Source organism: Cervus canadensis, chromosome 10, assembly GCF_019320065.1.
Source record: "Cervus canadensis isolate Bull #8, Minnesota chromosome 10, ASM1932006v1, whole genome shotgun sequence".
NCBI lineage: Eukaryota > Metazoa > Chordata > Mammalia > Artiodactyla > Cervidae > Cervus > Cervus canadensis.
Genome location: NC_057395.1, coordinates 21,043,906 through 21,251,967, shown reverse-complemented (window position 1 = coordinate 21,251,967; position 208,062 = coordinate 21,043,906). Strand labels below are relative to the sequence as shown.

Here is a 208,062-nt window from a genome sequence, read left to right as displayed (position 1 = left end):
ATTTTTTTGGGCTCCAAAATCACTGTGGATTGTGACTGCAGCCATGAAATTAAAAGACGCTTGCTCCTTGGAAGGAAAGTTATGACCAAACTAGATAGCATATTAAAAAGCAGAGACATTACTTTGCCAGCAAAGGTCCATCTGGTCAAGGCTATGGTTTTTCCAGTGGTCATGTATGGATGTGAGAGTTGGACTGTGAAGAAAGCTGAGCACCGAAAAATTGATGCTTTTGAATGTGGTGTTGGAGAAGACTCTTGAGGGTCCCTTGGACTTCAAGGAGATCCAACCAGTCCATCCTGAAGGAGATAAGTCCTGGGTGTTCATTGGAAGGACTGATGCTGAAGCTGAAACTCCAATACTTTGGCCACCTCATGAGAAGAGTTGACTCATTGGAAAAGACCCTGATGCTGGGAGGGATTGGGGGCAGGAGGAGAAGGGGATGAGATGGCTGGATGGCATCACCAACTTGATGGGCATGGGTTTGAGTAAACTCCGGGAGTTTGCAATGGACAGGGAGGCCTGGCGTGCTACGATTCATGGGGTCGCAAAGAGTTGGACATGACTGAGCGACTGAACTGAACTGAACTGAACTGAACCCTTTTAACATCCAAACTGGACCTGCCTTGCTTGCAGTTTCAATGTCTACATGCAAGCAGTATTTTATGGTACTTTTATGTTCTCATAAGCTAGTTTCTCTTATATTATACACTTCTTCAAGGGAAGACCTTGCCAACTAATTGCCAAAATTTCATCTGAATGATTGACTGCTTTGTCTATAGCCATTGCCTTCTTTCTTGGTTGATTTAGCTGAGTTCTTAGTGTTAATACAGTATTGTGGGTGACTTTAGCTTAGTTTTTTTTTTTTTTTTTTTTTTTCATTTTTTGCTCCCTGAGCTTATAGCAACTTCCTTTATCCCAAACTTTTAAACTGTCTTTATCTCTTCCATCTGTTCTTGGCCCATGTAAACACAACTTGACAAGATTACTTAGAATGAAGTTTCTCAAACTTTAGGGCACCTGGAATCACCTAGAGGGCTTGTTAAATACAGCTTTCCGAGTTCTAATCCCAGAGTTTCAGACACAACAGATTTGGGGTGAGGTGGAGAATTTATATCTCGAACTGGTTCCCAGGGGCTTAAGGATGCAGCTTGTCTTTGTATCACACTTTGAGAACAACTAACCTGGACTTTAGGAACTCTTCTGCCTTCCTACCTGAACTCCATGGTTGGTCATTTTGTCATGGACCCTGAAATGTCCTTTACAAAATTCATGCATATAAATCAGTTGGGATATCGTTCAAATGAAGAGTTGGAATCTGAGTCTGAGTGGAGCCTGGGAATCTGCATTTTTAAACAAGCTCTCAGGTGATATGCAAGCTGCTGGTCCACCCTCTAATACCCCCTTTGTCTTCTTCACCTTGATTTTACCCCCTGTTCACTTCTAACTCTGTGTCATTCTGAGAAACAGAATCTGCCAAAAAACTAGACTCTTCACACTCATGTTTGTCTTCCTGCTCACCAGCACTGGAGCTGCCACTCCTCAACCCTTTGTTCAAAGCAGACATCACTGATTCATCATAGCAATTCTGAAGGCTGAGTCTGCATGTGGCCTCAAAACCTTTCTCAAAAAAAAAAAAAACCTTTCTCAACACAGTGTGTGCCAGGCAACTACTAACAAATCCCAGTAGAGAGGAAACTGATTGTCATTCCTGGTTCAAGTAAATCTCTCAAAATGATTGTACTAAATTTCACCAGGGATTAAGTTTTTCCCATATTTTAATGTCTATAGATAATCATGCTTTCTATATTCCTGAGAAAATTTCATTCATATAGCTATTTCAATTCCTTCTTCCAAATAACCTTGTTAATTAGGATATACCCATTTCTTCCTGTAGTTTTCAACCATCATCTTTAATTGTCTTCTTTCTTGGTAGAAGTTATATTGTACCTCAGTGTTAGTTTCTTTACCTTCTAAGATGATACTCATTTAAAGTCTTCAATATTTTCTTCTATTTAATGTATTTCTCCCTTATCTAAAAATAAGTTCATGTCACATCTCAAAAACAGGTACACTTGATGCTTCCATTACATCAAAATGGTTGTCATTTCTCTCTTGGACTTTCACTCAAAAGTGGAGTTTATATTTATTCCATCACCAAAGAAGCCACTCGTTCCTTAACCTCCAGAAACTGATTCCTTCACCCACCATTCCAGCAATGATGTACCGGAGGTATTTTCTCAGGAAATTCAATGAACTTCTCAGCCCTCAATGTAGTAATTTCTATTGATTAGATGCTCTGAAGCAAAACCTTTCATTTTCCCCTGACTCCTGGCCCACCCTTTTATTTCCCTGACTTCATTTCTTTTTCTGCCAATAAACATCTAAAAACCAAATAGGAGTCCTGTGTCTAGCATGCTATACCTTTCTCTCTGTAGTCCTCCTCAGAAACCTTGTCTAGTTTCAAAACTTCAGCAAACATCTTTCCTGTGGGTAAAGACACCCATATTTATTTTTGTTTTAAGTTTCAGTCTGCTTTGCCGAAAGCCTACTGGAAATCTCCACATGGATTTTCTCAACATGTCTAAAACTGATCTCCTATTTTCCTCACCTAAGTCAGTTTCCTCTTTGGGTTTAAAAAAAAAAAATTCCTTCAAATTACCTGGGCTCAAAGTCCTAGAATCGGCCTGGACCTGCCCACCTGTCACTCTCTACACCCAGTAAGTTCTCAAGTCCTATGAATACTTTCTTCAAAATGTTCCTCTAAACATTCCATTCCTTTTTATCATTGCCAATTCCAACTCATTGTAGGTCTCTTGTTACTTAATCTTCTAAGCATATTTTGCATTTTTCGATACTTTCCATGTCAATTAATCCAGGAGACTGCCATAATGGAAAGTCCCAAAACTCTTCCTTCTTAAGTCACTGTCATGTTCCCAAAGCCCTCATCATATCATCATTTCCTACAACAGAAACAATCTGTAATCCCATTGAGGAGACCCTAATCAGAACCATTCACTCTATACAAACATGCATCCTTCTACCTACCTCCAAGAATGCTTTACTTCAGCCATATTGGTCCACATTTTCTCAAAACATGTCATCATTAGATGTACAGAGCATCTCACCCCATCTCCATGTGCTGTAAGTTTCCTATGCCTTAAACTCCTCTCTTACGCATCCCAAACTCCAGCTTCTGGGTAGACCACTTTTGCCTCAGAATGCTTCGTATACCTAAAGACTTGTTTGAACAATGTAGGTAGTGCTCCGGTTTTCTTTTCTTATATTACTTTACCTTTTCCTATGAATCCTGCACTCCCACAGATTCAAAACTCACTGAATGAGAACCTCTATCTTATATCTGTTATGCCTAGAATGTAACCAAGAAGAAATCAGCAAGTCACCAGATGACTGAGTTTAAAAGTAATGATTATATTCTAATTTTGTCCCTTTTATGGGCTGATGTTAGAATTTCTATGTAGTTTGAACTTAGTGTTGATTGCCCTCAGGGTGATAATTTCATGTAGTACCCTGCAAAAGATACACACACCAGAGCAGGTAGCATCTCCTCTAATAAAGAGACCTCCACACAGTCAAAGGTTGTAACAGAACTAAATGTCGTTTCATATTCTAACTAATAAATGCTTCTAAATATCTTCAAGCTTCCTCACCGTCACTAAGGCTTAGAGAGGCTATTTGTCATACTTACAAAGGCTTCAAATGAGGCATGATTTCCAGAAGAAAGCAGCTGTGTAAAATTGGCCTGCAAACAGAAAGACAGCATAGCTGCAGGACACCTAGTCTGCTGTCAACAACCCAAACCTTTGCTGGCATTGGTAAATGTTTTATTGGTTTAATATTAATTTAACTGCCCCTGCATACGGAGTGCATTATGTTTAATGGCAGTCTGGTATTTGGAACTGCAGTTTGCTCTTATGCACCTGTAAAATTAGTATTTCATAACATTCCACTGAATTTGTAAAGCTTCATTTGTTTTATATGCAATTTTCAAAAGCTTGACATAGGCAGAGGAACTTGAACTTAGAGAAGATCTGATGTGCAAACTCTTAATCACCAGCAAAGAGGGGCTTTCTTTTTCTGTCTACAATACACACTATGTGAAAGAAAGATTATAAGGTTTTTTGTTTATCTTGAGTCATCAGTGAGCGATTAATGCACTTTGGTTGCCCTTCGCTTTGCCCAGGGAAAGTCTAGCTAGGAAGATGAGTAATTGCAGGTTTACTAAGATCAAACCCCAGGACCAATTCTTCAGGCTGCTCCTGTTTAAATACTTTAAGTGTTACTAAACCTTGGGTAGGGAGTCATTTTTGGTTTTGCCCAGACATTTTAAGCCTACAATCAGAGAGGATTATTTACAAATAGTATTCATTTAGGGGCAAAATTTCCCCAATTATAAAACAGTTTAAAAGAAAAACCTGAAAACAATGAAGTTTAGATTCTGTGCTTCTCTTCTTAAAAGTGATGATACGGCTAACCCAGAACTCACCTTTCACATTCATTCAGCTAATTTACAGAAACTATTGTCATCCTCTGATTCTGTTTTTAGCAACTGGAAGCAGTGTGAGCTAAGGTCCTCAATAAAAATCTGGCTTAATAAGTTCAACTGGAATTGTGGCCACTCAGCCTTTATAGAACTCACTTTTTAAGGTGAATTATCTAGAGGCTTCAAAAGTGTCCATTCAAAACAGGATCTTCATTCATATACAAGAATGTATTTGAGTATCTGTTTTTAGTTTTTCTGGATGCATCATCTAGATAAATCATAGAGATAGAAGACAGATTAGGGATTGCCAGGGGCTGGAGAGAAGGAAAAATGAGAATGACTGCTTCATGGATTTCTTTTTGTGATAGAAATGTTTTAGAGCTAGACTCAACACTGTGAGGCTACTAAATGAATGTTACTGAAATTTACTTTTAAAAATAATTAATTTTGTGTATGTGAATTACACTTGAATTAAAAAGAGAAAAACCTGGGTCTTGGTCATGAGCTTGCTAGTTATCCATATGGCTTTCAAGTCCCATTCAGGTCAAGGTACCATTGAGCTGCATTAAAAAATGATCTCTAGAACTTATTTTCTGAATGAAACAGAGGACTTCCAACAATTTCTTACACGTTCTTATGTAATCAAATTTGCCTACTTCTCTTTTGACCTCTCGCTTCTGTCTCAATAAAGACTCAGTGACCATCCCTCCCCCTTCTTAAAGATCTTTCCGCCAGCCTCTGATTGTTTCCCCACATGATGCTGCTTTTCTTCACTTCCTTTCACTGTCTGAGTACACCTGAAGAGCTGGCAACCCTGGAACTCTGCAGGAGCCCTCTTCCCTTTCTTTCCCTACAGAATTGCCAGGCACTGCTCTGCCCCCAGACTGGCTGCTAAAGTCTCCCAAATTTGGACCTGCAGTCCTGTCATCTTTCTTGGTTCCTGATCTCTGTGGCACTAGCCACCTGTATGTCCAGAAATCTATCATTTCCCAAATTAAGTCTATTATAAAATAGCTTACCTTCATCTGGTTTTCAAAACAAAAGAAGAACCTTTAGACAATGTCCTCACAGACTTTATGTCTTTAAATCTTCTGAGTAATTGTGAGATAAATAATATTGCTTCCTTCCCATTCCCATTTTTCATCTAAGGAGGCTGAAAGTCATAAAGAGAAGTATTTGAGGTCTGTGAGTTAATAAGTCGTAAAAATGCCCACTGTTCAGCTTCCCAATTCCTTATCCATCCCCCTGAATGATAGGGGTGATTTTAGGTCTCATCAAGAATGATTTCTTCTCCTACACTTGCAAACAGTCTTTACAATGTCACTGTCTCTCCACCCAGGCTCCAAATTAATCTTGTAAATTATTCTTGATTGTATTCTCCCTTAACCAAGTTTCACCCTACATTTTTTTCTATACCCATGACCATTTTCATCCTCTTTTTTCACCAGATTACTTCCAACTTCTCTTAACTGGCTTCCTAGTCCCCAGTTCTGTCCCTAATGGGCCCCATGTGACTACACCTCATCATCCATCCCTAGCCTGAAAACCTTGGTTAACCGACATTGCCTATCAGATCACCTTAAGGGTTTTATCATGGCATTCATGGCATTTACATCTCACTTGCCAGACCCATCCACCAGGATTCCTTTCAATGTCTCCATCCCATGAACACTGAATTTCTATCTATTCCCTCAAAACCACTGCATTTCACTCTTCTATGCCTTTATGTGTGCTACTGCTTCTTCTTAAATGCCCCTCTTATTTAATTTTTGAACTCATAAAATCCTTCAAAATTGAACTTTTTGAAATATTTCCTGAGTTTTCACTGCTGGCCCAGAGAGAATCAGTCAATCCTTAATCAGTATTCAATAGAAAGTATTATGCATATCATGTATATCAGTTTCCTACAGCTGCCATAATGAATGACCACAATCTTTATTGCTTACAACAGCAGAAATTTATACTTTCATAGTTCTTGTAGCCAGAAATACAAAATCAAGATGCTCATAAGGCCATACTGCTCCTGAAGATTGTAGCAGGGAATCTGTTCTTCGCCTATACCAGCTTCTGGCAGCTACCAGCATTCTCTAGCTGTGGCTGCATCTCTTTTTGCTTTGTCGTCACATTGTATGTCTAAAATTGACTTTATTCTGTACGGACAATTGAATGATACATTTGCTGGGTATAGAAGTATGGTTTGAAAATAGTTTTGCTCACAGTTTTAAAGGGCTTTTCCATTGCATTCTAGGTTCCATTAAAATTTCATGTTTAAAATTTCAGTAACCCTGTTTATAATTTCCATAAGAACTTATTCTTTGTTCCATTTTAAACAACATTTTAAGATGCAGTGGTTACAATATCTCCCATATGTCTTTTTGAGATGATTACTATTTTCTCTAATGTTTTTGATTGTCATCTGTATTCCTTCTTCTTCCTCTGATTTCTTTTTTCCTGTTTATTTTAGATTTTATATTTTCTGTGATAGGATTTCCTGAAATGGCTTGTTATCAATTTACATTTTATAGCAAACACAAAGCAGTTAAGTAGAATCGTTTTTATGGGGGCAGGGGGTTGTATACTGGTATGGTTAATTGGTTCAGTGGAAAAGAATCTGCTTACCAATGCTGGGGATATGGGTTTGATTCCTGGTTCAGGAAGATACCACAGAGAAGGAAATGACAACCCACTCTTCTATTCTTGCCTGGGAAATCCCATGGACAGAGGTTCCTGGTGGGTTATAGTCCATGGGGTTGCAAAAGAGTTGTATACAACTTAGTGACTAAGCAAAAACAACAAAGGTTGACTCTAAGGTGATCAGATAAAAAGATGACTAGATCTGGCAGGCCAAATATATATATATATATATATATATATATATCTGCTGTTTTTCTTTCTGGGGATTGTTTTGCTCTCTGAAAAAGAATCTCCAATATTATCTCTGGGAAGGGCTATATCTCACCTTTTGCTTTGCAGACTTCTACTTGCCTGTTATGATCAATAGAACACCCCCAAACTCATCCTCCTCTGGGCCCCATATTCCTAATCTCTGAGATTTTTCTGGTTCAGTTTCTCTAAAGAACAAACTTTCAGGCCATTGCAAGCATGAGGAGTGGGGGAATTTTCTCTTTTTGTTGCAAATGGTGGAGGTGAGGACTAAGAAATTGTCTACTTCTTTAACTGATTTTCAAGCAAATCTTACTCTTTCCAGCTCCCCAATTCATGCTTCCTTCTTCCCCCTACCAATTCCTTTAGCTATTTTCTGACTTGCAAACCAGCTGGACTGTGTGGCATCAGCTTTCATACAACCATCTTCCAGCCCTGGCCCCAAAGTCACGTTGGTTTAATTTTCCTCTTTACTAAGTCATTTCCACCTGCTTCCTATATTTGCTATCTGCTATATATAAACATTTGCCATTTTCTCAACGGTGAAGAAAGCTGAGCATGGAAGAATTGATGCTTTTGAACTGTGATGTTGGAGAAGACTCTTGAGAGTCCCTTGGACTGCAAGAAGATCCAACCAGTCCATCCTAAACGAGATCAGTCCTGGGTGTTCAGTGGAAGGACTGATGTTGAAGCTGAAGCTCCAATACTCTGGCCACCTCATGCGAAAAGTTGACTCATTGGAAACGACCCTAATGCTGGGAAGGATTGGGGACAGGAGGAGAAGGGGATGACAAAGGATAAGATGGTTGGATAGCATCACCGACTCAATGGACATGGGTTTGGGTAGACTCCGGGAGTTGGTGATGGACAGGGAGGCCTCGCGTGCTGCCATTCATGGGGTTGCAAAGAGTCGCTCATGACTGAGTGACTGAACTGAACTGCCTATTACATATTTAGATTTCCAGAAGTCTCCCAGTGCATTCAAAAATTAAGTTTCTCACTCTCTACTTTTTTTTTCCCTTCATGAGAACCTCTAGAGAAGATGGTAGAAAATGTTTTATTTATTTAATCTTTAGAAATAAAAGCTCTCATCTACTCAGTCATATACCCTTTCTCACTGATCTTTCAAGATCATCCTTTCATACTTTTCACTTTTCTTTTTTTCCAATAAGATAGCCTTGTTCATCACCATCCACACTTTTATAGATCCAGATTTTTTCTCTAAATTCTGTCTTTGAATTGTAATTCTAGGATTGACTCATCATTTGTTTCCTTATTCCTTCAAGTAAGATTAAGTTGAATTTTTTCATTTGCTACAAATTGCCTCCAACTTTTTTGAAATTACATCCATACCTTTATCTTGATGATAAATAATATCAATATAGAATTCAAAATAGGAAGATGAACAAAACACTGCTGACAACAAATTATTTAAAGGAGGGCAGGGGAAAAGGAAATTACTGGGTATGCAAGTCAACCAGTCACTTATTAAACACTAAACTAATTCTTGCATATTTTCCCCTGTTATTTTAAGCTTCCAGAATGCAGAGTGGAGCACCTCAGTATGGATGCTCAGTGAACTCTAAGTTTGCTCTGAGTACAAATCTCTCGGATAAATTTAACGATAAAAAATAGACTGCATCTCCATCTAGCACAATTATGCATTTTATCCATTGCTTTGAAAAGCATACAAGGCAAATTATAATCCCATAGGGTCATTAATAAAACAAAATCTATCAAAGTATAGTATGTTATTAAATCAATCTTATATTACTCTTTATATTTATAATTAATCTTCAGAATACCATTGTGGAGTCATTTTATTTTTTTGATTGGACAAATTGAGGTATGAGATAATAAAGTATGTTCTTTTAAATCATTGTTGAAAGAACTAGGAGACTTAAGAGGCTAATCTGAACTTGGTTTAACCTCTTGTTTATCAGCCATTGGATTTTCCATATAAAATATTCTTCATGGAATAGTTGAACTTACAAGTCCAAGATTCTTTTCACATTAGACAAGATACCTAAATGTAAAAATAGTTTATTTTCTGATATCTATAAGTCCCACTCCATAACATTAAATATATTTTAATTAAAGCAAATTTAATTGTAAAAATGCCTGATAGCTTACATTTTATATTTTACACTCTCTGAAATTGCTGCACTAAAAGTAATTAAATTTGGTTACACATTTAAACAGAGACTTGGTCACACATTTTAATTTAAATGTGTACTTATTTAAAGGAACACTTATAATCATAATGATTCAAATCTAAACAATAATTTGTTGAATGTAAGACTATACCATGAACTTCATAGTTGGATAAAAATCACTGGATCTAAAATCATTCAGTTGCCTGCATGAGCCAGAATTTGGATCAGATATTTGGAAAATGTGGTCTACTGTTAAAGTTCCGAATTGATAGTAAGGAAAATACAGAGAAACTAAAAATTTAATGTGAAGAGGAGAGGAAGGATAATATTTTATCCTTATATTATTATAAAACTTAAAATTTTATGTCCTTATAAACTTTTTATCCTTTTATATATATAAAACTTTTTCTCCTTATTATATCCTTAAAATTGCATTTTAAAATTATAAGGGAATTGTGTTACAATGATAGTGTTTACTCCTTAAGTATGGATGTTTCTTGATTACACCATAAACCATTTCTCTCCACATCTTATAGCCACTCAGCAACGCTTATCTCAACAGGCTGCCAGAAGCACAGGACAATCCTACTACCTCAGGAAGCCTCTCAGAAAGTGGTGAAGACTGGCCATGTTGCTCTCATGCCCTCCTGTCCCAGCCTGAGAAATGAAAACTGCAATCCTCTTTACTCAGTCCTTCTCTGGTCTCAAATCAAGAAGACACCATGATCTTCATGGCAAACCAAGAGTGCCCTCTCAGTCATGGGCACGACCTGGTTTCCTCTCTAAAACTTAATGATTACCCTATTTTGCTCCTTTCAGCTCCATTTCTTTGGAGGTGGAAACCTGCTCCATGCACTAGCTCAGGTCTTCTTTCAGAGTCTCCATTCTTGATAGATTTCTTAGTCAGCAGAGGTCCTCACTCAGCCAGATTGGATTCCTTTGGACCACACCTCCATCAGAGCACCATCACCTGTTACCAGATTTATCAGGAAAGTTTGTATACGGCTCTTGCCTCAGCACTCGGGTCCCTAGGCCATTCCCTACAGCATGGTCAGAATGGTCTCAGCCACTTGTCTACCCAAAACTCCTAAAAGGGTTCCGTTTCCTCTCCAGATGAATAACAATACCTTAACCCCTTCAATTTCACTTCCTGTTATTCTCCAACGCAATCTCCATGCTCAACTACTGTTGAGCTATTTTCAGACCCCAGAGCACAGATCCCTCCTGCTCCCTAGCCTGCGGAATTGCCAAAGTTGTAGACACCTTAGTCCATGATGCCCTTCATCTTGGCTCTAGGCTACTATTTCTAAAAACCACTTTCCCTAATACCAGTTCATCTATAACTTAACACCTTTTAGACATTTTCATTTTGAAACACATTCTATGATTTTTAACCTATATTTTTGATGTTGCTGTTATTCAGTTGCTAAGTCATGTCCAACTTGTTGGGACCCCATGGATTGCAGCATGCCACACTCCTCTGTCCTCTACAATCTCCTGAAGTTTGCTCAAATTCATTTCCGTTGAGTTACTAATGCTGTCTAATCATCTCATTCTCTGTTGACCCCTTCTCCTTTTGCCTTCAATCTTTGCCAGCATCAAGGTCTCTTCCAATGAGTTGACTCTTTAAATCACGTAGCCAAAGTATTGGAGCTTCAATTTCAGCAACATTCCTTCTAAAGAATATTCAGAATTGATTTCCTTTTGAATTGACTGGTTTGATCTCCTTGATGTCCAAGAGACACTCAAGAGTCTTCTCCAGCATAACAGTTTGAAAGCATCAATTCTTTGGCACTCAGCTTCTTTATGTTCCTACTCTCCCATCTGTTCATGACTACTAGAAAAACCATAGCTTTGACTATATGGACCTTTGTTGGCAAAGTGATGTCTTTGCTTTTCAATACACCATCCAGATTTGTCATATCTTTCCTTCCAAGGAGCAAGCATCTTTTAATTTTATGGCTGTAGTCAGCATCTGCAATGATTTTGGAGTCCAAGAAAAGAAAATCTGTCAGTGCTTTCCTCCTTTCCCTTTCTATTTTTCATGAAGTGATGGGTCTGTATGCCGTGATCTTAGCTTTTTGAATATTGAGTTTCAAGTCAGCTTTTTCACTCTGCTTTTTCACTGTCATCAGAAGGTTCTTCAGTTCCTCCTCACTTTCTGCCATTACAGAGGTATCTTCTGTATATCTGAGGTTGTTGCTATTTCTCCTGGCAATCTTGATTCCAGCTTATAATTCATCCAGTCTGGCATTTCACTGAATGTACTCTGCATATACATTAAATAAACAAGAGGACAATATACAGCCTTACTGTACTCCTTTCTGAATTTTGAACCAGTCCGTTGTTCTGTGTCTGGTTTTAACTATTGCTTCTTGACTTACACACGAGTTTCTCAGGGACAGGTAAGGTGGCCTACTAACTCCTACCTCTTTAATAATTTTCCAGTTTTTTTTGTGATTGACAGTCAAAGGCTTTATCATAGTCAACGAAGCAGAAGTAAATGCTTTTTCTGAAATTCCCTTGCTTTCTCCATGATCAAATGCATGTTGGCAGTTTGATCTCTGGTTCCTCTGCCTTTTCTAAACCCAGTTTGTACATCTGGAAGGTCTTCATTCATGTACTGCTGAAGCCAGACTGGAAGGATATTGAGTATAACCTTGCTAGAATGTGGAATGAGTGCAATTATATGGTAATTTGCACATTCTTTGGCATTGCCATTCTTTGGGATAAGAATTTTTATGTAGGAAATTAGGCATGAGCAATGAGGAATGGCCTAGCTGAAAAAGATTCAAGTTGACCTCTAAACCCCACCCCAAACATGACCCAATATGGCCCAAGCAAGCTCACAGATATGCTGCAAAGAATATAATCAGATTTTGGTACTGACCATCTGATGATGTCCATGTGTATAGTCATCTCTTGTGTTGTTCACAAGAGATGTGTTGAAAACAACAGTGTGCTCTCCTGCCAAAACTCTGTTAGCCTTTGTCCTGCTTCATTTTGTACTCCAAAGCCAAACTTGCCTGTTACTCCAGGTATCTCTTGACTTCCTACTTTTGCATTCCAATCCCCTATGATGAAATGACATCTTTTTTTTTTTTTTTTTGGTTTTAGTTCCAGGTCTTGTAGATTTTCATATAACTGATAGGCCTCTTCAGCATTAGTGATTAGGGCATACACTTGGATTACTGCGATGTTGGTTTTCCATGGAAATGAACCACAATCATTCTGTCATATTTGAGATTGCACCCAAGTACTGCATTTTGGACTTTCATTGACTATGAAGGATACTCCATTTATTCTAAGAGATTCTTGCCCACAGTACTAGATATAATTGTTATCTGAATTAAATTCACCCATTGCCATCCATTTTAGTCTGCTGATTCCTAAGATGTCAGTGTTCAATCTTGCCATCTCCTGCTTGAACACATCCAGTTTTATTTGATTCATGGACCTAACAGTCTTCCCCAGCGGTTTAGCTAGTAAAGAATCTGCCTGGCAATGCAAGAGACACAGGTTCAATCCCTGGGCTGGAAAAGTCCCCTGAAGAAGGAAATGACAACCCACTAAAGTATTCTTGCCTGGAAAACTGCATGGACAGAGGAGTCTGGTGGGTTACAGTCCATGGGGTCACAAAGAGTCAGACATGACTGAGCACACATGCACGCATAAATGGGCATAACATTCTAGGTTCCTAAGCAATACTGTTCTTTACAGCATCAGATTTTACTTTCACCACCAGACACATCCACAACTGAGCATTGTTTTCTGGAGCTATTAGTAATTGCCTTCTACTCTTCCTCAGTAGTATTTTGGACACCATCCAACCTGTGTCGGGGAGGGGCTCACCTTTCGGTGTCATATCTTTTTGCTTTTTCATACTGTTCATGGGGTTTCTGCGGCAAGATATTGAAGTAGGTTGCCATTTCCTCCTCCCGTGGACCACGTTTTGTCAGAACTCTTCACTGTGACCCATCTGTCTTGGGTGGTCCTGCATGGCATGGCTCATAGCATCATTGAGTCACACAAGCCCCTCTGCCAGACAAGACTGTGATCCATTTGAAAGAGATATTTTTGATACTTCAAGGTTTTTCTCCCTCAACTTGTCTTAGGACTCAAGTGGATTAGGTTTGCATTTCTGTTTTTGTTTTTTGTTTTTTTTAAACAGTAAAATTTTATGAAAAATGCCTTTTATTGGCAGATGTCTCTTATTTTTGTGGTTGAAATTTAGTTTTATACTAAACTAAACTGAACATCTTAAACACTCTGAACATCTTAAAAACATTCAACACTTTAAAAATTTTCAAATGTGCAAAACTGATACTCTCAATTGTGTGCAAGAATTGATTATCTTTTTATATTATTTAGGCTCTGTCACTAAAGTCAGATCACCAATGTTTGACCAATATTTTGGTTAATTAATATTCTGGGATGAAGCAAAGAAAATGCATTTAGATATAAGAGAGTCATGGGAATAACCTTAAAAAAAATGAAAGAGTGAGTAAGAAATGATTTCACCTATTATGCAGATGTGTAAATGCATTAAGTATGTGTTACTAAATACCAAATTTCAGGGAAAGCTTGAAATATGAAATGACTTATATTCAAGGATACTTTTCTGTGTGTAATACACTTTGATTTCACTATAGCACTCTGAGGCAGGACTCTTGTTATCTTTGCCTTAAGAAGAGTAAACTAAAATTCACACACATTAAGTGAAATGTGCATCACATAGCTACCAAGAATGGAGGCGGGATTTGAACCAATATCTTTCAAGAAGCTCACTGCTCTTTCTTCCATGCAGTCTTGGATGTCTTGACATCCAAATGATGTCATAGGTTCATGAGCCCAGGTGACAGAAGAGAAATGTCACTGCAATGTCTTCTTCACTTTTCCATAATTGGATAATTTGGAAGGAAAAAAGATTTGAGAGATATTTATAGCCAAAGAGAGCATTGTGTCAGGAAAACTACAACAATACTGTGTAACAAATCACCCCAAAGCTAAGTAGCTTAAAGCAACTGTAACTGATCAGGGCTCACACAGGACTGCAGATCAGCGGGAATTTGCTACTCTAGGCTGGACTTGGTTGAGGCAGACATGTTTTTAGTCTGTGGTATCTAGGGGGTTTCTGCTTCAGAGGCAGATCAGTTGAGGTCAGCATTGCCAGGCAGGTCAGGCAGTTCAGCTACAGGATAAGAGGCCAGCTTACTCAGATCTGTTCCCCATCTCTTATTCTGTAGCTCAGACTACAAGGGCAGCTGTGATGTGGAAGATGTGCTTCTCGTGACAACATAAAGAAACAGAGGAAGGCAAGTGTCATGAGCCTGAAGGCTGAAACTAGAGATGGCATCGTCACTTTCACCTGTAGGACATTGGACAAAGTCAAGGCTGAGCCCCAAAGTGAAGGGAGGAAAAATGGACTATATCTTCAATGAGATGACCTCAAGGTGAAAGAAAGGTAAATAGAGCCATTCACTCTGCTAAGAGGTTGCTTTCAAAGTAACCTCTGATTTGAAAGTCTGAGATGAGGTACATGGTTTGACAGTGAAAACAAATTCACCTTTCATCTTTCCTCCATCCTTCCATTCATCCATCCTTCTGACAAACAGCAGCCTACTGGGCCAAACAGTGCTGTAGGTGCTAAAATGAAAAATGAATTGTAAAAAGTTATCTGCCTTTCAGATAAGACAGAAACATAAATACCTTCATAGCATGTGGGAACTTTCATGCATTAACGGCAGAGTAAATTGGAACACCTTTTCTGGATGTTAGTTTGGAATATAAATGGGAAGCTTTAAAAAAGTCATGTGATTTGACAAAGCCACTTTTCTTCTCAACATTTTGCTTAAGAAAACAACAGAATATACCCAGGTGTACATACTAGGATATCTACCAAATATTATTTAATAGAGAAAATATAGGAAAATAGCTTAAATGCATTAGTATCTGATGGATTTCCAGAAGGAAATACACCAAGTATCATAAATAACTATCTCAGGTTGACAGGATTACAGGTTTTCTTCTTGTTTCTCTTCTTGTTTCTGCTGTTTTTCACTGTGCCTATAGTGACTAGAGGCTACTTACATAAAAATTATATTAAAAATATGACATACAATAAAACTTGATATCATAGTTTAATCACTAAAACAGAAAAATCCGGATTGCCAACAGACATATTAACAAACAATTAAAACATAAAGCATAATTTGGATCATGACAGCTTGCTGTTACCAAGTACAAAGAACCTAAATAAGTCGTGCAGCGAGTCCTAAGGAACTTGACAGAGGAGATCCTATAGGACCTAAATCTGGAAGGTCCTGTGGAAGCTTGCCAGGAGGAGAGAGGGCAGAGAGGATGTGTTCTTGGTGGAAGGGAATCATTTATAGATATCGTGAACAGTTGAGGATGTAGAAAGGAGGACAACTCACCATTTCCATCATTATTCAAAATCCTTTAGTAAGATTGAGGAACTGAGGAAGACTTGAATACATTTATGAATTTTTATTGGACTGTACTTAAGTCATGACATCAGTACATTTTTGTCATTCAAGAGGCACCACTAAAGAAAAGAGAGTGTGTTTTATTCAGTGGAAGTGAAGGATCTTAGATTATGCTATTGAGGAAATAGTTGCAAATCATGTTCACTTTCTCACAGTCTTTAATTAAATGTTTGACTCAGCTAAAAAGCTCAGGTAGCCGCTGAAAGACAGTCAATATGAATAATGTTTTAGATTGGAAAATGACAGATTTCTCATAAGCAAGACATTTTTTTTCTTGGGAAAGGCAGGATAGAGTTTTTCTAAACCATCGGAAGGATGTGGTCCATTGACTGATTTTCCATTTCTGGACTTGATTTATGACCACATGATTTCATCAGATTTGGGCTTGCTATGAGAATTTCTGCCAGGCAGGTATTTTAGACAGGACCAGATTGACATACATCATCAAATTTCAGGATTGTTACATTTTCCAGCAACTATCCTATTCAGCCATTCTTTACATGTGCCCTCTGTTTCTTTTTCCCTTTTCCTACAGCTTTTATATGGTGATTATTTTCTTTTGTTGATATAGAAACTTGAACTTTCTAAACTTCCAAGTTTTCACAGAGCCAAATGTATTTTGCTTCCTTTCTCAACCAATAATACTAACAGAAAGAATATGAACTTGAAAGCAAATTTAAGATTGTGCTATGGATTTTGTTATAAGTTCATTTCTATTTTAGAGGATCTGTATTTGATTTCTGCGTAATTATTTCATGTATATATCTACTCTTTGCAAAAGTTTAATCATTTCCTTCAGTGTAGAACTGGAGCACCTATTTGTTTTATATTTTTGTCCCATTCCCCATCCCCACTTACAGACACATATAGCACTAAACTATGTAAGTAGCAAAGTTGGTGGATTTGGAGAAACTCATATACATTCCAATCTTCTTCCTCTTCTAAAATGTTTATATCCACATATCTTGCATTTTTCACCTTCTTTGTAAAGTTTCAACTTAAATTTCTACAGGAAAAATAATTTGCCAGGTACATTTACACCTAAATCTTATACTATTTCTTAACAGAAAGGTGACTTTGCAGGGAAGGACGTAGAGAGAGGCAAAAATAAAATTTAAAATTACATACAGAGCGTACATGCAATGAAAATACATTAAAGCTCTTTGTGTAAATGGTCTTTCAACTACATCTACATTTCAGTTGTTTCTGGTTCTCTTTGGACCAATAGTTTCTAATCTTTTCTGGACATTACAATCATCTAAGAAAAATGCCAAAAATTCAAGTCTTACCCCAAAGCAATTAAAATCTAAAACTATGGGGCCCAGCATGAATATTTCACACATATCCTCAGGTAATTGTCCAGTCAAAGTTGTACTTACTGAATCAGACTTCTCCAAAACTAGTGAAAGTTTTGATTCATTCAAAGAAATCTAATCGATAGTCAAATTAACTTAAGGTTAATTTTATTCAATAAATATGATAAGAGCTGCCATTTAGGCACAAGCTACTGAGTGAGACAACAGGAATTTTAAGATCCAAGAATCAAAAATGATTACTCCAAAGAGTTTATAACTTCAGCCATATCAGTCCACTGTTCTTTCAACTTCAGGCCATAAAATCAAGACTTATTCAGCTACCCATGTATTTTCTAACTTCTTTATAGCAGAACAAAAATTACTAAATTCACCAGATATTCTGTTCTCAAATTAACTGAGTGATTTGGTATTAGGCTCACCCTCCATTTCAAGATGGATCCTGGGGGCCCATCACCACAACCCAGAGTCCTTTTGCAAAAGGTAACCTCACAGTAGGCCTGAAAGGGGTCTGCTAACTCCACCGACACAGAAATAAACCCAAGAAGGAAACTGGATTTCAAATGTGAGATTTTCACCTCTGTGCCATTGTGTTTAGTATGAACATTTTCCTGTGTTTTTCTTCCTAGAATGCTCCTTCTTCTGAGATGACATGCCCCCTTGATCCAGAGTTCAAAAAACTTTTTATTGATCCACTGTTTTCCATAGCAGTTTTATCTATTTCTTTGAAATATTTTAAATGCTAAGTAGTAATTATGTTTACATCATCTCTGAGAATGGCACGTATTTCAGGTAAGAACTGCCAAAGCAGTTTAATACTTTTGGCTTATTGTTTGACTATCTGAGAGCACTGCAGCTGGAAAGAATTCCATTAGTTTGTGGCTAGCATCAATACATCAGCCTCAAGAGCTTCCAAATAAACAGAGAGAAATTGGCATGGCTATCTTGTGGCAAGCAGCAAAGAACAGAGTGGTAGAGAGTTCTCCAAGAAGGGAACATTAACCCAGATGTGAACAAGACAATGAATGAATTGTTCATCAGAACTTTTCAACCTTTCAGCTGTGAGCGGCAATTATAATCACCAATGCATCCAAACACTCTAAGGAGACTTAAACCTGAAAATTACCCATCGTGGCCCAGGCACAATTATGTCTCATTGGTCCATGAAGAACAGGCGTCCCAATTTAGCTCAGGCACTTAACTAAATTAAACTTTTCTTTAGGAGAAACCCAGAAGATCATATGGTCCTTTAACACACATACACACCCTGCACTAAAAAAAAAAAAAAAAAACACAACTGGCATTTATCTTGAGTCAACTCTTCATCCTTATTGCATAACACTCCCTTCACTTCTAATCAGAAAGGCAATCTTTCTTCTAATATAGTAAATATAACTTATTCCCAAATCAACTAGAAAGGATTGCAGCTGATTGTTTTAGGCCTGTAACTTCACAAAATTTTGTGGTACTCTAACTTTTTTTTGCCTTGCCAAAGGACAGAAGTGTTTGTATGCTCTTTGCCTAGATGCTAAAGTTCCAATGAATATTTTTTTTTTAACTGAAGTATCATTGATTTACAATATTGTGTTATTTTCAGGTGTATAGCAAAGTGATTCAATTTTACATACATATACATTCAGACTCTTTTTCTCTTATAGGTTATTACAAAATATTGAGTACTGTTCTCTGCACTATACAGTAGGTCCTTTGCTACCTATTATATATATGTATGTATATGTTAATCCCAAACTCCTAATTTATCCTTCTCCCATTTTCCCCTTTTGTAACTATGTTGTTTTCTGTCTGTGGTTCTATTTCAGTTTCATATATAAGTTCATTTTTATAATTTTTTTAAATTCCATATATAAGCAATATTATATGATATTTATCTTTCTCTATCTGGTTTGCTTCACTTAGTATAATCACCTCTAGTTCCATCTAAAAAAGCTACTGTAAGTAGCTTAAATCATTGCACACAATGACCAGATAATCAGACAGTGCCCTCTGTTTTAGGTGTACAATTACACTTTGATTCTCTTGAAATTTCTCTATTATATAAACCCCAAATCAGATGGTTTTAATGCTTATCTTCTTAACTGGTTGTGTTTTTGCATCAACCATAGTTCAATCAAAGTGTCCCCTCCCAAGAGGCATAGGGAAAGTTTCTTCTCTTAGCATTTAGTTTAACCAATCAATGATTGAAGCTGTTTTAATACCACTGTATGCACAATCCATAGAAATATCCCTGATATCACCTTGATACAAATAATTTTTTAAAAATTTTGACTATATTGTCTATCTGACCTTTGGAAAATGTTCTAAAGCTACTAATTGTTAAAAAATTAAATCTATAAAACATCTCTACTGATTTTGACCAATTGAAAATATGAATTATTTCAGGAATGATATTAAATATGTATAAGGACATGTGTAAAATGCATTCATGTATATTAATATCAAATGTTCACCAAAACAAAACCAATGAGAATTTTTAGAGAAGGAAAGAAAATTACTACTGCAGATATTGTAGCTTAGGGATCATTCAATGAATCTTAATTCATGTAAGTCAAAGCATAATGATCAATTCTGATAATACCTAATACATTATTAATTTATTTTGAAAACAACTTTTCATGCACAGCTCCTAGTTATAAACATAATATCATATGGGCTATTGGCCCATAAATACTTCTGTAAAATTGCTTTTCTTGAGTGAACAGAATGAAAATCTGAATGAATTGCATATTTTAGGACATTTTGATATAAGAATTCAAAGTCTTAAGTTATTCTACTTTATTTTTATGAGGAAGAACCTCAGTATGGTAAAAGGGAATTTTCTGTGCTGTTCTCTAAAAATTTTGGTTTGGAAAAAACAAAAACAGTTTTTGCTTTTAAATGTGGCAAGCCCATATGAATCTGATGGTAAGTCAAATGTTTCCAGTCCTTCTACACTCAATTAATAAGATGTTAATCTGTAGAAGAGATTTCATTTCCAAAAGGTTTTATGGGAGAAGTCTCAAATCTGAGTTTCCTCTTAAAATTGTACATTACACTTTTGTCAAAAGAATGTCCAAATAATGGGTAGCTAATTGAGACTCAGGAAGCACCAACACTTCCAAAATTTTGTTTCATATTTGAAGTCTCATATATCTAAAAACTAAACTAGGGTACCATATGCTAATGGTGGATTTCCTTTTATGATCCTTGTATAAATTGTGAATATTGGTTTTTGTCTAGAAATCACAGCACATAATATTATGAATTTTCATTTCAAATTTTAATGTAAAATATAACCTAGGACTATGAGAAATTAAGACACTTTTCCTCTTGACATTTCACAGGAAGCGAACTTCCTTTGTGTGTCTTTCCATGAGAGTGTATGTTTAAAGCTAAATGATTTTTAAACTTTTGACTGGTAGCCAATGCAAAATAAAAAGGCCTCCTGAATTTTACTTTTACACTTGGTACACACATATATGTGTATGTATATTTGAAACACAAGTTTAACAAAACAAAACTTCTATTTATTAAAAGTATTATATTTTATATTCTACTCCATGTATTTCTGTTATTGTTCTACCTTTGCATGTTGACTATGACCCATATAGTGACCCCATATAGTGGGTCATAACCATTCACTAATTTTATGAACTATTCGTGGTTCCCCATCCAGACTTTGGGAAAGACTTCTCTATGCTGGAGTTAGAAAGTCTTTCTTTACACACTCATGTCTTCATCAGGCTCCCCATTATGATTAGGATCCCAAAAGTATAAGTACAATCCCGGCCCTTGACAGAAAATGCAGGTGGAAAATCATTGTTGTATAATATATAAAACCTTGCCTGTGAGACACTGTCTTTGTGGCAACTGTCTGAAGGACTGGCATAGCATTCACAGAAATGGTTCACCTTTGACATCAACTTCTGGAGGGAGGCACACTAATAAAATTCATGAAGTGGTTTTCATCAAATTTCCATCAGTATATCCTTCCAAAACTTCTGAGAGAATCAAGCCTCAGGAAGAAGTGTGTCTAATCTAGGGATACTTTGGTCCTGGGCATCTCACACTTTAATGTGATGTGCACAAATCCCCAGGGGGTCGTGTTTCAGTTCAGTTCAGTTCAGTTCTGATTCTGGTTCAGGAGGGCTGGAGGGAAGCCTGAGATCCTAATTTCTAACAGACTTTTAACGTTAGATCAGTGCTATTGGTACAAGAAACACGCTTTGGACCACAAGGGTCTATATGAAATTATATTGTTCCTGAAATTGGGCATTTCAACCTTTTTGAAGGCTTCTGAGATTATTTGTTCTGGATATGTATCAAGAACTGTTATTTTCTTGATTTGCATTTTGGGGAAAAGCTGTTAGTTTATTAAATTAGAGTCACTGTAGAGTGGTATATACTTTCCATTGATTTTCCACTAATTTCTTTCTTTTCTTGCTTTCTCAGTTATTACTAATTTACATTCTGATTCTGCCTCTCACTTATATATATATATTTTAAAGAAATGTTTCATATATTTGAAAAATAAAATATATATGAGAAACCGTTATTCAAAACTCCAGGATCAACGGAAGAGGCAAGACTCCTCAGACCCACAGTCTGTGCTGCAGTGGATTTCTGAATGGTGCCTCTCACCAGCACCTAGTCTTACTGAACTTTTCATGGATGCCAAGCGAGAATTGCTCTTTGACAGAGGCCAGCATGCCACCTGGCCTATATCCTAATGTAAGAGACTTGAGCTTTTAGAATGAGAGAGGGAATATGGAAGGAAAAGCTTCACTTTGCCTTTATTTGAGGATACTGAGCACTCAATGTAACTAGCCTGAGATCCCTACTTCCCAACCATCATCATGGGAAAACACCTGTTTTTCTATGAGGTTTTTAAATGGGAGCATTATTGCATGCTTGCTAAGTTGTTCAGTTGTGTCTGACTCTTTGTGACCTCATGTAATGTACTCTACCAGGCTCCTCTGTCCATGGGATTTCCCAGGCAAGAATACTGGGGTGGGTTGCCATGCTCTTCTCCAGAAGATCTTCCCAACCCAGGGATCGAGCCTGCATCTCTTATTTCTCCTACATTGCAGGCAGGTTCTATACCACTAGCTCCACTTGGGAAGCATGATTACAGTGAGGCATAAATTAGGCACGCCTTTGGCCCAGGATGTGAAAAAAAGAATACATTTATTTATTAATGAGGCAGTGGCTTTGTTTATATTCTTCTGCTGCAGTTATAATATCTGTACAAAGAAAAATTTAAGATGACTTTTAAATTAGATTTTTAAATGAGTCTGAATTAATGGTAAGCATCTAAAGCTCATAAATTTTAATTTGAATATTAAATAAGATGCATAGTGGTAAACAGAGAAAAAATTATTTGCAGACACAAATCTCAATGATGTTTTAAATTCACGAACCTATCTTTTGGTTACAAACTAAACAGTATTTCTATTAGTGAAATATATGTCAGCCGTGTTTCTTCACTTTAAAAAGAAATATCATATTCAGTTCAGCCACTCAGTCATGTCCTACTCTTTGTGACCCCATGAACTGCAGCACACCAGGCCTCCCTGTCCATAACCAACTCTCGGAGTTCACCCAAACCCATGTCCATTGAGTCGGTGATGCCATCCAACCATCTTATCCTCTGCCGTCCCCTTCTCCTCCTGCCCTCAATCTTTCCCAGCATCAGAGTCTTCTCAATGAGTCAGCTCTTCACATCAGGTGGCCAAAGTATCGGAGTTTCAGCTTCAGCATCAGTCCCTCCAATGAACACCCAGGACTGAACTCCTTTAGGATGGACTGGTTGGCTCTCCTTGCAGTCCAAGGGACTCTCAAGAGCCTTCTGCAACACCACAGTTCAAAAGCATCAGTTCTTCAGTACTCAGCTTTCATTATAGTCCAACTCTCACATCCATACGTGACCACTGGAAAAACCATAGCCTTGACCAGATGGACCTTTGTTGGCAAAGTAATGTCTCTGCTTTTCAATATGCTGTCTAGGTTGGTCATAACTTTCCTTCCAAGGAGTAAGCATCTTTTAATTTCAAGGCTGCAATCACCATCTGCAGTGATTTTGGAGCCCAGAAAAATAAAGTCAGCCACTGTTTCCAGTCTTTCCCCATCTACTTCCCATGAAGTGATGGGACCAGACGCCATGATCTTAGTTTTCTGAATATTGAGCTTTAAGCCAACTTTTTCACTCCCCTCCTTTACCTCCATCAAGAGGCTGTTTAGTTCTTCACTTTCTGCCATAAGGGTGATGTCATCTGCATATCTGAGGTTATTGATATTTCTCCCAGCAATCTTGATTCCAGCCTGTACTTTCTCCAGCCCAGCATTTCTCATGATGTACTCTACATACAAGTTAAATAAGCAGGGTGACAATATACAGCCTTGATGTACTCCTTTTCATATTTGGAACCAGTCTGTTGTTCCATGTCTAGTTCTAACTTGCTTCCTGACCTGCATACAGGTTTCTCAAGAGGCAGGTCAGGTGGTCTGGTATTCCTATCTCTCTCAGAATTAGAATATGCAAATGAGAACCTTTGAGTTTACTTAATGTAGGTCAGATTCCTATCTAATTCTTGCTGATCCCCACACAGAAAAATAGAGAGATGCTACCAGGGATGTGACTCTAAAGAAAAATAAAATATCATGGCCTGCTTGTCCTTTTTAACCTGGAAAAGGGAATATTTAAAGGGAAATGAAAAGCTTTTGTGACATGAAGCACTTCCCCATAGTGTTCAGCAAGCCGCTGATCCCATTCTCCATAGAAGAGGAAACCAAACATAGGATTAGAAACAAAAAATAAACTACCGCAGTAGAAACAGATAGTATCTGGAGCCACTGGACCCTGGTATCTTCTGTGAATGGGCAACCTAGAGGCTGGGCTTTCCCTCTCAGCAGCATGATGAGGCTACAGTGCTAGCAGCTGGATGCACTTGGGAATAACTCTCATTTTCATTTTTGCCAAAGAAGGAAGTTGGACTCAATGTTTAAGACTTGGCATTTCAAGATAAAAATACTACCTGATATTCAGTAAAATCCAGGATAGGCTGGATCAGCAACTCTCAGAGGACCAGGGTTCTGTTTTAATCTAGCAGCATCTCATACTTCGTGCCACTCATTCACATGCACATGTATGCAGTGTGCATGTACACTGACACAGCCAAAATAAAACAATAACACTTTTCATGTGAACTTAAGAAAACTTTATAAATGCTCTCCATCTATTTCCTCCTCTATAAAATGAGACTGTTAGATCAGATTAGATCATCTTTACAATCTCTTCCAGCTCTAATGATATATCAACTCAGTGATGTCAGAAGAGGAAGCAAGCATGTGGGGGAAAATGAATGTGGTTCTTAAAAACAGGATGCCACGAGCCCCAAAGAAATGTCATCATGGCCCTATTTTGATGTCTCTTAAGTTTCTTTCTGGCCCATAAGCCCAGTGAATACTGCACTGTAATCCTCCCTTTGGTGAAAGTGCACAAGGTCTTTGAAGCCTGAGCTAAGAGTTAGCACACCTTCACTTCTACTTTATTCTTTCTACCAAAACAAGTCACAAAGTCAATTCGTACTCACGGGGTGGGAAAATAGATTTCTCTCTTAATCGGAAGAGCTAAAAATATAAGTCACAAAAGGTTTGGATATGAGGAAGGGTGGAGAATCAGGGGTATGTTTGCAATCACTCTAACCCATTCATCATATACCCATTACCAAAAAATCTGCATGTTGCCAATAAATGTCTTCATCCTCATTAACAGGATTTCCAGCACCATTTTTTAAGTTCTTGAGGACTCACATATCATTCCAAATACTGAGGCATTACATAATGAGGTATGTAAATTATGCCCAGAGTCAAACTTACGGACTCACTCATTTTTAGTGTTCAATCTTTGTAAACCAACATAATGTTCTCCACCCCTGAGTGCTCTTGACTGTTGGAAATGATGGAGTAAAAGTCATCAAATCTTACTGTCCAATATATTTCTTTGCCATCTAGGTGAAGAGATCTATATTTTGACCATTTCAAGATCTCATTCTTCTGTAAAATTAATGGTGAGCCAAGGGGTGTGGGAAGGGCAAGTAAGGGAATTGTTCTAAGCTTAACTTTGATTTCTGTAAGGAGTCATGCTTTCCTTAACCTCACACATTCATTGGCATTTGTATGGCAAATCTTCCGTTTTTCTTTTGAATTAAAAATTAAAGTTCCTAAGGGAAATTATGCAATGGGAAATTGACACTTCAATAAACTTGGCTCACACATTTTACTGATTATGGTAAATCTAATTATTGCAATAAAACCTGGGAAAACCAAAAAAAAAAATCATCCTTTCATGCTCCAGTGGTACATATTTCTTTCTATTAGGGAAATATCTCTCTGATTAGAGTCTACTTCCTCAAAAGTAATAAATAAATCAAGAAGTCATTCCAAACTGAGTTTGCTTAAAATGTCTTGCAAAAATCTTGATGACTTCTTAGCTATTTTTATGGACTGATGGACCCTTACTCTGCAAACAAACTTAAAATATAATGCATGAAAACATTAAACTGAAGAAAAAAATTAAATTATACTCTTGATGCTACTTAGAACTCTGGATTATGGCCTCTTTTGTCTCCTACTTTTTTTTTTTTTTTAATTAAAAATACTTACACCATGCCTAAGATGCAAATTTTATTTTCCTTGTGGCAACTGCCCTGGGCTCAGTGACCTGGAAGGAAAAGCAGACTTTTGGATTTAGAAGGCTTCATTTCACTTCACGTCCCAGGACTGACTGGTGTGTGCCTTCTCTGCCCTCTGGCCTATCTGTCCCCCACCACCCCTCATCTTTAGCAGGTCACATTGAGGGGCCATGCCTTGAGGTTGGAAAAGAAGGTTGACAAACAAGATCCACCAGAAGTGAGGAGATCTCTTCACCAGTGCTGGAGGTTTAATCTGCTCTAAGATCCAAATGCTTATTTGTCTTTGAAACATAAATCATTCCATTTCATTTTTTGTTCCTCTACTCTTTCTTTTTCTGGAATAAAAGAGAAAAATATAATGAAATACAATTTCATTGACTTTTTGATAAATAAAAAAAGAAACCCTCCCAACTATTCCAGTTGCCTTGATATGAACGATCAAAAATAAGTTTTTAAATTCTAAAATCTCTTCCAAGGAAAATATGTATATAGTACAGGTCATTGATTTAAGATTCAGTTAATGTAACTTTAACATGACTTCTTCAGCCACTCAAACTTTCTACCCACAGCAATGTTGTTTTACCTGTTTCTCAAAGAGGCATTTTTAAATAAAGTAAATAATTAAAAAAAAAAAAAAAGTGAGATCAAGTAGATGTAGAAATATGTTGCAAGACATTTTTTGTATTATATGCATGCAAAGAGGTGTAGTAGGAAATCCAAACCATTAAATGCACTCCATTCCTTGATATACCAGAAAATGGCAACCCACCCCAATATTCTTGCCTGGAAAATCCCAGGGACAGAGGAGCCTGGTGGGCTGCTGTCTATGGGGTTGCACAGAGTCGGACACGGCTGAAGCGACTCAGCAGCAGCAGCCTTGGTATACCACTTGTTAACTCTGAATCTGTAAAGAAGTTATTTAACTTTTTTGACCCTCATATTGTTGTAGCCATGTGTTCTGGGAAACAAACTCACTCAGAAGGACAGTGCAGGTAGTGGAGAGCAGTTTATTACACCCAGCAGGCCCAAGCAGAGTCTCCTCTTAGCCAAGGACCCCGACCAGTTTTTGTGAAAATCTTATATACCCTAAGTGTACGTGGCCAAACCCACTTCCCCAAATTCCCTGAAACTAGTCTGAACAAAAGAAAAGAAAGATACAATCGAAGTTAACCTGTGATTCATTTGCCTTAAGCCTAGGTAGTTAACAGTGGGCAATTATCAATAGGCCTGTGGTCATACTCCAATAAGCATAACAGAATTTATGATTCTATTGGGTTACACAGATAATTAGGGTATTCTTTTAGGTGAAGGACAGTCTAGGTCCAAGCCCTGGGGCTCTTCCATCCAGGGGGTCTGGTTTCCCAGTTGGTATGTCTCCATAGATACTGAGCATATAGCTCAAAGTCCACAGTCCGGCCCAACATGGAGTCCTGCATTCAAGATGGAACCTGTTCTGTCTGTTTCCTCCTTCAATATATTCTTCCATAAGAAGGAGACAATACCAAACACGAGTATAAAATAATATGATGACAAAAGCATTTTACATGGAGCGGCTGCTGCGCGGGAACAAGAGGACCAAGAGGAGCTACTACACGATCAAGGTCAGGAGGGGCGGCTGAGAGAAGATAACCCTCGTTCAAGGTAACGAGCAGTGGCTGCACTTCGCTGGAGCGCCCGTGAAGAGATACCCCACGTCCAAGGTAAGAGAAACCTAAGTAAGACGGTAGGTGTTCTGAGAGGGCATCAGAGGGCAGACACACTAAAACCATAATCACAGAAAACTAGCCAACTTGATCACAGGACCACAGTCTTGTCTAACTCAATGAAACTAAGCCATGCCGTGTGGGGCCACCCAAGACGGTCGGGTCATGGTGGAGAGGTCTGACAGAATGTGGTCCACTGGAGAAGGGAATGGCAAACCACTTCAGTATTCTTGCCTTGAGAACCCCATGAACAGTATGAGAAGGCAAAATGATAGGATACTGAAAGAGAAACTCCCCAGGTTGGTAGGTGCCCAATATGCTACTGGAGATCTGCGGAGATATAACTCCAGAAAGAATGAAAGGATGGAGCCAAAGCAAAAACAATGCCCAGTTGTGGATGGGACTGGTGATAGAAGCAAGGTCCGATGCTGTAAAGAGCAATATTGCATAGGAACCTGGAATGTTAGGTCCATGAATCAAGGCAAATTGGAAGTGGTCAAACAGGAGATGGCAAGAGTGAATGTCGACATTCTAGGAATCAGCAAACTAAAATGGACTGGAATGGGTGAATTTAACTCAGATGACCATTATGTCTACTACTGTGGGCAGGAATCCCTTAGAAGAAATGGAGTAGCCATCATAATCAACAAAAGAGTCTGAAATGCAGTACTTGGATGCAATCTCAACAACGACAGAATGATCTCTGTTTGTTTCCAAGGCAAACCATTCAATATCACAGTAATCCAAGCCTATGCCCCAACCAGTATCACTGAAGAAGCCAAAGTTGAATGGTTCTATGAAGACCTACAGGACCTTTTAGAACTAACACCCCAAAAAGATGTCCTTTTCATTATAGGGGACTGGAGTGCAAAAGTAGGAAGTCAAGAAACACCTCGAGAAACAGGCAAATTTGGCCTTGGAGTACAGAATGAAGCAGGGCAAAGGCTAATAGAGTTTTGCCAAGAGAATGCACTGGTCATAGCAAACACTCTATTCCAACAACATAAGAGAAGACTCTACACATGGACATCACCAGATTGTCAACACTAAAATCAGATTGATCATATTCTTTGCAGCCAAAGATGGAGAAGCTCTATGCAGTCAGCAAAAACAAGACCGGGAGCTGACTATGGCTCAGATCATGAACTCCTTATTGCCAAATTCAGATTTAACTGAAGAAGGTAGGGATAACCACTAGACCATTCAGGTATGACCTAAGTCAAATCCCTTATGACTATACAGTGGAAGTGAGAAATAGATTTAAGGGACTAGATCTGATTGACAGACAGCCTGATGAACTATGGACAGAGGTTCATGACATTGTACAAGAGACAGGGATCAAGACCATCCCCATGGAAAAGAAATGCAAAAAGGGAAAATGGTTGTCTGAGGAGGCCTTACAAATCGCTGTGAAATGGAAAGAAGCTAAAAGCAAAGGAGAAAAGGAAAGATATTCCCATTTGAAAGCAGAGTTCCAAAGAATAGCCAGGAGAGATAAGAAAGCCTTCCTCAGTGATCAATGCAAAGAAATAGAGGAAAACAACAGAATGGGACAGACTAAAGATCTATTCAAGAAAATTAGAGATACCAAGGGATCGTTTCATGCAAAGATGGGCACAATAAAGGACAGAAATGGAAGGGACCTAACAGAAGCAGGAGATATTAAGAAGAGGTGGCAAGAATGCACAGAAGAACTGTACAAAAATGATCTTCATGACCCAAATAATCACAATGGTGTGATCATTCACCTAGAGGCAGACATCCTGGAATGTGAAGTCAAGTGGGCCTTAGAAAGCATCACTACAAACAAAGCTAGTGGATGTGATGGAATTCCAGTTGAGCTATTTCAAATCCTGAAAGATGATGCTGTGAAAGTGCTGCACTCAATATGCCAACAAATTTGGAAAACTCAGCAGTGGCCACAGAACTGGAAAAGGTCCGTTTTCATTCCAATCCCTAAGAAAGGCAATGCCAAAGAATGCTCAAATTACTGTACAATTGCACTCATCTCACACGCTAGTAAAGTAATGCTCAAAATTCTCCAAGCTAGGCTTCAGCAATACATGAACCGAGAACTTCCAGATGTTCAAGCTGGTTTTAGAAAAGGCAGAGGAACCAGAGATCGAATTGCCAATATCTGCTGGATCATGAAAAAAGCAAGAGAGTTCCAGAAAAACATCTATTTCTGCTTTATTGACTACGCCAGAGCCTTCAACTATGTGGATCACAATAAACTGTGGAAAATTCTGAAAGAGATGGGAATACCAGGCCACCTGACCTGCCTCTTGAGAAAACTGTATGCAGGTCAGGAAGCGACAGTTAGAACTGGACAGGGAACAACAGACTGGTTCCAAATATGAAAAGGAGTACATCAAGGCTGTATATTGTCACCCTGCTTATTTAACTTATATGCAGAGTACATCATGAGAAACGCTGGGCTGGAAGAAGCACAAGCTGGGATCAAGATTGCTGGGAGAAATATGAATAACCTCAGATATGCAGATGACACCACCCTTATGGCGGAAATTGAAGAAGAACTAAAGGGCCTCTTGATGAAAGTGAAAGAGGAGAGTGAAAAAGTTGGCTTAAAGCTCAACATTCAGAAAACTAAGATCATGGAATCTGGGCCCATCACCTCATGGCAAATAGATGAGGAGACAGTGGAAACAGTGTCAGACTTTATTGTTTGGGCTCCAAAATCACTGCGGATGGTGATTGCAGCCATGAAATGAAAGACTCCTTGGAAGTCTTGGAAGAAAAGTTATGACCAACCTAGATAGCATATTAAAAAGCAGAGATATTACTTTGCTAACAAAGGTCCATCTGGTCAAGGCTATGGTTTTTCCAGTGGTCATGTATGGATGTGAGAGTTGGACTGTGAAGAAAGCTGATCGCCGAAAAATTGATGCTTTTGAACTGCGGTGTTGGAGAAGACTCTTGAGAGTCCCTTGGACTTCAGGGAGATCTAACCAGTCCATCCTAAAGGAGATCAGTCCTGAGTGTTCATTGGAAGGACTGATGCTGAAGCTGAAACTCCAGTACTTTGGAAAACTCAGCAGTTTAACCGACTCGATGGGCATGAGTTTGAGTAAACTCTGGGAGTGTGTGATGGACAGGGAGGCCTGGCGTGCTGCAGTTCATGGGGTCGCAAGAGTGGGACATGACTGAGCGACTGAACTGAACTGAAGTGAAAGCATTGTAAGAATTTTATTTGCTGAAATTGGAAAAGTATTGTGAGCACAACAAGGCCCTGACAATGGAGGATAATTTTAAATCGACCAACAACAACTCACCCCAAGACACATTTCACTCTGCAAATCAAGACAAAACAGATTCTTCTTGTTTCTATCATGATACTGGATTCTTCAAGTACATTATAGAAGTCACCCAATACTCATATATATAAAGAAGTAGATCTTAATCTATATCATTCTAGCTAAGGGGAAAATAAATAAATAATCATATTTCTTTCTGTACTGGCAACATAATCTGCAGTTATCAAATGTTGCTTTTTGATTGTTTTAATTGGCATCTATCATCTGATATGTAAAAAGATTCATAATAAAAAATTTTACAAATTAATATCCAATCTTAACTATTCTGTTTTTTAACAGTACTTTCTATTAATTGGAGTCATCTTTTCTCTCTCTCTTTTACACTTTCTGTCTTGATATTCCTAAGGCAGGGCCGTATTTGAGACTGTCAGAATTCCTACATTTTCAAAGTTTTGTCACATTCATTTCTTTTAAGGGCACTGCAAGTATAATAGAAATATTATAGAAAAGTGTTGTCTTCATAACTCAAAATTTACATTGCTGGATATGGAGCCCTCCTAGTGAAAAATGCTGCAGTTGTCAGAACTAGATGTTGGCTATAAAGAGAAAATTAAATATCCCTCTGAAGTTTAAGGAAAGAAAGTGAAAGTGAAAGTCACTCAGTCATGTCCCACTCTTTGAACTGTATAGTTCTGTATAGTTCTCCAGGCCAGAATACTGGAGTGGGTAGCTTTTCCCTTCTCCAGGGGATCTTCCCAACCCAGGGATTGAACTCAGGTCTCCTGCATTGCAGGCAGATTCTTTACCAGCTGAGCCACAGGGGAAGCCCTCAGCCATTTTGTGACAGGAGAGGGGAAGGTGACAGTTAAAAGTCAATGTCAAATGTGTTGTTTTTAATTCCTTACATGCCAATGTAAATGGAAAAGAGAAGTTCCATTAAATTGCTTTGAGATTCAAATGGAAAATGAAACAAATTTGAGATGACATTGAAAATTAGGAAGAGCCTGCTTGATTCTTTGCTGGGAAGAAACTATTTTCTAGACTGTGTTTGTTAATCTACATATCAGTGAATCTTTCCCCTCTGTTGTCTTGCTAACTACAGATACTGATAATGCTATTTGAATTTTATTTCTCTTCTCTACAACCTTGTTAGTCCTACTACCTGGATAATAACTGATCACTGCAAAAGTCTTATTGCTCCTTCTTGCTTGTCAACAGAAGAAAAGAAACTAATTAAAATTCCCTGCTCCCTCTCAACCAACCAATAGCTGATCCTATTACTGTGACCTGGAGTGCCAGGATGCACATCTAAGTCTGGGGAACCAAAAGTGACTCAATAAAACCTTCATGGCAGAAACAGACAAAATCATAGCCAGAACAATTCAACTAAATTGCCCTAACTGAGAGAAACCTGTTAGTCTTCACATCCAATTTATCTGTTCAGAGCCACTTGCTCCTCTTTATGTGGAGTTCTTTCTGAAGTTCTTGGGAAGTCTGAGACCAGAGGAAACCAGCAGGACACAGAGGATAGGGTAATCACTCTTTAAATAAGCAATTACATCTCTGGCATTATTGAAATAAATTCTATCCTGGCAAAGACTTAAACCTTGTGTCAAGTAATGATGCTAATTAGAAGTTTCTATCCCGTGAAACTATGCAAAAGGACATGTGTAGTGAGCAGGCTCTTGACCGTGGTGCTCAGCTTCAATGCCATCTAAGGTGACTAGACTTCTGTTTCAGTTCTGTCGTTTTGACCATAACTACTTTGGCCATAGGGCATTTAAGAACAAAACCCTCAAACTCCATGTCATGGCATCTCTGTGTGTGTGGAGTTCACTGCCTCCAGTTGGTACTTTAACTTGGCCTTAGGCCACTTGGTGCTTCTGCCAGGCATGAAAATTGTGATTTTTTTTTTCTTTTTCTTTTTCCTCAGAATTTGTTTTGGATGAAGAAAGAGTCTGTGACCTCCTCATTAATTCATTCTAAGACATTGAGGAGATTACTTAACTTCTAAGGGTCTTACATTCTAACTTTGGAACACAAAATTGAACACATTTCCTTCAGCTCATGTGGTGGACTGTTCCGAAGTTTGATTGAGTTATGCAAAGTGTTTTGCTTTTTTTTGCAAAGTGTTTTAAAAATCATAAACATTTATGGAAAGGGAAGAAATGAAGATATCACCTGATCACAAATTCACTTTCTGTTAATGTTATATTAATTTAGTTTTCTTTCAAGGGGTCAGTCATATTCTATGTGACATTAAAATCCTATCAGAATTCACTATCTGAAAGAAGCAAGCCATTTTTTGAAAGATAAAATTTCAACAAATTTTAAATAGTTTTAACTCACTCTTAAATCAGTCTCTACAACACACTTAAACATATTTATAAACTAAGTATGTCAACCCTCTTTTGCCTTTATTTTCTGTTCAATGTCCTGAAACTAATATATCTATTTGTCCTTAGACTAATGGCTCTTAAGCCGTTCAGTTTCCTGGTATTAGAACACCTTTCAACTGCTCATTCACATTCTGATGAAAATTCAGTAGTTGATGTTTCTGTATTACATTTCTCTTTATCTCTCCCTGATTTTATTTCCTAATTATCACTCATAACCTCATATACCTGCAAGATGAATACAAAATTTTCTCACTCACATCTGGGAGTTCATTTTCTCATAAGAGGATCAGGGTCTCAGGGTCTCAGGTCTCATTTCAGAGTCTATACTCAAGCCCCAAGCCCTTAACAACTCCTTTCAGAAGCGCAATTAATCCTTGCAGTCACATATAACACAAACTATTCACTACTTCACAAGGAAAGTGTTCTGTCCCATATTCAACATTGGGGAAACTCATTTGAGCCATTCAGTTCAGTTCACTTGCTCAGTTGTGTCTGACTCTTTGTGACCCCATGGACCACAGCATGCCAGGCCTTCCTGTCCATCACCAATTCACAGAGTTTACCCAAACTCGTGTCCATTGAGTCAGTGATGTCATCCAACCATCTCATCCTCTGTCATCCCCTTCTCCTCCTGCCCTCTATCTTTCCCACCATCACGGGGAGTTTAAACTCACTTTTCAAATGAGTCAGCTCTTCACATCAGGTGGCCAAAGTATTGGAGTTTCAGCTTCAACATCAGTCCTGCCAATCAACACCCAGGACTGATCTCCTTTAGGATGGACTGGTTGGATCTCCTTGAGGTCCAAGGGACTCTCAAGAGTCTTCTCCAACACCACAGTTTAAAAGCATCAATTCTTTGGCACTCAGCTTTCATTATAATCCAACTCTCACATTCATACATGACCACTGGAAAAACCATAGCCTTGATTAGACGGACAAAGCCTTTGTTGACAAAGTAATGTCTGCTTTTTATATGCTGTCTAGGTTGGTCATCACTTTCTTTCCAAGGAGTAAGTGTCTTTTAATTTCATGGCTGCAATCACCATCTGCAGTGATTTTGGAGCCCCCAAAAATAAAGCCAGCCACTGTTTCCACCGTTTCCCCATCTATCTGCCATGAAGTGATGGGGCCAGATGCCATGATCTTAGTTTTCTGAATATTGAGCTTTAAGCCAACTTTTTCACTCTCCTCTTTCACTTTCATCAAGAGGCCCTTTAGTTCTTCTTCACTTTCTGCCATAAGGGTGGTGTCATCTGCATATCTGAGGTTATTCATATTTCTCTGGTCAATCTTGATTCCAGCTTGCACTTCTTCCAGCCCAGCGTTTCTCATGATGTACTCTGCATATAAGTTAAATAAGCAGGGTGACAACATACAGCCTTGACGTACTCCTTTTCTTATTTGGAACCAGTCTGTTGTTCCATGTCCAGTTCTAACTGTTGCTTCCTGACCTGCATACAGGTTTCTCAAGAGGCAGGTCAGGTGCTCTGGTATTCCCATCTCTTTCAGAATTTTCCACAGTTTATTGTGATCCACATAGTCGAAGGCTTTGGCATAGTCAATAAAGCAGAAATATATGTTTTTCTGGAACTCTCTTGCTTTTTCAATGATCCAGTGGATGCTGGTAATTTGATCTCTGGTTCCTCGGCCTTTTCTAAAACCAGCTTGAACCTTGAACATCTGGAAGTTGACAGTTCACGTATTGCTGAAGTCTGGCTTGGAGAACTTAAACATTACTTTGCTAGCGTGTGAGATGAGTGCAATTGTGCAGTAGTTTGAGCATTCTTTGGCATTGCCTTTCTTTGGGATTGGAAGGAAAACTGACATTTCCAGTCCTGTGGCCACTGCTGAGTTTTCCATATTTGCTGGCGTATTGAGTGCAGCACTTTCACAGCATCATCTTTTAGGATTTGAAATAGCTCAACTGGAATTCCATAACCTTCACTAGCTTTGTTTGTAGTGATGCTTCCTAAGGCCCACTTGACTCCACATTCCATGATATCTGGCTCTATGTGAGTGATCACACCATCATGGTTATCTGGGTCGTGAAGATCTTTTTTGTACAGTTCTTCTGTGTATTCTTGCCACCTCTTCTTAATATCTCCTGCTTCTGTTAGGTCCCTTGCATTTCTATCCTTTATTGAGCCCATCTTTGCATGAAATGTTCCCTTGGTATCTCTAATTTTCTTGAAGAGATCTCTAGTCTTTCTCATTCTATTGTTTCCTCTATTTCTTTGCATTGATCACTGAGGAAGGCTTTCTTATCTCTCCTTGCTATTCTTTGGAACTCTGGATTCAAATGGGTATATCTTTCCTTTTCTCCTTTGTTTTTCACTTTTCGTCTTTCACAGCTATTTGTAAGGCTTCCTCAGAGAGCCGTTTTGCTTTTTTACATTTCTTTTTCTTGGGGATGGTCTTGATCCCTGTCTCCTGTATGATGTCACAAACCTCCATCCATAGTTCATCAGGCACTCTGTCCATCAGAATTAGCCCCTTAAATCTATTTCCCACTTCCACTGTATAATCGTAAGAGTCATATTCCTCATTAATTATTGAAATAAGAGGAAGGATGTACATGTGTGCTAAGTCATGTCCAACTCTGTGCAACCCTATGGACTGCAGGCTGCCAGGCACCGTTGTCCTTGAAGTTCTCCATACAAGAATACTGGACTAGGTTTCAGGTCCCTTCTTCCAGGGGATCTTCCAACCCAGGGATCCAAACCTGTGTCTTTTAGGTCTACCTGCATTTGCAGGTGGGTTCTTTACCACTAGTTCCGCTTGAGAAGCCCAAGAGGAAGGATACATTTCAGATAATTAAATGATTGAAGTAGAGGATCAGGTCTTAATGTTTCCCTGGATGTGCAGCACAGGTGTGCATACTTCTCCATTCACTACAACAAAGGATGTATATATTATTAAAATGCTTATTTCAGGTATAAATATGCCTCTCGGATTCTCCAGTCCATAAGAATATTTGACATATATGCTTTATGTTACCCCAGTCACTACCGATTAAAGGCAATTTGTGCAGTGCACTAACTCAACACCCAGGATCTTTTATGAACCTTGAAGAGGAAACAGAGTATTGAGTCATCCAGGCTGCTTGATTTATCAGTTTAGAGGCATCAGGTACTAAACTGCTGTGATATCAAGCACATGCATGGGGAGAACATATTGTCGAGTATTTTTATAAGGAATTAGTCAATGTAATTGTGGACTATAAAGAGATTGTTATACAACTTCATTAAAGGTTGTAAAGACTTCACCACATTACATCTCTCCATGTCATAAATACATCATCAGAGACCATTATGGTCTCTAATGATGACTTCTCACATTTATTCATCAAAAATGAGTAAATGCCTAAGGAGAGCAGTCTATGCAGTTTTTAATAGTTGTGATAACTCCATCTGTGGAATTTCTTATGATGTTGTCATGTATTTACATAAGCTGCTACACAGTATGAAGATAAGTGTATTTGCTTTTTGCTCTATATTCTTATAACCACACTTAGATAAAGAAAATAAAATCTGACCTGACATCAATAGCTTATAAAATGATATTTTTTAAAAAAGGGAGAAAAAAAGAAGAAAGAAAAAGAGGAGAGGAATAAGAAGAAGAGAAGCAAATAGAAAAGAACAATTTAAAATTATTTAAAGTAATTGTACACTACAGAAGTATTTGTGTTGGTGAGTATATGTGTAAATTGTATCAGACATGTTTGACCTTTAGAGGTAATTTACGTAAAGCAATAAAACTGATCACTCTCTGTACTTCGTATTTTAATTTCAGTTCACTTCAGTTGCTCAGGTGTGTCCAACTCTTTCCGGCCAAATGGAATGGCAGCACGCCAAGTTTCCTGTCCATCATCAACTCCCAGAGCTTGCTCAAACTCATGTCTATCAAGTCAGTGATGCCATCCAACCAACTCATGCTCTATCATCCCCTTCTCCTCCTGCCTTCAATATTTCTCACCATCAGAGTCTTTTCCAGTGATTCAGTTCTTCTTACCAGGTGGCCAAAGTATTGGAGTTTAAGCTTCAGCATCAGTCCTTCCAATGAACATCCAGGACTGATCTGCTTTAGGATGGACTGATTGGATCTCCTTTCAGTACAAGGGAATCTCAAGAGTCTCCTCCAACACCACAGTTCAAAAGCTTCAATTCTTCAGTGCTCAACTTTATAGTACAACTCACATCCATATATGACTACTGAAAAAACCATAGCTTTGACAAGATGGACCTTTGTTGGCAAAGTAATGTCTCTGCTTTTCAATATGCTGTCTAGGTTGGTCATAACTGTTCTTCCAAGACTTCCAAGGAGTCTTTCGATTTCATGGCTGCTGTCACCATCTCCAGTGATTTTGGAGCACAGAAAGATAAAGTCAACGACTGTTTCCATTGTTTCCCCACCTATCTATTTGCCATGAAGCGATGGGACCAGATGCCATGATATTAGTTTTCTGAATGTTGAATTTGAAGCCAACTTTTTCACTCTCCTCTTTCACTTTCATCGAGAGGCCCTTTGGTCCTTCTTCAATTTCTGCCATAAGAGTGGTATCATCTGCATATCTGAGATTATTGATATTTCTCCCAGCAATCTTAATAACAGCTTGCGCTTCATCAAGCCCAGCATTTTTCATGATATACTCTGCATAAAAGTTTAATAAACAGGGTGACAATATACAGCCTTGAAATACACCTTTCCTGATTTGGAAACCAGTCTGTTACTCCATGTCCAGTTCTAACTGTTGCTTCTATGTACATACATATGTTGCTTCTACATACATATGTTGATCTACATACAGGTTTCTCAGCAGGCAGGTCAGGTGGTCTGATAGTCCCATCTCTTTCAGAATTTTCCACAGTTTGCTGTGATCCACACAGTCAAAACCTTTGGCATAGTCAATAAAGCAGAAGTAGATATTTTTCTGGAACTCTCTTGCTTTTTTGATGATCCAACCGATGTTGGCAATTTGATCTCTGTTTCCTCTGCCTTTTCTATATCTGCATGAACATCTGGAAGTTCACGGTTCACATACTGTTGAAGCCTGACTTGGAGAATTTTGAGCATTACTTTACTAGCGTGTGAGATGAATGCAATTGTACAGTAGTTTGAGCATTCTTTGGCATTGCCTTTCTGAGGGATTGGAATGAAAACTGACCTATTCCAGTCCCATGGCCACTGCTGAGTTTTCCAAATTGGCTGGCATATTGAGTGCAGCACTTTCACAGCATTATCTTTCAGGATTTGAAATAGCTCAACTGGAATTCCATCACATCCACTAGCTTTGTTTGTAGTGATGCTTTCTAAGGCCCACTTGACTTCACATCCCAGAATGTCTGCCTCTAGGTGACTGATCACACCATCATCATTATCTGGGTCGTGAAGATATTTTTTGTACACTTCTGTGTATTCTTGCCACCTCTTCCTAATATCTTCTGCTTCTGTTAGGTCCCTACCATTTCTGTCCTTTATTGAGCCCATCTTTGCATGAAGTGCTCCCTTGGTATCTCTAACTTTCTTGAAGAGATCTCTAGTCTTTCCCATTCTATTGTTTTCCTCTATTTCTTTGTATTGATCACTGAGGAAGGCTTTCTTATCTCTCCTTGCTATTCTTTGGAATTCTGCATTCAAATGGGAATATCTTTCCTTTTCTCCTTTGCCTTTAGCTTCTCTTCTCTTATCAGCTATTTTGCCTTTTTGTATTTCTTTTTCCTGGTTATGGTCTTGATCCCTGTCTCCTGTACAATGTCAGGAACTCCTGTCCATGGTTCTTCAGGCACTCTGTCTGTCAGATCTTATCCCTTGAATTCTATTTGTCATTTCCACTGTATAATTGTAACAGATTTGATTTAGGTCATACCTGAATGGTCTATTTCCCTACTTTCTCCAATATAAGTCTGAATTTGGCAATATGGAGTTCATGATCTGAGACACAGTCAGTGTATGGTCTTGTTTTTGTTGACTGTACATAGCTTCTCCACCCCTGGCTGTAAAGAATATAATCATTTTGATTTCTTTCTTTTTTTTTTTTTTTTATTAGTTGGAGGCTAATTACTTCACAACATTTCAGTGGGTTTTGTCATACACTGATATGAATCAGCCATAGATTTACACATATTCCCCATCCCGGTCCCCCCCTCCCACCTCCCTCTCCACCTGATTCCTCTGGGTCTTCCCAGTGCACCAGGCCAGAGCACTTGTCTCATGCATCCCACCTGGGCTGGTGATCTGTTTCACCATAGATAGTATACATGCTGTTCTTTTGAAACATCCCACCCTCACCTTCTCCCACAGAGTTCAAAAGTCTGTTCTGTATTTCTGTGTCTCTTTTTCTGTTTTGCATATAAGGTTATCGTTACCATCTTTCTAAATTCCATATATATGTGTTAGTATGCTGTAATGTTCTTTATCTTTCTGGCTTACTTAACTCTGTATAATGGGCTCCAGTTTCATCCATCTCATTAGAACTGATTCAAATGAACTCTTTTTAATGGCTGAGTAATATTCCATGGTGTATATGTACCACAGCTTCCTTATCCATTCATCTGCTGATGGGCACCTAGGTTGCTTCCATGTCCTGGCTATTATAAACAGTGCTGTGATGAACATTGGGGTGCACGTGTCTCTTTCAGATCTGGTTTCCTCAGTGTGTATGCCCAGAAGTGGGATTGCTGGGTCATATGGCAGTTCTATTTCCAGTTTTTTAAGAAATCTCCACACTGTTCTCCATAGCGGCTGTACTAGTTTGCATTCCCACCAACAGTGTAAGAGGGTTTCCCTTTTCTCCACACCCCTCTTCCAGCATTTATTGCTTGTAGACTTTTGGATAGCAGCCATCCCTGACTGGCGTGTATGGTAACCTCATTGTGGTTTTGATTTGCATTTCTCTAATAATGAGTGATGTTGAGCATCTTTTCATGTGTTTGTTAGCCATCTGTATGTCTTCTTTGGAGAAATGTCTGTTTAGTTCTTTGGCCCATTTTTTGATTGGTCATTTATTTTTCTGGAATTGAGCTGCAGGAGTTGCTTGTATATTTTTGAGATTAATCTTTTGTCTGTTGCTTCATTTGCTATTATTTTCTCCCAATCTGAGGGCTGTCTTTTCACCTTGCTTATAGTTTCCTTTGTTGTGCAAAAGCTTTTAAGTTTCATTAGGTCCCATTTGTTTATTTTTGCTTTTATTTCCAATATTCTGGGAGGTGGGTCATAGAGGATCCTGCTGTGATATATGTCAGAGAGTGTTTTGCCTATGTTCTCCTCTAGGAGTTTTATAGTTTCTGGTCTTACATTTAGATCTTTAATCCATTTTGAGTTTATTTTTGTGTGCTGGGAAAACTGGTCAACCACTTGTAAAAGAATGAAACTAGAACACTTTCATTTTGATTTCTTTATTGACCATCTACTGATGTCCATGTGTAGTCTTCTCTTGCATTGTTGGAAGAGGGTGTTTACTATGACCAGTGTGTTCTCTTGGCAAAACTCTGTTAGCCTTTGCCCTGCTTCATTTTGTACTCCAAGGCCAAATTTCCTGTTACTCCAGGTATCTCTTGACTTCCTACTTTTGCATTCCCATCCCCTATAATGAAAAGGACATCTTTCGGGGGTGTTAGTTCTAGAAGGTCTTGTAGGTCTTCTTAGAACCATTCAACTCAGCTTCTTCAGCATTACTGGTTGGGGTATAGACTTGGATTACTGTGATATTCAATGGTTTGCCTTGGAATGGAAGAGCTATCATTCTGTTGTTTCAGAGATTGCACCCACGTACTGCATTTCTTACTCTTTTGTCAACTATGGTGGCTACTCCACTTCTTCTAAGGGATTCTTGCCCATGCTGCTTAGTCACTTCAGTCATGTCCGACCTTGTGCTACCCCACAGACATCAGCCCACCAGGCTCCCCTGTCCCTAGGATTCTCCAGGCAAGAACAATGGAGTGGGTTGCCATTCCCTTCTCCAATGAAAGAAAGTGAAAAGTGAAAGTGAAGTCAATCAGTCGTGTCCGACTCTTAGCGACCCCATGGACCACAGCATTCCAGGCTTCTCTGTCCATGGGATTTTCCAGGCAAGAGTACTGGAGTGGGGTGCCATTGCCTTCTCTGGATTCTTGCCCATAGTAGTAGATATAATGGTCATCTGAGTTAAATTCAGGAAATCCAACCAGTCCATCCTAAAGGAGATCAGTCCTAAATGTTCACTGGAAGGACTGATGCATAAGCTGAAACTCCAATACTTTGGCCACCTCATACGAAGAGTTGACTCACTGGAAAAGACCCTTATGCTGGGAGGGATTGGGGGCAGGAAGAGAAGGGGATGACAGAAGATGAGATGGCTGGAGGGCATCACCGTATCAACGGACATGAGTTTGAGTAAATTCTGGGAGTTGGTGATGGACAGGGAGGCCTGGCGTGCTGCAATTCATGGGGTCGCAAAGAGTCAGACACGACCGAGGGACTGAACTGAACTGAACTGAGTTAAATTCACCCATTCCAGTCCATTTTAGTTCGCAGATTCCTAAAATGTCAATGTTCACTCTTGGCCTCCCCTGTTTGACCACTTCCAATTGATCTTGATTCCTGGACCTAATATTCCAGGTTCCTATGCAATATTGTTCTTTACAACATCAGACTTAATTCCATCACCGGTCACATCCACAACTGGGCTTTGTTTTCACCCTGGCTCTGTCTATTCATTCTTTCTGTTGTTATTTTTCCACTCTTCTCCAGTAGCATGTTCGGCACCTACCGACCTGGGGAGTTTATCTTTCAGTGTCATATCTTTTTGTCAAATCAAAATGGCAGACTGGAAGGATGTGCCCTCATCTTCTCCTGCAAGAACTCCAAAATTACAACTTGCTGCTGAACAACCAGGAGAAGGCAATGGCACCCCACTCCAGTACTCTTGCCTGGAAAATCCCATGGATGGAGGAGCCTGGTAGGCTGCGGTCCATGGGGTCGCTAAAAGTCGGACACGACTGATTGACTTCACTTTCACTTTTCACTTTCCTGCATTGGAGAAAGAAATGGCAACCCACTCCAGTGTTCTTGCCTGGAGAATCCCAGGGATGGAGGAGCCTTGTGGGCTTCTGTCTACGGGGTCGCACAGAGTCGGACATGACTGAAGTGACTTAGCAGCAGCAGCTGAACAACCATTGACAGGAGAATGTTGGATCCCACCAAAAAAGATACCCCACCCTGAAGGGCAAAGGAGAAGCCCCAGCAACATGGTAGGAAGGTCAAAATTATGTTAAGAATCAAACCCCATACCCACCGGAGATGCTTGGAGGGCCCAAACAAAAGCTTTTGCACAACAAGAGACCCCACAGAGACTGAGCCAGACCTGCGTTTGAGTGTTTAATTGTCTCCTGCAGAGGTACAGGTCAGCAGTGGCTTGCCACAGGGGCAGGGGCTCTGGATGCAGCAGTCTTTGGTGTGGCATTAAGCCCTCTTGGAGGAGGTCGCCATTAACCCCACCATCGAGCCACTGAGCAGATGACCCACAAACTGCAGAACAGTTATACCAATGAAATTCTCACACTGTTAAGAAAGTTCTAGGACTCAAAACAAATTTTCCAAACTGGGCATCTGGCAAAAGGACTGAGAACCCCCAGGGAATTTGACTTCGGAGGCTAGTGGGATTTGATTACGGAACTTACACAGGACTGGGGAAACAGACTCTTGGAGGGCACAAACAAAACCTTGTGCTCACCAGGACCCAGGAGAAAGGAGCAGTGACCCCACAAGAGATTGACCCAGACTTGCCTGTGAATGTCCAGGAGTCTCTGGTGGAGGCATGGGTTGGCAGTGGCCTGCTACAGCGTTGGGGGCACTGAGTATGGCAGTACGTGCACAGGACCTTTTGAAGGAGCTGCCATTACCTTCAGTACTTCCACCATAGTTTGGTCTCCCAGGCCAAACAACACAGCCCCGCCTATCAACAGAAAATTGGATTAAAGCTTTACCGAGCATGGTCCCGCCCATCAGAACAAGACCCAGTTTCCCCCCAGTCAGTCTCTCCCATCAGGAAGCTTCCATAAGCCTCTTATCCTTATCCCTCAGAGGGCAGATAGAATGAAAACCATAATCACAGAAAACTAACCAAACTGATCACATGGACCACAGCCTTGTCTAACTCAATGAAACTATGAGCCATGCAGTGTAGGACCATCCAAGACGGACGGGTCATGGTGGAGCATTCTGACAAAACGTGGTCCACCGGAGAAGGAAATGGCAAACCACTTCAGTATTCTTGCCTTGAGAACCCCATGAACAGTATGAAAACTGTTACAATTTAATTTCAATATATCCTTTAGGCCCACACATTGTATATTGTCATAAATTCACAGTTTCTTCTATTCTGCCTCCTTCTTCTCAGTATCCATTTCTTACTGCCTGAGATGGAAGAGGATGTCTATAAAATAAGATCAGACTAAAGCAATGGTTTCCAAACTTGTTCAATGAAGTCATGTATTATTCTTGGGTTTTCAAAGCCTTCTAGAGAGAGGCCAGTGGGCATGGCAGTCTCAACAACACCATCCTACCCCAACCATAGAAGCTCCACTTTCATCCGTTTTCCAATTTGGGTATTAAAGTGTGGAATCCACTGGGCTTTAAACTCTCAGGATCTTTTATTTTTGTATGATTATCAGGGATCATCATGGGATGGTGGTAACAAGGAAGAGGAGCTTTAAGGGAGCACCCTTGTCCTTTGCCTCCCTGTCAGTGATTTTAGACTTTTGAAGTTATCATCAAGTGAAGTCATATATAATAAGCATTGTGTTCATATGTGCCTATGTTTATGTGTGTAAAGTGTTAATTTGTTAAACACAAATATTTAAACATCCCATTATATCTGTGAACCTGAATTGGCAATGCCTTGTTTTCAAATGAGAGGTCTTAAACCACTGAAATTGCTTACCAATTTCTTGACTTCTATAGGGTTCTGATGATCAATTAGCAACACGCCAGTAAAATCCAAGCTATCCCTTCCATCTACAAGTCTAGGAAATTATTTCTGGGGGTTGTGAACCCCTTTACCAATCAAAGCACTCACTCTCTGACACCACTGGGTTCTTCTTAAGGACTAGGAACTATAGAGATCACTTCACTAGGTTTATTCATTTGGTCCCAACAACAACCTATTATTATCGCAAATTTAGATGAGGAAGGTGAGCTTTAGAGAGGTTAAGCAAACCAAAATCACACACAGTAAGTGGCAGGTTCATTCCAATACAAGCAGGCTGCTTCCAGTGACCAAGGGACTAACTATTGAGTTCCATTTCAGTCAGTTCAGTTCAGTCGCTCAGTCATGTCCAACTCTTTGCAACCCCATGAACCGCAGCATGCCAGGACTCCCTGTCCATCACCAACTCCCAGAGTCCACCCAAACCCATGTCCATTGAGTTCCATTTACTTTAAAGTTAATACAAATTATTGTACCTTTCACTTTGGAACATATTGGAAATGACCAAGAGTTAACTCAAGAAAGGAGCAGTTAGCTTCATGTTTTTTATGTATTTTTGCTTTAGGCAATCTAATTGAGGATGGTAAAATGAAACAAAAATTTAAAATTAATTTCTGAAATTCTCATGAAGTATAAACAAAATTTAAATAATTAAATGTCCAAATGATTTTATTGGTTAAGTTTGAAATTATCTAAGGTTAAAACTCACTAAATCTTTTTTTTTAACTCACTAAATCTTTTGAATTTATATATATATCAGTTTATTTTATGTGTAAGTACATATATATGTATATATACACAAAATTTGCCTACAAATATACATATATAAAATAATCTAATGACATAGTAAGATAATTCCTTTAAAAAATGCATTGAGATTGGCATGAAAACTTATGACTATGAAGAATCAATAGTCAGAATATATAAAGAACTACAACTCAAAAAATAAGGAAACAACCCAATCCAAAAATGATCTAAACAGACATTTTTCTAGAGATGATATACAAATAGCCAATAAGCACATGAAAAGATGCTCACCATCTCTAGTGATCAGAGAAGTCAAAATCAAAACCATGGTGAGACACCATTTCATACCCATTAGGATAGTTACCAGAAAAACAAAAACAGAAAGTAATAAGTTTGGCAAAGATGAACACTTGTGCACTGCTAGTAGGAATGCAAAATGGTACAGATTGTGTAAAACAGTTTGATGTTTTCTCAAAACAAAGAATAAACAGAAATATCATAAGGAACAATTCCCCTTTGGGGTATACTGTATGACCAAAAAAATTGAAAGTAGAGACTCAAGTACTTGTATGTGAATATTTTTATCAGTATTATTTACAGTAACCAAAAGGTAAAACAACCCAGATAGCCATCAACAAATTAATGGATTAAAAATGTATATGACTCTCAGGAAACCACAACTGAAAAAGACACCTGTTCCCCAGTATTCATTGCAGCACTATTTAGAATAGCTAGGATGTGGAAGCAACCTAGATGTTCATTGACAGATGAATGCATAAAGAAGATTTAATACATATACACAATGGGATATTACTCATCCATAAAAAAGAACACATTTGAGTCAGTTCTAATGAGATGGATGAACCTAGAGCCTATCGTACAGAGTGAAGTAAGTTATTAAGAGAAAGACAAATATCATGTGTTAATACACATATATATGGAATCTAGGAAGATGGTACTTAAGATCCTATTTGCAGAGCAGCTTCCCTGGTGGCTCAGAGGGCAAAGCGTCTGCCTGCAATGCAGGAAACCCAGGTTCGATTCCTGGGTTGGGAAGATCCCCTGGAGAAAGAAATAGCAACCCACTCTAGTACCCTTGCCTGGAAAATCCCACGGACGGAGAAGCCTGGTAGGCTACAGTCCATGGAATCGCAAAGAGTCGGACACAACTGAGCGACTTCACTTCACTAAAGGAGATGCAGACGTACAGAACAGACTTTTGGTCACAGTGGGGAAGGGAGAGGGTGAAATGACTTAAGAGAGTGGTATTGAAACATACACATTACCAAATGTAAAATAGATAACCAGTGGGAATTTGCTGTATGATGCAGGGAACCTAAAGCCAATGCTCTGTGACAACCTAGAGGGGTGGGATGAGGAGGGAGGTTTAAGAGGGAGGGGACATGTGTATGCCTATGGCTGATTCATGTTGATGTATGGCAGAAACCTTCACTATATGTAAAGTTATTATTCTCCAGTTAATTTTTTTAAATGTAGTATATGCACACAATGGAATTTGTTTAGCTATAAAAAGAAATGAAGTTCTGATACATGATACAACATGGATGAACTGTGAAAATATTATGATACCTGAATTAAGTCAGATACAAAGGAACAAACAGTGTAAATTACACTTACATGAGGTGACTGAATGGGAAAATTCAGAGGGAAAAGTAGAAGGATGGTTGCCAGGAACGGAGGGGATAGGAATATAAGGTATTATCATTTACTGAGTATAAGTACTGAGTACAAAGTTTCTTTTTATAAGTGATGAAAAAGTTTTGAAAATGTGAAAGTATTTTACTTTCACTGTGAAAAATACTGTGAAAGTGTTTTAATAATAATGCTAATTGTACACTAGAAAATGTTTAAAATGGTAATTTTTATGTTACCAATTTTATACTTTGTCACAATAAAAATAATTAATGGTGAACATTTACTCAAAGATTTCTTTTAAATAATCAAAATTATATCCTCTAATTCATAAATTTATTATTTTTTAAATTCTGACCATATAAATGGCCACCATATTTCCAGGTGAGAAGTTCAGTCCTTTCCTGAATAAAGAAGTCTTGATCTACCTCATACAGTCTCCTTGTTTGTTCTCTGTATGTTTAGATTATAATGTTACCATGAAGAGGAAAAATTATATCCTAAAAATAGATGCCTTCAGTATGCACTGTGTATAACACATTTATAACTTTGTTCTTCCTTCACAGCACATTGGAGAGACAGAAGAGAGAAACTAAGAAAAACTTAGAAACAAGTCACATTGAAAGTAAATAGCCTTACTTTTCATGCATCCTTAAATCTGGAGAGCTAAACCCAAAGGACTGTATGGTGACAGGCAGAAATAAAGTTTGACTCAACTGAACAAGAAAAGCCCAACTCATTCAACTCAAAGCCCTGATGCTTATAGAAAGTATTTGGAGACAAATCCTTACTATGGTGATCCCTAGAAGAGAAGAATAGATGGGGAATGATCCCACCATGTAATGAAAGGAAAAGAGGAGTGAATCCATCACTATGCTGATGTTTGGCGGAGCTGAAAATACGCAGTGATACTTAAGAAATATTCTAAAATAACTTACAACCGGTATTACAGGACCCAAAGGTAATTCCATCCATATTAAGGTTTTTAGCTTGTTTTGTCTAAATAACACTGTCCAGGCTCCCTAAATAATTGTATGTCTCTTGATGGAATGTGGCTATACAATGTAAGTAATGAGGGGAGAAAATAATGTATTAAAACTGATCTATGTACTGTTTCATCTCCTAGCATATTTTTGTGTCCACAATGAGAAAAGTAAATATCCTTCTCTGAGGCTTCTCTCACAAAATGGGAAAGGAAAAGAAGGAAGTGGTTTGAAAACTTTGCTCCCTGTGTATGTGATTTAAAGGGATTTGCTTCAGAGGAGACTTCGATGCCTTAACTCTGGCAAATGAACAGAGGCAGTCAACCAGCACAAGGCAGTGTTCAAAACTTCCACTCACACATGTGTCCACATGCTCAATTTCCCCATTTCTGCTGCTGCGCAGCCTTTCTGTACTAATCCATTGATTGCCTGATTTAGTGTGCAAGGAAGATATACCCTCTCACAAAAACAGCTCATCCTTTCCTATAAAGAATCTTCATGAAAGCATGAGGAATGCTCACCAAAGTATTCAGAGGCATATAAAGACAACAGCAAACACAGAAACTCCAATGAGATGGAAGCAACTCTTAGCTTTAGTTTCAGGTAAAAGAGGAGAGGTTTACAGGGCCCCAGGCTAGCTTTGCATTCTCTGCTTTCCTTTCCACCTACACCCCCAAACTAGAAGATAGCTAGAGGAGCTTCCCTTACTGGGTTGAGGGAATGGTTTTGCTGTGAGCATTGCAGGAATGTTTCCGGGGGAAGGGGCTGGAGACAGGAGGGCAAAGGAATTCTGGGGGAAGGCAGGGGGTGGTGGGAGGGACTGTGATTGTTTAATAAATTCAAACCTCTTCCACAAATTAAGTGAAATATTTTAAAAGGAAACAATATTACTTACATTTTATTTGTTTCAGCTACTTGGTTACAACTCCACTCGGGCACAATTAATGGAGGAAACAGAGTATTTTATAAGCCCAGGACTCTCCTTCAATCTATGACCAAAAAAATTCTTTGCCTTAATCACTATGCATTCCTTTCGGATAGTTTGTATGTTGCCAAAACAATTATCCCAGGCTTAAGAAAAGATTCTGTCTAGTCATTCTCCTCAAAGATTTAACAATTGGGCTGTAGAATTCTCCTGTTTGTAAATTCATAGTGAATTTTGTCATAATATTTGCATATGTATTTTAAAGTAACCCCTAATAATGCACTATTTTATGTGCTTTTATGTGCATTCACATGAGCACACACACATAAGCCATTGAAAGCCAAGTTTTTTTGTAAATATGAGAAGTGAAATGTGGCATGGATGCCCTGAAAATCCTGTTTTCAGGAAATAAATTCCCTTGCTCATGCCAGATGCTATGCTCACCAAAAAAAAAAAAAAGAAGAAGAAGAAGAATAGCTTTTAATTGATCATGTAAATAAAGAAATGTCCTGGAAACTAGATATATTAAAAAGGTAAAGAAAAGAAATCAAAAGAAACCCCCCACAAATTTAAAAAATCCAATTTCTCCAAATTTGAACAAAAAGAAAAACAACTCTAAAAATTTCTAAATGGACCAAAACATCCAAAGGTAATGGGAACAGAATGCTGGAGGTTTCCTTCATAAAGACTTTTTCTGTGGTTTCTCTTTCATCAGTTGGAATAATCATAGACATTTCACAAAATTCCTAATTTTCTCAGAGCTTTCACAATTCTCATCTTTGAAAATAAGATATTTGAATATTTTTTTCTTCTGAGAAGGATCATCTTAAATATATGTCCTTTATTTTCCTTCTGTCACATGCAAAGTAAACCAGAAAGAGAGATCTCAAGTCAGAACAGAATGAAGGTAAAAGATCAGCAATCCCAGAGTGACTGAGACAAGCGAGGGTGTCATTTTGAGTATTACCCTCAAATGCATTCATCCCAACTTTCTTTTCAGACACCATAAAAGGCAGCCAATCCAGTTCACCAGCTAAAGTATAGACTGTGTGAACATTCCTAATCTCTGTAGAGCATAGCAAAATAAATAATCTCCTGACCCACTTTTGTTTCTGCTTTTCCCTTCCCTCCACACCTATAAATATAGTTTATTGTATACATAGCTTTTAGGGTCAAGTATTAATGATGAGAACCATTAAGAGGGCAAAGGTCAGTAGCTCCTGATTTCAGTGACCCTTAAATTTAATCTAGCGTGGTAGGAATAGAATTAAAAGTGATGAACTTGTAAAGTGTGATAAAGCCTGCTCCACTTACACAATTGAGCCCCAACAGAGGAATGAAAGAAATTTAAACAATAAAAATGAACTTTGTGATCTAATTACAGGCCCAGAGTTAAAGGTGAACATTCACAGCCAACTGACATGCATGAAGCCCAGACTCTGATATCCTTAAAATATCATGTGTTCTGGGATCCAGCTGCTGTTTTGGAATGTTATCAAACAAACACTGGCCTTTATTTCACTTAGTTTTATGTCCCTTTCAATAAAAGAGAGGGCAAGACATCATCTTGGAAAATATGGAAACCAATTTCTTTAGCTCAGTTGAATTTTATCTTTCAAAATACATCCTTCAAACCAGTCACACTTACACCTATTTTTGATCCCTTTCAACTTGAGAACTTAGTAGTCTAGTCTTTTGCTCACCTTTCCTCCACCTGTTTTTATTTAAATACATGTTATTTTCTTTTGTGATTTGAAAGATAATTTCAGTTTTTCCATTTTGTAAAATATCAGAAGCATATTCTTTCTGAGTTTGTATCACTATCATTTCCCATCAATAATTCATTTCTTGAATTTTTTAAATCTAGTCTAAGGAAAAAAATTAATAAGGTGATTAATTTAAGAGTGGTTTTCAACCTTTTATTTTTTTAAGTTTTTTAAAAGTTTCACAAATATTTATACTACAGATAGTTCTTTCCTGCCCTTCACACAGTTTTCCCAAATTTTCACAACTTACGTCATTATAGTACAATTATCAAAATGAGGAAATTAATATTATTAATACTATTAGCTAATCTACATATTTATTTAAATTTCACTAATTTTTCCATGCTGGTTGTTTTTCTGTCCAGGATACAATCCAGGTGCATTTATCTATCATGTCTCCTTTGTCATCTCAGGTCCTTACAGTTTCTCCATCTTTCCTTATACTTATGACTGACTTTTTAAAGTTGGTTATTCAGTGGAATGTCTCTCAGTGTAGATTTATCTTATATTTTCTCATGATTATGATAAAGCTATACATTTCGATAAGAATATTGCAGAAGGGATATTGTGTCCTTCTCAGTGCATTATATCAGAAGGGATATTGATACATCTTAGAACTGGTAATGTAAACCTTAATCTTTTGAATGCTGTGGTGGCTGTCAGATTTCTCCACTGTTAAGTTACTACTTTCTTCTTTGTAATTAATACACACCTTGTGGGACAATAACTTGAGACTCTGCAACTATCTTGTTTTTCATTATATTTACTCCCCCTAATTTTAGCATGTTCCAGCTTGCAGTCATTGTTATTGTGGTAGCTTAATGGTGATTCTCTGTTTCTTTCATTCTTCTATAGTTGTTAACTGGAATTCTACTTGTAAGAAAGAGATGTCGCTTCTCCCCTTTTTATTTATTACTTATTTATTTATATCAGATGCATAGGTATTTTAATCTATGTATTATAATTTAATATTATCATATTTTGACTCAAATTAATCTTAGTTGTGGCTAAGTGCTCCTACCAAGAGGTTCCTATGTCTTTTTGCCCTGCTGCTTTCTTTTTTCAGCACTACATAACTTTTGGCAACAGAAGAGATTGCACACTCGTCTTGTGTTTTCTCTACCCCATACCTAGAATCAAGTGAGGAGCCCTTCTTTCTTTATTGGAGAATAATATTTAGAAACTAGAATCTTGATAGAGAGCATGCTTACTGCTACTTAGGAAAAATGTATGTGTATACTAAGCCATGGCGCTTCCCAGGTGGCTCAATGGTAAATAATCCACCTGCCAATGCAGAAGACTCAAGTTCAATCACTTACTTGGTGGTGAAGATCCTCTGAAAAAGGAAATGGCAACCCATTCCAATATTGCCTGGAAAATCCCATAGACAGAGGAGCCTGGAGGGCTACAGTCTATGAGGTCACAAGGAATCGGACACAATTGAGCGACTAAGCATGAGCACATGATACTGACCCCTATATATTAATACACTACTCAGCTCTATATGTCTGTGTAAAGCCATGAGTTTATACTGATACCTCTGATTTCACCCATTGGCACGGTATGCATTCTGGCCTCCATTTTCTCCTATTTATAGTTCTTACTCTGCTGGTGGGAAACTTGCCTCTCAATATACAAAATTGATTTACTTACTTGTTCAGTCTCAGTACACACATAAAGTAATTACAGAGCTGCTCACCTATACATATGTTACAAAGAAATTTACTCACGAGCACAACGTTTGTGAGTAGTTCTTTTTATCTTTTACCTTAAGTATGATGACAAAATGCTGTCTTTTTAAAGTCCTTTGGCTCTTTTCCTTTCCACCCCTTCTGTTTGATTGTGTTATTCATTTGCAGTGCAGCTAGGTTCATCATTTACCTTTTTCTATTCCAGCACACACACACATTTTGGTTTTGATTATTCATTTATTTTTTGTTCATGCAAGCATTATCATGGTTCAAAGAGTCAGAGCTATGCAAAAAAATTAAGTGACACTCAGAGAAGGGTCACTCAATACCCATTGGTGTTGTTCAGTCACTAAGTTGTGTCTGACTTTTTGCGACCCCATGGATTGCCCCACACCAGGCTTCCCTGTCCTTTACTATCTCCCAGAGTTTACTCAAACTCATGTCCATGAAGTCAGTGATGCTATCTAACCATCTCATCCTTTGCTGCCCTCTCTTCCTTTTGCCTTTAATCTTTCCCAGCATCAGGGTATTTTCCAATGAGTTGACTCGTTGCATCATGTGGCCAAAGTAATGGAGCTTCAACTTTAGTTTCAGTCTTTCCAATGAATATCCAGGGTTGATTTCCTCTAGGATTAACTGATTTGATCTCCTTGTTGTCCAAGGAACTCTTAAGAGTCTTCTCCAGCACCATAATTCAAAAGCATCAATTCTTTAGTTGGACCACTGAAGAATTAATGGTCCAACTCTCTAATCTGTACATGACTACTGGGAAAGCTATAGCTTTGTCGGCAATGTCTCTGCTTTTTAATATGCAGTCTAGGTTTCTCATAGCCTTCCTTCCAAGGAATACCCATGCCATCCCATTTTCTCCACTCCTTACACACACATATACACACACATACTGTAGGTAACCAGACTTTTTTTTTTTTTTTCTGTTTTATCCTTTCTATATATTTGGCACAAAGGAACAGATAATGGCATGTTTTCTAACATCCCATTTTTTTCCTTACATGAAGTGTATTATACTTTAAGTATCTCTTGTGTACTGCCTTTTGAACTTAAACAGTATGTCCTACAAATCACTCCATAATTTTTTAGAGATCTTTTTCATTTCTCTTTACAGCTACATAGTACTCCATTCTGTGGCTATACCATAGCTTATTCAAGTACAATAAATAAGACTTTAGGTGTTTCTAATATTGTTTAACTTATAAACAATTCAGAAATGAATAACCTTATTTGCTTTTTTTTTTTTTTTTTTTTGATTGTTGGAAGGCGTATCTGCAGTGCAGGTTTCTAGTTCAAAGATTGCTGGGTCAAGAGATGAGGATACCTAAGGTTTTGTTCAATGTTGCCAGGATTCCCTCTAGAAGTTTCTTCTGGTTTGCATTCCTATCTTCAATGTACAAGGATGTCTGTTCCCCCATAGCCATGCCAACAGAATGTGTTATCCCAATTTACTTTTTCATCAGTCCTATAGGTGAGAAGTATTGTTTTCATTTGCATTTTTCCTTTATAGTTATGAGGGATTGTGAACATGTTTTCACTTGATTGTCATTTTTGTTTCCTTTTTTTTTTTTTTTTGTAAATTGCCTGTTTATTCCTGCCTTTCTGCTGGATTTTTACCCTATGTCCTTTAATGTTTGAGTTCTCTGTATACTAGTGATACTATTTGTGGTCTATACTGCAAGTATTTTCTCCCAGTTTTTCACCTGACTTTTGGCTAGTTTACAATTTCTGTGTGTCTCTTATGTAGCCAAATCGATAAATATTTTCTTGTATTGCCTCTGGATTTTGAGTCACAGATAGAAAATCTTTCACTTAACTTAGGTTAAAAGGAAATCCATCCATGTTTTCTTCTAGAACATTTGTGGTTTCCTAATTTTATGCTTAGATATCTACCCATTTGGAGTTTATTCTAGTGTAAGATGTGAGATTTGAGTATAACTTTTCTTTTTTGAAATAGCTGACCAGAAGCCCTTGTACCATGTATTAGTAAGTTAATTTTGGCCTCAGTGGTTTGAGATACCACTTTATCAGTCATAAAACTTCCATATGTACTTGGGTCTGAAAGTGACAGTTGCTCAGTCATGTCTGACTCTTCGCAACCTCATGGACTATACAGGCCATGGAATTCTCCAGGCCAGAATACTGGAGTGGGTAGTCTTTCCCTTCTCCAGGGGATTTTTCCAACCCAGGTTTCCCACATTGCCAGCAAATTCTTTACCAGCTGAGCCACAAAGAAAGCCCAAGAATACTGGAGTGGGTAGCCTATGCCTCCTATAGCAGATCTTCCCAACCCAGGAATGCAACCGGAGTCTCTTGCATTGTAGGCAGATTCTTTACTAAATGAACTATGAGGGAAGCCCTAACATGCTTAATATTCTTTTCCATTTGATGATTTGTCTGTTCATGCTTTGATACCACACTATTTTAATTTTGTAAGTTTTATGGTATGTTTTTAACTCTTGTCAGGGCTACTTTCCACTTGTGTCCAGATATTTTTTATCCAGGGACTGTAAACTTGGGGTATGTGAAAAGTCAAGAAAAAAAGACAAATGAATGATACTGACAGACTTTAAGTAATAGGGAATCTTGAAGACTATGGAAAATAGGAGAGTTTTCTGCATATCCAAACTAAAGGGAGCAGCTGCTCTTCACTTCCAGCCAATTGTTTCCCAGTGGGAATATAGGTCCAGTACTATAAGATTTAATTTTGCAAGATGAGAGAAAACAACAGATTTTTATGAGAAAACTCCCAATTTTAAAATGTTAGCTTATTGGCAATGAATTGCAATTTCTTTCAGTTTTATGTTAAGCAATGTGCTGTGCCAAAAAGTAGGGCCATATGTAAGCTACATATGGCCCAAAGATTTCTAGTTTGCACACTCAGCTGTGCATAAGAAGCTGTGCTGAGGAGTGATATAAATAGAATTTTCTGATGAATTTCACCCTAATTATTGAAGAAATCAGTTTTTCAAAAGGTCCATACACTCATCTCAAAGATGATGGGAGGGAATAAAAATGTCCACAGATTAGAATTCAAATGTGTACATAGTTCCTATTTACAAATAGTTCTCAAATTTCCAGAAGGAAAAGTTATCAATTATCCTTACAAATGTCTGGTTGCTGTCTCAGCATGTTTATTAAGCAAAGTGAAAGTAGTTAATTGCAAAATAGCTTTGAAAGGAGTTTAGAACTATTTATAACCTAAAATGAAATGTATATGTGTCTTAAATCATCAATACATAGGAAAAGAAAGACTTTTTATTTCAGATTATTTTTCAGATATATTTGAAAAGGTTTTCATTATAAACCATGAAACTAAAAACTAAATTTAGCAAAATTATATGACATAAAATAAAAGTGTAAAGTCTCTTTACCTCATTCTTATCAAAAACAGATTCTTGTGAATCCTTCCATGCACACACATAGGACAAACAAATTAATACAATATCATCATAAATATATTGTTTTGTATCTTGCCTTTTACATTTCCATATCAGTTTATATGGAACTGTCTCATTCACTGCATTGCTCAAAATTATTCTATTACTGAATTGTACTTAATTAATCTCTTCATCAATGGATATTTGTATTGTTTTTAACTTTTGTTATTTCAAACAATGCTGAAATGTTAATCACAATAGCCAAAATTTTACAGAAACAATCTAAGTGTCCATTGACAGATGAATGTATAAAGAGATTATACATGTATGTATGTATAATGGGATGTATATGTGTGCATATATGTATATCTAATGAAATATTTTTCAGCCTTAAAAAGAATATTCTTCCATTCACAATGTAGATGAATCTAGAAGACACTTATACTCAGTGAAACAAGCCAAACAGAAAGAAAAAAAAAACTGCATGATCAAACTTATATATGGAATCTAAAAAAGTCTAATACCAGAAATAAAGAATAGAACAGTGCTTACTAAGGATGGGTGGTGGGAGGTTAGAGGAAATGGGGAGATGTTGGTCAAATGGTACAAAGTTGTAGTTATGTAGGATGAATAGCCTATAGATCACATACACAGGATGATGACTGTAGTTAATAATACTGGACTGAGTCCTGGAGTTTTGCTATGAGAGTAATTTCAGGTACTCTCATTACACACACACACACACACACAAGTGCGTAACTATGTGGGGAAATGATATGTTAATTAGCTTGACTGTAGGGATTATTTCACATATATATATGTAGAGAGAGACTATAAAATCATGCTATTTATCTTTAATGTAAAGCATTTTATAAAAGAATGTTACATTGTAATAGTTACATCATTTGCAGTAAAAAAGAAATCGATTACTCCTATTGGATATAATTTATATCAATAAAACAATGTTTAACTCGATAAGAAACAACACTGAAATGAAGATTATTTGCATGCACATGCAAGTATATCTGTTGGGTAAATACTTAGAGATGTAATTACTGGGTCAAAGGATGTGTATATAATTCAAAATTTTTATACCTATTGCCCTCAAATAAAATAAACTGATTTAGAAATACAATTTGTGTGTCAATTATTAAATTGAGTATTTTTCTGAAAATTGCTTCCATAGGTTAAAGTTTATTATTTAAACATGAAATATGGATATTTCATGGCACGTAGATGGGGGAAAAATGGATAAAGTGACAGACTTCATTTTCTTGGGCTCCAAAATCACTGCAGACAGTGACAGCAGCCATGAAATTAAAAGATGCTTGCTTCTTGGAAGAAAAGCTGTGACAAATCTACACAGTGTATTAAAAAGCAGAGACATCACTTTTGCCAACAAAGATCCATATAGTCAAGCTATGGTTTTTCCAGTAGTCATGTATGGATGTGAGAGTTGGATCATAAAGAAAGCTGAGCACCGAAGAACTGATACTTTCTAACTATGATGCTAGAGAAGACTCTTGAGAGTTCCTTGGACAGAAAGGAGATCAAACCAGTCAATCCTAAAGGAAATCAACCCTGAGTATTCATTGGAAGGACTGATACTGAATCTGAAGCTCCAACACTTTGGTCACCTAATATGAACAGCTGACTTGTTGGAAAAGATCCTGATGCTGGGAAAGATTGAGTGCATGAGGAGAAGGGAGTGATAGAAGATGGGATGATTAGATGGTATCATCGACTCAATGGACATAACTTTGAGCAAACTCTGGGAGATAGTGAAGGACAGGTAAGCCTGGCGTGTTGCAGTCCATGGGGGTAACAAAAAGTCAGACACAACTGAGTGACTGAACAATAACAACAACAGTGGCTATTTTAATTAGATTATTTTCCTATTTAAAAATCAAGTATTGCAATAATTGTGCATTTAATTTTGAGAAGGTATTTATTATGAAGATATTTATACTTATTATTGAAGAAATTAGGAAACATTCATTAAAAAAACAACAGAAATTTAATAACATCCTACCAAATAACCACCAATAAAGTCTTTTCTACACATACTTAGTATACATACAAGTAAATGTACTAATAGACATGCTAAATTGACCAGAATGGTCACAATATATAAACTAACTTTGTAGAATTCACTAGAAAAGTCATTAATAAATTTATTTTAAATGACAAAATTAATTTTACTATGTAGAATCACAATGTGATAATATTATACAACCAATTATTGTTCAATATTTTCTTGGTTTCTAATTCAACTTTTTCTTTTTATAAACATGATGTAAATTTCTGAGAGCTTGTACTGACCTTGTTTGTTGAGACAGTTCCATGAACTTAGTATTTAGATCCTCAATAAATATTTGCTCTATGGGCAAAAGAAGTATTAATTAAAATACAGTGAGAAATTTTGTTTCTCTAAGTATTTATTATTTTCTTAGGACAAAGGCCTAAAGTCATGGGAATTGAGACCTTTGATATTTCCTCTGCCATAGTAGACTCTCTCAAAGTGTGGAGACCAGAGCTTCCTTAACCTAACCATCATCAATATTTGTATGTCATTTTTATGTGTGTTTGTGTATGTACAGCAATACACACATATTCATGTTCACGCACAAGTACTACTTGTTCAGTGGTAACTAATTTCTCAATTTCGTTGTAATTGCTTTCCTTTTTATTTAATTTTTGAAAAGATTTTTTTGTGGACCATTTTTAAAGTCTTTATTCAGTCTGTTAAAATATTATACTTGTTTTATGCTTTGGTTTTTTGGCCACAAGGCATGTGGATTCTTGGGTCCCTGACCAGAAATTGAACCCAAACCCCTTGAATCAAAAAGTGAAGCTTTAAACACTGGACCATCAGGGAAGCCCCTGCTTTCCTTTTTAAAATTAGCAACAAATATAAAAACTACAAATGATTACAAAAATGTTTAACAAATTTTATTTATCTGTTATTATAAGGTGAACATAATTGGGTCATATGTGCTTTAGATATTTAAAAAATAAAACCCTACAGTCAAAAGTGTAAAAAATAAAACCTTAGAAAAAATAATACCTTATAGTCCTTTACTCCCCTCATCAAACTGCTCCTCCTCTTCTGCCTTTCCAGGTGTAAGCATTATTATAAATTAGTATGGATTTAATGTTTGTTTTACTATTTTTATCTTATGTATATGAATTCAAAGCAATATATTGTATTATTCTATGTTTTCAATTTTTACATAAATGGCTTTTATGTCGCAAAAAGCTTTTAAAAATCTCAGTGTTATTTTTCTTTCTTCCACACCATAAAATAGTTTTCAGATGCTATGCTCTAGCTAACTTATTTTAAGTTCTTTGATTATTATAAAGTAATAATAAACCTATTTTCAAAATTTTGCTTTCTTCTTATATAAGCTACCCATTGTCTGCAATTGTCTTTTGTCATTTGGTGTAACAGTCATGATTTACATCATCTTAAGTTTTATAATTTTATATAACGTTGTCCTTTTATACCTTTTCCATGTCTGGATGCTTGCAGAATTCTTTAAAGTCCTGTCATATTTGCCAGGATGAAACTAGTATGGGCATCTTTGTACTGAATTGCCCAGAATGTGACAGTTATTCATAGGAAGGAAAATGATGTTTTCTATTTTTCTATAAACACTCATCTTCAATTTATATCCTTTTGTTTACTCCTTCTGATCTGATCTGTTTTGATTTGTAATTCTACTTTATCATAATTCTCTTTCCTTGTAACAGTTTCCTTTTAATTATCAGGCTATATGACAGCTTCATGGAAAGCATGTCTTTCTAGATTCTGTAAAGGATGCAAATTTCCTGAAATGTAATTATATATGTATATAATTTTCTTACCTTTTCATATCTGGAAACACGGAACTTTGAGCTTTACCACAATATATTTTACAAAATATGTGAAGATGCAGCAGGATACCTTAGGCACTGGGTTCTGGAACATACTCAATTATCCATCCTTAAGTATTTCAAATTTCAGTCATGTTTCTACCATGTCCACCTGCATATGTCAACAGTCTTTTGTGAAACAAAAAGCATTTTAAATCTCCTGGTCTTGAGTCATTCTTTGAGGAGACTGCACAATCTGGCTGCAGTTTCTGTTTTTGCAGTCATTTGGACTATTCTTGCAAGTCAATCAAGAGGCTTCTTTCACTTGGGGACTTGGTTGTCAACATGAAAAAAACAGGGAACCATGGAACTGAAAGTTATAGAAAGATTATTACTGATCTAAGTGTATGATGCGTAACAAATTCTTAAGTAAACTTCTCTTGCTCCATCCATCCCGAGACCTCTATTAACACAAGTACCAAATGTATGGTCAGAATCATTAGACCTCATCAATACTAATAACCTGAGACCTAGAGAGATGAGTTACTTCCCCAAATCGACCCAACTGATTGGAGACAGGGAAGAAAATAGAGAGCATCCTTCACATACCTACACTCAGTATATTTTTGTTTTACTCAGCTAGTGATAGATTACTGTTTCTTCTAATGCCAAAATTTGATGCCTAGGGTCTGAGGACTATCACATGTCAAATACTGCTATCATCCACATCAATGTACATACAGATCACGTGGTGCTCTTGTAAAATTCAGATTCCAATTCAGGAGGTATGGGGTGGGGCCTGATGCTTTGCATTTATTTTTAATTTAATATTGGAGTATAGCTGCTTTATATATTTTTAGGGGTTCCCCGGTGGCTCAAACAGTAAAGAATCTGCCTGCAATGTGGGAGACCCAGGTTCGATCCCTAGGTCAGAGAGATCCCCTGGTGAAGGAGACGGTAACCCACTCCAGTATTCTTGCCTGGAAAATCCCATGGATGCAGGAGTCTGGCAGGCTACCATCCATGGGGTCACAAAGAGTCAGACATGACCGAGCGACATCACTTTTCATGGTTGATTTACAATGCTCTATTAGTTTCAGACATATAGTAAAGTGATTCAGTTATACATATACATATACCCATTCTTTCGCAGATTCTTTTCCCATATAGCTTATTACAGAATATTAACTAGAGTTCCCTGAGCTGGACAGTAGGTCCTTATAGCTTATCTCTTTTATGTATAGTAGTGTATATATACATTAATCCCAAACTCCTAATTTTGCATTTCTAACATGCTCCCAGGAGGTGATATCCATGTTGCTGGTTAGCAAACACAGTTTGATCATCAAGAAGTCCAGTGACCTTTCAGGATGTTGGTAGACCAAAGAATAGTGTGCTGCTGGTCATTATCAGACAGGATGAGAACAGTACTGGGAGTGAAAAATAATGGAATGAAAAATCTGGAAGATAAATAGGGAAGGGCACTGGGGGAGAACAGAAGTGACTCTAAAAGCTCCATACTGGTCTTGGATTTATATTTTGTATATTCGACAAGAAGAATTGATCTGCTATCATCCTCCAAAGCCTATGTAAAAATACCTTCATGTGAAACATGTTGGATGGCATTGGTTTTAAGTCTGCGTCCCACTAAGCATTTCAGTTAAAAACCTTCATGGTATTAGTGTTTTCTCACAAAAAGAATCTGCTTCTTCTTGAGGCCATCCCTTCCACACTTTTTGTCTTGCTTTCCAATATACCCAGGGATGTACACACAATGAAAAGACTACTAGGTGGGCATTTACAGACACCATGAACCTTGTTACTGAAATGCCCCAGGTGTGACAGAAAGAATTCACTCAACTTTAGAGGCAGAGGGTCCATCAGCAAAAGCTGCAAAGAAAACCTGGAAGAATCAGAACTGGCTTAGGACTGACTAATTATCTTTCCCCTTACCTAGCTTATCTTGGTCCATTGAGGAATTTATCTTTGTTTTGTCTCTTGTACTTAGCTTGTTTGAATAGGAAATGAACTTCTTGGATTTCATGGGACTGAGTGTTTAACCTGAATGGAACCACATGGACTAACTGCAAATACTGAAAATCCTGAAAAACTGACAGTGACTCAAAATAGGAGATTCTTGAGTTCTGTACCTGTAGCAAAAGACATAAATATGATTTTTACCAAATCAGCTGGCTTAAAGATATGCAAGTTATCCACATGAATTGCACATGGCCTATAAAAGAAGTCAACCCCAAATACTCATTGGAAGGACTGATGTTAAAGCTGAAGCTCCAATACTTTGACCATCTGAAGCAAACAGCCAACTCATTGGAAAAGACCCTGATGCTGGGAGAGATTGAGGGCAGGAGGAGAAAGGGGGGACAGAAGATGAGATGATTGGATGGCATCACCAATTCAATGGACATGAACTTGGGCAAACTCCTGGAGATGGTGAGGGACAGGGAGGCCTGGTGTGCTACAACCCATGGGGTCACAACAAGTCAGGCATGACTTGGAGACTGAACAACAGCGACAATAAATAAAATAAGAAGTAATCAATATTGCCTCTTAAGGAAATCAGGCAGTGTGCCTAAAAGAAATTTTAATGATCTTTATTTCATTTATAATTGTCTTTCATTCCTGGGAATTGGGATTTTGAAGAGAAGTTCTTTTCTGTATTGACTGTGACATGGCATGTCCTTGGAGAGTCATGCTACTGGGCAAGAAGAGAAGGCATTTTTTGGGGGGTTTTTTTGTTTGTTTTTTTTTTAAGGAGAAGGCATAGAAGGGCATTTTTTACTAGAATATCAATTGTGTTTTTATCCCATAACAACATACTTTTTTGTAAGGAGAATCTGGCTCCATCCATGCCAACAGTGTAAATATTTAAAGCTTGAGTCTTCCTCAAAATGGCTGCCCTAATGCAAAGGGCAAGACAGTTGTTTGTGTTCTTCACCAGGTAACTACAGATAACCGGACAGAGTAGTTGCCTATCAAAGCAACATAGGATGCAAAGGGCACTTTCTCTCCCTTAAGGAAGAAAGGAAGAATTGCTTTGTGGGTAGAAGACAGAGGATTCAATAGCCTAATGAATTGTTCAATTTATCCTCAGAGCATAATCAACTATATTGATTGATCATGGTCTGACAACTAGAATCCAAAATAATCCTTGTGAAAACAAGGGGCATATGTTATTTGCACTACAAGACACAGGCAACTGACAGAGCTCAACAGCATTATCCAACCCAGGAGTAGAAACCACCTGATTTATTTTCCTGTATTTCCAAGATGCCCCCTCCTTTTCTGCAGACAAAAGAACAAAATGAATGATGCTACCTCCGTATCAGAGAAGAAGGATGTGTACTTTCCTCTAGTGACTAAAGATGGCCAATTTGAACAATCCATTTTAACCCCTTATGAAAACTAATCACCTCCTCTCCTTTCCTTGACCCCCAGACAAGAGAGACCTAACTTCCCAAGCAGGTTAATACAAACCAAACAGACCCACCACCTCATCTGCCCCCTTCATAGAAGCTCTCTTCTCAATATCCTTTCCTCTGAAATCTCATTCAGTTAATACTCATTGTACAATTCATCCAGTTTCCAACGTCTGATGATAGGTCTCCGAAGGCAAAACTCACATTCAAATTTCAAAATAGGGTGGTTTTTAATTTTATCAAGATAAAAGAGAAGCCAAGCTCTTTCATTTGATTGTTAAGGAAACTGAGGTCCAGTACAGTCAGATGACTTGCTTAAAGTCCTAGAATCCTAAGAAAAGAAATAATTGTTAATAGTCACTGCCTGTTTACTATGTCTGGCACTATTCTAAGCCCTTTTGTGAGAATTACCTCATACCTCATGACAACCACTGACTGAGGTATAGTTATTAAATCCATTCTTCAGATGAAAAAATTGGAGCACAGAGAGCTTAAGTAATATGCCCAAGGTCCTCCAGCCAGTGAAGAGGAGAGCCAGAACCAAAACTCAGACAATCTGAAACCAGATCAGAGTCTTAATTCTAATTTGAAGTGTAGTGGCAGAGCTGGGACTGGAAATGAACTTCTCTTCCTCCCTGCCTTGGATCTACCGTGTACCATCTCAGATCATGGAGCTCAGCTCAAATAAGAACATTTCTGCTAGGACCTGAAGAGACTTGAGATCTCATTAACCTCACTAGTACTCCTCTCAAATGGCCTCATGGGTCCCCATAAGTATTATTTTATTTCTGGCTCATAAACTTTCCACCAGGACAGGACACCACACTGGTGAGGTCATTAAATCATTATAATAACAATATTATGCTAATAGAAATTATTAGTCTACTTCTTGTTCCCCCAAAACCATCTGGTGGCTTTACCTGGCAATTACTCTGAGATGTCATGGTGGATCTTAAAGCATAAAGAATATAGGGATTCAGAACTTTCTCTGAGCAATGGAGTTTTCCATGTGGTAACAAGCTGGCATGGCTGGACTATTGGATTTAGACATAAACAGGATACTGGAAAAGACTTGGGGGGCACACACAGCAGCACTCAGATTAGAATTCAGGTGGAAGAGTAGAAAGCATAGGTATTTCCAAGCCCAAGCTTTCTACAGAGAGAGCTTGTTGCCAATATTTTGATTCCATTATGAACTTCTTTTTAAAATGGCTTGCTCTTTAGTACCAAATAATAAAGCACAGGTATTAGAGCCAATTTAAGTAATTTAGAATAATTAGAGTCTTAAGTAGGCAGCACATGTTCTGAGGAGAACAATCTCTCCCAAACAACAGTGATGTCAGAGGGTTTTGGTTTGGGTCTGTTTTCTCTCTCTCCTCCCTGTGGCTCAAACGCGTGGCGTAGTTTCCCTTCTTGGAGCCCAGTTACCCAGTAACTCCTGAGACGGCGGCTGCAGAAACGTTGGCTGCCATGCACATTCAGCCTTGAAAGCACAACAATCTGGGATTTTAATTCAAACAAATGTGAAAATGGATTATAAATAGGATCCAGCTGCATTTCTAATAGTGAAGAGAAAAAAAAGAGCTGAGACCAAAAAGTAAGAAAAAGGAAAATGAAAGCATCTTACTACTCTTTTCCTTGTGACCTACCCCATGCTACAATCATCACCCTACTGAAAGAGGCCTCACAAAGGTCTAAAATGTTTTAATTACACTTAATTAAGTTGTCATTTGTTACTTGGCTTCCTGAAAGTTCTGCCTAACTAAATCAGGCTCCATGTTCAGTTCTACCTGGAGTCCAGCATTTGGTAAAGGGGGAAAAAAAAAAATGGTTTGCAGAGGCTGTCTTCCTGGAGATTTCCATCCTGCTGCCAGCACTGCAGTTTATATATTCTTAGTACAGATGTTGGCCAGCACAACCCAAGGCTTCTGCATGGGTGTTGACAAAGACGACCCCTCCCCGACCCCCAATAATCCTTTACTCTTTCCCTGCAGTGATTTTCATAGAAGTCAATGGTTGAATATGGAAAAATTATGAGCAATTCATTTCAAAACATTAGCACCCCACAGGGTGAGTGGAATGATGTTACATACAGGCTGAAATCATGAGGAAATCCAACTCTCTCAACTCAAAATTCATATGAATAGATTGTTACTGTCACCACTTCTTGAATGGTAACTTCTACCAGATAATTTAATTAAGCCTGGAATATCCCCTACAGGGCTCCTGTGTATGACCTGTGCAAGTTATGCTTTGCACAACCATAGAGGGCGCCATCGATATCAGAGTCATCACTGGTTTGTATTTTTATTTTGTTGATTTTCCGGCTTGTGTGTATGTTAGTCACTAAGTCATGCCCGACTCTTTGTGATCCCATGAACTGTAGCCCACCAGGCTCTTCTCCTCCTGGAAAATGGGATTCTCCAGGCAAGAATACAGGAGTGGGTTACCATGCCCCTTCCTGACCCAGTAATCAAACCCAGGTCTCCTCCATTGCAGGCTAATTCTTTACTGTCTGAACCACCAGGGAAGAGGGCAGTAAAGTGTCTTGAGGAAAGGGCCCCAATTTAACTCATGCATTTGACCTAGGTCAGTGATGAAAAATTAATTTCTCACTGGCCTGAATTTTAAGCAAAGAACAAAACATAATATACTTTAAGATTTTTTTCACTCTTAAGAATTGTCTAGTTTCTTGTCAAATGAAAACACTATGTATTAATAAATTCCACCATATAATCATAGGAAACATCAAGGATTTTCATACTGACATGTAACTCCTATATTTATTTAAAAAGCAAAGTAAAACCTTCACCTCAAAATTAAACAGTTTTGAAGAAATCCATTACCTGTGCACTATGCTCAACAGAATAAGACACCCCCCACCCCTTTGTGTTTCTTTGACTTCCTACTTAGAAACTTCACCTCCTCCCCTATCTGCTCACAAGAATCAACAATACAGGTCAGACACTGAATTTGCCTACAATGGCAAATGCTTCCCAAACATTTCAGCAAACAATCCCTAAGGTTGTCTACTCCCTTCCATGGATTGTTCGCTTCATCTGCAAATATTTCCAAAGTGAAATGTTTATCCCATTCATTGTGGAGACGGAATAATTTGTTTGAGAGGAAGCTTAGCTAGATAGCAGACAATTTTGCAAACATGCCAACAGATCAGCTGTGACTCAAAAACCTCCTGTCCTTCTTGCCTATCTCTTTGAGACCATCCTCAGAGTTTTAGCACATATTCTTATAGGGTCTCTAAGATGCATTTATATATCTTTTGCACACGTAAGATTGTCCAGGGCTTCTCCAAAAATAAGTGGGTGGTCTACAAAAGTGTAATATCTAAGGATCAATTTAAAAAGCACAATCCCAGTCCATGTATGTGGCATTCAGAACCCACAGCTTCCAAGGTCCCCAAGTCATTTCTATTCAATGGCACCCACACTTCATTGTCAATAGGAAATAAATCAGGAGAAACTAAAATGAAGACAAAGACCGAAAAAAGGCAGGAGAAAGGACTAAGGGCATCAGTAGATATGTTTCATACATGTTAAATACACAGCTGGCATTTAGTTTTATATTTTTAACTTTTTATTGTATATTGAAGTATAGCTGATTAACAATGTGTTAGTTTCAGGTGCAAAATAAAGTGATTCAGATATATCTATATATATATATATATACACACACATGTATCTAATCTTTTTAAAATTCTTTTCCCAATAAGGTTATTACAGAATATTAAGCAGAGTTCCCTGTGCTATATACTAGGTCCTTGTTGGTTATTCATTTTATAAATATAGCAGTGTGTACATGTCAACTGAAGGAAAGTTAAAAGATGTCAGTATGGCCATGACAGACAAATCAAAGCTTATTCTTACCAAAAGTATCTGTAAATTCAATCTTATTAAAATTTCTTCTGATGAAGATTGAAAGATAAATATGATAAAGAGAAAGAAGAGGAGGAAGAGGAAGAATGAGATAGACAGGAAGGAATGAAGAAAAGGGAAAAGGGAAAGAGGGAGGGAAAGAAGCTAAAGTTAAATTTGGATATAAGTTCTGGAGGACCCCATCCATCAAAGCCATAAAAAAGCAAGGTTTTTGGCTCATTAGTTTCACTCCCAGTAACTTATGCTATAGAGATAAGAATATGCAGAAAACAGATACGTAGTTTATGTATGATAATGTTTCCTGCAGCAGTGTTAAAATAGTGGCTATAGTTGGGTGTCCAGCGTAACTGAACTATGCTGTAAACCACTGCTGACTCTTCCTCTCTCATCCTAGCCATCCTGCCCACAAACTTCATCCACTTCACAGGCCACTTTAGAACCCACACAATTTCAAGTACATCTTCCTCAAATTCTCTGCCCCATTAACTTCAAATAGCTATTCCTTCTAATCCATCAAACTCAGATTTATGTCACTGCCATTAAATATACAACCCAGTATTCAGTGCATTCACTTCACAATAATTTTGCCCATTGCAGTTGCATATTTATGTTTTTGTTTGAGTGCTTATTACATAATTCCAACATGATGGCCAGGACTGTATAGACTAAAATGTACCTTGTATACATATGATCACCTATCCCATAGAAAGAGCCCAAAAATATTTCTGGAAAGAAGAAATCTGCAAGATTACTAAACATGATACTGTCATTTCAGGACCTCCATAAACTTGAATAGCCACTACACATAATATTGTAGGACATATTGGAGATCAGAGAAATAGTAAATGAGGAAATCACAGTACAAACAGCTATCTATAGTATTGTCCAAATTTAAATTTTAAAAGATTTCTTCATGTACATTCTTGAATTTCTCATGTCTTCTAAACATGTACCATTTTTAGAATCAAGGGGGGAAAGTTTCAAAGTATCTCTTATTTAATTCTATAATCTATTTATATTCTCCCTATTTCCCAAGGTCCCAAATGGTATAGGATATTATTAGAATAGCTTCTCAGGATCTATGCAGTCATCTCTATTGAAGACTTTGATCTTTGTATTAGCTATCCATCGATATATAACAAACTGTCCCAAACCCAGTAGCAGAAAACAGCAAAACTCTTTTTCTTATCCTCTCACAGTTCTTAGGGTTGACTGTCTCAGTAGAAAGTGTCTGCTCAGGGTTTTTCATGCTGTTACAATGACAGCTGGAGTCCAAGAACAAGAATCCCAATGGAATCAGGAAAAATTTCTATCACCTTTATGATCCAGCCTTAGAAGTCACAGATCACTTTCACCATAGTCACATGCTCACAGGGGAAGAAGCATAGACCCCACTGCTCAAAGTCGTATTAAAAAGATAGCATAATATGGTGGCCATATTTGGAAATCCAGTCAACCACAATCTCTTCAAACTTCAATGGGTAATTCACACAACTATCCTAAATGCCCATATTATAAGAAAACATAGTAGACTATTTTAGGTAAGCTTATTTTGTGTCATATATTCATAGACATTGTTTTTATGCATTAGGCAGCATTAGTAGCACTAAATTACCTGTCTGGAGTCTTATATTTTCATTCAAGGACTATCACTGCCTAATCTTGCATCTTTTACCATCAGTTTTATAATCTGTCTACCGAATGTCAGTTTGCCCTTTCAATATCACAGGGAAGTTTTTAGAATAGAAAGAATGGGGAAAACATAGCATAATGAGTTCTTTAAAGTGCTAGATTCAGAAAATGTTATAGGTGTTATAAGGTGTTTCCATTGCTCAACCCCTTCTCTATGAGAAGTGAGCAAAGTATGTGAACATAGGGCATGGTATATGTCCTTCTGAATTTTAATTTTTTAATCTACTAAATGGGAAGAAGTAAAACTACTTTGAATATATGACACAAAGGTGAACATCAATATATTCAATGTACCCAGAATAATATCTAAAACAAAACAGGTCCTCTATTGGTGATAATCATTTATGCAGAAAGAAAATAAGATTTTGTCTCTGACCTCAAGAAGCATATAGCCAATAAATAAATGTTATATAAATACAAGATATTAATCAGTTTTATCTTCTAGCCTAGAAAAGTGGTAATAAAGGTTTTTTGTCTATCTTGGGCTCTTAGTGGATACCAAGCCTCAAGTATTAAGGTGATACTAAAACCACAAATCTAGGACATGTGCAAGTGTGAGATTTCAATTTATATTCCAGGCAAGTTGAAAAAAATCCCAATCCAGGGTATTGGCTCAGGCTAGGAAGCTGCTGGGCCTCTAGATAACATAAGGACACATCTACAATCCATGGTACCTCTGAAAGATGAGCTCACTATTAAAAATTACATGTCATAAAAGGAAATTAAACATTATTGGGAGAGTCATCAGAATCAAGAAACGCCCTAAAAATGAGAAATTATAAACAATCTAAAAGTCTACAAAATTAAATATGTCTAAAATGTTTAAAGAGCCAGAAGTAGAAGTAGAAAAAGAGTATATTGAGAAAAAAAAAAGAGATTCTATGAATAAAGAACATATACCTTAAGAAACACTAAATGGAAACTCTAGAAATTAAAAAGGAAATGAACTTAGATAAAAAGCAAATTGTAAGATGCAAATTGATAAACATACAACAGAGTAAAAACAATAACTTTCTAACTTAAATGCACCTGACCTCAAGGAGAAACTAAACACCTATTAGAAACTAAAAATGGTCCTGCCACACACCCTAGCAATTGCAATCTTATGTTTATCCCACAGAAATGAAAATTTACATTCTTGCAAAATTTTGTATGTGAAAATTTATAGAAATCTCATTTATAAGAGCTAACAACCTAGATATCTTTTAATGGGTGACTAGGGACACAAAGTGTGATATACCCATATTGTGGAATACTACTCAGCAATAAAAAAGAAACGCATAATACTGATGCAACCAACAACTTGGATCTGTATCAGAAAACTATACTGAATGAAAACAGCCAATCACATACAGGTTAGTTACTGTAGGAGTCCATTTATACAACATTATTGAAATGACAAATATATAGAAGTAAAGAACAGATTACTGGTTGCTAGGGGTTTGGAATGAGGGTATGAGAGATGGTTGTAAAAGGGAAGCACACAATGAAGAAAGACCTGAGTATCTTGATTCTGGTGGTAGTTATAAGAAGCTGCTGCTGCTGCCGCTAAGTCACTTCAGTCGTGTCCGACTCTGAGCGACCCCATAGACAGCAGTCCACCAGGCTCTGCCGTCCCTGGGATTCTCCAGGCAAGAACACTGCAGTGGGTTGCCATTTCCTTCTCCAATGCATGAAAGTGAAAAGTGAAAGTGAAGTCGCTCAGTCGTGTCTGACTCTTCGCGACCCCATGGACTGCAGCCTACCAGGCTCCTCCATCCATGGGATTTTCCAGGCAAGAGTACTGGAGTGGGGTGCCATTGCCTTCTCCGGTTATAAGAAGCTACACATATGTTAAAACTGCATAGAACTACACACACACACACATACATCCTACAAATGTATGTACAACTGGCAAAATATCAATTTCCTGATTTAGATAGTACTTACCACAGTTCTATAAGATGTTAACATTGGGAGAAGCTGAGTAAAGGGTGCATGAGACTTCTCCTGTACATTTCCTTACAGCTTCCTATGAATACATACTTATTTCAAAATGAAAATTAGAAATTAAAAAAAAAAGGAAAGTGTTTCCTTCTCTTCTTAAGACGTTGTAAAGCTGGCTGTGGCAGTGGGCTAACTGGCATCAGATACCAAAAGTATCCTTTTGCTCTCTCTTCTTTTCCTCTCTCTACTCTATTGGTAACAGACCAATAGGATCATCTATCAGGACCCCCTTAATTTAATTCCTTTCGAAGACTTTTTTAATCCATTTGTGTATTCTAAAGGAAAAAAAATCTATAAAATGCTGTCTTTGAAAAATATTTGAAAAAAATTTTTAATTCCAAATTCAGGTGTTGGGGAGGGGGCTTGGGATGGGAAAAGCAAAGAAACAGCTGAAGAAAAGTTTGTAATGAACAACCGAGTAGGGGAAAGTTTTGTTAAAGAACTTAATCAAGGAGGCTCTCCATCTTTGATTTCTCTCTGTCATTTTCAAGCCCTGTCCTTTTCCTTTTCTTTCCCTATATGTCCTTCAATTTTCACTTATTTAATTCAAGTATCATTTACCTTCAGGGTCATTCCCTTGCGGGACAGGCTTGCTCCTAACTTTCCTCCTATCACTGACCACCCAGAGGTTCCAGTCATTTCTTCCCGATCATCCTTGATAATTACTAAATTGATAACTTCCATTCAGCATCAGAATTGCTCTGGCCCCACACTGCCTGAACAAGGCTCTTCTCAAGCCTGTTCTGACTCCATCTTCTTAATGTTCCCCTCTCATTAGACTGAGAATGTGAGCATCTTTTTAAAAGAAAAAAAAACCCCACAAAACACAGAACTCTGCACAAACCCACCTCTTGCAGAAACTGAAAAGCGGGGATTAAAAGACCTCCAACATGAAATGCCAGGAGACACCAGGGTTCTCATTTGCATCTCTAGTCCACTTTTGACTTAGGATCTAAGAATACTGACTGGTGCCTCTAAAGAAAAAAGTTAACCTCAAAGCTCAATTATCTATTTTCTCCACTATTGTATTCCAAGTTTATAATAAATCATCCTTTTTTCTATCCCAGTCTAATTTTTTCACCTTATGCACCAATTTCTTCAGATCCTTGGTCCTTCTACATTAAGCCCCCGGCAATGATGTTTTGTGTTCTTGCATTCAGCACATGGAAGGCATATAAGCATTTCCTCACAAACACATTTTATTCACCCGACATCTTTCCCCATAGTTGATTCTTTACCCTTGTCCTATTCAGAGATATTTAGACAGCAAGAAACAGATATGCCTTAAGCTCTTACAAGACAAGGAGGCATTTAGAACTTCACAGAACTCAAATATTAGAAGGTTGTCAGGCTGGTTGACTGGAGGGTTCTCTCTCTCTTATTGTATTGTCTCTCATCTCTACCTCTGCTCATCTCTCCATTCTCAGCTATGCAAGCTAATCTGAGAGATTTTTATTTAAATTTTATTTGCCCCAGAAATTCATCTTGAACATATGTGACTTGGGGTTATTATAATCCAACCCTGACCTCAATCTAACTGAATTTATCGCTTCTGTCTGAATTTAGCTTTGCTCAGAGGTGGGCTTCCCTAATAGCTCAGTTGATAGGGAATCCACCTGCAATGCAGAGAACCCAATTTGATTTCTGGGTCGGGAAGATTCCCTGGAGAAGGGATAGGCTACCCACTCCAGTATTCTTGGGCTTCCCTGGTGGTTCAAATGGTAAAGATTCCTGCAATATGGGAGACCTGGGTTCGATCCCCGGGTTGGGAAGATTCCCTGGAGAAGGGAAAGCCTACCCGCTCTAGTATTCTGGCCTGGAGAATTCCATGGACACTATAGGGTCACAGTCCATAGGGTCACAAAGAATCAGACACGACTGAGTGATTTTCACTAGAGGTGAACTCAGAAACAGTATTTTGTTTGAGAGGTGATCCCTCAAATTATTAATGAGGATGTAGAAAAGTGAGACAGGAAAGAGAAGACAACCAATAGCTTGTGTATCAATCCAGTCATCATCGCAGGTGAGTAGAACTTAATCTTGCTGGGAAACTGGGAATCAGTGTGAAACATGCATCTCAGAGTTGTTCTGAACAAAGGACAAAAATGCTGAGGTGGCATTCATCAACTCCTGTAAGTCACTGGGCAAGAGCACTTCCACAGGGCATCAATTGTCTGATGTTTTCTGGCCTGATGTGACATGGACAAAGCTGCCTTCGACTCCCAGAAAAACCCTCAAATGTTGGGACAGCTAGTCAAGTGCTCTGCCATGGTAGGGTACCAAAACTTTGGATAGCACATGACAGCATCTAATATTCATTGCTTTTACTTTCTGTGTATCTTAGTTCAATTTTGAGCAAAATATGATTGGCTTAGCTTGGATCATAAGTCCATTTCAGTTCAGTGAATGTTAGCCACTGAAGCAAGGCCATCTGATCGGAACGTGTTTACACAGGCTTATCCCTTCAGCAGTGGCTCTGGGGTACCACCAAAGGAGGTGAAAACACTGGGTGCCTAAGAATACAATACCCTCTGCTGCCACAAGCAGCTCATGTTTTACCCCCACTTTATCTCTTTAACTGTCAAGATACCACAGTGAACAACCATCCTTGCCTTCATGGTTCAGTTCAGTTCACTTGCTCAGTCGTGTCCGACTGTTGTGACCCCATGAACCGTAGCACGCCAGGCCTCCCTGTCCATCACCAATGGCCGGAGTCTACCCAAACCCATCTCCATTGAGTTGGTGATGCCATCCAACCACCTCATCCTCTGTCATCCCCTTCTCCTCCTGCCCTCAATCTTTCCCAGCATCAGGGACTTTTCAAATGAGTCAGTTCTTCGCATCAGGTGGCCAAAGTATTGGAGTTTCAGCTTCAGCATCAGTCCTTCCAATGAACACCCAGGCCTGATTTCCTTTAGGATGGACTGGTTGGATCTCCTTGCAGTCCAAGGGACTCTCAAGAGTCTTCTCCGACACCACAGGTCAAAAGCATCAATTCTTCAGCACTCAGCTTTCTTTAGAGTCCAACTCTCAGATCCATAAATAACTACTGGAAAAACCACAGCCTTGACTAGATGGAGCTTTGTTGACAAAGCAATGTCTCTGCTTTTTAATATGCTGTCTACATTGTTCATAACTTTCCTTCCAAGGAGTAAGCATCTTTTAATTTCACAGCTGCAGTCACCATCTTCAGTGATTTTGGAGCCCAAAAAAATAGTTAGCCACTGTTTCCAATGTTTCCCCATCTATTTGCCATGAAGTAATGGGAGCGGATGCCATGGTCTTAGTTTTCTGAATGTTGAGCTTTAAGCCAACTTTTTCACTCTCCTCTTTCACTTTCCTCAAGAAGCTCTTTAATTCTTCAATTTCTGCCATGAGGGTGGTGACATCTGCTTATCTAAGGTTATTGATATTTCTCCCAACAATCTTGATTTCAGCTTGTGCTTCTTCCAGCCCAGCATTTCTCATGATGTACTCTGCATATAAGTTAAATAAGCATGGTGACAATATACAGCCTTGAAGTACTCCTTTTCCTTTTTGGAACCAGTCTGTTGTTCCATGTCCAGTTCTAGCTGTTGCTTCCTGGCCTGCATACAGTTTTCTCAAGAGGCAGGTCAGGTGATCTGGTATTCCCATCTCTTTCAGAATTTTTCACAGTTTATTGTGATCCACACAGTCAAAGGCTTTGGCATAGTCAATAAAGCAGAAATAGATGTTTTTCTGAAACTCTCTTGCTTTTTTGATGATCCAGCGGATGTTGGCAATTTGATCTCTGGTCCCTCTGCCTTTTCTAAAACCAGCTTGAACTTCTGAAAGTTCACGGTTCACGTATTGCTGAAGCCTGGCTTGAAGAATCCACAAACAAGACAATATTTTCCTGAAATGATCTGCCTATACTCTGCACAATCTGTGTAATTACCCATGTGCATGGCAGTACACTCTCTTGGGAAGTTCTCAGAGTCTAAGTTCGCTTGGGCAGGATTCCTCTTCTCTACCATTTGCTGCAAAGATCATCTCAAAGAGAAACATCTTCACATAAAGAATTCTATAAAAGAAAATAATAAGTTTAACCACTGTCTTTGAGCCAAGCCCTGAGTCCATTCCTTTCCAATTTGCACATGAGCTTTCCCCATGCTCTTGGATATTTCAAAGTACCTGAGGTTAATTTCAGTCTTTCCACAGTGGTTTATGTGTTTGAAGGGGGGAAAAAAAATTGAAAATCTCACTAGTGCAGGAGGAGGATCAGATAAGCAGAGGAGAGAGTTTCCACAGTTTATCTCTGTTATTGATAAAAACACAAGAAAGCCTGACTATCAACAGAAACTGATAGCAGTACCATGTTACACAGCTTCTTGTTGACAAATGAGAATGATGATAAGAAGGACAGACCTGCCAAAGATGCCAAAAGCTTATATTGGAAGAAAGAAATTCCCTGGGGTGTGCTTGCAGGTATGAAAAACACTACATTCTTCTTGACCCTGGGTTTCCATAAGACTTCCTGTTATGACAATTATCTCAGTAATACTGAGCTTTCCCTAGACATTGATGTGAATTATTTAATGTAATTGATTCCATAGGGTTTTAATCATCTATAAGTTACTCTATGAGTTTTGAAATTTTTACAATCACAATTTTATCCAATTGAACTTCTCACCTCTCCTATTTATATGTTCTTCATAAATCTTTTTCAAGGATTATATTGGAGATAAACAATGCCAATAAGTAAAACAAAATAAGATCTAGGTTTCAATTCTCTGAAAAAATGTCAATTCTCAGATCTAAAAGAAAAGTCATTTGAGAACCTGGCATCATCATAGCTTTTCTATTGTACTTCCTAGAATAGTAAACTTTAATAAAGTTTACTTTCAAAACAAGCCATAAAACCCTGGCATTCACTCTGCTATTGGAATTTTACATTGCTACCTAGAGAAATTTTACACCTAAATTCTTCACTAATAAATAATAGATTTTAGAATACATCTCTTTTTATTACATAATTGCGATGTTTTGAAATCAAGGATTTAGAACATTGAGATTGAGAAAGACTATATAAATAACCATTCCTTACACTTTGTTGTTGTTGTTGTTCAGTTGCTCAGTCATGTCTGACTATTAAGCGACCTCATGGACTGCAGTACTCCGCGCTTCCCTGTCTTTCACCACTCCTGGAGCTTGTTTAAAGCCATGTCCATGGAGATGGTGATGCCATTCAACCACCACCTCATCTTGTATTGTCCCCTTCTCCTCCTGCCTTCAATCTTTGCCAGAATCAGGGTCTTTTCCAATGAGTTGGCTCTTCACATCAGATGGAAAAAGTGTTGAACTTCAGATTCAGCAACATGCCTTCTAATGAATATTCAGGGTTGATTTTTTTTAGGATTGACTGGTTCGATCTCCTTGCTGTCCAAAGGACTTTCAAGAGCCTTCTCCAGCACAAAGGTCAAAGGCATCAATTCTTCAGCAATCAGCATTCTTATGGTCCAAATCTCACATGCATTCATGACTACTGGAAAAACCATAGCTTTGACTATACAAACATTTGTTGGAAAAGTAATGTCTCTGCTTTTTAATATGCTGTCTAGGATTGTCATAGCTTTTCTTTCAAGAAGTAAACATATTTTAATTTCATGGCTGCAGTCACCATCTGCAGTAATTTTGGAGCCCAAAAAAATAAAGATTGTCACTGTTTCCATTGTTTCCTCATCTTTTTGCAATGAAGTGATAGGACCAGATGCCATGAGCTTAGTTTTTTTAATGTTGAGTTTTAAGTCACCTTTTTCACTCTCCTCTTTCACCATCATCAAGAAGCTCTTTAGTTCTTCTTTGCATTCTGCCTAAACAGTGATGTCATCTGCATATCTGAGGTTTTTGATATTTCTCCCAGCAATCTTGATTCCAGCTTGTGCTTCATTCATCCCAGTATTTCTCATGATGTGCTCTCATATAAGTTAAATAAGTAGGGTGACAACATACAGCCTTGACATACTCCTTTTCAATTTTGAACCAGGCCATTGTTCTGTGTCCAGTTCTAACTGTTGGTTCTTGACCAGCATGCACATTTCTCAGGAGGTAGGTAAGGTGGTCTGGTGTTCCCATCTCTTTAGGAATTTTCTACAGTTTATAAGAAAGCTTTCCTCAGTGATCAATGCAAAGAAATAGAGGAAATAATAGAATGGGAAAGGCTAGAGATCTCTTCAAGAAAATTAGAGATACCAAGGGAACATTTCATGCAAAGATGGGCTCAATAAAGGACAGAAATGGTAGGGACCTAACAGAAGCAGGAGATATTAAGAAGAGGTGGCAAGAATACACAGAAGAACTGTACTAAAAAGATCTTCACAACTCAGATAATCATGATGGTGTGATCACTCACCTAGAGCCATACATCCTGGAGTGAGAAGTCAAGTGGGCCTTGGGAATCATCACTACGAACAAAGCTAGTGGAGGTGATAGAATTCCAGTTGAGCTACTTCCAATCCTAAAAGCTGATGCTGTGAAAGTGCTGCACTGAATATGCCAGCAAATTTGGAAAACTCAGCAATGGCCACAGGACTGAAAAAGGTCAGTTTTCATTCCAATCCCAAAGAAAGGCAATGCCAAAGAATGTTCAAACTACTGCACAATTGCACTCATCTCACATGCTAGTAAGGTAATGTACAAAATTCTCCAAGCCAGGCTTCAACAATACATGAACTGTGATCTTCCAGATGTTTAAGCTGGATTGAGAAAAGGCAGAGGAACCAGAGATCAAATTGCCAACATCCATTGGATCATCAAAAAAGCAAGAGAGTTCCAGAAAAGCATCTATTTCTGCTTTATTGACTATGGCAAAGCCTTTGACTGTGTGGATTACAACAAACTGTGATAAATTCTGAAGGAGATGGGAATACCAGACCACCTGACCTTCCTCTTGAGAAATCTGTATGCAGGCCAGGAAGTAACAGTTAGAACTGGACATGGAACAGCAGACTGGTTCGAAATCAGGAAAGGCACATGTCAAAGCTGTATATTGTCACCCTGCTTATTTTACTTATATGCAGAGTACATCATAAGAAATGCTTGGTTGGATGAAGCACAAGCTGTTATCAAGATTGCTGGGAGAAATATCAATAACCTCAGATATGCAGATGACACCACCCTTATGGCAGAAAGCAAAGAACTAAAGAGCCTCTTGATGAAAGTGAAAGAGGAGAGTAAAATAGTGGGCTTAAAGCTCACATTCAGAAAACTAAGGTCATGGCATCTGGTCCCATCACTTCATGGCAAACAGTTGGGGAAACAGTGGAAACAGTGACAGACTTTATTTTGGGAAACTCCAAAGTCACTGCAGATGGTGATTGCAGCCATGAAATTAAAAGACGCTTACTCCTTGGAAGGAAAGCTATGAACAATCTAGACAGCATATTAAAAAGCAGAGACATTACCTGGCCAACAAAGGTCCATCTAGTCAAGACTATGGTTTTTCTAGTAGTCATTTGTGGATATGAGACTTGAACTGTAAAGAAGGCTGAGTTCCAAAGAATTGATGCTTTTGAACTGTGGTGTTGGAGAAGACTGTGAGAGTCTTCCATCCTAAAGGAAATCAACCCTGAATATTCATTGGAAGGACTGATGCTGAAGCTGAAACTCCAATACTTTGGCCACCTGATGTGAAGAGCTGACTCATTTGAAAAGATCCTGTTGCTGGGAAAGATTGAAGGCAGGAGGAGAAGGGGACGACAGAGGATGAGATGGTTGGATGGTATCACTGACTCAATGGACATGAGTTTGAATAAACTCTGGGAGTTGGTGATTGATAGGGAGGCCTGGCGTGCTGCGGTCCATGGGGTCGCAAAGAATCTGACATGACGAGTGACTGAACTGATCACAGTCAAAGGCTTTAGCATAGTCAATGAAGCATATCTTTCCCTTTCTCTCTTGCTTTTTTTTTGATCCAACAGATGTTGACAATTTGAGCTCCAGTTCCTCTGCCTTTTCTACATCCAGGTTGTATATCTGGGATTTCTTGGATCACGTACTGTTGAAGCCTAGCTTGGAAGATTTTGAGCATTACTCTGGTAGCGTGTGAAATGACTGCTATTGTGTGGTAGTTTGAACGTTCTTTGGCTTGCTCTTCTTTGGGATTGTAATGAAAATTGACTTTTTCCAGTTCTGTAGCCACTGCTGAGTTTTCCAAATTTGCTGGCATATTGGGTGCAACACTTTTACAGCATCATGTTTTAGAATTTGAAATACTCCAGCTGGAGTTCCATCACCTCCATTGGCTTTGTTTGTAGTATTAGTGATGCTTCCTAAGGCCCACTTGACTTTGCACTCCAAGATGTCTAGCTATAGGTGAGTGATTACACCATCGTGTTTATCTGGGTCAATTGAGATTTTATATATATATATATGTGTGTGTGTGTGTGTGTATGTGTAGTCCTTCTGTGTATTCTTGACACCTCTTCTTAATATCTTCTGCTTCTGTTAGGTCCATACCATTTCTGTCCTTTATTGTGCCCATCTTTGCATGAAATGTTCCCTAGTTAACTCTAATTCTCTTGAAGAGATGTCTAGTCTTTCTATTCTATTGTTTTCCTCTATTTCTTTGCATTGTTCACTTAGGAAGGCTTTCTTATCTCTCCTCGATATTCTTTGGAAGTCTGCATTCAGATGGGTATATCTTTCCTTTTCTCTCTCACCTTTCACTTCCTTCTTTTCTCAGCTATTCGTAAGGCGTTCTCAGACAACCATTTTACCTTTTTGTATTTCCTTAAACTTGCATTCTTAATGTGAGGAGAGGGTTCGTTGATTCAAGCTTTCTCCTGCATGCCTTTCTAATATGTTTCGGTGCCCCATGTGGCACAGATACACTTTGTGTTCATTTGTTTTTATGGAACTGCTTTGCACCAAGGGCTTGTCTAATGACTGAGAATGCAGAACAAGACACGTGAGACACTTGCTCTCATAAAGTTTATATTTTTGTGGAGAGACATTAATAAGAAATAAATGCACAAGCAGCATAATTTCAGACAGATGCAATCAAAAAAAGTAAATATAGATAAAAAATAATTTGTAGTCAAGAAGGAGGGGCAACTTTAAGAGTGGTAGTTAGAAAGGATCTGTATCAGTCAGAATAGCAGTCCCTAAAATGTCAATGGCTAAAATCAATAAACATTTAGGATTTCCCACTTAGAGTTTCTCATGGGTCTGGGAGAGTCTCCTGTTTCCTGACTGCAGAACAAAACATTTTTACAGTTTCACACTGGAAAGTAACTGATTCTGCCTGGAAGTAACATGTATTCCTTTCATTTCCACCATATTCACCAAAGAATGTCATCTAAGATTCTCTAACTTTTAGGAGGCAACAAGTTATGATTAATCCCATGTAATCAGAGAAGGAAAACTGGAAAGGTTGACAAGAAGGTGATGCATTTATTCTGAAACCAGAGCATGAGAAGGAGTCATTACTGAAGACTCTGTGGGAAAAGCATTTTAGCCAGAGGGAACAGCAAAGGTAAAAGCCACCAGTGGGGATGAGCATAGAGTGTTGAAGAGTGAAGACTAGAAGCCTGAAAGAGACCAGGAGCAGAGTCTGAGAAAGGCATGGCACGCAAGTACCTGGTAGCCCTATGAAAGGGTTTAACTTGTATTTGAGGTACATTGTTGTTGTTCAATCTCTTGGTCATAACTGACTCTTTGAGACCCCATGGACTGCAGCACGCCAAGCTTGCCTGTCCTTCACCAACTCCTGGAGCTTACTTAAACTCATGTCCATTGAGTCAGTGATGCCATCCAACCATTTCATCCTCTGTCATCCCCTTCTCCTCCTAACCTCAATCTTTCCCAGGATCAGGGTCTTTTCTTCACATCAGGCGGAAAAAAGTGTTGGAGCTTCAGATTCAGCAACGTTCCTTCTAATGAATATTCAAGGTTGATTTTCTTTAGAATTGACTGGTTTAATCTCCTTGCTGTCCAAAGGACTCTTAAGAGCCTTCTCCATCACCACGGTTCAAAAGCATCTATTCTTTGGCACTCAGCCTTCTTTATGGTCTGACTCTCACATACATACATGATTACTGGAAAAACCATGGCTTTGATTATACTAATCTTTGTTGGCAAAGTAATGTCTCTGCTTTTTAATACAGTGTCGTTTTGTCATAGCTTTTCTTCCAAGGAGCAAGTGTCTTTTAATTTCATGGCTGCAGTCACCATCTGCAGTGATTTTGGAGCCCAAGAAAATAAAGTCTGTCACTATTTCCCTTGTTTCCCCATCTATTTGCCATGAAGTCAATAGGTACATTGGGAAGTACAGTATTTCAAGGAGCAGACAGACAAATCTGAATTACACGGTCTGATGATACACCCCTTCCTGTACAATGCCCTTCTAAAAGTCAAGTCAAGTCCAGCTTAGCAGGCTCCTTCTTTTAGAAACTTCCTCTTGCCCTTGGTTTCCCTGGTGGCTCAGATGGTAAAGAATCTACCTGCAATGCAGGAGACTTGGGTTTGATCCGTGGCTTGAGAAGATCCCCTGGAGAAGACAATGGCTACCTACTCCAGTATTCTTGCCTGGAGAAGTCCATGGACAGAGGAGCCTGACAGGCTACTCGCAGTCCATAGTCACAGAGAGGGGACCATGACTGAGCGACTATCACTTGCCCTCTTAGCTATACATGTGCAATCCATTCTCTGTCTTCCCGGCGTAAGACTCCATTTAACCAATGATGAATTTGCTTCTCTTTTTCTTCATTCAGGCAGTTCAGTCTCTCAGTCATCTCTGACTCTTTGTGACCCCATGGACTGCAGCACACCAGGCCTCCCAGTCCATCACCAACTCCCAGAGTTTACTCAAACTCATGTTTGTTGAGTCAGTGACCCATCCAACCACCTCATCCTCTGTCATCCCCTTCTCCTCCTGCCTTTAATTTTTCCCAGCATCACAGTCTTTTCAAATGAGTCAGTTCTTCACATCGGGTGGCCAGAGTATTGGAGCTTCAGCTTCAACATCAGTCCTTCCAATGAACACCCAGGACTGATCTCCTTTAGGATAGACTGGTTAGATCTCCTTGCAGTCCAAGGGACTCTCAAGAGTCTTCTCCAACACCACAGTTCAAAAGCATCAATTCTTCAGTGCTCAGCTTTCTTTATGGTCCAAATCTCATATCCATACACGACTACTGGAAAAACCATAGCCTTGACTAGACGGACCTTTGTTGGCAAAGTAACATCTCTGCTTTTTAAAATGCTGTCTAAGTTGGTCATAACTTCCCTTCCAAGGAGTAAGCATCTTTTAATTTCTTCACAGCTGCAGTCACCATCTGCAGTGATTTTAGAGCCCCCCAAAATAAAAATCTGTTACTGTTTCCACTGTTTCTCCATCTATTTGCCGTGAAGTGATGGGACCAGATGCCATGATCTTAGTTTTCTGAATGTTGAGCTTTAAGCCAACTGTTTCACTCTCCTCCTTCACCTTCATCAAGAGGCTCTTTAGTTCTTCTTCACTTTCTGCCATAAGGGTGGTGTTATCTGCATATCTAAGGTTATTGATATTTCTCCCAGCAATCTTGATTCCAACTTGTGCTTCATCCAGCCCAGCATTTCTCATGATATACTCTGCATTTAAGTTAAATAAACAGGCTTCAATAATATGTGAACCGTGAACTTCCAGGTGTTCAAACTGGTTTTAGAAAAGGCAGAGGAACCAGAGATCAAATTGCCAACGTCTGCTGGATCATCGAAAAAGTAAGAGAGTTCCAGAAAAATATCTATTTCTGCTTTATTGACTATGCCAAAGCCTTTGACTGTGTGGATCACAATATACTGTGGAAAATTCTGAAAGAGATGGAAATACCAGACTATCTGACCTGACTCTTGAGAAACCTGTATGCAGGTCAGGAAGCAACAGTTAGAACTGGACGTGGAACAACAGACTGGTTCCAAATAGGAAAAGAAGTAGTCAAGGCTGTGTTTTGTCACTCTGCTTATTTTCTTCATTAGACAGTAAAATCCTTGAGGGCAGATATTATATTTTTTTGTTTCTTCTATCTCCAGGGCCACTTGTGATACTCATAACACAGGACATTCTTCCAAGAGTGAAATCTGAACTTGACTCCAATGCTCAAGGTCTTGAAGGACCATGGAGCAAGAGGGGAGTTTCATGACCTGTTAGTAACTGGCTTCTAGATGGTTAAGGACTGCAGTTGCTGCTCAGAGTCATCCACAAAATCCCAAATGAGAAAGGATTCTAAGTGAAGGGGTTGCAGGGAGAGGAGTTCTTCTCACTTGTCCTACTTGTCTGCCAAATCTGAGGGGCTTTTGGGATCTTCTGAGGTTTCTGAGGACCACCAGAGCTCTGAGACACAATTTTAAAGCTACCAATTTGACCTATCACCTATATTTCTTCAAATGGAAAAAAAAAAAAGAAAGCTAGGTCAAATGAGTTCCTGAAGTCACAAAAATAATAGCATAGTGCGGTTATGTCACTCTGGTTATGAAACTCAAAATAGTCAAGGGCTGAACCTCCTTGCTCTCTGTAAGCAGATCTGGGGAGTAAAGGAAGGCTCACCTTCTCAGAAGTAACATCTAGATGTGGGATACAGGATATTCTCTGGGCAAGGCCCAAACTCTGGAACTCCTTGTTTCATGTTCTGACAGGTCACCTGCTTGCTGCCACCTAGGGTCCCCCACTCTGTTCTCTCCAGATTTTGCTGGAGGGAGGTGCCTTACTCCATTTTCTGGGCCTTTTCCAACCCTGTGTGTTTGCTCAGATCTTCACCCAGCACTGAAGCCACCCTCCCACCCTAAAAATAGAAGAGGAGAAGAAGACTTACAAAAATATATCAAGATTTCCTCCCCCTTCAGAGCTCAGGGAAAGTGGGCACATGCCCCAGACTTAATTGTCTCCACACTCTCCATGTGTCTGGAATCATCCCTCCCATGCAATTATTTTTAAGTTGGGCTTACCTAGTTTGAAAAGTGCCTTATGAACAGAATAATATTCATGTATTATCTGTATTCTAGATGTTATCATGGACATCATCTATTTTATCACCCATAAACTGTTATATAGTGGAACAGAGACATGACAAATTCTGAGGCAGTTTTTCCTCTTCATTTTCTTGAGTGGAAGGAGACTTTATTACTGATTCCAGCTATTTGACAGTCAGCTCTCAGTCCACTATCACCTCAACTCAAAGAAAAGGCAAAAAAATCCTATTTTCCATCCAAAAATTTTAACTATAAAGCTTTGCATTCAGATATTCAAAGTGGAGTTTGATACTGAAAGTGTCTGCTTCCTCAGGAACTTTTTTCTGTTCAACCATGATCATTCAAGCAACCCAGATACCAACTGTTATCACTCACACTAAACCGAGGACATTGCCACTCTGGAATTTTTTTTTCAAGTGGTTAGAAAAGTCCCCAAGTCTAAACACTGTAAGGGTCAAAATTAATTTCAAGAGATTACCAGGTTCAGCCTCTGTTTTACACAAGTCAGTTAAGTCAGTTATAGAATCGCCAGGACAGAGAGCTCATCTATTTCTGTATTTGTTTTTTATTTGGACTTTATAACTGTGTTCCCTTGGCCACAGGTTATATAAAGATCTTTTCATGCAGTATGACATTAACTTCCCACAATGAAGCTGTAGGTCAGGATAGCTGTCTCCCGCCTGGTACAAGGCAGACCACTGACCCTAAGGGAACTTCACAAGATCTTATGCTCTTCACCATCATACAGAGCTGCCGCCCTCAACTGTCTTCCTTAACCAAACTTCATTGTGCCAAATCCAACCTCCTGCTTCAAAGCAGGACTGGAGCAATGGTTTCATTTATCAGGGCAGTAGTGTTTTCTAGAATTGCTGCCAACTCATCTTCATTGTTTAACCTAGATTTCCTAAATATAGTGAAATAAAGGCTCAAGTCTTAACCCAACATAGACCCAGGTAGATGTCCTTCTCTGGTCCTTGTCAGATTTAAGAATTTGGTCACATTATTTAATATTACTGAGCCTCATTTAGCAAAGTACCTGAAACTAGGAGACAAAAGATTGATGGTCATTATTATTATGCATTCAGATATTTTCTTTTAATTGTAGGCTCTGTGAGGTTCACAATATTTGCATGTTGTGTGAGGTAAAATTTCAAAATTCAACTAAATTGTTACTGAATGTCCTCATCAGTTGATATCTGTATGTATTACATATGACCAAATAATATCTTGATCAGAAGGTGGCGCCTGTATGATGTTCTGTTCATATCAGAAGTAATTTCAACATCATTCATATTAGAAAACAAATGAGAAGATTGAATCTTTCAGGAATACACAGCACTCAGTGCTAAAAAGTTCAATCACCATTTGTTACATTAACTTATTTAAAATATATTACATTGCTTATTTATCACTATATTTATAGCCTTATAGTTTTAAAATCACATTATTTGATAATAAGTAGCCCTTATTTCCTGGTAGCTCAGTTGGTAAAGAATCTGCCTGCAATGCAGGAGACCCCCATTCAATTCCTGGGTAAGGAAGATCCACTGGAGAAGGGATAGGCTACCCACTACAGTGTTCTTGGGCTTCCCTTGTGGCTCAGCTGGTAAAGAATCTGTCAGCAATGCAGGAGACCCGGGTTCAATCCCTGGGTTGGGAAGATTCTCTGGAGAAGGGAAAGGCTACCCACTCCCGTATTCTGGCCTCGAGAATTCCATGGACTCTATAGTCCATGGGGTCACAAAGGGTCAGACACGACTGAACAACCTTCACTGACCCTTATTTCCTTTGGTTTAAATTCAGACAGTAGTAGATTAGATTATTGTTCACTAAGTATTCTCTCTCTTCTCTTCACCTCATGGAGGTGCCTTTCCCCACTTTGATGTTGGACTTGGTCAGTTTACTTGTTTTAGCCAATGCAATGTTAGTGAATAAGACATAAGCATAGGCTCGGAATGTGCTTATGTGGTTGGGACTGCTATCTGACATTTCTGTCAGTCACCATGAAAATAGCAGTATGCCCTAAATAGCCACTTGTCAAAAGAATGTAAGAGATTCATGGAGTACACTTGCCTCAACCTAAAGCTTGGAACCAACCCCAGTCAAACCCAACTTAGACTAACCCAATCCCAACTAACTCATAATAAAGAAAGAAATGACTATTGGATGCCTCTGAGTCTTTCAGTGTTTTGTTATGTAGCATTATTGTGGCAATAGCTGACTGATACACAGGCTCTAGAAAAGACAATATACTATTCAGAACACTTTCTATTGCAAGTAACAGAAGCCTAACTCAAATTGTCCTGTGTAAAAATAAATCAGTTAATCACACCTGTCATTTTAGGCAAAGTTTGACTTAGATCCTCATCTAATGGGATTCAAATGGTATATCTGTTATTGTCTCTCAACTCTGCTTTCCTCTGCGTTGGCTTCATTCTCAGATAAGCTTCCTCCTTGTAGCAACAAAGATGGTCTCCAGAAGTGCTAGGTTTGCCTTCTACCAGTATATCTACACCAGAAGATGGCTAGCACCTCTGTTCTAAAATCTCTAACAAAAGACCTAGATCTAACTCTCCCAAATTGGATGACAGTTCATTATTGATCTGATTAGTGGTCTAATGGGTCAGGTATGGGCTACATAACCATACCTGGAGCTGGTACAGGTGTAAAGAAAGTGAGTCAGCCCCACCTGAATCTCAGGGACCAAAAGGGAGGAAGGAATGGGTCCCCAGGGGAAAATTAACACAGTTCCCAAAGTGGTACAGAGAAGTAAAAGAAACAGAGCTATTTAGTACTTGAATTTTTCCCAACTTTATGTAAACCACCCGTACTTTAAAGTTTCATATGAGAAGTGTGCTAGGCCCCTGGAGACACGGCTCACACTGCCCCAGAATTGGTTTGAGCTCCATGCCTCAGCTTGGCTGCTCTAAACTGTACTCATTTCACTTGCCCCAGTATTTCCCTAGTGTCTTGGCCTGTTTGGGTTGTGGTTGTTTGGTCAGAACAGAAGGCTTTAGTTCTCTCCACGCTAACCAAAGGGAAATGATCAAACTTAAGACACTAGAAAAAGCTAGAATTTAACCTCTGCCAGTTTTGCATAAGTCAGCCTAAATGTATAGCCAAATCTTGGATTGAAAAGCAGCAAATTATAAATCAGCGTCGCTGAGCTATTCTGGCCAAGCACGAGAAGTAAGACTCCCTCAAATAAAGGCTTCCAACCCAAGCCTGGATATGCTCAGTCATGTCTGACTCTTTTGCAACCCCATGGACTGTAGCCCACCAGATTCCTCTGTCCATGGGATTCTCCCCAGCAAGAATACTGGAGTGGGTTGCCATTTCCTTCTCCACCAAGCCTGGATATTGGCCACTAATTTGGTAAAGAGCTCTGCCTTCATGATTTCTTTAGAGTTACTCTACCAATAAGTTATCCTTCTGACCTATTTTAAAACAGTCACAACATCACTTTGAATCAAGACTCATAGCAAACTAGCCTAGTACTATTAATAATAACCATCATGAAATTAGTACTGGGTGAATCATCCTATGGGTCTGGATACCAGAAGCCAGGATGGCTGCAGGCCAGTGGAGGTCACAGCTTTGACAGCTTCAGCAGCTGGTTTCTTCCCACTGGTCAGAAGATGTACTGACGGTCTGTTAAACAACAGTTGATCATTTTCTTCCGTAATTCTCTTTGTTTTCCTTGCAGTATCTTAGCCAGTATCTTAAAGTAATATGGTAAGTCAAATCTCCCTATGATATTTCTCTCCCCACAATCAAACCACATGAATGGTTCAGTCCCAGAGTAGATTAGCTATGATTTTTGTTGATCAACTCTTTTTTAAAAAAATATTTATTTATTTTTGGCTGTGCTGGGTCTTTGTTGCTACATGTAGGTTTTCCCTCGTTGCTGTGAGCAGGGTCTGGTCTTTCTTGCAGTGTATGAGCTTCTCATCACAGTTTCCTCTTTTGCGGAACATGGGCTCTGTGCATACAGGTTTCAATAGCTGCAGCTGTAAAATGCACAAGCTTCAGTAACTGTGGCACACAGGCTTACTTATTCTGCAGCATGTGGGATTTTCCCAGACCAGGGATCAAACCCATGTCCCCTGCTTTGGCAGGCAGAATCTCAACCACTAGATTCCTAGGAAAGCCTGGTCAGATGAACTCTTAATAAACAAGGGACAGATTAGTCTAGGCTCTATATAATAACATGGGTGAAATATATTTATTGGTTTAAATAAGCACATAGGATTAGAGACAAGGCAGCCTTCATATTCAAGCTGTTCCATGTCCAGAGGTACCACTGTAGGAGGTGAGAGACCATTACAGGGATTTCTAAGCACTCACTGAGTTTTTTAAAAAGTCCTAAGACATAACTAAATTTAAGAAAGTTGATTTTTAATGAATGAGGTTTACATCATTGGTTATTGGAAGATGCAAGGAGTGCTTGCAGAAATACTCAAAATTTCTTCTGTTATACCCTTTACCAACCACTTTTTAACATCATACTCTAAGAATGGTTATTAAGAATACTGACCAAAGGCCAAGTCCGGGATAGTCTTATCTCACAGAAGAGCAAGATAAGATTCTAAATCATTCAGGATTGTCCCTGGTTCCTTGGTGATTAGACAAGAGGAGAACTTAGAGATCTCATACCCTTTGATGGAATTAAGTTCTTACCTAACAGAGGGCCAAAGGAATCCAGAAGGCTATTTCGCAATGCCCAAATGATTTTTATTTTGAACAGTACTAATAAAAATTATAAATTGCTGGCTTAAATAATACTTGCTGTTTACAAAGACTTTCACATAACATCTTATTTATCAGTTAAATGATTATCATATTTAAAATATTAACTAGGTAGTCTACATAGAAAAAAACAAAAAACCCAGGTACAGATAGGCATCTACATATACATTTACCTCAGTGCTCACATCCTCATTATGAGAGTAGGGGAGTCACTATCTTGACTTTGAAAAATAGCATGACTTCACAGGTATACTAGTTCATCCAGCTTGTGAAGTAGATATTAACTATCATTAAGATCCTGGTTTTTAAGTTAGAAAAACTGAGGCAAACCAGTAATTCAATAAGGCAACCAAGATATTAAAAGGAGAGGAAGGAGGCCAGGATACTGGCAGCTCAGTGAAGAGAACGTCCCTTGGCAGTGGAACAGGACTGGCTGGTTGATTACAGATAAACACGGCAGATGGGTCAAGATAGCAGCTGCTCTTACGCGAGTCTCTTCCTGCTGACATACTCACCCTGTCTCAGCACCACCCCGGCAGGAGCCATCTACAATTAAGTTCTCATTACAGGATACCAGGCACAGTGCCAAACATCTCGCACATCCTATGTCATCAAATTCTCACAATAATTCTATAAGCCGGGGCTATAATTGTATCTATTTTATAGATGGAGAACTGAAGCTCAGAAAATTAAGCAACCTTCTCAAGATCACACAGCCAGGCAAGCTGAAGAGCAGGGATTTGAATCTAGTTCTGTGACTGCAAAGTTTATTCTTGTCTCTCAGCCCGCATATACTTCCCTGCCCACTTTCGCTGCCATATTCATCCTTCCTTCGTCTCTCCTTTCTACCAATTTTCAGAATCAGAAGGTAATGTAGAAGCAAAAAAATAGCTTTTCCTGAGAAGGCCTCCTCTTCTTAATTTTATTGACAGGAAAATATTTTAACAGAGACCCTGGGGAAACTTTGTCTCATTAAACTCATGTTATGTCAATCAGTAACTCCCTGAGTTAATTTAACACATACAATGGCTATCACTTGCCTCCCTGGCCTCTGCTGTTGTAGGTCTCACAAATAAACCTTCCTCATACCTGCAGGTAATACTAACCCTAGTAGCAAGCTGGCCTTTTGTCATGGTTGTAATATTAGTAAAAAGTCAGGTCAGACAACTTGCTAGTGAGGGAGAGTTATATGAAAGCTGTTATGCTTACAAATAAATGCCTCTGCAAAGTAACATTGAAGTGGATGGTATCTTCTGGAATGCATCGAAAACTGCTTAAAAATGGGGAGTGTGGGGATTAGCACCAGGAAAAATGTGTGCAAAAAAAGGAAGAAATTATTTTTAAAAAAAGTCCTTTGAGCTATAAGACTTTCAGTGGATTTTTTCACTGTTTTTTTTTTTTATTATTATAGTTGATTTATAGAGTTGCATTAGTTTCAGGTGTACAACAAAGTGATTCAGTTATGTATGCTTTATATATCATATCATATTATATATATATATATACACACACACATACATATATTCTTTTTTAGATTTTTTCTAGTATAGTTTATTACAAGATATCAAATATAGTTCTCTGTGCTATACAGTAGATACTTACTATTTATCTATTTTTTATATGGTAATGTGTATCTGTTAATCCCTCAATGGGGTTTTTAATTGTGTGTTACTTTTTTTGTTATTTTCCCTACATCCGCTGCCAAGCATGCACTGTTTTCTTTTTCTCTACATTTTGGGAGGGTTGTTTGGAGGTTGAGCCCTGAACACAGGTCCAACAGAGGCAAGCAGGTTCTCTGCAAGGCCCAAGACAAACTCCAAGCTCCCCTCTCTCCTACATTCTATACCCCTCTCCAATTCCCAAATCTAGAACCACAAAACATCTATTGGAAGACTCATTTAATCTCCAAACCAAGATTCTTAACCTATATTGTGGCAGGGAGTCATTGGACAATTCACTGTTTGCTTCTCAGAACAATGATTTGAATGGAATAAATAAAGTACATAAGGTTATTAAGGGAAATGATTATATTGAAATAGTTATAATACTATGTATAATTGTGTTAAAGTAATTATTCTTTTATTAAAATGTTAAATAAAAAGATCTAATATTTAATGGGTCTAATATTTAGATCTAATATTTAATGGGTCTAATATTTAGATCTAATATTTAATGGGTCTAATATTTATCACAATTTCATGTGAGCATAAAGAACTGTTTGAGATGTCTCCAACAACTAGCTGTAATGTGATGTGTGACAGATGGCTGATACTACCATGGGCTTTTGTCCATATTTATAATTGATGAAAAAGTTACATTTCAATTAAAGTGCAGGAAACACAAAGAAGTAATTTTTTTCCTATGTTCTCAGACACCCTAACTTCTACCTATGGATTCACTGATGGATCCCAAGGTAAGAATCCTTTTGTAAAGAATTACATAACGGTTCTAAATCTCCCTTAAATGTTTTCACTGTATGCGTTCTACACGTCCCCCCCCGCCCCGCCCCCCGCCCACCGCCCTGCACTTTGACCTGCAAAGCAGCCCTTTCTAAGTGAAGAGCTTCTGCTGCACATATGGATTTCTAGTACCCGTCAGTAAGATAGTATTGAAAGGCACCTTGACTAGGACTGAATCTCTAGGAAACCTGAAATGATAGATTTTTGCTATTCTTCTCCAGTTATTAAACTTAGCATTTTGGAAATAGAAGTAAGCCTCCAAATGGCTTGATGATGAAAAAAGTCCATCTATAGGTAGCTGGATTGAACAAAACCAAGGCTTTGCCTACAAGAAAGTTGTTGCAATTTAAACTTTGAAAATAAAGAAGATGAAGAGAAAATACTATTTTTTTTTTCCAAAAGGGAAAAGAAACAGTTCTAGATAATAGCCAAGAAAAAAGAGAAAGGTATAAATAAAAGGAAAGAAAGGGAAAACAAGATTTTAATAAGACTCTCGAAAGTATGACAGCACATCAGAAATCGTCCTGTCACCACTGTCTTTGTTACTTTAGCTTCAGTCAGCGAACAGTTCTGAGTGTCAGCTTTTAGCTTTCCAGCAAGACAGTTTGAGATCAGTCTCCCTAGCACCAAGAAGATGGTGCAGAAAATCAACCGTCACTCAAGTGAAAATTACACTCCTTATCGCCGAGGAGTCCATGAAATCCGGGCAACTTCAAGTAGAGGGCCAGCTCTCAAACACAGTGTTTTTGAAAAAGACTATCTTAAACATATATATATATAGCTATGCAAATTCCATGTTTCCTTTCATGCTATTTTCGGATTGTTTTTCAAATTAAACATTAGGCTCTGCAGCACACAGAGGATGTTAGATTAGAGACCTGGTGAGTTCCACAAGGTTTGGGTTTTCCGCATTTGCCTAGAAATAGCTTTTCTCTGGGTGGGCCAGGTGAAATGCAACAAAGTTATTGTTACCTCACTTCCCTTGGCTGCTTTGGGTGGAGAAGCCAGATGAAAGAGAAAAAGAGAAGAAAAGTAAAGGAGCAGCCAGGAAGAGAGAAAAAGGGAGGAAGATGCCCGTTTTGGACTCAATGAAGTCAGAGAGATCTACCACCAGATTTCTGTTGTTGTTGTTTAAATAACAAATAGAAACAGGGTTTTGAAAAAAACTGGGCTTACAACAATGATGAGAGCAGAAATGTTCACCTCCTGCACTGAACTTCAGCACTGGTTTGCCCAAGATGTAAATAGACCCCACGCATTCAGGTCCCCACTGATTCCATCCTGTCAACCAGCTGGGGCTTTTGGCTACACTGAATTCATTTACACAGCAGTGATGAGCGTTAGCTGGGCGTTAAAAGAGAAGCATTCTGCTCAAGTACTTAATCCTATACCAAAAATGAATGCACCATCACACTTTTTCAAGGGTTCCTTCTACAGTTCCACCATTAAATTATATAACCTGGCATAACTAGTCGGTTGTCTTTCATTTAGAATGAAAGTACCAGCAGATTTCTTTCCAGCCAGAGGAGAATGCTTCTAATTATGTGACCGGTTCAGTCACTGAAATACACCATACTATTAGTCAGGTGATTGAAGAGTAGTTTTGACAAGCTCAGAGCCTGTTGAGGACAGGAACCTAAGGCCTTAGGCCAACATCTGACTCTTTCCTGCCTACTTAGAGTTACTATCTGAATAATTCATGGTTTCCATATGGGGGAGGGATGATGTTTACATATTTCACAGACATTATTTTTAGCAAATTTAACAATAGCTGGAAAAGAAGCAAGGGCTTTGCACTTCGTCAGAAAAGCAGGGCTTCCAAAAAGCCTTTGCCTCCGTTATAATTTATGTTATGACAAAGCTATAAATCAGTCATCGTCCCAGTTAATTTTTTTTCAACAGCTATTACATCTGCTGCCTTTGCTTCAAGACGTGAAGGAACAAACATAATTGTTATCAAGGAAAGAACTGTGTGGATAAGGGCTTTGCCATGCTACTTTCTCCAGAAAGATGGTGGTGGCAGGGATTCTCCAGGGCTCACCCTACCTCCTCCAGCAGCACCTGAGAAAGTTCCCATTGGCTCATAACCCTTATAAGAGCAAGATGTGCTCCCCATGCTCAGTTGCTAAGTCCTGTCAGACTCTTATGACCCCATGGACTGTGGCCTGCCAGGCTCGGAGGGACTTTTCAGGCAAGAATACTGGGGTGAATTGCCATGACCTCTTGCAGGGGATCTTTCCGACCCAGGGATGGAACATGCATTTCCTGGGTCTCCTGCATTGGCAGGCACATTCTTTACCACTGAGCTTCCTAGGAAGCCCCATGAGCCAGATCTAGATGCTCAAAATCACATCTTCCATAGACCCCTGAGCAAGGACATTTTCCTCAACCTCTGGCCATCCCTCACTTTCCTGGGTTGTTGCCACTTTTGTAATATTTCACAAAGCTTCAAAGGCTGGAAACCCACTCCCAGGGCCAAAACTCACTTCTTTCACTGGGGGGACCCCTTCTGACTTCAAAGCACCTTCTTTCTGAATTAAATAGATGCCTTATTTAGCCCTTTCTCTCTGTCTTAAGCACATTTTTTAATTCCTTTTACTCCATTAGCCATTTGGGTCTGCACAGCCTAGGGCCAGAGTGGCAACTGACTCTATATATGGTCATCAGAGTGCTGAACCTTTTTATGTCCAAATGAAAAGAGTTGTTCTCTTAGCAAAGCTGAACAACTGATGACATCCCTTGGGCTGGAAGAAGGAGTCAAGCTACACAGGCATAGTTTGACCCCTGGGAGTGACTATAAGTTCCCAGTTCTCTTCACCTCCACTCCCACCGCCAAAAGGCCTTCATAGTAAACAGAGCCCTGGGTCTCCAGTGTGCCTGCTCCATCTAAGAACATGGCTCACTCAGTCAGGGGCACTGGGCTCCCTTCTAGGAAATACCATCAGCTCCAACTCCTCCAGTCCCCTCCCGAGCAGCACTTTAGAGGGGATTTCATTTCTGGAAGTTCTTGTTTCTTCATCTGCCAGTCAGAAGGATGAGCTCCTGGGTCCACAAGGCCCCCTCTATTACTAACCCTAGTAACACACAATGAGATCTATAGGACAGACTGAACACACACTTTTTCTTTTTCTCTATATATTTTTGACCATATTTGAAATGATTTTTAGAAACCCATTTTCTTTATTTCTTGCGTTGAAGGAGTCAAACAAATTTCTAAGGTGTCTACTTTATAAAAAAAGGGAAAATGTTAGCTGCAACAAGGTGAGATATAGATATAGGTATAAATCCACTTATTTAATGAGTTCTCAGGGCTAGGATCACTGGGCTAGGATTTAGGAGGCCTGAATTCAGAGTAAAGTCTTTCTTTCTCTCTCCACCCCTCCTTTACCCTTTCTCTCACTGGGACCTGCGTGCATGCGTGTTCAGTCATGTCCGACTCTTTGCAACCCCATGGACTGTAGCCCGCCAGGCTCCTCTCTCCATGGGATTCTCCAGGCTAGAATACTGGAGTGGGTTGCTATTCCCTCCTCCAGGGGTTCTTCGTGACCCAGGGATCAAACTAGTATCTCCTGCATCTTCTGCACCACTGGCAGATTCTTTAAAACTGAGCCACCAGGAAGTGCCCTAGGGGTCACGTAAAAACTGTATATTCATTGAAGATTTACCCATATTAGCTTAAAATTGAAAACAACTCAGATGTCTTTCAGTGGGTGAAACTTTAGATGAACCATGATGTATTCATCGCGAGGGAGTACTCCTCATCAGTGACAAGGAGCAAAGTACTGACACGCAGCTTTATGAATGAATCTCCAGGGTATCATACTGAATGGAAAAAGACAATACCAAGAGTTTATATGCTGTATGATTTCACCTTTCTAATATTCTTGAAATGACAAAATGATAGAAATAGCGAACAGATTAGTGGTCATCAGAGGTCAAGGATGGAGGAGGGATGAAGTATGACAAGAATGTGGTGATGGAATTGTTCTGTATTTTGATTGTGTCAGTGTCAATATTCTTGCTATTGTACTTTAGTTTTTTGATATGTTACCATTGGGGGAAACTGAGTGAAAGTTACAAGTTAAGCAGTATACATTATTTCCCTCTGTCATTTCTGATGACTGCATCTGAATTTGCAATAATCTCAAATAAAAAGTTTAATTAAAAAATTATTACTATATTTTTTTATTGTGTTGTGCTTCCTGGTTCCATCTCAAACCCTAATGAAAATTTGGGGAAAGCCTAGGGAAAAATAGGCAATGGGTTGATAAAATGACAGCAAGTTTCTTGCTTGGCCTTTGAGTTCCCTTTGTGATGATAAATGTCTGCCTTCAGCAGCTTGAGGAAGCTCAGGATTAAGCAGAGATACTATCTCAACTTGTATGAGGCAGGTGGCCTCTCCAGGGAGAAAGTGTCTCTTGGAGATAATGCAAAATGACCCCAAGCTGAATAGAAGTTTTAGTGTCCTGACCACTTGAAAGCTATTGGCAGGGCTGTGCTAATGAAGGTAAAGGGTTTTTCTTCTGTTGGTGGAAGCAGAAAATCTGGTTCTAACAGATTTTCTTCTGAGAAATCCAGTTGCTGACCACACAGGATCTTCATAGCAGCAAATGCAGATTTACTGAAGCTAATACTCTGCCCCTTTCTGGTGACAAAATTGCAGTAAGAGATATAAAGCCTACAAGGTCTGAGCAATAAAACTCACGTGAAGTCCATGGAGGGAATACTGGAGGTTCAATAGTTACCATTTATCCAATATTTATGGGGTACTTTCATACAGTATCTCATTTAATCCACACAAGAACCTGAGGAATGGGTGTAATTATCCTTATGGTTTACAGATGTGAACGCTAAACTAGAAAGAGATTAAGTGACCTGCCCAAGGTCATAAGGGACAGGCTGAGATTCCATCAGAAGCAGAGCTGAATCCTCCATCCCCGTGTAGGATAGTGGGCGTGGAGTGGCTCTGGAGTGCCTGCACTCTGGGCGCCCTGAACACTCCCGCCTTCACCCTGGAATATTCCTGTGATTATGACCTTGCTGCCCATTTGAGTTAGCCTGTGGGAAGTTCTTTATTTAGCATTCATATGTAAAACTTTATACCTTTGTTTTAGATGTAATTTAGTCTTATTAGACATTTTCTTCTGCCTGCAGAAGGTATGTGTGACTGCTTATTATTGTTATAATTGCCATCTATAAATACTTGCTCCTCAGTTCAAAAAAAAAATCATTTTATTGAATTTCTCAATCATTACTTACCAGTGATAGCTAAGGTCCTACCCTTGACAAAGTGAAAGTTGCTCAGTCGTGTCCGACTCTTTGTGACCCCATGGACTACACATTCGTGGAATTCTCCAGGCCAGAATATTGGAGTGGGTAGCCTTTCCCTTCTTCAGGGGATTTTCTCAACCCAGGGATCAAACCCAGGTATCCTGCATTGCAGGAGGATTCTGTACCAGCTGAGCCACAAGTGAAGCCCAAGAATCCTATAGTGAGTGGCCTATCCCTTCTCCAGTGGATCTTCCTAACCCAGGAATCGAACTGGGGTCTCCTGCATTGCAGCAGATTCTTTACCAAACTAACTATCAGGGAAGCACCCTTGACAAAAGTACAGTGAATTACAATTTGCTTTAAGAAATAAGAAAAACAAGATGTGTTTCTAAAAATGAGTTAAATACTATTTAGTTTAATTAGTTAATTAAAGAGAACCATAGACTTCCATGGTCTTAGAAAATGACTATTCAAAATACTTATTTATTACAGAGTGGTGTAAACATTTTATGATCTTGTCACAATTTTAATTATTAAATTAAATTAATATACTTCAATAATGTCTGGGATGCTTACTCCATGGTTAACTTTTCAGATTTTCTTTTTTTTTAATTTTTTTTAAAATTTATTTATTTATTTATTTTTTCAGTGGGTTTTGTCATACATTGACATGAATCAGCAATAGATTTGTGGTTATAATAGATAATGTGGTTAACTTTTCAGATTTTCTTGTGACTTGTTTCAAATATTCTGAAGAAAGCAGACATTTAAGTTTTTAAAATCTATTGACTGATTCTTTAAAAGCCTATGTTTCCTTTAAGTAATATATGTTTTAAATTGACCTTGTTCAAAAACTTACTGTAAACTTGTAAAATCACAAATTTTGCAGTATATACATAGCAATCTCTTTCTTCCAAAAAACAGATGTAACTCGCTAGCCAGGCAGTCTGATGTGAACTATCTCAAATTTAGATTAGTATAGTCTAGTAGTCCTTCTTATCCAAAATTAACATGTCTTACCCATTAGGAAAAGTTATCAAATTAAGCCACGGTGGCCAAGCAATCTACGTCAACCGCTACCAAAAAGCATCCAGTTTACCCAGGGGGAAAAATGTTGGAACATTTTAAAACATCTGCAAGCAAGAAATAAGAAAGTATCAGATCAAAGAGAGGAAGCTAGTTACAAGGTCAGTTGAGCAATTAATCGACAAAGACCAAAAGTCTCATATAAGTCCAGAAAACCTTCATTTTTTCCCTTTCTGCATGAAAACTGTCAAATTCAGGTTCGGAAACTATAACATAGAAAATAGAAAAGGTACCACTTTTGAATAATAGAGTTAGAAGATTGGTGTCATGCTAGATAAAGACAATTGATTGCAAAAATTTTTCTTGAAGGAAGGATGAATCGTTGGTAATCAGTAACCATGGTCAGTTAATGGCTTTGTTGAGAGTCTCTGACAAGAACTTTTGAAAGAACGTTGTTCTACAGAATAGTAACAATTAGAGTCATGTTAGCAAGTTAACTGAAAATTTTAAAAAGCAAAAATGTACTCAAGAACTAAAAGAAGTAAATGAATAATTCAAAACACATTTAAAATATTACAGAGCAGCTGGGAAGTTTGCAGCTGCAATAACACAAGTGTAAAGTTTACATCAAGAGTTTGTTTTGAAACTCCACGATTCCAGTTTCTTATTGTTTTATTCACAGAGAAACTCACTGTTTTGAGAATTCAGATCACATACAAACGACAGGTTACCAAACTCATTTCCCCATCAATTTCCTGATCCAGATACTGAGTCATGTTTCAGCTTATTAACCCCAGGCAACAAGAGTGTATATTTAACTTCCAGTTGTGTGACTAAGAAACTAAGCATATATTGACTGAGCATATATTTTGTGTATCTACTGCATCAAATGGGCTTCCCTGTTGGCTCAGTGGTAAAGAATCCGCCTGCCAAGCAGGAGACTCAGGTTTGATCCCTGGGTTGGGAAGATACCCTGAAGAAGGAAATGGTAAACCACTCCAGTATTCTTGCCTGGGAAATCCCATGGACAGAGGAGCCTGATGGGTTTACAGTCCATGGGGTTGCAAAAGAGTGGGCCAAGACTTAGCAACTAAACAATAGCAACTAAGTCAAGCACAAAGAATAGAATGATGAATAAGACCAACAGGTTCCTCCACTTATAGAAATTACTTTTTTTTCCTTATTTTTTTTTAATAGCAGTGATAACATTAAAGCCAATTAATTATAATTATGATAAATGCTCTAAAGAGGAGGTGCCTGGTGATACAAAAGTGTATAATGCAGTACAGATATGGCCAAGGGTATCAGAGAAAGTATCCTTAAAGAGTGACATTTGAACTAAGGCCTGAATAAAATCTCAGGGAGATAAATCAGGTATTGAGAAGGACAGTGTGACCAGGGGTGAAGTTGGGGAGCATTCCAGGCAGCATTAATTCTAGAGACATGTACTGACTCCGTGACTAAAAGGAGCATGATGCATTTACAAAACGCAAAAAATAAAAAGAATCAATGTAACGATGGTTGTGTAGAAACCACTAGCAAAAGATCCAGAACTTGGATCATGATGGCAACAGTGGTGATAAAGGGAGGTGGATGAACTTAAAAGCTATTTCCCAAGTTAAAAGAATTAGACTTGGAGATGGCTGAGAGGCAAGAATTAATGCAAGGAGATGAAGGTGTCAAGGCTAGTTTGGGGATTTCTGGGTTGCCTAGCTAAATTGGTGTCTTTCAGTGATGAAGTCATATGTTCAGTTTTGAACATGCTCTATTTGAGAAAGCCCCAAAGGGAAGTGTGTACTGGAAATAAAACTTTAGGAGTCACTGGTGTACTGAAGCTATCAGCATGGTAAGATAACCTAGAAACAGAATATGGAGCTAAAAAAAGGAGAGTCTGACTCACTCCTGAGGACTTCCAATATTAAAATCTTAGCAATATTTATCTAAAGTGAGATAATAGAAGTGGAAGGAAAAGCAAGAGCTTAGCAGCATCACCAAAGTCAGAGGAAAACTTTGAATTAAGCCCAATTCCCAACATACCTCACAATTTCAGTAAATGTCTCTTTGTGGTTATCTAGACACATGGTTTAAACAGCACCTGTGACTATAAATAAATAGCATTTTTGTTCACTTTTGGTTTTGTTTTTGTTTTCCCCAAGAACTATAATTTGGATGAAATATTTGAAGGAAAAGATACTCTAAGTACAGTCCAATATGATAGTCACTAGCTCCCTATGGTTATTCCAATTAATTAACTTAGGTGAAGAATTCAACTTTTCAGTTTCAATAACCGCATTTCAATAACCACTCAGCAGCACATGTGCCTAGTGGGCATTTTGGACACTTGTAGACATAGAACATTTCCATCTTTGTAGAATAGCTCTCTCAGACAGCATTACTTCTAAGAGACTCCAATGCCCGTGAGAGAATGTGATTAAGTAAATCGAAAGTGAAACGATGTCCCAGGTATTAAAATACTGCCACCATTCCAGGAAGTAAGGAGGGGGGTGAAAGCCTGACGAGGGTCAGAGAAAAGACAGGAAGCAGCACTTGCCTCCGTTATCTAGGAGAGGACTGGGGACGGTGATGATGTATTTCAGCATGTGTCCAAAGAGAAAATGGCAGAAAGTTAGACTGAGGGACTTTCAACTAGGAACCAATGAATGCAAGGTCTTAAGTTCAAGCTCTGACATGAAGGGGAGAATATTCCTTCAAGAAAGGCAGCAACCCCCACTATAGGTGTCTTTTTGACACACTTGCCTAATTTCTAGGTAAGTTAGAAATTCGGCCAATACTATCTACTGAAGGACACATTTTTAACTGTAACCCTTATGCTATGAAAGCCAGAAAAGAGTACAAATAATGGTGGTTAAAGGAGTTTTTTTTTCATTCTCAAAAACTCATGGAAGATCTGTTTGAATGAAGTTTTTCATTTAAACTCCAGACGTTTTTCCCCACCCATCTTCCTATAGCCAATGTACTGTGTGCTGTGCTTAGTCACTCAGTTGTATCCGACTCTTTGCGACCCTGTAGACTGTAACCCACCAGGCTCCTCTGTCCATGCGGGATTCTCCAGGCAAGAATACTGGTGTGGGTTGCCATGCCCTCCTCCAGGGGATCTTCCCAACCCAGGAATCAAACTGGAGTCTCCTGCATTGCAAGCAGATTCTGTACTCTCTGGGCCACCAGGGAAGTCCACGAATACTGGAGTGGGTAGCCTATCCCTTCTCCAGGGGATCTTCCCAACCCAGGGATTGAACCCAGCCTCCTGCATTGCAGGTGGGTTCATTACCAGTAGAGCTACCAGGGAAGCCCCACAGCCAAGGTGATCTCATATTAAAGGGAGGGGAAGAGGTAATTGAATACTTACAAACATAGCTTCACATATTAAATTAGAATATTCAGGAAAAATAGTTTTAAAATCTGATATCATTGCTCACTGAATGCCATTTATGAGTACACTAGATATGAAGAATCCATTTTGTTGAATATAGGTTGGCATGTTTTTAAGTAATTAAAAAACAGCCCCTATATATTATGCCTAAATAATAGTAAGTGTAAAGGCCTCATCCCTGTTTTAGAAATAAGATCAGGAACAACAATGATTACTATGTGTCAGGCTCTTTGTGTTTTTAGCTCATTTACCCATCACAATAGTCATATGAGTTGGGCATTGCAATTATCTCCATTTTACAGAAAGAAATACCAAAGTCAAGACATTTTAACAGACTCAATCTAATAGAAAAGCAGAGATCAAATTTCCATGCCTAAATTGATCAATAGAACATTCATTCAGGTATTTAACTGTGCAATAAAACCAGAAATGACTTTGGGAGAAAACTTCCCTGTGGACCAGATTGATTGTGAAATAGAATTTTTAAGAGTATTTTTCAAAAGATAAATTTGCTCATTATTGAGAAATCATTTATTGACTGTCTGGTGTGTACTGGGCAGATTCTGTCTTATTCAGTTTTTTATGTCCAGCCTACCTGTGTACAAAAGAAAAAGGTAGAGAAAGTTTAAAGAGTATTCCAGATAATTATGTCACTAAGGATTCTCAAAATAGATGTACAACTTATCCTTATCCTCTCTCTCCTTTCCTCTCTCTCCCTCCTTTTCCTCTTCTTCTCTCTGTCCCTCTCTGTCCTTGCTTGTTTCTCTATCTCTCATTTCTACTTCTAGATACTTCTAGAAAGATATGTGGTCTTAATGAGATAATCAGTGCAACCGTATGTCCTCATTTGTCCAAGACCATTTCAATTTATATCTACTACTCAGATATAATTATAAACAGTGCTTCCCTTTACTCTCAGAAGTGTCTTGATTTGGATAATCAAGATTATGATCACTCTACAAACAATATTTGCTTTTGTCGAAACTGAAATAGGAACAGGAAAAAAAATCTTGAATTTGACTTTCTCTTACTGGAAGGAAGTTTAGGCAGGAAACTGCTTTCCACTAAGTCAGAGCAGCCAGTGATAAGATATAAGTGGCAGAATCAGAATTATGAGAGGGAGAAGGCCAGCCTGAAAGACAGCCACTTCCACAAATGTGCTGTTCAAAACATGGTAATTCAGGTTTCCTCAACTTTCCCTGCAAAATCCCCTCCAAATTCTTGATGACTCCAAGTAAGCCATCACCATCAATCCAATCCTTTCTGTAAACTCTGCTTCTGCATTTCCAACCACCTATTAGGCATCTATGTCCATTGCCCATCATCATGTCCACACTGAGTTAATGATGCCCTTCCCCTCAATTTGTTCTTCCTCCTGCCAAACTCAATCTCAGAGAATTGTAGACCTTTCTACTAGTTACACAAGGCAGAAAGAAAAATTAACGTCATCCTTGTACCTCCTGCTCTTTCATTTCAGATTTGATTTTGATCAGGTTCTGTAATACCATATCTTTCATAGCTTTTTTCTCTCCATACCTACTATTAGTTTGGGGTTCCCTTAAAGCTGCCTTGAGATGAGGTTTGTGGACAAGTGGTTTATTTGAGAGGTGACCCCAGGAAGAGCAGTGAGGATGCAGGGAAAGAAGTAGGTTACCACTATGGGCAGCTGGAGCTCATGTCCATCGGTGTCCTCTGACCTCAGAAAAGCCTACCTGGAGGTGACAGATCTGGAGTATCTTCCACCAACTCCCATCCCTCATCGAGGGTTGCTCCTGGGACATTATCCCTCTCAGCACCTTCACAGTCTGCATACTGGCCAAGTATCCTCTTTCTACTAGAGAATGTCTTTAGAAGAGTGAAGGCTTTGGTGTGATCTACTTTATTTGGTGACTTCTGACTGAGGCCATCATGCTGGTTTCTACACACTTATCTCAGGCTGTCATGATGTCAAGTCTAGATTCTGGCCAAGGGGACCTTATCTCCCATCTTTGCAATCCCCCCTTTGAATTGCAATTTCCTCCACACAGCAGCTGGGAATGATTCTGAACACAATGTGTGGATGTGATCCTGTCCTTTTCAGCATAGTCTTTAACAGCTTTCCTAGGACTCAGAAGAAATGCTTCAAACTCTTTTGCCCGGCTTCTGCCTAGCTCTCGGTACCTTCTGCCTGCTCTCTCTCCCACGTGGTGCTCTTTTACTCCTCAGCACCTTGGTTTTTCTGATAAGAATCCTGCTCTTCCCTCACAGGCCCTCTCCTGCTCTTACCCCAACCCTTTGCCTACTTGGTGGGCATGTTCTTTCCTCTGAAACTAGTTTAGATATCACTCCCATCAGATCTTTCTCCACTCTCAGGTAGGCTGACCTTGCCATGTGTTATGCCCCAATGTGCGATGTACATAATTCTGTGTTCCCCACATTGCAGAGAGCCCTTGAAGACAGCACCTTGCACAGTAGTTCTTAACTTCTGAATCCCCTTGGCAGTTTGGTGAAGCCTTGAACCTCATCTCTAAATAATGTTTTAAATGCATAAAATAAAATGCATGGCATTACAAAGGAAACAAATTATATAGAAGTATAAAGATTAAAATATTTTCTGAAAATGTCATATAACTATATATATTTTTTCTTGACTAATACATTAACCAAACTACTGTGTTTTAATGAATATATACAATAATATTAATAAATAATTGTAGTGTGATATAAGAATACATCCTCATATTACTCCTGCAGTGTTTTATTGCCTACATTTATAACTGAAGGAAATAATGTCCAGGTAGAAGTTAGTAAAAATAAATGCTCAATGTTTCCTTCTCAGTCCATGAAAGAATAAGTTGTATCCATAGACCCCTATGGTTCAGTGGACCCTAAGCATGTACTTGGCTTAGAAAAGGCTTTCAAACATATTTGTTCAGTGAGCTGCATCTCTTGGTGTATGTTGAATGAATAAGCTTCCGGCCTGGGTTTCAGATTCCTGTTTCTCTAAATTTCCATGATTTTACGTTTAAACTGTTTCCCAGATTTCATAGCCTGTGGGTGCAAAAGCATTGCATTAATTGTAGTATCTCCTTTTACTGACTGATTTTCATGCCAAGTACAACCCAGTATATTGCAGACCCCATCTCAAGCTTTCCTCAGTCATTTCTAGGAGTCTCTACATTTGTTTTATCTAAACTTGGAAATATCCCGAGCCTGTCCTCCTTCCCAGCCCACCTTGTTGATAAACAGGGTTGGAGAAGCCGATGAGGGCCATGACTTCCGGCTTCCGCTGGAGCTGCAGTTCACACAGGAGAATGAGGCTCCCCGACATGCCAGCCCTCAGGGGCTGTGGCGAGCCTGCTGCCTCTTTCATCACGGTCTTAGCGAAGTGGAGAGGATGCAGCCTCCCCATCGTTGGGTCGTGTTTTGGCAACTGACCATCAGGTGAGTGTTCTTTGGTGCCCTCAGTGTCTTTAGAACTCAATGTCTCGTTTCAATGCAGTGCCAGAACCTTCTACTTGCTCCACCAGACGCCTCGCCCACAGCCCATCCTGCTGTGTGTCCCAAAACACCAGGTCTGTGGAATGCATAAACTAGTTTCCATGCCCTCTGGCTGGTACTCCTTGGACAGCGGGATATGGAAGGGCAGGAGAGAGGAGAAGGGGGAGTATTCTTTACCCAGCTCGCTTTCCTCAGTCTGTTGTTTAAACGTTCCTCCACTAAGGTTCCTGTCAAGAAGCTCCCTTCTACCACCTGGACCCCTCTTCCTGCCTCTTCAGTTATGTGAGTGGCAGAGCTCTCTGCTCTGCTCTAGTTAGTTCTAAGAACTTGCTGTCCCTCGTCAGTCTCTTGTTGTTTAGTCACGCAATCACGTCTGACTCTTTGCAACCCCCTTGGACTGTAGCCAGGCTTCTCTATCCAAGGGATTTTCCAGGCGAGATTACGGAGTGGGTTGCCATTTCCTTCTCCAGAGGATCTTCCCAACCCACATCTCTTGTATCTCTTGCATTGGTAGGTAGATTCTTTACCACCTGCGATTCTTTACCACTGTGCCACCAGTCTCTTAATCTGACCACACTTCTGTAAATAGCCCCTTCCCTAAACTCTCTTCAAATAGCCCCCATGTGAGTGTGCCATTGCTTCCTCCTCCCACACTCACCTTGAGGGATGCAAGTGTCTATCCATTCATCAGACACATCTGTGTACATCTGAGTCCACAGAAGAGCCCCACTACTCACCCCTGGTCCTCCTACAGAGAGATTCCTACAGAGAGATTTTGACCATTCGCCTTTCTGTCTGCTTTGACATTGCATTTATCTAGACATTCATTCAGTAAAAGGTCTACATTTTTGTGTACGTTAAGCTTCTGTGCTCTTAGCTGTCAGGCAGCATACAGATTATTAAATTTGGAGAAAGGTAGACTTTTTTGTCAATTACCAAGAGAGGAATCTTGGGCAAGTTAATATCCAATCTCAGTTTCCTCAGTGGCTAATGTTATGGAAATTAAATGAGCCACGATTTAAGATGTGCCTAGAGCCACATGACACTGGGTAGATCTCATAGGTCATAGGTCAAACCTCTGAGGAAATCCACTCTCAGATAGGTATCTGTGTGAAGAGTCACTGTAGTGTGTTCTCAGTATTAACACATGTAGGGGAGGGGGCAGCAGACTAAGCAGGGAGATAAGATGCAGCAGAAGGCTTAGCAACCCCGAGGCAGCTCTGAAGCTGAGTCAGTCCTGAGTTGTCCCACTTGGAGGCATTTTATACTGATAGCTATGAGCCATGGATGTGGGCCACTCCCAGGAAGGTGTGAGGCTGCTCTCCATCTGAAGGCAAGAAGACCAGAGAGGTACACAGCTGAGGGATATTAGCTGCCAACAGGCCCAGCAGCTGGAGGATGAGAGCCTGGGTTGTGGAGGGTTATCTGGGCAGGACACCACACCATCTGCTACTATGAGCATCATAATGTTGCTGGCTGCCCCCGTTGGCTCCTTTCATTTGTGTGTGAAAATGAGAGATACTAAAGGAAACATGGGCACAATAAAGGACAGAAACAGAAGATATTAAGAAAAGGTGGCAAGAATATACAGAAGAACTATATAGAAAAGATCTTAATGACCCAGATAACCACTATGGTGTAACCACTCAACTAGAGCCAGACATCCTGGAGTCCAAAGTCAAGTGGACCTTAGGAAGCATCACCATACAAATAAAGCTAGTGGAGGTGATGGAATACCAGTTGAGCTATTTCAAACACTAAAAGATGCTGCTGCTAGGGTGCTGCACTCAATATGCCAGCAAATTTGGAAAACTCAGCAGTGGTTACAGGACTGGAAAAGGTGGATTTTCATTCCAATCCCAAAGAAAGGCAAAGCCAAACAATGTTCAAACTACCACACAACTGCATTCATCTCACATGCTAGCAAAGTAATGCTCAAAATTCTCCAAGCCAGGCTTAAACAGTACATTAACCAAGAACTTCCAGAAGTTCAAGCTGGATTTTGAAAAGGAAACAGAGATCAGATTGTCAACATCCACTGGATCATCAAAAAAGCAAGAGAGTTCCAGAAAAACAACTACTTCTATTTCATTGAGTATGCTAAAGCCTTCACTGTGTGAATAACAATAAGCTGTGGAAAATTCTTCAAGAGATGGGAATACAAGACCACCTTACCTGCTTCCTGAGATATGTGTATGCAGGTCAAGAAGCAAGTTAGAACTGGACATGGAACAACAGACTGGTTCCAAATTGGGAAAGGAGTACATCAAGGCTGTATATTGTCACCATGCTTATTTAACTTATATGCAGAGTACATCATGCAAAATGCCAGGATCGATGAAACGCAAGCTGAAATCAAGATTGCAAAGAGAAATATCAATAACCTCAGATATGCAGATGAAACCACCCTTATGGCATTAAGTGAAGAGGAACTGAAGAGCTTTTTGATGAAAGTGAAAGAGGACAGTGAAGATAATGGCATCTGGTCCCATCTCTTCATGGCAAATCAATGAGGAAACAATAGATAGTGAAGTCGCTCAGTCATGTCCGGTGGAAACAGTAAAAAACTTTACTTTTTTGGGCTCCAAAATCACTGTAGATGGTGACTGCAGCCATGAAATTAAAAGACGCTTGCTCCTTGGAAGAAAAGCTATGACCAACCTAGACAGCAGATTAAAAAGCAGAAACATTACTTTGCCACCAAAGGTACATCTAGTCAAAGCTATGGTTTTTTCCAGTAGTTATGTATAGATGTGAGAGTTGGACTATAAAGAAAGCTGAGCACCAAAGAATTGATGCTTTTGAACTGTGGTGATGGAGAAGACTCTTGAGAGTCCCTAGGATTGCAAGGAGATCCAACCAGTCCATCCTAAAGGAAATCAGTCCTGAACATACATTGGTAGAACCGATGTTAAAGCTGAAGCTCCAATATTTGGCCACCTGATGCGAAGAACTGACTCATTGGAAAAGACCCTGATGCCGGGAAAGATTGAAGGCAGGAGGAGAAGTGGGTGACAGAAGATGAAATGGTTGGATGGCATCACCAACTCAATGGATATGAGTTTGAGCAAGCTCCAGGAGTTGGTGGTGGACAGGGAAGCCTGGCATGCTGCAGTCCATGGGGTCATAGAGTTGGGCACGACTGAGTGACTGTACTGAACTGAAGAGTGTGAGGGCAGGGTAACTTTGGGGAGCATCAACTGGGATAATGAGATAAAATGGTTTTGTGTGAAGTGATTTCCCAAAACTGATTTGTAAGGCTAGAAGTAAAAGCCATCAGCCATTGAAGAGAGGTTTTCAATCAGTCCTTTTTGTGGTAGTATGGGGTGAGTTCAGAGGAACAATGTGAGGACAGTGTCATAACCAAAGAGCTCCAAGCTCCAGCTTCTTGTTTGACTATATTCTATGTATGATTTTTCTAAAGATTTGTCTTCCAAAGAACACTCTCTGTGTACATATGTCACTCAAGGGTGGAGAGGAAAGGCTTTCATCTTTCTTCAGGCTGTGGCTGCTGAGGAGGATACTAACATGCCTGGACAACTTGGCTGTGTTAGCAGCAGGCTTTCTGCCCCTGATAGTTCCTCAGGACCCCATAGTGCAATCAGGGCAGCAGACTGGTGGGGCTGGAGGACTAGGGGAAGGCATATGCAAGAACTTTGAATTGAAGAGCTTACAGTATTAATTGCTCACAGAGTCTTGTGTTTCAAATCCTCACTGCCATGAACAGAACTCACACAGCTCTCCCACAAAACCCTGTACATAAGCAATAGCCATTCTCAAAGTCTCCAACACAGGACTGAGCCCACAAGGAATATTTCACAGTCTGGCATCCTGGATTCCTGTGGCTGAGCCTTCCACTCAAGATGAGATCAGACTCTTGGGAAGCAGCACCTGCCCAGGGAAAGGATATGCTGGAGGAAGTTCCAAGCAGAGTATACAACTGGTTTATTATATGTGCATGGTATATTCTTTTTTCCAAACAGTGGTATTGGGACTGAAAAGTCATCTCAAGGATTTTAAATGAAAAATGAGGGAAAGAAAGGGTGGGTAATTTACCTAAAAGTCTAAACATAGTCAAAATTGTAAATCCACATCATTTTGCCCTTTGGCTATTTGTTTTAGCTCTGCCACACCCAACAAGATCCCCTCCCGCTTTTCCTTGCAAAACTTTCTGTCTTCTAAGATCCAGCTAAACACTTAGCCACCAACTCTTTCTCAGCTTTCCACATCTATACCTGCTTCTCTCATCTAAAATCCTTCATTGTATTTGAGTCAGAGAGATGAGTCATTATTACAAACACAGCTGACATTTATTGCATTAAATATATACTTGAACTGTGCTAAATACTTTACATGGATTATTTTATTTAGTCCTCAAAACTAGTCTATGAGGAAGTCATTTTATTAACTCCATATTCTGTTCAGTTCAGTCACTCAGTTGTGTCCAACTCTTTGTGACTCCAAGGACCGCAGCATGACAGGCCTCCCTGTCCATCACCAACTACCAGAGTTTACCCAAACTCATGTCCGTTGAGTTGGTGATGCCATCCAACCATCTCACCCTCTGTCGTCCCCTTCTCCTCCTGCCTTCAATCTTTCCCAGCATCAGGGTATTTTCAAATGAGTCAGCTCTTCACATCAGGTGGCCAAAGTATTGGAGTTTCAGCTTCAACATCAGTCCTTCCAAGGACTGATCTCCTTTAGGATGGACTGGTTGGGTCTCCTTGCAGTCCAAGGGACTCTCAAGAGTCTTCTCCAACACCACGGTTCAAAAGCATCAATTCTTCGGTGCTCAGCTTTCTTTAAAGTCCAACTCTCACATCCATACATGACTAATAGAAAAACCATAGCCTTGACTAGATGGACCTTTGCTGGCAAAGTAATGTTTCTGCTTTTTAATATGCTGTCTAGGTTGGTCATAACTTTCCTTCCAAGGAGTAAGCATCTTTTAATGTCATGACTGCAGTCACCATCTGCAGTGACTTTGGAGCCCAAAAAACTAAAGTCTGTCACTGTTTCCACTGTTTCCCCATCTATTTGCCATGAAGTGATAGGACCAGATGCCATGATCTTAGTTTTCTGAATGTTGAGCTTTAAGCCAACTTGTTCACTCTCCTCTTTCAATTTCATCAAGAAGCTCTTTAGTTCTCCTTCACTTTCTGCCGTAAGGGTGGTGTCATCTGCATATCTGAGGTTATTGATATTTCTCCCAGCAATCTTGATTCCAGCTTGCACTTCATCCAGTACAGCGTTTCTCATGATGTACTCTGCATATAAGTTAAATAAGCATGGTGACAATATACAGCCTTAACGTACTCCTTTTCCTATTTGGAACCAATCTGTTGTTCCATGTCCAATTCTAACTGTTGCTTCCCGGCCTGCATACAGATTTCTCAAGAGGCAAGTCAGGTGATCTGGTATTCCTATCTCTTTCAGAATTTTCCACAGTTTATTGTGATCCACACAGTCAAAGATTTTGGCATAGTCAATAAAACAGAAATATATGTTTTTTTGGAACTGTCTTGCTTGTTTGATGATCCAGCGGTTGTTGGCAATATGATCCCTGGTTCCTCTGCCTTTTATGAATCCAGCTTGAACATCCAAAGTTCACAGTTCACGTATTGTTGAAGCCTGGCTTGGAGAATTTTGAGCATTACTTTACTAGCATGTGAGATGCGTGAAATTGTGTGGTAGTTTGAGCATTCTTTTGCATTGTCTTTCTTTGGGATTGAAATGATAACTGACCTTTTCCAGTCCTGTGGCCATTGCTGAGTTTTCCATGGTAACTCCATATTACCATGAAAGAAAATTGAATTATTGGCCCCAGAATTTTTCCTTATCTCTCCATACCCTTTTTGTTATGAGTTTCCTCTGTAGAGATGGTGTGTGTTTTCCTTGACCTTTGTCTTCAAGCTTGGTCATGTGATTTGCTTTAGTCAATGGAATGTTCACAGGCATAGTGAACGAAGCCTTAAAATGGATTTTCACAGGGAGGTTTTTCTTCATGCTGCCAGCATTGCCATAAAAATATTATGCTCCAGTCAGACTACTAATTCAAGAGGAATAACATGGAAAGCAGATCTGAGCCCAACTGTCAGCATGTAACCCAGGCCAGTTAGATCTTCATCTTGAACACAGGTGTTCAGCCTAGATCAGCTGAGTCCTCTGTAGTCACATGAGCAAAAAATAAGTGAGTTATTTTAAGGCACTGAGGTTTGGGTTGGTTTGTTACTCAGCAATAACTAACTGATAAAGGCACTAAGGTTTAGTTACTTGCCCAAGTTCTCATGGGTAGTCGTGGGAAAATGATTCCAGCATGCTGCTGCTGCTGCTGCTAAGTCACTTCAGTCGTGTCCGACTCTGTGCGACCCCATAGACAGAAGCCCACCAGGCTCCTCCGTCCCTGGGATTCCCCAGGCAAGAACACTGGAGTGGGTTGCCATTTCCTTCTCCAACGCATGCATGCATGCTAAGTTGCTTCAGTCATGTCAGACTCTAGTTTCTATCATATTGTTAATTTTTTCCTTTTTTTTTCCTTTGTGTATTATCTTGTTGAACTCATCAACAACCCTCTGATGTAAGCACTATTACTGACTACATTTTATAGGCGGTTCAGAGAGAGAGATGAACAGAAGTAGCTGTACAGGGCAGACATGGAAATGTGGTGTCCAGCTTGTCCTTAAACACACATTTAGACAAAATTCCTATTTTAGCCTTACTTTCACCCTCACCTCTAGAAGTATCTGAAGGTAGGGCCAATTTCATGGGTGTAAAATCTGTATAGAGACACAGGGTCCCACACTTAGATGGTTCCCCATGTGTGATTTAATGCTTACTGTCGCCATCTTAAATCTTTAATAATATTTTTAACAGAGTGTCTGCTCTCACATTTTTCATGGAACCGTGCAAACTCCAAAGCCTGGCTTGTGCATATATCTAGTGCCTCTAATAGTCTACAGCTCAGAAGCAGAATATTAAGAGATCTAAAGCATACTCATGAGTCAAACAGATCCAGTGTATCTCCATGCACATCCTGCCTACTAACTCTGGGTTGAGGTTGAAGCTAAAGGTGGAAGAATTGGTGAAAAATATAAGAAGCAATGAGCCTCCCTGAAGAAGTTATTCTCCCCTCTCTTGGACTATGACCTGCCCTTGAAGAATAGAAAGGATGAACCATAAAACAATTGCCACTGCACTGTACACTTTAAAACAATTTTATGCTAAGGGAATTTTTTCTCAATAAAAAACGAGAGTAAAAAAATGAAAAAAAAAAAAAACAACAAAACAATTGCAGTTGTGTTTCAGCCAGTTGCTTCTTATTTTGGCTATTCCTTCTCTCCTGCTTGTGTCATGCTTTTCACTAATCTTTCTTGCCAGGAAGTCATTCCAGATTCTCACCATTCTGGAAGCATCTTATCTACATAAGTAGTCATCTTGAATGAAGAACACTAATATGATCCCTTAAACATCTTATCTACATAAGAAATCATTTTTGAATGAATAACAGAATAATCATGCAGTTATTTTAATATGAAACAAATTATGAATTAGCTCCTCTCCACTTTGTCTCCACTTTTATAAACATCAGAGTTAATATAGGGCCTTATAATAAAGATATCAGGATATAGTAAGATTCATATAAAATGTCAATCTTAATATCACAAGAGTATGAACAAGCTAATTTTCCCCCTGACTTACCCATGTTCTTAAATGTGAAACTCTAAGAAATGGAGAGGTTAAATCAACAGAAATACAAAGGTCGGTGATGGAAAAAAAATGATTTTACCCCATGAGATAGGACAAATTAAAACCTCTATAAAAGTGAACTAATAAGAAGCTACAAATGAATTGTTTTGCCACATAAAGTCATCTGAAAAAGTTTTATTAAAAATACCTTCAAAGTATATTACCTTTTATATTATACCAGGTGGAGCTAAGATGAGGGAGGAAATTTATAGAGGAACCGTTGAACACAATTTTAATAGAAAGGAGTGTTCCCTTGATTATAATAAGCAGAGAAATAGGACTTATTGGTTTGGTTATTTGAAACACACATATGCACTTTCTCACAGAACTCCAGCTTTGAGCAGGGTGAAAGTTCCTTTCTTCAGCTGAGAGTGGGCTTGAAAATGTTTTATTACTATTATAGGAAGTCTTATTTAAGTATCATCTTTTACAAAATATTCTCCTTGTTAAGAAGCATTCTTGGTTCCATTTTCTGCTATTATGATGGTAAACACTGAGAAAACCAAATCAGAGGTAGATAAGACACTTTAGAATGTCAAGGTATTTTGCCAAATACAACATGGGAAGAGGGAGAAGGAAAAAGGCATGTTCTTTTATGTTTCCTTCCTTAAGGGGGACATCTAAAACATGTATCGATTTAACATGGCTCAGAAATTAAAATTATATCAATAGCATATACCTAACCACATGTTAGAATGAAGAAAGATTATGTCTTGGAATACAGGAGTCTTCCTTGTGCAAATCCCATTAGAACCAATAGGTAGTTATTCATGTATCCAGACCCCTCTCGTCCTTCCCCTCCCTCCACCCCCAGACACAGACACCCTTGTTCTGAATGATCCGTGTATTTATCTATTTCACATAAATCAAGAATTTAATAAAAAAAATCTACTAACATGGCCATTTGAGACATGAATCATGAGTGCTATGCATATAAATCATATAAACCTTAAAAGCATTTATGATATAGCCCCTTTCATGAAAACTGTCCAAATGTTTTAGAGACCTAAATCACAGAGAAAAAAGGAAAATATGGTAAATAAAATGGAAAACCAATGGTTAACCAAGCTAATGAACAAAATGTCTAAATGTCTCTCGTCTCTGAATGGATTCCTTAGAAAGTTTAACTAGAACAGGCTTTTCAAGTGCTCATTACATTCAGTAAGGCAATTGAATATATTCACAGTCAAAGATTTCTTTGAGAAATGCTTCTGGAAAAATAATTTTAAACTTCTAATATGAAAATAAAGGACAATGGATTCAGAAAAATATATCAAAAATAAAAATAGAGAGTTAGTGAAAAGGACAAAAACAGTCACTTGATATTATCACTGTGGTACTCAGAAAATGCATTATTTACAATCCAATTCCAAATCTTCCTTTAAAAAATTGCTCTTTTCTGTGGGTAATTATTTTTCATTCGCTCTCTTTGTCCAGAAGAAGGCCAATGGCACTACGAAGCTAAGTTTTCAATTATTTCCCATAAGTTTCAAGCAAGTCTCAATTTTGTAACCTCCTAAATTGCTGGTGAAATGCATATCTTGTTAAATTATCAGAGAGAAGCCTTTTATCTCAGTGGATAGATGTGAAAGTGTTTCCATCTTTATCTCTCCAACAGCATATGTGTGTATGCTTATTTTTTTGGTATTTTCTCTCTATTTGATTCTCTTATTCCCTGAAGCACTTAGTTATTTATGAGCTGATTTTGTTTCTGTGTTCATCTATTAATTTTGTGTCTCTCTCACTAGACTGAGAGCTTCCTGAACACAGGGACTTTGTCTATCTTTTGCCATTATAGCATCTAACTCCATTTCTAACATCATAGGTGCTATAGGTACAATAAACTGATAGAGGATGGATATTAATAGAATAACTGAGTAGAAGGAATCAGTAGTTGGGCAGTTGGGCAGATACAACTAGTCAAAGACCATCTTAATTTAGGATGCATCTAGTTTAGGAAGCAGAAAAGGAGGTTCTCAATGTATACTGTGCACAGCCTTCAGACATCAGCCTCTTCAGGGGCTGACTTAGCTGCAGTCCTTTCCAGGGTAGCCACACCCAATCACTGATCAACGTGAAAGTACAAAGGCCCGGTCATCATAACCAACTTGGGATAACTCCCAGGGCCATTTTAATTCCAGCGCTCCCTGTAAGCTTGACCAATGCTGCTGATAGGCCTGCATCACAACTGGACTCTTACCCTGCAAAAACATCCTGCACCCTAAACCAGAGTCCAATCTGCAAATAAATAAGCTGAAAAGTGGAAACTCAGGTACAAAAATGACTCAGGTCATTTTGGCTTTTGGCCATGAAGTCAAGCACCCTCACCTTCTGACACTCATGACCACCAGTCGGTTTCAGGGATTAAGTAAGCGTTAGAAGTGATATGACACAGCTGTAGATTTCAGAAGAGAGATAGTGGCTCTGGGCTATGAGTAGACAGGATGTGCTCTAAGGCCCAAGGCTGCCAGGTCTAAGGTCAGATAATGTGGTCCCTGGAGTCAATAACCAGCCTGCCTCATCCTGTCTGGTTTACAGAACTTGCTGGAAGACCTCTGCTTGTAAACAAGCACCTACATCTGGCCTCATCAGAGAAACAGGGGCCTCTTATGAGGGTCTCTTCAAATACTGCACCTGCCCTAGTATGTCCTCAGGCTCTCCTTCTAGTTCCTGAGGCCTCAGTTTACCCACCTGTACATATTTCCTACATTACTTCAAAGAGGTGCTGGGAGATTTAATTAATGTTTGTCAAGCATGTCTTATATAAAAGGAATCATGTGCAGTGAGTTCAAAGTCATCTTGGCCCTGCTGTTTCTTTCATGTGTGCTTAGAAGATTTTTCAGCCTTGATAAGGACTTGGGGAAAAAAAAGAAAGCAGCATGGCACTTGCTCAATTCATGTTATGATGCTGTCCACAATTTCTTTGGATACCACAGGAAAATGAATAAAAATCAGTCAAACAATTGCTTCCATGAATGGCATCCCCATTCTCTACGCGGTCAAGGTTTAAATGTCTGAGAATCACTCTGTGGTCCCTCTGTTTTGTCACTGCTATTCCTGCCATGTGAAAACACACCCATGCATCATCAAGGTTTACAAATGATTTCTATTATTTCTTTATTTTCCTCTGTCTCTCTTCTTTATATCCCCTGAAGCCAGTCTGGCAAACTTAAGGTCAGACAAAACCTGTACACTGATGAGAGCACTTCTTCAAATGTATATATCTGTATGTGTCCATCTCATGCTCAAATCCCTTATGGAAATCCTGGCGCTTCAGTCTAAAACCCAAAATTTTAGGAGACTTTCAAGGTATATCATAACATGGTTTCTATGCTTCTAATGTCATCTCCCATCACTCCTCCAGCACACATGGATCTGAGTTTAGTTCTCCAAGGTTTTAATGTCATCACCTCTATGGCTATAGATACACTGCTTCTTCACCATCTAAATCTTGATTTTCCCTTTCTTTTCAGGACTTATCATGCTCTTGGCCTAAAATATTCCCCAACTTTCCTAATCTATATATACTTTTATAATGCCTAGAATAACCATTTTCTTATTCAACTTACCCACTAGACTATAAATTTCATTTAAAAGGGATATCTTTCATTTCTGTATCCCCAGCATTCCTAGCAGTTTAGAGATTTCAATACCTATTTATTGAATACTAAAAATGATTATTCATTGGAAGGACTGATACTGAAGCCGAAGCTCCAATAATTTAGCCATTTGATGTGAAGAACTGACTCATTAGAAAAGACCCTCATGCTGGGAAAGATTGAAGGCAGGAGGAGAAGAGGACGACAGAGGATGAGATGGTTGGATGGCATCGATGGACATAAGTTTGAGCAAGCTCCAGGAGTTGGTGATGGACAGGGAAGCTTGGCATTCTGCAGTCCATGGGGTTTCAAAGAGTTGGACATGACTGAGTGACTGAACTGAACTGAAAACTGATTAAGCAGGGAGAGGAAGATGAGTTTAGGCATTTCTAAAATCAAGGATTTCAGAAATATACTTGTTTCTAACAAAAAAAGAACAAGGAAACCAAGCAAAGGGGTTCTTGGTTTGTTTGTGGATGGGCAGTTCCAGAACGTTTAAAATACAACAGGATGGAAAATCTCATTATTTTAATTTAATTTAATTTAATTTAATTTAATTTAAAAAAATTTCTGCAAAATATTGTCATTTCACTGGCAACATACAAGCATGGCAGACAGGGGAATCAGCTAGTCTGATCAAGAAGAGACTAACAATTGCTTGAATAATCTGTAGCTAAATTCCATGTGGGGCTGATCAGTGTGGCCCCTTCAGAGTGGGGCCCTCACTTATGGTAAGAATGAGGAGGAAGAGACTCTGGATTATAGCTGTGCTCTAGGCCTCATTTTCCCATACCTGGCTGATCATTGCAATCTTGGGAAGCAACTGAGAACTACAAATACCCAGATCAATTTGTGACCTGTGAAAGTGAAAGTGTTAGTCGCATCATGTCTGACTGTTTGAGACCCCATAGATTGTAGCCTGCCAAGCTCCTCCGTCTATGGAATTCTCCAGGCAAGAATTCTGGAGTGAGTAGCTATTCCCTTCTCCAGGGGATCTTCCTGACTCAGGGACTGAACCCAGGTCTCCTGCAATGTAGGCAGATTCTTTACCATCTGAGCCACTAGGAAGCCCCATTTGTGACCTAATGTATCAAAGTCACCAGGGGAACAGCCCAGGGATTTGTCTTATAAAAAGGGCTTTCAGTTGATTCTGAAGATGAGTCAGATTTAAGAAACATTGACCTATGATTCATTCATTCATTTATTCATTCAAAAATTGACTTATTCACTGTTCTTTACCCATGTATGCATGTATCCAATGAAGACGGATAATATAGAGAAGGAAAGAGAATAGAAAGAGAGAACAGCCCCTCATCCTCTTTCCTGATGTGCTATTTTGCCTAGGTCTGTTCTTCAGGCTGCTCCAGGTTTTCATCATTTTTTTTCCCCTTTTAAAACTTTTTCTACTTCTTAAAATAGAGATACTTCAAAACCACAAAATCTCATTTTTTTTTTTCAGGCTTATGTTCCCTAAACAGTGGTCTGAAGATCAGTATATGTTTTCCTAGTGCCAGAATCTTCCACAGAAAAAAATATTAACAAATCTATGAACAATTACAAATCTATGAAAGCTACCTTTTCCTTTCTTTCCTTCCCTTGCCCCAGGCTGGCTTCAAGGTTCTGTAGCCAGAGTGGTCTGAGGAAGGACGGAGTTATTATTCCTGGCTGGCAGAGGAAGCCTTAAATTACAGTGAATAAATGAACACTTTGCAGGCTAGTCTTGAAGGGGTGCCAACACTTGCTTTAATCATTTAGATAGAAAATGAAATGGATGAGTCATAAAATTCATGAGAGTTTCAACCTAAAGGGAGGGAAGCTAGAGTAAGGAGGAAAAGAACTTTTCGAAAAATTGTGTGTGCTTAGTTGCTGAGTGATGTCCGACTCTTTGCAGCTCCGTGGACTGTAGCCCACCAGGATCCTCTGTCCATGAGGATTCTCCAGGCAAGGATACTGGAGTGGGTTGCCATGCCCTCCTCCAGGGGATCTTCCCAACCCAGGAATAGAACCCAGGTCTCCCGCATTGCAGGAGAATTCTTTACAATCTGAGCACCAGGGAAGCCCTTCAAATAATTAAGAGAACCTAATAGGACAATATCTGTTAACAAGACTTGTACCAGGTCAGGTTGCCACTTTTTACCCTTTATGAAAATTTCCTACTTCCCACCAAGAAGCTGGAACCCCACCTCTATGGAATTCCAACCCATGCTGATTATATAGTTGAGCACCTAAACTCTCATCCTCTAGTTTAAAACCTGTCAAAAAGAGTGGAGGGTAGCACCAGAAGCAGGAGTTGTGAGATCATGCACTTGTACAATGGGAGACACACCTAGTGAACACCCACCCAACTGTTGAGTTCCTGGTTTCCTTTTAAATGACAGATGTACAGCATAGTAATTATTTTTAAATCTTTATTTTATATTAAGAATAGTTGATTAACAATATTGTGTTAGTTTCAGGTGTACAGCATAGTAGTTTAAATAGTAATAATCTTTCTACTTGAATGATAATAATTTAACCTAACCTTAGAGTTTTCTAAGGGAGAAAGCTTAGTGCTTAATGAATAGAATCCACTTCATTTCCAGAGAGATAAGAGGTCCATGGAGGGTAGAAACCTTCCCAAATTCACATGGTCAGTTGGAAGTGGTACCCATACAAAACTTGAATATCAAAATGCCTAATTCAGCCAAAGCTGGTGCCTATCAACTACTATCCAAGCCATCCATGTGAGAAAACTTTAGCAGCTAAAAATCCTTTCTAATTGGGTTTGGAGACTTTACTTGAACTTAAATCTCTTGGTGTCAGAAGTTAGCTTGACAACATGGCAGCTTCTGGGTACTCTGTTGTCTAAATCATTGAGTGGAGCTATAAAACTCATGTAAAAGGGCTGTCAAAATTCTATGGGCATTAAGGAAACCAGACAAAGAGACCACAAATAAGAACATTAGAGGCCAATATCCCTGATGAACATAGATGCAAAAATACTAAAAATATTACCAAACCAAATTTAGCAATACATTGAAAGGATCATATACCCTTACCAAGTGGGATTTATTCCAGATATGCAAAGATGGTTCAGCATCAGCAAGTAAATCAGGGTGATACAGCACATTAACAAAATGAAGAATAAAAATCATATGATCATTCCAACAGATGTAGAAAAGTATTTGACAAAATTCAATATCCATTTATGATAAAAGTTTTCAACAAAATGGGTATAGGTGGAATATATGACAAGTCTACAACTAACATCATACTCAATGGCAAAAAGCTGAAAGCCTTTCCTTTAAGATTAGGAACAAGACAAGCATGCACACTCTTGTCACCCTTACTCAACATAGTATTGGAAGTCCTAGACAAAACAATTAAGCAGTAAAAACAAATAAAAAGATAGCCAAATTGGAAAAGAAGAAGCAAAATTGTCACTATTTGCAGATGATATGATTTTATACATAGAAAATCCTAAAGATTCCACCAGAAAAATCTGTTAGAACTAATAAACAAATTCAGTGAAGTTGTAGAGTACAAAACCAATATACAAAAACCTTTTGTGTTTGTTATACTAATAATGAAGAGTTTGAAAGACAAATTAAGAAGTGTGAAGTGAAATGTTATTTGCTCAGTCATGTTCAACTTTTCGTGACCCCCTTGGACTGCAGCCCAACACACTCCTCTGTCCATGGAATTCTTAGGCAAGAATATTGGAGTGGGTAACCATTTTCTTCTCCAGGGAATCTTCCTAACCTAGGGATTGAACCTGGGTTTTCTGCATTGCAGGCAGATTTCTAATCATCTGAGCCATGAGGGAAGCCCTCAAATTAATAAAATAATCTTATTTATAATTGTGTCAAAAATAATAAAATACCTTGGAACAAATTTAACCAAGGAATTGAAAGACCAGTACATTAAAAACTGTAAGACGTTGATGAAAAAAATTGAAGAAGACAGAAATAAGAAGAAAAATAGAAAAAAAATTTCATTCTCATGGAATTGAGTGTTCCATAAGAATATTCAGTTGGAAGAATTATCACTGCTATTATGTCCATATTACTGGAAATAATACAGATTTAATGCAATCCTTATCAAAATTTCAAATGGCCTTGTCCACAGAAAAAAGTAATCTGAAACTTGTATGGAACTACAAAACACTCCAAACAGAAAAAGCAATCTTGAGAAAAAAGATGTTGGAGGCATCATGCTCCTTGATTTCAAGCTATATCACAAAGCCACAGTAATCAACAGAGTATTATATTGTCACGAAATCAAATCCATAGATCAATGCAACATAATAGAGATTTCAGAAATAAAGTTATGCACACATGGTCATTAATTCATAACAAAAGAGTCAAAATATAAAATGGGGAAAGGACAGTCTTTCCAATAAATGGTTTTAGGAAAACTTAGCCACATTGACATTCAAAATAATGAAACTGGACCACTATCTTACACCATACACAAAAATAATCTCAAAATGGGTCAAAGGCTTGAATATAAAATCAGAAGTCATGAAACTCTTAGAAGAAAACATAGATCCTTAACATCACTCTTGTTGATATATTTATGGATGTGATTCCAAAGGCAAAAACAAAAATAAATGGGGCTATATCAGTTTAAAAACCTCTTCACAGTGAGGAAAATCATCAATGAAATAAAGACAACCTGCTGAATGGGAAAAGATGTTTATAAGTTATATAGCCAATAAGGGGTTAATATAAACCATATAAAGGACTTATACAACTTAATAACATAAATAAACAATTGATTAAAAATGGGCAGAGAATCTGGACAATTTTTTTCAAAGAATACCCAGGTCTCTCACATTGCAGGCAAGTTCTTTACCATCTGAGCCACCAGGGAAACCCAAAGAAGACATATAGATGGCCAACAAGCATATAAAAATAACCTCAACATTACTAGCCAAAGAAATGAAGAATCAAGAAAATGAAGATCAAAATCACAATGAGATATCACCTCACACCTGTCAGAATGGTTATTATCAAAAGGACAGAAATAGCAAGTGTTGGCAAGAATATGGAGAAAAGAGAACCCTTGTGTACTGTTAGTGGGAATGTAAATTGTTGCAGCACTATGGAAAAGAGTACAGAGTTTCCTAAAAGAATTAAACTAGAACTACCATACAATCCAGGAATTCCCCTTCTGGGAATTTAACTGGTGAAAAACAAACAAAATAATTTTTTTTAAATGTACTCCTAAGTTAATTGTAAAATTATGATATGGAAGCAACCTATGTGTTCATCAAATGATGAATGGATAAAGATGTGATGTTTTACATGTATATATATGTAATATAGATATGTATGTATATATAATATATATATAATTAACTACTATATATGTGTGTGTGTATGTGTATGTGTATATATATATATATATATATATAAAAGGGAATACTACATGTGTATAATAGACTATTATAAAACTATACATATTCAGATGGATATATACCCATCTGAATGCAGAGTTGCAAAGAATAGCAAGGAGAGATAAGAAAGACTTCTTAAGTGAAGCATGCAAAGAAATACAGGAAAACAACAGAATAGGAAAGACTAGAGATCTCTTCAGGAAAATTAGAGATACCAGGAAATATTTCACGGAAAGATGGGCACAATAAATGACAGAAACAGTAAGGACCTACCAGAAGCAAAAAAGATTAGGAAGAGGTGGAAAGAATACACTGAAGAACTGCTTTAAAAGGTCTTAGTGACCCAGATAATTATGATGGTGTGGTCACTCACCTAGAGCCAGATATCCTGGAGTGTGAAGCAGGCCTTAGGAAGCATCACTACAAACAAAGCTAGTGGAGGTGATGGAATTCCAGCTGAGCTATTTCAAATCCTAAAAGAAGATGCTGTTAAAGTGCTGCACTCAGTATGTCAGCAAATTTGGAAAACTCAGCAGGGGCCACAGGACTGGAAAAGGTAAGTTTTCATTTCAATCCCAAAGAAAGGCAGGCCAAAGAATGTTCAAACAACTTCCCAATTGTACTCATTTCACAAGCTAGCAAGGTAATGCTCAAAATTCTACAAGCTAGCCTTCAACAATACATGAACCAAGAATTTGCAGATGTAGAAGTTGGATTTAGAAAAAGCAGAGGAACCAGAGATCAAATTGCCACCATCTGTTGGATCATAAAAAAAGTAAGGAAATTCCAGAAAAACATCTACTTCTGCTTCATTGACTACACTAAAGCCTTTGACTGTGTGGATGATAACAAACTGTGGAAAATTCTCAAAGAGATGGTAATATCAGACCACCTTACCTGCCTCCTGAGAAACTTGTATGCAGGTCAAGAAGCAACAGCTAGACCCAGACATGGAGCAACAGAGTGGTTCAAAATTGGGAAAGGAGTATATCAAGGCTATATATTGCCACCCTGCTTATTTTAACTTATGTTCAGAGTACATCATGTGAAATACTGGACTGGATGAAGCTCAAGCAGGAATCAAGGTTGCCTGGAGAAATATCAGTAACTTCAGATATGCCGATGACACCACTCTAATGGCAGAAAGTGAACAGGAACTAAAGAGCCTCTTGATGAAGGTAAAAGTAGAGAATGAAAAACCTGGCTTAAAAAACTCAGCATTCAAAAAACCAGATCATGGCATCTGGTCCCATCATTTTATGGCAAATAGATGGGGAAAAATGAAAACACTGACAGATTTTATTTTCCAGGGCTCCATGACTACAGCCATGAAATTAATAAACACTTGGTCCTTGGAAGAAAAGCTATGATGAACCTTGAGATCATGTAAAAAAAGCAGAGACATCACTTTGCCGATAAAGGTCTGGAGAGTCAAAGCTATGGTTTTTCCAGTAGCCAGGTATGGACAGATGTGAGAGTTGGACTATAAAGAAGGCTGAGCACTGAAGAATTGATGCTTTTGAACTGTGATGCTGGAGAAGACTCTTGAGAGTCCCTTGGACAGCAAGGAGATCAAACCAGTCAACCCTAAAGGAAATCCATCCTGAATATTCATTGGAAAGTCAGATGCTGAAGCTGAAGCTCCAATTCTTTGGCCACCTGAATGCAAAGAGTTGACTCATTGAATAAAACCCTGAGGCTGGAAAGATTAAGGGCAGAGGATGAGATGGTTGAATGACATCACCAACTCAAAGAACATGAGTTCGAGCAAACTCTGGGAGACAGTGAAGGTGTACAGGGAAGCCTGTTGTGCTGCAGTCCATGGGGCTGCAAAGAGTTAGACATGACTGAGCAACTGAATGACAACCATATATATTTTATAATATATGTATGTAATCCTATATAAATATATATATAGTGTATTGCTATATAAATGAAATAACACAATACTATACACACACACACACACACACATATATATGCTATATATACCTATATATGCTATAATATATAGCTCAGCTGGTAAAGAATATGCCTGCAATGCAGGAGACCTGGGCTCGATCCCTGGGTCAGAAAGATCCCCTGGAGAAGGAAAAGGCAATCCATCCCAGTATTCTTGCCTGGAGAATCCCATGGACAAAGGAGCCTGGCAGGCTACAGTCCATGGGATCGCAAGAGTCGGACATGACTTAGTGACTAAACCACCACCATAATGGAATACTACTCAGTCATTAAAAAGAATAAAATCTTGCCATTTTCAACAATATGGATGGTTCTCGAGGGTATTACTATAAGTGAATAAGTCAGAGAAAGACAAACACCTATGGTTTCACGTACATGTGAAATTTAAAAAACAAAACAAATTAACAAGCAAAATGAAATGAAACTCATAGATACTATGAATAGATTGGTGGTTGCCACAGTGGACATGGGTTTGGGAGCTGGGAAAAATGGGTAAAGGGGCTAAATAAATACAAACTTTTAGTTACAAATTAATGATGGGAATGTAATATACAGGATGGTTGCCCTAGTCAATAATATTGTATTGGAAATTTGAAAGTGGCAAAGAAAATCAATTTTAAAATTTCTTGTCACCAGAAAAAATTTTTGTTACTTTATATGTTAATAGTTGGTAACTAAACTTATTTTTATGATCATTTTACAAAGCACACACATGTCAAATCACATTATAATACCTGAAATTAAATAAATGTTATATGTTAATTTTATTGAGCTTCCGAGGTTGTGCTAGTGGTAAAGAACCCTCCTGCCAATGCAGGAGATGTAAGAGATGTGGGTTCGATCTGTGGGTCAGGAAGATCCCCTGGATGAGAGCATGGCAACCCACTCCAGTATTCTTTCCTGTTGAGTCCCATGGACAGAGGAGCCTGGAGGGCTATAGTCCACAGTGCCACAAAGAATCGGACATGACTGAAGCAGCTTAGCGTGCACACACATATATCAATTATACTTCAATAATTTTTTTAAAAAAGATACTATGGGCCTCAAATAACTCACACAAAACAACATTCTGCAAGGAAAGGTGTTAGGACTATGGGGACTCAGGTTTCTAAGTATAGTGATATGTCCCTGTTCTCTGTCAACCCTATCCTGGGAGGAGAGATCACTGAAAGAGAAAAAAAAAATTGAAAGACTTTCTGAGACTGTAGGTTCAGATTTTCTTTGAGCCCTAGACGTTTATAAGAAAAAAAACAGGAGTATTAGATGATATGAAGAAAACATGTTCATGGTGACTTCACTTTAGACCAAAACACACATTTCCAAGTTTAGCCATATAATTCCCAAGTACCTCTTTGTGACCATTAACCCGAGTAGCCTAAGGTGAATGGAGTCAGTGACCAAGTGACTAAAATACACCGATGTTCTGACCACCCAGCTGTTCAGTCTTCAACTCTGTAACTTACTAGGTGTAGGTATCAACCTTAGAAATGAATGAATCTAGGAAAGAACTAGATCCTTTAGTGCCCGTGATATGAGAGCTCTGCAATAGAAGCGTTTCCAAGAAATAAGATCAAATTTTGTAACCATCCCTTGAAGTAGTCTGGCTCAAGTAATCTGGTCATCCTATGGGCTTTGGAATTGTTCTGTCCTGATTTGTTCTGAGTTCCTCCACCCATGGCTCAGTGACCTGATTTAACCTCCTGTGCCTCAGTTTCCTAATTTTTAAAGAGTAGATAATAATAAAACCTACTTCTTGGGTTGTAATGAGGATTAAATGTGTTAGTACAAGTGAAAATGCTGAGGATAATTGTCTGGCACAAAGTAAAGACTTAATACTTATAAGTAAGACCTTAATAGTCCTTTTATAGTTAAGGAAATTGAAGCTCAGAGTTGATAACTTGCTCAAGGCTTTAGTAAGTGGCAAATCCCTTTGTAGTGCCGGGGAATGTTGGCGGGGCATCTTCTCTTTTTTAATTCACATATTCATTTCCATTAGATCTGTAAGAAATGACATAGCTAATCATATTATATTGTTTAGTTACTAAGCAGTGTCCAACTCTTTCTGCAATCCCATGGACTGTATCACACCAGGCTCTTCTCTCCCTGGGATTTCCCAGGCAAGAATACTGGAGTGGGTCACCATTTCTTTCTCTAGGGACTGAACCTATGACTCCTGCTTGGAAGGAGGATTCTTCACCACTGAGCTACCAGGGAAGTCCCAATCATATTTTAGAAAATATGAAAATACATAAAGTGTTATCCTACTGTAACTTTAGCTAAAATTTGCATTGTTTTCTTTTCCCACTTTCCTCATATATTGTTTTGGAAAGCTGTAAACTCAATATGCAAACAATCTTGTGTTTGATATTTTATTTAGCATTACAATAATTTTTGCATTATATCCATAACCATCATTTCTCAATATCACAGAAATTCTTCTCTCTGGTGACATCATCATAATGGACATAATCATTTTGTATGTTAGTATACTCGTACCCCAGCATGCTCAATTTACAGACAAGTTCATTGACAAAACTGAGAGTTGCCTTGAATGACACTTGAACTGGGCTTCCCAAGTGCCTTGGAGGGTAAAGCATTTGCCTGCAGTGCAGGAGACCTGGGTTCAATCCCTGGGTTGGGAAGATCCCCTGGAGAAGGAAATGGCAACCCACTCCAGTATTCTTGCCTGAAGAAACCCCTGGACAGAGGAGCCTGGTGGGCTACAGTCCATGGGTCACAAAGAGTCAAACAGAACTGAACAACTACCACACACACTTTAACTGTTGCCAGAAACAGAATTGAAACCTTGATTCCTGACTCCTCTTCTAGTCCTTTTAGCTCTGAGACAGGCTGGGATCTGGGATCCTTGGCTGCAGTGCTTATACCTGGACAAATGCTTCCTCAACCAACAAAATACAAAGAAAGCATAAGGGACTAAAAATAACTTCATGCATGTGCAGTAGGAGCAAATTATGAACAAGATACAGAAAGACCAAAAAAACCCAAATTCCACTTTTGAAGAGTCTGCAGCAAAAGCAGGGTACTGTGCATGCCCCCTGCACACAACACCACCTAAGGGGTGGGCAAACCACCTAAGCCACCCCTCTGCCCTAACTCCTGAACACACCCCTACCCTCACCTCAAAGAAGGAACCAACTCATCCCACTTCAGAGAGTGGAGCAAAGGAACTTATTTGTTCTCACTCCCTCTGCTGCAGCAAGAGTCCCAACAAAGCCTTGCTTAAGGTTCTTGTCCCACCTCTAATCAATTTCTATTGATTAAGGAGGCCAAGAACCCTGGTTCATATGTAACAGCTTTTAAAAAGTGCAGTAGGAACCCCCTGCCCACTTCTCCAGGTCAATCTAAATGGCACCTGAGATAATACATGCACTAAAACTGGAAAATTGTCATTAGTACCCATTTAATTTTTCCACGGTTTTCTTATGCTGGTGATCTCAAGAGGCAAATAAAAATGTAAACTGTGGCTAGTACTGATGCATTATGTAGCAGACAATGAGGCTAGCACCATTATTCAGAGTCTAGAACATCCCCTCATCAGCTACTTAGAACATTAACTGAAGTTCTGGGAAACTATGGGAACCATTAAAAAAAAAAAAAGTCCCAGTAGCTGTTCCACTTGGGGGATGTCAGTTCAAATGCCGGCAGTTGTCTTGGGCCCGCAGATGAACAACTTTTTGGTAGAGCTTTGAACTAGCGTTCCAAAGCCATCAGGGAGGGAAGGGGAAGATGCCCAAGTCAAGGCAGCTGGATTTTACTAACAAATGGTTCTACATCTCTGTCAACCCATAGCTCCACCCCTACACCATGTCCCCTGTTTTTTCCCACAAAACTTACTCTTCTGATTGGCGCTGTAGCTACGTTGTGCTTTGCTAGGCCGGCCCTGGCTGCGGACTTCCCTAAGAGGATTCACGGAGAGATTTTACCCTTCCTCTGCCCCGTCATGAAGGAGCACCCTGATCCACACTCAACCCAGTCTGGCACAAGCACCCACTTCCAGTCTAGACGGCAGCCTAAGAGGGGCTAATGCTAGGTTTCACCAGACTGAGCCTCGCATTTGTCATGGCTCTGCCCACAAGGAGTCCTTTGATCTTGATCCTAGCAAACCACAGTCATCGACAAAGGTGGAATGGATTCTTGCTTCTGAAACGCTTTGATGGAAATTCCCTTGACTACCTATTCCCTCTCTAGCCCCTTTCTGCTCCTTCAGATTTACCTCCAATATTCAGCCCTAAATCCAGCTGTAAATCCAGTATTAGAGAGGCTATCAAGACAGGGTGAATCACTTGCTGCTCTATTATGGATCCCTGGGGCCACAGCTGACCCATTTGGGAAAGGACGTGATCATCTTTACTTAGCCAGGCACTCTAATCATAGATTCCATGCCTAGCATTCTTCATTTAATTTTCTCTGAGAACTAGTTAGGCTGTGATCTGATCCTCAGAGAGGGGCAATCATTTCTAAAGGGCAGATTGCTAGAAAAGTTTGCAATTAAAAACAACAACAAATCTATGCAGGCTCTTTGCGGTTCTGGTGAAGGAATGTGCCCTGCGTACACAACGCTGACATCTCCAGGCTCATTTCTAAAAACAAGCCTAGTCACTGGGCACTTTGCAACACTGTGTGCTTTTTTGTTTCCTGTGTGAAGAAAGAAATGAACTTGAAATAGATCTACTTGGGTCCTAGGCTTCAGGCTAGGGCTTCTGGCTTCACAAAGTAAGTAGGGCAAAATTCAGGAAAAATAGCATTTTGGAGGTGATGTCTAACCTTTTCATTTTACAAATGGGGGCACTAAAACCCAGTAAAGGAAAAAGCATGCTGGAGGCCCAAGTGAGTTAGCTACAGAGTCAATCTTGAACTTAATTCTTTTGATTCCCAAGCCAATGCCTATGTTTTCAACCAAAGGGCCAACCCAGTGGGCAGTAGTGCCAGAGGCAGGGAGGCCAGACTCCTTATCAGCCTTTTCATCCAGGTCATGTTGAATGCCCCTTTCAACTCATGCCCAGAACTTGGGGGTCCATTTTCCAGGGTCTTCTCACTGCAGTCAGCCAGGACCCAGCATGCCCAGAAATGAAAGAACTGACATAGCAACATTTTAACTCAGGGCTGAGAAGAGAAGAGGGTCAGCACATCTGCATGCAGATTTCAAGTTTCTTAAGACTCAGATGACAGATAAATACACACGTTCAAATCCTGTTCCTCGTCACACCTCATACGCTCAGTCTACACCACAGGCCTTCCCTTCTTCCCAAAGCAAAAGAATGGGCATGCAGTGTTTAACAACCTCACTCAAGATGAAAATAAAGACACTGTCTCTTTTCCTTTAGCGAATTATTTTTCTTCCAAATACAGAGAGAGAGAGAGAAATAAAGTTGCTTAAGGATCGAAATATTTGCTGGAGGAAGAATTTAAGAGGATGCTGGAAGCTGGCTCTATGGAGGAGAAGGTGTTGGGGTGAACCCCCATTCTGGTAGCAGGAGTCCTGGAAAGGAGGTGGCAGGAAAGCAGGCACCACAGCATTTATCAGGTGCCTGGCTCTCACTTTCTTCACCAAGGCAATTGTTAGCTCTGCTCTGCTTGGCTCCCTTGAACAATAGTTTGTGGAGCCAGCTGCTTTTTTGCACTTGGCTCTGAAATCCTCAATTCTCTGCTGTACTCAGGTGAGGTTAAAGCCTACTTGTCTTAGAGTAAGAGCTTATTGAGGAAGCAATTACACACTGCAAGGAGGAAGGCCATTTGGTCAGAAAAGAAGATGATATTGTCTTTTCATGCTTCAAAAAAATGATCTGCGTGCCTGGCAAAAATAAGGATCTTAATATTAGTGGTGCTCTGCACAACATTCCCTTCTTTCTTTCTCCCATCATTCAGTTACAAAATCAACATGGGAAGAGCTGTCCAACAGATTCCAGTGTCAACATTGTCCCCTGCCAGCCCACCAATTTTGCCTTGATCGCTATCCATGCTTCTCTATCATGACATTATGCTTGTTAGTAGTTTCTGTTTTCTTGCTTATTCTTCCTTCGCAGTGTTTATACTCTTGAGTTACTGATTATGGTCGCCATTCCCCAACTCCTCCACCGCAATCAGATTCCCCTGGAGGTCACTGTAACTGCAGGACAGGCGGGAAGAGCAGTGGATCCTGTTCTTTGACTTTTCCCCTCACAGACCCTTGCATCCCTTAGAGAAGGGATGGTCAAGAGACTATGACCCAAAGTGAAGTGTCAGTCCCTGGAAGGAGGCTGGTCCCTCTTCCTTCAGAGAGCCCAACTCAGAGGTATCAAAGATATCTGCCAACAAGAATGTCCATATTACAAATTTCAAATATATCTCATACAGGATGGCCACTTTAGAATTTCACCCACTTGAGGCCCTAGAATTTTATCTTTTAAAGAGTCATAGTAAATGGACTCATAAAAGTGCCACTAATGTTCTTGATATCTTTCAAGCTCAGCAATTAGCAGGTTTCTTTTTAGTCTCAGAAAACTTTCTGTAAACAAAACCCTATGCTTAAGAGAGAAACTGGGGACCATCCCTATTAAGGAAGTTCATACATTTTGGCTTATGATCCACAAAGCACAATTTGAAAAACAAATGTGTCCTAGTGCCTCCCTCTGGGGCACTTCTTCCTCTCATGCACCCCACTTTAGATTGTTTCTTTTTTTGTTTTGCAAAACTTGAATTTATCATGGCTTACAAAAACTACATCTAACAATTTTACTCCCTCACCAAGTTTTTTTTTTTTTTTTTTAAATAACTACCTGCCTGTAACCCAGTGCAAAATGAACACTCCTTATCAGTTTCTATCCAAGTTTTCTCTTTATCAGTCTTTCCTGGGTGGCACACTTTCTCTTCCTTATTTGACACTCTTGTCATCTAGCTGTGTCCCACTTCTAAACCATCCCTTTTTATCTCTCTCATCCCATAGAAATAGTGTAGTACTTCATGGCTGCGGACATCCACAGATGGTCACAGAAGAGAAATGACTTGCCCAAGATAACACCACTCGTTAGCGGCAAAGTAAAGCCAGAACTCAAGCCTGAGGAAGTCGGCTTGGCTCACTCTGTCTCCTCTACTGACTTTTTACACTTCACTCTTTTCCACATCTGTGTCAGTTCAGGCACATGGCTCTTCTGGATATCCTGAATTCCTCTATAAAATAAGTGGATTGCCCTAGGAATGTTAAGGTCACTTTCTAGGTCCCTCCTTCTGGAAGGGATGTAAGCAGTTATGATCATTGACCCTAGCCAAACTCTTCAGGTTCAGTTCCATTAGAGGTAAACCTCTTTTGACAATTCTCAAGTATCCAGGTAACTTTCTATTAAACTGTTTCCTTTTGCACATATTTCTGTCTCTGGTCCTGGCCAAAACCCAGGCATGCAGAAGTGGCAAACTTCTTGGAGGAAGGCCTTCCCAAGATCTTGGAAGTTTAAAGAAAGACTTTTGTGGTATTTCTGGCATAGCCAGAATCAGGAAGCACTGGATCACTCCCGAGGAAATTGTTCTCACACAATTTCCAATAAACCCCTCCCCTTTCCCTAGCCTTTTGCTCCACATAATACTCCCCTCTTCCTCAAACATGGATTTTTGCAGAGTCAAAACTTTCAATAGTTCAGATAAGGTTCAAATGAGCTGCTGAACTCTCAAGGGCTGGAAGCGAACCTAGCCGTTTATTCTTCACTCATCCTTAGTAATGAGTATAGCAGGCTGTCGCTGTCAAGGTGGTTTGGGTCACACAGTGAAAATGGATATATTTGAAAGCATTTATCAACAAACAATTACGTATAATGGTACAGAATGACTACTTGTGAGACCCTACATGATTCTGACCAAGTCTGCCTGTGATAAGAACAGGAGGCAAGCAACTGTATCACAGTTTTTTGAGAAATAAATAGTCTTTTTTTTTTTTCTTTCAGGTACTGTCAAAGGTGGGGACAAGAATAATAAGATTAACATTTAGGAAGCCAATGAACTTCAAATTATCTCCCAACTGAAAAGTGCATGCTAGTCATTTTTCTAGATGGGGCAAATAGCAGTTTTAATATATTTCATCTGAGTGATACTTCTTCAGGTTTTTCTTTAAAATGTGTCTGTTAGAAACAGACTTCATTATCCTTTTGTTGCTTCCAATCATCACAACTTTGGGATTGATTTCAAAATACCTATTGTTTCTCATGAACTTGGGGAAATAGGGGAAGCAATTAGATCTTGTGATTTTTAAAGCTGTACTGAGGATAAGGTAAGAAAATATCATAAATTTTATTTCATGCTTTCTTGCCAATTGACAGAAATGTGCAGTCCATATGAATTCATATAACAAGGGTGGAATGTTGGAAAAACCAATAAAGATTTTGTGGTCTGACCTATAATAAATGTAGTTTGATTTAGAGTCTGTTTTTCACAACATGGCAAAATGAATCATAAAATAATGGGCCCTGAAACTCCTGCATTTTTTAACAATAGCCTGGGGACAGTTTACGGTGTAATGAATTGTAATTAACCCACCTTCAAAATCTTTTATGAGTATTTTGCCAATTAGCTCCGCATGCTTGCTAATGACTCATGGCGAGTGCATGTCTTTACAGAACTGGATTTTACAGCACACATCTCTGTGTTAACTGAGCACGAGTGTGCAGCATGGTCAGGATGACACAGGTAGATTGGAACACCCTCAACAACAACCCCACTTTGCCAAACCCATGGACTCAGCCATCATTCCTCCAAGCCCAAAGTAAACCATAATGGCTTGTGGTGTCAGAGGGCTTTGGTTTCTGATGGATTGCAAGGAATGCTTCACTCCCTGTAGACACATCTGTTGTTACTTAGCACTAACATATATAATGCTACTAATTGTGGAGCCATCTTTGTTTTCTTTACTTAGCACTCTGGTTAGCATTATTTTATCTTCATGGTTCATGGCTTTCTGCCATTGACAACATAAGTCCACTCTAGAGAAAATAAAACAACTACCAAGCTGTCTCCTTCCATTGCTTTGCTTTGAAATTAGAGAGACTGTGTGTAGCCAAACTTGATTCCTAGGATCCTACCTCTGACCTTGTTATGTCAAGCGTTGGTTTTCCCTTGCAAATCCTGGTGCTTCTACTGGGCTATGAGTTGGCTAAGGGGACTGCAGTGAGAGGCTGGCTTTATACTTCATATCTCGAGAAAGTTCATTGTAGGCAAGGTCAAACTTTCCTAACTCCTTCATTCTTCAGAGGCCAAGTCAACAAATTCTAAAGTCAACTAAGGAAAGCTAACTGAAAGTAACAAAGGAGTGATTCCAATATTTCCTCAACTATAGAAAAAGCATATTGAGGCTCTATAATGTAACCAGCATTTTTCTGCCAGTCAAGCCATGTGCCAAAATGAAGACATAGGGGCTGGTTTTCAGAAACATAACACAACAAGGTTGTACTTGGGAGAAGCTAAACTATGTAGAAATGATTTCCTCATGATGCCAGTGAAAGTGAACAGTAGCTTTTAAGCTCATGTTTTTCAGGCAGTGACGGATCTAGAATAACAGAGAACTCCAAGCAACTGGAAAAGGCTTCTGTGAAGGACAGAGACAAAGGAAGAAGTGTGAATCCTCCTGATGGGCTCCCATGAAGTATACTGCCTTAGCACAAAGGTAAGTAGAGCCTCTCCCCTACTCCAAAAAGAGGCAGGGGATCGAGTAAGAAGGGAAGAGATCTCATGGTAATACTTAAGTCCTTTAGAATCCCCAGATATGAACCCAAAAAGAAATCTCTTCTCTCTCTCAAGGGCTTAAGAGCTATTCTTCTCATTTCCAACTCACTTTCTAGGGGCATTTCTCTCACCCAAATGTAAAGAACCAATAAGGGGAAAATGAATTTTCTCTTGCCAAGACAAACTAAATAAAAGGGACTGTAGTTCCAGGCAATGTGACATTTAATGAGCCCCCATCATACATAAAGACATGAACTGGGGACGTAGGTAGCTCCTACCTTGGTTTTGGTCCTTATACAGTTGATGAGGGCAAACTCCAAGCTGCAGAGAACCGAAGCATTAGGAGCTGACCAAGGGTCTGAGGGGAGGAGGATGGCTGTACATCCACAGGGTATCTATCCTCAGCCTAGTCCATGGCTGCTCTAATCTAGTTTATGTGTCTCTTACCTTCTCTTATATATGAATCATTGGACATCTTTAGAAGTCATTATGTTTCCAGCAATTTGTGAGTAATAGGCTGAATCAACTGGGGTTATGGTGCCTGAGAATTTTAATTAAGAAATACATAGACTGTTGTGGGCTAATGCTGGACCATGTGGAAATTTGAAAGCAGAAAAAACTAACTGAAGGAAGTAAGAAAGAAGAAAGAACTAGAGAAAGATACTTGATATGAGGAAACAACTTTTAGCCCCAGGTAGCTTTCCAGCTCACTATTTTAGTTATGAGTTAAGCCAGTGGACCTTCTGCCCTTGTGAAAGTTACTATACATTCCACTCTTTGGAAATAAAGTAGCTTTTACTGGAACACCACTATGTAAGGAAAAGGCTCAGGAGTGAATCCCATCTCTGCCATGCACTAGTTCTGTAGATGTCCACAATATAAAACTCCTCCTTTACCAAAGGAGGCATCTACTGTTCCTCAGCCACAGGGGTATAAGGATAAATCCACATAAAGCACAGTATTTAAAGCAAGTAAATGCTGGATAAATGTTGTTTATTGTTAACAGACTTCCTTTCTTCCCTGAAAACTGCTTATTTTTCTCCTACTACAATTCATTAAATTGAGAAGACAACCTCCCCAATTGACAAGTGGCATTATTCAGACAATGGTACATATTCTGTGTTTTCCACAAACATTGTTCCACTACCAGCCCAGAGAATCAGCTGACTGATAAAGAAGTTACTTAAACTGTTAAAAATGAATGAACCCTATTGATCCATATCACAGGATTAAATTTCAAGAAAAAGCCAATAGTGGTAGATTTGTGAACTTCATTGTTTCATATTAACATTTGCAAAGATCAAGTTTGGGGAATGATTTTTGTGGTTTGAGAATAAAGTGAAATTAACTGCCATATTGTAAGTGGACTGTGCCCTGGACAGTGTCTAATTAACATAATTTCAGAGAGTATAAAGAATGAACTTGAGCTCAGCATTTTCGTATTTTAGTGGTGGAAGAACAGATCTGCCATAAATAGCCTTTCTGTGATCACTTACTTCATCCCTTGAGGCTAAGCATCAACTTTTTGTGTTCAAAATGGTAATGTGTGCTTGCAATTTGATAGCTTGTCAGTTTCATTTGAGAATGTGAGCTATCTCTACTGTGTTCTCTAAATAATCAGTCCAGATTTGTTTTCAACGCAGTTTTTATATAAATTAGTTGCTTTTTAAAAACCCATACCTGAACCCAAAGAACCTGAAGGAAAAGATATATCATCAATTAATTCCCATGAACCTTTAGAAGTAGTACAAGGATTGAGAATTATCCCAATTTCTATTTAAATAGTCTCCTCTGGTCTGGGTTAACATTTAATTGTTAGTGCTTCAGGATTTAAAAGACTTCAATTCTCTTAAGATCAGAATGCTAGTATTTCCTTTGGGCAGCTTAAACCATTGAAGTTTCTCATTCATTTCAATATTCTGACAAATATAAGAAGTTTTTACATGGGTATACTTTAACTCCTTTATGTAATTTTAATTACATTTTGTTTCACTGCATTTTTCCCTGAGGGGAAATGGATGAGAAGACAGTCAGCACACTTCATATTATAGTCCATCTTACTAAAATATAACAGAATAATTTAGGAGAGGACTGTTGGACAAAGGGAGAAAAACTGATGACTGTTGCAATCAAGTATTGCTATGGGAGTAAAAGCTAAAAGATTAAATCAATCTACAAAACTGCTATTTATTATTCTGAAGTATTTAGAAACTTTAATAAAAACACATAGATCTTTCCAATTTGAAATGGGAAACCAGTTTCAAGAATGAGATTTGGGAGTCAGCTTTTTCTAAGCAACAAAAATATTCATGTCTGAATTAAATTTTTGTTTTTATTCAATAATGGTCTGGATGTATACATATACAGTTTATAAAAAGGAAGAATTTTTTTTTCATTTCAAAATATTGAAGTGCATTTAAATGTTCCTATTTTAGTAGTACTGTCTGTATTTCTGCTCTTTTACATAAGGTTCAAATTAATGCAGGTTTTTTTAGGTGCATTCCTTGATATTATGTACTTCCACTTTATGTGACTTTCTTCAGAGCCACACTATATAATCACAGCATATAAATAATAAGTAACCATATAATCATAAACCAATTTTTATGAACCAAATTGGACTTAAAATCTTGCTAAAGTAGATCATAACTCAAAGGGTATAGACTTTGATACAGCCCTCCAAGAGCTTAGAAAGAAAAAAAAATCTCAATGCATTAGATTTGCAAACAGGAGAGAAACTTAAAACCAGTTCAGCAAAGGTCAGGGAGGTATTCCCATCATTTACAGGTCAAGAGGGGGTGTAATTAGAGGGGAGAGATAAGACTGAGTATGTAATTTGGATGGAGATGAGAGAGTAGATAGGAGACTCTTACATAGGTAGTGATTGTGTTGGAGCAAATTTTTCCATTCCAGTGGAATATTTTTACCTCTTTTATTTAATAGGGTTTTATTTAGTATATGCTCTGTGCACAAAATAAGAAGTAGTGAGGGACAACAACAAGAATCTGTCAGATTTACTCCTTATCTATCACATACTTTTAACAAGAAGGATGAGGATAACATGCCTAGTAGTCACAGAAAGCTTTTGAAACATTGTGTGAGATCACCTCTTGTTCTAATAGTAAGTAAGTAATAGTAAGTAAATATCTTAAAACTAAAAGTAAGAAATATAGAAAGTAAAAGCAATAACATTTAGTTTATTATGTGATTTGGTGAGACCAAGAGAGAGTCCTTCAAGTGGTGAGACTTCCCAGATAAGGAAGAATTGAACACCTGAAGTCAAAGAAGGGAGAGTTTTCCAAGTCAAAGAACAATATATTCTCATCACAATAACATTTTAATAAGAGTTTTAAAGTGCCAACCACCTACAGGATATTTGTTTTAGAAGGAGGAGATATGGCTTTGGCCATTGTGGTGTATTTCCTACTTTTAGAGAATGTGGATAAAACTTTAACCATGAACTTGTCTTCCTAGGGGTCAGTGCCCTCCCTCTGGCTTGAGTAGTTAGCAGCCAAGAAGTTTGAGAACGATTGACTATGATTATTAATCCCAGAGTAAACCTGGGCGATCCATCCCAGAAACAAAGAGTAATTCAGGAGTTTCAGAAGTAGAACACAGCTTAGGACATTTTTTCAAGGATTTGACAGAACAAACCTTTCTTTCTGCATGACTTAATGTTCAGAAGTTAATGCACAAATTTTCCAATATTTACAGAAGCAAGTCTGAGAACAAGAAATAAACATAGGTGAGGGAAGAGCCAACAGAATCACAAAGAAATGAAACCATGGCGAAACTTCTCCTGACACCCATCTTAACTCTTGACCTTTCAATAACATGACCCTATAAACCCTTTTATTATTCATGAATTTTATTTTCTACTACTTGCAATAGAAAAATATCATAGTATTTCTATGTGTTAAGAGTTCCCAGGATACCAATTTCTAAACAAAACAATTACAAATATTACAGAATATTTTTTAAATTTCTCATCAAAAAATATTTTTTAAAAGTTGAAAATATTACTACTCTCAAAAACATCGATAATGAAATTGATGGGCAGAATGTAGAATATATCAGGGAATTGTCACTAACTGGAATGCTGATGAAGTTTGTTAGATGAAAGAAATAAGTGATCACCTTACCTGAAAAAAAGATAAGAATAAATTTTACCCTATTTTACCATCTGCACCTAGTTTAGAGACACTCAAGCTTTCTTTACTAACAAGAAATTTGGGCCACTCAATAGATAAAGTGATCATCCACATAAAGTATTCACCACAGTATCTAACATGTAGCACGAATTTTAGTGAACTAGAAAGTAGGAAAAAATTGCAGAATTTATTTTTTTTAAATCTAAGAACTCTTAACAAATGTTAAACATTGAAGAAATGAAAACAGATATAACTGAGACAGAGTATTTTCAAATTTCAAAGAGGATTTATGGGGCCATAAGTAAAATTTGAAAATATTTATATGACAAAGTGGGGGGAGGTGAAAATGTTGGCACATGAAGAACCAAAAATAAGAGTAAAATTGAGGAGTTTTAAAGATACTTCTAAAATGATGTTCTGATTAGTTATTTTACTGTGGAGTTCCACTAAATGATTACAGGGAAAGATAATTTCTACACTATATCCTCTAATGCAAAAATATGCAAAGCTAGGCAATTAACAGCATATTGTTAGCATAATATGTGCTTGTGTGTATGTGTGTGTGTGTGTGTATTAGTGGCTCAGTCCTGTCCAACTCTTTGTGACCCTATGAACTGTAGCCCACCAGGTTCCTCTGGCCATGAAATTCTCCAGGCAAGAATACTGAAGTGAGTTGGCATGCCCTCCTCCAGGGGAACCTTCCCAACCCAGGGATCAAATCTGGGTCTCCTGAATTGCAGGCAAATTCTTTACCATCTGAACCATACAGAGAAGCCCTGTTGTCTAATACTGATATCCAAATCAGACAAATGTGGCCCCAAATAGGCCAACTTCAGTTAAGAATAATGCAAATTCAGAAACCTAAAAAAGTATTGACTGATTGAAACCTACAGACAGGCAAACTGTGAGGTGTATGCCCAGCCTTGAGTCACCCCTTTCTCAGAAATGGAATCCATAGAGGTAAAGTGCCAAGCTGCCACATTTGTATGACTCCAGGTAAAAGGATTAGGGTGAAGGCTTGAAACAAATGAGGTTTTCTCTCTTGAAAATCAGACTGACTGATGAAAATCAGCGATTTAGAATTTGGGGCTGACATTTATTCACAGGCAAGTCCTCCAAAGAAGTTCCCTCTTACTAAGTCCCTTGCACTTTGGTTGTTCAACTAGTCCTTGGTATACTAGTCCTGGGCTTGTCTTCAGAACCATTCTTTGCACTTATTTGGCTCTTTCTCTGTTCTGCATCACGGTGAGGTTGACCGCATTGGAGTCTGTATCCTAGCCTTCCATATTAGCACTTTTACTTCTGGGTTCAGCCAACAACAGATACTGGTGGGAAAAAGGAGGAGTGTATAATGGAGAAACCAGGACATCTCTCCCTTCCCTGCCTACACCTCCTGCCCCAGGTGACACCTCTGGCAGTGGCTATATTTCCACTGTGACCCCAGCCCCATAAAGCAATTGCAATATGGTTTTATCTTCAACTGGGTGAACCTTGTCCCTGAGTTCTGGTAACACTCTGCTCTTTCAGTCTTTGGGATGATTATGACTTCCTGTTGTTACTGTTTGGATTATTTAACTTGGCTCTTCCACGACCTGTGTAACTACTTCTTTCACTAGTATGTTCATTTGGATAATAAGCAATTTGGTGGCTCAGTGGTAAAGAATCTGCCTGCCAATGCAGGAGACACAGGTTCGATCCCTGGGTTGGGAGGATCCCCTGGAGAAGGAAATGGCAACCCACACCAGTATACTTACGTGGAAAACCCCAAGGAGAGAGAATCCTGGTGGGCTACAGTCCATGCGGTCGCAAAAGAAACATATACAACTTAGCAAGTAAACAACAAACAACAGCAACAAATGGTGGGTCGAGGATTTTTTAAATTTCTATAATAATATCCTCCAAATGCCATAGGTTTTATGATATATGAACTCCTAAAGTACCAAATTATACACAATTTATCATCTTGTTTTTCTCCTACTTAAAACACAAGTGGTTATGATTTGACATTTTCTGTCAATGTACCTGTCCTACTTGTCCATTAGCACTTACTGCAGGTAAGCATTCAGAGAACCACCAGGTAACACCCACTTTAACAAAGTCAATAAAAAGTGTGCAGTGGAAAGGCATTGCTTTGAGTGAAATATTTATAAAATCCAATAGCTAGAGTGGATGTAATAGGAGGCAGACAGGAGAAAAGTGAGTAGGAAAGAAAGTTTCCTAATTTTCTGAACCACTTATATAAAATATTTGAGCTTGCTGTAATCAAACATTTTTAGTATTTCTTGACTTTATATTACAATTTACTTATCAGTTTATAAATTTTCTGTTGTAAGTTTTATGTATTAAGTAAGTCATTATGTTGAAAGTAAGATTCCAACATGAGGAAATATATTTGACACATCTCAGACATGCTCATTGTATCAAAGTGACTCAGTAACACCCAGTTAGGAAAACAGAAACAACTTTAGTTATTTACAATAGGCAAAATTTAACTATAATGCCACTCATCTTATTTTGGCTGATATATTTTCATAATTTCTTTGCATTCATTCTAACTAAATCCAAATATTAGTTGCTTTCAGTAGCTGTCCTTTACCCTCCCTTTGTTTGGGAAGATTTAATTATTGCTGCCACAATTAGGAGAGCACTTTAATACTACTTCTGCACTAGAATGACTGCTTCTACTTCAACAATTGCTACCACTAATACTACTAAAAATTTCTAATTGAGAGCTAATTCTGATGAAGCAATTTGCTCAGTTCTTTTCCTTTAATCCTCAACCCCTCTACGTTAAGCATAATATTCTCAAATTACAAATCAGGAAATTTTTTCACAAGATCTAAGTCTATCTAACTTATTTCTGTGATCTTTTCTCTGGACCCTTCTGCTCACACACATTCAGATATCTATCCCATGATTTTATGCATTCATGTATTCCTGCATTCATTTTGCATTTATCACTGTCTGCTTCTCCTTCCTCATTTGCTGTTACTCTCTCCTTGTTTTCCTCTAGCCATATGATTCCATAAGCTTATCTTCGATATTTCAAGCATGATTCTGTTTCAGAGGCTTTGCACATGCTCCTCCTAGCTTCTGGAATTTTCTCCTCCCAGATATCTGCATAGCTCACTCTTAAACTTCACTGGGGTCAAATGTTCTTCCTCAGAAATATTCTTTGAGACTCTCCAATATGCTTACTTCCATGTATTCACAGTCACCTTTGCCTGCTTTACTTTTCATCACAGTGCCTTTAGCCTCCTGATTCTGCAGGAGACAGTCCCTCCTCTACGAAATACTGAGCACCTTCTATGTACTAGGTACTTTTCTTGATACTAGGCACAGAACTGGGAAGGAAACATAAATTCCCTTCCCTCACTGAACTTACATTCTTCATGGAAGACAGTGTGAAAAGTGTTTAGAGTGAGGCCACAGGGAGGCTCAAATATTTCATAAATATTGAGAAGTGTCTATAAAGTATTCAAGTGCGAGTAGTTTACATGGGAGTTGGTTCTAGGAAATATTAATATAGACAATCAGAAAAGGAAGAGAAGAAAGTCAAAAAAGTATTATTAAGGGAGCTTCGGTGAGGATTTGTTAAGGGAAACTTCCAGAAAGAAGTGGAGAGACAGTTAACTTTTGGGTATTTTGGCATTTCCTTCCAGGCAGCTCCAATGGGGCCGTAAGTGGATTCTGGCAGTTTAAAAAAAAAAAAAAAAAAAAAGCCCTCAGGAGAAGAGTTGCAGGTGTTTAGAATTGAAAGTCCCAGATTTGACCATGCATGAAAGTTTTGAGTGCCAAAGTGTATGGGTGGGGTATCAACAGTGCCTGCTACAGAGTCTGACAATTAAAGACACACATTGATTGGAGAGAATGTAAATTGGTACAAGTTTTACAAAACATCTAACTGAAAATATGCATGTACATGACCCCACAATTCTACTCCTTTTGATGTAACCAAAATAAAATAGCTTGTGTAAACCTGAATAAACATAATAGCCATAATAATCCCAAACTAGAAGAAATTCAAAGATCCACTGATAGTAAAATGGAAAAATATATTATGATACATTCATAGAACATGTATGGTGAGGGAGAGGGAGGCCTGGCATGCTGCAGTCCATGAGGTCGCAAAGAGTTGGACACGATTGAGCCAACAGAACTGAACAGAAAGGAAGACGATATAAAAGAAAACAAAAATTGGGCAATTGAACAGCATTTATAGAACAACATTCTTTGAACAGAATGAAAATAAATAAATTAGACCTAGATGGAATAGATCGACCTGAGATAACTGAACAATGATTACTTTATCAAACACAAAGCAAGAAAGGGAGAAAATCTAAAAGGTTGTGAACTTGTAACCTAATTGTTTCTCTAAGAGCAATATATCCATTAGGCAAGAATCAGTAAATATGAAAGATATCACTCAGAAGACAGTAGAGAGCTATTCAGGATCAGAAAAAGTCACTGGAAACAGTGAAGAGTAGGTTGGATATCACAGATAATCAATTGACTAAGTTAGAAGGTAAACCTGAGATATTCTCCCATAACATAAAAGGAAGGCTAAAGAAATGGAAATCATGACAGAAAAATAGAAGGGAAAAAGTAAACCTTTGTGAATGACATGGGTAATGAGCAATGATTATTTCTAAGTTATTTAGATGGTTTCTTTTCTGAAATCAAGTATTCACATCAGATAGGTTATTTCTCTGTTGAAAAAACTTTCTATAAAATATTACACATCCAAAGCAAAAATTAAAAAATGAATCAAAAATATTAATATGAATATATTTCAACTATGTGAGTGAATAGTATTTAAAATTTAAATTCTTTGCCTTTGTTAGGTCCACCCAGATGTTCACAAATCTACTTAATCCCAACTGTAACTCAGATTATGTTTAGACAAAGGACTTTCCTGAGTGGGACATAAAATGGTATTCATTTCTGTGCTTTTTTTTTTTTTTTTAACCACAAATTTCCAAGAAAAATCATGGTACATAGATTTAGATTGGTTTATAATTAATCCAGGATCCATTCAGTCATCAGTCAAAGTCTGATGGCAGAACATTTCATTTCCTAAAATCAAGAGAAATATTTTAAATGTCTATGAGAAACATTTCTTTCCAGTAACAAGACTTCACTTTGCACAATATGTTCGTAACAAATCCCTTAGTAGTTTATGTGATTTGCACTCAAAAACAGATATTGTATTTTCATTCCTTGCCCTGGATTATGCTGAAATTCCACTATAAAGGGATATTAGATAAAACTGGATGTAGGATAATATACCAACTTGATGGACATGAGTTTGAGTAAACTCCGGGAGTTGGTGATAGACAGGGAGGCCTGGCGTGCTGTGATTCATGGGGTCGCAAAGGGTCGGAAACGACTGAGTGACTGAACTGAACTGAACTGAACTGAATATATCAGTTAACTTAATGAACTTTATTCCACATATTCCTAAAAGGATCTAGATTTTTTAAAAAATTTATCGAAATATTATTGATCCTGGGAAAGACTGAAGGCAGGAGGAGAAGAGGGCAACAGAGGATGAGATGGTTAGATGGATTCATCGACTCAATGGACATGAGTTTGAGCCAGTTCCAGGAGTTAGTGAAGGACAGGGAAGTCTGACATGCTGCAGTCCAAGGGGTCGCAGAGAGTCAGATCTGATTGAGCGACTGAACAACAGTTGATTACAATAAACTACATATATACAGGCATACTTCTGAGATATTGTGAGTTCCATTCCAGACCTCTAAAATAAAGTGTATATTGCAATAAAGCAAGTCACACAATTTTTTTTGTTTCCCAATGCATGTGTGCATGTGTGCTAAGTTGTTTCAGTCATGTCAGACTCTTTGCAACCCTACAGACTGTAGCCTGCCATGCTCTTCTGTCCATGGGCTTCTTCACTTCCCAATGCATATAAAAGTTTATACTGTAGTCTGAAAAAAAAGAAAAGTTTATACTGTAGTCTGTTAATGTGCAATAGGCCATTAGGTCTAAACAAGTATACATACCTTAACTTAAAAATACTCTAATGCTCAGTGAAAGTCTTTCAGTCATGTCCAATTCTTTGAGACCCCATGGATTGTATCCATGGGATTCTCCAGGCCAGAATACTGGAGTGGGTAGCCTTTCCCTTCTCCAGGGGATCTCCTCAACCCAGGGATCGAACTCAGGTCTCCTGCATTGCAGGCAGAGTCTTTATCAACTGAGTTATCAGGGAAGCCCAACTCTATTGCTAAAAAAGATGCTAACCATCGTCTGAGCCTTCAGTGAGTTGTAATTTTTTTGATGGTGGAGGATCATGCTTTGTCATGGATAACTGCTGATTGATTAGGAGTGGTGGTTGCTGAAGGCTGGGGTAGCTGAAGCAATTCCTTAAAATAAGACAATGAAGTTTGCCACATGAATTGACTCTTCCTTTCACCAGTGATTTTTCTGTAGCAAGCAACACTCTTTGACAGCCCTTTATACACAGTAGAACTTCTTCAAAATTGGTCAATACTCCCAAACCCTGTTGCTGCTTTATTAGCTACATGAATGTAATATTCTAAATCCTTTGTCGTCACTTCAACAATCTTCACAGCATCTTCACCAGGAGCAGATTCCATCTTATGAAACCACTTCCTTTGCTCATCCTCAAGAAGCTACTCCTCATTCATTCAAGCTTCATCATGAGATTGTAGCAGTTTAGTCACGTCTTCAGGTTCCACTTCTAATTCTAGTTCTTTTGCCATTTCTACACATCTGGAGTGACTTCCTTCACAGAAGTCCTGAAGCCCACAGTCATCCATGTCATCCATGGGGCATGGAATCAACTTCTTCCAAATTTCACAGCCTACAGAAAACACTTAATACAACTTGAAAGTTGAAATGACTCCTTGATCCACTTACTGTGGAATGGATGCTGTGTTAACAGATATGAAAAAACATGAATCTCATTGTATAGCTCATCAGAGTTCTTAGGTGACCAAGTGCCTTGTCAGTGAGCGGCAATATTTTTAAAGGAAACTTTCTTTTTTTCCTGAAGAATAGGTCTCAACAGTGGGCTTGAAGTATTCAACAAAACATGTTGTAAACAGATGTGCTGTCATCAGACTTTGTTTTTCCATTCATAGAAAACAGGCAGAATCAATTTAGCATAATTCTTAAAAGACTTGGACTTGCAAAATGTTAAATGAGCACTGGCTTCAACTTAGAGTCACTATTGCATTAGCCCCTTACAAAAGAGTCAGCTTGTCTTTTGAACCTTTGAGGTCAGGCTCGACTTCTCTTTACCGGTGGAAGTTCTACCTGCCACCTCCTTCCAACAGAAGGTTATTTTATTTAAATTAAAAATCTGTTGTTTAGTGTAACTACCTTCATTACTTATCATAGCTGCATCCTCTGGATAACTTGCTGTAGCTTCTACATCAGCCCTTGCTGCTTTACCTTGCACTTTTATCTTATAGAAAAGCTTCTTCCCTTAAATTTCACAAACCAACCCCTGCTAGTTTTGAATTTTTCTTCTGCAGCTTCCTCACCTTCCTCAATCTTCAAAGAATTGAAGAGCTTTGCTCTGGATTAGGTTTTCGCTTAAGGGAATGCTGTCAGTCAGTTCAGTCGCTCAGTCGTGTCCGACTCTTTGCGACCCCATGGACTGCAGCACACCTGGCCTCCCTGTCCATCACCATTTCCCAGAGCTTACTCAAACTCATGTCCATTGAGTCGGTGATGCCATCCAACCATCTCATCCACTGTCATCCCCTTTGCCTCCCACCTTCAATCTTTGCCAACATCAGGGTCTTTTCAAACGAGTCAGTTCTTCTCATCAGGTGGCCAAAGTATTGGAGTTCCAGCTTCAGAATCAGTCCTTACAATGAATATTCAGGAAATCAGTCCTGAATATTTCCTTTAGGATGGACTAGTTGGATCTCCTTGCAGTCCAAGGGACTCTCAAGAGTCTTCTCCAACACCACAGTTCAAAAGCATCAATTCTTCGGCACTCAGTTTTCTTTATAGTTCAACTCTCACATCAATACATGACTATTGGAAAAACCATAGCTTTGACTAGATGGACCTTTGTTGGCAAAGCAATGTTTCTGCTTTTTAATATGCTGTCTCAATTGGTCATAATTTTTCTTCCAAGGAGCAAGCGTCTTTTAATTTCTTGGCTACAGTTACCATCTGCAGAGGCTCTTTAGTTCTTCTTCACTTTCTGCCATAAACATGGTGTCATCTGCATATCTAGGTTATTAATATTTTCCCCATCAATCTTGATTCCAGCTTGTGCTTCATCCAGCCCAGCGTTTCTCATGATGTACTCTGCATATAAGTTAAATAAGCATGGTGACAATACACAGCCTTGATGTATTCCTTTCCCGATTTGGAACCAGTCTGTAGTTACATGTCCAGTTCTTACTGTTGCTTCCTGACCTGCATACAGATTTCTCAGGAGGCAGGTCAGGTGATCAGGTATTCCCATCTCTTTCAGAATTTTCCACTTTTTTGTGATCCACACAGTCAAAGGCTTTGGCATACTCAATAAAGCAGAAATAGATGTTTTTCTGGAGCTCTCTGGCTTTCTTGATGATCCAACAGATGTTGGAAATTTGATCTCTGGTTCCTCTGCCTTTTCTAAAACCAGCTTGAACATCTGGAAGTTCACAGTTCACGTACTTTTGAAGCCTGACTTGGAGAACTTTGAGCATTACTTTACTAGTGTGTGAGATGAGTGCAATGGTGTGGTAGTTTGAGCATTCTTTGGCATTGCCTTTCTTTGGGATTGGAATGAAAACTGACCTTTTCCAGTCCCGTGGCCACTGCTGAGTTTTCCAAATTTGCTGGCGTATTGAGTGCAGCACTTTCACAGCATCATCTTTTAGGATTTGAAATAACTCAACTGGAATCTCATCACTTCCACTAGCTTTGTTCTTAGTGATGCTTCCTAAGGCCCACTTGACTTAGCATTCCAGGATGTCTGGCTCGAGGTGAGTGATCACACCATCATGATTATCTGGGTGGTAAAGATCTATTTTGTATTTTTCTTCTGTGTATTCTAGCCACCTTGATTTTATATTGAGACCTCTAAAATGTTCTGCCATATCAGCAGTAAGGCTGTTTTGCTTTCTTATCATTTATATGTTCATTGGATTAGCACTGTTTATTTCCTACAAGAATGTTTCCTTTGTTTTCACAACTTGGCTAACTGGTACAAGAGGCCTAGTTTTCAGCCTGTCTTTGATGTCAACTTGTCTTCCTCACTAATCTTAATTATCTGTAGTTTTTGATTTAAAGTGAGAGATTTACAACTCTTCCTTTCCCTTGAACACTTAAAAGCCACTGTAGTGTTATTAATTGGTCTAATTTCAATATTGTTGTGTCTCAGGCGATAAGGAGGCCTGAGGAGAGGAAGAGAGATAGGAAACAGCCAGTTTGTGGAACAGTCTGAACAAATACAACATCTATCAACTAAGTTTACTGTCTTGAATGGATGTGACTCCTGGTGCCCAAGAATAATTATAGTAGGAACACCAAATATCACTGATCATAGATCACCATAGCAAATAAAATAATCATGAAAAAGTTTGAAATCTTGCAAGAATTATCAAACTGAATGGAAGAATTCATTCAAAAGTGAATTAAGAATTACCACAATGTGACAAGAAGACACATATTACCAAAATATGACACACAGACTTGAAATGAACAAATGCTGTTGGAAGAATAGCGCCAATAGTTTTGCTTGATGAAGGGTTACTGCAAACCTATAAACAATAAACAACAAAAAAGCAAGCCCCCAATATGAAATGTAATGGGTTTCCTAGGCAGCACCAGTGGTAAAATTGCTGCCTGCCAATGCAGGAGATGCAAGAGTCTCAGGTTTGATCCCTGGGTGGGGAAGATCCTCTGGAGTAGGAAATGGCAGCCTGCTCCAGTATTCTTGCCTGGAAAATTCCATGGACAGAGGAACCTGCTGGGCTACAGTCCATGGGGCCACAAAGAATCAGACATAACTGAACGACTGAGCACAGTACACATGTGAAACATAATAAAGCAAAACAAATAAATCAAGGCATGCCTGTGAAGTGTATTATCTGATGAACTTTGGTATATTTCTACATCTAAGAAGCCATTGCCACGATAAATCAAAATACCAAATATTTCTACTGCTTTCCAGAATTTCTTCAAACCCAGTTCAATTCATCTCTTGATTTGCTCTCATTCCCAGGTAACCACTCTCAATTTGTTTGTACTTTATAGATTTTTATGTGGATGGAATCACACAATAAGCACTGTGTTTGTGTGGTTTCTCTCATTCAACACAGTGATTTGTGATTCATCCAAGTTGTTTCATCTATCACTGGTTTGTTCTTTTTATTGCTGAATATTATACCATCCTACTTCAATAATCCTGACTGAAAAAAAAAAAAATCTCATGAAACCAGAGCTAATGAAAACCTGACCCTGAATTTAAATCTGTTGAACTTCAGTGAACCTTTAACATCACAGAGTGTGACTGATATATAATGGGTGCTTAATATTTGCTAAATAAATAAAAGCACATTTTATTCGGACAATATGCATACTGAAATCACTAACATGGACATCACTTTAAACCTTTCAGAAGGCTGAGTGGGCCCCAAATTTCATATCCTCCTCTACTGAAGTTAGTTTCTCTCAGTTTCGTGATATGCTGTTCCTCTGCATTGCCTATTGAGTTCATGTCAGTTCAGTTACATTCCATCAGCATGTTTAATTCTCACAAAATCCTATAAAGGAAGCATTATCTCCCTGTAAATATAAGGGAGCTGTAGCCCAGAAAGGTTATATGGCTCTCTCAGGGTTACATAATTGATAAGCACTGAATATGGAATCCACCCCCAGGTTTGAGTTCATTGCAGCTTTTCCTGGAACTCTCGAGTGAACTCTATTGTGTTGATTGGTATACTGACGAGAGTACTGGTCAGTGATGTGGGCACAATTTGAGAATGAGTAAATAATTGGCTTAGTTTATAAAATGCTCATTTCTGAGAAATAGTTCAGGAATATATGCCTTTGAAAGTATATAATTTTATTACCTTGTGTATAAGTATTACCTAGTCATCTATTGCTATGTAACTATATTATCACAAACACAACTTTGAAAAACACATATTTATATTTCAGTTTCTGATGGTCAGAAGTCCAGTGCTTAACTGGGTTCTCTGCAAGGCTGCAGTCAGCAGCAGCTGAGGCTGCACTTCACGGAGGTTCAGCTGGGGAAGGAACTGCTTCTAAACTCACATGGTTGTTGACAGAACCACCTTCTGTTCCTTGTGGGCTATCAAACTGAGGGCCTCTGTTTCTTGCTGGCTATTACACAGTGTCTGTCCTTGGTTCCTTGCTATGTGGCCTTCTCCAACAGGGCAGCTGACTTCATGAGGTCAGCAAGGAAGAGAGTTAATGGGGAAAGTCTGCAAACAAGGCGAAAGTTATGATCTTAAGTAACACAATCACATAAGTGACGAATCATCCCAGTTTCTGCCTATATTCAAGAAGAAGAAATTAAATATCCCATGAAGATGGAATGGAGATAATTTGAGACCATTTTAAAATCTGTTTGCTACACCCAGTGTAAGATAGATAGGAATTAACCATCATATTTATTCTTTTAAAGATAGTGTCCCACACTAAAGAAAAGAAATGTGTTCAACATGTCCTATATTTATGAACCTCTCCAAAGCCAAAGTGTGGTTACTGAAGGACCTCCTTTAAAAAGATCACATCTGGGACTTCCCAGGTGGTACAGTGGATAAGAATCTACCTGCCAACACAGAGGACACAGGTTCAATCCCTGATCCAGGAAGAGCCCACATGCCATAGAGCAATTAAGCCCATGAGCTGCAACTGCTAAAGCCCACCCACCTAGAGCCCATGCCCTGCAACAAGAGAAACCACTGCACAGCACACCCACAGCAAAGAGTAGCCCTTGCTCTCCACAACTAGAGAAAGCCCTTGCAAAGCAATGAAGCCCAGAGCAGCCAAAAATTAAATAAATACAAATAAATAAAGTTAAAAAAAAAGATAATGTCCTCACTGACTGTCCAACCAGAAGGCAAAATTCATTCAAGACTGTAGGACTGAGCACAACTTCTCTCATATTTCATGTTTTGTGTCTTGAGACACAGTGTCATTTCAGTGATTTCCCCCAATAACCATGCTTAGTAAATAAGGTGGTTTTTACTAATCCCCATTTTAACATAAGAAAGCAGAGAACTAGAAAGGCTAAAGTAACCTGAGTCCCTGCCTGGGGATTGCACTTGTAATTGTAAAAGCCTACAGCTACAGGTCTTAAACCCTCCCCAGAACAGCCAGCATCCAATGACAGGTCCACGCAAAGAGTACAAGCCCAGGTCTATTTCCATAAAATACATTGTTAGAAGTGAAATTACAAAATAGTAATGGTAGAACTCCTTTCAGCTAGACAAATGTATGACTGGGAAGTTACATACATTTTCTTTTTTGGAGAAGTTATCCATAGCAGTGCTCCTGCACTTTCTTACTTGCTGGAGCTTGTTATCTTTCATTTTAGTTCAGTTGCTCAGTCGTGTCCAACTCTTTGCAACCCCATGGACTGGAGCACACCAGGCCTCCCTGTACATCACGATCTCCCGGAGGTTACTCACATTCGTGTCCATTGAGTCTGTGATGCCACCCAATCATCTAATCCTCTGTCATCCCCTTCTCCTCCTGCCTTTAATTTTTCCCAGCACCAAGGTCTTTTCAAATGAGTCAGTTCTTCACATCAGGTAGCCAAAGGATTGGAGTTTCAGCTTCAACATCAGTCCTTCCAATGAATATTCAGGACTGATTTCCTTTAGGATGGACTGGTTGGATCTCCTTGCATTCCAAGGAACTCTCAAGAGTCGTTTCCAACACATTTCAAACGCATCAATTCTTCAGTGCTTAGCTTTCTTTATAGTCCAACTCTCACATCCATACATGACTACTGGAAAAACCACAGCTTTGAGTAGACAGAACATGCTGGCAAAGTAATGTCTCTGCTTTTAAATATGCTGTCTAGGTTGGTCATAGCTTTTCTTCCAAGGAGTAAGTGTCTTTTAATTTCATGGCTGCAGTCACCATCTGCAGTGATTTTGGAGCCCAAAAAAATAAAATCTGTCACTGTTTTCCCATCTATTTGCCATGAAGTGATGGGACCAGATGCCATGGTCTTAGTTTTCTGAATGTTGAGCTTTAAGCCAACTTTTTCACTCTCCTCTTTCACTTTCATCAAGAGGCTCTTTAGTTCTTTTTTGCTGTGTGCCATAAACATGGTGTCACCTGCGTATCTGAGGTTATTGATATTTCTCTGGTCAATCTTGACTTCAGCTTGTACTTCATCCAGCCCAGCGTTTCTTATGATGTATTCTGCATATGTTAAATAAGCAGGGTGACAATACACAGCCTTGATGTATTCCTTTTCTTATTTGGAACCAGTCTGTTGTTCCATGTCCAATTCTAACTGTTGCTTCCTGACCTGCATACAGATTTCTCAGGAGGCAGGTCAGGTGGTCTGGTATTCCCATCTCTTTCAGAATTTTCCACAGTTTATTGTGATCCACACAATCAAAGACTTTGGCATACTCAATAAAGCAGAAATTGATATTTTTCTGGAACTCTCTTGCTTTTTTGGTGATCTAACAGATGTTGGCAATTTGATCTCTGGTTCCTCTGCCTTTTCTAAAACCAGCTTGGACATCTGGAAGTTCACAGTTCACATACTGTTGAAGCCTGACTTGGAGAACTTTGAGCATTACTTTACTAGTGTGTGAGATGAGTGCAATGGTGTGATAGTTTGAGCATTCTTTGGCATTGCCTTTCTCTGGGATTGGAATGAAAACCGATCTTTTCCAGTCCCGTGGCCACTGCTGAGTTTTCCAAATTTGCTGGCGTATTGAGTGCAGCACTTTCACAGCATCATCTTTTAGGATTTGAAATAACTCAACTGGAATCCCATCACTTCCACTAGCTTTGTTCTTAGTGATGCTTCCTAAGGCCCACTTGACTTAGCATTCCAGGATGTCTGTCTCTAGGTGAGTGATCACACCATCATGATTACCTGGGTTATTAAGATCTTTTTTGCATTGTTCTTCTGTGTATTCTTGCCATATCTTCTGCTTCTGTTAGGTCCATACGATTTCTGTCCTTTATTGTGCCCAACTTTGCATGAAATGTTACCTTGGTATCTTTAATTTTCTTGAAGAGATCTCTAGTCTTTCCCAGTCTATTGTTTTTCTTTATTTCTTTGTATTGATTGCTGAGGAGGGCTTTCTTACCTCTCCTTGCTATTCTTTGGAAGCATTCAAATAGGTATGTCTTCCCTTTTCTACTTTGCCTTTGCTTCTCTTCTATTCACAGCTATTTGTAAGACCGCCTCAGAAAACCATTTTATCTTTGTTATCTTTATGATGCTGCAAAAGTAAAATAGGTGCAGGAAGTGTAAATTAGTTAAGAATATTTTTCAAATTGGCAACGTTCTAAAAACCCTGATGGTAACATACACAGGATTCTTTTCATCTTATGAATGAGATGTGTTGGGCTTTCTATCATTTTATTCATTCATTCATTTGGCCAGTTATTTTCATAATTTCTAACCTCTCTAAAGTCAGTGCTACCGCCAACATATAATATACTTTGGCTTTGGGCAAATGACTATATTTTCTGGGGCCTCAGTTTTCTCATACATAAAATGGGAATAATGACATCTATCTAAGACAGTTACTATAATTAGTTAAAAGATACAAAGTATGCAGAATAGTTTCTAAACATTAAAGAAAGAAAACAGTTCTTTGATTTTCCTCCTTTCTTTTCAGCACATATATATATTTTTTTTTTTTTTTAATTTACTGTCTAGTTGCTTAATAATTCAGGGAAATTCCTGTGAGATAATCTCAGTTTATGCTGTCCTGGATAATTATAGGTAGCTCTCCCTTTCACTTTCAAAAATGCCCTAGTCTCATTGATAAATTGTAGAGTCACTCCACAGTGGCCCACTCAGTTTTGAGGCACAAAGCCAGAGGACTTTCTGCAGATGTGTTCCACATCTAGAGTATTTTGGATCCTTAGGTTAGGACATCTTTCAGGAAGATAAGATTCAGGGGAGAGTCAGGTGGGAAAGACAGACATTTTGGAGAGGACATCTCTTTGGGGAGGAAGACACTATGAACTCATAAGATACTTTATTCTCCCACTATTCTTCTCTGATCTTGTGTCTGTAAATGGTCTCTTCCTGAACTGTCCTTACTAATAACTGGCTATCTCATACCTAGTGACGCTTTGATGGCTTCTTGATGAGAAGTTTCTAGCTTTAAACTGTAGGAAGAAAAGAAAATAAAGAATAAAAGGTTCTTATTCTGAATTATTAATATTTTGTCATATATTTCAAGTATTTCAATAGATTGGTGAAATTACCAAAGGTTATTGAAATAAGATAGAAACAATAATACTGAATTTACAGAGGAAAAATTTTCAGATTACAGGGGCCACAAATGGAGCCATGATCCAGAAAGAAAAAAGCAATGTTTTTAGGTCAAAATTTAGAGGTTTACATGTTAAAAAAAAAAAAAGGCTAGGAGATCATTTATCCATTTTGCGTTATTAAAAAATTAAAAGTCCCATGTCATGGAAACCTGTGTATTTCTTCACCCTGTTGCCTGACACAGGAATACCAGACCACCTTACCTGCCTCCTGAGAAATCTGTATGCAGCTCAAGAGCAACAGTTAGAACTGGACATGGAACAACAGACTGGTTCCAAATTGGGAAAGGAGTACGTCAAAGCTGTATATTGTTACCCTCCTTATTTAACTTATATGCAGAATACATCATGAAAAATGCCGGGCTGGATGAAGCACAAGCTGGAATCAAGATTGCTGGGAGAAATATCAATAACCTCAGATATACAGATGACACCACCCTTATGGCAGAAAGCAAAGAGGAAATAAAGAGCCTCTTAATGAAAGTGAAAGAGGAGAGTGAAAAAGTTGGCTTAAAACTCAACATTCAAAAAATGAAGATTATGGCATCTGGTCCCATCACTTCATGGCAAATAGATGGGGAAAAAATGGAAACAGTGACAGAATTTATTTTCTTGGGCTCCAAAATCACTGCAGATGGTGACTACAGCTACGACATTAAAAGATGCTTACTCCTTGGAAGAAAAGTTATGACCAACCTAAACATCATATTTAAAAGCAGAAAATTAGTTTGCCAACAAAGGTCTGTCTAGTCAAAGCTATGGTTTTTCCAGTAGTCATGCATGAATGTGAGAGTTGGACCATAAAGAAAGCTGAGCGCCAGAGAATTGATGCTTTTGAACTGTAGTGTTGGAGAAGACTCTTGAGAGTCCCCTGGATGGCAAGGAGATCCAACCAGTCAATCCTAATGCAAATCACTTCCGAATATTCATTGGAAGGACTGATGTTGAAGCTGAAACTCCAATACTTTGTCCACCTGATGCGAAGAACTGACTTATTTGAAAAGACCCTGCTGTTGGGAAAGATTCAAGGCAGGCAGAGAAGGGGACTACAGAGGATATGGTTGGATGGCATCATTGACTTGATGGACATGAGTCTGAGCAAGCTCCGGGAACTGGTGATGGAGGGGAAGGCTGGTGTACTGGAGTCCATGGGGTCACAAAGAGTTGGACATGACTGAGCAACTGAACTGAACTGCCTGACAGAGAGGAATCTTAACTAAAGTTCACCTGTCTTAGAGAGAGAGAGTAGAGCTGGGGTAGTTGGGTGTCTTTAAATCTGAGGGCTTAGTTTTTCTTTTCTTTCTTTTATCTTCTCTCCTTTTCTTTCCTTTACTTGCTCTTTTCTTTTCTTCCTTTCCTTTATATCCTATTATTTTATCTTCTTTACTTTTTTTTCTCCCTTCCTCTTTTTTCTACCTCATTTAAACTTCAAGTTAAGAAATGGCTCATCCACATCAGGATCATAAAGTGGACTGGAGAAAGCTGTAGACTTGTTGATTTAAGGCTCATTCTGGAAAAATCCCCACACCTAGGAAAACCTCATCACATCAAGTAACATAAGTTTTCAAACAAGTTTCCAAAAGGATTTTTTTTTTTATATTTATTATCATTTTTATTTATTTATTTTTTTCTTTTTTTTTCCATCTACTTTTATTAGTTGGAGGCTAATTACTTTACAATATTGTAGTGGTTTTTGCCATACACTGACATGAATCAGCCATGGATTCACATATATTCCCCATCCCAATCCCCCCTCCCACCTCCCTCCCTACCCGATCCCTCTGGGTCTTCCCAGTGCACCAGCCCTGAGCACTTGTCTCATGTATCCAACCTGGGCTGGTGATCTGTTTCACCCCCAAAAGGATATTTGAAAACTTTTCCTAATGAGAAGAATTCTAGAAAACTAGAACTACGTTGTTTTATGGGGTTATATGAAAGCTGAGCAGATGCTGGAGAGACAAGTCAGATAAAGTCATTTGACTCCCATTCACTCCATAACTAAAACTGTTCCATCAGGTATGTCAGCCTTTCTTCTCCTTTGTGATGACAATAATAATGTTTATATCAGCCTGAGAAAAAGCAGAAAATAAAGCTATTTTAAAATCTCCCAAGTGTTACTCTGGGGCTTGGGCTTCACGATCTGTGCTTTACAAGCAGAAGGGCCCTGAGCTAGAAGCAAACTATCCTTGATTTCAAGGGGAGGGTGGCATGTGGGTATCAAATGACCTCAAGTTGGAGCATTTTAATTAGATAAATCTTGTATAACCAAAAACCAATTTATTTCATGACTACTTGAATTCACAAAAAATAGATTCCTAAGACACCTAGGATATTGTAAGATAAATGTATACATTGTGTACATAAGTGTAAAAGTACCCAGGCACTATCTCAAGGACTTTATGTAGACTGATTTGTTTCAACCACATCCCTTGAGATGGGTGGAATTGTTATCCCACTTTGTAGATGAGCCAACCAGGGCTCAAGCAGTTTAAATAACTTGCTTTAGGTAATACAGCTAATAAGTGGCAGAGCAGGAATCTGACATTGGGCGGTTGAGTTTCAAAGTCCATACCCTCACCACAACATTATCTGTGGACTGTTCATCTGCTCAAGTTGCACCTGCAGATAATCTGCTGTTAAACAAATTGAGGGGAAAATGTCCAGTTGAGGAAATGCTTCTATTTTCTCTTTTTGCTTTTTGTTGTGTAGCATGGATTCTGAAAGACTGACTAGAATTTAATGTCTAGGGTGCTTGGTAGGTGGGCAAATGAATGGTGTTGGTATGTATGAGGTAAGGTATGCAATCAAGTACAAACACTATTTCATGAAGGGAATGATAGCCTTACCTTTAATTGTGCTTTCTATGGAGATCATAGAATGTTCAATACATACATACATAGAAAGAAAGTAAGTTTAACAACGTGTATTTGCCTCAATTCCTATTTTGAAATCACTTGAAAATGCAGTATCAAATCCATTAAAAAAAAAAACAGTTTTTAAAATTGAAGTACAAAGTTTCATTAGTTTCAGGTGTACGGCAGAGTGAAATAGTTATATTTTTAACATTCTTGTACCTAGAAATGAAAAGATGATACCCACTATAGGCATTTGAGTTTAACTAGATCAGAATAAATGTCACCAGAATGTATATCCATTTTATTGACCACTTGACTATCCCTATTTAATTTGTTTTCCAACTGTTCATTTACTTGAGTTTTTACTCAAATCTCAGAATGAAACAGATGTTTAATCATCTTAGAAGTAAAATGCATTCCAAGCTGGAGACTTTCAACACACCCATTTTTCATGGTTTTCATCCACAACATAACACAATTAGTGTACTTGAAAAGACTCACATACTCTGGGGTTTTAATCATCTCTGGCTGAGTTTCAAGGTCTTGGTGAAGTTTAAAGTCAGGTTAGCCTTGCCCAGCTCCAGGTCAAGTTACAAAAGTTTCATAGACCCCTTTCATCCCTACCTGCCATGTAAGAACTGGGGAAAACATCAGCTCCTGAGTGGTGAAACCAGCATTGCCTCCTAGAAGCCAGGAAACAGCTCTCCTGAACCACCCTTGATTTACAAGAGGAATAGAGCAGGAATTCTGTGACAAGGGTAGATTTGTACAACCTCCTTTAGGTCATTCTATTGACAGTATCATTGTGCTCAGATAGAGAATGCAGCCAGGCCCTCCAATTCACAATTTGCAACTAAACGAAATCTTCGTTTTATGAAGACAATAGCAAATTCAATTAGAAACTCTAAGAGCTCCATGGATCAATCAGGTCATATACAATTAACTTTAATTGGTATCTCTCCAGAGAGGTACATTCTTTACCTGCAGTCAAGGGATACTCAGACAGGTGTAAAATTCTTTCTTGACTGAAAAACATCAAAGCAATTCCTTCTAATCTAAGCCTTATAGCCAACACCAAGCAGTGGCTAAAGCTTCAACAACCAATAAAGAAGAACCAAGAAGCTGAGGAAACAAATTCCATCTAAAGTTTCTAAAAGAGCAAATGGGGTACTGATCAAGAAATACATAGACACTTAACTTGCAGAGCTTAATTCGCAATTGCTAAATGTCCCTTGAGAAATATTAAATTTACCCCACAGATTGCAAAAATGATTTTGTAGGCATTTCAAGGAAGAGACCATGAGGAATAACTAGATATAGCCTTTCAATCATTGTCTTTTAGAGAGTTATTTTGTAAAGATAATTAACTAAGTGCAAATTAATGATAACATCTGGTACAATGCAGCTGTAATGAAAATGTGACTGTATGGTCCTTTTAAATAATCAGACAGAGAATTTATACTCGATAAGAAATAATAGGACTTGACAATAAATTACTATAATAACAATAATAATAACTAGACTTCTTGTGGTGATCTTTTTACACACACACAAAGAGACAATTTTTAAAGAAATGCTGAAGTGATCAACTGAAGCCCATTCAGTAGCAGAATGTTGAGTGAAGCAGCTGGTGTATGACCTGGGAATCAGATCTTAGTTCTAATCCCAGGTTGTTCAGCTGGGCAGGACCTGAACAACCATTAATTACCCTGAGACTTGGTATTTGCCCCTGTAAATGAAGTCACTGCAGTAAGAGCAATCGCCAACAGCCCCTCCAGTTCAGACAGACTGATGTTAGGTTATTAGAAAACACCACAGGAAGTTTGCAGAGGGCCGAGCTTTGTACAGTACTTCTTCCTAGTAATGCCAGAAACAAAATATGAAATTTAATTTTCTATTTTTATGCTAAAATGGAAACAGAGGTGGGAAGGATAAAAGGAATCCATCATGCAAAAGAAACATTTTTGTTTTAAATTTCAAACCCAATAGAAATTCTAGCCCTCCAAGGATGTTCTGAGGCTGTAATCTTAGCCCTCTACTTACCTGACCTTTAGCAGCAGGGAGTAGGCAGCAGAAAGTAGGGCTTGGAAGTCAACTTCTTAAATCAGTTTCACTCCCTCCAACTCCTGCCCTTTTTGTGAGTTATTACACCGCCGGGCACCAGGAATATTATTGACTCTGGAGCAGGGAGCTTAATTTTGCAATAAATTTTACAGATTGCTAACTGAAAAACAAGAACAAAAATGAACTACTAGGTAGTTGAAACCGCTGACTCTCACTGCTTCTTCCTGCCTCTGGGTAATTTATGGCAGCAGAGCTGGGCTCCCACACTGAGGCTGCCACTTTGGCTTGGCTGCTCTGCTCGCCGTGCGTGGGGCAGCAGGCCAAGGAAGGAAGCCATGCTCCCTTGTCTGTGGATTTCAAACCGCAGTGTGCCTGCTGGAATTCCCACAGCTGTCCCTACAGTCTTAGCTCCTGAGATCTCAGAGGTAAAAGAGAGTGAGAAAGTTAGGGCAGTCATGATGTTTGGTAGAAAAAAAGGAGAAAAAAGGGCTTTGCGATAGATTGGAATTTTCCTTCCATGCTTTTCAGTACAACATATATGTATAGACCACTCACTATATGTTAAGCACTTGGTTAATATGCTAGATAAAAAATTATATAGGACATAATTTTTAATCATATCAGGTACTGCTGTGTAACAAACCACTCCAGAACAGCACTTGTGAAGTCAGCTATTGGGCCAGCGAGGGTCTGGATGGTATAGAAAGGCTTTAGTTAGGACAACTTGGTTCTGCTCCAAACAATCTCTTTTCCTCCAGCAGGTTAGCCTGGACTTATCAACTTGTAGTATCAGGAATCTAAAAGAGAAAGTAAAAATGCACAAGCACTTTTCAAGACTCTGCTTACAACATTTACTACTATTTCATTGGCATGAATAAAATGCTTGAAGACAGAGTCAAGTCCAAGTGTGACAGCGCACTGCCAAAGAAAGTGAAAAAGTGGAATCCTTAAGGCAAATCAGTCTACCACAGTGATCTTCAGCATCAGAAGGAAAGTAAATATACAGGTCTATGTGTGAAATGACAAGAGTTCAAATGGAGAAGGACCTCCTACAACTTAGATAGGTGGAAAGCTTGCCTACCTCTAAGGGACAATGCCTCTAAATTGAGTTTTATAAATGCACAGGAGAATATGCAGTGGTTCAGCATGATGAAGAGTTAGTTAAGAGAGAGAGGAACAGTTAACAGTAGGTAGATACAGGACAGCCTTAGTCTCTACTCTCTTCTGTGCTTACTACGTACACCTTCTAAAAACTACCTTTTTCCTTTCCATGACACAATACTCTTGTTCATCCTCCTTCCCCCCCAACCCTGTTCCTTCTCTACGTCCTGCACAGGCTCATTTTTCTTTGGCTTCGTTTATAAGTTGATTATCCTAGTCCATTACTACCCACACATGGGTGGTTACCAGAATGTAGTTTATTCTTAAATCTCTGTTTCCTACAAGGCCATTTTCTCTAACCTGGACTTACATATCTCATAGCCTCCTGGATATTTCCAAGAGCACTTCAAGCCTCAATCTGGTTTACCCACCAAAGTTCACAGATCAGGCATTGGCACCAGTACCTGCCCAGTCACCCAAGTCAGAACACAGAATCCCATTTTTATCACCCCATTTCCTCCCACTGCACCTCACATCCAGTCAGTCTCCAAGTCCTGCTGACTTTGATGAAAATTTTACAGCTTCCCCCCACCTTCCTGTCACTGTAACCTCAGCTTCCTCACTGCTCACTCTGCTTTTATCACTTCACATCTGCACTGACCACAGCAGCTCCCTTCCTCAAACTCATCATTCCCCCAGATTTTAATGTCATTTATCTGAAATTCAAATCAGCTTCTTTGCTTAAAGCCTTTCATGGCTCCCCATGAAAGCGTCTTTGCAAGACCCACCACATCTTCCTGAAATCACCCCCACTGATCTTGAGGTTCTGCTTCCCACCTCACTCCACAATGCACTCTACCTTCTGGCAGTATTGACCTCATTCCTTACAAGGTGTTATCTCTGTTCTATGTGCTTGAGGTTTCCTCTGTCTTAAATGCCTTCCTTCCACCCCACCTCCCTTTAATCAATTCTTAACCATTCTGAGAAACTCAATAGAGACATTCCTTTCTCCAGGGTGTCTCTCACCTGAGTTCTCTGTTTTCACCTCCTCTTGTGTCACCTACTTGCCAGCTTTCCTCCTCTCATTTCTGTATATGTCTTTCTTATCATGCATTCCTTGTGGCTCAATTGGTGAAGAATCTGCCTGCAGTGTGGGAGACCTGGGTTCCATCTCTGGATTGGGAAGATCCCCTTGGAGAAGGGGAAGGCTACCCACTCCAGTATTCTGGCCTGGATAATTCCGTGGACTGTATAGTCCACGGGGTTTTAAAGAGTCAAACACTACTGAGCGACTTTCACTTTCACTTAACATTTTTGATCCTATGTATGGTCATCCTTCTCATCCACTGTGACTTCTATTAGAATGAGGAGAATATACACAACTTCTTTATATTTTTGGGCTTCCCTCATAGCTCAGTTGGTAAAGAATCTGCCTGCAATGCAGGAGATTCTGGTGCGATTCCTGGGTTAGGAAGATTCGCTGGAGAACTGGATAGGCTACCCATTCCAATATTCTTGGGCTTCCCTTGTAGCTCAGCTGGTAAAGAATTTGTCTGCAATGCAGGAGACTTTTTTTTATATTTTTAGAGCCTATGGGGAGGAAGCTGAGGGGCATAATTAGTAATGAGACCTGAAAACAGTGGGTGCTGCACCCACCAGCTCTATGACTCTGGGCAGGTTTCTTAACCTCTGAGTCTTGGTTTCCTTTCCTGAAAAATGCAGATACTTAGACTATGCATCTCATATGATAGTTCTTCAAAAGAAATGTGTCAATACAGGTACAGTGATTAGCACAGTGCCTCAGACAGGGTAAGGCTATCTTTAGAGTATATAGCACACGGGGTTACTAGCTTAATGGATGGATGGATTGAAACAACCTGATGAAGGCAAGTGAGAGATGAAACAGCATAATATGTGTGAGGAAACACACCCAGGCTGTTATTATGGTAGAGTAAAAAACTAAGAAGGAGGGAAAATAAAATATCTGATTTGATCACTTATGGACTCACAACCGTAAGTTGGAGCCTCTTAAGTATCTCTCCATTCTTTCTGTGGTTCACATTGATGTCCAGACTTTTAATTTCTAAGAATTCCCGATGGTCATATCTGTCTCTGGCTTCTGAGAAGCTCATATCCAGCAATGAGTGGAGTTAAGGATAGTGTAAGGTTTTCCCTCTGCAAAGTGCAGTCTTTCCCAACTAGAAAGCTAGTTCTATGGTTTGAGAGGCTGTGCCAGGCTACAATTCCATTGAATAGGGTCAAAAGTCAAAAAAATAAAAAATATAATACAATTTCTAGAACCTGAGGGCCAATGCTTACTGTCTTTAGAAGTCTAATGGGTGTAACCTCTGGATTTTGCTAAAGCAAAGAAAATGAGGCAGCAGAAATGGTGGCAGAAACTGTTTGGAGGGGAAGAGGTCAAGCTGTCAAGAAATGAAATATAGAATGAGGAAAATACTTCATATATTTGAGAGAGCTGCTAATTAGTACTCCCTGAAAACAAACAAAATCATTTCTGTTATTTTGGTCACCAGAGAAAAGGCTGGGGGAGGCTTTTCACTTAGTAAAGGGGCTGAAATTAAATTTCAAGTGTTTGCCTGGTAAATGGGCCCAAAGTAATGGTGCTGCTGGTGTTGGGGAAATGCCGTTGTTTAGAGGAGGAGGCATTTTCACATTGCAGTTCATCTCTCCACTGTACCACCCCTAGAATGTGGTGGTGGTGGTTTAATCGCTAAGTCGTGTCTGACTCTTGGGACCCCATGGATTGTAGCCTGCCAGGCTCCTCTATCCATGGGATTCTCCAGGCAAGAATACTGGAGTGGGCTGCCATTTCCTTCTCCAGGGGATCTTCCCATCCCAGGGGTTGAACCCAGGTCTCCTGCATTGCAGGCAGATTCTTTACCAACTGAGTTACGAGAGAAGCCCTAGAATGAGAGGTCCCTATTTCAAAGGCAAGTAGCCTGCCTGAGTCTTCCTGAAGCTGCACAAAGTCACCAAAGAAAGATTCAGGCCTGACACTACCAAGTTTCTAAGTGAGAAGAGGACCGGTGTCCTGTGGAGTGCTTTCCCTGATACATAAATGAGTACCTTCACTGCTCCTGGATAGACACAAGAAGGTCTTGTGATATCAGTTCTGTGGTAATGATGAGCACAAATCTTGATCATGCTGAGAAAGAGGCAGGCAATCAAGACCAGTTTCTTCAAAACAGTCAACTGTGGTCAAAGATTCCTTCTTCTTGGGCTCTTGCTGATGATTCCTGGGGAGTTGGTCTCTGACAAGTATTTGTCATGGTAACCTTCTAGTATGGTTACATTTATAGACCAAGGATTGGCAAATTTTTTCTGTAAAGAATCAAATAGCAATTATTTTAGGCTTTTTAGGCCATATGATCTTAGTCACAGTCTAATTACCTTAGACACAGATAGCACATTAACAAATGAACATATCTGTGTTTCAATTAAATTTTATTTATGAAAACAAAGTCTGTATGGGCTCAACATCACCATAGTTTGTCATAGTTACCAAATCTTGCTTCAGAGCAACAGGTACTATCTAGAATATGGTAGAATTTTTTTCCTGTTAAGTCATACACTGTCTAGAAAACTAACTTCCTAAGATTTTTATTGAGATTTCCAGATATCACAATCATTTTCCAAAGCATAATGGCCATATCTCTCTAGTGATGCTCATCACTTTATATTATAGTCACCACCTTTTCCATTTGTCTCTCTTACCAGATAATTGCATATTTACCCTATTACTTAAAAAATCTTTGGACTATGCTTATGTGGGGTTGTTGTTCAATAAGATTTTATTGAAAGGATGAACAATATCCTAGGGAGTGAAATAAATGCATACAGCTGCTAGTTGAAAATGTTTACCCATAGTTTTACTAATCCCAGCAACTGAATTAAATTTTATGTCTACTCATAGACATATAGAAGTGATTCTTATCAAATTCATAATGTAGAAAAACTTTTGCATCCTGCTAGTTAGCATTTTCAAACTCCGCAGTTTTTGCCAACAAGTTGGGGAGAAAGTCAAGTCTCTCCAATGAAGAGGGTTCATCCCAAGTTGCCATGTCTTCTGCACGTACAGGTGCTCCCTTCATTGGCTGCTGTTAGAAATATTGAATCATCAAGCTGAGCAAAGTCTTTAAAGAGAACACATTTTCTTGCCTCCAGATGGATGAGGCAGCTGGGTGACAAGACAGTCTGTTCACTCTGGGGCTGTTGGGATGAAGGCTGTGAGTGGTAGATCACCTGCTTGGCTCCATCAGTATAGCTGGTCCAGGCCAGCTGGTCTGAGAATTTCCACCCCCAGCCTACTCTGAAGGAAAGGAGCATGGGAAACAATACCTTAGTCCACTGCTCCTCAAAGTTCCTGCAAATCTTGAGATCTTTGTTAAAATGATGATTCTGACTCATTAGTACTGGACTGGGGTCTTTCTAACAAGTCCCCAAGTAATGCTGCTGCTGGTGGTCTGTAGACCACAGTTTAAATACCGAGGTCCTAGAGGACAATGACAATAATCAAACAATATTAGCATTAAAAGAAACATAATTATAGCTTTTAAGATCAATCACTGAATCTTACAGAAGAATCTGAGGCACAGGAATGTGCTCAATGGCTCAGCTGTGCCCAACTCTTTGTGATTCCATGGACTGGGGCCCACCAGGTTCCTCTGTCCACGGAATTTTCCAGGCAAGAATACCGGAGTAGGTTATCATTTCCTTCTCTAGCAGCCTAGGAATATGAAGTGGTTAACCCAAGAAGTGGTTAACCCAAGATCACCAAGAATATGAAGTGGTTAACCCATTCACCAGGAGTGAATGGCAGCACTGATCTCAAGTATGGCCAGTCACCAAGAACAGCAAACTTAACAAGACTCTTCTTTGCATTTTTTAGACCACTTTCTTCCCATGTAGCAAATGATGTTGTTGGTCCACATGTTCTTCAGTTTTATCACTTCATTGTGCACCTTCTTATTTCTAACTGCAGTATTTACATCTCTTTGCTTGCAGGCATTTCCCAAAGCCATGGAAAACCACTCTGCTCATTAGTTGCCTTTAACTGTGGTGCTTGAAAATTAACAGACTGGGAAGAAGAGCTCAGCATTGATGAGCAAGAGTTGGCCAATTAATACACTGGCGTCCTCATTCCTCCAATGGGACAATTTTGAGGCATATTCTACACAGTTTCCCAGATGGCCCAGCAGGAAGGAGCTCCAGTTGCCTGCTGTAGGTACCTGCTCATCGTCTTACCTGGTCTTCACTTTCTTTCCCTTGTCGATTCCCCACTTCCCTCCCCCTGATTCCTGCACCTCCCAAATAAACTGCTTTCACCCAAACCCCAACCAGAATCTAACATTTAAAATTATGTGACCAATGATATTTTTCATGTATTCCTACTGCATTATTATTCCTAAAAGAATATTTAAGAAGGTAGCATTAAATTTGCTTAGTAAATTTTAAAGATAGATGGGTAGATTGATATCAGATGATTAAACACATGCCTGAAGAACTAAAGAATGAAGAAATTTGTCATTCAGCTAAGAAGTCACATACAAAGTCCAGTGTTCTTTGACATGACATTCATACATACCTTGGAAATAGGATATGAACAATGATTTTCCACCAAAGAAGAGCATGGTCATATGAAGAAGTAGGTTCATAAGTAAAATCAGTTTCCAGGAGTCAAACTTAACTTATCGCATGTCAGCTTGCTCACAGACAGTTGATAGCTCTTCACCTCTCTGCCTTGGTATCACCTTTTATCTTATTATGTCCCTTATAGGAAAATCATGATCATGCTCCTTGTGTGCATGTTCAGTTGTGTCAACTCTTTGCAACTCCAAGGACAATAGCCTGTCAGGCTCCTCTGTCCATGGGGTCTCCCAGCAAGAATCTGGAGTAGGCTGTGATTTCCTCCTCCAGGGGATCTTCCCAACACAATGATAGAACCCATGTCTCTTGTGTCTCCTGCATTGGCAGACAGATTCTTTATCACTGCACCACCTGGGAAGTGTCTCCTTGGTGGTGCTAGGAAAGACTGCGGGCAGGAGGAGAAGCGGGTGATAGAGGATGAGACGGTTGGATGGCATCACAGACTCAACGGACATGAGTGTGAGCAAACTCCAGGAGATAGTGAAGAACAAGGGAAGCCTGGCATGCTGTAGTCCATGGGGTCACAAAGAGTTGGACATGACTTTGTGACTAAATAACAACAATTAATAGTTTACATGTTAAAAATCCCTCCTTTTGGAAATAGAGGCTTACTTTTAGTCATCACACACAAACAAAAACTTCGTCTTCACAGAGCTGAGGGGCAAAGTCAACTATAAAACATTTTCTAAGAACAACTTCATGCATTTCCCTCATCTCTCTGTGATTTAAAAGTAGATCAGGAAAAGCAACAAAACATAAGAAAGATGCCTCCACCGTAAATCTTCATATACACTTTCTACTGAGACAATTTGGAAGAAATATAAAAGGCTTCCAAATTAACATCTGACCTGATATAAGGTCATATCAGAATAACTTAAATGAGTTTCAAAGAGGAAACTAAGTGATAGATTTACTTAAATTATGCATTTTTGTTTGAACATTTTAAAAAGCGATATTAGAGCTTCTTTCTGTCTATAATCAAGGACTTTTTCCTAAAGTCAATAGGGTCCTATGAAGTCTTACCTAAGTTAAATTCTGGAAAATGTAAACATTTACTCATTTTTCACCTGTGATGTTATTTAAGAAGCTCTGGTTAGTGGTGTGTTCCCAAGATAGTCCTCACTGGGAAAAGGATTTCATCTCTAGCCTTGGGCTGCACTAGCCACAGCAGCAGCCAATAGCCACATGGACCTATTTAAATATAAGTTAACAGTTTATAAAACTTAAAATGCAGTTTTTTCAGTTCAGTTCTGTCACTCAGTTGTGCCCAACTCTTTGTAACACAAAGGACTGCAGCACACCAGGCCTCCCTGTCCATCACCAACTCCTGGAGCTTGCTCAAACTCTTGTCCTTCAAGTCGGTGATGCCATCCAACCATCTCATCCTTTGTAGTCCCCTTCTCCTCCTGCTTTCAATCTTTCCCAGCATCAGGGTCTTTTCAAATGAGTCAGTTCCTCGCATCAGGTGGCCAAAGTGTTGGAGCTTCAGCTTCAGCGTCAGTCCTTCCAATGAATATTCAGGGTTGATTTCCTTTAGGATTGACTGGTTTGATCTCCTTGCAGTCCAAGGGACTCTCAAGACTCTTCTCCAACACCACAGTTCAAAAGCATCAATTCTCCGGTGCTCAGCTTTCTTTATGGTCCAACTCTCACATCCATACATGATTACTGGAAAACCCATAGCTTTGACTAGCTGGACTTCTGTTGGCAAAGTAATGGCTCTGTTTTTTAAAATGAAGTTTATTGATCACATTAATTTCAAGGACTCAGTAGTCACACATGGCCACTGGCAATAGTATTAGGCAGATTTAGAACATTTCTATCATGACAGATACCTCTGCCCAAGGACAAATATCTGAAAAAGTGGAAAGAGAAATGAAGGGAATGGATTATCTTCTTTACCTCTATCCCAAGTTTGCAAGTATATACTCCCTTTACCAAATATGACCCTAGGCAGCAAAAGTCATAAATCTTTTTGTATCCCTATGGTGTGGGAGAAAGTAAGCTGTTAGCAGGAGTTTATGAGCCTATTACAGGAAATGGCAGATGCTGTCTACCAATCCTGTAAACAAACCGGACTTCAGTACCTCATTTCAATTCAATGTAAAATCCTTTTCATTGTTTTGCATTTTTGTAAGTATCTCATCAGGGAAATAATGTACAAGATACATCATTGCCTTCCTCTATGCTTTTCTTTCACCTACAATTATTATTATCAGCACTCCTGAATATTTCTGGTGCTAATTAACTGAATACTTGTAGAGGAAGCAAAGAGGTTTCAGAAATAAAATATTTAAGTCTGCCCAGTGACCAACAGAACCTGGATTATCAAGATTTTTAAATGTTAGAATTTCATTGGTTCATAACATTGTTTGGTTCTCTAAAGTGTACAAAATTTTAAAATCACTGTGATACTATATCTTTGCCACAGTTATGCATAAGAGACATCAGATTTGGTCAAAATTAGTCAGAAGCAAGGCACCAAATTGTAACCATTTTTTCATTTAATTGCAAGTAATGGAAGAAAAAGAAGAAAGGTTAATGATGATAATATGCACCACACAGTTTGGAATATGTTTCTTGTAGAATCTATATTAAAACTGGGAAAATTGTGTATATCTTCAAAAGAGCCCATTTCAGTTTAAATCAACTTTCTTTCCTTAAACTTCCTAGTTATTAATTTTCCCCCACAGTGGTTATCTCTTGCTCTCTCTCTCTCATTTTGTTTTCAATTCTTAATCAAAAGTTAAATATGTTCTAGTTTCTGAGCCCATAAACAATGACAACATCCTTCAATTGGAAAGGAAATAGCACCCTAGGCATGCACATCAGATTACCCCGGGATACTTGTGACAAGCCTTCTCGATGACCGTTTCCTGCCAGGCACTTCTGGCCAACGTCCCCAGCAAGCTCTCCTGCTCCAAAGCTTGTGCCATAGTCATCAGCAACAGAAACCACCCCAAGAGCAGAAGCCAGCTTGCATCCATACTTAACCCAGACTTCCTAACCATATCACATCACAAAACCATACCATAGTGCATCTGGCACACATTTAAGCCCAAGCTGGCAGTATTTTATATGGAAAAGAAACCCAAGACTGAATTAACACACCACGAGGTTGTCTTTGCGAGTTCTAGATGTAGTGCAGAGGGATGTGGAGTGAAGCCCACAATCGCCCACGGACCTTTCCTTAAATGAAAGCTGGGCTGCCTACATCCAATGAGCTCCTGGGGAAAATTTCAGCAAGCAAACAAAATGCACAGAAACAACATCCACCCCCGGCTCTGTCACCTTACCTTCTGCTGGCCCCACGGCAGGTCTTGTTACTTGGAAACTTTATTTATTTATTTATTTATTTATTTGGCTTATATGAAACAAGTATTTGAGCCATCTTTCAGATGGGAAACCAAATTAGTAACAGGCCCTACCCCTTTCCTTAACCCGTAATTCCAAGTTGCTCTTAGCTCCAGTTTTCAGAGTGAGCTAGATCTCATCTCAGCAACTCTGGAGTGCCAAAAAGAAGCCTGGCTTTCAGGAACCATTACTTCGCATCAGAATACAAATTCGTCATTTATAGGTGGGATTTCAAGCTGCTTTCCTACTCCAGAGACTCACCTTCCAAAACACTGAAATAGTGATTGGAAAGCTGATTTAGGAGCATGAATCAGGAAGGAGAAGGCGGAAAAACAGTAGAATCCCAGTAGCTTTCAGGGATGATTAATTAATGTACACCATTACACAGCTGTGTTGTTGTTATTAGAATTATCGGCAAGAGTTGTACTTTTTTCTAAATATAATTCCGGTGGAATAGTCTGATACTAAGATGAACCATATATAATCAGAACATTCCTGGGAAAGGAACAAGGAAATCCTAGAAATCTTAGAAGAAAATAGGGTTGAATTTTTAATAAATTTGGAACAATTAAAGTCATTCTGACAAAGAATATAGATACCAAAAAGAGAAAAAAATTTGAAACAAGTAAAAATTGCTTACATAATTAATAAAATGTTTATTGAATTAAAAAAATCAAACGGCAAGAAGAAAAAACTTCCTGTATGTAAGCTGTGACAGTTTCAAAATTACTGTCACCATGTTTATAGTTTATTCACACTACTCAGTCTCATTAAATGTTGCAATGTGCATGATGCTAACTCATCACATAACTCAGTCATGTCCAACTCTTCATGATCCTGTGGACTGTGGCCCACCAGTCTCCTCTGTCCATAGCACTCTCCAGGCAAGAAAACTGGAGTGGGTTTGCCATACCCTCCTCCAGGGCATCTTCCCAACCCAGAAATCAAATCTGCATCTCTTATGTCTCCTACATTTGCAGACTCTAAATGTACCACTAGTGCCACCTGGGAAGCCCTATAAGTTGCAAAACATGTGACAAATCGCTAGCTTCTTGAATTGAGTTCACCCAAAAATGGATAGGAATGAGTCAAATGATTACTTTTAAAAGATACATAAAGGTAGCTTTTGTAAAAAAAAAAAGAAATACAGACAGCAAAATAAAGCTATAAGAAGGTGCTCAAAATCACTTATTTTTTTAAAAGTCAATGAAGACAATGAATTAAAAGTTAAAACTTTTACCAACAAGATTGGCAAAAATTTAAATTCCTGAGTTGCGACAGTGTTGAGGCAGTATCCTGAACTGCTGAGGCCCCTGTAAGGGGTACAACATTTTTGGAGGGAAATTTAACAAAATTCCCTCTGGATGTGGTTTTCTTTAACCTAGAAATTCTCCTACTAAAATTTGTCCAACACATCAACTCACAAAAGTATCTATCTACCTATTCATTTTAGCTTTGTATACAATAGCCAAAAAACTAGGCAAACTGAGTGTGCAGTAACTGGGACTGTCTAGATTACATTTCTAAACATCTATTGCATCAGCACCACTTTAACACTGGTCCAAAAGATGAGCTACAACTATATCCTGAGATATTAGGTCAAAACATAAAAGCAGCGATTTCAAATAGTTCAATATAGTAGGAAAGAGGACCTAGATGTATTACTGGGGTGGGAGGGAGGGATTTTATACAGAAAAATGTAAAGTACCGTATAGTAGGAATCATTTGTATACTTTTAAAGAGCATGCATAGGGGTGTGCCTGTATATTCTCTTCCCCCAGACGTATACAAGAAATGGTTAATAATGACTATGGGGTTAGGGGCACAAGGAATGGATATAACTGTTGATTTTCATCTTGTACCTTTCTGTATAGCTTGATGTTTTTAACGTTTGTATGTAATACTTCTACTGAAAAAAATAAAAATGAAATTCCCCTGGCAACCTTGCTGAAATGCTATTCAGTGAGAAGGAATTAAATCAACCTTCAGCTTGAAAGAGCTGTCTTCTGTTGAATGGCAGGGCCACAAAAGAAGCTCATTACCATCTCCTTCAAACCCAAAGAAAAGGGTAAATATGGTCCTTGAGCATAAACAGTAATTATCCATGCATTTCCCTTGCAACTTCTTTATAAAGATTTCAGGAGAATGAATTACAGGGGATCGAGTTTCATGTAGCCTTATTTGCCCAATGCAGGTGAAATTCTGAGCCATCTTTGATCCAGGTGGCATAGATACACAAAAACCACAACAGCCAGGGCACATATCTTGTTAGTTCCTAAATCTGCCAAAATAAGGAATTTACCAAGGGAGATAAAATTTCCTTTCTTTTCCATGTGTAGCTTAGAATACGTCTTTACTTTAAAAGGATATGTTATGAAACCAAATGCATGTACAGGTCTTCTGATTTTTAAACTTAGTCTCATGATGGTGCTTTTTAAAAAAATATAGGATATTTTTAAACTGGTATTTAAAAATAAGTTTAAGTTTATAGAAAAGTTGCAGGAAGAGTTTTAAAAAATGTATACAATTTCTATCAAGTTTATATAGTGTTAGTACTTTGTCTCACTTGTTTTATCAGTTGCTTGTTTTTATACATTCCCTGGGGGCTCAATGGTCAAGAGTTTGCCTGCCAATGCAGAAGACCCAGGTTTGATCCCTGGGTCAGGAAGATCCCCTGGAGAAGGAAATGGCAACCCACTCCAGCATTCTTGCTTTGGAAACCCCACAAACAGAGGAGCCTGGCGGGCATCCATGGGGTCGCAAAAGAGTCAGACATGACTTACCAACTAAAACGGCACCAATACATGCTCTTCTCATTTTCCTCTTTTCTTTCTTACATCAGTGTAAATTGCTACATGCTGACCCTTTACTCCTAAACACTACTTCAATGTGTATTTCCCAAGAATAAGCTATTCTCTGACATAACCACAGTCAATTACCAACCTCAGTTAATTTAACATTGACACCATACTCTTCCTCTTCTACCATCTCTTTTCCAGTTTTGTCAACTGACCCAGCCAGTCATGTCCTTTGTAGTATATTTTTCTCTCCACTTCAGGATTTAGTGAACCATTGTCATTTCTGTGACAATTTTAATTTATCAAAATGGTATCACTGACTGCATAGTTGGAAAGAGGTGTAAGTTTGGTTCTTTCAAACGAGAACCGACTGACCGAAAGCCCCTTCAGTCAGCTTTAATTTAAAACAGTTCTTCAGTCTTTCTTTATCTTTCAGGACTGAATTGTTTTTAAAGAATATGGCCCTTTTTGTTAAAAAAATTTACTGTTCCTTATTTAGAGCTTCTCTTTCCTCTCACATTTAGACTCAGTTTACATAGCCTCAGCTGGAATCTCACCAACAATATATGTCTTTTTATACATATCACATCTGGAGGACATACAATGTCCATCTGCCTACATTTATGATATTATTTTCACCAAGGTGGTAACTGATTTCTCCACTCTGTACTTACTATTTGTCTCTTTGCCTAAAGGAGAGACACATTTAAACTATATTACTATCCTTTTGCTGCTGCTGCTGCAAAGTCGCTTCAATCATCTCCAACTCTGAGTGACCCCACAGACAGCAGCCCACCAGGCTCCCCCGTCCCTGGGAGTCTCCAGGCAAGAACACTGGAGTGGGTTGCCATTTCCTTCTCCAGTGCATGCAAGTGAAAAGTGAAAGGGAAGTCACTCAGTCGTGTCTGACTCTTAGCGATCCCATGGACTGCAGCCCATCAGGCTCCTCTGTCCATGGAATTTTCCAGGCAAGAGTACTACTCCTCATTAACTTTCTATAATAACTTTGTGCTTAAATATTTAAACAGAAAGACCTTAGAATCCAAAAGAAATTTTTATCAGAAATATATTGTCTATAAAGTGTAAAAACTGGTAAGGTTCTACTCTCAAAATAATTGCATAGATACAGGTTAATATCCTAATGGGAACGAGAGCTGAAAAGTGGCAAAAATCAAAGCAGTAGATTTTCAGCATGTTTGTGTCTTCCTTTAAATACTAAGCTACAATATTATTTTTAAAAGTGGTGTCAATAATATGTAACTTAAAGGGTTATTGTGAAAATTAGAGATACATTATGTTCCTAAGAGAGTACTTGGCATGTTACAAGTTTCACTAAAGGGGAGCTAATGAAAATCTGTATTGAAGATACTTTACTTTCAAAGAATTAAAACATTCCATAATAAAATTATACAGGAAAGTAACAGTATGGGGAAAAAGGATTAAAATCAATGTACTAAGTTAAGGATGAATGATTCTGTGTATAGGGAACCCTTAGCCCATAAATGTGGGTGTGATATTTAAGATCCCTAGTTAACCAATGAACTGATACATTTTAGTTGTTCTTGAGAAATACTGGGGGCTGCAGGACAAATGAACAATTATGAAAAAAATCTTAACAATTATGAAAAAGGCTAAAATCCCTTGGAAGAGGGAATCTAATGTAAGAGATAAGTTCCCAAGAACAAAATAAAGAGCACAAGGATGAAATCTGGCTTCCCAGGTGGTCCAGTGGTAAAGAATCTGCTGCCAATGTAGGATAGGCAGGAGACACAGGTTTGATCCCTGGGTCAGGAAGATCCCCTGGAGAAGGAAATGGTAACCCACTCCAGTATGCTTGCCTGGAAAGTTCCATGAACAGAGGAACCTGGCAGATTATGGTCCATGGGGTCGCAAAGAGTCAGACATGACTGAGCACACACACACACACGTGCACACACAAGGATGAATTAAAAAATAATAAATTGGACTTCATCTGAATTCAAAACTGCTGCTCATCAAAGACACCATTAAGAAAATGAAAAGCCAAATCAAGGATTGGAGGAACACATTCACAATGCATTTGACAAAGGACTTGAGCGTTCAGTTAGTTTCCGATGGCTGCTTTAACAAATTACCACAAATTTAAACCAACACAAATGGGTTGTGCTGTAGGGTGAGTGTACAGGTGGACTGGATCAACCCTGTGCTCTGGTGTCAACCATCCCAGGCTCTTGCTGGTGCTCTTAGGGAGAATTCACTTCCAAACTCATTCAGGTCACTGGCAATTTTCAGTTCCTTGAGACTTTTAAGCTGAAGACCTCACTTCCTGGCTGGCTGTTAACCAGGACCCTCTTTCAGCTCCCTCAGATCCCCTCTATTCATCACATCATCCTCTCTATCTGTAAGCCAGAAAGAAGGTGTCATATTCTTCTCATGCTTCACATCTCTCTGACTTTTCCTTCTGCCTCATCTCTTCTTCCTCCAGCCAGAGAAAATTCTCTGCTTTTAAGGGCTCCTGTGATGAGATTGGCCCATCCAAATAATCTAAAGAAATCTCCCTATTTTCAGGTCCCTGACCTTAATTCTGCCTGCAAAATCCCTTTTGCCATATAAAGTAACATACGCATAGAATCCAGGGATTTAGAACATGGACATCTTGGGTAGGTTGGAAGATAAGGTTAATATCAAGCATGACAGTTGTTGAAAATTTTGTATCCATAATCATTTTTTGTGGGCTTGATTTGTCAGTTTCTGGGTAGTGTGTAAAAATATCCCTATACAATGATGGGTTTGTCTATTTTCTCCTTGTATTCTCCAGTGGATGCCTTTTCATCTCAGTTTTTCCACTGGTTTCATTTTGTGTTTGTCTGTCTTTTAGAGATAAAATATATTACTCACTTGGCTGTTTTTTTATTGTTGTTGTATACTTATTTTAAATAGTCAAGTTAATAATTTTATATAGGAGAGTTTAATCTACTTGCATTTATTCTGGACCATGAGTTCTTTCATTTGTCAAAAAGGAGATAATAACATTTGTAGATGTTCAGTTGCTCAGTTGTGTCTGACTCTTTGGACTGCAAAGCCCCCATGAATTGCAGCTCACCAGGTTTCCCTGACCCTCACCATCTCCTGGAGTTTGCTCAAACTCACATCCATTGAGTCGGTGATACCATCCAACCATCTCATCCTCTGTTGTCCCTTTCTCCTCCTGCCTTCAGTCTTTCCCAGTATCAGTGTTTTTTCCAGGAAGTTGGCTCTTCACATCAGGTGACCAAATTATTGGAGCCTCAGCTTCCACAACAGTCCTTCCAATGAATACTCAGGATGGATTTCCTTTAGGATTGACTGATTTGATCTCCTTGCTGTCCAAGAGACTCTCAAAAGTCTTCTCCAATACCACAGTTCAAAAGCATCAATCCTTTGGCCCTCAACCTTCTTAATGTCCAGCTCTCACATCTGCACATGACTATGGGAAAAACCATAGCTTTGACTAGATGGACCTTTGTTGCAAAGTAATGTCTCTGCTTTTTAATATGCTGTCTAGGTTCATCATAGGTTTTCTTCCAAGGAGCAAGCATCTTTTAATTTCATGGCTGCAGTCATAGTAATAGATGTAATAGTTATCTGAATTAAATTCTCCCATTCCTGTTCATTTAAGTTCCCTGACTCCTAAAATATCTATGTTCACCCTTGCCATCTCCTGTTTGGTCACTTCCAATTTACCTTGATTCATGGACCTAACATTCCAGGTTCTTAAGCAATATTGTTCTTTACAGCATGAAACTTTACTTTCACCACCAGAAACATCCACAACTGGGTGTGGTTTCCGCTTTGGCTCTGCCTCTTCATTCTTCCTGAAGCTATTTCTCCGCTCTTCTCCAGTAGCATATTGGGCAACTACAACATGGGGAGTCCATCTTTCAGTGTCATATATTCTTGCCTTTTCATACTGTTCATGGGGTTCTCAAGGCAAGAATGCTGAAGTGGTTTGCCATTCCCTTCTCCAGATAATAACATAACTTACCTCAAAATTATGGGACAATATTAGACAGTCCTTAACGCAGTGTTTTCCTGGAACACTGCGCACGATAAACTTTATTTTGTTTATTTATTCAACAAATATTACGTTTCTTTAAGTGCCAGGCCCTGGGTATATAAAAATAACAAGTCAGCTAAGTTTCTGTCTTCGTGGAAATTCTTTCCTAATGTGGAAAACTGAAAAATGAGTGAACACACATAAGTATAAAATCAATGCAAACATTATAAAGGAAATGTCATGACTGGGACAGAGAAAAACAGGTAGGAAAATCCTCAGAAATGTTCTGGGAAGAATAAAAATTGAGAAATTGAGTAGGAACTCCATTATTTATGTATAAAATGTACTGACTGGCCAGTTTGTTCAGGTTTTCCTTAAAGGTAAGTTCTACATATATAAAAGCATTTGTGAAATTTCAATTAAAGAGCTAAAGTGGTGAATCTTGGGCTGAGAATGACAGCTGTCTGAGGAAGAGGGATTCGTGCCCTTTTTGTTATTGGCTCACAGGGATGTCCAGGAGCTGTCATTCACATGGAGACACTCTTGTTTTCTAATTTCATACAGGCTCACCTGAATGATGCTGTCATGTCCACAATCGCCAACTCACCACATGAACTGCCCCCACCCAGGCACTGTGCAGGGAAGAGATACAGTTGGCCCCAGGTTAAGCGCCTTTCCTGTGTTAATCTGGTAGCAATGAGTAACTTCTATTTCTTGATGCACTCTGTGAGGTTAAAATTTGAAACAGGAGAATATTTTAAGGGTAATTGGGCTTCCCTGGTAATCCAGTGGCTAAGAATCCACCTGCCAATGCAGGGAACATGGGTTCAGTCTCTCATCCAGGAAGATCCCACAAGAGACAGAGCAACTAAGCCACAATTACTGAGCCTACACTCCAGAGCCCATAAGCTGCAACATCTGAGCCACATGCCACAACTACAGAAGCCCTTGCCCTCTACAGCCTCTGCTCCTCAACAAGAGAAGCCACCACAATGAGAAGCCCGTGTACCACAACAAAGAGTAGACCCTGCTCTCTGCAACTAGAAAAGGCCTGCGCACAGCAACAAAGACCCAAAAAATAAATTGATTTTTAAAAATTAAAGATAATCTGCTTCTACCCTCTCATTTTACAAATGCAGTGACTGAGGTTCAGAGAGGCAAAGAACTTGCCCACAGCCACATAGCAAAAACCTCATGAGCTTTCAGTAGTCTTTCTACTCACTTTACTGGCAAATGGAAAAACCAACATAAGATTTCCACAAACTCACCTTTTATGGAGTTTATGCAAAAATCAGAGAGACAAAATTTCTCATTATTTATAAATTAATCAACACCCATCTGAGAGCAAAGGATGCAAATTAATAATTACAGCCCTATTTCCCAAACTACATTTAATAAGAATTGTATGCATTCCTAAACATGGATCTACTCAATTTTCAAAAGAAAGTTAGAATTTCTAATATTGTCTAATAGCAAACCTGTGTCTCTCATTTGAAATTTGATATAGCATATAAAATATGTTAAGAATCTTGTGAGTTTCTAATCCTTCATTTCCTTGATCAAATAATTATATGTGCTTTTTGAGGCTTAAGAAAAGTTTTTACTATTTTAGAATGTATTAAAATGGTTGAAAGTTGGAAAAGAACCCAGAGAATTAGTGAAAGACATGCTTCAGAAAGATGAGAGGGAAAATTTCATGGATCATAAGACTGAAATTAACCTCTGATTAGGATAAAAAAATTCTGAAGGAAGACCACAGTTGAATCTAAAAACAAGATTGCCATAGGAATTAAACAGTAAAAGTACCAGCAATGAATAACCAACAAATAGTAGTGAATATGGAAGAGTGTAATGTGAGAAATACAGTTTGAGTGTTGCAAGGCAAGACAATTCAAAACATAAGTTCATACACTAAATACTGCCAAGATGTACAGTTTTCATCTGATCTACTGCCTATAAAGAAAGACTCCTGAGTTTATAAAAGTGGCTTATGAGGACAAGATTGCTGAAGATAAGCCATTGAGCATGTAATTGAAATTAAAACCCAGGAAGGCTTGGTCATCAGTTGACCTCAAGCTCTGAATCCAGTCATGGCCATCGGTACCTTGTCTTCTCAAAATTACATCATTGTAAACAAATGAATACATATTAAGAGTTAACCTTTTAGTAATAACTACTACATATTAGTGAATCATAACCATCACTACAGCACAGTTTATTTACTGGCCTTTCACAGTGACTATCATATGGAGCCATGTAATAATGAGACAAATCTTATAAGCTACCATTATTCAAGGGAGTGCTGTCTTTCCAATTAGCACCTTGGAATTATACAAAATATAAAATTAATACTAATTACATGTTATATAATACTAAATAAAATGTATTATTATTGATGCTAATATTAATTTTCTCCCTACTTATCCAAATCCTTTAAAGACACTATCTTTTAAAATTATCAGAAAAACTCTAAAATATAGCAACTTTCATCTTGTGCTGTGCTTACTCACTCAGTTGTGTCTGACTGTTTGTGACCTCATGGGCTGTAGCCCACCAGGCTCCTCTGTCCGTGGGGATTCTCCAGGCAAGAATACTGGTGTGGGTTGCCATGCCCTCCCCAAGGGGATCTTCCGAACCCAGAGATTGAACTCAGATCTCCTGCATTGCAGGCAGATGCTATACCATCTGAGCCAGCAGGGAAGCCCAACTCTCACCTTGGGAGTGCATAAAATGAACTAAATATAGTAGCAAAAAATGTCATTTTGGCCATTAATTCTATCATATATTTTGCACCTATTTTGCAGAAGATACCATAGTAAGGACTTTAGAAACACTTAGTTAATTATCAATACAACCCTGCACAATAGTAATTATTACCCAAATCTTACAGTTGAAAAAAATGAGACTCAGAAAAAGGAAAGTACTCACCAAAACCTTATAATTTATAAGCAATGGGACAAACATTTTTCTTATTGCTTGATATAATCACTTTAACTTATTTCACTGATACTGCCTCTGATTCAAATAGATTTGGCACTGCCTAAATCTGCTGCAGAATAAAATTAACTTTATTACTGTCAAGCTCTGCTCTGGACCTCTCTTTCTTCTTTCTCTTACACATTCACTCTTCACAAGGGTGCCATGGTAACCTCTTTACCATCCACTTCATGCCTCTCTTCAAACTACATGTAAATGTGGTTCCCAGAGGCACACACTGAGAGTGAAGAAGATATACCCTATTGCTCTTACCACAAGATTGATCTGGAAGGTGGGGTTATCAATCAAATCATAGTGACTTCTGGGAATTCTCTAAGAATTCTGGGACACTGCCTCTTCTGTTCTGAGTCATGACGCAGGATGTGAATGTAGTGCCATGATAGCTTCTGTGATACCACAATTACAAAAGCAATATACATAAGAAGACTGAAATTAGGGAGTCACTGACAAGAGCTTGAACACTGAACAAACCAGGCTTAAGACTTATAAACTTTCCAAATGCAAAAACCAATGAAAGTTTAGTTGCTCAAGCATGTCCAATTCTGCGACCCCATGGACTGTAGACTACCAGGATTCTCCATCCATGGGATTTTCCAGGCAAGAGTACTGGAGTGGGTTGCCATTTCCTTCTCCAGGGGATCTTCCTGACCCAGGGATCGAAGCCGGGTCTCCTGCATTGTAGGCAGACACTTTACCATCTGAGCCACCAGGGAACCACCTTAAATTGTTAAAGTCAGTTTGGATTAGGTCTTCTCTCTTAGTTTAAACCAAAAGCATTGTGATAAAATCTCTTGCTCTTCTGTTTGGCATATCTTCATCCTCTCCCTTCCTTCTTTGTTATAAAGATGAACCCAAACCACATTCTGAGCAACCCCCAGAAAAACGTTACACTAAAGTTGTGGTCCCAGGATGGAGGGACTGTGCAGTGTGATCCCTGGGCATGAATCATTAAGGTTTCAGGACACCGTGTTTTATAAGCAACACTGGTTGACACTCAAATAGAAGTTTCAGCTGCCAGGAGTCCAATAACCTTCACATTAATGAACACTGGCACTAGTTCATTTCTTTGAATATCTTTACATTTAAAAATATATGTATTTATTTTTAACTGGAGGATAATTCTTTTACAATGTTGTGTTAGTTTCTGCCATATATCAACATGAATAAGCCTTCGATATACATATGTCCCCTCCCTCTTGAAACTCTCACCCCATCCCACCCCTCTAGGTTAAAGCAACCTTCTTCCACCTCGCCTTGCCCCCAAATTCTCACTTTTGGAAAGCAATGATGAAAATCAAAATCCAAGTCTTGGATTTCATAATTTCTCTGAAACCTGTTGACCAAAGATTGAAAAGTAAAATGAGGTTAAAATCTAGGTCAGAGTAGAATACTGCCCCTGGTCCCATATTCCAAAACCTGGGGTTTTCCACAGGTCAGTAGTCAAGAATTACCAAATGAAGTCAAGAAGATTTCCTTCAAATATTTTAATATGTTGGAAAGAAAGCATTGCTAGAAACCCCATTGTTCCATTCCAGAAGTATCTATGGCAACCATTTTGAGCCGCTAACTTTACAGATAGTTATTTGTGTCACCAACTGACGGCGTTGTCCGGCCACTCCTTAATATTGTCTAGACACCTTTCCCTTGGATTTCCTTCAGAATGTTCCCTGGCATACTCGCCTCGTAAATTTCCACTCTTCCAGCTTCGATTGTGGTAGTTTCATTAGTTAAAGCACAGCTTTCCCAGCAAACAGATCAGTGTGCATTTGATTCCACTTCCCCCAATCACTCCAAATAGCCCAAGCGCTATTAGTATTTCATATTGCCACCTAACTTTATTGCAGCCTAGTTCTTTATGGCCTCAGATGGTTCTTCATTTTGTGAAAATGTGCTCTAATGCTAACACAGTGAATCTTTTGAGCCCCAGATGAGTGTTCAGACCCTACTAGAACCAGACTGGAAGCGTCTCAAGGGCACAGATGGCTTTAAGAATGGATTGCCTGAGTAGGAGACTGGAAAAAAAGGAGGAGAGAGCTGCTGGAATAATTATCTCTGCAGACTCCTGGTGAATTATTGCAGACTGGCTATGTCTTTTGCAAACTTCTAACTCCTGTCTGCTGACCCTTTCTGCATAGCCATCTCTGTTCTCCATTCTGACAACTGTGTTTTCCCATTGCCCCTTCAGGCCAATATGAATAGTAAGTCAAATTATCATTAAAGTAAGAAAATAAACCTAGGAGTATTAAAATAAACCTAGGAGTATTACACAAATCCTTTCTTCATACCCTGTCTTCTTGTTGTTGTGTAGTAGCCAAGTTGTGTCTGACTCTTTGCAACCACATGGACTGTAGCCTTCCAGGATCTTTTGTCCATGGGATTTCCTAGGCAAGGATACTCGAGTGGGTTGCCATGCCCACCTCCAGGAGATCTTCCTGACCCAAGGATCAAACCTGTGTCTCTATATGTCTCCTGCATTGCCAGTCAGGTTCTCTACCACTAGTGCTATCTAGGAAGCTGTCTTAGTTTGGGTTCTTCCAAAAGTGCAGTCTGAGATAAGGACTTGGGTGCTGGTATTTATTTGAGAGGTGATCCCATAGGGAGTAGGAATGATCCCACAAAAATGAACTAAGGAATGAGGGAAGTCAGTTAAAAGGTGAATTGATGTATTTACATTGTGGGCAAGGGGGCTCCATCTTGTGAGGTCCCTCTAAGAAATGCCACAGAACATGCTGTAGCCAAGATCCAAGGTCTTCTGACAGAATGTGGGACACAAAACTAATCTCTACACATTAGAATCTTCCTGGACCTGGGATAAAATGAACTTGATAAGTGGATGCTCTTATTCCTGGAATACCAACCACAAGGCCAGGGCCATTTCATTTAAGAAGATGATCTATGAACAGTACATGTGAAAGAAAGCTTTGCTTCATTTTAATACCTTGCTCCCTGTCCTGAAATTGTGTGCTTGGAATTTCATAATATATCTGTTAGACAAGAGAGGAAACCCACCTCCCAGGGCCTCAAATGAGAAAGGAAAAGTGGTAAATGAATGTCACTAAGGTCAACCATCTGCTTATTAAAGAGAAAGTCCAGTTTCCTCTGCCCCTGGGAAGCTGTAACCTGGCCATGTCCACAGATCTCTCTGGTGAATTAACTTCTGTTTTTCTTATTTAAGGGGCTGAGGGGTGGGGCAGATCTCTAGTCTTTGGACGTTTGAAACAAGAAGAAGCCTCTCTGATAGAGGCTAAGGATCCCAAACTAATAGCAGCTGATTATAACCTACGTTACTTTGAGAAGAAAATAAAAGCAGTTTTATGGGAGAGGCCAGGGATGGGGAATATGTTGCTTGATTTTTATGTCTTAGAATGTATAGTTTTTAACTCACTGCATTTGGAAGATGCAATTAATCAATTAGAGGGTGGGCAAACTAATTTATTCTTCCCTGGTAGTCATAAGAATTTCTGATGAAGAGGGCTCATACTCTTCTATCCTCACTAGTAATTTGAAAGAAAGATACAAGAGAGACTTTGGCAGACAGTTGCAGGACTGAAAACAGAGTACTGGAGACGCTATAGGATTTGTGTCTATTCCTTTTTTCCAGTAAATATTTTTCAATATTTACTACCTGTCCAACATTGCCCTAATTTCTGAAGATGCAACAGTAAAGAAAATAAACACATACATGAACATTTTTTCCCCATTTTTAATTTTCTTCTATAGGATACCAAATTATGCCAAATTGCTCTTAGGGCTGCTTCTGCATTAACCTGTTGTTCTCAGGGCCCTTCCCTGTGCCTCTTCCTGCCTAGAATCACCAGGCAATCCTCTTCACATCTCACCTGCCTTTAGCCTGCTTCCTCCCCTCCACCACTTCTGCAAACAGGCAGAAGGACCCATTTACCCAAGGGATAGCCTCTCTCAAGTTTTTGTGGATCTATAATTAAGGTGGGTCCATGCAATTTTCAAGAACAAATAAGTGAGTGATTGAGAGCTTATGTTGTCATCAGAAGAAAATTAAGGAAAAAAAAAAAAGATAATCAAGTCAAACACCTTGGGAAGTAGCTAGCTAGTAGCTAGTGTTATGGACCACATACTTTTTTGTTTTGCTTTCTATAGCCTGAGAAATATTCTGAAGAATATTATGCAATAAAAATTAGCCCCCTTGGGGGAACCGAGTTCTAGCTGGTTTTCCTACTGGCTGGTGATCCACTTCAGATGGAGGGTACTGTTCTGAACAACAGCTCAGACAGGTTCCTGGTCCTGACCGATCTCTATCCACAAAAGGCTGAATTGCAGACACTGGTCAAAGTTATGTGTTTTTCAGTAGTTGTGTGTGGTTGTAAGAGTTGGACCATAAACAGAGCTGAGTTCTGAAGAATTGATGCTTTTGAAGTATGGTGTTGGAGAAGACTCTTGAGAGTCCCATGGACTGCAAGGAGATCAAACCAGTCAATCCTAAAGGAAATCAGTTCTGAATATTCACTGGAAGGACTGATGCTGAAGCTGAAACTCCAATACTTTGGCCACCTGATGCAAAGAACTGACTTATTTGAAAAGACCCTGATGCTGGGAAAAATTGAAGATGGAGAAGGGGACAGCAGAGGATGAGATGGTTGGATGGCATCACCGACTTGATGGACATGAGTTTGAACAGGCTCTGGGAGTTGGTAATGGAAAAGAAAGCCTGGCATTCTGCAGTCCATGAGGTCGCAGAGTCAGACAGACTGAGTGACTGAACTGATACTGAAATGGGCCCTGAAAGGTTGAAGGCAAAAGGAGAAGAGGACTACAGAGGATGAGGTGGTTGAACGGCATCACCGACTCTATGGACATGAGTTTGAATAAGCCCCAGGAGATGGTGAAGGACAGGGAGGCCTGGAGTACTGTGGTCCACTGTGTCCCAAAGAGTCAGACATACTAAGCGACTGAACAACAACAAAAAGCAATTCGTAATATGCTTCAGTTCTCAAAGCAACCTGAAGGAGACATGAAGGAAAGCAAAAGAAGAGGAGGGAAGGACGAAAAGGCAAGTAGGCAGAAAGGTGGGAGGGAGGGAAAGAAGGAAAATGTAGAATGTCTATATATGTATAAAACTTGTCTCAACTGTGGTGCTGGAGAAGACTGTTGAGAGTCCCTTGGACTGCAAGGAGATCAAACTAGTCCATCCTAAAGGAGATCAGTCCTGGCTATTCATTGGAAGGACTGATGCTGAAGCTGAAACTCCAATACTTTGGCTACCTCATGCAAAGAGTTGACTCATTGGAAAAGACCCTGATGCTGGGAGGGATTAGAGGCAGGAGGAGAAGGGGACGACAGAGGATGAGATGGCTGGATGGCATCACTGACTCAGTGGACATGAGTGAGTAAACTCCTGGAGTTGGTGATGGACAGGGAGGCCTGGCGTGCTGCGATTCATGGGGTCACAAAGAGTCGGACACGACTGAGTGACTGAACTGAACTGAACTGAACAGTCTCTTTACTGTACAGCAGAGATTAGCACAGCATTGTAAGTCAGCTACACTTCAATTTTAAAAATATATATTAAAAAAGGAAAGAAGAAAAATGAGAAGAAAGAAGAATTATAGAGCAAAAGGGAAGGAAACAAAAGCAGCAAGAGGGAAGGGCAAGAAGTGCAATTTTTTCAGCATCACACAGGCTTCCCCAGGTAGCTTTTTGAACAACTGCTGAATCCAAGGCTCCACACAGCCAACACATTCTTTTTCTGCAATTCACCTTCTTATCCCACCAGCCTAATTTCCTAGAATTTTGAGCAAGAACTAGGCAGCCAGTAGCAATCCCTTCCCTTGTTCAGGGAAGGAAACTCAGTGATACAAACTTAATGGTTTCAAAGATTTGAGGAAGTGCAAAGTAACTCTGTATCAAAATATGACTTGGGAAGTGGAGAGCAGTTGATGCCTGATATCTACCCACTCCAGGAAGAATTCACATGATTCTAAGGTTCAAGTGTTTGAGCAGTAACAGTAGCAATATTCTGAGTGGCATGGAGATCCAGTGGAAGTTATCAGGCAGAGAGGGATAGATCTAACTCAAGCTTTGAAAGAGTTACTCTGCATGGCGGCGGAGAATTAATTGTGACCAAGTGGTAAAGTTGGAGGGAGAAGCAGAAATAAGGCACAAACAGGAAGAGTACCTATGAGGTTTTTGCAATAATCTAGGCAAGAGCTGATGGGGGCTTGGAAATAGATGTTAAGATGACCCTGTGGAGATGTGGTTAGATTCAGGACTTTTTGATGGAGATCCATATTGTTTTGGCTTTTGTTATTATTGTTTAATTTAATCTCTCTAGGAATTTTGCCCCAAACTATCAATAATGAGGGCTGAATTTAATATCAGTTTAAGGAGAATGAGCTAATTAGTGTGTCTCAAACTTAACTGTATCTGCAAACCATCTGAGGACCTTATTAAAACGTAGATTCTAATTGAGTAGACCTAGGACAGGACCTGATTTTCTACATTTCTAAGTTCCCAGGTGATGTGATGGTCCAGAGACCACAAAATAAGAGGAACTTACTAAATGGCAATTGGCCACGTATAATCTTGAACCTCTGGTATAGATACTAAAAATCTCATGTTCACTGGCGACTCCATCTAAAGTTTCTGAGGATAAATCATGATGACATTCTGTTCCTGCTCTTTACATTTTGGCAAGCAGGTTGATGTAAGAGAGATTACTATGGATTTATATTCTGTTTTGTTTAAAGTCAATGCTGACTTTTAATTTACAGATGCTTATCTATGCAAAGATTTCTTGCACAAATTAGTAGCAATACTGAGCATACAACATGGCAAATTCAAAACTATGTATGCATATTTAACTCTTAAAGATCACAACACAAATGTGAAGTCAGAGCTCATTAAATTAGAGACTGATTTAACAAAATAATCTGTGCAGCCATTACACAGGTGTTCCATTTCAGAAAGTATTAGAGCGTAGTGCCGGGGGCCTCAAAGCTAATTTCTAACCTAGACTAATCATTCCAGAAATAATGACCTGCCGTTACTGCCTTGTGAATCAGACCCTATGATATTTAAAATAATTAAGATCAAAGCCTAAGTAGAAGGTCACTGAATTCACCAGTCATAAAATGTTAGCACAAAACTGTAGGCTGTACTTGTTTGCTTAACAATCTTTAACACTGAAGTTATAAAATGGCATTAAAAGGGACACAAATACCATCTTCAAAAATGTTGCTCTCCCCAAAGGAACTCCAGCAAGCCTGGGAAGCCTCTCTGTGAAATGGTTATTCAAAGCAAAGGTGTTACTCAAAAGCCATTATACGCATGAAAAGACCCAGTAACTGAAGAGATGGGCTGATGGGATCTATAGGCTTCCTGGCTACAATCCCAATAGATGAAGTGTAATGAAGATTTCCTTCCCCAGTTGTAGTGAGTTGGAAAAATAAGTGTGAAATGAATTGGTTTGTCTGGGCTGAGTTCCCAGGAGAAGGGTGTCTTTCATACCAATAGCTCTCACCCAAACTGGCAGGGTGCTTCAAGCCAAAGATTTAGACAGTCAAATAAGTGCTAATTGAGTTAGAGGTTTGGTTAGGAAGTGGGTTGACAATTAACTTCAATGCAGGTCCTTTAATGGCCCAACCACTAGTCTTGTGAGGCCTTGGTGTAGTGTACCAAGCAGAAGGCAGCTTCCTAATCCACTAGCAAGGCTTTGATTGAAATCCGTAATCTTTGGCAGGAACAAGTGTGAGACAGTAGAGATAGTGGTCATGGTGACTGAGGCAAAGGAAATTATGAAGCTGATATGAAGGATGGATCTATTCACAAGATTCTTCTGGAGATATACTGGTCTGCACAACCACAGTGGGGAGCTCCAAGGAAAAGAAGAATTGGATCTTTCAAAGAGGACAACACTAGTCAGTAGTTTTATGCTTCTATTTTCTGAGGTCAGTTCCCAGCAAGTTTTACTGTGAAAAAAATTAGCCCCCAAAAGTACCCCACTCCCACATAGTATTTTTATTTAACAAACTCTTTTCATTAGGCTTGTTATTGCCAAACACCATTCCTACTGCTTTGCAAATTTTACCTCACTTATATCTCAGGACAACCTTCTGAGGTGGATAATGTTATCATGAATTTACAGATGAAAAAATAGGCTCAGAGAAGTTCAAGAAGTAATCAGTGGCACATCTGACATGGTGGAGGGGCTCTGGGTTAATGTAGATGAAGAGCATGTTACAGGAGATAAAAGGAAGCCCATTTTTATTATTCTATTTGGAAGGAAGGTAGAGATATAAAAACCAAGAGAAAATTTAATAGCCCTCTTCACGGCCCTTTTCCCACAAGTGCCAAAATGAAAGCCCATTAATAAAGCTTAAAACTGAAATTTGGTACAGATAAAAGCAAACCTCATTACCCAGTATGTAATTACTGAAGAAATCACAGCTGGGGCCCATCAATTGGGAAGGAGGAGGCTTGCAGATTCAGGCTGCTGATTTTCACAGAAGTTGTTGAAACCAAGCCACCACCGTCTCTTCCTTTACCGGTTGAAGCATCAGCCACTGCGTCATGGATGACAGTGGAAGTCTAAATGTGGAAAACAGATCCCAAGAGTCTTAAGGATTCAGGAAACTGAAGATTGAACGTGTGCTCCCTGCTAAGCAAAAGCTGCCCTTTCCAAGTTCACTCCTTTCAAACCATTCCTCACTTTTCTAACGCAAGACTATTTGCTCTCTAGCCACTCATGGTGAGTTCAACATTAACAGCCTCTGTGCTTCTCACACCTGTGCAAGTGTGTTAAATCACTTAATCATGTCTGACTCTTGTAACTTCATGGACTATAGTTCACCAGGCTCCTCTGCCCATGGGATTCTCCAGGCAAGAATATTGGAGTGGGTTGCCATGTCCTCCTCCAGGGAATGGATCTTCTTGACTCAGGGATCTAACTGGCCTCTCTAATGTCTCCTGCATTGGCAGGTGGGTTCTTTACCACTAGCGCCACCTAGGAAGCCCCCTCAACCCTTCTGATCAACAATACTCCTCCTCTACCAAGCCTAAGATACTGAACTTGTCCCTTCTCAGGGTTGATACCTACCAGCTGCTAGAATACTCCCTTCATCTACTGAAGACTTTAGTATTGGGATCCCAGTCTTCTTAAATCAATTTGAAACTTGAAGCAACTGACATGGCTGTTATCGGATCCCAAGCTGTCTGTCTGCTCGAAACCCATGACTTAAATTTACTGCCTTAATCTACTTCCATGACCATATCCTGAATTTCAGGACTGTTCCATTTCTGAAATTTTAGTTCCACACACCCTTCCTTCTGAACACATTCTTCCATCTCCCTCTGTCTTTCTTCCAGTTCTAGCTGCTCCTCTTTCCCTCCATTCCAAGAGCCTCCTCCCTGGTTTGTCTTTTCAACTTCCACTTCACCTGTTAACTCCTTTTGCCTTGTCATTTTACTGCACCACCAAATCCTAGATCAGTCCAAACGTAAGTTTCTTTCCTTTTACACGCAAGCAGTCAAATACTGGGGGAAAGTACCATGTTACTTCACAGATGGGTGACACTGTTGAGAGGTATAGGACTTTGAAAACAGATCTATAGAATTATACAGTTTCCAGGAAATATGATTTAATCCCTGGCCTCTGGCAAGAACTGACTAATTAGCTTAAGACCCCCTTCCTCAGTGCCAGAGCTCATGAGCAGTTAGGCTCAACCCAGGTGGATAACAATATTACACTTTGGCTCACTTGGGCACAGACCAAATTCTCTTATACAATAAACTCTCAGGTTTAACAAAGTTATTTTACAGTTCTGAAATTTTATTGTATGCAATGCCGTGTAAAAGTAGTGACATTTGGGAATCTTTTTGCATTTTAGTGGCATTTTTTTGAAATGAATTTGACCTATACAGCTAAATAATGTGCTTAATGATGGGGTCCAGTGATGGTAATATAATGAATGTAAAAGGCTCGAATCATGTAGCCGCAAGCCAAAATCACAGCTTCAAAGGTTTGGGGCAATTCTCAAGGCTTAACTTCAAATATCTTTTTACTTAGCAATATTACTTAAAAAACAAAAGCAAAAACCTCTTGAACCTGTATTAATCGCTGTCTTTTTTCCAAAGATTTTTCAATTCCAAGTGCAACTTTTTTTTGTGCTAAACAACTCACACTAATAACTCATTTATCCAATATCATTCTACATTAGTTTAGCCATTTTTCTAAATTAAGTTATTCTCTGCCTAAATGTTTAGCTATTTCTTGAATTTGCAAAATTCTCTTGTTAAAACTCAATTATAGAACTTGTAACATCTGTTTGGCTGCTCAAAGAATTTTTGTTTCCCTCTAGTTTTGTCCATGTCCCCAAAGTTGAGGTGGCTAGAAAAATATCCTACAGATATATTCATTGCTAAATTATAATAAATACATACTATTATCTCCAGGGTATCAGGAAGTTAATAATGGCTTTGAAACATTTTCCTGAGAGGAGTCCCTCCCTAGTTAACACCAGAAAAAGTCTCTAAGAAGTACTGAAAATAACATATTCCACTCAACATACGAATAATAACTCATTTGTCATTTTAAAAACTTCTCACATCACTTTTGGTTTCAAAGTCACTGTTGTTAGCAGAACCTGATGAACAGGGTGTGATCAGGGTCAAATTATTTAACCTGGGTTTCAGGTATCTCAGCTCTCAGCCAAGAGTGAGACCCCCATCTTCTCTGTTCCTCCAGACTCTAGAGTAGGAGGTTCAAATGCCATAGTGCACGTGGAAGTCCTCTGAATGGAATAATGAGCTGGATCAATGGCAGAACAAAGCCAACTGAGACTAAGAGAGTTTTGGTCACTGTCAGGAACATGATTCATCTTTCACCACTTCTCACCTAGTGGCTATAGGCACGTGGGGAGTGTTGAATGAACAGATGAGGGAGCTCAAAATGAAGGAGCTCACTTGATATTGCTGTCAAAGAATTAGTAATACAAAATAATTTTGCCCTCAAAGTTAGACACCCCTTTTTGTAAAATGTGATGCTTTTTTTTTTTTTTTTTTTTGGTGCCTGTTTAAATCTGACTTGGTTACCAGAGACCTATCTGGAAAACAGAGCGGCAAACTCCCAAAATTATGCCAAAGGAGTTTTCCTTGGAAAACTGATCATATAAATTGAACTTATCAGCCTCACATGTAAACATGTTAACTTTCAGAAGAAAAGTAATTTTAAAAATTAGTTGCTCATCTATGTGAAACCCTAGCATACTTAAAATGATAATTTATCCTGAAGACATAATGCTATACTGTTAATTACTAATAGGACATACTTCAAGTACTAGAAAGAGAAAATATCCAACAGTCTTGATTATGTCATGTGAGAATTTACTGAAGAGACTGGGGTAGGTTTAACATGTAAAAGAAAAAAATGGAAACATATGCAAACATGATAGACTCCATATTAACCTCTCTTCAAAATGATAATGCTAGAGAGGGTATGGAGAAAAGGGAAACCTCCAACATTGTTGGTGGGGATGTAAATTGGTACTACCACCATGGAAAATAGTATGGCGCTTCCTCAAAAAACTAAAACTAGAGTTGTTATATGGTCCAGCAATCCCACTCCTGCACATATATCCAGACAAAACTATAATTTGAAAAGATACATTCAACCCTATGTTCATAGCTGCTAGGTGTTCCTTGACAGGTGAATGGACAAAGATATATATCCCATCCCCCCATCACACATCATTTTTCTGGTACTAATTCTCTGCCTTGGTTCAGGATGTCCCACCTACCACTCCTGTCCTTTTGTTTTATTGTCTTTTCTTCACTACTGAAACTTCTATATACCATCCATGGAATTCTATAGGCAATTTACAAATGGGAAAACAAGGAAAAATCTCCTCACTATTTCATGTTGATGTTGATTTCTGCCTCTGATATCCAGAAAATGAAAGAGACTTAGGCATGTTAGTGAGAATATCTAGGTTTTCTTGACTGAATTTTCCTAATAATATAAAATTTTGAGAGCACAGATTTGTTTCGGTTACACAATAATATGGACTCCATTAGGATTTCTGATTTAGAAACAAGGAAACTTTCCCAAAGTTACAATTTTAGGAAGTGAGGAAAAGAAGATTCAGACTGTATCTATTCATCCTACAGCTCAGCATCCAATCATTATGTTACCTTTCAATCAACCCACAACAGTTTAAAACTTCAATTCCTCCCTCTTTTCTCCCATTTCATTGGCCCTTCCATATAAATGATTGGAAACTCCTGTTTTTCCTCTGAATTTCTTGGGTACTGTCTCATCTTTGACAATTTCACCATCATGCTCATTCAAAATATTCTAATAATTCCCTGTGGACTCCAGAATGGAAGTTCTTCTTTTTTTTTTTTATTTTAGCTGTTACTTGAGGTGCTCAATGCTACAGTCTCTCCACAATTTAAGAGTAATTGTCATCATTTTTCTTGGGTTTGGGTGAACAAACTTTGTCAGCCCAGAGTGGCAACACATGTCATATCAAAGGGTTTTTCTTTTTACTGAGTCATAAATTTATTTGGATGAAAAGACAACAAAAGGGAATATTTTAGATTCATACTGCCCCCGCCATGTCTGAGGTCTATTCACCCTCTCTAGAATATCTCTCACACTCAAACTTCTCACTCATCACTGCTTCTTAAGAAGGCTTCCTCTCACTGAAGATGTTGGAACTGTACTCATCATTCAAAGTCCAACCCTTTTTCCTGCCCATGTGACTCTGTTGCTGATCTTCCAAGCATAAGTTATTCTTTCTTCTTCTCACGCTCGCTTAGGGTTAATTCCACTTCCTCAGAGCTTTATATCTATTGAGATTATTAGCAAGTGTGTATTTCCCATTCTGGATGATAAGTTTAGAGAGGAGATCAGACCTCTTAGACATTTGTTGTACACTTTTCACCTATCATGAACATTCAATAGATACCACAGAATTACTAATTAAAAGTATAATGACTTGCTTTCCAGTATGGTATCATATGTGAAATAGTTAGAATTTGTTTTTTAAAGAACACAACTAATTTTCAATTTCATTTTTCAGAAAATGCACCTTATTGATTTCCCAAGTCAATAGCAATTTTGATTTCCACAAATCCCATGACATAGTGAAACGGTCTTGGAAATTTCAATGTTTGGCATTAGTCACAACAGCTAATAAAACTCCCTTGTCAGAAAAGACACCCTGACTTTTGCTTCAGGAATAAGAGCTGACATACCAGGGCATGTTTAACAGGTGGTCATCCAGTTCATAAACCATATGTCCTGCTTCAGAATAGAACAAAAGCCCCCAGACAAAAAAGCACAAATCCTCATGATTTTCAAGGGCTTTATCCAAAGAACCAGCATTCTGCATAATTAGACATTGCCCAGTGTGAGACCAGGAGCTGTATTATGAGGGCATTCACAATTTCTTAATCTATCACAAGACTTCTCATCTGAGTGAGAGGCCATTTCACCTAGGACTAGAGTAGAGCAACTGAGCTGTCACCTGGCTGTTGTTGGCCTAGAGAATCCTGGAGGATAATGCTCATTTCAAAGATAGAGCTCAGACACCCATTGCCCCACTTGCTCCCCTCCCCCTTCCTCCTTCTCTTCCCCTAAGCAATAATTTTCGGTGAATGAGTAGCAAAACTAGCATGGCATAGGATGAGAGTCAGAAAAGCAGTCAGCACTTGGAGCATATAACTAGCCTTGAAATATAGTCTACAGACTGCTGAATATCTGTTAACTGAATATTTAATAGTAACAACTTCTATCTTATTTTTAAATATGAAAAAGAAGAAATAACACTTGAATAAATTTAATACACCAAAATAGTGGCTTCCACTTAAAAAGTTTGTGCTTGTACAGAAAAAGGTTCTATAATAACTTGGATTTTATTTAATTTCTTTTTTTAAATACATTTATAGAGAAATAGTGATCAGAAGAGGCCTTCTGTTTGGGGGCTCTATATTCTGTGCTTTGGCATTGAGGGGAATGTTTTAACCTGCTTTGTATCTCTCCTAGTTATCATCAAATTTGGCAGAATTCTACAGTCCATCCAGGAATATACATAATCAATAGATATTCCTTGTTATTGCTCCCAAAGTCTGACAATTACTCTGTCAGTTTTTTTCTAATAAAAACTGTTCTTGATTGAATGCTTTGTCTGAGGCAGACAGAAGTTAAGCCTATTATGTTCAGTATTTGTCTAATCACTCAATCAGCCCTGTGATATAATAGAATCATTACAGAACTCTCCCCTAATCAGAATTCAGGGCCAACATAAGTAACTAGTATGTTGCATGTCCTTCTCAAGCAAAAATTACCAAGTGTTTAAAAATATCAACTGTTTAAAAAAAACAAAATCTGATTCTGGTGGGGATTGGGGCCAAAAAAGTACTCACATATGGCTCATGGACATGTCACTTGATGTAGCTTTCTTTAAAAGTCATGTGACAATACTTATTAAAATTAATAGTGCACATAGCTTTGATCTTGCAGCCTTACTCCTAAGACTTAATCAAGTAGGTATAAAAGCATAGGAAGCACAAAGGTACAATGTGAATTCTACTCCACAAGGGGAACTGTGGAATAAACTCTGGCAGAGATAGACCATAGAAAATAACACAGCAATTGAAAGAAATAAGGTGACTCCACCCAGCCAGTTAACTTGAAGCTACCAAGAGAAAAGCAAGATGCAGCTTATATCCAACTTTTGTAAAGACATGATTAGAAGTTGTAGGGCAATGAGTCTCTTCTGTATGGCACCATTATAGCGGACACATGCCATTTCATATTTGTCAAACCCCATAGAATATACAACACAAGAGAGAAACCTAAGTATGGATTTTAGCTAATAATAATGCATTATTGCTATACATTAACATTGGTGCAATTGTAACAAATGTACCACACTAATACAAGATGTTACCAATAGGGTAAAAGAGTTGAAAGGTATATGGAATCATTCTGTACTTTCCACTCAATATTTATGTAAACCTAAAACTACTCATAAAGCCTGTTAATTAAATATGATTAGATTAGAGACCACTATGTATGTATTTATTTAAAGATGTAAATATAATAATGAGCATAGAGAAAACTGTAGGATGTCAGACTCAGTTGCAGGTTGAAGAGGAAGAAGAGAGGTGGATAGTGGAGTTAAGCAAAAAAAAAAAGTTTTTTTTTTTTTAATTTTTAAGCTTACAATAGGAAAACAATAGGCACTTTAGGATCTAATTCACATAAAATTGTGTGTGTGTGTGTGTGTGTGTGTAGAAGGGAAAATGCATAGTTGGACAAACCCAGCTGGAATGTTTTTTCAAATACTTTTAGAATCCTTATTTCTATTCTATCATAAATATTTCTCTCTTCAACTCATCACCTTCAAACCATGAAGCTATCATTAAGTGAGGAGCCGAATCTTCAGATGATGCTTCGCAAACAAAATCAAATATGAATTTGAAGTTGGTAGTGGTAGTAACTTACATCATGTTTTTTTTTTTCTTTTTATTCCACGTTCCAAAGCCAAACAAAATAACACTGAGTACAAGACAGCCTCAGAACTTCCATTGATTCCTTTTAAACAAGATTTTAAGATCTTGTTTAGAGGAGTCTGTATCATACACACACACACGCACACAGAGCACCAACACGCTGAAACAAAATCCCCACCAAAATAAAAACTTCAGATATACAGATATACGGTAATTTAATCAACACCTTTGGAGACTGAAGTCCTGAACTCTTCTATCTGAATCTACTAAGTCTCATAGCTCCTGAGTACAGCGTTCTCACCTACTGCTCTTGCAGGAGGTTTCACATACCTCAAGGGACAATTTCCAACCGTACCCTTCAAGGCACATTTTCCTCTAATTAAACTTAATCCCTATTACCTCCTGGTTGCCTTGAAGGGCTCGGTTTTCAAGAGCCACTGTGTTATCTGGTTTGCTTTCTGAGATAGTCACAAATGCTGCCGGTCTCACCCATGCTCAGCCTGCTGAACCTTGAAAAAAAAAGTGAGCAGGAAATAGCCAGGACCTCCTCAGCAGGGTTTACGTGATGAGATGCAGCTCACAATTAGTTGCCCCTGCAATTTTCACACCTGGGGCTCTTGAGCTTGGAGGGTGCAGGTGGCCTAATGCAGGAGTAATTAGTTCCATGTCATTAATTATTTATATGGAGCTTATCACCCTGGGTTGGCAATTTTTGTTGACTCAGAACTGCAGGTGCACAAAGGAAAAGTGCATTTTGAATGCTCGGTGTTCTAAAAGGGAGAGAAAAAGTTCGGTGTCTTAAAAGGTAGACAGAAAACAATGCCCTTTGGGGCTGACTATCTTTGGGGCATGTTCCAGGAAAGGTGGTGTCATTCATAGTGACCACAAGGTTCTGAGAGTTGACAAGTAATTTAAAATGGTGACTCACCATTGCTACAGGTGGTTCTACTTGACTGACTCTTACAAACGTGTGTTTTTAATATGTATTTTCCCATTTTTGGTGTTGAGGAAAAGCAAGGAGTGAGAAGCCACTATCTTATCATTTTGATCCAATTATTCCTGAAAATAATAGAAGCAGTGACAGATTTTATTTTCTTGGGATCCAAAATCACTGCAGATGGTGACTGCAGCCATGAAATTAAAAGACACTTGTTCCTTTGAAGGAAAGCTATGATGAACCTAGACAACATATTAAAAAGCAAAGACATCACTTTACTGACAAAGGTCCATATAGTCAAGGCTATGGTTTTTCCAGTAACCATGTATGGATGTGAGAGTTGGACCATAAAGAAAGCTGAGCATTGGAGAATTGATGCCTTTGCATTTTAATGCTGGAGAAGACTCTTGAGAGTATTTTGGACTTCAAGGAGACCAAACCAGTCAATCCTAAAGGAAACCAACCCTGAATCATCGCTGGAAGGACTGATGCTGAAGTTCCAATACTTAGGCCACCTGATGCAAAGAGCTGGCTCATTGAAACAGACCCTCATGTTGGGAAGATTGAAAACAAAAGGAGATGAGGGTGGCAGAGGATAAGATGGTTAGATAGCATCACGGACTCAATGGACATGATTTTGAGCAAACCCTGGAAGATAGTGAAGGACAGAGAAGCCTGGCACGCTGTAGTCAATGGGATTGCAAAGAGCTGGACATGAATTAGTGACTGAACAACAACAAGTTCCTGGAAAACTTGGAGTACTAGAAATAACATCTTCTGGAAGTTCTTATTAACTTCTCCTTCAGAAGGTCCTGGTGAATCTAATTTCAATGATGCATATTAATACATAACTTCATTCTTACCTACTAGATTTCTCTTCTGTTGTTTAGTCACTAAGTCGTGTCCAACTCTTTGCCACCCCATGAACTTTAGCCCATCAGGCTCCTCTGTCCATGGGATCCCAGGCAAGAATACTGGAGTGGGTACCCATACTTCTCCAGGGCATCTTTCTGACCCAGGGATCAAACCCATGTTGCCTGCATTGGCAGGCAGGTTCTTTACTACTGGGCCATTAGGGAAGCCCCCTTGATGCCTCTAACCTTGGCTTAAGCAATGTTGGGATATCATGACTCTGACTGACATGATGCATTCCTTGTTATTTTAATCTCATTAACCTTTCTCTGTTTTCTTACCCTGATTTTACCCTTACTGTCTAGTTCCAGTTACATATTTCTCCAAATGAAAGGAAGTGATACAGGTCATCCCCTCCACTTCCCCAGAAGATTCCTGCTTCAGGATTTTATTATGTGCTTAGAACACAGAACTGAACACAGTTCTGGTCAATCTTTTGTACACTTTAATCTTCCTTCACAGTGGCTTGAAAGCAGAAACTCTCTGAAGCTAGTATCTCAATAGGAAATGATTTTTTGATGCCTCCTCCGCATCAAGGTCAACTTTGGTGCTGCCTCCAGTTCAGTGACTCAGTTCCTGGTGCAATCACTCACTGTGGCAAATTAACTAGGATCAAGTTAGGAGGGCCTCACAGGAGCCCTGCCATCTCCCAACCCTGCATTTCCAGCAATAAGCAGATGACCCTCATGGTTTATGGACCCACTGAGTAGCAAGGTTCTCGAGCATAAATGAAGATGCAGTTTCTCCCTTCTGACAGGATTACCTTCCAGTTTTATTGTCAAAGAGTGGTCTTGTGCCCCCTGATGAAAAAAATGATAAACTCATCCCTACATCACACAATCTTTTTCTGTGAATTTTGTATTTCAAATTAATTTTCTACTCCACCCCTTTTTTTACTGTGAAAAAAATCTGGAATATATAAAAAATAAGTTATATATTGAGAAGAAAAAGTGAATCGTTGCAGATGGGGAAGGTGCACCCTCCATCTTTGTCTTCCAGCATGAAACATTGTGAATGGCAGAAGTTCTCAAAATGAGAGCATGACTAACATCATGAAACAGGCACTGCTTAGTCAAAAATCTAGAAGTTTCTGTGTTTATTTCACTCCTCTGAAATCATGAACAGCTTCAGTATAATAAATTTAACCCTAGTTGGGAAGTTATAAGGGTCCATCTCTGAACACTGCCACAAACTTAGTTTGATCTACTTAAAAACTTGTGCAGCTCTGTCAAAGCTTGAGGCTACCCCCTCATTAGTAAAGTAGCTCTATAATTTATCCTTTAAACCAGAAACTCTTGAAAGTGCGAGGAGATGCTATTATAATTACACAGAGTCAAGAGGCATATATTGGGACTGACAGGCAAACTGAACCATGTTCCTAAGCAAACTGAGACTTTACTCTTCAGAAAATAAAGATTGGTTTGGACAGGGAAGAACTGCCTCAAGTGTCTTACAGGTCTGAAATGTTTACATCAGGAACCCTACAATTTCCAAGCAAGAACTCATGACCTTGTCTTCTTTTGTAACTCTGAATAAGAGGAATTAATGCACATTCTCAGTTGTATCAATACCTTTTTAATTGCCTCAAAAGCATACTTGAGGCTTTAGGATATCAACCTAGGGGACACAGTGGTCAGGGTAAAGTCTGCAAATCCAAAAGTCTCAAATTCCTGGGTGCAAAAAATTGCTACCTCAGCAGCTAAAACATCCCACTAACCATGTGTTACTTTGACTTATTCAGAAATAACAAAGAGAGACATTCCATCTAAGAGTGTTGTGCTATTTCATTAGAGGGTTTTATATCTTTGTTTTGTTTTGTCTTCCCTATTAAGAACAAGGGTTATGTGATATCCTGAAAGGTGAGGGTACTGGTGTGCTAAAAGGCTTGCAGCCTAATTCAAAAGTTTCAACAGACTGGAAAATTGTAGTTTTTCCTATCCTGAAACCCAAAGAAAATTAAATTAGAAGGAAAATGCAAATGATTAACATAGAGATAAACACAGAGAAATTCAGAAAATAACATCTTTCCTTTCTAAATATTTCTAACTCATAAGTGCAAAGTTAAGTGTGTGTTCCAGACACTGGAGATATAGTCTATTTCACTTAACACTATACTACAAAAAATAGTCCTTGGAAGTTCATCATGCTCAGCCTACCTTCAGGTATAACATTAATGTAGAAAAACCTAAAATATGTAAATTTTCTCTAGGAGATCAATGGATTTCTATGACTTAGAGGTTTTATTTCCCAGTAAGCCTCCTGGTCTGAAATACAACTTTCAAAAATTTAATTCCAATATCTAGATTATAGTTTTAAAAGACTGTCTCAAGAGTGCTGGAGAATCAAGAAGCAAAGAGACATTCCATGAGCACTTAATATGTTCATAGTAGTCATCAATAATAAATGAAGCTTTGCTTTTAGGTTTCATGTATTTTCACCATCTATAGTATGTTTTTCCTACACAATATTGTTGAAATGTAAAAAAATTTAGTAATTTATGCTATTAATTATCCATTCTGACAGAGTATTACAAGACATATTTAGGAAGAACTCATATTATGCCAAACAAAATGTGAATCTCATGATATGCAAAATAATAATGTGAAGTGAAACAAACACAAAATGATATATAATATGTAAAATGTAGTAATAGAAGTAAAACATATTAAAATATCAATATTATTAATTTTGAGCAATAGGATCAGTGTTTTTGTTTTTTATACTTTTCATATATTTACATGTTTTCCATAAGAGGGCATATATTATTTGAAAGTGGAAAAAATTATAAATATTATTTTCAAATTGTATGGCACAGGAGATGAAAAACTACCGAGCAAAATGTCAGATGTCTTTCATCTTCTATTTAACAAGTCCCATTGGTCAAATGATCAGAGGCCATTAAGAAACAGAAAACATAAAAAAAGTTACAGTCTTTGTAATAACACAATACATTTCATACCTTTAATATTTACCAACTCCTGGAGCCTCAAATAAGCAACTATGGAAAAACTTGATGAATATGCATGACACTATCTTTGCATAATATCATAAGCTGCTATATATTTCATATACAATTTTAATATAAATTCAGCTACTCTTCATCCACTATTAAGCCTTCATTTAAGACCCTACTAATTAAAAAAATTATCCAAGGGCACAAAACTTGTTTACTCTGATTAAATATTCACAATAATCATTTTGTAACCATATACTTCCACGTTGAATTTTTCCTCTAAAGTTCACAACATTTTATCACCTTTGAAACTGAACTCATTTATTCCCCAAATTCTGGAAATATGTTGGTAAGTGGCAAGAAGAAAAAGTCTGAGCTCATCAAAGAAATCCAAATGTTCAGATATGTTGACTAGGAATCCAATGACAGCTATGAATAACCATTTTTCAAGTAAGCCTATACCCTCTTGCCCCACTTCAAGACTAATTCTGTAGATAGCTTGAATGTTTCCAAAAGTCCAGGGGCCTTCTCTTCATTTGCTAGTAGACAAAACCTAGTATAAATATAATGCAGAATATGTGGTTTTGAAAATGATGATTGTAATGACTAAACAAATCTACACTCTGCAAGAATCCTCTTTAATGTGAAATATCACCATAATCAGTTTTAAGTCAAAGGTGATTTTCCTTTGTAATTCTTTTTACCCTATTCTATTCTGACAATTCATCTCCTTCAGATAAATTCTGTTATCTGGGTCTGAGAGAAAAAATATACATATGTATTTTTATATGTTGTAAATATATATTAGATTGGCAAACAAGTTCCTTCACGTGTTTCCATGACATCTTACAGAAGGACCCAAATGAACTTTATGGCCAACCCAATATTATTTTGCTAAGCATTACTTTTGTTCTACTAGTTCTCAAAGCAATCCAGAATCTGGAGTTCGAATGAGGATCTGAGACATGGTCAGCATTAGCAATCGATTGTTTAGACAAATTGATAATGTAAACAAAAGTGAAGGTGGAAGGTGTTCAAATTTACTTAAGAGAGCAAATTGTTTTCAAACACGTTTACAACCACCCAACTGTATACAGTGTGTTAATTATAAATGATCCTTATCTATTCATTCAACCGAGGCTAGCAGAGTGTTTCTTTGGAATGGCTCAGGTGTCTGCTATTATTCTGACTTTATACTAAAAACATTAAAACCACATTTCTCTTATGAAATACTCCTATGTTCTGATTTTTTCATAATCATACTGATTACTTCACAGTTATTTCATATTAGAAATGTAATGCTCTCTAAAAACTACCTGCATAATGAGATATACTTCTGTATAAATATAAAGCATTTTCTTTTATAAAAATAGTTCTGGGGCTTCCCTGGTGGTCTAGTGGTTAAAAATTCACCTGGCAATGAAGGGGACATGGGTTCGATCTCTGGTCCAGGAAAATCTCATATGCCATAGAACCGTTTAGCCTGGGCTACTAAGCCCAGGCACAGCAACTACTGAAGACCTTATGTCTAGAATTTATGCTCCACAACAAAAAAAGCCACCACAATGGGAAATCCTGTGCACCACAATGAAGAGAAGCCCCTGCTCACTGCAATTACAGAAAGCCCACATGCAGCAACAAAAATCCAGGGCAGCCATAATTAAATCTTCAAAAAATATATAGTTACAGGAAAAAAAAACCTAGCCAATTCACCTAAACATATATTTAAGTATTTCTAATTGTACTACCTGTGTAGTGAAAATACAAAATAAGTTATTAACCAACCTCATCAAGATCTAAAATAAACCTAAATCCTTTACGTGAGTATGAGTGTGCATGTGAGAGTTTGTGAGAGATGTGTGTGTGAGAGCAAGCAGATTCATGTGTGTGTGTGTGTGTGTGTGAGTATATGTGTGTATGAAAGTGTACATGGTGTGTGGGTACCTAACTGCAGGACTATAGTGTCGCCATTCATTTACCAAGTATTAAATAGAATCCCTTTGTACATGAGATACCTTCAAGATACTTGGAATACTTCACAGAGAAAAATCAAACAAAAATACTTACCCTCATGGAATTCCTGTTGAGGGAAATAGACAATAAGCACTAATCATAATTAATAGGCAATTAGGTGCTTTGGAATACAGAAAATGTAGAGCCAGACATGGGTTATGAGCAATGCTAGGAGTTTGAGTGGGGGGAACAGGACACAATTTTAAAAAGTGTGGTCCATGTAGACTTCCTTGAGAAGATAGTATTTGAACAGATAATAGAAGGTGGTAAAAAATTTGACCATGCGCAAATCAGGGAAAAGCAGTCCAGGCAGAGGGAACAGACAATGTAAAGACCCCAGCACACTCCAGACATCGCAAGGAGCCAGTGTGCTGAAATGTGTCAAACGAGTGAAAGGAGAGTTGGAGCTCAGAGGTTAGAGATAAAGGAGTGAGGTCATAATAGGACCTGACAGGTGATGGTAAGACTCCAGCTTTTCTCAGATAGATGGGTAAAGCGCCAAGCCACATGGTCTAGCAATTAGCACATGAAGAAATAGTAGTCATAATTAGTTACTACTATATATTCTGTAGTATATCCATGATGGAATCATTATCCTATTTAACAGATGACTCAATGGAAATGCAAAAATTTTGTTACTTAGAAGTTTAAATGTTAATTACAGGCAAAGTCAAACCCATAGCTGGACCTCCTACAATGAGCTTTTATAGGTACAGAAGGAAATACAGTGCCCATCTCCTTAAAAATATGACAAGTTGTTGATCTTTGAAAGCAAGTGAAGTGAGACGAGCCCTCACATTTGACTGGAATTGTATCTCAGGAAGATATTCAGACTCGAAGTGGGATAGAGGCAAGAAGTTTCTGCAAAATTCTCACACTCCTGCTTTCACAAGAACATGAAAGTTTCATTCTTTAGAGGTGCCCTGCGAAGCCTATGCTACAACCACGTGCTCACATTTTTTGTATTTATTTCCTTTGATGCATTGTGCTGGTTAAAGTCTCACTAAGTTTTTCAGTTTATAACATAATTTGGAGCTCAGAGTAGACCCAAGCACGTGGTGAATTCAGCCTTACTCATGATGGCTTGTCCTATCCACAGCCTGAAAAGGATGCCCTTCCAAGGGTCTGCATCATACGGAACACATGTTCCCTCAAGAACACTTGCTCCCAGTTGATCTTTCTTCAAAAAATGTGTCTCTTGAAACTGAAAAAGAAAGCATGAGATCCTTATTGTGCATATGACAAATCCAAGCATGGTTCACTCTGCCATATTTTCTATCATGACTCTAGCTGTGAAATCACAGAGACCAGTGAGAGTTACAATTCCCTCTCTTAAGAAATGGGACTTTCCATCTGGGAGAGTCAGTGCAAGTGAAGCCCACTGACCGCAGCTGCTGCTAGCTTTCAACACCATGGTTTCTTTTGTTCTTACATGTTGGCAAATAACCTCCTCATCCCTTCCTAGCTTTCTGATTCTCTACACAACAGGTCTAATTAGTTATCACTTGCTAAGTCTTCTAAGTATTCCATGACACTTGCCTTCAGAGTTGTTTTAAGAGGCTCATATGGTCAGGCAAGTCAGAAAATAACTCTAACAAATGCTGGCAAACCACCCTTCCCTCGATGTAAAGGAAAAGATCTACAGGCTGTTAAAAGAAACTCTGAGTAATAAAGGATTGTAGTGCAAATCAATGTTGACAGAAGAAAGAAAATGGGCTTTTGGAGAGGTAGGGTAGAGCAGTAAGACACAGTTTTAAAAAAATAAATAGCAGTCTTTTCCCTTCTGCACACAGTGGCCTGTCACCCTCCTAGTTATCTGCAGAGATCTTGACCTCCTGTCTTTTCTTTTTTCCCCCCCTGTTCTATTGCACTCACTGTTGCCACCTACTGGTGACATAGTATGATTGAAAGACAGTAGGTCAGGATGTTAGTCACTCAGTTGTGTGCGACTCTGCAACCACATGGACTGTAGCCCGCCAGGCTCCTCCACGTCCATGGAATTTTCCAGACAAGAAGCCTGGAGTGTGTTGCCCTTTCCTTCTCCAGGGGATCTTCCTGACCTGGGAATCGAACCCAGGTCTCCTACATTGCAGGCAGACTCTTCACTGGCTGAGCCACCAGGGAAGTTCAAAGTACAGGATGTAATTGTTGTTCAGTTGCCCAGTTGTGTCTGACTCTTTGTGACTCTATGGACTGCAGCAGGCCAGTGCTCTTTGTCCCTCACCATCTCCCAAAGTTTGCCCAAGCTCATGTCCATTGCATCAATGATGCCATCCAGCCATCTCATCCTCTGATGCCCTCTTCTCCTTCTGCCCTAAATCTTTCCCAGCCTCAGGGACTTTTCCAATGAGTCAGCTGCTCACATTAAATGACAAAAACACTGGAGTTTCAGCTTCAACATCAGTTCCTCCAATGAGTATTCAGGGTTGATTTCCCTTAAGATTGTCTGGTTTTATCTCCTTGCTGTCCAAGGGAATCTCAGGAGTCTTTTCCAGCACACAGTTCGAAGGCATCAATTCTTCGGCACTCTGCTTTCTTTAGGGTCCAGCTCTCATAACTACATGTGACCACTGGGAAGACCATAGCCTTGACTATACAGAGTATAGTCAGCAGAGTGGTGTCTGCTTTTCAATCCACTGTCTAGGTTTGTCATAGCTTTCCTGCCAAGAAGCAAATGTCTTCTGATTTAATGGCTGCAGTCACCATCCACAGTGATTTTAGAGCCCAAGAAGAAGAAATCTGTCACTACTTCCACATTTCCCCCCTCTATTTGCCATGAAGTAATGGGGCTGGATGCCATGATCTTAGTTTTTTTTAATATTTAGTTTTAAGCCCGCTCTTTCACTATCCTCCTTCACTGTCATCAAGAGGCTCTTTAGTTCCTCTTTGCTTTCTGCCATTAGAGTGGTATCATCTGCATTTCTGAGGTTGTTGGTAGTTCTCCCGCCTCCTCCAGCCCAGCATTTCTCACAATGTGCTCGGTGTATAGATTAAACAAACAGGGTGACAGCAGACAGCCTTGTCACACTCCTTTCTCAATCTTGAGCCAATCAGTTGTTCTGTACAGGGTTCTAACTGTTGCCTCTTGATCTGCATACAGGTTTCTCAGGAGACAGGTAAGACAGTCTGGTATTCACATCTGTTTAAGACCTTTCCACAGTTTATTATGATCCACACAGTCAAACAAAGGCTTTGAAGTAGTCAATGAAACAGAGGTATATATTTTTCTGGAATTGCCTAGATTTCTTTATGAGCCAGCAGATTTTGGCAATTCCTCTTCCTTTTCTAAACCCAGCTTGGACATCTGGGAGTACAGGATGGGGATATACATATGGAAAGCACAAACTGTAAGCTTAAGGCCAAATAAGAGTCTTCATACCCTGGGGACTCAGTCTTCCTTGAGATAGAGTCTTGAAAGCAGAGGGGAAAATCCTATTGACACTCAACTTTGAAGAAGTTCTGCTATGTTTCAGTCTTACTTTTTTCAATAATACAAAAGACTCAGTTGCTTGCCATTGTCTTCCTTTCTAAGGAGTATGTGAGACATACCTCATTCTGATCACTGGAAATAAAAAATTTATATCGGAGGAGAAGCCAAGATGGCGGAGGAATAGGACGGGGAGACCACTCTCTCCCCTACAAATTCATCGAAAGAACAATTGAACGCAGAGCAAACTTCACAAAACAATCTCTGATCGTTAGCTGAGGTCATCAGGCTCCCAGAAAAGCAGCCCATTGTCTTCGAAAGGAGGTAGGACAAAATATAAAAGATAAAAAGAGAGACAAAAGAGCTAAGGACGGAGATCCATCCTGGGAAGAGAGTCTTAATAGAGGAAGTTTCCAAATACCAGGAGACTCTCGCACTGGCGTGTCTGGGGGAAGTTTTTGAATCTCGGAGGGCAACCTGACTGGGAGAGGAAGAATAAATAAAACCCACAGATTACGTGCCTAAAAGCAACTCCCAGCAGAAAAGTACCCCAGACACCCGCATCCGCCACCAGCAAGTGGGGGCGGAACGGAGAGGAGCGGGCGGCATTGCTTAGGGTAAGGACCGGGCCTGAGTGCCCTGAGGACAATCGGAGGGAGCTTTTGTGAGTTACCAACTTAAACTGTGGGATAGCAAGAGAGAGAGAGAAAATTAACCGGCCCGAACACGCTGCCGGCCGTTCGCAGAACAAAGGGTCTGAGCAAGTCCAGAGAAGAGCTCGCAGGCTGCGGACCGGCCCAGCCCCGCCGGAGGCAGGAGGCAGGGGGTGAGGGGAAAGGGGCAGGCTCGGCCCCAAGGACTGCATCCCCTGCTGCACTGCAAACAGGCCTCCAGTTTCTAACCAAAGACTTCCTGAGATTCTGGATGGTCGACATCCACTGGGAGGGTTGCAGCTAGACACAGGGTGCATGCACTCGACCAGCGCGGGACTGGGGCTGGGGACGCAGAGGGGAGAAGGTGCACGCACCCGAAACTGAGACTGGGGCTGCAGAGGGGAGAAGGCGTACCACACCCCGGGAGAGTGCGCCCGTCAAGCTCCTGGCTGCCTGAGCTGCTTGGGCCGTGCTTTTGTGGCACACCCGAGGGCTGGAACCGCGCAGCGCAGGGCACGCTCCATATAGAGCAGCCGGGAGCCTGAGCAGTGTAGACGGGGAAAGCAGCGCCAGCCCCTCCCTGCAGCGCGACGGAACTAACAACCTGAATAAGAGACCACCTCCGCCCGCCTGTGTCAGGGTGGAAATTGGGCACTGAAGAGACCGGCAAACAGAAGCCAAATAAACAAAGGGAACCGCTTCCGAAGGGACCAGTGCAACAGATTAAAATCCCTGTAGATAACACCGACTACACTGGAAGGGGCCTGTAGATATCGAGAAGTGTAAGCTGGAATGAGGAGCTGTCTGAAACTGAACCGAACCCACACTGACCACAACAACTCCAGAGAAATTCCTAGATATATTTTTACTTTTTTTTAATTAAAAAATTTTTTTTTCTTTTTTCTCTTTTATTTTCTTTTAAAATTCTCTATTACTCCCCCATTACTCCTTAACTTTCATTTTCATAGATTTTTACAATTTTTTTAATTAGGAAAAAAATTTTTTTTCTTGTTTTTTTTTTTCCTTTTTCTCTTCCTTTTTCTCTTTTTCTTTTTCTCTTATTTACTTTTAAAGTCCTCTATTACTCCTCTACTACTCCTTAATTTTCATTTTCATTACACTATAACCTTGCAAAAAAAAAAAAAGAGAGAAGCCCTATTTTTAAACCGAACTTCATATATATTTCTAAAATTTTTTTGTGTTTTGGTTTTTGTTTTTAATATTGTATTTTAAAGAGTTTAACCTCTACTCTAGATTTTTAATCTTGTTTTTCAGTATATGATATAAATTGTGGACATTTAAGAATCCAATATTCAGTTCCCATTTTTATTCAGGAGTGTGTTGATTACTCTCTTCCAATCTTGACTCTTCATTTTCTACCTCAGAACACCTCTATTTCCTCCTTTCCCCTTCTCTTCTCAATCCAATTCTATGAATCTCTGTGGGTGTTCTGGGCTACGGAGAACACTTTGGGAACAGACAACTGTGTAGATCTGTCCCTCTCTTCTTGAGTCCCCCTCTTTTCTCCTCCTGCTCATCTCTATCTCCCTCCTTCCTCTCCTCTTCTTCATGTAACTCTGTGAACCTCTCTGGGTGTCCCTCATGGGGGAGAATCTTTTCACCATTAACCTAGAAGTTTTATTATCAGTGCTGAATAGTTGGAGAAGTCTTGAGACTACTGGAAGAATAAAACTGAAATCCAGAGGCAGGAGATTTAAGCTCAAATCCTGAGAACACCAGAAAACTCCTGACTACGTGGAACATTAAGTAATAAGAGACCGTCCAAGAGCCTCCATACCTACACTGAAACCAACCACCACCCAAGAGCCAATAAGTTTTAGAGCAAGACATAACACGCAAATTCTCCAGCAACGCAGGAACATAGCCCTGAACGTCAACATACAGGCTGCCCAAGGTCACACCTAACACATAGACCCATTTCAAAACTCATTACTGGGCACTCCATTGCACTCCAGAGAGAAGAAATCTAGTTCCATGCACCAGAACACTGACGCAAGCTTCCCTAACCAGGAAACCTTGACAAGCCAATCGTCCAACCCCACCCACTGGGTAAAACCTCCACAATAAAAAAGAACCACAGACCTCCAGAATACAGAAAGCCCACTCCAGACACAGCATCTAAACAAGATGAAAAGGCAGAAAATACCCAACAGGTAAAGGAACATGAAAAATGCCCACCAACTCAAACAAAAGAGGGGGAGATAGGGAATCTACCTGAAAAAGAATTTAGAATAATGATAATAAAAATGATCCAAAATCTTGAAAACAAAATGGAGTTACAGATAAATAGCCTGGAGACAAAGATTGAGAAGATGCAAGAAATGTTTAATAAAGACCTAGAAGAAATAAAAAAGAGTCAATTAAAATGAATAATGCAATAAATGAGATCAAAAACACCCTGGAGGCAAACAAGAGTAGAATAACAGAGACAGAAGATAGGATAAGTGAGGTAGAAGATAAAATGGTGGAAATAAATGAAGCAGAGAGGAAAAAAGAATCAAAAGAAATGAGGACAACCTCAGGGACCTCTGGGACAATGTGAAACGCCCCAACATTCGAATCATAGGAGTCCCAGAAGAAGAAGACAAAAAGAAAGGCCATGAGAAAATACTCGAGGAGATAATAGCTGAAAACTTCCCTAAAATGGGGAAGGAAATAGCCACCCAAAGTCCAAGAAACCCAGAGAGTCCCAAACAGGATAAAACCCAAGGCGAAACACCCCAAGACACATATTAATCAAATTAACAAAGATCAAACACAAAAGAACAAATATTAAAAGCAGCAAGGGAGAAACAACAAAGAACACACAAAGGGATTCCCATAAGGATAACAGCTGATCTATCAATAGAAACCCTCCAGGCCAGAAGGGAATGGCAGGACATACTTAAAGTAATGAAAGAGAATAACCTACAACCTAGATTACTGTACCCAGCAAGGATCTCATTCAGATATGAAGGAGAATTCAAAAGCTTTACAGACAAGCAAAAGCTGAGAGAATTCAGCACCACCAAACCAGCTCTTCAACAAATGCTAAAGGATCTTCTCTAGACAGGAAACACAGAAAGGTTGTATAAACGTGAACCCAAAACAACAAAGTAAATGGCAATGGGACCACACCTATCAATAATTACCTTAAATGTAAATGGGTTGAATGCCCCAACCAAGAGACAAAGATTGGCTGAATGGATACAAAAACAAGACCCCTATATATGCTGTCTACAAGAGACCCACCTCAAAACAAGAGACACATACAGGCTAAAAGTGAAGGGCTGGAAAAAAATATTTCATGCAAACAGAGAACAAAAGAAAGCAGGAGTCGCAATACTTATATCAGATAAAATAGACTTTCAAATAAAGGATGTGAAAAGAGACAAAGAAGGACAGTACATAATGATCAAAGGATCAATCCAAGAAGAAGATATAACAATTATAAATATATATGCACCCAACATAGGAGCACCGCAATATGTACGACAAACGCTAACGAGTATGAAAGAAGAAATAAATTGTAACACAATAATAGTGGGAGACTTTAATACCCCACTCACACCTATGGATAGATCAACTAAACAGAAAATTAAAAAGGAAACACAAACCTTAAATGACACAATGGACCAGCTAGACCTAATTGATATCTATAGGACATTTCACCCCAAGACAATCAACTTCACCTTTTTCTCAAGTGCACACGGAACCTTCTGCAGAATAGATCACATCCTGGGCCATAAATCTAGTCTTGGAAAATTCAAAAAAATTGAAATCATTCCAGTCATCTTTTCTGATCACAGTGCAGTAAGATTAGATCTTAATTACAGGAAAAAAATTGTTAAAAATTCAAACCTATGGAGGCTAAATAACACGCTTCTGAATAACCAACAAATCATAGAAGAAATTTAAAAAAAATCAAAATATGCGTAGAAATGAATGAAAGTGAAAACACAACAACCCAAAACCTATGGGACACTGTAAAAGCAGTGCTAAGGGGAAGGTTCATATCATTACAGGCTTACCTAAAGAAACAAGAAAAAAGCCAAATAAATAACCTAACTCTACACCTAAAGCAATTAGAGAAGGAAGAAATGAAGAACCCCAGGGTTAGTAGAAGGAAAGAAATCTTAAAAATTAGGGCAGAAATAAATGCAAAAGAAACTAAAGAGACCATAGCAAAAATCAACAAAGCTAAAAGCTGGTTTTTTGAAAAAATAAAAAAATTGACAAACCATTAGCAAGACTCATTAAGAAACAAAGAGAGAAGAACCAAATTAACAAAATTAGAAATGAAAATGGAGAGATCACAACAGACAACACTGAAATACAAAGGATCATAAAAGACTACTACCAGCAGCTCTATGCCAATAAAATGGACAGCTTGGAAGAAATGGACAAATTCTTAGAAAAGTATAACTTTCCAAAACTGAACCAGGAAGAAATAGAAGATCTTAACAGAGCCCTCACAAGCAAGGAAACCGAAACTGTAATCAGAAATCTTCCAGCAAACAAAAGCCCAGGACCAGATGGCTTCACAGCTGAATTCTACCAAAAATTTAGAGAAGAGCTAACACCTATCTTACTCAAACTCTTCCAGAAAATTGCAGAAGAAGGTAAACTTCCAAACTCATTCTATGAGGCCACCATCACCCTAATTCCAAAACCAGACAAAGATGCCACAAAAAAAGAAAACTACAGGCCAATATCACTGATGAACATAGATGCAAAAATCCTTAACAAAATTCTAGCAAACAGAATCCAACAACATATTAAAAAAATCATATACCATGATCAAGTGGGTTTTATCCCAGGAATGCAAGGATTCTTTAATATCCGCAAATCAATGTAATACACCACACTAACAAATTGAAAGATAAAAACCATATGATTATCTCAATAGATGCAGAGAAAGCCTTTGACAAAATTCAACACTCATTTATGACTAAAACTCTCCAGAAAGCAGGAATAGAAGGAACATACCTCAACATAATAAAAGCTATATATGACAAACCCACAG

At 38.9% G+C, this 208,062-nt stretch overlaps 1 long non-coding RNA gene across 1 annotated transcript; it reads right to left on the bottom strand.

Moving 5' to 3' along the window:
- Positions 1-42,746: 42,746 nt before the first annotated feature.
- LOC122448542 lies at positions 42,747-185,501 on the bottom strand. Its single transcript, XR_006271653.1, has 4 exons — positions 185,042-185,501; positions 160,906-161,160; positions 156,697-157,514; positions 42,747-43,357 (listed from the first exon to the last, which is right to left on the bottom strand). It is a non-coding gene; the product is annotated as an uncharacterized LOC122448542 (long non-coding RNA).
- Positions 185,502-208,062: the final 22,561 nt, after the last annotated feature.